Source organism: Urocitellus parryii, chromosome 3 (assembly GCF_045843805.1).
Source record: "Urocitellus parryii isolate mUroPar1 chromosome 3, mUroPar1.hap1, whole genome shotgun sequence".
NCBI classification, from domain to species: domain Eukaryota; kingdom Metazoa; phylum Chordata; class Mammalia; order Rodentia; family Sciuridae; genus Urocitellus; species Urocitellus parryii.
In genome coordinates this window covers 210,116,348-210,387,862 of record NC_135533.1, presented here as the reverse complement: position 1 = coordinate 210,387,862, position 271,515 = coordinate 210,116,348, and the positions used below count along the sequence as shown (strand labels likewise).

The 271,515-nt window shown below is 50.4% G+C and overlaps 24 protein-coding genes, 1 long non-coding RNA gene, 2 other non-coding genes and 2 pseudogenes across 40 annotated transcripts in view; 12 read left to right on the top strand and 17 right to left on the bottom strand.

The window, feature by feature from the left end:
* The window catches only part of LOC113190520 (uncharacterized), a 21,813-nt gene extending 13,248 nt beyond the window's left edge, over positions 1-8,565 (bottom strand). Inside the window, 5 exon segments of the mRNA XM_077796546.1 lie at positions 1,970-2,463; positions 2,548-3,067; positions 3,323-3,757; positions 7,981-8,041; positions 8,430-8,565. Coding sequence (XP_077652672.1) covers positions 1,970-2,463; positions 2,548-3,067; positions 3,323-3,757; positions 7,981-8,041; positions 8,430-8,565 — 1,646 coding nt within the window.
* An 11,489-nt stretch (positions 8,566-20,054) lies between these two features.
* Positions 20,055-31,195, bottom strand: LOC113190519 (uncharacterized). Its single transcript, XM_026399849.2, has 4 exons — positions 31,112-31,195; positions 25,593-25,719; positions 24,776-24,836; positions 20,055-21,800 (listed from the first exon to the last, which is right to left on the bottom strand). The coding sequence occupies exons 1-4, from the start codon at positions 31,112-31,114 to the stop codon at positions 20,561-20,563; spliced, it is 1,431 nt and encodes a 476-aa protein (XP_026255634.2). The 5' UTR covers positions 31,115-31,195; the 3' UTR covers positions 20,055-20,560.
* Positions 31,196-50,488: 19,293 nt separating this feature from the next.
* Positions 50,489-64,071, top strand: LOC113190518 (uncharacterized). The gene is made up of 4 exons (XM_026399848.2): positions 50,489-50,582; positions 56,464-56,590; positions 60,912-60,972; positions 62,094-64,071. The coding sequence occupies exons 1-4, from the start codon at positions 50,556-50,558 to the stop codon at positions 63,649-63,651; spliced, it is 1,773 nt and encodes a 590-aa protein (XP_026255633.1). The 5' UTR covers positions 50,489-50,555; the 3' UTR covers positions 63,652-64,071.
* Positions 64,072-67,938: 3,867 nt separating this feature from the next.
* Man2b1 (mannosidase alpha class 2B member 1) lies at positions 67,939-85,480 on the bottom strand. 2 transcript variants are annotated; one of them, XM_026399833.2, is made up of 24 exons: positions 85,301-85,480; positions 84,483-84,585; positions 84,151-84,324; positions 83,194-83,387; positions 81,549-81,681; positions 81,177-81,322; positions 80,455-80,571; positions 76,576-76,658; positions 76,361-76,481; positions 76,209-76,287; positions 75,947-76,056; positions 75,683-75,790; positions 75,226-75,342; positions 74,426-74,617; positions 72,752-72,849; positions 72,556-72,673; positions 71,140-71,258; positions 70,945-71,046; positions 70,726-70,813; positions 70,525-70,605; positions 69,735-69,962; positions 68,985-69,140; positions 68,782-68,884; positions 67,939-68,372 (listed from the first exon to the last, which is right to left on the bottom strand). In XM_026399833.2, exons 1-24 carry the CDS (start codon positions 85,448-85,450, stop codon positions 68,257-68,259), a joined length of 3,036 nt encoding a protein of 1,011 aa, XP_026255618.2. In that variant the 5' UTR covers positions 85,451-85,480; the 3' UTR covers positions 67,939-68,256. The 2 variants fall into 2 exon arrangements, with proteins under 2 accessions (XP_026255618.2, XP_026255619.2); XM_026399834.2 differs by lacking the exons at positions 67,939-68,372; positions 68,782-68,884; positions 68,985-69,140 and adding an exon at positions 69,165-69,699.
* Positions 85,481-86,263: 783 nt separating this feature from the next.
* Wdr83os (WD repeat domain 83 opposite strand) lies at positions 86,264-87,642 on the bottom strand. The gene is made up of 4 exons (XM_026399608.2): positions 87,539-87,642; positions 87,312-87,417; positions 86,742-86,839; positions 86,264-86,648 (listed from the first exon to the last, which is right to left on the bottom strand). Exons 1-4 carry the CDS (start codon positions 87,586-87,588, stop codon positions 86,582-86,584), a joined length of 321 nt encoding a protein of 106 aa, XP_026255393.1. The 5' UTR covers positions 87,589-87,642; the 3' UTR covers positions 86,264-86,581.
* Positions 87,643-87,859: 217 nt separating this feature from the next.
* On the top strand, positions 87,860-95,460 carry Wdr83 (WD repeat domain 83). Its single transcript, XM_026399607.2, has 9 exons — positions 87,860-88,054; positions 88,133-88,253; positions 88,333-88,438; positions 88,684-88,732; positions 88,811-88,937; positions 94,016-94,083; positions 94,173-94,281; positions 94,365-94,479; positions 95,135-95,460. Exons 1-9 carry the CDS (start codon positions 87,952-87,954, stop codon positions 95,282-95,284), a joined length of 948 nt encoding a protein of 315 aa, XP_026255392.1. The 5' UTR covers positions 87,860-87,951; the 3' UTR covers positions 95,285-95,460.
* Positions 95,332-102,093, bottom strand: Dhps (deoxyhypusine synthase). Of its 3 annotated transcripts, none has more exons than XM_026399604.2 (9): positions 101,595-102,092; positions 100,825-100,989; positions 100,327-100,448; positions 100,149-100,245; positions 99,989-100,075; positions 99,368-99,473; positions 99,190-99,293; positions 95,617-95,742; positions 95,332-95,537 (listed from the first exon to the last, which is right to left on the bottom strand). In XM_026399604.2, exons 1-9 carry the CDS (start codon positions 101,799-101,801, stop codon positions 95,442-95,444), a joined length of 1,110 nt encoding a protein of 369 aa, XP_026255389.1. In that variant the 5' UTR covers positions 101,802-102,092; the 3' UTR covers positions 95,332-95,441. The 3 variants fall into 3 exon arrangements, with proteins under 3 accessions (XP_026255389.1, XP_026255390.1, XP_026255391.1); XM_026399605.1 differs by lacking the exon at positions 101,595-102,092 and adding an exon at positions 101,189-101,364; XM_026399606.2 differs by lacking the exons at positions 95,332-95,537; positions 95,617-95,742 and adding an exon at positions 95,761-95,882 and having other exon boundaries at positions 101,595-102,093.
* On the bottom strand, positions 95,895-97,193 carry LOC113190409 (phosphatidylinositol N-acetylglucosaminyltransferase subunit C-like; annotated as a pseudogene).
* Positions 101,579-102,846, top strand: LOC113190382 (uncharacterized). Its single transcript, XR_003301777.2, has 2 exons — positions 101,579-101,668; positions 102,126-102,846. It is a non-coding gene; the product is annotated as an uncharacterized LOC113190382 (long non-coding RNA).
* A 1,340-nt stretch (positions 102,847-104,186) lies between these two features.
* On the top strand, positions 104,187-104,882 carry LOC113190513 (DNA repair nuclease/redox regulator APEX1 pseudogene; annotated as a pseudogene).
* A 3,677-nt stretch (positions 104,883-108,559) lies between these two features.
* Positions 108,560-108,873, top strand: Gng14 (G protein subunit gamma 14). The gene is made up of 2 exons (XM_026399858.1): positions 108,560-108,652; positions 108,748-108,873. Exons 1-2 carry the CDS (start codon positions 108,560-108,562, stop codon positions 108,871-108,873), a joined length of 219 nt encoding a protein of 72 aa, XP_026255643.1.
* Positions 108,874-109,391: 518 nt separating this feature from the next.
* On the bottom strand, positions 109,392-115,588 carry Fbxw9 (F-box and WD repeat domain containing 9). Of its 2 annotated transcripts, none has more exons than XM_026399749.1 (10): positions 115,121-115,588; positions 113,338-113,477; positions 113,131-113,259; positions 111,684-111,796; positions 111,508-111,599; positions 110,350-110,498; positions 110,142-110,255; positions 109,921-110,010; positions 109,778-109,843; positions 109,392-109,699 (listed from the first exon to the last, which is right to left on the bottom strand). In XM_026399749.1, exons 1-10 carry the CDS (start codon positions 115,539-115,541, stop codon positions 109,625-109,627), a joined length of 1,389 nt encoding a protein of 462 aa, XP_026255534.1. In that variant the 5' UTR covers positions 115,542-115,588; the 3' UTR covers positions 109,392-109,624. The 2 variants fall into 2 exon arrangements, with proteins under 2 accessions (XP_026255534.1, XP_026255535.1); XM_026399750.1 differs by having other exon boundaries at positions 115,307-115,588.
* A 2,776-nt stretch (positions 115,589-118,364) lies between these two features.
* Positions 118,365-136,246, bottom strand: Tnpo2 (transportin 2). 5 transcript variants are annotated; one of them, XM_026399639.2, is made up of 26 exons: positions 136,201-136,246; positions 135,526-135,643; positions 133,252-133,363; positions 132,312-132,387; positions 132,082-132,231; positions 129,216-129,322; positions 128,988-129,121; positions 128,819-128,900; positions 128,622-128,744; positions 128,387-128,505; positions 127,218-127,278; positions 126,952-127,117; positions 126,589-126,741; positions 123,699-123,924; positions 123,326-123,497; positions 122,792-122,878; positions 122,609-122,716; positions 122,348-122,506; positions 121,000-121,087; positions 120,723-120,821; positions 120,153-120,248; positions 119,739-119,844; positions 119,432-119,531; positions 119,281-119,355; positions 119,029-119,156; positions 118,365-118,952 (listed from the first exon to the last, which is right to left on the bottom strand). In XM_026399639.2, exons 3-25 carry the CDS (start codon positions 133,348-133,350, stop codon positions 119,049-119,051), a joined length of 2,694 nt encoding a protein of 897 aa, XP_026255424.1. In that variant the 5' UTR covers positions 133,351-133,363; positions 135,526-135,643; positions 136,201-136,246; the 3' UTR covers positions 118,365-118,952; positions 119,029-119,048. The 5 variants fall into 5 exon arrangements, with proteins under 5 accessions (XP_026255424.1, XP_026255422.1, XP_026255425.1 ...); XM_026399637.2 differs by lacking the exons at positions 135,526-135,643; positions 136,201-136,246 and adding an exon at positions 134,831-134,917; XM_026399640.2 differs by lacking the exons at positions 135,526-135,643; positions 136,201-136,246 and having other exon boundaries at positions 119,739-119,814; positions 133,252-133,383.
* LOC144254040 (small nucleolar RNA ZL2) lies at positions 120,891-120,964 on the bottom strand. Its single transcript, XR_013343413.1, has one exon. It is a non-coding gene; the product is annotated as a small nucleolar RNA ZL2 (small nucleolar RNA).
* LOC113190534 (small nucleolar RNA SNORD41) lies at positions 123,576-123,645 on the bottom strand. The gene has a single exon (XR_003301785.1). It is a non-coding gene; the product is annotated as a small nucleolar RNA SNORD41 (small nucleolar RNA).
* Positions 136,247-139,683: 3,437 nt separating the features above from the next.
* Positions 139,684-143,105, bottom strand: Trir (telomerase RNA component interacting RNase). Of its 2 annotated transcripts, XM_026399660.2 has the most exons (3): positions 142,699-143,102; positions 140,390-140,467; positions 139,684-140,100 (listed from the first exon to the last, which is right to left on the bottom strand). In XM_026399660.2, the coding sequence occupies exons 1-3, from the start codon at positions 143,038-143,040 to the stop codon at positions 139,993-139,995; spliced, it is 528 nt and encodes a 175-aa protein (XP_026255445.1). In that variant the 5' UTR covers positions 143,041-143,102; the 3' UTR covers positions 139,684-139,992. The 2 variants fall into 2 exon arrangements, with proteins under 2 accessions (XP_026255445.1, XP_026255446.1); XM_026399661.2 differs by lacking the exon at positions 139,684-140,100 and having other exon boundaries at positions 140,391-140,467; positions 142,722-143,105.
* Positions 143,106-144,571: 1,466 nt separating this feature from the next.
* On the top strand, positions 144,572-150,753 carry Get3 (guided entry of tail-anchored proteins factor 3, ATPase). Its single transcript, XM_026399681.2, has 7 exons — positions 144,572-144,753; positions 145,514-145,661; positions 148,656-148,804; positions 148,882-149,032; positions 149,711-149,818; positions 149,908-150,105; positions 150,397-150,753. The coding sequence occupies exons 1-7, from the start codon at positions 144,593-144,595 to the stop codon at positions 150,526-150,528; spliced, it is 1,047 nt and encodes a 348-aa protein (XP_026255466.1). The 5' UTR covers positions 144,572-144,592; the 3' UTR covers positions 150,529-150,753.
* A 3,945-nt stretch (positions 150,754-154,698) lies between these two features.
* On the top strand, positions 154,699-159,233 carry Best2 (bestrophin 2). Its single transcript, XM_026399795.2, has 9 exons — positions 154,699-154,850; positions 154,999-155,093; positions 155,981-156,214; positions 156,299-156,453; positions 156,791-156,868; positions 157,601-157,753; positions 157,833-157,913; positions 158,090-158,244; positions 158,813-159,233. The coding sequence occupies exons 1-9, from the start codon at positions 154,699-154,701 to the stop codon at positions 159,231-159,233; spliced, it is 1,524 nt and encodes a 507-aa protein (XP_026255580.1).
* Positions 159,234-162,141: 2,908 nt separating this feature from the next.
* On the bottom strand, positions 162,142-171,472 carry Hook2 (hook microtubule tethering protein 2). Of its 3 annotated transcripts, none has more exons than XM_026399669.2 (22): positions 171,340-171,472; positions 170,731-170,816; positions 170,581-170,653; positions 169,738-169,788; positions 169,518-169,650; positions 169,335-169,402; positions 168,939-169,001; positions 168,120-168,200; positions 167,878-168,038; positions 167,645-167,785; positions 166,747-166,948; positions 166,389-166,499; positions 166,193-166,280; positions 165,769-165,838; positions 164,849-164,986; positions 164,683-164,770; positions 164,464-164,498; positions 163,299-163,381; positions 163,122-163,225; positions 162,779-162,889; positions 162,640-162,711; positions 162,142-162,556 (listed from the first exon to the last, which is right to left on the bottom strand). In XM_026399669.2, exons 1-22 carry the CDS (start codon positions 171,382-171,384, stop codon positions 162,407-162,409), a joined length of 2,154 nt encoding a protein of 717 aa, XP_026255454.1. In that variant the 5' UTR covers positions 171,385-171,472; the 3' UTR covers positions 162,142-162,406. The 3 variants fall into 3 exon arrangements, with proteins under 3 accessions (XP_026255454.1, XP_026255456.1, XP_077651897.1); XM_026399671.2 differs by having other exon boundaries at positions 163,122-163,222; XM_077795771.1 differs by lacking the exons at positions 169,518-169,650; positions 169,738-169,788 and having other exon boundaries at positions 163,122-163,222; positions 171,340-171,451.
* Positions 171,473-183,364: 11,892 nt separating this feature from the next.
* Positions 183,365-185,075, top strand: Junb (JunB proto-oncogene, AP-1 transcription factor subunit). Its single transcript, XM_026399694.2, has one exon. It carries the CDS (start codon positions 183,635-183,637, stop codon positions 184,676-184,678), a length of 1,044 nt encoding a protein of 347 aa, XP_026255479.1. The 5' UTR covers positions 183,365-183,634; the 3' UTR covers positions 184,679-185,075.
* Positions 185,076-187,179: 2,104 nt separating this feature from the next.
* On the bottom strand, positions 187,180-190,418 carry Prdx2 (peroxiredoxin 2). The gene is made up of 6 exons (XM_026399790.2): positions 190,298-190,418; positions 189,720-189,824; positions 189,474-189,627; positions 188,789-188,911; positions 188,497-188,627; positions 187,180-187,509 (listed from the first exon to the last, which is right to left on the bottom strand). The coding sequence occupies exons 2-6, from the start codon at positions 189,820-189,822 to the stop codon at positions 187,424-187,426; spliced, it is 597 nt and encodes a 198-aa protein (XP_026255575.1). The 5' UTR covers positions 189,823-189,824; positions 190,298-190,418; the 3' UTR covers positions 187,180-187,423.
* Positions 190,419-190,529: 111 nt separating this feature from the next.
* On the top strand, positions 190,530-193,568 carry Thsd8 (thrombospondin type 1 domain containing 8). 2 transcript variants are annotated; one of them, XM_077795768.1, is made up of 3 exons: positions 190,530-190,771; positions 192,181-192,389; positions 193,491-193,568. In XM_077795768.1, exons 1-2 carry the CDS (start codon positions 190,624-190,626, stop codon positions 192,381-192,383), a joined length of 351 nt encoding a protein of 116 aa, XP_077651894.1. In that variant the 5' UTR covers positions 190,530-190,623; the 3' UTR covers positions 192,384-192,389; positions 193,491-193,568. The 2 variants fall into 2 exon arrangements, with proteins under 2 accessions (XP_077651894.1, XP_077651895.1); XM_077795769.1 differs by having other exon boundaries at positions 193,494-193,555.
* A 111-nt stretch (positions 193,569-193,679) lies between these two features.
* Positions 193,680-198,221, top strand: Rnaseh2a (ribonuclease H2 subunit A). The gene is made up of 8 exons (XM_026399788.2): positions 193,680-193,906; positions 194,147-194,218; positions 194,352-194,478; positions 194,583-194,670; positions 196,284-196,421; positions 196,527-196,614; positions 197,801-197,924; positions 198,014-198,221. The coding sequence occupies exons 1-8, from the start codon at positions 193,780-193,782 to the stop codon at positions 198,147-198,149; spliced, it is 900 nt and encodes a 299-aa protein (XP_026255573.1). The 5' UTR covers positions 193,680-193,779; the 3' UTR covers positions 198,150-198,221.
* Positions 198,222-200,783: 2,562 nt separating this feature from the next.
* Positions 200,784-208,804, bottom strand: Rtbdn (retbindin). Of its 2 annotated transcripts, XM_026399712.2 has the most exons (6): positions 208,768-208,804; positions 203,661-203,843; positions 202,327-202,411; positions 202,090-202,200; positions 201,362-201,458; positions 200,784-201,014 (listed from the first exon to the last, which is right to left on the bottom strand). In XM_026399712.2, exons 2-6 carry the CDS (start codon positions 203,827-203,829, stop codon positions 200,784-200,786), a joined length of 693 nt encoding a protein of 230 aa, XP_026255497.2. In that variant the 5' UTR covers positions 203,830-203,843; positions 208,768-208,804. The 2 variants fall into 2 exon arrangements, with proteins under 2 accessions (XP_026255497.2, XP_026255496.2); XM_026399711.2 differs by lacking the exon at positions 208,768-208,804 and having other exon boundaries at positions 202,327-202,393; positions 203,661-203,829.
* Positions 208,805-212,036: 3,232 nt separating this feature from the next.
* Positions 212,037-235,859, top strand: Mast1 (microtubule associated serine/threonine kinase 1). The gene is made up of 26 exons (XM_026399710.2): positions 212,037-212,119; positions 213,733-213,821; positions 214,287-214,362; positions 216,317-216,395; positions 218,383-218,543; positions 218,918-218,993; positions 219,168-219,377; positions 220,575-220,676; positions 220,762-220,894; positions 220,976-221,043; positions 225,206-225,288; positions 225,378-225,586; positions 228,500-228,638; positions 228,735-228,867; positions 229,004-229,169; positions 229,272-229,373; positions 229,542-229,664; positions 230,178-230,287; positions 231,056-231,228; positions 231,304-231,548; positions 231,872-232,078; positions 232,295-232,524; positions 232,793-232,915; positions 233,004-233,140; positions 234,309-234,496; positions 234,598-235,859. Exons 1-26 carry the CDS (start codon positions 212,037-212,039, stop codon positions 235,857-235,859), a joined length of 4,707 nt encoding a protein of 1,568 aa, XP_026255495.2.
* Positions 235,860-236,191: 332 nt separating this feature from the next.
* Positions 236,192-238,468, bottom strand: Dnase2 (deoxyribonuclease 2, lysosomal). The gene is made up of 6 exons (XM_026399783.1): positions 238,262-238,468; positions 237,940-238,120; positions 237,760-237,838; positions 237,401-237,565; positions 237,108-237,305; positions 236,192-236,713 (listed from the first exon to the last, which is right to left on the bottom strand). Exons 1-6 carry the CDS (start codon positions 238,354-238,356, stop codon positions 236,373-236,375), a joined length of 1,059 nt encoding a protein of 352 aa, XP_026255568.1. The 5' UTR covers positions 238,357-238,468; the 3' UTR covers positions 236,192-236,372.
* Positions 238,469-239,574: 1,106 nt separating this feature from the next.
* Klf1 (KLF transcription factor 1) lies at positions 239,575-242,503 on the bottom strand. Its single transcript, XM_026399857.1, has 3 exons — positions 242,402-242,503; positions 240,980-241,805; positions 239,575-239,750 (listed from the first exon to the last, which is right to left on the bottom strand). Exons 1-3 carry the CDS (start codon positions 242,486-242,488, stop codon positions 239,575-239,577), a joined length of 1,089 nt encoding a protein of 362 aa, XP_026255642.1. The 5' UTR covers positions 242,489-242,503.
* A 5,426-nt stretch (positions 242,504-247,929) lies between these two features.
* On the top strand, positions 247,930-254,315 carry Gcdh (glutaryl-CoA dehydrogenase). Its single transcript, XM_026399620.1, has 11 exons — positions 247,930-248,169; positions 248,253-248,288; positions 248,557-248,700; positions 248,870-248,932; positions 249,211-249,381; positions 250,271-250,400; positions 250,483-250,699; positions 251,175-251,278; positions 251,526-251,651; positions 251,913-252,073; positions 253,758-254,315. The coding sequence occupies exons 1-11, from the start codon at positions 248,079-248,081 to the stop codon at positions 253,829-253,831; spliced, it is 1,317 nt and encodes a 438-aa protein (XP_026255405.1). The 5' UTR covers positions 247,930-248,078; the 3' UTR covers positions 253,832-254,315.
* An 89-nt stretch (positions 254,316-254,404) lies between these two features.
* Syce2 (synaptonemal complex central element protein 2) lies at positions 254,405-271,125 on the bottom strand. The gene is made up of 4 exons (XM_026399621.2): positions 271,111-271,125; positions 270,396-270,502; positions 257,959-258,133; positions 254,405-254,982 (listed from the first exon to the last, which is right to left on the bottom strand). Exons 1-4 carry the CDS (start codon positions 271,123-271,125, stop codon positions 254,737-254,739), a joined length of 543 nt encoding a protein of 180 aa, XP_026255406.1. The 3' UTR covers positions 254,405-254,736.
* Positions 271,126-271,515: the final 390 nt, after the last annotated feature.

The window sequence follows — 271,515 nt, the reverse complement described above, 5'->3', positions numbered from 1 at the left end:
GCCCTTTTTTATATTTTACTTAGAGACAGGGTTTCACTGAGTTACTTAGAACCTAAGTTGCTGGAGGCTGGCTTTGAAGTTGTGATCTTGCTGCCCCAGTCTCTAGAGCTGCTGGGATTACAGGTGTGTACCACCACACCCAGCTGAAACATTTCATTTAATGTTTCAAATTACTACATATCCAAGTTAAAAATGAGACACTGAAGAACAAAATATACTCAGAATTTTTATTTCTTTCTTGTAAATTCTTCATAGAATAAATACTTCAGTATTAATGAGGTTTTCTATATAACTTACATTTACAAAACTTCTCTCCAGTATGATTTCACATGACTTAAATTACTAGCTGACCTGGGAGGCTGAGACAGGAGGATCCCAAGTTCAAGGCCAACCTCAGCATTTAATGAGACACTGTCTCAAAAAATAGAAGGGTCGAGGATGTTCTCTGGTAAAGCATCCCTGGGTTCAATTCCCAGTGTAAAAACAAAACACAACAACCAAACTTGTTAAAATGCATGGGGCCAGGTGGAGGACATCTGTAATCCCAGATATTAAAGGGAATGAGGAAGGAATATTGCAAGTTCAAGGCAGGCCTGGACAACTTGGTGAGATCCTATCTCAAAATTTAAAAAGTGCTTGGGATGTAGCTTAGTTGTGAAATGACTGGGTTGAAACCTTAGTACCCGCCCTCCAAAAATTAAAAAAAAAAAATCCCACTTGGTAAAATGGAAAACTTTCCTTCACTTTTAAAAGGAAGTGCTTCAAAGCCATGTATAATCTTACATATATATTTGAAAAGATGTAGGTTACCAGGTTTGACACATTGCATATATTCGTGGAGATTCTCACGACTGTGAATCCTTCGTGGCTACAATTTGAACTGATGACAAGCCTTACTGCATTTTCACATCATAAGACATCTGTCCATTGGGCATTCCTTTCTCAGCTGAAGACTGCATGGCAGTGAAAGAATTCCCATGCTCCTCTCATAGGATTTCTCCAGTAGGCATTATCTCATGAATTGGAAAGAAACTGAGAATTTGAAGGCTTTCACATATTCCTTGTATTTATAGCACTTGCCTCCATTCTGGGTTGCTCTCGTATTTCAAACAACTAAAACTTTACCACACTCTTTATATTCTCAATGTTTTTCTTCAGTGAGTCCTTTCATGCCTTAGAAATGGAGAAACTTATAAGTTTACATTTGTAAGGCTCTTATCCATTAGGTACTATCACATATCTTCCAATATTTGCAAAGGACTCAAACACTTTCCCATATTCTGTACATTCATATTTCTCATTCATATTTCTTTTATGTACTTGGAAAGTACTCAAGTAAGGCTTTGCCATGATGGTTCCCTCCATAGTGTAATCCTTTTATACACATGAAAAGAAAATGAGAAAACTCTTTCCCATGTGGCTTAACATAAATAGGGTTTCTCTTTCAGTATGGGTCCTTTTCATGGATTGGAACTGAACAAGCATTTGAACCCTTTCCCAAGTCCTTACATGCAAGGGTTTCTATCCAGTATGGGTCCTTTCATGAACTATAAAAGATCAAGATTTTTTTTGAAAGCCTTCCTACATGGCTTACATTCATAGGGCTTCCCTCCAGTGTGAATCCTTTTATGTACAAGAATAAAAACTAGTGAAGGATTTTCTGTGCTGCTTACACACAAAGGGTTGCTCTCTAATGTGAATCCTTTTGGGTAGTTGAACTAAAACAAGTGGAAGTTTCCCACACTGCTTATATTCCTAGGGCTTCTCTCCATTGTGAGTCCGTTCATGGATTTGAAAAGAACTAGAACTTCTGAAGGCTTTCCCACATTCCTTACATTGCTAAGGTTTCTCTCCAGTGTGTGTCCTCTCATGCAATCGTAAAGAACTAAAATTGCAAAAGGCTTTCCCACATTGTTTACACTCATATGGTTTATCTCCAGTGTGAATTCTTTGGTGAACTTGAAAAGACCAAGAATCCTTGAAGGCTTTCCCACATTCATTACAGTCATAGGGTTTTTCCCCAGTGTGTGTCTTTTCGTGGACACGGAAAGACCAAGAACTGCTATAAGCTTTCCCACACTGCTTACATTCATAGGGTTTCTCTCCAGTGTGAGTCCTTTCATGGATTCGAAAAGAACTAGAACTTCTGAAGGCTTTCCCACATTCCTTACACTGGTAGGGTTTTTCTCCAGTGTGCATCCTTTCATGCAATCGTAAAGAATTACAATTGCGAAAGGCTTTCCCTCACCGCTTACATTCATAGGGTTTTTCTTCGCTGTGAGTCCTTTCATGGATTCGACAAGAAGAAGAAGCAACAAAGCCTTTCCCACATTGCTTACATTTGTATGGTTTCTCTCCAGTGTGAGTCCTTTCATGGATTCGAAAGGAACTAGACCTTCCGAAGGATTTCCCACATTCCTTACATTGATAAGGTTTCTCTCCAGTGTGAGTCCTTTTATGCAACTGAAGAGGACTAAAATCGATGAAGGCTTTCCCACATTCCTTACATTCTTAGGGTTTCTCTCCAGTGTGAATCCTTTCATGCACTCGAAGATATTTCACATCCTTGAAGGCTTTTCCACAGTGCTTACATTTATATGGTTTCTCTCCAGTGTGAGTCCTTTCATGGATATGAAAGAGAATAGAACGAGAACTTCTGAAGGATTTCCCACATTCCTTACACTGATAAGGCTTTTCTCCAGTATGAGTCCTTTTGTGCAACCGAAGAGAACTACAATTGCTAAAGGTTTTTCCACATTCTTTACATTCATAAGGTTTCTCTCCAGTATGAGTCTTTTCATGGACATGAAAATACCAAGAATTGTTGTAGGCTTTCCCACACTGCTTACATTCATAGGGTTTCTTTCCAGTGTGAATCCATTCATGGATATGAAAAGAACTAGAAGTTCTGAAGCCTTTTCCACATTCCTTACACTCATAGGGTTTCTCTCCAGTGTGAATCCTTTCATGCACTCGTACATATCTCACATCTCTGAAAGCCTTCCCACATTGTTTACATTTATATGGTTTCTCTCCAGTGTGAATCCTTTCATGGACTTGAAAAGAACTACAACTTCTGAAGGATTTCCCACATTCCTTACACTGATAAGGTTTTTCTCTCATATGAATCCTTTCATGATTCAGAACTGATTTGGAAAATTTAAAAGCTTTCCCACAATATTTACATTTATACGGTCCATCTCCAGTATGTTCTAACATGTCTCTTCCAACCTTTCCATGGGAATTGAATGCTTTCCCACAGCAGTGCTTACATTCATAGGGTTTCTCTCCAGTGTTAGTCCTTTCATGACTCAGAGCTGACCTATGATAGTAAAAGGCTTTCCCACAAAATTTGCATTTGCTAGGTCCATCTCCAGTGTGCAATATCATGTGTCTTCTTTGACTTTTATGAGAAGCAAATGATTTCCCACATTCCTTACAATCATACAGCTTCTCTGCAATTTGAGTCCTTTCATATATTTGAAAGGAGTAGTGATCAGTAAATGCTTTCTCATATAGCTTACAATGATACTGTTTTCCCCCATATTCCTGAGTCTCATACAGTTTGTATCTGGTATCATGAACCATATATCTATTAAGGGATGAAAGACACATGAAGACTACTCCAGGCACACTGCAGTCATATGGCTTAACTCCATTAAAGCTTTGGTTCACATCAGGATTTAGAATATGGCTAAAGATTTCTCCACAGTGAAGATGCTCCTTACTTTCACAGGCTCGCTCTCCATTATTATTACTGTGAAAGAGGAGAACTACATTACTGTTGGTTTGTAATATTAACAATTCTACCTTCACTATTATAAACTGGACAGATGTTTTTACTATTATTAGAGGAAGTGTAGGTTTTCTGCACTGTCCAAACTCTGTGAAAGTGAATGGACTGAATGCTTTGTAGGAGAGTTTGACCAAATTATTCAACAATACAGTGATTTTCATATAGGGAATTCCCATTATTGTTTCTGATTTGTAAAAACATTTACATCACATTTAAATACACATTTTGGTAAAAAATTTTTTTATCAGTAAGTTTAAAGCTGAACTTTTTTTGTTGTTGTTTGCTTATTTTTAAAATTTATTGGCATACTACACTTCTCTCATATAATATCTCCTGAGACCACAATGGTATGAAACTAGAAATCAGTAAAAGGAAGAATCTTGGAAATTTCACAAATATACAGCAACTAAATAACATACTCCTGAACAATCCATGGATCAAGGAAAAAGGTAAAAGGGAAATGAAAATATCTTGAGACAAAAATGGAAACATAATGAACATCTGAAACTCATGGAATGAAGCCAAAGCAGCTCTTCAATGGATGCATAAAACAATAAATGCCAACTTGAAAAAATAAGAAAAAGCCCATATATAGTCAAATATTATGGATCAAAAAACTTGAAAGAAGAGAACAAGGTAAATGCAAAAGGAGCAGAAGGAAGGATACAATGAAGACCAAAATAATAAATCTAAATCAAACAAACACCAGAAAAGATAGAGATAGAATCAGTAATGGTGAGAATTGCTTTTATAAAAAACAAAAACAAACAAACAAACAAAAAACAAGGTGCTCTGGGAAAATGAGAAGATTCAAGTAAATAAAATAATAAAATAATAATAAAATGAAACCAGTCCAATAGACACCTCATAATTTTTTTAAGTTTATATGTGACTATTAGAAACAAATACATGCCCACCAATTGGATACCCAAGAGGAAAGGAATAAATTCCTAGAAATACACAATCTATCAAGAATGAGTCAGGAAAAACTAGAAAGCCTGAACAGACCATATACAACAAGAAACACTGAATAAGTAACCAAAAATCTACCAAGAAAGAGAAGCGCAAAGCCAGATGGATTCCAGGCTGAATTTAAACAAGCACTCCAAGAATTGATACTGAAGTTCTTCCCCAACATAGCACTAGGTGTAGTATTTCCAAAAACGTTTTAGGAGATCAGCATCCTAGTGATACCAAAGCCAAAGATATGAAAGAGGAGAAAACTGCAGGTCAAGGTGAGAAACACAAAGAAAGTCAATGAGCAGTGGCCCACACCTATAATCCCTGCAACTCAGGAGACTGAGCAGGAGGCAATTTCCAGGCCAGCTTCAGCATCTTTGACAGACCCTGCCTCAAAATAATTTAAAACAAAAACAAACAACAACAACAACAAAAAAAAAACCCTGAGAATGTAGCTCAATGGTAAGGGCCCCTGGGATCAAGCTCCACTACAATAATAATAATAATAATAATAATAATAATAATAATAATAATTACTTAAAAATAAATTTACCCAAGGATGTGAAACATCTATAGAATGAAAGCAAAAAACACTGAGGAAAAAATTATAAATAAATAAAAAGCTAACTTGTATTCATGGATCAGGAAAATGAGTATTAAAATGTCCATACCACCCAAAACAATACATATTCAACGAGATCCTGATAAAAATCATAAATTCCACACAAAAATAGGAAATACAATACTAAAAAATATTCAGAATCACAAAATACCTTAAACAACACACACACACAAAAAATTCTGAGATGAATAATGTTGAAGTACCACCTTCCTATCACAAAAGCATTTTACCAAGTTATAATAATCAAGATGGTATTATTCTTGTTTAAAAAAAGACACACAGTTGAGGCTGGAGTTGTAGCTCAGTGGTAGAGCCCTTGCCTAGAATATGTGAGGCACTGAGTATGATTCTCAGCACCATGTATAAATAAACTAATAAAATAAAGGTCCATCAACAACTAAAACAAGACACACAGCAGTCTAGTGGAATACAACACAGGGTCCAGAAATAGATCAGAACATATACTATCAACTAAGTTTGACCATAGCACCAAGAAGGCACAAAGACACCCTCCTCAAAGAGTACAGGAAAAGTGCCTTTCCACAAGCTGAAGAATGAAACTGAACCCCTATCTTACACAAAATGAATTGACAAATGGTCAAAACAATGAAACGTTATTATAAAGCAACCAGAAGAGAGAACTTGGGAGAAAGTGCCTGGACACTGACTTGCATTGATTTTGTAGATACTACACCAAAAGCTCAGGTCACAAAAGCAAAACATAAATAAAAGGAGTTACATTAAATTAAAAACCTTCTGCTTCTGTCAAGCAACTACATGAAAACAGCATCTACCAATTTAGGAAAAAAACATTTAAAGCCATAATTAAGAAGTTATTCTCTGTCCATTTTCTCTTACTGTCATAAAATACAGAAGTTGGATGAGAAAAAGCGGCTTGGAAGTCCACACGCCATTGTGCCACTAATCTGATGAGGGTCTATTGGCTGAATCATCACATATCATATGTTGTCACATGGTGGGAGAGCAATATGTGAGAGAAAGTGTGGAGAGAGGCATGAAAGAGAAGTGATGGGCTTATGCAAAGGCAAGACATGCAGGGTGCGAAGGTGCACACCTAGGATCCCAGAGGCTTGGGAGGCTGAGGGAGGAGAATCACAAGTTCCAGGCCAGTATGAAAAGGTGCTCCATGTCACAAATCATCAAGGAAATGGAAAGCAAACCCACTGTGAGATACCACCTCACACCTATTAGAATGGCTATTATAAGCTGAAAAGATAACCAACATTGGGGAAGATATGGAGTAAAGGAAACCTTATACATTGTTGTCAATGTACGCTGGTGCAGCCATTAGGGAACACAATAGAAAGTTTTGTTAAGAAAAAACTAAAACTGTCACATAACTCAGCAATGCCGTTTTAAGGCATATACCCAAAGGAAATGAAATCAGCACCTTATAAAGACGTCTGTACCTCCACATGCATTGCAGCATCATTCACAATAGCCACGCTATGAAAACAAGCGTGAGGATCTCCTTAAGGAGATCCTTCCCTTGGCCACTGCAGGGATGAAATGACAGCACAGTATGCTAAGTGAAGTAAGCCAGACGCTGAAGGACAAGTTTGCATGACCTCACTTACATGGGAAATAGGTCAAGTACACCAAGATAGAGAATAGAAGAGTAGTTACCAGGGCCAGGAGCTGAGGGGAGACAATGGGAAGGTGAAGAGCAGAGGACCAAAAAAAAAAAAAAAAAAACAGATTGTGAGGCTGAATGAGGCCACAGATAGAATGCAGAATATGAGAAACCAGGTGCAGTGGCGCGCACCTGTGATCCCAGTGGCTTGAGAGGCTGAGGCAGAAGAATTACAAGTTCAAAGCCAACATTAGCAACTTAGCAACACCCTATCTCTCAGTAAAATATAAAAAGGACTGGGAATGTAGCTCAGTGGGAGCACACCCCTGGTTCAATCCCCAGTATTAAAAAATAATAATAATTAATTAATTAATTTTTAAAAAACAGGGTTGTATACTTGAATTTGTGTATACCTGAAATACACAACTTAAATTTTTAAGAGTAAGATTCATGAATATGGTTTTTTTTTATTTTTTAGTATTTATTTTTTTTTTAGTTATCGGCAGACACAACATCTTTGTATGTGGTGCTGAGGACCGAACCCAGGCCGCACGCATGCCAGGCGAGCACGCCACCACTTGAGCCACATCCCTGGCCCCATGAATATGGTTTTAAAATATGATTTTCTATTTTGTAAATACTGAACATGTATATCATGTTGAAGTACACATTTTTTGTTAAAAAATTCTCAGTATGGGCTGGGGTTATGGCTCAGTAGCACACTTGCCTAGCAAGTGGTCGATCCTTAGCATCACATGAAAAGTAAATAAATAAAATTAAGTTTAAAAAATATTCTCAGTAAATAAATTTGATCTTTTTAATATCGTTTTCTTATTTTTAAAATTTCATGTTATCTAGATAGTGACAGATGCATGTTCTCTTCACCTACTGGTGAAGCTAAAGTAATTCAAAGCCAGCCTCAGCAATTAGCAAGAACACTGTCTCAGGAAGAAATCATGAACCAGAATTCTCTTGTGGGACATTGCTTTCACTTGGGAGTAAAATTACCTTAACTTTCCCCCAAAATTTCTGTAGCAATCTTCACAGTTCTTCTCTTGTAACAATTTTCCTAAAATGCAGAGACAGACAATCACCATGAGTTATTAGGATTACAGAAATGCGACTGACTAGCTTCCAGGTTCGGAATGGTTAGAACATGCCTGAATTGATACACCACGGTATTCCTCTTCCTTGTTCCCAATTGTGGAACAAAGTTCATGGGTAAGAAACACTTTTTCTTGGCAGCAGTGTAATTCAGTGGCACAGCCCTTGAATAGCATGGGTGAGGGCCTTGGGAAGAAGGAAGGGAATGCAGGGAGGGAAGAAAGAAGAAAGGAAGAAGAAAGGAAGAAAAGAGAGAAAGTAAGTAAATGAAAATGAAGAAAGAAAGAGGGAGGAAGTGAGGAAGGGATAAATAAAGACATTTTCCGACTAAGCCAAAGATGTCTGGTCATTACCTAGAGAGGAAAAGTTGCTAAAGGTTTCCGACATCACATCTCTGTAGAGTTTCTTCTGGGAAGGATCCAGCAGAGCCCACTTCTCCTGGGTGAAGTCTATAACCACATCCCATAAGACCACTGAGTCCTGAAACATCCTAGACAAATTTGTAACAGGAGGGAATGATATAGATGCACAAGACACACACGCTCTGTAGTCTGCAAACATTTATCCTGTAATCCATGAAGGTAAAACAGTGTACCCTGGGTCTTGTTTACATTGAGAAGCAGGTTAAGAGTTGCAATTTCAGGGCTGGGGATGTGGCTCAAGCGGTAGCGCGCTCGCCTGGCATGGGGGTTCGATCCTTAGTACCACATACCAACAAAGATGTTGTGTCCGCTGAAAACTAAAAATAAATGTTAAAAAAAATTCTCTCCCTCTCTCTCTTAAAAAAAAAAAAAGAGTTGCAATTTCTGCCCATTTACAATGAAACAAAAGTGGCAGTTTCTGGCTGGGTGTGCAGAGGGCATGCCTGTGTCTCAGCTACTTAGGAGGTGGAGCAGGTGGATCACACAGAGAATTTTAATCTGTGCTCACACTCACTTCCTCATAAATTACCAGACCCAAGAACACAGGGAAAGGATCTGTTCAGTTTTACGGTGGTCACTACAAGTGTCATTGCTCTCTAATGGGAGGGTCCACTTTACCTTGGGGAAATGAGAGAAATGCTACACAAATTATGACTGTCAATTCCTTTTGTGAAAAACCTCCATCCTGTTCCTGATTAACCCACCATGTGTCTCAGCAAAAGAATTCATTTTAACTTATTGGTGTAATATTCCAGGCCATTTATCCTTTTTTCCTCTGTCCCTTTTTATAGCAGTGTGCAATTACTGGGAAGAGATCAGGTAAGAGGGAAAAAGCAGAGTAACACAGTCTTTCTCAAAAATCTCCACACTCAGGAGCCTCAGGGCAACTTCCAACACAATTTTAGCACACGTGTGCACATGCACACACACGTGCTGGGAAAACACCACACTCAAAGAACTCTTTCTAGAAGACCCAACAGTGTACCTTGGGCTTCTCTTACATTGAGAATCAGGTTAAGAGATGCAATTTCCAGCCAGGTACAATGGCACGTGCCCAGAATCCCAGCAACTTGGGAAGCTGAGGCAGGTGGATGGCAAAGCCTCAGCAACCTAGTGAGAGCCTCTCAAAGTTAAAAAATACATGGAGCTGGGGGTTGCAGCCCAGTGGTAAAGAACTTGCCTAGCATATGTGAAACACTGGATTTGATTCTCACCACCACATAAAAATAAATAAAATAAAGGTCTATCAATGACTAAAAAAAATTAAATATATATATATATATATATTATAAAATATATAAAGGGCTAGATATGTAGCTCAGTGGTGTAGCACCCCTGGGTTCAATCCCCAGTACTGCAAAATAAATAAATAAATAAATGACTGCAGATACAGCTCAATGCAGAGTGCCCTGGGCTCTATTTCCAGAAACATACAAAAAAATTGCAATTTCTGAGGGATTTCACTGATACCCATAGTAGTTTAATGGTGAATGTGCCCATGATTGTAAAATACCTAAAAGGTTCACCAACACTTTTCTCCAAAGAATATAAAGTGTTCTTCCTCAAAGTTCAAGAGGAAATGATTCCTGACCAGCCAACAAGTGACATTACACTTGGTCATATGAAAACAAAGTGAAACAAGGCAAAACATAGTCTCAGAAGATGTTCTCAGAGAGAACTCAATGTCCCCAAGATCTTACAGAAAAAGGACAAGACATAATGGAAGAGACTGACAGATTGATATATATTAACATAAAGAGAGTTACAAGAAACATAAAATAAAATAATTGCAAATGAGGTCAATAAAAGAATTAATGCCACGGTAAAATGAATGAACACAGAATTTTTCTGCGGGGTGGTGGTGGGTACTGGGGATTGTACTCAGGGGTGCTTAACCACTGAACCACATCCCCAGCACTTTTTTATATTTTATTTAGATACAGGGTCTTGCTGAGTTGCTAAATGTCTTGCTAAGTTGCTGAGTCTGGCTTTGAACTCGTGATCCTCCTGCCTCAGACTCTAGAATCTGAGGGATTACAGGCACATGCCACCACACCCAGCTGAACACAGATTTAAAGAGTGAAAATTATTACCACATACATTTAACAGAAGATAAAAATGTATATGTGCAAAATGCTATAACTCTTAGGCAAAGAAGATGTGCCATATCAGATGTGTTCACAGGATTAGAAGGACAAAAGTTAATCAATTAGATAATCCCATATGTTGGTATCCATCATGAACAAGTAAGCAGAGGAATGGAGTGGAGGATCAATGGCTAAACCCCACTGCTCCTTCTTGAAATTGTGATCTTGACCTTGAACCCCAACCCAGTAAAGTTTCTCCAATGTCCTGAGTGTTTATTCTGGATTGAATTTACAAATTTACACAAACGTGAAAGAACAGGCATTTTTCACAAGACCAAAAATATATTTTAAAAACTAAAATACCATAACCACTGGAAAGAATGAAGAAATTAGATGATAAGAAACCAAAAACACTAGGATGTTGAACCACACTGAGGCAAAGAAGCAAGTGAAGGCAAATATTTGCACTATAACCCACAGTCCCACAAGTCATCAGACATAGCCACAACAGGGTACCAGAGCTATTCACATAAATGCCCAGTCAACCACAAATCCACAGGTTCCTTTAATGTTCTTTGATAAATAATTCACTAGAATGATTCTTGGAATTTGGGAGAGGGCTTTACTTAGTATTATAGTATATTACAGAGGACCACTTACTTCAACCACATTTATAAAAAGACAAAAGGAGGCAAAATTAAAAACAAAATAAAAACAGCACTTAGTGGTAAAGAAAACACAGTAATAGTATAAGGGATAACCAAAAAGTCAGGAATATGTTCATCTATGGGGAATCTAGAGAAGAGTCAAGGAGGGGAACAGGAGGAGTCAAAACTTTTTCTTATTTTTTTCCCTCTCTTTTTCCTCCTCTTCTTTTTTGGACAATGGGGACTGAAATCAGCAGTACTATGCCACTGAGCTACCGTCCCACATTCCCCAGCCTCCTCTCCCCTTTTAAATCTTGAGATAGGGTCTTTCTAAGCTGCTAAGACTGACCTTAAACATGTGATCTTCCTACCTCAGCCTCTTGGGTCATTGTAATGAGTCTCTGGCATTTTACAGGTGTACACTGCCACATCTGGCTCCAGTTATGAATCTTGATGATTCCAACAGTGTTCACTATCTGGAGCATGTGTCAGGTTAAGGGCTCAGTCCCACAAGTCATCAGACGTAACCACAACAGGTACCAGAGCTATTCACATAAATGCCCAGTCAACCACAAATTCATGGGTTCCTTTAATGTTCTTTGGTAAATAATTCACTAGAATGACTCTTGGAATTTGGGAGAGGGCTTTACTTAGTATTATCAGTCTATTACAGAGAACCACTTACTTCAACCAAGTGGAAGACACACACGGGCAGAGTAAATGTGGGAGGACACATGATATACCTAGCCTCGTTATCTCATTAGATTAGAAGCCAGCTTGTCACAAGTTATGAAGGATTCATTTCTGTTTTCTGTAAAAATATCAGGATGTCTGTATGGCCTGGCCATTAGTTGATGTTGTAAAGCTGATTGGAATGCCTGCCCGTGCCCTAAACTCACCCAGGTCCGGTTTTCCCTGACCAGATAACAACCCTTTCCTAAACCTTAGTGACGCCTCATAAATTCTGGCCTTCCCTGGCCGGACAATGACCCTCTCTGAGTCTCTAAGATCTCCATAAATTCTGATGCTGGGGCCAGCAAAAATGTAAACTTGTGTTATGCTCCTCGGAGTGCTGTTATCTGTAACCCCCCCTTTGTGTAACTTTTTGGGCTATAAAACTGGGCCACAAAGAAGCCTCGGGGCTGTCTTGTTCCCGCCGTTTTGGGAGGGAAAGGCAGCCCGGCCGGTCGAAATAATAAGCTTGCTTTAATTTGATTTTAATTGGAGTCAGTGGTCTTTTCTTGCGTCCTGGTCTAACACACAGAGCTTCTGTGTCCTTCTGGACTAGCAGCCCTGCAACCTGGATCTTCTGCTAAAGGAGCAAATCCTCAGAACTGAAAAGATGAGGAACAAACCAGTACTGAGGATACCTCCATGAAGTTCAAGAGAAACTCATGTCACTGGGTAGGGTCAGGAAATTAACCCACAGAAGAAACTAAGAAGGACACAACATCTTTATTTTATTTTAATTACTGCTCCCTTATCTTCCAAGAAATTGAGAGAACCATGGCGTTTCATCATATTACTTACATCCACAAGGAAAGGACAGGTGGGTATAAACACTATGTAGAACTAAGGTCATGTGACCATCTCTCAGACAAGGGACACTTGGAATCTGAACTTGATTCCTATTTCTGAAAAATCATATACATAAGTGTTAGTCTGTAAACAAGTCAAGATGGCGCCTGGCAAAATGCCAGAGGGAGTGGTTTGTAGCGAGCCATTAAGTGTGGAGATTTCTTATTGGTTGACTGCTGTATCTATTTTATGTTAATTAAGATAAGCTGTGTGGAATGTATAAATACCTCTGTTGTCCTACAATAAACGGCTTCCACTCCTGCTGTATCAATCTACACAAGTTGTTCGTCACCCCCCGGCTATTTTGCTGCAGCCGGACTGTGGCAGATGGTGGCCCGTTATGGGGAGCCCCGGGACACTCGGGGGTAAGTGATGAAAAAAAAAGCTGCCCATCCATAGATAGGACGGGAGCAAATCTGCTCATCCCTAGATAGGGCGAGAGGAAAAAATGGCCATTTTGAGATGAAAATATGGAAGGGGTGTTAGGTAAATTGATAAGGGAAAGAGGCACCCCAGTGGAACCAAGAATAGTTAGGGCATGTGTTGATGGAAGCCCGGGAACTCTAGTCAGAAAGAAAAAGAAAGTTCAGAAGAAGAAGGATTATCCGGAAAAAAGTTGCAGCAAAAGGCTATTAAAATGGAGAAGATTGATACAGTATGTTTGTGTCTTGTTTTGTCTTGAAATGTTGTATTGTCTTTGTGACACAAGTTGCTCCTCACCCCCCCCCCCGCCCACTTCCGGTGGCGCTCGATTGGACGGGAACGAGGCCCCGCCCAGCGCTTCAGGTCTTTGAGGTGACGCCGGAAGGGCCGTTTCCTTCCTCCAGGGGGTCAGCCCCCATCTGGCGCTGGGCAGCTGGACTAGGCCGTGGTGGTCCCTAGCTCCTCTGAGTGAACGGACTCCAGGCTGATGGACAGCGAGAGGGGCGCGCAGGCCGGGCTAGACTGCAGCAGGAAAGCCTGAGTCCTGTAGGAGCCAAGCTATTCGCGGAACTGTTAACGTGAAAAGTGCACCACAGTCCTGGCGCGGTGGCGCACCCCTGTCATCCCAGCGGCTCGGGAGGCTGAAGCAGGAGGGTCTCGAGTTCAAAGCCAGCCTCAGCAACAGCGAGGACTAAGCAACTCAGTAAGACCCTGTCTCTAATAAAAATAGAAAATTGGGCTAGGGATGTGGGTCAGTGGTCGAGTGCTTCTGAATTTAATCCCTGGTACACCCCGCATTCCCCCCCCCAAAAAAAGTGCAGCACAGTACGTGATACAGACTTACTTGACTCTTAACCATTACTGAGGCCTCTAGCTATGCCTTTCTTAATGTTGGAATTCACCTATAGCCTAACTAGCATGAAATTTGGAAAGCAGAAATGGAAAAGGCATTGATCAGGTTTTGGAGCACATACGCAGGAAGAAGCTAGATTCCTAGAGGCTGCATGAACATTTGCTTCCAGCCCGTATGTTATGGTTTGGATCTGGAATGTCCCCTGAAAAGTTCATGTTTTGAAAACATGATCCCCAGTTCAGCAAGGTTCGGAGGTGGGAGTTGAAAGCAATGATTTAGGCTCTGGCTTCATCAGTGGATTACTCCAGCAAATGGATTAATCCATCCATAGCTTGTAGGCAGATGGGACTGGCTGGAGGAAGTTGGCTCTGGGCTATATCCTTAAGACAATTTTTGTCCCTGCCCCACCCCTCCTCCTTCCTAGCTGTCACAAATTGAGACGCTCCCCCCCCCCTCTTCCAGCTTGATGTTCTGCCTCACCTCAGATCCACAGCAATGGGGCTGGCTGTTTTAGTGAGTTTTTTCACTGCTATGACCTCAAGTCCTGACAGGACAATCTTAGGAGGAAAAGTTTATTTGGGAGCTTGCAGTTTCAGAAGTGTTAGTCCACAAGCATTAGTCCACATGATCAGGAAGCATAAAGAGCACTGCTCAACAAGGAGAAAATATAAGCCCCTCCCGCCCCCCCCAAGATGTGCCCCAATGACCCACCTCCTCCAACCACACCCCACCTGCCTACAGTCACCACTCAGTTAATTCTTACAAGGGATTAATGCACTGATTAGGTCAAAGTGCCCACAACCCAATCATTTCACCTGTAAACTTTATTGCATTAGCTCACACATGAACTTTTGGGGGTCACCTAATATCTAAACCATAAGGTTGGTCAACTATGGACTGAATCTCTGAAACCATAAATGAAAATAAACTTTTCTTCCTATAAGTTGTTCTTGTCAGGTATTTTGGTCACAGTAATAACAAGCTAACTAACCCAGCATGAAAATCAAAAGAGTGTCCTCAAAATACAATGAACTGCTTTGTTTCCATTTTCTCAGCAGCGTGGGTTTCCAGATTTCTGCAGCACTTGCACATTGAAGATCTATTACAAATTGTATTTTGTTGCAGCCGGAATGTATCTCCTGGCAACTAGGCAGGAGAGTCTGTACAAACTCATGACTTCATGTTACATGCCCTTAAACTTTTAACCATGGCCAAAAAGTTTTTTTCTTTTTGAACCATGTTTACACCTTATCTTTATGGGCAATCATTACTGTTAATTCCAGAAATACTAAACATTATGCATTGCTGCCTATTGTTTATGACCACATATGATTAGGTCCTGAAAAGTGTTTAATGTGGGAATTAACAGTAATGATTCTGCATAAAGTGTAAACACAGTTCATCTTTGGTTTTGCCATGGTTAAAAGTTTAAGGGCATGTAATACATGATCATGACTTTTTTCATGAACAGGAGATTTTCTATTGATTTAGGCTATGGGTTACTGGGGTGTTAATGTTTTTGTTGAATGTTATTTGAAAGGATTTTAATTTTGTATCTGAGCTGGGTATGTTAGACTGCCTGTGGTCACAGTTATTCAGGAGGCCGAGGCAGGAAAATCACTTGAGTCAGGAGGTCAACCCAGTCTGGGCAAGAAAGTAAGACTCCATGTTATTAAAAAAAAAAAAAAAAAGGTTTGGAAAAATAAATTTAAATTTTAAAATTCAAATTCACGTGGAAAATAAAATTTTAGTTTGGCATTACCAATTTGTTGTTATATAGACTAAGTGATATGATACAGACCTCATTAAACCATGAAACTTGCACTTTGTTGGTTAAATTCTGAGAATTATTTTTTATAAATTTTTTTTATTGTTGATGGAACTTTATTTTATTCATGTATTTATATGCGGTGCTGAGAATTGAACCCAGTGCTTCACACATGAGAGGCAAGTGGTCTACCACTGAGCCACACCCAGCCCCTCCTAGGCTTATTTCTGAAGTGCTAGCACATCTTGGATTGTTCCTATGAGTAGAGCAATATCTACACATGTCCACTGGGATTCCCACAGAAAACACCACACAGAATAATGGACTTTTACAGGGTAATAAGCCAAGGAATACTGAAATGAGCTGCAGACAAAAAGTACCATTTTGACAGATATCATAATTTAGAGCAAAAGGAGGTGCATTTTCCTGAAGCTGAAACATTCTTAACAGTTTTTCATAAGAGGACCCTGGTACAGTAATAAAATTTTACTCCTTAATCTTTCTCCTATCTTTCCCCAAAGGGTTGGGACATAGCTCCACGGTACAGTACCTGTCTATATTACACCAAAACCTGGGTTCAACCACAGGAATTTTTTTTTAAAAAATTAAGTCTCTGGGAGTACATAAACAAATTAAATATCATAGATGAAGTAGAAAGAATTGTGGAAATACACAGCCAAGACTCAGTCATGAGGATATAGAAAATCTGAGCAAAACTTTGACTAATGAGATTGATAGTTAAATTTTTCAACAAATAAAGCCAGGGACCAAGAATCTTGCTGGTGAAATGTATACAACACTTAAGGAATGAACAGCAATGCTCCTCAAACTTTAAAATTTTTAAAAAAATGAACAGGGGGGAATACATGATTTAGATTTGGAATATCCTTCAAAAGCTCATGTGAAAGTATGGTCCCAACCAGGGGTGGTGGCACACACCTGCAATCCCAGTGACTTGGGAGGCTAAGGCAGGAAGACAGCAAGTACCAAGCCAGTCTCAGCAACTTAACGAGACTCTGTCTCAAACAATAAAAAGGACTGGGGATACAGCTCAGTGGTAAAGCACCCCTAGGTTCAATTCCCATTACCAAAAAGATAAAAATATGATCCTCAATGTGGCACAGTTCAGAGGTCAATTATGAGGGTTCTGACCTTATTGATGGATTAATCCATTGATAGCTGAATGAACTTCTGGGAGGTGAGATCTACTTGGAAAAAGATCACTGGGATGTGCCCTGGAAGGGTTTATCTCCTCCTGGTCCATTTTCTCTTCCCTCTCCCTCTGCTTCCTAGCTGCCATGAGCTAAGCAGCTCTCCTCCTCCATGCCCTTCCGCCCTGATGTTTCTGTGTGGGGTCAGCTAACTTTAGATTAAATCCTCTGAAACCATGATCCAAAATAAATATTTTTTTCTCCTCTCAGCTGTTCTTATTGGGTATTTTGGTAACAGAAATGAAAAGCTGATTAATATAACATTCAAATTCACTCTCTGTGAGCTGGGCATGGTGGCACATGCCTATAATACCACCAACTTGGGAAGCGGAGGCAGGAGGACCACAAATCTGAGGCCAAACTAGGCAAATTAGCAAGACCCCCATCTCTAAATGAAAAGAGAGAGGGGGCTGGGATTAGTGGTAGAGCACTTTCCTGGGCTCAATCCTCCATATTGCAAAAAAGAAAAAAAATATTAAATCTGTGTGGCCAGAGTGACCCTGACATAGGAGGTAGAAAAAGAAACTACAAGGACAACTGGAGACAAATATCTCTTGAATATTATTCAAGAATTCTTACATAAGCATGAGTACATCATCTCAAGAAGCATATTTTAAAAAGATTACTCAACATAACACAGTGAGACTTATCCCTGGAATGTAAAGATGGTTCAAGATTTCTGGAGATTTCCAACTGGATACAGATTTGATATGGTACAGCTTTGATATGAAGACCACTGGGGAACAACACTGATGGAGTCATTTGCTTCATGTGCACCTCTGAACGTGAAATGACTGTTGTGCCAGAAAGTGACCTTGTTATCAGTGGCAAGTCATTGGAAAATCTACAGCACAGAACCCATGTCTATGCTTGGCATCTACTTTGATGTGATCAGCACAATACCCCCATGTCCCAGGGAGGCAGAGATGCCATCCAATTTTGTCATGCAGCATTAACATACCAACACCAAGAGACATCCACATGACCATAACTTCTCTGAGCTAGGCACTTCAGTAAGTTCAGGTTCAGGCTCTCAAACTAACATGGACTCATGTTGACAGCACAACTTGGAGCTTTCTAGGCAGGAAGCAGAGGAAGGGTCTGAAGTACTTCAGCAGCTGGACTGACATGTGTTTCACGAGTTTTGACAGGGCAGGCACAGTAATACACACCTCCAGTTGCAACAACTTAAGAGCTGAGACAGAAGAATCCCAAGTTTGAGGCCAGCCTGTGCAATTTTTCAAAGCCCTATCTCTAAATTAAAAGGGTTGAGAATGTAGCTCAGTGATAGAATGCCCCAGGGTTCTATTCCCAGAATTAAAAAAAAAAAATCAACAGGATAAAAAAAGATCACCCACTTTAACTAATCAAATTCCTGTTATCCATATTCTTAGTTCATTTTCTGCCTTAGAAGGTTTACTTCAAGAGTTCAAGGGTAGGGCTGGGGATATGGCTCAAGTGGTATCGCGCTCCCCTGGCATGCGTTCGGTCCAGGTTCGATCCTAAGCACCACATACAAACAAAGATGTTGTGTCTGCTGAGAACTAAAAAATAAATATTAAAAATAAATTCTCTCTCTCTCTCCTCTCTCTTAAAAAAATACATATCACGAAATAAAATACCTGAAGGGCTTGCATAATTGCAGATGATTCACTTTAAAAAAAAAAAAGAGTTCAAGGGTAGAATGTACAAATTCTATTTAGAAAGCATTCCACCTGGTAGAATCTGACCCAGGCCCCACCCTCCACTCCATATGCCTCCAGAGTCAGTGCTCTAGGACAGCAGCATTACAGCTGACAGAAAACTGTAACCATTTTGGTGATGGATACAATTCTCCAAATTGTCATTTGTGATGGTGAGGCCACAGCCCAATAGTATAAAGCTATACACCAGGATGTGCCCAAGTATAAAAACATCTGGCCCACTCTGTAGGTACCACTGGATGATGAATTTTGCAAGTACCCTTCCTGGGTACATCAACATGTGTCAGGGAAGCTGCATTTCTTTCATGCAAACTGGGCACATGACAAACTATTCTAGGGTACAGGAAACTGGAGCACCCACCCTGATGTTTGTCTACAAATACTCATGACCCCACTTAAAGAATCTGCAGGTCTCTAGTGACGGTTAAGCTAAAGATATGACTAGGAAATTGAAGACAACACTATCAAATCATGCTTTCAAAGCCTTGATGACATTACTTTCTTGTTTCTGGCAGATTTTAATAATTAAACATGGTAAAAAGAATGAGCCTGGGGCTGTAGCTCAGTGGCAAAGCTCTTGCCTAGCATGTGTGAGGCACTGGATTTGATCTTCAGTACCACATATAAATAAATAAAAAATAAAGGTACATCAACAACAAAAAACTACTTAAAAAATGCCCACAAATAAAGATAGTATATTTAAAACATTTATGTTACTAACCATGCTATGAACTTCCTGAAGATTATATGATGAAATGATTTGCATTAGGCTTTCCATAATTCATTTACTGCACTTTTGTCCAGATGGACTTGCCAAATGACTGAAAGCAATTGTAAAACTTTTAGCTAGGTATGATGGTGCACACCTGTAGCTCCAGCTACTCAGGAGGCTGAGGCAAGACAATCAGAAATTCAACGTCAGCCTGGGCAACACAGTGACACCATCCCCAAGTTTTAATTTTTTAAAAAGGCTGGAGATAGTGGTAGACAATTCCCAGTCCTGAGAAGAAAAAGAAAATAATGATGACTGAAAATTTTCCAACATTCTTAACACTTAAAACATTTCTAATACACATACTCATGTGTCTTCCATAGGTTGTGTGATGGATTTCCCAGATTCCTCATATTTCATAGTTTCTTTCCACTATGAACTTGTTTGTGCAATTGAAAAAGCCAGAAGTGGGCTGGGGATGTGGCTCAAGCGGTAGCGCGCTCGCCTGGCATGCGTGCAGCCCAGGTTCGATCCTCAGCACCACATACAAACAAAGATGTTGTGTCTGCCAAAAACTAAAAAATATTAAAATTTTCTCTCTCTCTCTAAAAAAAAAGAAAGAAAAAAAATTTTTAAAAAAAAAAGAAAAAGCCAGAAGTACTTAGCTATTCCATGTTGTTTTTATGCATAAGGTTTTCCTTTACTCTTTTATGTTGGGGGGGGGATACTGGGGATTAATCCCTAGGCTTTACACATGCTCCATATACCTATCTGAACCTATTTCCAGTCCATATTTTATTTCATGACAGGGTCTCCCTAAATTGCCCAGGCTGGCCGTGAACATGGAATCCCACTGCCTCAATCTCCCACATGGCTGAATTACAGGCATGTGCCATTACCACCAGCTTACATGCACTAGGTTTCTGTCCCATGATATCTTCTATGTTCTCCAATGTCACTTGAGTAAACGAAGGATTTCCTATGTTGTTTACTTCCACAGGGCTTTTCTCTGGTGTGACTTCTCTCGTGTACTCAAATATAATTGCAACATCTGAAGTGACTGTACCACACAGTTCACATTCAGAGGGCTTCTATACAGCTTGAGTTTTTATGCAGTTTAAGACAGTTGGAATAAGTGAAGGTTTTCCCACATTGCTTACATTCATAAGGTTTCTCTCCAGTATGAGTTCTTTCATGTACTCGAAGAGTATAGGAGTTGGCAAAAGCCTTGCCACATTGTTTACACTCATGATGCCTCTCTCTAGTGTGAGTTTTTTCATGGGCTCGAATTCCATTTGAACTGCTGCAGGCTTTACCACACAGTTGACACCGATAGGGTTTCTCTCCGCTGTGGATTCTTTCATGTACCCGAAAGGAGCTGGAGTATCTAAATGCTTTCCCACACTGTTTGCACTTATAGGGTTTCTCTCCAGTATGAATTCTTTCATGCACGCGACACTGACTTTTTGTCAAGAAACCCTTTCCACATCCCTTACATTCATAAGGTCGTTCTCCTGTGTGTGTTCTCCTGTGTACTTGAAGGGCTGCAAAGCTAACAAAGGATTTCCCACATTCCTGGCATTTGTGAAGATTCTTTCCAGTATGAGTTTTCTTATGCAATCGAAAGCTCTGTGGATACTTGTACTCTTTACCACATTCTGTACATTTGTAGGGTTTTTCTGTAGTATGACTCTTTTCGTGGCATCTAAAGTCTATGGAAATACTGAAGGATTTGCCACATTGCTTACATTGATAAGGTTTCTCTCCAGTGTGACTCCTTTCATGTCTTTTAAACTTTGCATAATATGGGAAGTGTTTCCCACAGTGCTTACACTGGTGGCGTTTCCCTCCAGTGTGTATGTTCCTGTGTCCCCGATAGGCTCCAATGCTACCGAAGCCTTTCCCACATTCCTTACATTTAAAAGATGTCCTTCCAGTGTGAACGAACATGTGTCCCTGAAAAGTCTCATAATAAAGGAAGGCTTTCCCACATTCTTTACATTTATAGGGTTTCTCTCCAGTATGAGTTCTTTCATGTGTTCGAAAGAAAGCGAGTAATCTGAAAGTTTTACCACACTGTTTACATTTATACGGTTTCTCTCCAGTATGAATACTTTCGTGGTTCTGTAGACAATGGCGATAACTATAGGCTTTGCCACACTGTTTACACTCATAGGCTTTCTTTTCAGTATGAGTCCTTGCATGTGCCCGGAAGAACTTGCGACAAATGAAACTCTTACCACACTTCTTACATATATATAGCTTCTCTCCATATTCCTGATACTCATATGGTCTGTGCCCAGCATGAGATCGGATACACCTATTAAAGAATGACAGATGCATGAACTTTTCCACACATACTACATTTACATGGGTTGCACAAGTCACAGTTTCTTGGTAAGACTGAGATTTGAAATCTGGATGAAATTTTCTCTACCTTGATTACATTTTTTCCTTTCCACAAGGTCTCTTTACCATATAACTTTCACAAAAAAATGATTATCACATTGTCAAAGGTTTTTTTATTAATAATTATATATATACATACACATATATATTTTATTTTTTACTTTTGTATTAATAATTATATGTATACATATATATATACATATACATATATTTAACAGTTGTTAGGTTCATATTTCAACATTTTCAGAAAAAGTATCCATTTCCTGCCCTGTCTAAACTATTTGAAAGTAAACAAGGATAGGGTGCAGCTGAATGGTACAGTGCTTGCCTAGCATCTCCAAGTCCCTATGTTTAATTTCTAATACTGAAAAAAAAATTACTTATGTATGTAATGCTCTGGAAAAGTACTCTACCACCTCTATATCAAAACAGGAATCCTTATCCATGGGGTTTCCTAACTCTGTTTTGAAGTGAACAAAAAAAACCTTGCCACATTGTTTACACTCATGGTGCCTCTGAACATCTGAACATCTATGACATTTTTACAGTCATTTTAGGTGAAAATTTTCTGACAACAATAAACTATAATCTGGACTGGTTGTGGTGTGAACTGATCAATATAATCAATAAATTATAGGTATAGATTATAGACTACAGAAGTAAGATTTTGATAAAATAACAGAAATAAAATGATAAGTAAATATGTGTGTGTAGGCCATAAGTTAACTATAGTCTTAAGAAAGCATAAATTGCTGCGCCCCTCCCCTGACTCAGGCAATGGCAAGGCCCTACTGAGGTGGATGGCACAAGGCGTCCATCCTCTGGAGGAGCACAGTATGTTTCTGGGAATGGGCTGATTTGTTTTTGTATTCCTTTAATAAGTATAGTTGCGATTTCTCATATGACCATTAAGTATGAAGGAAAAAATCATGACTTTCCCAATTAATGCTTAATTAACTTCTAAAGCATAGATCTGTTTTCTCTAAATGCAATGATTCAGCTGTGGAGTGTAAATTGTTAATGTCTAATGAAAAAACTCCCTGTATTCCTGTCAAGGAAGTTTTTGAGAAATTAAATTAAAATCTAGAGAAGAAAAATTAATGTTAAGAAGACAGATTAGTGCTTAGTACTGGGCAACTTGTTCTTGTTCCTGTGCACAATGGTTTGTGCTCTTACTCTTGTTTGATTAAAATTAATTGTTACGCAACTACTTGCCGTAACCATGGCACCGGTTCCAGTCAGTAAGTCAAGAAAGAATTGTCAAGGTATAGGCCAATAGTTTGGGACATTTCTAACTATTATTAAAAGTTAACTAAGCAGAAACAGCTCAAAACAAAACGCAAACTGAAAGTACAAATGCTTGCTTATGCATAAGCCAAGATACATTCTTCTATTCCAATTGTAGCTACGTAATATTTTGTTTCTTTGAATAATGATTCTTATTTTGTAACTACAAAGTACTGTAAGCCTGCCAAAATGAAAAGTATATATGATCAACTTCACAAGTAAAGATTGGGATCAACACCTTCACTTTGGTGTCTGTGTTGTTTCTCCACCCCCTCTTTCGCCGATTCCTCACCATCCGTTCCTCTCCTGAGACCCCCTGTTGGAGCTGGTCCCCGACAATAAATAAGTTACTAATACTGGGCTGGGATTGTGGCTCAGCGGTAAAGCACTGGGTTATTTTCTGGGTTTTTCATACCCAGAAAAATCATCATAAATTACTGAATAATTATGAGGTTCTAAATGTATGATTAGCTGTGACCCAGACTAACATTTTTACCAAAGTAACCCCTCTTCCACCCTTCAAATCTAGGAAATCTTTCTTGATAAGTTGATGATCAAGAAACTCTTCACCAAGTGGCGAGGCCCTGGGTTCACAATTCTGAGCACCACATAAAAATAAATAAATAAAATAAAGGTATTGGTCCAACTATAACTAAAAAAAAAAAAAGAATAAAAATAAAAATATTTTTTAAAAAAGTTACTAATACTGGTAATGTAAAGCAATTGCCATGGTAAAACTACCCGGCACTTGTAACAGTTCCTTCCCTGCTGGAGTAGTAAGAATGAAGTCACTATGGCTATATGAGCAAACAGGTGCGGCCACAGGGACTCCATCTCAGCTGTTCTAGTCTCCACCTTAGTTTTTCTGTTACTAGTCCCATGAAGAGACAGCTGCAGGACCCATTTCTGAGAAAATAAAATGAAAGCTGTTTTCTGCTAAATTAAAAAAACTATATTGTCTTCTGTACTTTGGACCCCACAAACTGTACTGGAACCAGGATATGGTTGTCTTGATGACCTATATGACTTTGAAGTAGATTTTTACTCCCACTGACCACCTGCTTGAACCCAGGAAACAGTTGTCTAACACCTGCTTAATCCCAAGATGCAGTTGTGTGAGTTGTTCTGCTAACCGCTGTTTTATTTTCTGTGATTGGCTTGCTTGCATGATGCTAAGAAAAGTCCCTGAGCCATGGTTTTCGTTCTTAAATTCCAAAGGTACAGGCCAGAAAATTCTGTTCTTTCAGACAGCCACTTGGACTCTGCTAGACTCAGTCCCTGGCCAGGTATAATTGGCAAAATAGGTGAAATAAAAATCCTTCAAATTATTTCAAACTCGGACTTGGTGTGTTCTGAGTAGTCTCCCCACAACAGACTTACTTTTTAAAAAATATATTTGTATTAGTTATAGATGGACACAATGCCTTTATTTGTTTATTTTTTATGTGGTGCTGAGAATCAAACCCAGTACCTCACATCTGCTAGGCAAGTGCTCTACCACTGAGCCACAGCCCCATCCCTGGGCTTACTGCTTTTGCCTGCTTGTTTTTGAAGTGCTATGGGACTGGAAGACTGTCTTTTCTTGTGAGGGCAACTCACCTTCGATTTCTTCCCTGACTTTTGTCATCATCTTCAAGGTTGTGGTCTCTCCATTTCTTCCCTAAAATTCATACCCAGAAAAATAATCATAAATTACTGAAAAATCATGAAGTTCTAGATCATAATTAGCTGTGACCCAGACACAAAGTAACCCCTTTTCCACCCTTCAAATCTTAGAAATCTTTTTTTTTTAACTTTTTTTTTTTAAGGAGAGAGTGAGAGAGAGAGAGGAGAGAGAGAGAGAGAATTTTAATATTTTATTTCTTAGTTTTTCGGGAGACACAACATCTTTGTTTGTATGTGGTACTGAGGATCGAACCCGGGCCGCGCGCATGCCAGGAGAGCGCCCTACCGCTTGAGCCACATCCCAGCCCCTAGAAATCTTTCTTGATAAGTTCATCAAGAAACTTAGCCAGGCGGGGTGGAACACACCCATGATCCCAGCAATGCAAGGCTAAGGCAGGAGGATTCCAAATTTAAGGCCAGCCTCAGCAACTTAGCGAGGCTGTAAGCAACTTAGTAAGACCCTGTCTCAAATAATAATAATAATAATAATAATAATGGCTGAGAGGTAAAGTGTGCCCCGGTTCAACAACAACAACAACAACAAAACACCAAAAAACCCTCTTGCTCTCTTCTTAACTTAATCAAGAAATCAAGAAATGAGGTCTGGGGCTGTAGCTCACGGCAGAGTGCTTGCCTTGCATGTATGAGGCACTACATTAAAAAAAATAAACAAATAAAAATAAAGGCATGCTGTCCACCTACAACTACAAAAAAAACTTAAAAAAAAAAAAAGAAATGAAGTGATTCATACCTACAAAAACCAGGTTCCTGAAGGTTTCCCACATCACATCTCGGTAGAGTTTCTTCTGTGAGGAATCCAGCAAAGCCCACTCCTTCTGGGTAAACTTGACAGCCACATCCTCAAAGGCCACTGAGTCCTAAAACATCCCACATGTGTGCAGAAGGGTGGGTGAGAATGACAGCACTGTGGATCTGCCCTCAATCCCTATGACTGCAAACATTCTCTGTTTAACTGGGTTGTCAGAACACCAAATCTCACTTTCTTATAAAATTTAGCAGAATCATGAACACACAGACATTTACTTCTTCACTTCCACTGTGGTCAATGAATGTCTGATTGCCTTCTAATAGTGGCCCCCAATTCACCTTGACTAAATGAGAAGAATTCTACTGAAATGAAATAAAATTTAAGGCAATCAACCCCTTGTGAGAGATTGTCATTTCTGCATTATATAGTACATCACCTATCTGTGTAGGAAACATAGAACTGATCATTATTCATTATATAATGAATAAATACATCCTTAAGATCTATTCTTGTGGCTGGGGTTGTAGCTCGGTGGTAAAGCACTTGCCTAGCATATGTGAGGCATTGGGGTTTGATCCTCAGCCCCATACACAAAAAAAGAAATTAAAATAAATAAAATAAAAGTATTGTGTCCATCTACAACTAAAACTATAAAATTAAAATAAAAACAAATTTGAAAAAACTATTCTCACCAAGAAACATGAGATACCAGGAGACCTGTGAAAATCCAAGTTGCAGTAAGGCCTGGGCTGTGTGAGGGACTCCATGCCACTGAAAGTGTTCCCAGCTATTTATTGTGCCTCTAGGGCTTGGGGTGTACCTCAGTGGTAGAGCACTTGCCCGGGATTCAGGAGGCCCTGGGTCCAAAGCCCTGAGAATGTTTTCAAATCTTGCTAGTATGTCATTAGGATTTCCCTTTAATAATAGTGAAATACAGTGAAAAAAAAATTTACCATTTCTTTCCCCATCTTTCAGGTGTTAGAACATCTTTACCAAAGTTTAGCAATACTAGGGGAGAGAAAGGTGAAGCAAAACCAGGAAATTGTACACTCTGACACTGCAATAGCACCACCAGGCCAGGCACCGTGGTTCCCGCTTGTAATCCCAGCTACTCAGGAAACTGAGAATCACAAATTCAGGGCCAGCCTGAGCAACTCATAAAGACTCTGTCTCAAAATAAAAAATAAAAAGGGCTGGGGATGTGGCTCAGTGGTAGAGCACTCGTGGCTTCAATTCCCAGTGCCACAGAAAAAAAAAGAAAACAATAACTCGGCTAAACCCAGAAGGATAAACCTAAAACCTCATATTAAAGGCCTGAGGCTCTTCCACTCTTTTTCTCAAGTACAGCATGTCCAGTATTCAACAAGAATGTATGACGCATACTAAAGACTTTCCAAACACAGTCTGAAGAGAAGACAAGCTCCAGAACCAAGTTCAGATATAGAAGAGATCTGGGGACCATTAGACCAGAAATTTAAAACAAACCTAACAAGGGGCTGAGATTGTGGCTCAGTGGTAGAGCGCTCGCCTAGCAAGGGCGGGACCCGGGTTCGATCCTCAGCACCACTTAAAAATAAAGGTGTTGTACTGTGTCCATCTACACCTAAAAAATAAATATCAAAAAAAAGTTTTTTTTAAAAAAAAAACAAGCCTAACAAGACTAATATGGTGAGGTGCGTGTGTATGGGGGCAGGGCAGTTACTGGGGATTGACCCCAGGGCATCACACATGCTAGGCACATAGTGACAGATTGAACTCAGAGTGCTTCTCTGAGCTACATTCCCAGGCCTTTTTACTTTATTTAAAGGCCAGGTGTTGGTAAGTTGCAGAGGCTGCCCAGCCACCTCCTTTATTGTGGGGGAGGGAGTGCAAACTGAGGATTGAACCCAAAGGCCTTTACTACTGAGTCACATCCCCAGCCCTTTTTGTATTTTATTTTGAGACAAGGTCTCACTAAATTGTTGAGGCTGGCCTTGAACTTGACATCTTCCTGTCTCAGCCTCCAGAGTCCCTTGCCATCCTCCTGTCAGTCTCCAAAGTCCCTGGGATCACACACAGGTATGTGCTACTATGCCCAACTGCCCAACGTGTTTAAAATTTTGGGACAGTGCCTCACCAAGGTGCCCAAGATGGCTTCTAACTTTGCATCTACTTGCCTCAGCTTTCCATGTAGCTAGAAAGTGTGCAGCACACTGCACAGGTGTGCACCACTGCTCCTGGAAATATGCTGAGGTTTCTATCAGAAACACTAACCAATTTGCAAGAATACCTGGGTAATTTCAAGCAGACACATGAAAATTCTAAGGATCAAAAGGTAATATCAGGGTGTAGTGGCTATAATCCCAGCAACTCAGGAGGCTGAGGCAGGAGGATCACAAGTTCAAAGTCAGCCTCAGAAACTTGGTGAGGTCCTGAGCAATCTAGCAAGACCCTGTCTCAAAATAGAAAATAAAAAGGGCTGGGGATGTGGCTCAGTGGTTAAGTGCCTCTGGGTTCAATCCCTTATACCAAAAAAAAAAAAAAAAAAAAAAAAAAAAAAAAAAAAGATACAAACAAACAAGTAATAAAAGCAATAAAATGCAGTCTAACAGAAATGAAAAATACCCTTTTAGGGGCTCATGAAAACTATGCAAATGTGTAAAGAAACAATGATCACAATGAAATGCCAATATGACCTTCCAAAACTGATGTGAAAAAAAAAATGCAGAGGGATATCCAAGAACACTGGGAACAGGCTTGGAAAGAGCCTATGGTCTAAGCTTCTCTGGAGGCTAGGGAAGGGGAATTACTTGCATCCAACAGTTTATTTTTTTTATTTTTTTTTTAAGAGAGAGTGAGAGAGGGGAGAGAGACAGAGAGAGAGAATTTTTTTTTTTTTTAATATTTATTTTTTAGTTCTCGGCGGACACAACATCTTTGTTGGTATGTGGTGCTGAGGATGGAACCCGGGCCGTACGCATGCCAGGTGAGCGCACTGCCGCTTGAGCCACATCCCCAGCCCAACAGTTTATTTTTTTAATTAGGGTCTCACTATGTTGCCAACACTGGCCTAGAACTTTCTATCCTCCTGCCTCAGATTCCGGAATAGGTAGGCTTACAAGTGTGCACTATGGCACCTGGCTTGACTGTATTATTATGTAAAATAAATCTATATAAGCCACATTCTGCTTTCTTTTTTTTAAGAGAGAGTGAGAGAGGGAGAGAGAGAGAATTTTAGTATTTATTTTTTAGTTATCGGCAGACACAACACCATTGTTGGTATGTGGTGCTGAGGATCGAACCTGGGCCGCACGCATGCCAGGCGAGCTCGCTACCGCTTGAGCCACATCCCCAGCCCCACATTCTGCTTTCAATACTATTTTTATTAACTATTTTTCCTGTTCTTTTTTCTTTTTTTTTTGGTGGTATTCAGCCTGAACCCAGGGCCTCCCCCATATTAAGTAAGCTCTCTACTACTGAGCTACACCCTCAGCCCTTTTTATTTTTGAAAGGAGGGGTCTCACTTATTTATACAGACTGACCTCTCGAAATTGTAATTTTCCTGCCTCAGTGTCAGGAGTAGCTGGGATCATGTCCAGCTCCTTTGGCTTTTGAAAATTCAGCTTTAAAAAAAAATATCTTTTTAAAAAGATGTTGAGGACCTTTATTTTATTCATTTATTTATATGTGGTGCTGAGAATTGAACCCAGTGCCTCGCACATGCTAGACAAGTGCTCTGCCACTGAGCCCCGCTCCAGCCCCTGAAAATTCAGCTTTTTGCACAGGAACAATTCTAAGATTTAATGTTTAGTTGCGTTACAGGCTGGAAGCAGTGGCACACAACCATATTCCCAGCAACTCAGGAGGCTGAGACAGAAGGAATGCAAGTTCAGTAATTTAGGGAGGCCCTAAGCAACTTAGTGAAACACTGTCTCAAAATAAAAAGGGCTGGGAATGTGGCTCAATGGTAAAGTGCCTCTGGGTTCAATCTCCAGTACCAAAAAATAAAATAAAATAAAATAATGGAACTGCAAACCTTTCAAGTTTTCCCAAATACACTGGCACACACCTGCAATGCCAGCCACTCAGGAGGCTGAGGCCGGAGGAAAGTAAGTTTGAGGCTAAACTGAGCAATTTAGCAAGATCCTGTATCAAAATAAAAAAGGACTGGGGATATCAAGTCAGTGGTAGAGCACTTACCTAGCATATGCAAGGCCCTGGGTTCAATCCCCAATATCACAAACAGCCTTACACACACACACAAAAAAAAAAAAAAAAAAAAAAAAAATCAAGTTTCTTTCTAACTGAAATAAAAAAAAGCATCATTGTTTTTCCTTTCACTGAATGATACTATCAGGAACAGGTAGCATAGTACACATTAAGGCTTGGAAATCAACCCTTTAAATAAACTAGAATTCTCAGAGATATACATTGAGTTTAGTAGATTTCATCATATCACTTAAAACAGTAGTTCAGAGCTGGGGACAGAACTCTGTGATAGAGCAGTTACCTACCATGGGCCAGCCACCCCCCTACATCAGCAGCACCTAGAAAAATAAATTAATCAAAACAGGAATGCAGTATGTCTGAAGTTCTGTATTCGATTTCCAACACTGCATAAAAAAGGAGTTAGGGGTTCAATCCTCTTACGAATAGTGTACTTTTTAAAATTTGAAAATGCTCTATAGACATTCACATGCAAAAAAAAAAAAAAAGTGATTTAAGTTTTTTTGAAGTGCCACGGACTGGGAGGGGAGAGAACTTAAATACCCTGGTACCCTGATCTCACATAAGGGTCTTGAGCCTCTCTAGGCAAACCATCTATCACTCAACTAGATTCCCCAGCTTGATCTCACATCTTGAGGTTCTCTCTCCTTAAAAAAAAAAAAAAAAAAGTTTCGGCTTCAGAATTTTCTCTCTTTCTGGCATCTCATCTCGCAATGGGTTCATCTCCTCCCACACAAAACTAAACATTGCACACAATCAAGCAATTGAATAAAAACTTCCAAGTGCAAAGGAAAACTGGGATTAAGGGGTGGACCCAAGGAAAGAGATGCAAAACTTCTGACTTGCGACAGGGTCCTGCTTCCCCACAATTCCAGTGCAGAGGTAAAGGACGTCCCCAAACTTGAGAGCCCTCGGCTGGGGCCTCCCTGGGGAGGCGGGCCCGGGTCAAGCCTGAGGGGCGACGCGTTTTCTTCCCCCGGGCGGCAAGGAAACGCCCCCTCGGCAGGCATCCATCCCGGAGCGAGAAAACGCTCGCCTCGGTCACTTCAGTAGTGACCCCGATGAATTCCCAGACACAGGACCCCATTCCGTCACGGCACAGTCGGGAGCCGCGGGGCCGCGGGCGGAGCTGCCCGGCGAGGGCTCCGGGCCGGCGGTCACCGCGCGGGGAGCGGCGCCGCGGCGGACTCGGCCCCGCTCGGAGCCGACGAGCGGAGGCGGCGTCGCCCCCAGGCCGGTTCCGCACGTTCCCACCTCCGTCTTCCCTCGACTGGGGCCCCCAACTCTGCACTCACCATTTCTATTTTCCCGCCTTTGGGGTCTCCCAAAGTCTTCCTTCGGGTCCTTCAACAGCTGTAGGTCACAGCGCGACAAAGGAGCACAACCCAGAAACCAACTGAAAATTCCGGACGCGGCCAGAACCCATAGCTAAGTGCGCCGGCGCATGCGCAGCCGCCCCGCACGGCTTTCCAGCCCCAATACTGAGTGGGCATCCTCCGTGGCCACGCCCCCTAGACTGTGACTGAAAGCAGGGAATGAGGTCGCCTAGTTGGCTTAGGCTGGGGTGTGGTGGGGTGTTGGGGACGTAGCCGTGGGCCCTCAGGCTAAGCAAATTGTTTACCACTGAGCCCCACCCAACCCCTGACCTCTGTCCTCAAGACATTTTTAAGTGTCTTCTCTGAGGTTAAATATATTTAAATATTGCAAAACTGATTTCCAGAACTCTTCATCTTCCAAAACTGAAACTTAATACTTATCTTAAGTAACTCTCCACTTCTGAACTGGGGATTCGGCTCAGTAATACGAGAGCTTGCTTAGCATGCCAGAGGCCTTGGGTTCAAACCTTAAGACACCACACAGCCCAAAGAAATTATTTGGCACTCTACTCAATCTCTTGAAACCACAGTGTTTCTTTCTGACTCTGAATTAGACTCTGGGGCCAGTGGTGGCACATGGAGGATTGGGAGTTCAAAGCCAGCCTCAGCAACAGTGAGGCACTAAGCAACTCAGTGAGACCTTGTCTCTAAATAAAACACAAAATGGGGCTGGGGATGTGGCTCAGTGGTCTAGTACCCCTGAGTTCAATCCCCAGTACTTAAAAAAAAAAAAGTTAGACCGTGAGTACTTCATATAAAGGGATTACAGTATTTGTCCTTATCAGATTGGCACATTTCATATAATATAAAGTCCTCTCTATATATTGATAAGGCACAGACAGATGACAATGGTGAGAACACAAGTTTAGGGGACTAATTCTATAAAATGGGCCCACTGGGTTGACCCCCACATGTTTTCCTTTCCAAAAAGCAATTTACCTGCAGCCCTCCCTGGCTTAAATGGACAGAATATGTCACATTTCTCACCAAATTACCTGTTATCTGCAGGAGAAATGCAGGCCTGAAATATTGTTGATAAGAGTGACCCAACTTATCCTGAAGGGGGAGACATTTGTGACTCTTCACAGACCAGATCCCCAAATCCAGGGAGATAAGAATAATTTTTCCTGGTCATAAAATCTATAAGAATGTATGGTTAGCCAGGCGCAGTGGCACATGACTGTAATCCCAGCAGCTTGGGAGGCTGAGACAGGAGAATCTACAGTTCAAAGCCAGCCTCAGCAACTGCAAAGCACTGAGCAACTCAGACCCTGTCTCTAAATAAAATACAAAATAGAGCTGAGTGCCGCAGTCTGGCTGGGCACAAATAACTGAGCCGCCAGGAAGCACTTGTAGGTTCAAAACAGCAACTCTTTATTGCCGAACTCCACCAGCACTCCACACACGCTCCCCAGGAACACTATCACCCTCCACCGGGGTCCGCAAGCAGTCTCCCTTGGAACCCTGCAAGAACTCCAAGGGAACTCCAGCGGAGGCAGCAAGAGCCGCCCTATAGCCAGACAGTAAAGGTCAAATATACAATTGAATACACAGCTTAACATAACCATCATCATGTCAATGGCTCCAACCACTCCCTTCTGGCAATATGCCATGTGTCATCCTGAATCAGCTGTGGCCCTCTACAGCTGAGGATATGGATCAGTGGTCAAATACCCCTGAATTCAATCCCCAGTACCAAAAAATAAAAATAAAAAGAGGGGCTGGAGTTGTGGCTCAGTGGTAGAGCACTTACCTCGCACATGTGAGGCACTGGGTTCAATCCTCTTTTCCACATTGGCTACAGTGTGTTCCATTCCCACCAACACAGCATAAAAACCCAAATGATCTTTTAACTTTCTTGATTTTTTTGGGGGGGAGGGTACCAGAATTTAACTCAGGGGCACTCAACCACTGACCCACATCCCCAGCCCTTTTTGAATTTTTTATTTTAGGGGCTGGGGATGTGGCTCAAGTGGGGCCCGGGTTCGATCCTCAGCACCACATGCAAACAAAGATGTTGTATCCGCTGATAACTAAAAAATAAATATTAAAAAAATATATACATATTTTATCTTTTTTTTTTAGTTGTAGATGAACACAATACCTTTATTTTATTTATTTTTATGTGGTGCTGAGGATCTAACCCAGTGCCTCACATGTGCAAGGTAAGTAGTCTACCACTGAGCCACAACCCCAGCGCCCCCAGCCCTGTTTTGTATTTTATTTAGAAACAAGGTCTCACTGAATTCCTTAACACCTCAGTTTTGCTGAAGCTGGCTTCGAACTCATGGTCCTCCTGTCTCAGTCTCCTGAGCTGCTGGGATTACGGGCATGTGCCATCATGCCTGGCCCACAGTTAGTTTTAATGACAGCTCTATTCTGTGGGGCTCCTGACCAGGTGACCATTAGCATTGTTGAATCCTCAAAGCCCCAAGAGAACAGTCGGCTCGTGGTTAGTCAATGTCATGGCTAGATGTTTTCGGGGTGCTTCCATCTGAGCTGAGATGAATCTAATTCAAGAAATTAAATAAAAAGAGGAAGTCATCAAAATGAGAGATTTTATAAAATGAACTTTCCTTCTGATAACAGGGCTCAGAGGCTTCGGAGTGGGGAACTGATTGTTCCCTAAATCAGAGGAGAGGCAGCCTATTTTTTACAGTTTTATTAAACCAGAATGTCCTCTCTAATGGGGAAAATATTTTTTTCTCCTCTTCTTCTCACTTGACTTGCTGTTGTGCTAAACACAATTATCATGCCCCTGCCCACCAAGTTATTTATATAGTGACAACCAGAGAATTCTGGGTCTTTCAGCATCCCAAGAGAAAATAGCAGTTTTTTAAAAACTTAAAGTACATTTGTTAGAAATTCTGGGGGTGTCTGGGGCTGGGGTTGTGGCCCAGCGGCAGAGTGCTTGCCTAGCATGTGTGAGGCACTGGGTTCGATTCTCAGCAACACATATAAATAAATAAATTAAAGGTCCATTGACAATATGTTGAGAGCCACAGTTTAGTGGGAATGATGCCAGGCATTTTGCTAGAGGGAATGGTTGAAAGGTGACCCTGCTCTGGGATTAGGGCGGATCCTGCTGCCTGAGGCACCCGCTACTTTGGAGTTGGGGGGGGGGGTGTTACGGGAGAATTGGCGCCCTCGGAGCCTGGTGGAGGGAGTGTGTTCCTGGGAAGTGTGTGTAGAGTGCCGGTGAGTTGCTCTTTGAACCTACAAGGCTTTTTGGCGGCTCCAGGCTGCGGCAACAATTAAAAAAAATATGGGGGGGAGGGGGGCTGGGATTGTGGCTCAGCAGTAGAGCGCTCGCCTAGCATGTGTGAGGACCTGAGTTCAATCCTCAGCACCATGTAAAAATAAACAAAATAAAGATATTGTGTCCAACTACAACTAAAAAGAAATAAGATATTTTAAAAAATACGGGGGAGTCACAAGAAATCAGACATGTACTCAGAAGTAGTTCAGCAATGCAAGATTTCCTTCTGCAAAAGAAGGGTGCACTACCACCAAAGCCTGGTAAGCAAGCACACTTGGGGGTAACTGGGTCAAAGGGTGGTTCTGTAGTGGCACCTCCTCCTCCACAGAAAATCTTAACTAAGCTTTTCCAGATATCTTCACCATAATTGAGTTTAGGAGTATCAGCAAAAGAGTCTCTGCAAAAGAGTTCAATGTAGGTAAATTTCCTATTTTCGTGTTGCTTTATTTTACTTGGCCACTGGCCTGGAAGAAATCAGCACTCCAAGTGCTGAACATCCTTTTACTAGTTTTTTCACAAAAATTTGTCCAGTATAGTAGTTTGTAGAAGTGTGTTTGCAAATGCAAAATGTGATTAAAAAAAAAAAAAGATCCTTTAACAAGGCCTCTGGCCTTGACCTGGGCTTCACAGAGATGGCAACATTTCTAAGAGAAATTATCAATTGGGCTCCACGGTAATAGCTGGGAGGGAAGGAAAGAAAGGGGAGAAGAAGCTCTCCCCTTCTCAGGTGTTGTCCTTGAAGGGTTAACTTGCCAAGAACAAAGAAAGAAGAAACTGCTTTTATGTGAACTTCTGCAGACTGTGAACTTCTGAGCCCCTCCCCTTACACGCTGATACCCAGCGTTCTGAAACTCCCTTAACTCGGGGTTCAGGGGAATGATTGTTTAGAGCGAAAGCACTGCCCTCTGAACCTGGCTGCAGACAAATAAAACTGTTTCCTGCTGTCTTAGGTGCCCTGCCTCATCTGTCCCTACAACAGTTCCATCCCAAGTTTTCTGAGGAATCTCCGTACAGCTTTCCGGAGTGGTTGTACCAATTTTCAGTCCCACTAGCGAAGTTTGAGTGAATCTTTTTCTCCACAATTTGTTTCCTTTGCTGCAAAGAAGCTTTTTAGTTTGATATCATCCCACTAAATACTATATTCTGAAAATGGACCGTGGACTTTCTATTTTTCACCCATTCTTGCCGGTTTTATTTTTCCCTTCACGTGAATATTATGCACCTAGTTACTCAAGTCCTGTTGACATTGGGATCAACCAAGTGGGAGTTCAATGGTTTTGCTCTCCACACTGACAGAGGCCATTCTTACCACCTACCCTCCTTTTCAGGGAGCAAGGGGACAGAAAAATGTTGGTTTTCAGAGGCTACCGTCCCTTCAATTACAAAAGGAGACAATGAAGACCCTGTCCCTACTCCCCCATCCTTCCTCTCTGCTTCTCTCCTCCGCAAGTCCTGAGATCCATAGAGGGGAACAAGGTCAGCACAGATGCTTCTGTATGTAGGCAGCAAATGCCAGGATCATCACTCATGTTTAGCAAAATGCTAATAAGGAACTGATCATAATTCTACTTAAAACCATCAGGCCCTGAAATATTATTCACCACAAATCCTCCCAGATCAGCTATTTTTCAACAGTGTGGGAAAGACCAGCAAGAAGGAGCTTCCTCCCCAGCTTCAGAGGTTTATGCAAAGCCTAGGAAATCAGAACAGCAAGGCACTTGGGTTTCAAGAGTTCCAGCTAGAAGCTGTAACTGTGCAGGGGGTGAGGAGCCAGCCCTCTGCAGCGGCCTTTGCTGGAAACCCATCCCCAACCAAGGGCGCAGCTTGCAGAGATGAGTCGGGGTGAGTGGCTCACTCATGCCCAGTGACCTGTTGAGTCCTGGCTGTGTTCGAGGTGTCCCGAGTTCCTTATAACCCCTCTTCACAGAGCCTTTGGGAAGGGAGGTGTGAAAACTCAATCACTTCTTCTTTCTGAACAGGGGCAGAAGATTTTCACCCAATCTAGAATGTTCTGCAAGCCAGTTCCCCACGCCCCTGAGGTGAGCTGGGATGGCAGCAAGGAGCTCTTTCTGAGCTAGTTTGTGCTGCATCACCCACAGCGGTGCTGACTGCTGATGCCAATTGCCAGGTGCCACCTGGCAGCTATCTGGGGAAGAAGTCTCCATTGCTGATGTCATAAGGGCATTGTGGGTCCCTGTCAGCTGATTGGCTGTGGCTCCAGGTGTTGTCAGACCCAAGGTCCCCCTTGGGTTTAATTCCTGGTACAAAAAAAAACAACCCTAATAGATGCAAGAAATTATCTTGATAGAAAGGAACAGATCAATGTTTTAGACTTTGCTTCATATCACTGCTTTAAAGTTTTTTAAAAATATTTTTTAGTTGTAGATGGACACAATATCTTTATTTTATTTACTTATTTTCACATGGTGCTGAGGCTCAAACCCAATGCCTCATGTGTGTGAGGCAAGCGCTATCACTGATCCACAACCCAGCCCACTGCTTTGAAATTTGACCTTAGAAAATCCCCTAATTTTAACTGTGCTAATTATAGCCAACTTCATCACATACACAAATTTCTGGAGATTTACCTTCCACAAACCTTCTGCGACTTGGACACATTACAACTTGTTTATACCCTTAGTTCCTCTCTTTCACCTTGGACTTTAGCACAAAAATATTACTTTGTCATATAAAATATATTCTCATTCAGAAACATTTCTTTTCCCTTCCAAGTTTCTAACTAAAATATGTTTTCGTATCTATAATTTTCTTGAATTTTTTTTTTTAGTTTCAGACCCTTTCTCATATTCTGAAATAATCCTTATGAAATTTCTGAATTCTGAATTTAGACAAATTCCTTCATTTCAAATATATTTTTAGTTATATGGACACAATACCTCTATTGATTTACTTAATTTGGTGCTGAGGATCAAACCCAGTGCCTCATGAACATCAGGCAAGCACTCTATCACTGATCCACAATCCCAGCCCAAATAACTCCTTTTTATTTATTTATTTTTAAATGTGTATTTTTTAGTTGTAGTTGGGCACAATATCTTTATTTTATTTATTTATTTATTTTTATGTGGTGATGAGGATCGAACCCATGGCCTCTCACATGCTCGGTGAACACTCTACCGCTGAGCCACAACCCCAGCCCAGAGCCACAACCCCAGCCCCCAACTCCTTTTTAATAAAATTAGATACTTTCCTCTTTTTACATTTTTTAAAAAATTTTTTTAATATTTATTTTTTAGTTTTAGGTGGACATAATATCCTTAATTTATTTTTATGTGCTGCTGAGGATCGAACCCAGTGCCTCACGAATGCCAGGCAAGTTGCTACCACTTAAGCCACATCCTCAGCCCCTTTACAGTATTTTAATCAAAACTCAGGTGAAACTTTTTGTGCTCCTTGCATATAGAGTTATACCCATTCGATTTTTACTCTTAATAACCTTGCTTTCCATTCTGTTCTATTTCCCCTTCTGGATGCCTTTCTTACATCCCAATATTACATTTAAGGCTAAATACTGTATTCTGAAAATGGACCACCAGATTTTGAACATTTTCCCTCCCCCCAAGATCCCTGCAGGATCCTTTTCCTGACCTCTTGCGGGCAGGAAGAATGTTAGCCTGTGGCTAACGCTGATTATCTCAGGTGCGATCTTGAGGATCCAGCAACAGTAAGTTGTTACTTGTGTTCCAGGCCTGTTTGAGAAAAAGTTCCGTGATTTGTCCTTTATCTTTAATCTTCATGGTGGTGGCCATGGACCTATTAACATAGAAATGACTGCAGTCTGATGGTGTCTGTGTTCTTCATTTAACGACTTCTTGCCTCCTACAGAGGAATAGTTTGTCCCTGCACAGAGTTATTTTCAGTCTTTAAGGCCATTCATTCATTCCCGATCCTGTTGGTTCATAAGGCAGATGGGAAATCCACAACATGACTGGTGTTGAGCCCACTGTTGTATGTCATGACCTGTGAACTGAGTTCCTTGGTCACTCCGATCCACCTGTGGTATGCCATACTTGGCCCTTATATCAGCCCTTACTAGTGGTCCTTTGATTGATTGGCTTTTTTGCATCAAGCCTATAATTGTGTCCATTTGGCTCAAAGCATATTTGGCCCCTTCTGGTAATGGGAGAGAACCAACGCGCTCTCTCTGGCAGCACTGAAGAGGGACTTCACCTCATTTGATATGCCCTTTGATGGCATCCGGTCATGATGGGTAGTGCTGAGACCAGGCAAGATGGTTCTGGCCTGCAGCAGCAACACCAGACATCTTTATAGGCAGACATCTTTATAACCAGCGCGTCACAGCTGCCCTGCATGCTTTAATCCATGATGTAACCAAGGGGCAACTTCCTCTGCTGGGGGTTCCTCCAGCCATCATATCTTTGCCAATTGGTCAGCCTGGTCATCACCCGGAAATCAGAGAGGACAATGGGCAGTTACATGGCATTGGTGACTTTGGTTTGGACACAGTATCAAATGTCTTTCCTGCTGCGCCCCTCCCCTGACTCAGGCAATGGCAAGGTCCTACTGAGGTGGATGGCACAAGGCGTCCATTCTCTGGAGGAGCACAGTATGTTTCTGGGAATGGGATGATTTGTTTTTGTATTCCTTTAATAAGTATAGTTGCAACTTCTCATATGACCATTAAGTATAAAGGAAAAAACATGACTTTCCCAATAATGCAACTACTTCTAAAGAATAGAGCTGTTTGCTCTAAATGCAATGATTCAGCTGTGGAGTGTAAATTATTAATGTCTAATGAAAAACTCCCTGTATTCCTGTCAAGGAAGTTTTTTAGAAATTAAATTAAAATCTAGAGAAGAAAAATTAATGTTAAGAAGACAGATTAGTGCTTAGTACTGGGCAACTTGTTCTTGTGCACAATGGTTTGTGCTCTTACTCTTGTTTGATTAAAATTAATAACAAGTCAACCACTTGCCGTAACCATGGCACCGCTTCCAGTCAGTAAGTCAACAAAGAATAGTCAAGGTATAGGCCAATAGTTTGGGACATTTCTAACTATTATTAAAAGTTAACTAAGCAGAAACAGCTCAAAGCAAAACTCAAACTGAAAGTACAAATGCTTGCTTATGCATAAGCCAAGATACATTCTTCTATTCTAATTGTAGCTACGTAATATTTTGTTTCTTTGAATAATGATTCCTATTTTGTAACCACAAAGTACTGTGAGCCTGCCAAAATGAAAAGTATATATGATCAACTTCACAAGTAAAGATGGGGATCAACACCTTCACTTTGGTGTCTGTGTTGTTTCTCCACCCCTCTTTCACCGACTCCTCACCATCCGTTCATCTCCTGAGACCCCCTGTTGGAGCTGGTCCCCGACACTTTCCAGAGCTATTTTCCCTATTACCCATCCACGGCCATGGAGGCAGCCACAGTGTAGTCCTCTGTATGTGGCCTCGCTGTCAGTGCAGAGTTTATGGTCCACCTTCACGAACAATCACCATCCACACCTCTCACACTCCAGTCCACTGGCTGCTGCATCCTTGTCCTTCATCAATCCACAGAGTCTCCGTCGTCGCTGGATGGTCATCTCAGCTGTCCACTCTGGGGTTTTCTTTTGCTGCTTTATCCGTGTACCTGGCTGACTGAGCTGCTGGAGGCTGGCTTTCTCCAGGGGAAGGAAGTAAAGCCATATCTTCTGGCAGCTGCTCCTTTTCTGCTATAAATGTGAACAGTCCCAGGAACTGTTGAAGTCGGAAGCTGAGAGGTGAAGTATTGTCTATGTCTTGCTATTGGAGGCCTCTATCCCATCTCGTAGTGCTTGCCATTTGAGCTACCCAAATCATGGGCCCTGGCCATCTATTGTGCTGAGAGCCATAGCCAAGTAGGAATGACGCATGGCAATTTCTTTGTCAGCCTACCCAATGTTGCTTAGAGGGAGGACTCTCCATTGTGGAAATGGGCTTGCCTTGGACCCAGGTCATTTGCAGTGACATTGCATGAATGTTTGAGAAAGGTGACCCTGCTCAAGGACCAGGGTGGATCCGGGTTTAGGGTGGTTCCAGGTTTAGGGTGGATCCTGCTGGGTGCCCGTTCCTTGAGTTTTTTTATTCACGTGATTTAAATGGTTTAATTTAAATTAGGTAAACAGCTGTTAAGGATTGTTTGTTTTTTTTTTTTAAAGAGAGAGTGAGAGAGGAGAGAGAGAGAGAGAATTTTTAATATTTATTTTTTAGTTCTCGGCAGACACAGCATCTTTGTTGGTATGTGGTGCTGAGGATCGAACCCGGGCTGCACGAAGCATGCCAGGCGAGCGCGCTACCGCTGAGCCACATCTCCAGCCCTAAGGATTGTTTTTAAAGGAGGTTAACAGATCTGTTGTTTACTTTCACCTTTTCTTTTCATTATATTTAATAATTCTGTTCAGGATAATGTAAATTGTTCAAAACATTGTTTTCTTAGTACCTGTTGGAATGTTACATAATTTCTCTTTAGCATCATTGCCAGAATTCCTATCTCCATCCCAGTGCCAGTGAAGACAAAGATAAAACCAAACTATAGCTTCTATGATAGCTATCACAGTAAACTGTATAAACTGATGCATCAATGAATATAACTCAACAAGTAATGCTCAATCAAGGAGTTGATTTACTTTGGGAGGAAATGGACATATTGATAGACTCCTCCGCTTTGAACTGCTTGCAGAACTTGCCTGGACTATGTATCACTTGTATACATTGTGAACTATCGTTTGGTGCAGTGAATTGTGGTAGTGCTGGCATATCTTTGCTGATGGTGTCACCAGTGATGCAATTTTTCCAAAGGAGCCGTCAATTGGCTTGGTGTCGTGGCATTTCTGTACCCTCCTCCCTTCTGCTAGTGATGGTCTAAATTTGGGGGCCAACAGAGGTGAGGCAAAGAATCTCACCCCCCCCCCACTGGTGCATAGGCCTATCCACAAGTATGGCTATATGCTGGACCGGTAGTCAGTGACGGGTATAATCCAATTGCAGTGGTATCAACCTAAGACAGGAGGCTGACACCTAGAGGTCAGTTCATTTGATGACGGGTAAGAACCATATGTTGAATTGGACAACCTAACAGGCACGGTCCCTAAGCCACATTGCTTGTTGTTTAATTAATCAGAAGGGGGGGAGATGCTGAGAGCCATAGCCAAGTAGGAATGACGCATGGCAATTTCTTTGTCAGCCTACCCAATGTTGCTTAGAGGGAGGACTCTCCATTGTGGAAATGGGCTTGCCTTGGACCCAGGTCATTTGCAGTGACATTGTAGGAATGCTTGAGAAAGGTGACCCTGCTCAAGGACCAGGGTGGATCCGGGTTTAGGGTGGTTCCAGGTTTAGGGTGTGGATCCTGCTGGGAATAGGGCGGTTCCAGGTTTAAGGTGGATCCTGCTGGGAATAGGGTGTATCCTGCTGCCTCAGGCGCCCACTCCTTGAGTTCCCGTTGAGTTCTCTCGGGATTCAGAGAGTATTTGGGATGCAGAGCCTGGTGGAGAGGTGGATTTTCCCAGAACATGCATGTAGAGTGCCGGTGAGAGTTCGGGAATAAAGAATTGCTGTTTGAATCTACAAGGCTGTGAGTGGCTCGTGATTTTGCGCCCAGCCAGACTGCGGCACTGTTGCAGCCATCCACTGATGGGGCAGCTGGTCATGACCTTGACACTGGTCCTCCCTGGTGGTGGGCTCTTTGGCAAGAAGGGCAGCATAAATGTGGGCTTAACACATGAATGTGTTTCCTACAGGGTATAATGTTCCTCCGCCCTTTGCCATACTGTGACCAAATCCAATTTGGGGGTCTTATTTGATTTGCTGCCATAAGCCCAAATCTATCCAAAGCCATCTGGATTGGCATAGTGTTGAGATAGGCAAGAGGTACAACTTATGCAGTCAAGGGAGAGAAATAAGGAATGTCCACATGCTTCTGCCCTTTTCAATGCTTTATTCACTCAAATCACTCGATACAATTTCACTCTATAGGTTCTTAATCAAGAAAACGACAATCTTTAATGGTAGACACTGCAATAAACAGAATCAATTCACAGCAAACTGTTGAGAGCCACAGCCTAAGCGGCCCCAGCAAACTTCCAGCTAATTGGCTCCTCTGTGATGCTCTCATTGGGCTGTTTCCCTGCCCTTTCAGACCATGGAGCTGTTCATTGGGGGACTCTTGGCTCCGCCCACAAGACTCAGCCAATCAGCCTCAAGAGCGGGAAGAGTGCTGGTTGAGAAGTCTCCGAAAGAGCCGGTGGTGACAGTTGGGCTCTGAGGGAATTCCTGGAGAGCTCGCATGGTGCAGGTGCATTCTAAAAATAAAGTTCCTTCCTGCTTGACAAGTGACTCGTGAATTGTGCCCAGCCAGACTGCAGCAGCAAACAATTCTAGATGAATTAATTCTAAGCACTGCAAACACACTTAATCATGACAGGCTCATGACAGACATTCCCTCTACATGCTAAGTTCAAGTGTCAGATCAGAAATCTCCAGCCTTAGGCTTTAAGCCCTACAGATGCACCCTCACTCAGACCATGGTGATCAGGTCCTGAACCAAGGCAGGCTTCTCCTGGGGTGGAGCTGATGGTTGGCTGAGGAGGTGGTCCTAGGGAGAAGTTGTGGCTCTCACCGGGGTCAAGATGTGGCCGTAGAGTTTGAGAACGGTGAGGAAGATGCAGAGGATCAGCAAATGATGACAAGTGATGGGATGTCAGCCCAGGTCCTCATCAGGCTCTCCAGCTTGTGTGCATCAGTATCGGCTGGCTGAATATCTGTTCCCGTGCTGTATTATTTATACTAAATCTGGGGGCCTTTGACTCCCCTTTCAATCCTCATCTTAGTGACATCATGTACCCTGGGGTTGAAACATCTGGTCTGGTGGTCCCCACCCTGATCTTTTTACCTTTCCCTCCTATCAGGGGAGAACAGCCTGCCAGAGGTTTCACTCTGAATTTCTCATGGTGGGGGGAAGTGACTTGTTTGTGCCTGAGGGCCATCATGGAGGGCTCCTAGTGAGACTGCAGGTTTCAAACTGGAGTTTTTAAAATGGAGTTGCTTAGGCTCAGGCCTAAGGCCATCCTCACACACCATGATAAGCTCAGCAGGTCTCAATGTGTTTAGTATCCCAAGTGCTTGGGCCTATTTTACCACATTTGGCCTGAGTGTGCCAGTTGGTACAGCCCCATACTATGTCCCCCACAAATTATTTAGGGACCAGATGAGGGATGAGAGCCCTCCAACAACCCAGTAGTCCAAAAAAATTGTGTGAACTTATTTTTTTTAATATTGTTTAGTTGCAGTTGGACACAATACCTTTCTTTTATTTATTTATTTTTATGTGGTGCTGAGGATCAAACCCAGCGCCTTGCACATGCTAGGCAAGCGCTCTACCTCTGAGCCCCAGCCCCAGCCCCTCACATACTTGTTTTGCCATGTCAGGAAGTGGAAATGCCTGAGTTTCACCTGTTACAGCCTGAGGTACAACCTTTGTCTTACTTGATCAGACAAATCATACAACACCCAGGACTACACCAATAAGCCAGGGCCCTGCACTTTGCTGCCTCAGTGAGGGCTGAAAAAGATTCAGAAGTCAAAAGTATATCATCAATACAGTGGAATATTTTTTACCAGCAGAGGTTGCACTACTATACCATAACACATGGGGGAGCTCTGGAGACACCCTTGGGCTGACACTGTAAACCGCTTGCTTCCTTCTTGAAGGCAAAGGTTCTTGACTCTCAAGGGCTGTATCTATGCTAAAAAAAGTCGCTATCAAGGTCTAATACACAATGATATGTTACCAAGTGAGAGCCAAGCACTTCTAAAACTGTGACCTTTCAGGGAATGGCCCCATCAGGTGGAGGAGCACCTTGTTTGATTCCTGTTCCACTCCCATGCTCCAAGTTCATCCTGCTTTCTTACCAGCCACCCAGGGGAGTTGGAAGGACTGTAGTAGGTTGGGTGATTTATGTTTTGTTAGACCCTTAGGCCAAAGTAATCCCATTTTGAATATCAGCACCTGCTCACCCAGGCATGACCTTCCCATTAGGCCCACCCCCAAAGACTCCCTAACTACCAAAACCACAGCAAAGGTGCCAAGTAACAATCACAGGACCAGAGGGTTAGTGTTTAACCACTTCCTTGTACTTGACTATATAGTTAAGAAGTTTTTCCCCCACAGGCTGCTGCGCCTGGCAGAAGGGCAGCCTGGCCGATAGTCTCTGTCAATAAACCTTTGCTTGAACTCAGAGTTTCATGTGTCTCTCATGGATGTCTTCAACAGCCACCCTGAAATGTTGATTTAGCCAATTCATGGATGGTCTCCCTTATCACTCTCTTTTTTAAATTTGGGGTTTTAATTTTTCAGTTTTTTTTTTTTCAATGCTGGGGATCAAACCCAGGGCTTTGTGCATGCTAGGCAAGCACGGGACCACTGAGCTATACCCACAGCTCCCTTATCTCTCTCTCTCTCTCTTTTATTTAAAATATTTTTTTTAGTTTAAGATGGACAAATACCTTTATTTTATATATTTATTTATATGTGGTGCTGAGGATCAAATCCAGTGCCTTACACACACCAAGCAAGAACTCTACCACTGAGTAACAACCCCAGTCCTTCCTCATCTCTCTCTCTCTCTCCTTTTTTTTTTTTTTTTTTCTTTTTTGGTGTTAGGGATTGAATCCAGGGCCTTATGTCTGCAAGGTTAGCTCTCTACCAACTGAGCTATATCCCCAGCCCCTCCCTTATCTCTTTTTTAAAAAAAAATTTTTTTAGTTGCCAATGAGTTTTTCACTTTATTTGTTTATTCATATGTGGTGCTGAGGATGGAACCCAGGGCCCCACACATGCTAGGCAAGTGCTCTACCACTGAGCCACAGCCCCAGTCCTCCTTTATCTCTTGATGGACACCAGGGAGTCAATTTTGTTTGGTGGTGACTACTTGGAGGGGGGCAGGCAAAACAGCAGGAATGACTGGGGACTGTGAACAGCAGGTAGGGAGGGGGTGGGTGGCCTTGGTTCTTTATCACCATGTTCTTGTCCTTTCATTTTATAATCAGATCTGGTTCCTCCATCTCTTGAATATCTGGCTTTACTTCACAATCAAGATTATCCTGCTTTGGTCCCCACCTAAAGATTGGAGTAAGGGAAGTGGACGGCCAGTTTCCCCGTGCTTGATGCCCTGCCCCCCTGCCACACACACACACTTTCTTGAAAGTTCTTCTTAGTTCAACTTCAGAAACATTTTAGGCACTGACTTGTGTGGACCCTCATATCTGGGGATCTAGTTCGGTGGGAGAACGCTGCTTTTCATGTACAAAGCCCTGGGTTCAGTCCCAGCACTGCCAAAGAAAAAAAAATAGTGTCTTTTTAAAAACCTGCAAACATTAAGAGTCTAAGTTCAATATGTTGCTCTACCAAGTTAATAAAGCCTCCAGAGAGAGTTGTGGGAACCCCAATTCATAGCCAATCAGTCAGAAGTTCTGGAGGCCCAGACTTGTGATTGGTGTCTAAAGTAAGAGAACAGACCTGGGCTTGGTGGTGTGAGCCTTTCACCTCTGCTGAAGCCAGAATTAAAAGAGGCAGTTGGTATAGTTAGGGAAATCGAGTCAGTGCCAATCTAGAAGGCCAATTTGAGTGAGTCCTGGAAGTTGGAGAGGGATTGAATTGTTAATGCCTTCCAACCCCTTCCTCCACCCTTCTAAGATAACCTGCCCCTGCTCCAACCTGTTGCTAAAGTAACCCCACCCAGAGATTGTCCCTCCTTACAGGGAGTTGTTAATTATGCCCCCTTCCTGCCCAGATCACTCCAACTTGGCCCCTCTAGCTCATCTGCTTCTCGCCTTTTGGTTAGCCCACTGAGCATCTCCTGGGCCTAGTCAGTAGGCTGGAAGGAGAGAGATAGGGGGAAGAGAGCAGGAGAGCAAAGGAAGCCTAAGATATATAAAAAAGGCAAAACCCCTCACTTCCTGGGATGCCAGGATACCAGCAATGGCCCTCTTCTCCCTCCTGGAAGAAGTCTATGTTACCCCTTTTTATTTTTTTAATTTAATTTTTTAATTGTTTACCTGTCCAAGATCTTATTAGCAGGACCGTAGAGGCCAGTCGCAGAAGAGAAGGCAGGGGTGGAGGGAGGGAGGGAGAGAGAGAGAGAGAGAGAGAGAGAGAGAGAGAGAGAGAGGGGAGAGGGAGAAAGAGAGGAAGAGAGGGAAGAGAGAGAGAAGAGGGGGGAGAGAGAGAGGAGAGAGAGGGGAGAGTAAGAGAACGAGCACGAACAGGGTGTTGATATTTATGGGGCCAAGCCTCCTCTCTCCCCCAGCATCAGCTTCCCACTGAGTCTTCCAAAGATGTGGGCAGCGCTGGCTCAGGGTTTATTTAAAAAGGGGCAACCTAGATAAGGGGGAAAAGGCAGGAGAACAAAGGAAGCCTAGGACATCTAAAAAGGGCAGAACACCTCGCTTCTTTGGATACCAGGATACTTCTTCATTGGCCGAGAGTTCGTGCCACTTCAGGGATTGGAGGTGTGTCATTCAAAGTTCGCGCCATCCACAGTGATTGGAGGTGACGGTTGGCCCACCATTCAGTGCGTCATGGACCTGAGCTCCCAGAAGAGGAGCGCTCCGGGCACCATCTTTACCAACATTCCTCCCTTTTTTGTTTTGGTTTGGGGGCATTGTACTCAATCTGGCTACTTCCTGCTGAGTAGGGGCATCATTTAGAGGGAGGGAGGGAGGGAGATCAGTTGGTTGGAGAAGGAGGGACAGGAGGCCCCATATCCATGCACTGAAGGCATGGATTTCCTCCGGGGAGAAGTCCATGAATGTGCCCTGCAGCTATGAAAAGAAACAGCATTAATTTCTGGCATGTCGTCCAGTCTGTAGGGCTGGTAGAAAAGGCCTATGCCCAGGAAAAGGCAGAAATATAAAGCTGAAAGCCAAGGGCTTATTTTTTTGGCATGGTGGGGTAGAGATGGCCCTTTGGTGGAGTTGTCATTCGGTATCTTCATCTTTCAGCACTCGGTGGAGGTTTCTTGGGATGACTGGATGTGCATGCCCTCCGGCTCATTGGCAAGTAGCTGGTAATCCCTGAGGAGCAACCTGCAGGCCAGTGGTGGATGTCAGGAAGGTGATCAGAGGATGGACCACGACAGGAACGGTTGGGCTCGGAGTTTGGGAACAGGTTTCTGCCTTGAGTGACGGGGATCCCCGTCCCAGGTTTCGGCACCAATGTAAAGGACAATGGAAAAGCTCCATAAACTCAATAAGCCAAAACAACTGTTTGCCTGCCGGAGATCTTATTAGCAGGACTGTAGCGGCCAGTCGCAGAAGAGAAGGGAGGGGAGAGAGAGAGAGAAGAGAGGGAGAGAGGGAAGAGAGGGGGGGAGAGAGAGAGGGAGAGTAAGAGCTATGTTACCCCTTTTTAAATAAACCCTGCCTCGGCATGCTTCTTTAATGTTACACTTCAACATGTGACAGGGAGCAGAACTTGTCACCAGTAACCAGAAGGCTTGCGCAACTTAACAAAACACTGTCTCAAAATAAAAGGTTCAGTGGCAGAGCGCTTGCCTAGTATGTGTTAGGCCCTGCATTCAATCTATAGTATTCAAAACAAAACAACACAAAAAAACCTTATTTTTCTAAAAGGTCTATGCTCTCCCAAGATAAGTTGCTTTCCACTGCAACATTCAAGCTCTGCACAATCATGATGTTCTATTCAGCCCAAGGTCAAATGTCTGTAGAATCTTGCCAGGTGCCATGGCACGCGCCTGTAATCCCAGTGGTTGGGGAACCTGAGACTGGGGGAGTTCAAAGCCCACCTCAGCAATGGGGAGGCACTAAGCAACTTAGTGAGACCCTGTCTCTAAATAAAATACAAAATAGTCCTGAGGATGTGATTTAGTTGTGGAATGCCTCTGAGTTCAACCCCCATATCAAAAAAAAAAAAAAAAAAAGTCTGTAGAATCTCAAGAGTTTCAAGCCTAGCATGATGACACACACCTGTATTTCCAGTAGTTCAGAAGGCAGAGGCAGGAGGATTGCAAGTTCAAAGAAGCCTCAGCAATTTAGCAAGACCCTGTCTCTAAATAAAATGCAAAAAGGGCTGGGAATTTGGCTCAGGGGCTAAACATCCCTGGGTTCAATCCCTGGTGCAAACTAACTAACTAAATAAATAAATCACCTCACAGTGTTGTAGGGACAGATGAGGGTGCCTAGGTAAGGCACCGAAGATAGCAGGAAACCGTTTTATTTGGCTGCAGCCAGGTTCAGAGGGCACAGCTTTTGTTGTCATCAATCAATCCCCTGAGCCCCCGAGCTCAGGTAGTTTCAGAGTTTTATACTCAGCATGTAAGGGAGGGGCTCAGAAGTTCACAAAATCTGCAGAAGTTCACATAAAAGCAGCTTTTTCTTTCACTGTTCTGGGCAAGTTAACTCTTCAAGGACCACACCTGAGAAGGGGAGAGCCTCTTTTCCCCTTTCTTTCCTCCCCCTGCCAGCTGTCACCATGGAGCCCAATTGTGACTTATCTTAAAAATATAGACATCTCTGTGAAGCCCAGCTCAAGGCCAGAGGCCTTGTTTGCACATTTCTACAAACTACTATACTGGATGCGTTTGTGAAAAACTAGTAAGGGGTGTCCAGCACCTGGAGTGCTGGCACCTTCCCCGCCAGTGGCCAAGTAAAACAGGGCGACAGGAAAATAGAAAGTTTATCTACATTGAAATCTTTTGTAGAGACTCTTTTGCTGACATTCCTAAAATCAGCCATGGTGAAGATTTCTGGAGAGGCCCAGTTAAGACTTTTCTGTGGAGAAAGCGGGTCACACTACAACAGAACACTCTCAATCTAACATGGCACTTCCCTGACATGTAGGAGTCTCTGGGGTCAATCCCCAGTGTGGCAAAAATAAACTGCTCCAAAGTAAGCTTTCTTCCCATGTAAAGTGTACACCTGAGGTGTGTGTGGGTTTTTTGTTTTGTTTTGTTTTGTGGTGCTGGGGATTGAACCCAGGGTGCCTTGTCTTGTGCATGCAAGGTAAGCACTACCAACTGAGTGATATCCCCAGCCCCTATACTTGGGGGATTTATTTATTGAACATTTCTCAGGGTGTGATTGCTTTACGAAGTGTCCCTGAGATACTGCCAGTTATGGGTGGCTAGTCCTGCTTCCCTACATGTTGAAGCATAACATTAGAGAAGCACGCCAAGGCAAGCATACAAAGCAGGGTTTATTTAAAAGGGGGCAACCTAGATAAGGGGGAAAAGGCAGGAGAACAAAGGAAGCCTAGGACATCTAAAAAGGGCAGAACACCTCCCTTCTTTGGATACCAGGATACAGCTATGGCCCCCTTCTCCCTCCAGGGAGAAATCTATGCTACCCCTTTTAAAACACATCCTGCTTTGTATGCTTGCCTCTGCGTGCTTCTCTAATGTTCCAACTTCACCGTGTGGGGAAGCAGGACCAGCGGTACCAGTGGGATGGCCAAAAGGTGAGAAACAGGTGGGCTGAAGGGGGCAGGGCAGGATGGAGCAGCCTGGTTACCTTAGCAACAGGTTGGAGCAGGGGCAGGTGATCTAGATAGGGTGGCAGAGGGCTCTGAAGGCATTCAGTTCCTCAGGGGGCAGCCTCCAACTTCCCAGACTCACTCATGTTGGCCTCCTTGATCTGTCCTGGCTCGCTGTAGCAGACCTGGGTGACCCTCTAGTTCTGTACTTGCTCCCCAGTGGGTGGCTCCTCAAGGGATCCCAACACCTGGAGGGGAACCAGGCCTGGGCTTTCCTGGGCACACCTCTGTCCCCGCTGCTCCAGCAGCTGCGGGAAGATCTCACCATCCCGCCCTGGAGGTGAACAATTCCGCTTTAAGGGTAAAAGGGCAGGAGGGAAGAGGTCGGTTCAACAGACCCCGTGGGGGACCACTCAGCTAGGTGACCTCCCCCATTGTCAATCAGGCAAAGAGGGCGCCGCCGGGAAGGAGGGTGTGGCCACGCTACGCCAGGCGCCTTGGTGTCGCCGTGCGCTTCCGCCGCAGTCCGCCGCGCGTGCCTCGCCGCCGCGGAGCGCTCGGGTGGCGGTGCGTGTCGTGGGCGGCCCGGGGGGCGGCGAGGGGAGGATGCCGGGACCGCCAGGCCGGGAGACGGTAAGCGTGGGGCCGGGCCCTGGGACGGGGGGCTGCCCGGCCGGGTCCGCGCTGGGGGCTGAGTCCGCCCTCTGTCCCTACGGCCGCAGGGTGGGGCGGGGCGGGCAGCGGCGGCCCTGTGTCCCTCCCGCCCCGCCCCTGCGCGTCCCTCCCTGGGCGGCTCCGCGTCTGTGTGGCGCCCGCCAGGGTCGCGGGGACCCTGAGTCGCGTGTGTGGCGCGCGCGGGAGGAGCAGGGGCGGGGGCGAGCCTCCTCTCTCCCCCAGCATCAGCTTCCCACCGAGTCTTCCGAAGATGTGGGCAGCGCTGGCTCGGATTTCCTCTGCTGCCCTAACCTGGCTCTGTCTAGGGCTGACATTAAGTCCTTAAATTTCCAGATCCTTCCCCGCATTTCCAGATGTCGTCTTCCGATCCCCAACGCAATGCATCGTCTATCGCTGTGATCCTCCGTGGTGCATTTCAAACCCACGCAGCATTTTAATAACGTTTTTCCCCACAGAGCTGTGGATTGCGCTTCTTCAAAAACTCATGTCTAGTTTGTGGACATGTCACATGAAAGGAGAGCAGAGAATAACCATCTGGAACCACTTGTACAGAATCCATGTGTCTCTGGTAGTATGTTTCCTGGACACAGCCATCCTAGGGGGATTCCTTTGGAATGAGGTGGCTCTTTGCAAACTCCTGGTGATGTGTCCCTTCAAGCACTCCGTGGCTTTGCAACCATGGACATATTTATTCTCTTATTTGAGTACCGGGTTTTTGTTTTTGGTACTGGGGCTTGAACACAGGGGCAATCGACCACTGAGCCACATCCCGAGCCCAATTTTTGGATTTTTATTTAGAGACAGCGTCTCACTGAGTTGCTTAGTTTCTTGCTAAATTGCTGAGGCTGAGGCTGAGGTTGTGGCTCAGTGGTAGAGCGCTCACCTAGGCGTGTGAGGCCCTGGATTCAATCTTCAGCACCACATAAAAAAATAAATAAATAAATTGCCAAAGCTGTCTTTGAACTTGCAATCCTCCTGCCTCAGCCTCCCAAGCCCAGGCGTGCACCAATCATTTTTAAATAGATGTAAAATGGGGCTGGGGATGTGGCTCAAGCGGTAGCGCGCTCGCCTGGCATGCGTGCGGCCTGTGTTCGATCCTCAGCACCACATACAAAGATGTTGTGTCCGCCGAGAACTAAAAAATAAATATTAAAAATTCTCTCTCTCTCCTCTCTCACTCTCTCAAAAAAAAAAATAGATGTAAAATGTATTCAGTAACTAGAGTTTAAGAGATAGTCTACAATATTCCAAAGAGACTAGAAAGAGATGAATCTCATGAAAAATAAAATATTCCCTGTGCCCAGGATGTAACTCAGAGGCAGAGCACTTGCCTAATGTGCAAGGCCAGGGTTTAATGCCCAGCACTGGGGGAAAAAATACAATAAAATAAAATATTCCAATATAACTTTGTATTTGTTTAAAAAATTATTGTTTCCATTTGTTTCGCCTCTTAGCATGTAAGTCCCTGAGATCTGTTATTTTATTTTATTCATATATTTATTGGGTCCTGGGGAACCTAGGGCTTCCCACATGCCAAGCAGGTATTCAGCTACACCCCCAGCCCCAACACCTAGATGTGTTCAAGTATGATTGATAGTTTAGCAAATCATTTCTTACTGTGGAAATCATTAACTGACATCTTCATTTTCTGAAAGTAATACTGTGGATTACAAAAGTGTCTTACATTTTTCTTGCTTTCTTTAATGTGAACACTAGATTTGAGTGATTTTTACCAGATTCTTAAACACTTGTGTCTTTGTCATTTAAAGTTGTCAGTAGCACAGGGGGCACAGTGGTGCATACTTGTAATCACAGCAACTCCGGATACTGAGACAGGAGGATTGCAAATTCAAGGCCAGCCTCAGCAATTTAGGGAGGCCCTAACCAATTTAGCAAGACCCTGTCTCAAAAATGTAAAAAAGGAGAGGCTGGGGATATAGAGTACTTGCCTAGCATGCAGAAGGGCCTGGGTACAATCCCCAGCACCACCAAAATAAATAAATAAATAAAAATTTATTTTTTTAAAGGGGTAGGGATGTGGCTCAGTGGGGAAGAATCTCAGTCCCCCCACACCAAAAATAAATAAATAAATAAATTGTCAGTAGTGGTTCAAAACTTTGTAATCAGGGAGCAGAGGCCCCAAGGTCAATTACTCCAAGCTAAAGCCAACTTCCAGCATGCAGAGGGACGTGATGGAAGGTCCAGTGTGTCTATTTGGGAGCCTCCCTCCAAGTCTTAGCCTGTTCACAGCCCATCACACAAAGGAGCCCTTTGTGCTGAGAAAATCGGCTGAACCCTGGAAAGCTGAGAATCCACAGGCACATGTAGTTGGGGAGTGAGGGGAGGATGAAGCCCTCTCTCAGGTTTTGGGGTTTTTAAGTGTTTTTTACTTTGAGATGGGGTCTTGGGCTGGGGATGTAGCTCAGTGGTAGAGCACTTACCTAGCATGCATGAGGCTCTGGTTCCGTCCCCAGTGCCCCTAAAAAAAAAAAAAAGAAGAAGAAGAAGAAGAAGAAGGGTATCTCTTTGTTGTGGAGGCCTGGTCTTGAACTCTTGGGCTCAAGCAATCCTCCTGCCTTAGCCTCCCAAGTGACTTGGACTACAGGCCTGCACCACAGTTTTGAGGGACGTTTGTTTGTTTCTGGACCTGGGGATTGAATTTAGGACCCAGGGGCACTCTTACCACTAAGCTACATCCCCAGCCCTTTTTATTATTTTTTTAAATTTTGAGACAGGGTCTTGCTAGGTTGCCCACACTGGCCTCCAACTTGCAATCCTCCTGCCTCAGCCTCTGGAATAGCTGGGATCACATGCATGTGCTGAGGATCAAACCCAATGCCTCACACTTGCTAGACAAGTGCTCTCTCACTGAGCTACAGACCCAGCCCTGGGAGGTTCATGTTTTTAATTTTTAGTTATATTTTTTCTTTTTCTTTTTTTGTTTTTTGTTTTGTTTTTGTTTCTGTTTTTTGCAGTGTTGGGGATCAACCTAAGGGACTTATTGCTTCCAAGGCAAATGCTCCGTACTCCCAGGCTCCTAAAGTCTTTGACACTTATAAATTGGTTTGACAAAATAGGGTCACTCCTGCCTTATGCCCTAGTTGATTAGTTATCATGGCCCCATGGAAGTTAAACAGGACCTTGAAAGATTAAGAATTATTATTGGGCTGGGATTGTAGCTCAGTGGTAGAGCACTTGCCTAGCATGTGTGAGGCCCTGGGTTTGATCCTCAGCACCACATGAAGGTAAATAAATAAAATAAAGGTATTGTATCCATCTAAACTACTAAACTAATATATATATATATATATATATATATATATATAATTATTATTAAAAAAATATTTCACCCTGCCAGGCATGGTGGCATACTTCTGTAATCGTAGCAGCTAGGATTATGAGTTCAAAGCCAACCTCAGCAAATGCGAAGTGCTAAGTAACTCAGTGAGACTCTGTCTCTAAATAAAATACAGAATAGGGCTGGGGTTGTGGCTCCGTGGTTGAGTACACCTGAATTCAATCTGCAGTATCAAAAAAAAAAAATTATAAAGAGGTGATTATTCCTACTGTTCTACTGTTTCTTTTTTTTTTTTTTTTTTTTTTTGGTACTGGAAATTGAACCCAGGAGTGCTTTACTATGGAGCTACATCCCAGTAATTTTTACTTTTTTATTTTGAGACAGGGTCTGAGTTGCTTAGGGGCCTTCTACATTGCTGAGGCTGGCTTTTGAACTTCCTCAGCTTCCCAGGCATTATAGGTGTGTGGCACTGTATCCAGAATCTTTTTTTTTATTTTATTTTATTGGTTCTTCTTAGTTATACATGATTAGTCCTTTTTTTTTTTTTTTTTTTTTTTTGGTACCAGGGAGTGAACTCAGGTACCAGTGAACTCGGCCACTGAGCCACATCCCCAGCCCTATTTTGTATTTTAGTTAGAGACAGGGTCTCACTGAGTTGCTTAGTGTCTCGCCATTGCTGAGGCTGGCCTTGAATTCTCAATTCTACTGCCTCAGCCTCCCCAGCCAGGATTACAGGCGTGCACCACCACGCTCCGCTTGGACTAGTCCATTTTGATAAAATTATACAAGCATAGAATATATCTTATTCTAATTAGGACCCCTTTCTTCTGGGTAGCACTATGGTGGGGTTCACTTAGGTAATTTCATATGTATATACAGGAAAATTATGTATTTTTTATTCTACTGTCCTTCTATCCCTGTCCCCCCACTTCCTTCCCTTCTCCTTTGTCTGATCTACTGAACTTCCCCCCGCCCCCCTTAGCTTCCACATATCAGTGAAAGCATTCGACCTTGGTTTTTTGGGATGGGCTTGTTGCACTTAGCATGATGTGCTCCATATCTCTGCGCCCAGCATCTTGATTAAGTTCCTGTAATTATCTGGTGTCGGAGGGCTGCTTACTCCATGACTCCTGGGGAGACACAGTCGGGCCTTTCAGCTCCCACGGCTTCCGCGGCAGCACAGGCTTTTACAGATGTGGTCTAAGCCGCTGTATGCTGTGGCACGTGGGCTCTTCTGGAATGAGCAGCTTCCACAAAAAGCCTTCAAACTGGTGCACGGTGTGTTCAGACACCTTCCCTAGAGAAGCACCGGAGGGTAGACTCCTGAGGGGAGAAGCTGCCGTGCTGGGGTGGAACCCAGGGCCTCGTGAACGCTGGGCAGCCACCCACCATGGAGCTACCTGTAGTTATGTTTAACAAGGTCTCAGTAGTTTCTTTGCCTCAGTATGTTTTGAACGTGCTACTACCTGAGCCCTAGGCCATTCACTCGCTCATCCGTGCCCGTGGTTAGGCTGTTGGGATTTTATGTTTATTTTATGCTTTGTGAAAAGTACTACTCTTATTTTTATTTTAATCTCCCAGTGCAAATGCACAGCAAATTCTCTGGAAATTGAATTTTCAACTGCTGGGTTATGGTCAAGTTGAAATCTATAGGAAAAGGGAAATGTATCAATTGACTCTTTCTCCTTTTCTACATCACAGTTTTCTTACAACCATCAACTCAGCAACTCAGGATGCTGAGGCAGGAGGATTGCAAGTTCAAAGCCAGTCTCAGCAACTTAGCAAGACCCTTTCGCAAAATAAAAAATAAAAAAGGCTGGGGCCAGGGTTGTGGCTCAGCGGCGGAGCGCTCACCTAGAACATGCGAGGGCCTGTGTTCGATCCTCAGCACCACGAAAAAATAAATTAAATAAAGGTATTGTGTCCAACTACAACTAAAAAATAATATTAAAAAAAAATAAATAGAAAGGGCTTATGTGCCCTTGAATTCACTTCCTGGTACCAAAAAGAGAAGAAAAGGAAGAAGGAAAGAAATGAGATGAAAAATTTTCTCACACATACAAAAGAAATGGATGAAAAGGGTTTCTCTAATTTTTCCAAGTTCCCCCTCCCGTTTTTGAACTGGGTATTGAACCCAGAGGCACTCAACCACCGAGCCACATGCCCAACCCTTTTTGTCTTTTATATTGAGACAGGGACTCCCTAAGTTGCTGAGGCTGCCCTTGCACTTGGAATCTCCAGCCTAAGTCTCTTGAGTCACTGGGAAACACAGGCATGCACCACCACTCCCAGCTTCTTTCAAGCTCAACTAGACATTTCCATTAGGAACCCATAGGACTTGGCGGTGACCATAATAAAATGTAGCTGTAAGTCCATTTGTTCCAGACGCTCTTGACTTACAGAAGTCTGGACAGAGACAAACTGATGACCAAGGCAAACAAACAAATGTTTTGAATTGTGTGTGAATTTAGGAGTTTGAGTACAGGTCTCCAGCCTTGGTCATCTCACTCCTTATCTGTGCACACATGTGGGATGTTGTAGGACTCGGTGGCCTTTGAGGACGTGTCTGTGAACTTCACCCAGGAGGAGTGGGCTCTGCTGGATCCTTCGCAGAAGAAACTCTACAGAGATGTGATGCAGGAAACCTTCAGGAACCTGGCCTCTGTCGGTAAGAGTGACATCCTTTCCCTTGGTTAGTCGTTAAAAACAACCCATCTGGTCCTGTGATGTTATTTGGCGCCTTTCCTGTGGTTTCCATACTTAGGGACTCTGGGGGTGGGCTTAATGGGAAGGTCATGCCTGGGTGGGTAGGTGCTGATTTTCAAAATGGGCTCATAACGAGCTGATTTACAGTCTGATTAGTGAGTGCCTTTGCTCAATCTTGTAAAAAAAAAAAATTCAGGCATTTTATCAGACAAGGTCCTATTAAGAGCTCTGTGATGAACGTAAGGAGAGGTCCCATCAACGGGAGCAGCCAGGGGAGAGTCTGGCCCAAAAGGCCCCAGGGAGGTGACTGCTGCTGCTCCCGGGGTGTTTCTCGATGCTCCCCCGGAGCTCAGCTGTTTTTCCTGGGATTATTCCAGATTCGTTGGTGAAGTAACAGCATTCCTCTCCTAAAAAGACCCAGGCGCCTCCCTTCCCTGCCGTTAGTAAGTCAGTGGCTCTCCTGTTTTGGAGACCTACGTTGGCTGAAGAGGTCCCTTGGATTTGAAGAGACCCCAGGGAGTCTGCCACCTGCTCAAAGTCCTCCTTCAGGTCTTGGGAGAGTGGCTGTACCTATTCCTGCTACCCCGTGCCAGCTGCTGCCAACATGCCCGATCCCATGAGGACTGGGGTGACAATCAGTCTTTTGCATCTGGGACATTGAAGTCCAGGAGCGGGAGGAGAGGGTCAGTTCAACCTCCCCCTCAGAGTATCTGGTTATATGAGGCGTCAGGAGGACAGGGAGGCAGAAGGTGGGAAGAGGGGGTGTCAGGCAGCGAAGAATGGGACTTCTGCAGAGGAAGAAGGTGCCAGGCTGGCTCTGAGGTGACATTGTCAATTGTGTTGTACAGGGAACCCTTAGGTGGCATGGTGGATAGAGACATAGAGTGGGGGAGGGTGCCCAAAGTAGGAGACATGGGAATAAAGTAGTTCGGGGGGAATTACTTGAGTGGTGAAGAGAGAGAGGTTGGATTGGAAGTCCATGGAGAGGGACAGGGTTTGCTGCCCGTGAGCCGTGGGACGCAGAGCCCGCCATCTGAAGTATAGGAGGGTTAGAACTGTCGAGGAGCTGTAAGGTTGTGTTGAGAAACCTGAGCAGGTGTGGGCTACTCGGGGCCAAAGAAAGAAGCAAGGTGGTGTGTGTGAGGGGAACGGATTGGCAAGAAGAGGAGGGAGAGAGACCTGTAGCCACTGGGGTGGGTTCCATAAGTCCTATATTGGGGAAATGAAGGGTAAAGGAGGCTCGAAACTTTGAGAGATTTCTTCCCGTTAAGGGAGTGGGGCGATGAGGTTCAATTAAAAAGAATGTCTGGGTGTGGGGGCTCATGCCTGTAATCCCAGCAGCTGGGGAGGCTGAGGCAGGAAGATCTGAAGGCTGAGGCAGGAGGATGGTAAGTTCAAAGCCAGCCTCAGCAATTTAGCGAGGCACTAAGCAACTCTGTGAGACCCTGTCCCTCAATAAGATACAAAATAAGGCTGGGGATGTGGCTTCGTGGCCAATTGCCCCTGAGTTCAATCCTCAGTGGCACTCCCCACCCCCCCCCAAAAAAAAAGAGTCAAAAGGACTGGGCAGAATGCGTCCCCTCAGTGCTGCATGGTGGAGGAGTTGCCCTGCGTGGGCTGGAAGTGGTTCCCTCTACCCTGACGATAGAGGTTTTGAAAGGCTGAGTTAGTCCTCCCAAATTGGGGCAAAGTAAGAAAGCTTCTCACGAATCTGAGGAAAGAGATTGGCCTACCTTCAACAGTGGCAGTTACCCTAGGCTCCCGGGGGGTGACAGTGGGTGACGGGGGGTGACGGTGGGTAGGGAGAATGAAGAGGGAGGATTTGGCCCCTCACCTCACTGTTGGAAGGACGGTCGACTCCCCTGTGTCCGTCCCTTTTGAGTTTAGGGCAAGGGCCAGATGGTGGTTGGGGATTAGGGCACGCATGGGCACAGTGTCCTTCCCAGACAAGGTCTAGGAGGTGCCTTGTAGTGTCCTTTGTTGGAAACTACACCCTTGGGTTTGTCTTGTCTTTTGTGCCAAAAGTTGAAATTTGGCTTTATCTCTTTTTATCTATTTTTTGTTGCTCTTCTCTATAATTAAAACCTTAAAGGCAGCGTTAAGAATGGTTGATTGGGGCTGGGGTGGTGGCTCAGTGGCAGAGCGCTCCCCTCACATATGTGAGGCATTAGGGTCGATCCTCGGCACCACATAAAAATAAATAAACAAAGATGAAAAAATACCATATGCTGGTAGCTTATAAGCAATAAAAATTAGAAAAAAAAGAATGGTTAATTGGGGCATTTGGGGGCCTTCCTCTCTCTAACCTGTTAATTTTTTTTGAATGTCTGGGGCAGATTGGGAAATAAAATGAGTCACTGGGGTGATAGCACCACTTGGGGATTGTGGGTCTACTTTAGTGTACGTTGAAGAGCTTCTGTAGGGTGGGAGAGAAATTGGGCTGGATTCTCACTAGGTTCTTGAGTAATTTCTTAAGCTTATCAAAATTATCTGCATGCGCTTGGGTGGGGGCTCAAATCCTCTGCCTCTCCTCCAGGAGGGGGTAGAAGAGAGGATGATATTGATGTCATGCCATGTCAGACCGTAGGACTACATACTAGAATTCTTTAATGTGCGGGGTCCATACGATAGGAACCTAGATGTTTCTCAGTGAGCGAACAATACCTTGGGCTCCAGCTACCTCCCATAGTGACAGGAGGAAGGCTGCTGAGGCCGCAGGTGGGGCCCAGGAAAGCAGGTATGAGGAGGGGAGAAAGAAGGAAGAGAGGCCCGAGTAGGCGGTGTGGTGTTGAGATCAAGAGAAAGGAGGGAGATGAAGGACCGGCAGAACAGGGAAGATGGGTCCAGTGGGTGCTGAAGGTGTGGCTGGGGAAGGCTATAGAGAAGCATAGAGTGGAGGTGGAGCAAGGGAAGAGTGATCCTGTGGGTCAAAAGAAGGAAAATTACAGCCGGGTGTGGTGGCTCACACCTGTAATCCCAGCATCCTGGGAGGCTGAGGCAGGAGGATCGTGAGTTCAAAGCCAGCCTCAGCAACAGCGAGGCACTAAGCACTCAGTGAGACCCTGTCTAAATAAAATACAAAACAGGGCTGGGGATGTGGCTCAGTGGCCTACTGCCACTGAGTTCAATCGCCAGTACCCCCCGCTCAAAAAAAAAAAAATTGCTAGGTTTGGGAGGGGAAAGGGTTAAGGGAGAGAAAGCAAGGAGGACCTGTGCAGGGAGCAGGATTGACCCAGAGAGGGGTGACCCAGAGCAAAGGAAAGAGAAGGGAATCTCTGCCCATTGCCCCCGTGGGGACAGAAGTTGCATAAGTCCTGTGTACGGTGGGATTGAAAGTCCCATTCTCCAGCCAAGAGGAGTCATTTTCTAACTTATATTGGGGCCAGGTTGTGTTACAATAGAAAACAAATCTGGTTTTGTGAGATGGGGAGTCAAGTGGAGACCAAAGGTTTTTGAGGAGACAGCCGAGGTGGGAGTTGCAGGGAATCTTGGGTTGGGCAGATCCCATGGCTGAGAGTTCTCAGGAGCCCAGAGAAGGGAAGCGGAGGAGGAAGGGGTTCCCACAACCTCTCTGATTTCCCACATAGAAGCAGACCATTGGTGAGGGTTGTCAGGGTCCTTGACAGTCCTGCAGCAGAAGCCAAGGGAGACCCTGACCCAGCACTGGGAGGGAGAGAGAGAAGGAGGGAGAAGGAGGGCATACTCAGGGGCACTGCAGAGAGGTTCCGAGAACTCAAGGCCAGTAGAGAGGGCATGCTGTCTAGAGTCAAGTTCTGTGATAGGCCAGAAGCCCCGAGGCAAGAGGCAGGAATGCCCTGGGGTGGATACTGGCCAGGGAGGAGGGGGCATGGTCAAGGTACCTCAGATCCCATGATGGGACAGCCAGCAGGCAATGACCGTGGACCCCTCCCAGGTGAGCACCAGAACCTCGGGGTGGCTGGCACAGATATCCAGGAGGGACACAGCTCTGAGTTCAAGCAAAGGTTTATTGACAGAGAATATCTGCCAGGCTGCCCTTCTGCCAGGTGCAGCAGCCTGCGGGGAAGACTTGCTAACTATAGTCAACTACGATGGAGAGGTTACAGATAACCCTCTGGTCCTGCGATTGTTATTTGGCGCTGTGGTTTCGACAGTTAGGGAGTCTTTGAGGGTGGGCCTAATGGGAAGGTCATGCCTGGGTGAGCAGGTGCTGAGTTTCAAAATGGGGTTACTTTGGCTTAGGGATCTAACATTTGCTATAATTTCTGGTAACTTAGAATGATTTTTCTGGATCTATATTTTAGGAAATACATGGGAAGACTGGAAGATCAAAGATGAGTTCAAAATCCCAGGGAGAAATCTAAGGTGAGTTGTACATACCAGAGAAAGAGCCCCAGTAGGTATGATATTTTAGTATGATTCATCCTCAAATTGAGTTTTTTCTTAGACATTTTCTTTTTTTTTTTTTTTTGTATTTGGACACAATATTTTTATTTTATTTATTTTTATGTGTGCTGAGGATCAAACCCAGGGCCTCTCACGTGCTAAGCAAGTGCTCTACCGCTGAGCTACAATCCCAGCCCTTTTCTTAGACATTTTCACCAAAAGAAAAAAAAAAGATTTTTTTTTTCTTTTGTAGTGCTGGGCATTTAAGTCAGGGACTCTCTACCACAAAGCTACATCCCAGACCTTTTGTTGTTGTTTTGTTTTTGTGTGGTACTGAGCTACTCTGTCACTGAGCTAAATCTCCCTTAACCCCTAGCTCTTGTTATTTCTTATTTTGAGACAAGATCTCGCCAAGTTGCCTAGGCTGACCTCAGACTAGCCTTAAACTTGTGATCCTTCTGCCTCAGCCTGTGGAGTAGCTGGGATCACAGGCCTGTGTCATTGTGCCCAGCCCCACTTTTTTATTTTGAGACAGGGTCTCACTAAGTTGCCCAGGCTGTCCTTGAACTTGAGACCCTCCTACCTCAGCTTCCCAGGAAGCTGAGATTACAGGTGTGTAACTCTGTACCTAGCCCAAAAATGTTTTCTTAAATGACATGGATGGTCAGTGTTTGAAAAATACCTTACTTGGAAATAGTGTTAAGAAACCATGTGTATGAATATTGCTGTTTTGATAATAGCTGTAGAGAAGCTTGAAAAAGTTCAGACTGCTGGGCGCAGAGGCACATGCCTGTAAGTAACCCCAGCCACTTGGGAGGCTGAGACAGGAGAATTGTGAGTTCAAAGCCAGCCTCAGAAAAAGCAAGGCACTGAGCAACTTTGTGAGACCCTATCTCTAAATAAAATACAAAATAGGGCTGGGGATGTGGCTCAGTAGTTGAGTGCCCCTGAGTTCAATCCCCAGTGCCAAAAAAAAAAGAAAAAAAAAAAGTTCCCACAGGGCAGAAAACCTACAGGTGTTTCTGGAAATAATAAAAATGTAATTCTAATGTAAAATAATGATGAGCAGTCATTATTAATGTGCTTCTAATGTTTCACAGAAGTCATATGGTGCAGAGACTCTGTGAAAGTAAAGGTGGTCAGTCTGGAGAAACCGTCAGCCAGATTCCAAATGTCAGCGTGACCAAGAAAACTTCTGGAGTAAAACCCTATGAATGTAACGTGTGTGGAAAAGTCTTCATGCTCCATTCATCCCTTACGAGGCACATCAGATCTCACCCTGGACACGAATTCTACGGATGTAAGTATGGAGACAAGCCTTACAAATGCAAGGAGTGTGGGATCACCTTCAGTTATCTCAAATCCTTTCAAAGACATGAAAGGACCCACACTGGAGAAAACCCCTATAAGTGTAAACAGTGTGGAAAAACCTTTATATATCACCAGCCCTTTCAGACACACGAACGGACACATTTTGGAGAGAAACCCTATCAGTGTAAGCACTGTGGAAAAGCTCTCAGATCTCCTAGTTCTCTTCGAATTCATGAAAGGATTCACACTGGGGAGAAGCCCTATGAGTGTAAGAAATGCGGGAAGGCCTTCAGCTGTCCCAGTTCTATTCAAATACACGAAAGGACCCACACTGGGGAGAAACCCTATAAGTGTAAGGAATGCGGGAAAGCCTTCATTTCCCGAACAACCGTTCAAACACACATGATAACGCACAATGGCAACAGACCTTACAAATGTAAGGAATGTGGGAAGGCATTCATTCGTCCCAGTTTTTTACGAGTACATGAAAGAATCCACACTGGAGAGAAACCCTACAAGTGTCAACAATGTGGGAAAGCCTTCAGATGTTCCACTTCCGTTCAGATTCATGAAAGAACTCACACTGGGGAAAAACCCTACAAGTGTAAGGAATGTGGGAAAGCCTTCAGTGCGCGCCCAGCCTTTCGAGTACACATGAGGGTGCACACTGGTGAGAAACCCTATAAATGCAAAGAGTGTGGGAAAGCCTTCAGTCGCCTCAGTTACTGTCGGATACATGAAAGGACTCACACTGGAGAAAAACCCTATGAATGTAAAACGTGTGGGAAAACCTTCAACTATCCTCTAGATTTGCAGATCCACGAACGAAATCACACTGGAGAAAAACCCTTTGAATGTAAAGAGTGTGCCAAAGCTTTCATTTCTCTCGAAAACTTTCGCAGACACATGATAACGCACACTGGAGATGGACCTTACAAGTGCAGGGAATGTGGGAAGGCGTTCATCTTTCTCAGTGCGTTTCGAACGCACGAGAGAACCCACACTGGAGAGAAGCCTTATGAGTGTAAGCAATGTGGAAAAGCCTTCAGTTGTTCTAGTTACGTTCAGATACACGAAAGAACTCATACCGGAGAGAGGCCCTATGAATGCAAGCAGTGTGGGAAAGCCTTCATCTATCCCACAAGCTTTCAAGGGCACATGCGAATGCACACTGGAGAGAAACCCTACAAATGTGAAGAATGTGGCAAAGCCTTTAGTCTTCGCAGTTCCTTTCAAAGACATGAAAGAACTCACAGTGGAGAGAAACTTTTTGCGTGTAAGCAATGTGGAAAAGCTTTCGCTTTGTCCACATCCTTGAACAAACACGTGAGGGTGCACAATAGGTAGAAGCCCAGTGAACACAACTTGGGGAACGTCCACGATTCCAACAGATACCTTTCAGTCATGAAATTCCCACTGTGGAACTGTCCTGTGAATGAAAGTGATCTAGGAAGCTAGATGCAAGGTCATTCATGTTGATGGGTCAGAAAATGGAAAACCATGAGTCAAAATATTTTTAAACCAGCTGTGGTGGCACACATCTGTAATCTTGGTCGAACTGAGTCAGTGTAATAAGGAAGTCCCCTTTGCTTTGACCTTACAAATAAGTCCTCTGATGCTCACCCATCAGTTTTTGTATCTTTTCCTGCTCTTGCTTCCTTGTTTCCATCTTACAAAATGCAGTGGTCTGGGCTGAGGTTGTGGCTCAGTGGTAGAGCGCTTGCCTAGCATGTGTGAGGCACTGGGTTTGATCCTCAGCGCCACATAACAAATAAAATAAAGGTATTGTGTCCTCCACCTGCAACTAAAAATATTTTTTTTTCAAATATCCACTGGTCAGCCACTGTTGCCTGGCAATGAAAGACAATTCAATTTATAACGTGTTGTGATTTGTGTGTGTGTGGGTGCTGCAGATCCAACCCAGGCCCTTGAGCATGCTGGGCAAGTGCTGTACCACTGAGCTACAACAGCTCTTGACTTTTTTTTTTAATATTTATTTTTTAGTTGTAGGTGGACACACAATATCTTAATTTCATTTTTGTGTGGTGCTGAGGATCAAATCCGGTGCCTCACACGTGCTAGGCAAGCTCTCTACCACTGAGCCACAACCCCAGTCCTTGACTTTGTCTTTGGCAATAGGAAATAAATACTCGGTCTTTGTCTCAGGTTCCTGGCACAGAGTTCCCAGGGGTATTAGACGTACCTTTGTTATTCATGACAATTTCTTTTAAACCATATTTGAGGGCTGGGGTTGTGGCTCAGCGGTAGAGCGCTCGCATTGCATGTGTGAGACCCTGGGTTCGATCCCCAGCACCGCATAAATAAGTGAAATAAAGGTATTGTGTCCAATTACAACTAAAAAATAAATATTAAAAAAAAAAAACATACTTGAAGGCTGGGAATATAGTTCGGTGGTAAAGCTGCCCCTGGGTTCTAACGCCAGTACCAAAGGAAGTAAAGAGAGCAGGGTTGGGGACACAGACTGGCACACAAAGAGCACCACGTGAGGATGAAGGCAGAGACCAGTTTCATGCTGCAACAAGCCAAGGAATACCAAAGATGACTAGATAACCACCATACAATAGGTGAAAGGTAAGAAAGGGATTCCCCTGACAGGTCCCGGGAGGGAATCAACCCTTCCCATACCCTGAGCTTGGACTTCTGGGCTCCAGAAAGGTAAGATGATAAATTTCTATTGTTTGAAAGCTACTGAGAGCTGGGCACAGTGGTGCACACCTGTAATCACAGCAACTCAAGAGGCTGAGGCAGGAGGATCACACGTTTGAGGTCAGCCTCGGGAACTTGGCAAGGCCTTAAGCAACTTAGTAAGACCCTGTCTCTAAATTTAAAAAAAAAAGGTTTGGGGATGTAGTGCAGTGATAAGTGCTTCTGGGTTCAATCCCCAGTACCAAAAAAAGAAAAAACTAAGAGCTAGAAACAGTAGCCCAAACCTGCAATCCCAGTGTTTTGCAAGGTTAAGGCAGGAGGATCACAAGATTGAGGCCAAGTGAGACCTTCTCAAAGTAGAAAGGAAGCCGGGTGTAGCAGAGAACATCTATTATATTCAGCACCTCCGGAGACCACAAGGAGGATCCCAAGTTTGAGGCCAGCCTGGGCAACTTGGTGACACTCCGTTTCACAATAGAAATGTGTGAGGCTGAGTCCATCCTCAGTGATGTCAAAAAGAAAAAAAAAAAAAACAATTCTGGGATGTTCTTAATTAAGTTACAGGCCAGAGAATGGAGGAAAGAAAGAGACAACTTTAACTCACAGCTTCAAGCTAAAGAAAATGGAAAGAAAGAACCAGCAGAGTACTGAGCACAGTAGCACCCCCCTATAGTCCCAGTGGCTGGGGAGGCTGAGGCAGGGGATCACAAGTTCAAAACCAGCATCAGCAATTTAGTGAAGCCCTAAGTAACTTAGTTAGACCCTGTCCCAAAATAAAAAGGAAAAGGCTCAGTAGTTAAGCGCCCTGGGTTCGATCCTGGTTCCCCCCCCCCAAAAAAAAAAAAGTTACGGGAGGCATACTTAAAACCCCAACCCCATGCAGTGTGACAGCTAGACTAGGGATCCCTCCTTGCATCTCTTGGGAGGGATGACTGTCTAATCTTTAGAAGGTGACGGTCTTAATCCATTCTAGCTGCTATATCAAAACACCTTAGATTGGGTAGTTTCTAAGTGATAGGAAGGCATTTCTCACAGTTCTAGAGGTTGGGAAGTCAATGGTTAAGGTGCCAGCAGATTCAGTGTCTGGTGAAGATTCCTCTCTGCTTCATGGTTGGTGGGTCCTTGCTTTAGAAAAAAGCAGAGTCCCCGAAGTGGCCACCAAAGGTGGAAGGTGCTGAGAGAATGAGGAAAAGGCAGACTGGCCAGACTCAGTGCCACACACCTGTAACCCCAGCTACTCGGGCAGGAAAATCTGAAGTTCAAAGCACCTGGATAACTTGGTGAGACCCTGTCTCAAAATAAAATGTGGGGCTGGGGCTGGGGCTGAGTGGTTGAGCACTTGCCTAGCACTTGTGAGGCACTGGGTTCGATCTTTAGCACCATATTTAACAACAACAACAAAAATAGATGTTATGTCCATCTACAACTAAAAAGTGTTCTTTTTTAAAAAAAAAAAAAAGAGTGTGAGAGAGAGGGAGAGAGAAAATTTTTTTAATATTTATTTTTTTTTAGTTTTCCGGGCCGCACGCATGCCAGGCGAGCGCGCTACCGCTTGAGCCACATCCCCAGCCCCTAAAAAGTGTTCTTAAAAAAAAAAAAATGTAAAAGGGGTTGGGGGTGCAGGGTTCAGTAGTAAGGTGCTTGCCTAGCATGTGTGAGGCCCTGGATTCAATCCCCAATATCATAAAAGGGAAAAAGAAAAAAATTGTTTGGGGGTCTACCTTCAGTACCAGACCTGACATGGGAGATGAGTAGAGGGATCCTCCTTGGACTGCACTAGCTGACCTGACCTGGCCTTTCGTGGAGAGAGAATTAGAAAAAAGTGACCTGAGCCCCTCTGTAGCCATGGCAGAATGCAACCCACCCTCACATCTTGAGCTGGCCTCTGCCAAACAGGCCCAGTGGAGGGGTATGGGGAACATGACAAAGCCAAAATGGTCCTTCCCTCCCCTGCTTCTGTGTCCACCCTGGGCCAGTCCCTGTCATTGGAGGAGAACTAAGGAACGTTTGCAGCCGGTGCTTGCAAAGACTGGTCTCTATGCAGGACCATGGCCCAGTGGTCCTTCTAGAGGGAGATTACTTCCAGCAACTAGGAATTTCACACAGGAATCTCATCTTCCTCCCTCATCTCTGGGGCCCCAGGAGGGTGACTGAGGATATCCAAACACAGGTCTTCACATGACCTGTAGATAGCTCTGGAGGGCAAGTCACTTTGTTTCAGCTGGGGAGAGAGAGACTTAATCTGGGCATCTTCTTGTGTTTCAGAACCAGAACTCTCGAGAGCACCAGAATATTTGCCTGTCTGCATCCAGCTATGTGTCAGGGCCTTAACTTAGGACTAGCCTCTAGTTCCATCACCTGTTCTATGTCCTCCCAGATTCCTTGCTCTGAAGATCCAGCTCCCCCGAGACCAGTCTGGAGAAGTGTATCTGCTTCTCTGAGCCCATGTCCAGCAGAGGCCTGCCCTCAGTGGCTTCTTGAGACAGCTGTGCCAGCACTTCAGTGCAAAAAGGATCAGTGCAGGAGGTGAGGGAGGGAGCAATGGGGGGGGGGTGAGAACAGTAGAGTACAGTATGGGGAGTCAGACCTCCACCTCAGTTCAGGGCTGAGCTAGGATTTGCTCATCATTCTGGGTCATGCATTCTCTGCCCCTTCCCCCAAATAAAGCAACACAAACATAAGACAACCCTCTTAAATCTTAGTAATGGCAAAAACCCAAAGAACCCCACCAACAATAAAAGATAATGCTAACCAAGTGAAAAAGCAAGTTACAGTTTGGGAAAACATATTTGTAAGTTCCATGTCTGACAAAAGACTTGTTTGTAGAATAATAAAGAGCTGTTATTATAACTCAGAAAACTAATAACCCATTTTAAAAATGGACAAAATATATGAGCATATAGTCCATTAAAAATTATACAGATGTCTAATAAATACATAAAAAAATCTTAATAATGGCATATTTTAATTTATTATGTTGTATCAGATTGAACCCAGGGGTGCTTAATCACTGAGCCACATCCCTTGCCCATTTTTTTTAAAAAAAAACTTTTTATTTTAAAACAGGGTGTCACTAAGTTGCTTAGGGCCTTGCCAAGTTGCTGAGGCTAGATTTGAACTTGCCATCCTCCTGACTCAGACTCCTGAGCTACTGGGATTACAGGCGTGCACCACTGTACCAGGCAGTAGTGGCATTTTAATGGCAGTTGTAGGCGGCAGCAGCAGAATGAGAAGGGAGTCTGCCCCCTCCCCCAGAGCTGGGGTTCAGGTACTGAAGGGGCCCTCCTAGAGGGCCCAGCCGCCCTTCCATTGGACTAAGGCCACAAAGGTGCGGATTTCCATGGGCTGTAGGGTGATGGAGGATGGGTCCAGTGTGAATGGTGCAGGGTGGGGAGTGGAACCTGTGGAGGAGCAGGGAAGGAGTTGTAAGGGGCCCAAATGTCCTCTGTCTCACCCTGTATCCCCTCCCCTGGGCATAGCCACCCCCAAGTCTGACCCCAAGACTCCATGCCCTGACCCTTGAACCATTTTCCCCTGCTGGAATGCCAGCATGAGGTCCTCGAATCCTTAAGCTGACCCTTCCAGACCTAGACACTGATGGAGACTCTCATCTTGTTCTAATGACTAAACACCTCCAAACTTCAAGTCGCATTGCTAGTTTGTGGGACCCACTTGTGACCCTTAAGACCTAGCCTGCCTCTGGTGCTGTCCCAGGCCCTCAGGCTCCGTAGTAGGTCCTGGCCAACATTCCCACATCTCACGCACCACCCCAGCTGCTGACCCCAGGCAGGACCCAAAGCAGGTCCTCACCATCCTTTAGTGTCCACTGGAGCCTCGAGGCACTGGCACGGGGCTGGTTGGCCGCCAGCGTGGTCTCCTGCACGTGGGTAATGGTGAAGCTGGAGAACAGATCCTGCGGGGAGTGGGTAGGACATGCTGAATGCTGGGCAAAGCCGAGTTCTGCCTCTGCCCGTCTCGCTTTCCTCTCTCCTTCCCACCTCTGCCCTCCTTACCCGCAAGTCCAAGGTCACAGGGGCGCTCAGGTTGCGGCCTGAATCCTCCCACACTGTGAACTGATGTTCAAAGCGCAGCAGCAGCTTGTTGAGGCCCCAGCGGGCCAGCGTGAGCAGGTGCACTGAGGGTGGCAGCTCTCGGCGCAGTCCGGAGAACTGCGGTAGCGGGGCGGGCTGAGTCTGGGAGGGAAGGGTCTTGGACCGAGAGGGGCGGGGCTTAACCAGAGGGGAGGGGCTCTACTCAAAGGAAACTGCAGGTTTGTGAAGGCTAAGAGCTGAGCCAAAGAGGGAATGGGGTGGGCCCAGGTTTTCGCGCAGGGGGGTGGCCATGCAGATCCAAGCCCAGAAGAGGCAGGCAGAAGTGATCAAGGCCAAGGCTGGACATCGTTGGGGAGCTGCGCAAGCCATGGAGACTGGCTTAGAGGGACAGAGGCTGGGGAGGTGAGCAGGCGGGAAGGCGGGGCTCAAGGGAGTCCAGGTAGGATCAAGGTGAGGAGGCAGTGAAGGGGAGTGAGGTAGTTCTCTCCCGGGTAGGGTTGGCTGGGTACTGGGCTGGCACTGGGATGGGGGCGGGGCGGCAGGGGCTGAGCCTCCCCAGGGCTAATGGGGACCAGGCTTTGCCCAGGAAAACCTGTACCCTACTCCACTCCCCACAGGTTGTATTCCTGTCCTTTCTGCCCTTCCCGCCGCCCCTCACCTGCGTGCCGCCCCTCACCTGCATGCGCCCCTCACCTGCGTGCCGCCCCTCACCTGCATGCGTGGGGTGGCCTGGGGGTGGTAGAGGGCTCCGCCATCTGGGGCTAACACCACCTGCGGAGCTAGGACCTCTTTCTCCGCCAGCAGCCGGTGCCCAGCGGCCGCCTCACCCACCCTGTCCAGCAGCACGAGGTGGCGCCCTCGTGCCACCAGTCCGGACCCGTTCTCTTTCAGTGGCTCCTGTAACCCACGACCGTCATCTTTCACCAGCCTTCGGTGCACCTGGCGGGGAGAGTGGCCAGGAAAGGGTGCGGACTACCAGGCATCTCTGGGCCAGAAATGGGGTAAAGGGCTCAAGAATTTCAAGACAAAAAAAAAAAAAAAAAAAAAAAGGAGGGGGGAGAAATGGGTAACGATGGTCAGGGTCTGGTAAGGGGACCAGAATGATAGGGAGGCCTAAATAGGGCAGGTCAGGGTCTGGCGGGGCGGGGGAGGGTGGAGGGTGGGGTGGGGATGGGGTTGGTGGGGGTGCTGGGTGTGAGGGAAGGCTCCTTAGGGACTGGAGGAAAAGTCGCACACAGAAATAGAGTTCTCAGGGCTGGGGCTGGGGCTGAGCGGTAGACCGCTGGCCCAGCACGTTGGAGGCGCTGGGTTGGATCCTCAGCACCACATAAAAATAAATAAAAAATAAAGGTATTGTGTCCAACTACAACTAAAAAATAATAATAATAATAAAGAAATAGAGTTCTCAGCTTAGTGGAGGACACAGCAGAGACCTGGGACAGAAAAGGCCATCGTGGTCCAGGGAGGAGCCTGGCTTGGATGGGGCTGGAACCCAACTCACCATGAGCTCCAGTGAGCCATTTCTCAAGCTGCTGCCCCCCTGGGAGCGGTCAGTGAGCACTGTCAGCTGCATATTCCTATCCTGGGGGGGGAGGGTGAGAATGAGGGGTCCTGCTGTACCAGCCCCCTCCCCCGCCCCCAGGTATATGGGAGACACTGGGAATGAGGGGTCATTCCCACACTGCAGGGTGGGGAGGGGTACCTTGATGTAAACCCGAGTGTTGACAGGATAGTAGTTTCCAGCCACAGGCTCCCACAGGTCCAGTTCCCAGGTGGGCCGATAATCCCGCCTGGGGTGGGATGTGGCTTGGTCAAGCTTGGAGTCTGGCTCCCCTGCTCCTCACTCCCCCTTCATCCCCTCCCTCCCACAGGCAAATGACCCCCACTGCCAGTGGGCCCCCACACACCTCAGCCCCCTTACTTTCTCTGCAGTATCTCCCGGCCATTGCTGTCTGTGTAGAAGAGTCCATTTGTCTTCAGCGGTGTGTCAAAGCGACTGATGACCTCCTTTCCCCAGCCTTCACTGTGCCCAAAGGGATGGCAAGGTTGGGGACCTTGCCTAAATTCCACTTTGCTCTTGCCCCCCCCCGCCAGGATGCCAGCCTGTGCCACTTACCCCACAGGTATCGGCCCCACTGTCCACTCCAGCTCCAGGTGACGCTGTCCCTGGTACAGGCGAACCACCTGGGAACACCAGGCTGAAAAATTCTGGTGTAGCTCCTGCACCAAAGGTGTCTGTAGGTACACGTTGCGCAGGACAGACGTCAGCCCATACCAGGCAGAGGTGAGCCCTCAAACATCTGGCTGCCTGGGGCTGGGATTCCCACACACCTCTCTCCTGTCTAGGTGTAACACCCACACTTTCCCTCAGTCACTGCCACCTAATTCTGGAGTGTGGCATACATGCTTGTTGCCTACCATTACCCTGTCTTTCCTCCTTAGAACAGGATTCTAATTTGGCATGTGGCTGTCTGAAATACAGACTGTCTGTTGAGTCTTCTGTGAGTGTGTCTGTAGCTACATGATCATGGTCTGCCCCATGGAAAATGATCAAAGCTGTATGAACAATGCTCCTTGCCCCTTTCTCTTTCCCACTGGCTCAAATGCAGATGCCATGGCTAGATCTTGAGCAGCCATCTTCAATCCGAGGTGGAGGCTGAACACTAAGAATGTTAGAGCAACAAGACAGGCAGGTGACTCTGGAACCGTCCCCCCTTCCCTAGATGGCCCAGCCAGAAGGAAAGAACTTCTATCTTGTAGATACAGTTAATTGGAGTAACTCTATTGGAACAGTCCAACTTGTGTCCTAATACATGACCCAGGAATGCCAATGTTAACCTCAAGGGGAATTCATGTAAAATATGAACTTGCCATTAACTTTCCCTAAGAGAAAACATCAGTGAAATGTCCTAGGAAACCACTGTTCTCAGCCAGACACAACCTCAGATGTCCACCCTAAATGAGAGCACTATATAATGTGAATTCTCTTTTTAACTTTGAGACAGGGTCTTTCTAAATTGCTTAGGGCCTTGCTTTGAACTTTTGATCTTCCTGTCTCAGCCTCCCAAGTCCCTGGGATTACAGGTGTGCAGCACCGTGCCCAGCACAAGTGTGGATTCTCAAATATCCACTCCAGATATAAACATTTTTATTTTGTGGTGTTGGGGATCGGACCTAGGTCCTTGTACATGCAAAGCAAGCACTCTACCACTGAGCTACATCCCCAGCCCCAAGATATAAACTTATACCACAGACCTTGGTGACTCTTGCACCTGCTCTTAACTCTCCCTATTCACCTCCAGTTTCCAAAGCTAAGTATAATCCTGCCTCCCACAGTAGATGTGAACGTTTGGGGAGAGAATTGTAGAAGCAGCCATAAATATCAGCCCTACAGAAGCACCCTCAGGTCTTAGCCCCCATCTAAAGGAGATGCAAATCCTCCCCCTACCCTCATCTTACACTTGGCACATCACCCTCTCAGGTTCCACACACCCCCACCCCAATCCCCAGCTTCCCACTCCTTATTCATGACCTTCACCAGGCGGATCTGAGCATAGTGGCTCACGGGATATGGTTTCCGTCCTTCAGGTCTGAAGATGTAGGCCCCAGAGGTCTGCCAGCTTTCCAGATCACCTGAACTGGCACCATACCTGGGACCAAAGCAAGTGAGAGTCACATAAAGGGCCTCTGCTCTACACCCCCACTCAGCCCTGATGATCCTCTCTCACCAGAAGAAGGATTGGTTCACAGGTAACAGGAGATTCTTGTCCTTGTTCCTGATCTCTGTCAAGAACCCTGTGTCAGGGTTGAATGTGGCCCGAATGTACTAGGCAGTAAAGGGTGGACAGAGGGTGACCATCACTTCAACAATGGCAGCTCCATCTTTCCCAGGGCTCAGGACAAAACCTGGAGTCATCTTGACTTCCACCCACTTTGCACTTGACCCTCTTGGCAAACCCTACTAGCTCTTCCCGTCAATCTTGCTCTCAATCAAGCCGTTCCCCACTCCGAGGCCTCTCAGGACTAGTGCAGCTGGCCTCTAGAGGTCCCTTTCTTCTATGTTCATTCCCATAATCTGTTCATGCTTGTATAGCTAGAGGTACCCATGGAACCCTAAATCTAATAATAGCCCTCATCTGCTCCAGACAAGGGCCCATGTGTATATCTAACACAGAGCCACCATGCCAGGACCCATGAGACACTTAGGAGCCCACAGAAATGTTTCCATTTCTTTTAGGAGCAGAAGAAAACGTGGATAGAATAATAATAAACGTATCGTAATGAGACTTGCCTAGAGTGTATTTATCTTTTATAGCAACATCATCATAAAATAGTTTTTTTTCCCCCAAGTACTGATGATTATACCCAGGCTTTTGCACATGCTAGGCAACTACTGTACCACTGAGCCACATCCCAAGTCATTTATTTATTTGGTACCAGGGATTGAACCCAGGGGTGCTTAACTACTGAGCCTCATCCCACCCTGTTTTTGCATTTTATTTGGAGAAAGGGTCTCACTAAATTGCTTAGGGCCTTGCCAAATTGCTGAAGCTGGCTTTGAACTTGTGACCTTCCTGTCTCATCTCCTGAGCTGCTAGGATCACAGACATGTGCCACGCCCAGCCCCAAGTCATTTTTTTTTTTTTTTTGTTTTGAGATAGGTTTTTGCTAAATTGCTCAGCCTGGACTTGAACTTTTGATCCTCTTGCCTCAGCCTTTTGAGCAAGTAGGATTACAGGCATCTGCACTCCTGACTGGCCACTCATGACAATGTGTGTGTGTGTGTGTGTGGTACTGGGGATTGAACCCAAGACCTTGTGCATGCGAGGCAAGCACTCTACCAACTGAGCTAGCTCCCCAGCCCCTCATGACAGTCTTAAGGCAGCCTTGTCCTGCCCATGGCCCCTTCAGAGTAAGAGCCAAACTCTTCCTCTCCATTCTTAAGGCCCTCACAATCTGAGGGCTTTGTGTCTGCTATGTTCTTCTGCCTGCCTGAATTCCTCTTCCCCCAGATAGCCACATGACTCCCTTCCTCAGGTGTTTACTTATTTTCAGTGCTGGGGACTGAAGCCAGAGTACAGTGCATGCTAGGCAAGAATTCTACCCCAAGCTACAACTCCAGCCTAGGTCTCAATTTAAATGTCACCTTCTTTGCCACCCCTCCTCTAAAATTGCAAGCCCCCATCGACCATCAGTTGTGATATACCTAACAAGTACCACCCACAATCCCACTGGATCCTCACAATAGCTCCACAAGAGGACATTGAGGCTCCGATGGATGTTACTCACTCAAGGACACAACCAGGTGTGGTGATGCTAAATAAAGGATGCTCACCCAGAAGTTCACCATGACATTTCAATTTGTCACAGGGGCAGTGAAAGGAATTCAAACAGGGTCTCACCTCATTTTCAATTGCTAAGACACGGAACCGGGACCTGAACTTCCGGGAAATAGAATTTGGAAGAGGGATCAAGGGCTTCTGGTGAGAAATCTTGGTTACTGAGTAGATGCTGAAGCCCAAGGCAGGCACTGATGCAGAGAAAACCAGCTCTGGGTAGTGCTCCTGAGGCTCAGCACTGGGAACCACCACCACCTGGGTAAGGGAGGAGGGAGACTGAGTGAAGAGCTGTAAATACACCTAGAGAGCCAATCATAGGGGAGGCATCAAACGCAAGGAAAGGAAATAGTTCTGGGATGGGAAGAAATCTAGGTGTTGGGAGAGTAGGGTGTCATATTCCCCAAAAAAAGTTGCAGAGGTTGGGGTATGGCTCAGTGTTAGAGCTGTGCTTAACATGCATGCCATCTTGGGGTCCATCCCCAGCATGGAGGTAGGGGGCATTGCAAAGATTCCCAAGGAGGAAAAAAGAATCCACTAGGAGGGTGAAGTCTGTGGGGGTCTTGGAGAAATGAGGGAGGAAATAGGGGAAGAGATCCTGAAGGTGGGGAGGAGAGTCTAGGTGAGAAATAGGCTCAAGGGAGAGGGCTTCTGGGATAAAAGGGCTATCTGTGAACAGGAAGAAAATTTCCTGGGTGGATACTAAAAAGGGGAAGCCATTATGGGAGGGAGTTGTTTCCAAGGGGTGGGGGACAATATTAAGGGACAGAGGGGGAAGATATGCAGAAGAAGAAGAGAGGCTCATGGGGAGTGTCCATGAGAAGACAGCAAGGACCCAGGGGTTAACACCCATTAAATGAGCTCACACTATTGGGCACAGTCTGGCCACTGGGATCCTTCACGTGGAAACTGCTCTTGCTGACTGGCAGCCGCACCATATGATCCACCTTCCGCCCCAGGGGGTTATAAAGGATGACCTGGAACTAGGGGGAAAGGGTCAGAGAGGAAATGGATCACAGCAGGCTTTCTCCAAATTCATCTACCAATGAGGCCATGCATGGTCTTTCATGGTCTTTCACCCCCTTGCGGTGCCATAGTCCCTGTCCTGTCCTAGCTTCATTGGACACCAAGCAATCTCACCCAAGGACGGTCCTCCAACAGACAAAAACAACAACAACAACAAACAAACAAAACTACGCAACCACACCTTAAGGAGCGCCTCAGCCCAACACCCGCCTTTTCTTCGCCCATCTGTAGGATTTCACGTGCTAGGGTCGCACCCACGGGACCGCTTCCCCGCCCTGCCCCTCCTGCCGGGCTCACACTCGATGACTTCTGGCTGAGCGGGCAGATGCTGATGTTGAGGTCGCGGCAGAACGTGAAGGTCTTCTTGGAGCCGCTGAGCCGCGCCAACGCGTTGCTCAGGAGAACCTAAGGCCGGGCGCAAGGACTCGGTCATCTCCGGACCAGCCTCACCGGGATCTCCCTGCCCGTCTCCGCCCCTCGCGCCGAGGCCCCGCCTCCTCAAGATCTGACCAATGAACTCTCCTCGGCTCCACCCATTCTCCAAGGCCCCGCCCCACGCACCTCGCTGGGACCCCAGCCTTCTGACAGCTGCCGCGCGTAATCTTCCGCCACGAGTTGCCTAGCGGTGCCGGTGACTGCGTCGTGGTGCTGGAGCACCGCCATCGCCTCATCTGCGTACAGACGGTAAATGGGTGGGGTCTCCGCGGAATCCGGCCCCTTCCCCAAGGGGAAGCGAAAGGGCGGGTCAGGGCAGGTTTAGGAGGTAGCCTGAGGTGGTTTCTGAGGTGGTGGGAGCCCCTCCCCTCGTCGGCCCGACACCTACTCAGAGGCGCACAGTTTCCCGAGCCATAGGGTCCTTGGCTGGCCGCAGGACCCGCCAGCGCCTCCAGCTGGTTGCACACCTGGGGAGAAAGGGGTGTGTTGGGGCCCTGGGCCTCCCTGAGTTTTGCCCCATGGAGCCCAGCACCCATTCACCTGCAGGAATTTGTAACTGAGGCGCTCGAAGCGTTTGAGGGCCGGCCTGCTGGTATAAAAGCCAGTCCAGAACATGTGCGGGCCGTCAGCATAAGGGAAGAAGTCGTCCTTTTTCACCGACCTGGGGGGGAAGAGCTATTGAGTCAGCGTCAAAACCCGCGGAACATGCCAACAACCAGGCCTCGCCCTGCAAGCTCCCCAGTCCCACTCAATACCAGGTGAGGTTGGCCTTGTGCAGCTCCCAGAGGTAACAAGCCGGGGTGGAGTAGAGAACATGGATCCCGCTTCCGTTTGCCTGCTGCTGGGGAAAGCGTGTGTGAGCCCTTGGAAGTCCGCATCTTCCAGGGGGCCCAAGGTGTGCACATTCATGCATCCAGTAGATTTTGTCCTCTGAATACACGTTGTGCGTACAAACCAATGGTCAAGTACGAAAACAAATTTGGGTTGAGGGGCTGGGGATATAGCTCAGTTAGTGGAGTGCTTGCTTCACTTGCACAAGATCCTAGGTTCAATCATCAGCTCCACGAGAAAAAAGAAAGTTGGGTTGAGGCCTAATATTAACCTTTCCTGAGTTTCAGGAATGTTGACAAGAATAAACCTGAAATCTTACTAAACTTCCCCACCTCAGCTTCCCAAGCAGCTGGGGCAACAGGTGTGCCATGCCACCTCTGCCAGTTGAGGAAAAGGATGGTTGCTCTGCTCATGCTGTGTTCCCAGTATTCACAGTAGGTGCTCAGTCAGCATTTGAGTGAATGAAGGGACTTACATGGAAATGCACTGTTTAATCGTGCACACATAGACATATAGGCCTCTCCTGGTTTCCTCCAGAAACTGGTGGAACTGGTTCCAGGACCCTCCCCCTGGATACCAATTCCTTGGATGCTAAAGACCTTTATATAAAATTGTATAGTACTTGCATATAAACTATGTACATCCTCACCTGTACTTTAAATCCCCTCTAGATGATTTGTAATGCATGATACAATGTAAATGCTCTGTTGTGTATAGTTGTTATATTGTATTGTTTGGGGGAACTGAAAAGAAAATGTACATGTTCAGTACAGATGCAAGTTTTCCCCAAAATATTAAAGTAGTTAAACCTATGGACATGGAACCATGAACTGCATGTGCTTACATGTAGAATGTAGATACACCTATGCATACTGGTTTTTTTTTTTTTGTCCCAGGAATGAAACCCAGGGGTGTTTAATAACTGAGCCACATTCCCAGCACTTTTTATTTTTTGAGATAGGTTCTTGCTAAATCGTTTAGGGTCTCACTAAGTTGCTGAGGCTGGCTTTGAATTTGCCATCCTCTTGCTTCAGCCTGCAAAGCAGCTGGGATTACAGGTGTGTGCCACTGCACCTGGCACATATACTATTTTTCACTCAGCAGATAACCACCCAGTTCTTCAATATGCTCAGATCTGCAGGCTCAATCTAAAATCAGAGAAGCCAGACTCCACCATTATGGAATTCACAGCAAGTAAAGGAGAGATGTTGAATGGAGATGGCTACTTGGCTACGATCCACCTGGATGTGGCATCACAGGTGTTAATGGGAGCTGCTTTAAGCACAAAGAGGAAAGGCTGTAACTGAAGTGTGGCCAGGGCTTTTTGGATATTTCAGCTGTGTCTTAAAGGAGGAACAGAAGGTTTTCAGTTAGAAAGATAATAATAAACAGCTAGGGATGCAGTGTAGCTCAATAGTAGAGCTTGCCTAGCATGCCGGAAGCCCTGGTCCCATCTCCAGCACTCTGAATCATCAGCGTCCACTAAGATGCTTTGTGTGCCAGGCACTGATACACTGATTAGTGCAAATGAATTCATTAAACTCTCGTTGGCACCCTGATGAAGTGGGGGCCACCTAGGTCCATTTCATAGGACATAATGAGAAAACAAGGGTACTGATGATTTAAGTGTATTTCTCAAAGTTACAGAACAGCAAATGGCAAAGCCAGGTTTGAACCCAGGAACTTCATATCCAGAGTTTGTAAAGTGAAGTCAGCAGAGGAGCAGTCAGTGGTAAAAGAGCATGACCTCATGGCAGCCCAGGGACATGGTACTTGCCAGAGGAAGTGGTCAAGGTAGTGTAGGCTCTGTGGGAACCAGCAGCATGGGGAGGGCTGATATATGTCTTCTGGAAGACCCTCAATGGTTCCTGAGAGCTGTTTTGGTGAAACAATAGTGCAGGGGTGACTAGGAGATAACAATGCAGTGACTACCCAAGTGGTGAGAACAGGATTGATGGGAAGGGGCTTCTCAGAAGAAAGGAGACAAATTTATCTGCTGATGGGAAAGAATGATTGCTTGTGCACACAGCACTGGCCACTTACAGGGACACATCAATATATCTGTGTTGGGGGCTGGGGATGTGGCTCAAGCGGTAGCGCGCTCGCCTGGCATGCGTGCGGCCCGGGTTCAATCCTCAGCCCCACATACCAACAAAGATGTTGTGTCCGCCGAGAACTAAAAAATAAATATTAAAAAAATTTTTTCTCCTCTCTCACTCTCTCTTAATATATATATTTGTGTGTGTTGGCCAGAATAATGACAACCCAGAGATGTCTACATCCTGATCCCAGAACCTGTGACTATCATGGGTGATTTAGCAAAGGAGAATAAGGGTTACTGATGGAATTAAGGGTGTTAACCAGATGACCTTAACATAGATTATCCTGGATTAGCTGGGAGGCCCAACATAATCACAAGGATCTTTAAGACTGGAAGAGGAAAGGGATAGCTTAGTGGTAGAGCTGTTGCTTAGCACGTGTGAGGCACTGGGTTCAATCCTCAGGACCACATAAAAATAAAGGCATTCTGTCCATCTACAGTGTCTAAATAAAAATATAATAAATACATAAAAATAAATATAATAAAAATACGTAAATATGTATTTATAAATTATATATAAATATAGTTTTTTAAAGGAAGGTGGAAGCCAGGCCTGGTGGCACCCCAGCAGTTCAGGAGGCTGAGGCAGGAGGATTGGGAGTTCAAAGTCAGCCTCACCAACTTAGCAAGGCCCTAAATAGCTCAGGGAGACCCTGTGTCTAAAATTAAAAAAAAAAAAAAAAGGCGGGGGTGGGTATGTTCTGGGGATGTGGCTCATTGGTTGCATGCTCCTGGGTTCAATCCCTGGTTGAAAAAAAAAAGGAAGGAAGGAGGGAACCTGGAAGAGGGATGCAGAAGAGGCAACAGTGAGAGAGACGCCCTGTGGAGCAGAGCGGAGGCAAGCCGTGTGGCTTTGGAGGAGGAGGCAGCAGCATGAGCAAGGAATGGAGGAAGCCTCTAGAAGGAGCAACACCTTTCTCCTAAACTCTGCCAAGACCTCGATTCTTGGGGCTGCTGCCAGACTCTGGCCCCAGGACTGCATGACCATGTATGTTTGGAGCAGCTCAGCTTGTGGTAATTTCTTTCAGTAGCAACTGAAAAATAAGAACACTCTATAAACATGAGCTAAGCCAAAGGGATACGAGCACGCACGCGGCTACAGTTTGGATCTGCAATGTCCCCCAAGCACATGTGTTCAGGGCCTGGTTTCCAGCGTGGTGCTCCGGGAGATGATGGAAACTTGAAGAGGTGGAACCCATGGGAGGTCTTGAGGGCACTGGGGTATGCCCTTGAAGGGATCAGTGGGACCCCAGCTCCTTCCTCTTACTCTGTCTCACTCCCTGGCCATGAGGTGAGTAGCTTCACTCTGTCACTTGCTCCTGCATGATGTGTTGCCTGACCGCAGGCCCAAAAGCAACCCGGCCAACTGAGTGTGGACTGCAACCTCCAAAATTATAGCAAAATAGCCCTTCTCCCTCTTTCCTAGGGACTGAACCCAGGGCCTCATACACACCAGACAAGCATATCCCCAGCCCCAGCCATTTTTATTTCATTTTGAGACAGGGTCTCACTAAGTTGCCAGACTGACCTTGAACTTGTGATCCTTCTGACCCAGCCTCCAGAGTAACTTGGATTACAGGTGTGTCCCACCATGCCTGGCTAATCCTTTTCTTCTTATAATTGGATTATTTCAGGCACTTGTTATAGTGATAGCAGATTAATACATGCCTGTCCACAGCTGCCACAGGGTGGCCACACTGACCTGAGCATTGACCAGCCGGATGAGCTTGTCAAGGTTCTTGAACCACAGGTTGGCGTTCTCATACTGGAAGTCTGAGCCCATGGTCATAATGGTGTGGTTGGTGCGGTACTGCTGGCCCTGCAGGAAAGAGGGGAGTCCTCAGGCCAGGATGTCCTAGAAACCCCTGTGGCTAGCCGTGCCTTGGTATATATGCAGCCAAGAATATACGTGGTATAGCTGGGCAGGGTGGCACACTCCTGTAATCCTAGCAGCTTAGGAGGCTGAGGCAGGAGGATTGCTAGTTCAAAGCCAGCCTCACCAACTTAGCAAGGCCCTAAGCAACTCAGCGAGACCCTTTCTCTAAATAAAATAGAGAAAAGGGCTGGGGATGTGGCTCAATGGTAAAGCACCACTGGGTTCAATCCCTGGTACCCCCCCCTCGCAAAAAAAAAAAAAAAAAAGTGGTACATGGAGCATAGGGACAGATATAAAGAGACACTGATTGTCTAACAGTTCTCTTGGGCCTACTACACAGATGAGGGCCCACAGCACTGTGATGCTATCTCTTGCGTGCTTCTAATGAAGGGTGAACATAAATCTAAGAGGAAGGACGTGGTGATGGTGAATGGAATAATAACATTCAGTGCATCTTCTCCTTTTACCCATGGGTATCCCCCCGAGCCAGGGGAAAGGCTCAGTGCATGGTACATGCTGGTCATGCAGGTTCGGGACCTCTGGATTACCTGGCTAGTGGCCAGCTTCAGGAAGTAATCGACCAGGCTCTTGGCATTGTATTCAGGGCTGCGGGGATCCTCTACCACAGGACTGTCGGTACACAGCATATCCCAGCATAGCTTTTCCGGTGGGTTGTACATGTTGGGGAGTACACCTGTAGGCCACACCAGGCTCAGAGGGTGCCCAGTGCCCCAGAACTGCCCTGGGGTCCAAGCCTGCCATGTGCCACCCAGAATGGGCTTCAGGATTTGCAAGGCCCATTGCAAAAGGAAAATAGAGACAGCTCGTTTCCAAATGGTTAGCGATTTTAAGACTGTACATCACTGAATCGGGCCCAGGGCCCTTCCGAGCAGGGCCCTGCCCCCACTTCCCCTCCTCACCAGTGAAGAGGTCAGCAGTGGGAGGCTTCAGGCTGGTGCTGCCCCTCCACATCTGCTCCATCTCCCTTCTTTCAGCCCGGATCTGTTTATCTTCATAATCAATGCGCCCCAAGAAGAAGCCATCGAAGCCCATCTGGAGGTGGAGCAGAGGAGAGGGTGTGAATAAGCAGGCAGAGCCTCTCACCCACAAGCGCTGCTCAGCTGCGGAAGGACTAGTCAAGACTTAAGTACAAAGGAAGAGGAACAGAAACTAAGAAGGCCTCAGGTTTGGGATCTCCAAGCTCGGGAAGGGTCAGAATACACCACAGGCTTCCCCACCTGAGCACACACCCACTGTAGGAATGAAGCCATCCAGACCTTGGGATGGTACCAGAAGATCTCAGAAATGACTAGCTCCCAAATTAACAAGTGAATTACAGTTCCACCAGAAAAGACAGAAATGAAGCCTTTGAATCACCTCTTTAAGACCCCCAGTCCACTGGGTGCAGTGGCACATGCCTGTAATCCCAGTAGTTTGGGAGGCTGAGAAAGGAGGATTACCAGTTCGAAGCCAGCCTCAGCAATGGCAAGGCGCTAAGCAACTCAGTGAAACCCTGTCTCTAAATAAAATTCAAAATAGGGCTGGGGGTGTAGCTCAATGGTTGAGTGCCCCTGAGTTCAATCCCCAGTGCCCCCCGCAAAAAAAAAAAGCCCCTAGTTCCTGCTGTTGGGTGGAATCACAGCCTCTGGGATAGGAGTCCTCGGTGTTTCTCCTTTGTTATCGAAGCAATAAAACAGGGCTGGGGCTGGGGCCCAGTGGTAGAGCGCTTGCCTAGCATGTGTGAGGCACTGAGTCTGATCCCTGGCACCACATAAAAAAATAAATAAAATAAAGGTATTGTGAGGCTGGAGTTGTGGCTCAGTGGTAGAGTGCTTGCCTAGCACCACATAAATGTGTCCACCTAAAACTAAAGAAATATTTTTAAAAAATTGTTTTAAAAAGGTATTGTGTCTACCTACAACTATATAAAATACAATATATTGCAGTAAAACTTCTTTTTTCCTTTTTCTTTTTTTTTCAAATATTTTTTAGTTGTAGGTGGACACAATATCTTTATTTTGTTTTTATGTGGTGCTGAGAATCGAACCCAGTGCCTCAAGCATGCTAGGCGAGTGCACTACAACTTGAGCCACATCCCCAGCTCTGTTTTTCCTTTTTCTAAAAAGAAAAAACAAACCCACAGGCAGAATGGAGGGGACAGGTCTAAGCCAGATTCACTTCCCCCTCCCCAGCTCTGTCAAAGCCAAATGAGGCCTTCCTCTTCCTGCAGCCCGAGGATGGATGGTCAGCACACAGGTAATGAAACTGAACTTAAAGCAAGGCCAGAACCGTAAAGGGACACCAGATTCCAGTTCACCCAGGATGGGCTTAGGGCTATAACTCAGTGGTAGAGCACTTGTCTAGCATGTGTGAGGTCCTGGGTTCAATCCCCAGCACCAAAAAGAGAAAAAAAAAGTATCAAGTTCACCCAAGGGGCGGGAGTAAGGGAGGTCCCAGCCGGCAAGGTCTGGTTCACTTGAGATCACAAGGAAAGAGTGGGGGTTCAGTCACTTCCGGAGGACACGATGCCTGTGGAGAGGGGTCCAAGAGAGGTCTGTACAGCACCTGGGCGAACAAGGAGGCCTGTTCCCGAGAGTGGCCAAAGGGGTCGATGTGCCAGGCCACATGGGGACGCCCATCATTGCCGAAAGTATCTTTTAGAAAGCGCAGCCCAAGTGTCATCTGGTCCACGATGGCCCCGTAGTATGTGGTGGCCTCATCGTTCATCACCCAGCCACCGTTGACAAACTCCAGGCGCCCTGTGCAAAGAGAGTCAAGACTGGAGCTGTTAGGTGTAGGGCTGGGTGGGTGATCCTAGAATTGGAAGACCTGCCTGCACACTCCAGCCTCAAAGGAAAAGAAGGCGCACTTCCTGGCCAGTGAGCCAGATTTGGTAAAGAGGGCCCTTGCATGCCAGGCTTCCCTCCCCCACCCAGCCCTAGCCCCCCTTTAAAAAAATTTTTGGAGGGTACTGGAGGTTGAACTCAGAGGTACTTTACCACTGAGCCACATGCCTAGCCCTTTTTATGTTTAATTTTAAGACAGGATCTCACTAAGTATCTGAGGTTGGCCTCCAACTTGCCATCCTCCTGCCTCAGCCTCCCAAGTGGCTGGGATTACAGATGTGTACTACCCCCACCTGACATGGCAGGCTTTTCAGAGCCACTGGAGGTGGGGCCTTGCAGGATGCCCAGGAATTCTCCAATTAGGCTGGCATGGTAGCAGACCATGATCCCAGCTACTCCAGAGGCTAAGGCAGGAGGGTCAAAAGTTGCAAACCAGCCTGGGCAACTCAAGGAGACCCTACCTTAAGATTTAAAAAAAGGGCTGGGGATGTAGCTCAGTAGTAGAATGCCCCAGTACGACCAAAAGAAAAAAAGAGTTCTCCAAGTTAAGGGATTCCAGGCTGGTGAGACCATATGACCCACAGCTTGCACCAAGCATGATAAAATCTCAGACACCAGGTTTTCAAAACCAAATTGGGCTAAGCTTCCTCTTTTCACTTCCCTGGGGTAGGCTTACCCTGACGCACCAGATTCCTCACGACTTCCTGTGTTGCATTTGTCTGTTGGTGCCACCAACGAGAGAAGAAAGCAATTTCCACATAGATGAAGCGACGGTTGGGATCCGCCTGGAGAGCGGAGATCACCGAGTCTAGGATGTACTGCACACCCGCGTGCTGGATTTCATTGTGGACTGTAGATACACAGGCCAAGGAGGGCCAGCAGAGTCAGAGGGGCATTCCTTGACACAGGAGCCAAGGCTATGAATTGTCCCACCGCAAAGTCCAGGTATCAGAGGGAATTAAAGGAGCCATGGGAGTCCACAGGGGCCAAACCCCAATCTCTACTTACTGCCATAGAAATACTGGTCCACGGTCTTGAGCCAGCCCACGTCGTCATGTGTGTGGGCCACCAAGTGTACATTGAGCTTGTTTGGCTTCACTCTCGGGCATGTCTGCGCAGGGACCCCAAACACACACACACACACACACACACACACACACACACACAGCCTGTCAATAACTCCGGGGTTAAGTGGTAGGCTGGGAAGTAGGGAAGAGGGATGTGGGAAGCACAAGATAAATCCTGATCTCAGAGTGGCTCAGAGAGGTAGAGAGGCTGTTACCTTATCCTGACTATGCAGGAGGCCTGGTCCTCCAGGGTAGAACACAGAGTTGCTCACAGATACAACTCCCACCCTTTGCACAACCCTAAAAGGCGGCCCTCATTCACACCCCGAGGAAATATTCACAGTAGTAGCTATGTTTGCGCCACTGTGGGAAGTGGAGCAATAAATATCACACCTGGTTTTCAGGCGAGGGCACTGAAGCATAGAATGGGAAGGGGACTTGCGAAAGGAGGCAGCCAGGAAGTGGGCAGTCCAGACTGGAACTCCAGACAGGCTAACTCCAGAGTCTCACTGTCAGCCAGCTGCTTCCCACCCGCTCGCTGCCCCTCCACAGTTAAGTGCACACACAACCCGAGCGAGCGAGGGCGGGCGTGCGGTCCGAAGCAGCCCCGTTCTCCGACGCGTGCAGACAGCCTCTCGGGCCACAGTGTTGTATCAACAGCTATTCACTAGGCACCTACAGATCAAAGTAACCTACATCTCGGGACAGTACTCGGGGCTTCCCTGGCTACTGTACATTTCCGCTGAGAGCCCGGCTCACCTCGTATCCCGCGGCTCGAGCGCCCGGAGCCGCCAGCAACAGCAAAAACAGAAAGAGCGGCGCACGCAGGGCGCGGGAGTTCATCCAGGGTTCGGCGGCGTCCTGGCAGCCGCCAGCGCAGACCCACGAAGCCTGCGCGCGGCGACCCATAGCTCCGCCACCGCCGCGGTCTCCTGGGGGCTTCCCGGACGCCTCCAATACAAGAAGAGCGCTCCGCCCCTAGAACCGGCCTGGCCAATCGGCGGGGACTCGTCTAGGGCGGGGCCTTCCCTGTCACAGGATTGAGTTTGCAGCCCTAGGAACATCTGGAATTGCCAAGATCAAGGGAAAGCGCAGGTTGTGTCTCATCCTCTGGGCGCTGTTTTGGCCGGAGGCGCCTTTAACATCTCGCCTTGGGGATCTGGAACGCCTGAGTCCCCGCGGCAGCAAAGTTCTCAGGTTTTCCCACGGACACCAGGTTTTCCTAGGGGGTGGAACGTGTGCGTGGGATACTAGGGGCTGCTTTCAGGACTGGAGTCCTGTAGGCACCTAGCTTGGCTAGAAGGGTTGATGAAGGTCTTGTTCTGTCCTGTAGTTTAGAGACATCGGGTAAACAACCCGTCCTTGGAATGTTGGGAATGACAGGCACCCAGCCTTTGGAATGGATCCCTAGACCCTCCAGTAAGGTGGTACAGGACCCTGAGTCTTTTATGCCCTTTCCAGTTGCTATCAGTCCATCCAGTTTGCAGACATTACTCTAGTCCTGGTCTAAGAAATCCAAAGCACAGATTGCACAGGTCAGCAGGGCCATCAGCTGAGTTCCCAGAGGACAAGGGTCACCTGGCACTTGACTTAAGTCGTGAAGTTTGTGAAAGGAGGGTTTGAACTACCAAAAGGCTCCAGACTGGGGCTCCACAGAGGCCTGAGCGGAGGAGCTGAAGCTTTTTCTCAGCTTTGTGAACATAAGAGACAGGTTACAGAGGACAGCCAGAGTGAGAAACTTTATTAACAATTTCAACAAGAAAATGAGTGAACACACCTAGAAACATGAACAGCATCTCCCCCAGTAGCAGGCAGGGTAGGGGAGACAGGAAGTATAGGCCTGTTTTTCCCCCTCAGTGCTCCAGCAGAAGTGGGACCCAAGGGAAAGGGCCAAGTTTCCTCTGTCCAACTGGGGACCCTGAGAGCACCTCACTCAGGGAAGTCCAAGTCAGCAGCTGAGTGCAGAAGGTTGAGTAGCCAAAGGCCAGGCCAGGGAGAAGGTGAATAGAGAGGGTCCAGATGAGACCCTCTACGCTGACATCACCAGGGGGGTGTCATGGGCTGAGGATTCTGCAGATATGACATCACCACGGCAGAGATGGACAGCCTGAGATAGGCAAGAAGAGTCAGTCCCAGATGATAGGCATGGGTCCCCCCACCCCTAATGCAGGAGTCCCTCCCTCTCTACGCCAAGCCTCACATGAAGCTACTCATCATCTGCTTAGTGTCCTCAGAGCTCCGGGAGTTGGCAAAGCTGATGAAGGAGCAGTAGACAGCGACCCAAGCACACCACTTCAGCTGGGGAAAGGTAGGTGGATTGTGGTTAGCTGGGTGAGAAGCATGCCAAGAATCCCTACAAATGACATCCTCAGGCACCAATGATTTTCCTTTGCACAGCTTGGATCTTGCCCCTCAGGAGTCCCTTAGTCCCACCCCATAGGTTTCTGGTGCTACGACCTGGCATGCATCTCTAAGGCCATATCATATCCCCGTAGACTCAAGAAGACTGGCCTTAGAGATTCCCCACCTGTCATTTTTCCATCAGTTCCTTCCAAGTTGCTTCAAAGCCAGGCTCCATCCTCAAACCCACCCCGTCCCAATTCTGCCCCAGGCCCGAGCTTTCCCCAGCGTGGGCTACATCAACCCAGCCCAAGGCAACTTTCAGGCCACGCCCCCTCGGCTGGAGTCAGACGCCCCTCTTCATTCCGAACCCGCCCCCAGACCTCATTCTCTGGCGGAGCTACTCCCACGGAAACACGGCTCCGCCCACCTTAAGCATGAGGCCGCACATGCTGAAGATCATGCCCAGCAGGTTCATGTAGTCCGGCGTCGGGTCGTCCAAGGCTGGATTACACTCGCTCGGCGGGGGCTTGTACCTGCAAGAGGCTCAAGAGTCAGGGGCGCTCAAGTCACGTCCCTGTAATGAACAAGCACCTTCTTAGGCCCCGACCCGAACCCATAACCTAAGCCCCATTGCCATGACGCTGGAGTCCCCACCTCAGCACTTTGTTTGGCCTCCGTGGGTCCGACATATTGTTCGTGGACATAGCGAGATCAAGTTGCGCCTCTTCCGCTGCGGGAGTTACAGCTTCCGGCGTGGAAATGGAGGGTGGTTTTTAGAGTAACGCGCGCAGCCCTCGCGGTTCGGGTCCTAACCGCGGAGGCCAGGACTACCTGCAGTCAGAGGACGGAGAATGAGAGGATGAAAAAACAACAAAAAAGCCCCTGAAAATGAGGAGGAGGAAAAAACTGAAAATGGGTTTTAGTATTCCCAATACTGTCACCAAAATACTGAAAATTTGAACCCGGAAGTGACAGGAATGGGGAACAATAATAAGGTTACACCCAAAGCCTCCAAATCCCCGTTGCCGACTGGGTGATGCTAGGCGGTGAGGAAGGGGTCCGAGACTATGGCTTTCCCTGAGCCAAAGCCTCGGGGCCCGGAGCTGCCGCAGAAACGGTTGAAGACGCTGGACTGCGAGCAAGGGGCAGTACGAGCCGTGAGATTTAACGGTGAGCGCCCTCATCTTCATTCGGGTCCTCCCGCTTCCTGAGGCCAGCGGCCCAGAACCCCCTCCTCTTGTTCCCCAGTGGATGGTAATTACTGCCTGACGTGCGGCAGCGACAAGACCCTGAAGCTCTGGAACCCACTGCGGGGGACGCTACTCCGTACCTATAGCGGCCACGGCTACGAGGTGCTGGACGCGGCCGGGTGAGCCGGGGAGCAGCCGGGATGGGAGGGCTGAGGCCGGGATTGGAAGTCGCCATTGACCTTCTCTCCTGCACCCCAGTTCCTTTGACAATAGCAATCTCTGCTCCGGCGGCGGGGACAAAGCGGTGGTGCTATGGGATGTGGCATCCGGGCAGGTCGTGCGCAAATTCCGGGGCCACGCGGGGGTAAGTTCAAGCTTGGAGACCCTCAATGGAGTGTGCATGATGGAGGGGACCGTTAGCACGTGGGTGATGCAAGAACATCTGTCCACTAGAGTCTCTCCTCCATGGTCAGTTAGTCCCCAAGCTCTGTCCTGCCGTTTGCCCAGAACCTTTCACCTCTCCACTTCTACTATGTGCCCTTGCTTTAACCGACACTGAGAATCCTGTCATTATCCCAATCCTCCTGAGTAGCAGTTCTCGTTTCTTAGAAGGTGAACACAGTGCAGTTTAATGAAGAAGCTACACTCATACTGTCTGGTGAGTCTGGAACCTTGGTGGGCAGTGGACAGTGCTTACAACTCCATATCTAATCTCACCTTTATGCTGGACTTCCAGGCTCTATCGATTCCAGTATCCGATGCTGGGACTGTCGTTCACGGAGGCCTGAACCAGTGCAGACACTGGATGAGGCGAGGGATGGCATATCTAGTGTGAAGGTGTCAGATCATGAGGTCCTTGCAGGGTAAGTAGATCTAGGACCTTACCCCTCTCCCAGTGTCACTGAGATCCTAGCTGCCTCTGCACTTAGATTAAAATCTGCTCTCAGAACTGGGAGGTGTTGTTCAGTGGGTTCCATCCCCATCACTACAAAAAAGCAAAAAAACACTGCTCTCTTTTTTAGCATGCACAAGGCCCTGCCCAGTGTGTCCATTGCTGATCCCTCAACTTTTATGCATCCTTGGGCTTCATTTCTGTTAAAAATGCCAGTCATGCTCCCACCTCAGGACATTTTCACTTGTTCTTCCTCTGCTTGGACTGTCTCCATTACTTACTCAGTGTATTTGAGCACTTACTGCATACTAGATAACTTCCTTAGTGGCCATACAGCAGTGAACAAAATGGAGAAATAGGGGAAAGCCCTACTCGCACAGGGTAGCTTTGTTGCAGGACACAATTATTTTTTTCAATTCCATGTAGGACTGCCCCATGAGGGAAAGCCATTGCTACCACATGAAGGATTTGGGCTGAAACAGTCCCATACTGTGTACATATATGAATATGTAATAACAAATCTTATCATTATGTACAATAACAATGCACCAATTTAAAAAAAATGTGGGGGGAAAAATACAGACCCAGAGGCTGTTGTCTTTGTCCTAGGACAAAAATTACAATTTTAAGGTTTGTTTCCTTCCCTTAAAGAGATGGTTTCTTAGGACTGGGGTTGTGGCTCAGTGGCAGCGCACTTGCCTAGCATGCATGAGGCACTGGTTCGATTCTCAGCAAATAAATAAAATAAAGGTCCATTAACAACTAAAAAACATTAAAAAAAAAAAAAAAAAGAGAGAGACAGAGTTGGTTTCTCACTACATTGCCCAGTCTGACCCTCTTAGGATCAAGGAATCTTCCTGTTTCAGCCTCCCAAGTAGCTGAGACTACAGGTATACCTGCCCAGTTAGTTGAAAGATCTTTTGTGGTGGTTCTAAGCTCAAACCCACAGACCTGTAATCATGCTAGGCAAGTGCTCTACTACTTAGCTACACCCCTAGCCCAGATCTTAATTGTTTTATTTTTACTCTAGAATTGGGTAGTACTTCATTCTGTAAAACAGAATAAGTGCTGTAGAAGAGGTTGGTTTATACACTGAGAATGGCTGAAGAAAGCAGAAGCAAAGACCAAAAAGCAGATTAGTCATCTCAAAGTCACTTTCTAATGCTGAGGCCATAGCTTGTGATAGAGTGCTGACATGTTCAAGGCCCTAATTTTGATCCCCAGTACTGAAAAATAAATAAATAAATAAATTTACTTTCTGGGGCTGGGGCTATAGCTCAGTGGTAGAATGCTGTACAAGGTCCAAATGGCAAACATCAAAAAACAAAAAAAGAAGGTAAGGTTACTGTCTGATGGGCAAACATATCATTGAAAAAATAATTGATTAACATTAGATTATTTTCTTTATATAAGGATTAAGGCAGAGGACACTTATCAATTTAAACTGGCCTGTTTGGGAAAATTTGGCTATCTTCTCCTGATTTTTCAGAAAGTCAAATGATAATAGTTTTAGTTTGGTGATGTGGAACTTTAGCCTGTGTGACTCCATTTTGATTTTCCAGCCTGGTCAGCTGGGCCCAGTGTAGGAACTTAGTCCAAAACAAAGGTCTCTTACAAGCGGACCTAGTGGGATAGGCTTATAATCCTAGCTACTTGGAAGACTGAGGCAGGAGGATTCCAAGCCTAAAGTTAGCCTGGGCAACTTAGTGAGACTATCTCAAAACTAAAATTTTATAAATAATTCATTTATTTAACTTTATTATATTCTTTGGCTGGGGGTGGGAGTGCTAGGGATTGAACCCAGGGATGTGTAATCATCGAGCCACATACCCAGATTTTTGAGATAGGATCTTGCCAAATTCCTTGGCCTCACTGAGTTGCTAAGGCTGTCCTCAAACTTATGATCCTCCTGCCTCAGCCTTTCAGGTTGCTAGGGTTATAGGCTACACCTGGCTCAAAACTAAAATCTTTTAAATCCATTTATTTATTTATTTATGTTTGGTACTAGGGATCTAATCCAGGAATGTTTGCCACTGAGCTTCATCACCAGCCCTTTTTAAAATTTTGATGGATCTTTATTTTATTCATTTATTTATATGCAGTGCTGACAGTCAAACCCAGTACCTCACACATGCCAGGGAAGTGCTCTACCAGTGAGCCACAACCCCAGCCTCTTGTTTATTTTGAGACAGGGTCTAAGTGGCTGAGGGTGCAGGCCTCAAACTTACTTTCTTCCATTTATTTGTTTACATATATATATACCAGGGATTGAACCCTGGGGCACTCAACCACTGAGCCACACCCCCAGCCCCTTTCATTTTCTATTTTGAGACAGGGTCTCACTAAGTTGCTGAGGCTGGCCTTGAATCTGCAATCCTCCTGCCTCAGCCTGTTGAGTCACTGGAATTATGGCTCAAACTCAGTTTAACAGAGGCCTTGGAATGGAGCTCAGTGGTCGAGCCCTTGCCTACCATGTTTGAGACCCTGGGTTCAACCCCTATACAAATCCCAGTTTGGATGTTACCTACTCAAGGAGGCCTTTCTGTATCTCCCTTGGCCAGTGCTGGCTCCACCATGGCAGAAAGTGCATACGGCTTGGCCCGGGCTGTGCTCCTGGCCTCTATTCAGGGTCTGGCCCCGGAATCAGGAATCACTGGGTATGTATGTTAACTGAGTCATCTGAGTAGTTCCTTCTGATGGCCCTGTGAGGAACTGCCTCTTTCCCTTTCCTATTGAGGAAGGAGGTTCCTTCTCAAACCACACTCAGGCAGCCAATTGCCACGTGGTCCCAGCCCCACCTGGACGTCATTTTTGCCTCACCCAGCCTTAACACAGCCCTTCATTCAGGTTTCCCAGGCTTCTTAGCAGGCTTGGAACCAATTGCTGGGGTCACAGCCATGAACCAGCCAGACCTGGTCCCTGCCCCATAGGAGCTCCTATTCTAGCAGGACAAATGGACAACCATTGGAGAAATAAATAGACCCAATATAATCAAATCAGTGGTGAGGGTCAAGGGAAAGGAAGGGGTAGCAGGAGAAACCGACTTGGGGGCCCTTTAGATCATGGGTGGGAGGTGTGGAGAAGGCCCTGGAAAGGCCGAGACTTGGAAGCTGAGGGGCCACCCAGTGGAGAACTGGAGCAAGAGCAAGTACACTGGTGGGCTGGTGGCACACACCCAGCTGCTAGGGAGGCTGAGGCAGGAGGATTGTGTGTTCAATGCCAGCATCATCAACTTAGTGAGGTCCTACACAACTTAGGGAGACCCTGTCTCAAGATAAGAAATAAAAAAAGGTTGGGGTGTGGTTCAGTGGTTAAGCACCCCTGGTTCAATCCCTGGTACAAGGAAAAAAAAAAGTGCACTGAGAAGTACCTGGCCAGACTGAAGGCAGCGTGATGCCCAAGACCATGGAGGACAGAGATGAAACCAGGAAGTGGTCAGAACCACCTGCAGAGGGTCTAAGTGCCTTAGGAAGAATCTGAACATTTACTTTTCTGAGCAAGGGAAGGCCAGGTTTCTTTCTCTGTGTGTGTGTGTGTACATATATACTCAGTGCAGTTTGATAATACATACATATTATATACTCAGCCTGAGTGTGGTTTCAGAAGGAACTAACCTCTTTCCTCAATAGGAAAGGGAAAGAGGCAGTTCCTCACAGGGCCATCAGAAGGAACTACTCAGATGACTCAGTTAACATACATACTGAGTGTGTGTGTGTGTAATATATATATTAGTTATACATGGACACAATATCTTTATTTTGTTTATTTATTTATATGTGGTGCTGAGGATTGAACCCAGTGCCTCACACCTGCGAGGCAAGCGCTCTACTGCTGAGCCCCAGCCCCAGGGCCTTATGCATGTGAGGCAAGCACTCTACAAACAGAGCTATATCCCCAGCCCCAGCATCTGTACTTTCAAAAGAATTTTTTCATAGACACTTGAAGACTGTAGAGGGAGGCCAGAGCAGCCAAGGAGATGATGCTGGAGGGGGAAGAAAAGGGTCAGGTTCTGAGACCAGAGCCATCTCTTAGGATCTGCAGGACACTGATTTCATAGTGGATATAAGAATCCAGGGATGCTTGCTGGGTATGGGCACATACCTGTAATCCCAGTAACTCAAAGGCTAGCCAGTTCAAGGCCAGCCTCAGCAACTTAGTGAGAGCCTCCCTTAAATAAAAAGGGCTGTGATGTAGCTCAGTGGTAGAGTACTTCTGGGTTCAATCCAAGGATGCTGAAATCCCTTCTAGAGGATAGCATAGTATTTGTGTAGAACCCACTCACATCCTCCTATATTTATCTCTGGATGACTTGCAATACCTGAGATAAACACTATGCAAACAGTTGTTATACTGTATTGTTAGGGAACAATGACAGGGAAAAAAGACCACAGAATCCCTTTTGCTTTTTTGCAGTACTGAGGATTGAACCCAGGGTGTGCACATGCTCAAGCATTCGAACACTGAGCTGCCTCCCTAACCCCAAGTCAGAATACTTTTCATCTTCAGTTATTAGTCCATGGGTGTGGGCCTGTGGATATGGAGGGCTACTGGAGTGTGATCTGGAGAGCATGGGGAAAGGGTGGTCCTGAGGGGCTCCATGGGCTTGAAAAAGGGGGCTGTGGATCTTGGAAACAGATGGAATGGGACCAGTTAGTCCTGGGCCTAAGCCATAAAGCCATTGCCTCAGCAGGCACAATGGTGCATACTTGTAGTCCCAGCTACAACTCCAGAGGCCAAGGCAGAAGGATCCCAAGTTCAAGGCCAACCTGGGCAACTTGGCAAGACCCTGTCTCAAAAAACAAAGGTTGTGGGGACTAGGGATGTATTTCATGGTAAAGAACCCCCAGGTTCAAGGAATATCCTGTATTACAAGAAAGAAAAAGAAACAAAGGAAAGCCGTTTGGTTCAGAATCTCATTTGTGTCCAGGAACTGTAAACCTAGCCTTGCCTGTCAGGGTCTGGCCAGCTGGGAAGACACAGGGCCACTGAGGTTGCCACAGAGCCCTCGGCCCCAGCCTGTGCTTCAGCTGGCTCTACCCACTTCTGCAGATCTGTGGACGGCCGCGTGAGGCGTTATGACCTGAGGATGGGGCAGCTCTTCTCAGACTACGTGGGCAGTGAGTGTTGCGGCATTGGGGACAGGCAGGGACAACAGTGGGCCAGTCAGGAGCACTGCAGCCTCAGCGGCCTGCCCGTTCTCCCCCAGGCCCCATCACCTGTGCCTGCTTCAGCCGGGATGGGCAGTGCTTGCTGGTGTCCAGCCTGGACTCCACCCTGCGGCTTCTGGACAAAGACACCGGCGAGCTGCTGGGCGAGTGAGTGTCCATGGTCATGGGCCTTCCCCCCACCCCACCCCTTGATCACAGAAGCAAGCCCCTCTGATCCCACTCACCCCCAGGTACACAGGCCATCAGAACAAGCAGTACAAGCTGGACTGCTGCCTGAGCGAGCGTGACACTCATGTGGTCAGCTGCTCTGAGGATGGGAAGGTGTTCTTCTGGGACCTGGTGGAGGTGAGCCTCCCCCACCCTACTCCATGCCAGGGCACTGCTCTGCCCCAGCCCTGTGCTCCCCTCAGTCACGCCCATGCCTGAAAAAGAATATTAGGCCTAGGAGCTGGGAGCTGGGAGGAGTGAGGATGGGGCAAGAAGGACATTCCAGGCAAAGGGAACAGCACGTGCCCAGGCTCAGAGGCGGGCACACACCAGGCCAGGAAGGCAGACTTTGGGAAATGTGTCAGCAGCAGAATTCAGGTCAGACAGGGCTGGAAGTGCCGAGCAGAGCTGCTGGACTGGCCCCTGGATGGAGAGCCAACAGCAGCATCTGACCCTGAATGAGATCAGGCTGTAGTTCAGGAAATTTGAGCTGCCTCTGAGCATGGTTTTTAACTCCAGGGCCTGTCCTGGATGTGTCCAGCCTTTGGGAACTCCAGGGCAGAGTCCAGTCAGAGGAAGAAAAGCCAGGAGGCCACCAGGCAGGCAAAATCAGTGATCACGACATGGTCTAGAGGCAGAGCCAAGACCTGCTGGTAAAAGGAGTGAGGTGTTGAGGCCATTAAAGGCCAGGGGCCAAATGTCTGTGGATTGGTGACTGAAAGCTTTAGCCTGGATCTTGGGGAGCGGGACAACCAGACCCCCGATAACCTGCTCCCTACCGTTCCCTCCACAGGGTTCCCTCGCACTGGCCCTACCTGTGGGTCCCGGTGTTGTGCAGTCACTGGCCTTCCATCCCACAGAGCCCTGCCTGCTGACCGCCATGGCGGGCAGAATCCAGTGCTGGCGAGAAGAGGCCTATGAGGCAGAAGGTGGAGCAGGCTAGGCCTGGGACTGCCACCAGATCCAAGGACCAAGACAACTGCAAAGGGCTGCCAGGCACCCTTTATTCTAGAGATGCTGCAGGCCAAGGAGTGGGAGAGGGGCAGAGTCCACAAATTAATAAATAGAGGAGGGGTGAGGCCTTCAGGGGCTGCATCCACTCAGTCCTCATTCTTCTCAGCCGTGAAAGCACCTGCCTTCTTGGCAAAGGTTTCAGCCACAAGCAGGGGGAAGACCAGGGAGGCGTCTGCGTAGACCTGTAGAGGGGACCTAGGTGAGCCTCAAACCCATGGCCACAGCCCAGGAGACCCTGCACCCCACCCAGCCAGCCTCTACCTTGACTGGCTGCGCATCCATCCGGATCTTGCCCCAAGAGACAGCCTCATCCGGCCGGGCACCCGAATCCGAGCCATCAAACTCCTGGGCTGTGTTGATGTAGACAGCATAGTCAGCCCCATTGCGCTGTAGGGAAAGGCAGAGTGGGCCTGGTCACCCAGTCATCAGACAGGAGACGAAGAAGCAGGACATCAGCCAAAGAGACTGAGGGTTGTGTCAGCCAAAGGAAGCCCTCAAAAGTTCTTTTTTTCTAGGGAAGCTTCAAGCTGTGTGTATACAAAATATCAATGAATTTCATCTTTAGACTTGAGTATCTTCCCCAAGATATCTCATGTATATGCAGATCTTCCAAAATAGGAAAAAATATCCCCAAACTGAAACACTTTGGGGCCCAATCATTTCTTTTTCTTTTTTTTTGGAGGGATGTTACTACTTTTGTATCTTCCACATCACTTCGTCTGTTATAGTGAATAACAGATGAGAGGCAACCGTTCAAGAGGGCACCAGAAAACTTTTTCATCATAAAATGTCAGAACAGGTAAGCACTCACCACCCAGCCTTTGGTTCCTTCTGACCTCTGTCTCATCCACACCAGCCTTCTGCTTCCAGAATGGGCTCTGCCCTCAGTTACGCTAGTGAGGAAGCCATGCTACCCTAACTTGGCTGAGGAACCTGGAACAGCCATCTTTGATTTCAGCTTATCCCAAGGCCCATGGGTATTTTCTTGAAAAAGTGGCCAGCAAATGAGGTAGAAAGGGCAGAGATGAAAGACGGAAACTAGCAGAAAAGCAAAGACTGGCTCCCTCACACTAACGGACAGCAGGCCTCCCAAGGCTGAAAACGCAAAAGGCAGTGTGACCCCCACCCACCTAGCTAAGGGGAGTACGGGCCATCAGTTTCTTCTGAAGCATGGGCCACAGTGCAAAAATCTGGATGGCAACTTCATCACCATGATGAAGGTATTCAGGGACCAAGGAAGATGTGAGGCCAGATAGACAGAAGCAAAGAGGGCCATGTTCGAGGACAGTGTTCTGGATACAATGGCAGATTTGGCCCCACAGTCAAAGACGAGGTGGCCCAACAGCATGAAGACCGACATGGCACAGATGGTGTCAGTACTAATGGACTCTGTCAGGGTCTTCCGCACTGGTGAAAAACTGTAGGTGAAAACAATGAAGACCAGGGCACCCAAGTAGCCCATGGGTCTCCCGGCTCTTCTTACGCCCTTCACCTTCATCGATGGGGGTTGAACAAAACATAACCATCAATGAAGATGCCAGGCCAGTTCCAAAAAGCCAGTGGGGACCAGAATACCCTCATCTATATACCACCAGCTGAGCACAGAGACACACGCTGCACAGCTGTTGTATCAACACACTGGACTTGAATACCACAGCCCAGTATTGGCATTTCTGGGCATAAATGTTTTTCCAAAGGTCCACAGAGTTATCAGGGAAGGGCCACCACTCATATAACACCTTCTGCCACTTGGCCTTCTTGGTGCTAGTTACAGGTCAGGCACATGTTATCCTTTCCCTTAAACTCAGGCCAGTTCTGGCCGCATCAAAGAAATCCATGTGGTTCTTTATAAGAATCTTTTTAAAATATTCTTTTAGTTGTTGATAGACCTTTAAGTTACTTATTTCTATGCGGTGCTGAGAATCTAACCCAGAGCCTCAAACATGCCAGGCAAGTGCATTACTGCTGAGCCACAGCTCCAGCCATCTTTATGAAATCTTCAAATGATTTCTCTAGAAATTCCATGCTGTTAACTACCAACTTTTCCTTGTTTCCAAAGGTAGCAACCCATGTTAGGCCCACAATGGATGAGTTGGTTCTCTGAGGCAGGACATCCTGCCCGTGAGATCCTAGGACTGTGTAGTGGGAATAGGTGGCCACCCACTGGCTTCTCCTTCTGGGGCCTAAGCCCAATCATTTCTGATAATGTGTACCTGAGCCAGGTGTGGTGACGTACCTAAGTAACTACAGTCCCAGCTACTCAGGAGCCGGAGGTGGGAAGATTCCTTGAGCTTGAGTTCCAGGTCAACTGGGCAATGAGTCAGACCCCATTTCAAAACAAAATGAAAAACTGAATGTGTATCAACAACCTTCCCCATCTGCTCAGCAGTAGTTACCACCTCCTCTGCAGAGGAGCTCCACCATCCTAGTCCTGCCCTTACAGGGTTCTGGACAGTTCACGACTCAGGCACCATCTGTTCCCCTAAAGCCATCAGAGGGCATCTGAATCACCAATCACATCCTCCTACCTCACTAACCGCCAAGGCCCACACCATTCTTCCTCCTTCTCCTCCTCCTCTATGGCCCTCCTAGCTGTTCCCCGACCACTTTAGCCACCTCAGGGCCTTTGAAGGGAGCTGGCTGTCTTCTCTGCCAGGAACTCTTCCTGGAGATAACTATGAGGCTTGTGGGAGGCACCTCCCAAAACTTCTGCTCAGGTCAGTTCCCAGAAGCCTCTCTCCAACACCCTGCCACATCTCCTGACCCTGCTCCATACTGGGGATTGAACTGAGCTACATCCCAGCCCCTGCCCCGTTGTTTGTTTTTTTTTTTTTTTTTTTTGTGTGTGTGTGTGTGTGTGTGTGTGTGTGTGGTGGTGTGCTGCTGGGGAGTGAACCCAGGGCTTCATGCATGTGAGGCAAGCACTCTACCAGCTGAGCTATATCCTCAGCCCCCAGCCCTTTTCATTTTGAAACAGTGTCTTTTTTTTTCCCCCAGTGTGATACTGAGAATCAAACCCAGTGCCTCACATGTTAGGCAAGCACTCCACCACTGAGCTACAATACCAACCCTGACACAGGGTCTTGCTAGACTGCCCAGGCTGGTCTTGAATCTGCAATCTCTCTGCCCAGGCCTCCCTAAAAGCTGGGATTACAGATTATAGGAGTGGATCACTGCCCAGCTCCAACACCCTTTACTAAATGGCACCCCTTTCTCATGACAAGAAAATCCTGGGGGTTGGGGTTGTGACTCAGTGGCAGAGGGCATGTGTGAGGCACTGGGTTCAAGTCTCAGAACCGCATATAAATAAATGAATAAAATAAAGGTCCATCAACATCTAAAAACTATTTTTAAAAAAAGGAAGAAAATGGAGCCTGGGTGGTGGCACACACCTGTGTAATCCCAATCATTGGGGAGGCTGAGGCAGGAAAATTGCAAGTTAGAACTCAAGGCCAACCTCAGCAACTTATTGAGACAGTCTCAAAATAAAATAAAATGGACTGAGGACGTGGCTCAGTGTTTAAGGCCCCTGGGTTCAATCCCTAGTACCAAAAATAAATAAAAGGGGTCTTGTTATGCTGCCCAGGCTGATCTTGAGCTCCTGGACTCAAGTGATCCTCCCCCATAGCTGGCATCATAGGCGTGCCCCATGACATCACACTAGCCTGTCTTCTTCTTTAGCATTACTGCCACTTGCTGTGCATGTCACTTGCTCTGGAACATCTGTCCCCAGAGGGCAGGAATCATGGCCTGACTAGCCCAGGATGTGGCTGAGGCTTGAGTGGCACCCCCACCAGGGACTATATCCACTCAGAAGGGACCATACCCTCTTACCATGAGGTTGGCATTGGCAATGTGGTGCTTAACCACGCCTCCACCCAGGATGATCATTCCAGAGCGCTTGGCAAAGATGGCCTGCGTGTTGATGAGCCGTAGGTCTGAGGAAAGGGCATGGTCAGGCCTCGGACTGGGTACACCTTCTCCCCCCACCTCGAGGGTTCCAGTGCCTCACCCTCAATGATGTCCAGGACTAGGCCAGGATTCTTGTAGGAATGGAAGAAGATCATGTCACCCAGTGAGCCATCTGTCAATGCTGGGCTGAGCACAGGAATATGGTTCTGAGGGAAGACAGGGCAGGTCAGTAACTGCAGCTCAGTGGGAGCACCCTGATCCCCATTCTAGGTGCATCTTTACCTGCCTGCCTGGCTGGGAACAGTCTGTTTAACTTCTCTGGGCCTATTTCCTCAACTATAAAATATGGATACCAACACCACTTGCAGATGAAGAGGAAGATGTGAGAAAACCAACTGTGACACTTAAGGAGACTGGAGCTTAGTGAGTAGTGGCTCTTGTTACTTTTCAGATTCTTGGACTCCACAGTCTCTAGGGAGTGTAGTCCCTGGGGCCAGGCCCTAGGGATTTGCTGAGCACTGCCACAAACTGTTCCCAGATGAACTAAGAGCACAGCCAAGAAATCCAAAGCTCCAATCAATAGCTGTGTGATTTCAAACAAATTACCTAACCTATCTGTGTTTGACGTTCCTCATCTAAGAATGGGAATCCTGATCATAACAGTAGTGACTCCCCAGGTGTCTTTGAAGTCTGGTGACTTTGCCCCCACCCAGACCCTCACCTTCTGGGCCCAGTAATACACTGACTCTGGGTTGTTGATCTCCTTGCCAAGCCGAGCAATCATCTTGGAAGGTGTCCACTTCACACCCTAGGAGGGAGGGGATGTCAGCATTAATCCCTGATTTCACCATGCTGGTCCCCCCAAGTTTCTCCAGCCCCACCTCTGTGTTCTGCTCCAGCACCATCTGGTCCAGAATGGGCATCAGCCAGTCCTCAAATTTGCAGTAATTGTCATTGGGCACCAGCAGGTTCCCAATCCTGGGAATGGGAGGAATGTAGGCATCAGTCCCCAGTCCCCTCAGCCCAGTTCACTTGCCCATCACCACTCAGGGCCCCCACCTGTTGATTCCATTCTCCCGGAGCTCCTTCCCTTTGAGGCTGAACTCGCCCAGATATGTGGGTGCCAGACACTTGATGAGATCCTCCTCCACACCTCCTGCAGTGGTCACCAACACATCTACCTGCAGCCATAGGACAGCGAGGTTGGCCTTAGTCCTGGCAGGACCCCTAACATCAGCCCTCATTCATTGACCTTTTGTGGGGAGCTCTTCTATTTTACTCTGTGATACTGAGATTGAACCCAGTGCTCTTTCTCTAAGCTGCATCCTCAGCCTTTTTATTTTTTATTTTGAGACAGTATTTCACCTGATTGCTAAGGCTGGACTTGAACTTGCCTCAGCCTCCCCAGTAGCTGGGATTATAGGTGTGAGCCCAGATGCCCAGAGGGAGCAGCACTCTTCTTAAAACTAACCCATATCTCCTCATCTCATTTAACCTGTCAATTTTATTACTCACTGACCCAGACAGACCAAGGTCACAACCCTATCAGATCCCCACCATGTTATGCTGCACAAGGTAGCGAATGGTCTCACGGATGCCTGAACTGATGAGGTTAGATGTATATCCCAGAAAAATGGTGCAGCCAGTGAGTGGGCGGCGGCTTTGGGTCAGGTCTGCGTGCTGGTCTTCATCCTGTGATAGCGGCTCCAGCTTCTTCTCGATCTGTGGTAAGGGCCAGGTCGAGTTAGCGTCTGGCCCCAAACCTCATCACAAGGACCCCAAGTGGGTTTTCAGGGTCAGGTTCTACCTCTTGGCCCCTCCACTCAAAGGATCATTTCTACCAGAAACCAAGAAATGTCTCTTGCTTAGATCCTGCCCCTTTCCCAGTTCGGATATCTGGGCACACGTTAAGGTTTTGCACCTTTTCAGGAATCAGCATCTTTTCCAGTCCAGTTTCTTTCCCGGCTGGAAAAGCAATTCCAAGTTCAAGACCCGCCCTGACTTAGTCTCCTCCTCCAATCCCATCCTCTAAATGCAGTGTATTGCCCCAGACTCCGCCCATTCCAGAACGCCTTAAATCCCCTAGAATCAATCAGGTCCTACCCGCTCCTGATATCAGGAGCTAGTTTCGGCAGTGAACGTAAAGTCCCCTTCCCAGCAGGAGAACCCCCGCCCACTGTAAGCCCCGCTCCCTCCAGCTACTGGGCGGTGTCAATGAAGGGCGCAGGTCATCGGTCCCACAGGAAGTCCTGCCCCCCAAACGCTGCATTGGTTCTACTACACGCCAGGCGTCTCCCAGCCCCCGGAAGTGCTTCCCCGGGTCTCACCATGGCGTTGACTTGCTGCACCGCGCGCCCAAAGTTGGTTGCCTGGAAGCCGGTGGTGCTAAAGGCCTCCAGAAGTGCGTGGTAATCCAGGCCGCGGTTGAAGTCGTAGCCCCGGACCTGGGAGCTCTCGGGCGGCAACGCCGAGCTGTGCTTTAGCACCGCGGCCAGCGCCGCGGCGGGCGCCTCCCCCTCCGGGGAACCCTCCATGCTCCTGCGGCCCGGTTTCCAGCTCAGAGTCGCCCCCGGCCGGGGCTACCGCGGCCTCTAGACGCGTTAAGCCCGCGCACGCACGTCAGAGCCAGAGCGCAGGAAGTAACGCGCGGGGCCGGAAGTTGCTTGTCACGTGACCCTGTGTGGCTCCTGCGGGGCCGGGCGCGACCATATTTGCTCGTGTTATCCTTAATACGGAAGCCAGGACTTAATCTTTTTGGCTTGTTTACAGCTTCTTAGAAAATGTTCATTCCAGGCCTTGCTGCGTGCTGGAGACCTACCGCTTTGTACTATGCTTACCCATTCGTTCTTGTTCCCTAGGGACGAGGGGATGGCTTCTAAGACGGAGTCACAGTTGGAGCCTCTCCGAAGGTGGGGCAGTGACTCCTGGGCCCTTCGACTACACGCGCACTGCCATCCCCATCTTCCCACTGGATGGGGGTCTTCTTTCGCATCCGGGGCAGACACCTCTTCCCTAGAGAGACTGTGAGACCCTTGATAAGTCTGTCTCTCCTACATCCTTCTAGCCATGCAGAGAGGCCACAGGGGACCCCTTCTTTCCTCATGCTGTGTGTGGGGCGTTGTGCTGGGAGCTGAAGACTTACAGTGACCAAGATGTGGAGCCTGCCCTCCTGGAGCCCACAGTCGGACTCGGGGAGGTGGATAGAAACCAAGAGGAGTAAGTGAAGGATATGGAAAATAACAACCCCCAGGGAGACAGGAGGACAGTGTGACCCAGGAGGTGGGGGGAGAAGGCAAACAGTGGGGCCCGGGCTCTGGACTTTCACCCTTTCCCAGCAACAATGGGTTTCGAACTTTCGTAACTGTTTCCCTGATTTGGGCTTTGAACTTGCACAACTGTTTTCCTGACTACCCAACCGAGGTACTGTGCAATGATTCCAGTCTCCCTTATTATGATCCAGATCTCACTTAAACACTGTAAAAATCAGACATCACACCCCACCCCGTAATCAACCGCCAGTTTCTCCCCTGAAAATATGCCATTCCGCTGCTTAATAAAGAAAGCTTGCTTATTCCTTGAGGTCTGATCCTCCTCTCGGTTATTTTTCTTTCAGTAAGTGCTGTTGAAGAATTCAGCAGTGATTCGAGAGCCTCTGGGTGGGAATGAATGAAGGGGTTGGTATCCTTAATTGGAGGGACAGATGATTAGGGAAAGATGTCAAAGAGGTGACATTTAAGAAGACCAAGAGGCTGGGGATGTGGCTCAAGTGATAGCATGCTCGCCTAGCATGCGTGAGGCACTGGGTTCGATTCTCAGCACCACAAAAAAATAAAATAAAGATATTGTGTCCACCTAAAACTAAAAAAATAAATAAATATTTATTTTTAAAAAAAAGAAGACCAAGAGAGACCTCCTATGAAGATCTGAATGGAGGCCATTCTCCTCCCCTCCACACACACACTGGAAGAGGGAACAGGCAGTAGGAAGGCGCTGAGGCTGGAAATGAGCATACTTTATTGTATGAACATAGCTTCCTCCTTGACATACTCACCTGGCTCTCAATTTTCTCTCCAAGTAATCCTGATCCTTCCGCTTCTCAAAAAATGATCCCACTCTCTTATTAGGCTAAAAACTGGACAGTTGACTTGGGGTGTGGCTCAATGGTAGAAAGGCCCTAAATTAAATCCCAGCACAAAGGTATTAATTAAAAATAAGAGCTGGATATGGTGGTTCATGCCTAAAGTCTCAGCTGCTCAGAAGGTTGAGGCGAGAAGGCCACTTGAGCTCCAGGAGTTGGGGCCAGGTTATGTAGCATAGCAAGATCCCATCTCAACTGGACACCATGGCCCATGCCTGTAATCCCAGGTGATCCGGAGGCTGAGGAGGAGGATTGTGAGCTCAAAGCCAGCCTCGGTAATTTAGCAAGGCCCTAAGTAATTCAGCAAGACCCTTTCTCAAAATACAACAAGAGCTGAGGATATGGCTCAGAGATTAAGCATCCCTGGTTTTAATCCTTGGTGCTAAAAAAAGAAAAATCCCATCTCAGAAAACATTTAATTGAAAAATAATCCAAGGGGGGCGGGGGCTGGGGTTGTAGCTCAGTGGTACAGTGCTTGCTTAGAACGGGTGAGGTCCTGGGTTCGATCCTCAGCACCACATAAAAATAAGTAAATAAAATAAAGGCATTGTGTCCATCTACACCTAAAAAATAAATATTTAAAAATAATAATAATCCAACTGGGAAGTGGATATTTTGTAGTGTTTCTCTGTTGCCTTGCTGAGTGTCAGACTCACGGCCTTTTTGCAGCTAAGCATGCACTCTACCATTAAGCTATACTTGAGCCTGGGGTTGAGTTGGATACTGCCCATTCCGTCACACCCCACACCCATCAGCATGTCTGCCAACCTCTACCTATGAAATGCGTGTCAAATCCATGATCTCGGATTTAGATTGGGTAAAGGAAGAAGCCCCAGATATCCTGTGCCTCCAAGAGACCAAATGTTCGGAGAACAAACTCCCAGCTGAACTTCAAGAGCTGCCTGGACTATCCCCTCAGTACAGGTCAGCTCCTTCTGACAAGGAAGGATATCGTGGTATGGCTCTACTTGCCCCGCCAGTGCCCCATCAGTCTCTTATGGTATTGGTGAGGAGGAACATCAGGAAGGCCAAGTGATGGTGGCTGAATTTGACACATATGTGCTGGGGTCTGGAAAGACTGGAGTATTGGCAGCGCTGGGATTAAGCCTTTCACAAGTTCCTGAAGGAACTTGGCTTCTTGCAAGCCCCTTGTGCTATGTAGGCACCTCAGTGTGGCTCATGAAGATTGACTGTTGTAACCACAGAGGAAACAAACAAAAAAATGATGGCTTCACTCCACGGGAGCACGTGACTTTGGGGAATCACTGCAGGCTGTGCCACTTGGTGACGTTTCCCCGCACCTGTACCCCATGCCTTTTGGACTTAACATGATGAATGCTGGGTCCAAGAATGTTGGCTGGCACCTTGATGACCTTTTGTTGTCCCATTCTCTTTTACCTGCATTGTGTGATAATAGATTTTCTCCAAGGCCTTTGGCAGTGATCATTGTCCGGTCACCCTATACCTGGCGCTGTGACTCCCTCCCAGAATCATTTTGAGTCTTAGAAATAGCACCCTCCCCAAGCATTCCTTAAGTAGTTCTCTAAAGAAACCTATATTTTATTTCTCTTCTGTAAGAATATGAATCCTTCCTTCAAATTACTGTTAACAGACTAAGGTGTTTTTTTGAGCCCAAGGTTTCTGTTGTGGGCACACCCCCTACTTTTTTCTTTAACAATATCTGTAAAAACGAAAGGTCATAGTTTTTTCTAGTCACTCCCTGAGGCTACCCTCCCCCCCTTCCCTTGATTTTATTTCATTTTCTCTTTCAAATGTTTTTTTTAAAAGAGAGAGAGATATTTTTTTAATATTTATTTTTTAGTTATCAGCGGACACAACATCTTTGTTTGTATGTGGTGCTGAGGATTGAACCCAGGCCGCGCGCATGCCAGGCAAGCGCACTCCTGCTTGAGCCATGTCCCCAGCCCCAAATGTCATCTCTTTCTCAGTGGCTTTGCCATCATCTCCCAGGAACAAGAATGGGGAGGGTGCTTGTTCTTGTTTATGCCTGGTGCTGGGCACACAGAGTCTCAGCAAAGACGGAGGAAGCAGCTGGGTGGTAGAGCATATGCTGAGCATTCACAAGGCCCTAAGTTCCACCTAGCATCAAAAAAACAAAAAGTTAATAGTAGACCTTTGTCCCCATAAAATACATGTAGTCTTTACTCCCAGTATCTCAGAATGAGTTGGTATTTGGGGAAGGTCTTTTGTTTTTAGTTGTACATTGACACAATACCTTTAATTAATTAATTTATTTATTAATTTTTTTGGACTGGGGATTGAACTCAGGGGCACTCGACCACTGAGCCACATCCCCAGCCCTATTTTGTATTTTATTTAGAGACAGGGTCTCACTGAGTTGCATAGGGCCTTGCTGTTGCTAAAGCGGGCTTCAAACTCGCAATCCTCTTGCCTCAGCCTCCTGAGCCGCTGGGATTATTTACTTATTTTTATGTGGTGCTGAGAATCAAACCCAGTGCCTCTCATATGCTAGGCAAGTGCTCTACCACTGAGCCACAACTGCAGCCCCCAGAGCAGGTCTTTAAAGAGTAATAAAGTTAAAATGAGGTCATTAGGTAGGTGCTAATGCAATCTAACTGGTGTCCTTATAAAAGGAAATATGGACACACAAAAAGACACAAGGAATGTGCGTGTAGAGGAAAGACCACATGAGGATGCAGCGAGAAGGTGACCCTCTATAAACCAAGAAGACCTGTCTCAGGGGAGACCCGCCCTGCCAGCACTCTGATCTCTGACATTCAGCCTCCAGCCCATGGGAAAATAGATTCATGCTACTTAAGCCACTACTCTTGATAATTTGTCCCGGCAGTTGGAGCAGACTAACACAGGGCATCATGGTGCTCCCTGAGGGGTAAGGGAGGGGGGCTGATGACCAGTAACCTGGGAGCCAGGCATGGTGTCACCTGCCTGCACGATCCATCTACTCAGGAGACTGAGGCAGGAGGATCACTTGAGCCAGGAGTTTGGGACCAGCCTGGGCAGCATAACAAGATCCTGTCTCAAAAAAAAAAAAAAAAAAAAAAAAGAAGAAGGAAGGAAGGAAACTGCAGAGGCGCCCTGGACTGTGGCCAGGAGAGTGAGCTGTGTCCGCGGGAGAGGTTTGTTATTTTTGTTCTACACATCACACTGGCTGCCTTAGGAAAACAGCCAGGGGAGAGGCCAGGACAGAGGGGAGGCTGTGACCAGGGCGTAGGTGACCGCCGTGGTCCAGGTGGTGTGAAGGGTGGAAGAGACCAGAGAGAGAACCTAATTTGAAGCTGATCTTATGGCACCTGAGACAGGGTTAGTTGGGTCAGGATCAGAGAAAGAGGGATGGAGACGTTGGAAATCTGGGCTGAGCGGTTGGGGACAGTAGTGAACTTGACTAGAGGACAGAAGGTCTTGGGCTGGGAATGTGGCTCAGGCAGTAGTGCGCTCGCCTGGCATGTGTGCGGCCCAGGTTCGATCCTCAGCACCACATACCAACAAAGATGTTGTGTCCGCCGAGAACTAAAAAATAAATGTTGGAAAATTCTCTCTCTCTCTCTCTCTCCTCTCTCTCACTCTCTCTTTAAAAAAAAAAAAAAAAAGAAGAAGGTCTTGGGGGACATGATTCAGGGTCCTGTTTTGCCAAGTGAGGTTAGAGGTGAATAAGAGCAGGGTGTGGTGGCAAACATCTGTCATCCCAGCTACTCAGGAGACTGAGGCAGGAGGATCACTAACTTCAGGACCAGGGCTGGGCTGTGGCTCAGTGGCAGAGCCCTTGCCTAGCATGTGTGAGGCACTGGTTCTATCCTCAGCACTGCCTAAAAATAAATAAAACCAAGGCATGCTGTCCATCCATAACTACAAAAGGCTTTTTTTAAAAAAGTTCAAGGCAAAGGGGAAGGGAGGGGGCATGGGGTAGGAAAGACTGGAATGTGATGTCATCATTACCCCCAGTTCATGTATGAAGACACAAAGAATGTGACTCTACTTTGTGCACAACCAGAGGTGAAAAATTGTGCTCTATATATGTAATATGGATTGAATGCATTCTGTTGTCATATATAACAAATCAAAATTTTAAAAAAGATTTAAAATTTACAAAAAAATAAAAGTAGTATTAACAGGGCTGGGGACGTGGCTCAAGCGGTAGCACGCTCGCCTGGCATGCGTGCGGCCCAGGTTCGATCCTCAGCACCACATACAAAGATGTTGTGTCTGCCAAAAAATAAATAAGTAAGTAAATAAATATTTTTAAAAAAGTAGTATTGACATAAATATATAGATATATAGACCAATGAAATACAAGAAAGTTCAAAAATAAAATCTTCATATTTATACTCAAAAAAAAAAAAAAAAGTTCAAGGCCAGTCTGGCAACTTAGTGAGACACTGACTCAAAAAACTAAATGCTCAGTGGTACAGGTACCTGGGTTCAAACCTAGGGCAAAAGAAAGGAAGGGAGGGAGGGAGGGAGGGAGAGGAAAAGAAAGAAAAGAATGAAAGAGATTATTTGATATCTGAGTGACAGAGCAGTGTGATGTGCTGAGGAAGGATGTGGGTCCCCAGGTCAGGAGCTCAGGGAAGAGGGGGCAGGGATGGGGAGAGAGGCCTCGTTAGCGAGTGGAGTCCTATCTTGAGTGAGATCAGGCGGTGGAGACGGAGCCCGGAATACTGCGTGCCATTTGGGTGGCAGAAGCTGTCAGGAGGCTGGGTGGCAACAGCCGGCAGGGAATCCAGCAGCTCAGAGAGGCCTGGGCTCTTCAATCCCCCACAAAGCTTCTCAGCCCCTGGGGATGCCCACTGTGACACATGTGACACTATGGAGCAGCTGGGCCTCCTGGGGCAGGAACCCCCTCTGCTAAGGCGGCTGCTGCTGCTGGTGACATTTCACTGAATCCTGGCTTCAAAGTCTCTGCAGGGGTGGGGAGGGGGACCTGGGAGGGGAGACCAGGCGGGTGCAGGGAGGGGAGCCAGGCAGAGGTGGCTGCACACAGCCAGCAGCCAGGCACCTTCAGGAGCAGTCAGAAGAGCTCCCTGAGCCCACAGGTGGAAGAGCCGCCTCATCATCTCCAGGGGCAACAGGGGGAGGGGCAGGGTCCCTCAGGTGGCCCTAGGTTTGGGGTCTGGGCTTAGGCCAACTGCTCATATCCTGCTTACCTTCCCTCAGATGTCCAGCAAGGTAGCCATTGGCAGTGACATTGGACAGGCCCGCCGGGCGGTGGAGCAACTAAGGATGGAGGCAGGCATCGACCGTGTGAAGGTGAGGATTGGGGCAGCCGAGGGAGGCAGGGGAGGGGGCACACCTGGGCGGGGGAGCAGCAGATGCCCAGTCTGGCTGACAGGGTCGGTCTGCAGGTATCCAAGGCAGCTACTGACCTACTACAGTTCTGCACGGAGCAGGCCAAGAGTGACCCCTTCCTCGTGGGCATTCCAGCTGCCACCAACCCCTTCAAGGAGAAGAAGCCCTGTGCCATCCTGTGACCCCATAATTCCACCCACAGCCCTGGCAACCCAGGGAGCCTCAATAAACATGAAGTGATTGCTTCTTGGGGCACAGCTTGGCTGGGCTGAGACGGGGGCCAGGGGGCAGCGGGCTTGCAGGGACAGGCACACACCTGACCCACCCTCCTCCCCCACCACCTCTAGAGTCATGGGCACAGCAGCAGACACACCCCTACGGCTCCTGGCTCCTAGGGACGGCCCCAGCAGATGCCTGCTCCCGCCACACACCCACACACCTGGGTTCCAATCACCATCCACACACAGAGGTGCCATCATCCACCTCAGGATTCCCTCGTGCACACACCTGCATGCACGCATACGCTCAGCAGTGGCCCCCGTGTGCACCCCAGCCCTGATGGGCCACTGTCACATGCCACCCACAGGATCCCAGCCGAGGCAGGGATGTGTCTCAGCTTCACAGAGCACAGAGCCCAGGCCAGAGCATCTGCACAGGTCATCAGATTTATTTTCTTTTGCTCTTGACACAGAGCATGGCATCCAGATCATGCCCAAACCAGACCTGAGGGGGGAGCAGCCCCCTTGGCGGGCCAGAACACAACATCACTTCTCCAGACAAGGGGCCCAGCCCTGGCTGGGGCTGGGACTCTGTGTATCCCGGGCCTGAGGAGCAGGGGCAGAGTCAGCACCAATGGGGGCAAGGTCCCCCAAGAACAGAGGCCGGGGCTCAGCCTTCGGCTGGCAGTACACAACACACATGGCGTCCACTTGCTCAGGCCTGAAACCTCCAGACCTCCAACGACAGGCCCCCCGAGGCGGCCACCACCACGTCGCCCTCAGCGCAGATCTGGGAGGACAGGGGACAGAGGAGTCAGCAGATGGCCCTTCAGGAAGGCTGGAAAGGGTGCATGGGGCAGGTCCTTACCCCATTTAGTACATTGTGGTGGTTTCGGGTACAAATGGTCCTTGGTGGGTCTGTGGGCACGTGCACCTGTGAAAGGCAACAGAAAACAGGTCAACAGATGTATTTCTGGCCCATGGGGACCGTGGGGTGAGCACTCTCCTCACCCGGAAGGTCTTGTCGGTGGATGTGGTATACAAGGCTCCCAGCGAGTGTTTGATCCCCGTGATCTGAGACCTGTGGCCCACGTCGAAGGACTGCAGGGGGCAGGTGGGACGAGTGACACTCAGGCAAGGTCTCCTCAAGGCCAGGCCTCCCACCGTGGCATTGGGGGCTAGGGTAGGAAGCAGCCCAGGGGGACGATGGGCAGGGAAGTGCCCTTGCAGACCCGGACAAGCTGGAAGCAGCCGTCACAGCTGGCGAAGACGTGCAGCAGGCCCCCGTTGTCCCCCGTCCAGAGCTGGGGCTCCTGGTAGGACATGCAGAGCAGGTAGGAGTCCAGCTGCGGGAGGGACGGGCGGGAGAGGGCAGCTCAGCGGGGCGGGGCGGGGCGGGCCAAAGCCTCTTGCTCTGGGACCCCGGGAGGGCCTGCCCACCTGCAGCCGCTGGAGGACACTGTTGGCCCGGCGGTCAAACACCACGAGGGTGTGGTCCTCGCTGCTGGAGACGATGTGTCTGTCGTCGGCCACGAGCGCCAGGACGGCGCTGGAGTGTAGCCGCCGGCTCTGCAGCTGGGCAGGGCCAGCTGGTGGCACAGGCCGGGGAGGAGGAGGCACATCAGAGGGCCTCAGGGACCCCAGACTCATCTGAACACCCTGGGCCACCACCCCCGGGCAAAGACCTCAGTTGGCTTGGCGCTGCCCACAGCTGCCCATCTCTCTCCTCTCTCTAGCGGAGCCCAGGAGCCCAGGCCCCTGCCCAGCCCCGACTCCTAAGCCACCTCCTCCTCCAACCCCACCAGCTCCTCTCAGCTCAGGGAAGAGCATCTTGTCCCACCCTGGTCCCCCGTTCCACCTCTGCCTGGACAGAGTGCTCACTGGCCCTTGGATTTCACAAAATAAACCATAGAACCACAGAAAAGACTTGCCTGGGCTTGTTCTAGGTGCTTTATGTAAACTTATTTAACTCACCAATGTTCATTTGTGTGTGTGCGTGTGAGTGTGTGTGTGTGTACGCGTGTTCGTGTTTTACTGGACAGTTCCGCCACTAAGCTACATCCCCAGTCTTTCTCATTTATTTATTTATTTTTGAGATGGGGTCTTACTGAGTTGCTGAGGCTGGCCTCCAACTTTCAATCCTCCTGAGTCACTGGGATTCTAGGTGTGACACTGTGCTTGGCTCCACCAATGCCATCCCATTCCTTTACCCCATGGGGCTGGAGGGTTATGAAGTGGGGGTTGTGTGCTGGTGCCAGGGCCCCTTGCATGCTAGCAGGAGATGCTTCACCACTGCCCGACACTCTCAGCTCATGACTTGATGTTACAGGAGGGGAAACTGCCTGGAGTCACACAGATAGGAGAGAGGGGAAGCCAGAATCTGACCCAACTCTGGGGACTGGCCAGGCTTCCTCTGCGTCCCCATCCCAATTGCTTGTGGCGCCTTCACATGACCCTGACCACTCTCAGGAGTTAGCACCTTGTAAGGTGACTATCACCCCCGCTAGGCTGAGGCCAGAGTGTTCCTTTCCCAGTATGACTCTGGAGACCCCAGGTGGCCCTGCTTTCCCCACCTGGGCTCCAGAACTCCCAGCCCACCTCTGGGGTCGTAGATGGTCACCTTCTTGTCGTAGGTACCAGCCACCAGGACGTCAGGCCGGTAGGAAAGGCACAGCACTGCTGCCCTGCCCCTGGGGACACAAAGACCACAGGGCTGGGGAGGCGACCTGGCATGGCTCTACCCACCCAGGCCCCCTGCCCAGGCCCCCTCACACTTTATCTCGCCGAACTGCTGCCCATCAGCTGCCATGTCCCACAGCTTCACAGTGCTGTCCCAGGAGCCGGAGCACACGCGGTGGTCCTGAGAGGCCAGTGACCACACCCAGCCCTGCGGGACCAGACACAGCAGTCACCCATGGCTCCCCATCTAGTGAGCTCAGGACCTGCTCCTGCCCACAGCCCAGGGGACAAGCTGAGTGGCACCTTTCTGCTTCTGCAGATGAGGCCCAGAGAGATCAACAGATTCACTCAGAGCCACACAGTTTTTCCTCCCTGACACCCACTGTGACAGATGCTAGGGTAGGTCTGCTTCCATGGGATTATCCCATCTCACAGATGACAAAGTCAGGATCAGAGGAGGGAGAGAGGAGCCAGAGCACGTCCAACCTGGATGAGATCTCGGTTTGGGTGAGGGGGTCTGTTTGACATTAGAGACAAGGATGGGTCACACCCCCAATCACATTCACACCCAGAGTGCTGGAAACTGAATGGCTTACTCTCACCAAGCCCTCTGAGGAAAGCACTGTAATGTGCCCTGCTTTGTGGTTGGGTGGGTTGGTTGGTTTGGGCTGTACTGAGGATTGAGCCCAGGGGTGCTCTATCACTGGCCTCCAGCCCAGCCCTCTTTATTTTTTATTTTCCATCAGGGTTTCACTAAGTTGCTGAGGCTGGTCCCAAATTTATGATCCATCTGCCTCAGCTCCCTGAGTGTCCACCGATGCACCTGGCTCGCACCCTGTTTTATAAATGATGAAAATGGACAAGAAAGGTTGAGTCTCTCACTCAAGGTCACATAGACAGGGTGTAGCAGAATGAGATGCAAATCCAGCCCCCAGTCTGTCAACTGTGGGCCTGGATGACTGGTAGTGGCCCCACCCCTCAGTCACTTCTCAGGAAAGGACAGTCATGCTGAGGCTGGCTGATCCCAAAGGGAAGCCTCACACTGCCCCATACTTTACCTCTTGAGATTTACCTGAATCTGTTTTTTTGTTTGTTTGTTTGTTTTGTGCTGGGGATTTAACCCAGGGGCACTTTACCACTGAGCTATATCCCAGCCCTTTTTATATTTTGAGAAATGGCCTTGCTAAGTTGCTGGAGCTGGCCTTGAACTTGTGATCTTCCTTCCTCAGCCTCCCGAGTTGCTGGGAAAACAGACCTGTGCCATCATGCCCAGCACACCTGACCTCTTCTGAGCACCTATTGTGTGCAAATCCTGAGGTTCATGCATTTTCATATTATGCATAATTCATCTCCATTCATCATCCTACTAACTGACCGCTGGACAGAAGTGGAAACTGAGACCCAGAGTATCACACATCTCACCAAAAGTCACACCAACAATAGCAGAATGAGATTCAATGTTACAGAGTCCAGCATCAAAACCCAGGCCCTTAACCACAGCACCCAACCCAGGCCTCATGCGTCTTCTTCCTGTCCTCTCACCTTGTGGGTGCTATTCTGCTGAGTGCCCAAGGCCTTGACCAGAACTTGACTGGGTTCTGCCCCCAGCTGCCGCAGGTCCCACAGGTTGACATTGCGATCTCGGGAACCCGACAGACAGAGTGTCCCACCCTAGGAGGGGAGCAAGTTGATGTTGTTGGAGCCATTCTGATCCACCCCTGCCCGCCCCCCCCACCGAGCCCACCTCACCTGGAGCAGCAGCACAGTGTCAATGGAAGCAAAGTGCCCATCAGCCAAGCAGAAGTATTCAGCCCGGCGCCCATCCTCTGCCCAGTGGGCCAGGTGCTGCTCCAGCTCAATGCAGGCTGCCGGCCAGTCAAAGTCCTCCTCTGTGGGGCACCATGAGCAGGTTCCCCAGTGGGCACCAGCTGGCAGAGCCCACCCCTGGTTTCCAGGGATCACAACCTACACCAGACTTGAACAGAATCCCACCTGAACCTCTCATCTAACCCAAGTACGCCAAGCTTCAATTCTGGGCCCACCTACATACCCACCTCTCAGGCAGGTCTAGGACCTTACGGAACTTGGGACCTCAAAACTACTTTTCCAGGCCTACCCTTACAACCCAACCCTGAGGGACAGCATCCTCAGAAAGTTAAGGTCCTGTCTCACCCCTGGCTGAGATCTGGCCTCAGCCCCTCAATCCTCAGGCTGGGAACTCATGACAAATTTTCAGCCACCTGAATCAGACCCAGGGAAGTGTTTCTCCAACTACTATGCATGAAGCTGGGAGCTTTGTAAGATGCAGAATCCAAGTGGGGTGGGGCTGTGTAGTTCAGTGGCAAAGTGCTTGCTCAGCATGAATGAGGTCCTTGGTTCCATCCCCAGGATAGGAGACAAAAACACAGAATCCAGCTACCAAGTACAGAGATTCAATGGGTCAGATGGAAACACCTTGAGAATTGCTGATCCAAAAACTCCTGAAAAATCAAAGCTTGTGGGGCTGGGGATGTGGCTCAAGCGGTAGCGCGCTCGCCTGGCATGCGTGCGGCCTGGGTTCGATCCTCAGCACCACATACAAACAAAGATGTTGTGTCCGCCGAGAACTAAAAAATAAATATTAAGAAATTTTCTCTCTCTCTCTCTCCCCCCCCCCACTCTTTCTTTAAAAAAAAAAAAAAATCAAAGCTTGCAAGTGAGGCTCATCAACCATCCAGCTTGTTACTCATGTTGGCTCAAGGGCTTGATGATCCAATATCAAGATCAACTATATTGGGGCTGGGTTGTGGCTCAGTGGTAGAGCACTTGCCACCAATGTGTGAGGCACTGTGTTCTATTCTCAGCATGGCATATAAAAACTAAAGGTCCATCAACAACTAAAATAAATAAAGGTTTTTTTGGTTTGTTTGTGGTTTTTTTGTTTTGTTTTGTTTTTTTTAAAGATCAACTATATCAATTCAAGATCCCCAGGCTCTCTTCTTCCTCAAGGACCAATGAACTTAAGGGCAGGAGGAGTGACCATTAGCCCCTGCCTAAGATGAAAGGCTAGACCCAGGACTTGAAGATCTGTGGTTGCTGTTATCGAGGATCCAGCCCCTAAGCCCTAGGCGTGTTGCAGGCTCTAGACTGGGAACCTCTGTCCTCCAGGGTTAAGTCTCTAGGGCTCAAGGGATTTGGCATCACCAATTGCCACCTCAGCCTGAGAATTCCAGGCTTACTCTCAGTCCAAGCACAGCTCAGGTTACTCCAAACCAGGTGTCAGGGCCTTAGTACCAGCAAACCCCAAGCCTCAGAATCCTTAATAGTGAGTTCAGGGACCCCGGTTCCAAAGGTATCAGGAACCCACGAGTCTGTCTCATGGTCTACCCAAAGATCAGGGACTGTGGCACCATCAGAAACTACCTCAGGCTCCAGCCAGGGCCAAAACGCCGTGAAGCCTGTTCCAAGAGCTGTGCCCACATCAACCCAGGTCCCTTTCCCCCCACCCCAAACCTGACCTGGGAGGGCGTCCCTGACCCCCAGGTGCGCGCACCTTCTACCACCGGGTAGGGCGCGCGTACGCGGCGCTGCGCGCGTAGCCTCCAGGTGACATGGTCACGCACGAGGTCGCGCAGCGTGTGGCACACGCGCGGCAGGACAAAGAGCACCAGGCGCGCATCCAGGTAGGCGCAGATCTCGAGCAGCAGCTCCGGGGGAAGGCTCAGCAGGCCCGGCGTACCCGCAGTCGGGCTCTTGGACGCCGCCTTTGGCTCCAGGGCCCCGGGAGACGCGGAGGGCGTGGACAGCAGCGGGGCGCGCGGGGCAGCCAGCCCGGGTTTCGGCGGGCTGAGTACGCGGGCCACGTAGGCCTCGGCCTGGGCGTCGGGGTCGGGCTCCGGCTCCGGCTCCGGCTCCGGCTCCGAGTCATCGTCCCAAGCGCGGGGATTGTCGAACGGCCCTGGGGGAAGCTCCATGGCGACCGGTGGGCGCGGCCCGCAGAGCCCTGTCAGCGCCAGGCTCCGCGTCCTGTCTCCTAGGTAGCGTGGGGACACTTCCGGCGCTGTCTGATGACGTTGCCGGCCGGAACCGAGAGGCTCGCGGGGAAACCGGCCGAGGCCCTAGACCCCCGTCTCTGAAAGCGTCGGCCTTGAACTGGAAAACCCAGACTCACGGTACCGCGTTTTTAAACGAGCATCTCTGTTGTACCTTGCGGAGCCAGTTTTGTCCTGAAGGTCGTCCCTGCGCCGCAGCTTTTTCGCTTGCCCCACTACCACAGGCCGGGTGCCGGGACGAGCCTTCAGAGGATACCGCTCCGTGGTAGAGCATCGGCCTGGCAGGCGCGAAGCGCTGGGCTCATCTCCAGCAGCACACTCACACACCAAAACACCAAAACCAAAACCGTGGGCTGAGCATGTGGAGCACTGGCGTAGCGTGTGGGAGACCCTAGGTTCCACCTCCAGCCCCGAGGCGGTCGCTAAGGAATAGGAAGTTCCAAGAGGCTGCCTAGCAGCACCCTGTGGGCTATGAAGGCGACTTCATTTTGTATATGACTTTTTAAAATTGTAGATGGACACAATACCTTTTTCTTTATTTTTATGTGGTGCTTAGGATGGAACCCCTGCCTCACACGTGATAAGCAAGCGATTTATCACTGAGCCACAACCCCAGCCCTGAAGAATGACACCTAAGGAGCCAGGAAACATTTTGGTGCTCTAGGGCCACCGGGTGGGCTGGGCCAGCAAAACACTATTGGAGATTTTTGTTTTTGAAACAGAATCCTGCTGTATTGCCCAGGCTGGCCTTTAACTCGGAATCCTCCCACCTCAGCCTAATTAGCTGGGATTGCAAAGGTGCACCCCTGGGACAGCAATTCTTATCTACAGACAAGATTTGCAATCCCAGCAACTCTGGAGGCTGAGGCAGGAGGATTGCAAGATCAAGGACAGCCTCAGGAATTTAGTGAGACCCTAAGCAAGGCTTTCCCTTTCCACATTCATCCTTATATCTTATAAGGAAGAAAACAGGTTTGAGGTTTCAAGTTAACGCTTAAGCCAGGGATGGTGGTGCATACCTGTAATCCCAGGCAGAAGCTGAGGCAGGAGGATCATGAGTTCAAAGGCAGCCTCAGCAACTTGATGAGGCCCTGAGCAATTTAATGAGAACTTGCCCTGAAATGTGTTTTAATTTAAGACTGTGTGGGAGTCCTGGGGATGTGATTCAGTGATAAGCACCCTCTTCTTACTTTTTGGGTCCCTCAATTACTTCCTGACTGTAGTTCTGTTCCCATTTCTAAAGCACCTCAGGCCCTCCTCCACTACCAAAGCCAAGGACACAAGAAACTAGAGACCAAAGGTTTCACAAGAAACTGATCTTTACTCAACAAAGTTCTACACAAGTGGAATCTCACGCCACCCTGGCGCCAATCCCCAGCACAGCACGGTAACAAATGGACAGACCTGGGAGCCTGCAGGGAAAAGAGGGTGAGGAGGGACCTGGGGCAAGGGGAGAGGGACTGTGGATCAAGGCCAATCTGGGTCCACAGCCCTAGACAGGGAATAAAGTTGAGAAGCTGAAACTTCATTGTGCAAAAACCAACCAAAAATAAATTAAAAAATTAAATAGCTTTCTTAAAAAAAAAAAAAAAGAATAAAAGAAAAGAAAAAGTAGAACCAGGCTCCCCTTCCCTGAAGGTGGTTAGAGCCCCCCATCTTTGATGGAAAGGGGGTTACCAATTCCATCAGACAGCCAATCCATCCATATACTGCAAGACTCAGTGGAGGATGCTCCAAAGTGGAATTAGCAGAAAACTAAATGGTATTAAAAAGTTTTTTTCTTTTCTTTTTTTTCTTTTTTTCTTTTTCTTTTTTTTTTTTTACAAATGGCTTCCAGAGACCTGCTCAAGTTTTGGTGGGGTAGGGGTTGGGGCAGGAACAGCTCAACTATGGAATGTGCACTAAGTACCCCTTGGAATAGAGGTAGGGCCTGGCCCTATCTGAGAAGACACCTGGCCAGGGTAGGATCCAGGGCCTTGGAGGGACAGATGGAACAGGCCATAGGATATAGGACTCCAGTCGAACCCCAAAACACAAGGGGCCCCCAAAGTAGTAGAATGCAGGAAAGAAAAAGAAATGACGTGAAGGGGTCTGCAGGGCCCAGTTTCCCAGCCAACTCAGAAATAACTGTACCCCCTTCTCCAAGGGAGCCCCCTCCCACCTTGACTGCACCCTCAACCAATCTGAGAAGGTTCTCTATAGAAGTGCTGTCCCAGTCTGGTGGGGTCTAAGCCCCTTGGGCACTGTGATGAGCAGGAAGTCCCAGAGGGACAAAGTGGGGGCCAGGGGCATTCCACCTTCCCTTGCTCCAAGCTCTGGGGTTACTTCTTGCATAAACCTCTGTCCAATATCATCACCAGCTAGAGACCCCCCACTCACTTCAGGGGGTTCTCAGGAATGCAGAGAACCAGCCTGCCCTGGAAGCTCCTTCCCGAAAGAGACACAGGGCTAGGTACTAGCAGCTCTGTCCCAGCTCCTCAGGAAAGGAACACCCCAGGCCAGTGCTGGGAGCACAAATACCACTGGAGCACAGGGAGCGAAATGGCGAGTTCGGACCAGCTCTGGTCACTCTGGTGGTCCCCACTCTGCTGGCTGGGATGGGACTAAGATGGGGACACATTGGCTGAGGCTGCCACGAAGCTGGCAGGGAAGTATGGAGCAGGTCCAAAGCGTGCGCGTGCTGACGGGGCGGCCTCAAAGTGGCCATCTTCCTCCCCCCATCCCGGCTGAGGCTCCCCCAACCCCCCCAGCCCTCCCCAATCACCGCCGATTCCGGCAAAACAGCGGAAGCTTCTTATACTCTAGATGCAGGTTACACGGAAGGCCGTACGGCTTAACTCAGGGGTTCACTAATTCTACTGTCTCCATGCAGTCGGGGAAATGGTGGGGCGGCTGGCCCAGCCTGGCTGGCTGCGGTGCCTGCACATGCGTGTGGCCATGTGTGTGTACGCGTCTCTACAAGGACCCCCCTCCCCTCCTGCGATCCCCTCGCCTCATCCAAAGCCGGATTCAGTCGGCTGTGTTGATTCCTCCCTCCCATGTGGCTGGCCCAGGTGGGCTGCCTGAGATGACCCCATTAGAGCCTGGGGGCTCTTGCCTGCCAAGAAGTCCCACCCCCCTCCCTGTTTGTAGGATGAGCGTGGAGGCCCCACCCACCTGCCCAAGCGCCGGCCACACAGGCCTAGTGGGGCAAGTGGACGGTTGGACGGACTGGGAAGGCGTCTGGATTTGGGTCCCGCTCACTCCTCCCTAACCCCCCTGGAACAGGGCACAGCGACTTCCGGACGCAGCGTGCTCCCCAGCAATCCCTCAGACGATGAGGCAGACAGAAACCTGCAGGGGAAAGGGAGGGTCAGGGCCTGCGTGGGTTTGGCCAGTCAGCCCTGGGTGGCAAAACCCACTCACTCACCTGACAGTCTCCACATGAGTCTAGACCCCATAGAAGGCTGCCAGCCTCTCCTTGAGCAGTGGCGGGAACTGCTCCGAGAACTGCTGCCAGTTTTCCTCCCCAACTTGGTCTTTGAAGCCATGGAGGATCTGTGGTGAGGTAGGGGTGAAGGGTTAGGGTTAGGGCACAGCCAAACTTGGCTTTGTCCCCCTATGGCCAGAGATTGCTCCCACCCTCTCCCAGGAAAGAATCAGGGCTGAGCTGGAGCCTCACCTTATAAAACATGTCCCTAAGGTCATCCTTCGGGCTCACCCAGGAGGCTACAGCATCGCAGAAGAAAATAAAGTCCTGAAACGTGACGGATCCCGTGTGAGGGACCGCCCGAGCCAGCTCCCACCCTGCCCTCAGAGCCCAGCTGCCCAACCTGCACAACACCCCCGGGGTTGACACCAATCATCATGCAGATGCCCCGGAAGGCAGAGTCCTTCTCCTCGTTGTCCCTGATGTTCCTGAGGGATGTGCACCTGCAGGAAGGTGGGCAGCGGGTCAGAGGGGGGGACTGGCGCTGAATGTACAACAGTGGGGGACAGGGGAGCAGGGCCTCAGTGGGTAGCTCTGGGGTCATGCATCTGTCCGGGATAAGCTAGGGCGGGGGCACAGCCAAGGGAAGTGGTCAGGCCTGCCTGTCCCACCCACCCCACTGCCCAGGCCCCACCCAGGAGGGCACACACCAAGGCCGGATGAACTGCTGCAGCATGGGTGCCACCTCCTGTGGGCACACGTAGCCCAGGCGGCCAATGGTGATGGCTGGAATGGCAGAGGGACTCGTCAGGCGACCTGCAACCCCGAGTGGCCCCGGGACGGTACGTGGCGGGGCCTCTGGTACGAGGCACCGAGCCCCGCCCCATGGGCCCCAAGGGAATGGCTCCTGCAGCCAGCCTGGGCCCCTAAGCATGGGCCAGCCTGGATCTCTTCCAAGGTCTCCCTGAGGCCAGCATTTTTCTTGGGCTTCTCCCAGAACCCCTTTCTAGATACCAGACACCCCTCCTGGTTTCTTTCCCAAGATTTTCAATGGCTCCCTTCCCAGTGCAGAACCCCACCTCAAAGAGGAAGGCAAAGGGCAGTGGCCCAGGCCTGGCACCCACCTGTGTTTTCCAGCAGAGTCTTGGGTGTGTTGGGCCTATTGATTATCTCCACCAGATTGCTGAGGACCATCTGCACATAGGGCTGCATCTCTGCCCCTAGGGAAGCAGCCAATCAGAAACCTGCACAGCCTACTCCACCGACTCTGAGCCAATCAGTGGTATAGCCCCTCTACCTCAATGACCCCAGTTCCATCCCTAAACTGGCCAACCACAACTGCTGAGGGCACAAAGGCCCTTCTCTTGCTGCTCCTCAGCTCAGAATCATGGTCAACCAGAGACAGACCCACATCCTCCAAACACCAGAGGCTCCCCTGCAGTCACCACTGAATTCCATGATGACATCACACCACCCAGTACTCCTTCAGGAAAAGAGGCCAAAGTCACCCAACCAATCCAATAGGGCTTTCAGCAACTACATAACACAGTCCAATACAAACAGCCCTCCTGTCCCGCCCTTTCGGGAAAGCAAATCACAAGTGATTTTTCAGCCACTTGGCTCCAACCCCAAGGGAAACCCAGAGCAGTTCCATGAGGAGACATGGCCGGCCTGCCCTCTTTCAGGGCACTCACCCATCTGCATGCAGATCTCCCCAATGGCCCAGGTGGCATTGTTGCAGACAGAGATGAATTCAGGGTTCAGGTTGGTGCCCAGGATGGGCATGAACTCAGCTGGTAGAGAGAAACAGGAGTGCTGAGAAGGAAGGCCAGCCACGGTAAGCTCCTGCAACTAGCTGGGCAAGCCCATCAGACAGTACGAACACATCCCAGTACGGTCACGGTTCTCCCACAGTGTGTCTCCATCACTTGAGGCCAGGGCTGGGGTCACAGGTTGAGGGCAGTGACTTACCAATACAGGGCTTGACATGGATGAAGCAGGCTTTGGTGAGGTCTCCCAGGAGGGCAAAGGAGCTCTGCCGGACCTCAGGCATTGAGTCCTGGGGCAGGAGAAGGGACAGTGTAGTACACCCTGGCCCTGAACACTGACTTTTCCTTATTTAATACTGGAGATGGGAATAAGGGGAGTTTCCCATTGAGCTCTACCTCTAGCCATTTTTATTTTGAGATACTAAACTGTCAGCAATTTAGTTGAGGCCCTAAGCAATTTAGTGAGATCCTCTCAAAATAAAAGGGCTGGGGATGTGGCTCAGTGGTATAGCACCCTGGGTCAATCCCCAAGATCCACGAAACAACAACAACAACAAAAAAACCTCATTATAATCCTTCTGCCTCAGCCTCCTGAATAGCTGGGGTGACGGGAATGTGCCATTGCTCAATGCTATCCCTTAGCCGCTCTAGTCTCCTGCTCTTTTTTTTTTTTTTTGGTGGAGGGCTACTGGGGATTTATTTTATTTAGAGACAGGGTCTCACTGAGTTGCTTAACAGCTTGCTTTTGCTGAGGCTGGCTTTGAACTCACCATCCTCCTGTCTCAGCATTCTGAGCTGCTGGGATTATAGGTGTGCGCCACCCTTCCTAGCACTAGTCCCATGCTCTTGTCCCCTTTCAGAGTGTGGATATGGCTCAATAGTAGAGCACTTGCCTAACATGCTTGAGGCCCTAGGTTCCATCCCCAGCACCACCACCACAACAAAAAAAAAATCCAAGTGGACTAAACACACACAGAATGTTTTCCTTGACATGCTTTCTTAAACAGTTCAATTTAACCAACTATTTGCTTATCACTGACATCTCTGTAGATGTCACCTAGAAATACCAAGAATGTTCTTGGGTGTGTGTGCGAGGCAGGATGTGTGCTTTCAATTCTTTTTTCCTTGGTACTGAAAATTGAACCCAGCTGCACTCTACCAGAGCTATGCCCCCACCCCTGTCTGCCATTTTTTCTTTTTTGGTGGGACTAGGGATTAAACCATGGATGCTATATCACCTAGCTACATCCCGGCCCTTTTATTTTGAGCTAGGGTCTTGCTAAGTTACCCAGGCTGGACTGGAACCTACAGTGCTCTTGCCTCAGCGTCCCACGTTACTGGGGTTACAGACATACACCACCAAGCCTGGCTCAGAGCCTTTTTTAAAGGCCCTCTTTCTCTGATGTTCTCTGGCACAACTTATGGCTGAGTCCCCCAGGGCAGCCCACATGGGCTACTGAATGTTGTCACTGGCCAGGTAAAGGACTGCTTCCCTGCCACTCCTTGGGGATAGCAGGGATGGGGTGTGGCCTGCTTGGGGCATCACCTACCTGCATACATTGGAAGAGCAATGTCATGATGTTGCTTCGGGCCACCAGCTGCTCCACGTGGCCACCCAGGCCCTCGGCCAGTCCACTGAGCAGGTCCAGTGCCACAATCATGAAGTCCTTGTCTGGGGCCTCATATTGTTCAGGGTGCTGGGTGTACATCTGGATATAGGTGGGGGTGGGGAGGTGGGTGAGGGGAACAGGCTGGGGCCTGGGCAGCAGCAGCAGCGCTGATGGGTGGGTAAGTGGGTAGAGGATGCTCACCATGGCCTGGGCCAGTGTCTTCTGCACCAGGGTGACACAACGTTGGTAGACAGGCTCACAGTAGGGCAAGAAGCCGCTCTGCAGAGCGGTGGCCACCGATGACAGGCACTGGCGGGGAAGAGGAGGTGAGGTGAACTCAGGCAGGAGATGGTGGTCCTAGGGGAGGGGACCTGAGCCACTCACCTCCAGCAGGGGGAAGAGGTCCTTGTCCTCATCCTTGAGCTCGTTCCATTTCTGGATCAGCGGGGGCATCAGTTTCTGGATATATTCCTGGAGGGGGAGTGGAAGTTGGGCTCCCTGGGTTGGGTGGGGGTCTGTGACTTAAAGAAGGCTGTCACCTGAATGATGAGACCTGGACTCCTTGCCCTGGCTCACGGGGCTCTGCAAGGCCTCACCGTGCAGCCAGAGGCCCTTCTTGTTTTCATCTGTTTGTCCAGAGCATTATCCCCTCAACCCTTGCCCCCACCCAGAAGCCTGGATCGGCACCTCTGGTTCCCACAGGCCCCTGCACTCCCCGAGCACAGCACTTACCATGCTATCTCAAAACTGTCTGTCTCCCCCCTAGACTGGGAGCAGTGCGAGGGCGGGGACCAGGTGGGTCTGTCTGCCTGTTGCGGTCATGGCCACATCCCTGGCGTGTGACACAGGGTCGCCGCCAGGTCACCAGATGCCAAAGGGCACCAGGATGGGGAGTAGGGGGCTACTCTGGGGTCTCACCGGCTGGTTGAGATGGTGGCCCACAGAATCAGCCAGAGTGCCGATGGCATCGTAGAGAATGAGCAGGTTCTTGTGCTGGTACTTGCCAAAGGCAAAGACAAGGGTGTCCAGGATGTAGCTGAGGTAGGGCACCAGCTCTGTGCAGGCCTCCTCCTCCAGGGTAGCGAAGGCACTGGTGGAGGGGGTCAGGGTGGAGGGCTTAGTGGACCCTGGCAGGTGGTACTCGTCATGCAGTTGGGAAGGGTGCACACAGGATCAGCCAGTACGAATACAAGAGAAATCAGGGCCAGGTCAGCGGTCACAGGTGTCATCACTTCCCAGAAAGCAAAGAGACAAAGAGGGGGTTGCTGCAAGCTCAGGGGTTAAAGATCACCTGCAGGCTGCCTCCTGCACCCTCTTGTTGCCATCCAGGATGCGCTTGAGCAGCTCCGTCATCAGAGGCTTGAGGTGCATGTCTGGGGGCTGGCTGACCACCCAGTGGGCATAGCGGCTCAATGTCCAGCAGGCGATGGAGCGGACCAGGGCCTTCTTGTCTGATAGGCACTGGATGAGGTGTGGGATCAGCTCAGGCAGGTAGGGCACCATGCCCTGCATGCAGCCTACAGGGACCAGGGGACAAAAGGGGATGGTTTGATTGAGCACAGCTAGGCCCAGGCATACCAACCCTTATAGAAAGAAGGAATGAGCCCCACCTGACAGGTGAGGAAACTGAGGCTCTAAGGTTCATAAATGGCCCAGAGTCTTTTCACAGAGCCCAAGAAAGGCAAGGGCAGGATGGGGACAGAGCAGGCATATGGCATCTGGGGGATGTGTTATCCAGTCACTTATCAATTCAAGATCCACAGGACCGCTGAGCTCATCAGCTCTATGGGGCAGCCCAATGATCCAGACGGATGGGAAGTACTTCTCACATGAAAGAAACCATTCTTAGATGTATATGCATTTTCTTTTACTCTTCATTTTCCCTAATTTTTTCTGATAATGGGAATGGAAACCATACTAGGCAAGTATGCTAGGAAAATACTCTATCATTTAGCTATACTCTCACACCTTCTCTTTTCTTAAAATCATGAACATCAGCTGGATGTAATAGTGCATACCTATAATCCCACTGGCTTGGGAAACTAAGGCAGGAGGATTATGGATTCAAAGCCAGCCTTAGCAATTTAGAGAGGCCCTAAGCAACTCAGTGAGACCCTATCTCTAAATGAGATATCAAAAAAAAAAAAGGGGGGGGGGGGGCTGGGGATGTGGCTCAGTGTTGGAGTATTCCTAGGTTCAATCCCTGGTACCAAAACAAAAACAAAACAAAAAACCCATAAGCATCAGCTGCACACTGTGATGCCTATAATCTCAGCTACTTGAATGAAGCAAGAGGCTCACATGTTGGAGGCCAGCCACAGCAATTTAGAAAACCCTGTCTCAAATAATAAAAGGCTGGGGGAATACAGCTCAGGGGGAATGTACCTGGGTTCAATTCCCATACCACAACAAAGACATGAGGATCAAATTTAGTGTATATGTGGCATCGAACCCAGGGGTGCTCTATTACTGTGCTATATCCCCAGCAGTTTTATCTACCTACCTACCTATCTATTCTTTCTATCATCTATCTATCTATCTATCTATCTATCTATCTATCTATCTATCTATCATCTATCTATAGTTGTAGATGGACCCAATACCTTTATTTTATTCATTTTTTAAAGTGGTGCTGATGGGGCTGGGGATGTGGCTCAAGCGGTAGCGCGCTCGCCTGGCATGCGTGCGGCCCGGGTTCGATCCTCAGCACCACATACCAACAAAGATCTTGTGTCCGCCGAGAATTAAAATAAATAGATATTAAAAAAAATTAAAAAAAAAAAAAAAAATAAAATAAAGTGGTGCTGAGGTTCGAATCCAGTGCCTCACACATGCTTGGTAAGCACTCCATCACTGAGCCACAACCCCAGCCCTATTTATTTATTTTTTCTTTATTTATTTAGTGATTTGGCTTTCAAAGTAATCTTACATTCATTCATTCTCACCTTTCATATTTTTTTTTAAATTTATTTATATGCAGTGCTGAGAATTAAACCCAGTGCCTCACACGTCAGGCAAATGTGTTACCGCTGAGCCACAGGCACCCCCCTTTTTTAATTTTAAAAAATTTGTTTTAATTAGTTCTACATGTAAAAATGTGTTTTGACACATTGTACACAAATAGAGCACAACTTCTCAGTCCTCTGGTGGTACACAATGCAGTCACACCGGTTGTGCAATCATACATGTAATAATGTCTCCTACTCATTCGGAGTTGCTGGGATTATAAGGTGTGCCACCATACCAGGCAGAGCACCACTTTCTTACCTCAAAAGAACACTAAGAATAACTTATCCCCCCAATTATCAAACACATAAGATTTGTTCTTACCAGCCCGGCACCACCTCCTCTAGTTTTGTCTTCCCCATCAACATGAAATGCACCTAACATACACGTACATTGTTTCGAAAATGACAAATCCTATTAACACGGGATGCAGTGCCCAGAAACCTTTTCTTAGGAAAAAAAAATAAAAATATTTTTTTGGTGCTGGGGTTGGAACCCCAGGCCTCTCATATGCCAGGCAAGTGCCCTATCACTGAGCTTCACCCCTTGCCTTCCTCAGAAAAAATTTAAAGGCTCTCTAGCTTGAGAGTTCCCGCTCCCATGTTTGAAATGTTTAGGACAGCTCTGTTTGCTGACATGGTCACACATGACACCTGCATCAGACTGCCATGCTTTGTGTCCAACACTGAGCCCTTCCATTTTTGTCAGGATAGTCTAGCAGCCAGGATCAGGTGTGACATTCTGATGCACCTGGGTGACAGCAGGGAAATGGTGGTATGGTCACCTCTGTGACCCTCATTTTCCCCATCTATGAACTTGGGGTTCTGGCACGCACTTCAGCAGATGGTGGTAACTGGGCAAGTTCATTGGTGGGGACCTGGCCTGGGTGGCCCTACTGTGAGAGAAGCACTACAGAGGTACCTGCTGTCACAGCTGCAGCTGCTGCAATTACACTTACAACATCGCTGACCTGCCTGCCGGAGAGAATGCATGTTAGGGTTTTGGAGATTCCTTGTGGGCCCACGGGCCAAGGGGATGACTGGGACTCTAGAGGGGTCTGAAGAGTGCTGAGCAGGCCTTGTCAGTGCTGTATCCGTCCCAGACTCTGGCCAGTGTGCAGGAAGTACGGACAAGCCAGGGGGCACACCCAGGATGAGGGTGAACAGAGGACTCACCCTCAGCGATGGCGCCCAGCACCAGGATGCCTGACTCTTTGACCACCCACTCAGGGTGGAACAGGAGGCCCTTGAGCAGTGGGAGGAGGTGAGGCAGCAGCTCCTCCCGAAAGACATTGGCGAGGACATCCAGAGCGGCCGCTGAGCACTTCCCTGAGGGCGGACAATTGGGGGATGGGATGAGGAATACTCAATGTGTGGGAGGCTGGCCCTGCTTTACTGGGGGGGGGGGGGGGGTGTCAGTCTCCCCAGTGAGAGATCATGGTAAGTTCTTCATGATCTGCCTGCACCAGAATCTTGTCACCTTCAGAGAGGGATCCCAGGGCCTGCCACCTCACCCCCAGGGCCGGCCGAGCCACGCACTCAGATTCCAGTCAGACAAAGCATCATCGTCGTCATCATCCTCTGCATCCTCAGAACCATCAGGTCGCTCGGCCTCATGGGGCAGCGTCACTGTTCGTGATTTGTGGAAGCGTGGCTTGATGTCTTGCTCGCTGTCAGGGACTGCCTCATCCTCTTCCACGTCCCCCTGGGGACAAGGCCAGCAGACCACTCAGCACCATGGAGGAAACCCAGCCAAAGCCTCTGCCCTACAACCCACGCTCAGCAGCCAACAGACCCAGCCAGACCTTGAGCAGGATGATGTCAATTTCTGAGTACTTCATTCCATTGACCAGGATGGGGATCAACCTGTCAGGAGAGAGGATGTTTGTCATAGTGCAGGGGCCCTCATCGGGGGAGCACAGCCTGGGCAGGAGGCGGCAGAGGTGTGGGCAGCAGCATCTATCAAGGGGCAGACATTGCCAAACATGCAGATACTTGTGCATCCTGCAGCCATTCATTTCCCTGTGGGGAATTATCCCAACCTAGTTTCAGCCACCATGGTTAGGTGATACCTCCTTGGCTCCACAGGAAAGCTTTGGCTTGGATCTGGCCACCCAGGGCCATTCCAGACCCCTAAACACACTGAAAATCTTACAAGAGTACCTGGTCTTTATCATGTGATAAGGTAGTGGTCATGTGACTCAGGCCCTGGGCACCTCCCTAAGATGGCTGAGTCCAGGCCACACTGGGAAAGTGAAAGGCAAAGTGAATGGTCCCCTCAACTGGAGCTGGAATTTCAGACTCTTCTAGAACCTTCTCCTCCTACTCCCCGAGGGTGTCACATCACTCCCCAGAAGCCACCCCTCTTGGCCCAGCCCCACAGCCTCCCCATAAACACAGTGATTCAGGGTTAAGCTCATTAGCCAGACAGTGGCACACACCTGCAACCCTGGGGAGGAGGCTGAGGCAGAAAGATGGCAAGTTCCAGGTCAGCCTGAGCAACACAGCCAGACCCTGCCTCCAGTGAAAAAGTAAAAAGGGGTGGGGATGTACAGTGGCAGAGAGCCCCTGGATTCAATCCCCAGAACTGAGAAAACTAAACAAAAAGGGTCAGCTCTAAGACTTTTGTTAAAGACACTACTTAAAAGAATTTCCTAAGCTGAAAAGATGCAGAAAACCACAACAATCCCTGAGGTCATGCCTGAGGATAAAGCCCAATGCAGAAAGATCAGATTTGAGACCAGAGAGATACCTTCCGACAGACACCTGGATCCAGGATCCCGGTTCATTTTTTGTCTCATCAATCTAATTTTTTTAAGTCCTTAAAGCTACAGTCTTGTATAGGATTGAAAGTAAATACACACAGAGGACGTGAACTAGAACAAGCTCAGGAGGTGACCGACCAGAAGGGAAGGCACAGGTACAGCAAGGGGTGGAGGCTAGAGTGTGGCAGGGTGGGAGCAACAACACTCACTGGACCAGATGGGAGGCGAGGACTTCCTTGCAGATGGGCTGCTCGGCCAGCGTCAGCCAGAACTCACAAGCCTCGAGGGCCACATTCTCGTCGTGGTCCTGGGTCCTCTGCAGCATGTACTAGAGCAAGTGGGGGAGAAGCTGAGACCTAGCCCAATTGCAGGTGGCTCCCCAGTCCCCATGCCAGCTGCCCAGCTGCCCACCTGCCCATCTGCACTGGCCTTGGCCATGCACACCTGGATAATGCTGTGCATGTGGGGGATGAGCCTATCAATCCGCACTTCTAGAAGCATCACCAGGGCACGGCACACATTCTTCCGCACCTCAGGGTCATCATCCACAGCCAGGGCAAACAGGTGCTGCAGGGAAGGGTGGGGTCAGCTGCCTTGAGACCTTGGGCCTCTTCCTGCCCAACCCCTGCCCAGCAGCGCACCTCAATGAAGGTGTCAATGTTGTCCATCAGCGCCTGCGCCCGGTCCATGATGAACTGGTTCACACAGGCAATGGCATGGGACCTAGCAGGGTGCAAAGATGTGGGTCACCCAGGTCTGGCCAGCCCACACACTCCAAGACCCTCAGATGCCCTGGGGAGCCACGCCCACCGGATCTTGGGACTGCAGTGCTTAAAGAATTGCAGAAACTTAGGGATCATGATGTTCAGGGGCCTGTTGAGAGCATCACTATCCAGGAGCTCAGAGGAGTCTTCACAGATCTTTTGCAGGGCTCCAAATGCTCCCTGGTGGAGAGGAGAGAAGAGGAATAGAGATATGAGTGTGGGTCGCAGGCTAGGCCTAGGTCTCTGGTTGGGCTGGCCACAGCTCATCACCTACCTCACAGGTGTTGTAATCCTCGGAGTTGAGCAGGTTGCACAGCTGGGGCAGCAGCTCAGGCCACATCTGCAGCTCCCCCTTGGAAGCAATGGTGGTGATGAGGATACCTGGACAGAGGGAAAAGGAGGCAGCCTCAGGCTGGGTGAGGGCCCGCAGGGTCCCCTCCCTTAGCCACCAGGCACTCATTCACTGGCTTTCCCTAAACTATCCCACAGAAGCCCTCCATGGCTCCACCCCATTTTTCCCCAGTAAAATACTGGGAAACCACATACAAGGGCTGAAAGGGAGGAGAGCAACTGGGTGGTCAGAGCAGGCCTCACTGAGGTGGGTTTCATTTATTTATTTATTTTTCAATACTGAGGATTGAACCCAGGGCACTCTTCATCCCTAGTCCCTTTTAGTTTGAGACAGGGAAGGTGCCCAGGCTGGCCTCAAACTTGTGATTCTCCTGCCTCAGATTCCCGAGAAGCTGGGATTACATGTGTGTGCTACCACGCTCAGCTTCGAGGTGGTGACGTGTGAGTAACAAGCTGAGGGAGGTGAAGTGGGTCAGGAAGAAGGCCTCCTGGTACCTGGGGGAAAAGCACCCAGGAGGAGGGACAGGCCAAGGTCCCAGGAGAGTTATAGCCTAATGTGCTCACAGAAGGGATCAGAACAGAGAGCAATGGGGAAAATATGGGAAGAGGTGAGGACAGAGATGACAGTAACAAGTCTACAAGGCCTTGTGGCCACAGGGAGGGCTCTACCGCCTGACCGAAATCGAAGAGCAAACCGAAGCAACTATACAGCCCTGAGGGCAGTGGAGGGGTCCTGGTGTCCAGCTGAATACTGTTGCTGTCAAGGAAGATGAGCATTTAATGCCACAAGATGGCAGTGTCTCCCAAGGGCAGAAGGCTCACTGCTGGACTCAGAAAAGTGGATTCATAAAGGACACTGATGCCAGCCCGCGATGCAGTCCCAGTTCCCCATCTGGCAGTGTGACCTTGACCACATCACCTAACCTCTCTGTGCCTTCATTCTTTGCCCTCGATGGAAATAAAGAACATCAGCATCAGCATCAGCCTGAGCCGGGTGCAGTAGAGCACGCCTGTAACTCCAGCTACTCAGGAGGCTGCCGCAGGAGGATCCCAAGTTCAAGGCCAGCCTGGGCAACTCAGCAAGACCCTGTCTCAAAATAAAATAAAAAGGGCTGGGGGTGTACCTCAGGGAAAGAGGGCTTGTCCAAGTATTTTGAGGCCCTGGGCTCAATCCCCAGTACCATGAAAAAAACAAAAACAAAAAACAAACAAACAAAAAGACAGCCACCAGACTCCTAAGACTATTAGGAACCGTCAATGATTTAGTTGTAGACCTCCTATGAGGAAATGGTTCCAGGACATCTCGGGGACACCAAAATCAAGTCCCTTATAGAAAATGGTGTAGTATTTGGATACACTACTTTGCACACAGCCAGGCACACACCTATAATCCCAGCTATTTGGGAGGCTGAGGCAGTTGGATCTCAAGTTTTAGGTCAAGCTTGGCAACTCTGCAAGACCCTGTCTCAAAATAAAAAATAAAAAGGACTGGGGATGTAGCTCAGTACTAAAGTGCCCCTGGGTTCAATTACCAGCACTCATAAAAAGATACTTAGTACATACACTTTAAATATCTAACAGAATACCAATGCTAGGTACATAGTTGCAATACTGTATTGTTTGGAGAATAATGACAGGAAAAAAATGTCTGTTCATATTCAGTACAGGTGCAATTTTTTTCCCCCAAACATTTTCAAATCACAGTTGGTTGAATATGCAGATATGGAACCTGTGGATCTGGAGGACCAACAGTACTGAGAGCAGAGCCTGGTACCTAGAATGAGCTTAGGAAGTCCAGATCCTTCTGCTTAGCTCAGAGGGGGAGCTGAAGAGGTAAGAGCTACTTCTGTAGAGGCAGGAAGCCGTGAGAGCAGCACTTCTGATAGGCCCACATAGTTAGTACTATTTTCTTGTTATTGTTGCATTTATTTTGAAGATTTTCTTCCCTTTAGCATAAGTAAATCTGTCTTTTCCTTTGAAATAGTCCTATAAATTTTCTTTAAAATTTCTTTAGCTCTGCAGTCCTTGGGATGGAGCCCAGGGCCTCAGGTGAGCTTGCCTGTGCTCAACTACTGAGCTACACCCCAGCCCACAAAACACCTTCTTAGAGGAACAAATGTATTTATCAGTAGTGAAAAGCCTTAAGGGAAAAGGGCTCCAATTAGTTCCTACCCAGCCCTCTTTAACTTCCTGAGGCAATCTGCCAGGCATCAGGAAGAGCCAATATTAACTAATTCATGTTGCATCTGAACCAAGACTGGTGAAAGTCAGCTAATGGCTGTCTCCACAAGGGCAGGGAAGCTAGATCCGAAGCGCGCTTAGCACAAAATTCAGAACACTAGGGCTGGGGATGTGGCTCAGCGGTAGCGCACTCGCCTGGCATGCGTGCGGCCCGGGTTCGATCCTCAGCACCACATACCAACAAAGATGTTGTGTCCGCCGAGAACTAAAAATAAATATTAAAAATTCTCTCTCTCTCTCCTCTCTCACTCTCTCTTTAAAAAAAAAAAAAAAAAATTCTGAACACTAAGTCACTTATCTCCAAAACAAGAATGGCTGGCCGTTTCCAGAGGGAATGGTTCCAGAACATGGACCTGCACTGCCTGGGCTTGTTTCCCAGTTCTGCTACTTACCAGGCAAGTCTCTTATCATCTCAGTGCCTCCATTTCCTCACCTGTCAAATAGCAGTGGTAACAGTACAGCCACATAGGATGCCAGAGCATCCAGTGAACAGCACCCTGAACACACTGAGCAGCTTCTGACCCAGAGCCCCCACTGCCCCTTCTCACCGATGGTGGCTCGGATGAGCGAGGAGGCGTCACCAATGTTGTTAAGACACTCCTGTTTGATGAAGTCAGCCACAGGGGGCGGGAAGCTCTGGTAATGTGCCTTCACGTTGTTCTTAAGAATGAGTCCACTGAGAGAACGGGTGGGCTCATCTGTGGGGAGAGGCTGAGGTTCAGGGAGCCATGGGGGTAAGGTGGGGTGTGGCTCACATGGAGGGGCACATACAGCATACCTTCTGATTTGAGTCTGGTCAGGACGAAGATAAGGTAGTTGTTGAAATCAGGAAACTGGTTGAGTTGTTTGAGTTTCTGCCAGGCTGTTAAGGGTCTTGGGAGACAGGGGCCTTCCCTAGGCAGAGCCCCCTCACTGCCACACAGCCGAGGACATAAGTGACTGAGGGGACCAGGCCACCAGCCCCTGGGATCCCACTTATCAACTGTGCCCAGAGCAGCTCAGAGCATTTCAGGCTATCAAATGCACACATGGACCAGAGTGGATGCCCCAGCTCCCCAGCCACTCCTAAAGACCCTGGCAGAATAGAGAGGGCTAGAGAATCCCGATCTGACAAGGGAGGCAGCTGTTACTCAGCTCTGCTCCTTAGCATCCAATGTTGCCTGTTTAAAAGGGGGGCGGGGGTCTTGGAGGTATGGCTAAGTGGCAGAACACTCCCTGCACAAGGCCCTGGGTTCAAGATCTCCAGCATGGCAAAAAGGAAAAAAAAAAAAGAACCCAAATTTTCACGTGAAACTTCTTAATGTTTTAAAGACTTATCTTCCCATTCTGGCAGGACACGCTGAAATCAAATCTGAAAAGGCTGAACTTCCCATCCTGGCTCCCCACTGGTTGTGAGCTTTGACCCTGGGAAGTTCTTTTGCCTCTCTTAAGCCTCAACATCCCTGTCCACAAGATGGACATAACAGCAACTACTTTAATAGTTAAGTGCTTGAAGAACATTAGGTATTTTCATTATTTTCCATAACAATCCCTGAGCTCTGAGAATGGAACAGAGGCACTCAGTCCTTGCTTCTCTGACCAAGCCATGCTCTTTTTGCACATCAGAAAATGCAGGGGGCAGGGAAAGGGGTGTCAGGAAGTGGGCCCCTCCTTCTCTGGCCTTCAGAAACTGCAGACATCTGCCAGGTTCCCCCAGCCCCGGAAGGAAGGAAGGATACATCCTGTACGATGCGCTGAGTGGCCGTGTTAGGCGACTGCGAGTCTTTGAGCAGCTGCAGGACCTGCTGCAGGCCCTGCTCGTCTGGCTGCCAGTCCATGGCGCAAGGCGAGCTGCAGGGGTAGGGGCCTGGGTCAGCGCTGGGTCTCTGGGTCTCGGTGTGAGACCCAGGTTGAGCCCCTGAGGCAGGGGCAGACGCGTGACGACGGGAGCGCCCGCGGCGGACAGGCGGAGGCCGCCGATCCACACCCGCCCAAGTGCGGGGTCCCCGCCAGCTGCGCCATCCTCGGCCTCGCAGTCGCGGGCTTGGGAGCGCGGGTGGGGGAATATGAAAGCGGGCTATGGGAGGCGGCGGCGGGGCCCGGCGGATCCTCATCGGACCCAAGGTGGAGCCCTCTTCCCACGGTGACCCATGCCGCTGCCGCCCCCGGCTGCGGGACCTAAGGCTTCCGCCTCCCTCGCAGCCGCTGGGCGAGGACCCAGACGCTTCCACATCCAGGGGCCCCGCCCCAGACCGTGATAGTGCTCCGGCCCCCGTGGTGTCCCCGGTGCAAGCACAGTCCCTGAAGATTCTCCTCCCGAAACCAGGCCCGAAAGCTCGGCCAGATCCCGGCTGCCTCCTGCCCGGTCTGATCCCTGAGCTTCCCCAGGTGCACCGTCCAAAGTGCTCCGATCCTGCTGAAGATTCCTGCCGCCTCCTCTAATCCGGTACTTCAAGCTCAGCAGATGCCAGACGCCCCCTTTTCTGGACAAGCCAGACCCGTTCAGCGGTTTCCCTTAATCAGGCCCGAAGCAATGCTGAGATAGGTCTCCGCTGCCTTCGAATGAGAGCCAGCCAAGCTCGCCCAACCCGCGACAGAAGCCCCCTGCACCCGTCCCCGTCGCCAGCCCCAATCAGGTCTGGCCAAGCTTCTCTCCCTCCCACCCTCTGCCCCAGTCAGCAGTAAGCCCTGCTGACGGATCTCTGCTGCCTCCCCCAATCAAGTTTCGCCAAGCCCCCCACCAGTTCAAGTCGGAAAACCCCTGCAGCTCCCCCCTATTAGGCCTGGCCGAACTCCCCCCGGAGCATTCCCCTCAACGGATCCCAGCGACGCCTCTCAGTCACACCCAGCACAGCCCTCTCGGCCTAAGACTGACGGCCCTCCCTACCAAACTCAACAAGCCCCCCCAACTTTCAATACGGCCTCCCTCAATCAGACCCACTAAGCCCCGCCGAAACAGGCCCCCACACACACCCGATCCTCACGACGTCCCCCAATCAGGCCCTAAGCAGCCCCCAGACGCTTCCCCAATCAGATCCCCTCCAGCCCGACCCCAGCCGCCCCACTGGCCCGCTTCTCGCGGAACCCCAACCTGGCCCGGCTCCGAGGCCCCACCCCCAAAGCTCGACTCGGTTTCCCCCTCCCCCGCCCGGCCCGTTCTCCCTGCCTAGCCGATCGGGCCCAACCGGGTTCCCGGCCTTTCCCGGTCGGGCGCGGCCCCGACGCCCGGGCCACGCGCAGCGCAGGCCCAGAGCCCGGGGGGGGGTGTGAACGCAAGCCAGAGCCAAGCGGGTCCAGCTTTGAGTGAGGCCCACTTACCGGGCCCGGAGCGGCAGCAGCGGCGCCTAGTGCTGCGGCTTCTCCTGAGACTCGCGCGGAAGGAGGGAGCCAAAGAGAAGGGATAAAAAAAACGCGGTCGTAGATGAACCGTTGCGGCTTCCGTACTCCGTTCAAACTGGTCTGGGCGCACCAATCGGAATGCACAGCCACCACACGTGACCGAGCACTAGGGAGACCCTGGCCAGGCCAAGGCCGGGTCACGTGACGGAAGAGTTGCCGCCTCTAAGCCCCTCTGGCCAATTAGTCTTCCGAGCGTCTCGTTTTCTCAGCATCTCACACCCTTCTGACTGCCGCCCTTTGCAGGAGCCAGGAATTGGTAGTGCGTGTAGACTTTAGCATGATGAACCCGGAACCCTTCGGTCGGGAGTCAACTGCGCCCTTATCATCTCCCTGAAAACTTAATTGTTCCTCTTTCTCCGCCCCCCATCCAGAGGGAGTACCCTTCATGTGGAAAAAAAAAAAGGGGGGGCCGAGTCTGGAGTGAACTTTTTACTCCAGAGACAAAGAAAAAGAGCCTGACACGCGCCGAGTTCCTACAGAAGCCGCGGCCCCATTTTGCGCTATTTGTTTTCAATACTGTGTGACAATTTTTACAAGGAGACAAAAAAGATATAAATTTTTAAATAAAATAAAATTAGTAAAATAAGTACAAGAGGCCTAGTTCTTTTCCCTACCTGAAGATGAAGGAGATGAAATCCCTTGCCCAAGAAATTTAGGCAAGAGCAGGGTCATGAAGAAGAAATCTTCGTGATCCATGCTCCATCTGAAGACAGCAGGGCACTGTTTTTCCTCCTGAGAGCAAAGCATTGCAAAGAGCTGGAGACCCTGGAAGCTGTCAGGTTTCCTTCCCCTCCTGGCCCTGCGGATATCAAGATGGGCGACCTCCCGCCACTCGGGGCTTCAGTTTTCCCCATCCGTCAAATGTGTATAAGAATAGTTTGCTCCATTAAAGATAGTCCAAGTTAAGCATTACCTGGCAAGCCATAAACTGTTCTTTTAAAGCGTGTTTTTTTACCCCGTGAGCCTCAAGGCCATTCTATGGCAGTATGCTGTATTCGACCACTCGCTAAACCAATATTTACCGGATGAACCAAGGCTCTAATCCCAAAGGACTAGCCCTCCCCTGAGAGACTATCTGACTTTCAGGAGAGACACAGATCAATGTTTGCCCTAACCTGAAGCGACAGTAGGTAGCCTACTTCCCGTAGGAAAACTCATCCCAGCTCTGTTCATTCATGAAAAGCAAGTATTATGGCCTTCCTGGCTAGGGGAGCGCCAGCTTACGCCTAATTTCGCTCCGAGAGCGAAGGAAAACTCCCTAAAGAGAAAGGAGAAGCAAGGATACACACCGTAGCCAGTTCAACTGGGAAGAAACAGGTCTGGAGATACGTGCGGAAGCCACCAACAACGCATGCGCAAAGTCCCAGTCCGTGAGATTTAGAACTACAAATCCCTTGGTGCCAAGCGCCAGAGCAGCTGCGCTTTAATGAGCTAGGTAAGAATCAAAAGCCCGGCGGTGGGGGCTTTTGGGAGGTCTGTAGGGCGGAGTCTGGAATCCCACTGAGATGGATGTTGAGAATGAAATTTGAGGCTGGGGATTGGTTGAGATGATGCAACGAAGTGTGCGAATTATGGGAGCTTTCTGATCAAGGTAGGGCACTGCCCCAGATAAGAGTCAAATGGAGAGGAAGCTTGGGATGCAAGAGACAATTTGTTAATGTTCAACCCCTTCTTTTAATATGGCAAGTTTCCAGCAGTCCTGTGCAAATAAGGGAGTATGGGCAGAACAGAGTGGCCCTTGGTAAATAGGTCCACATGGTTGGCTGTCTTGTGGTCCCCAGATTGAAAATTGGAAAGCTGAATCAGGACATATTTCCCCATTTTATGTTTTTATTATTATTTATTTACTTTTAATGGGAATTGAAGCCAAGGTCGTTTTTCCCACTGAGCTACAGCCTTTTTTTTTTTTTTTTTTTTTTTTTTTTTTTTTTTTTGAGACAGGGTCTAAGTTACTGAGAGCCACATTAATTTGCAGAGAGTAGCCTGGACCCTCCTGCCCCCAGCCTCCAGAATGGCTGGAATTACAGGGGTGTACCACAGGCCGGCCCCACCTTCCATTTCCAGGGGTGTCACTATGTTGCCCAGGCTGGGTTCAAGGCAAGTGCCACCATGCCTGGCTCTTCCCCCTACTTCTTAAGCACCTACTACCTGTCAAGACTTCTGCAAATGTTTTCTCATGCAGTTCTCCCTGCAGCCCTATGAGTGGTAAACTTTTCAATTCAAATAGAAGCCCTCTGTATAAAAAGAAACTCGGGGTGTTGATTCCTAATCATGAATCTGAGATGGGAGACAAACAGGAGCTCAGCTTACAACATCCTCTTTCCTGAGCATCTCATCAAACTTACTTCAAGTTAAAGGTTGGAGGGTTTTTGTTTGTTTTGTTTTTGTTTTACTGGGGATGAAACTCAGGAGTGTTCTGCCACTGAACTACAGTGGTACCAGTGATTAAACCCCAGGGGTGCTCACTGAGTCACATCCCCAGCCCTTTTTATATTTTATTTTGAGACAGGTCTAAGTTGCTTAAGGCCTCGCTAAGTTGCTGAGGCTGGCTTTGAATTTACCATCCACCTGCTTCAGCCTCTGAACGGTTGAGATGACAGGTGTGCACCATCCCCACCCCACAAAATTGCCCCAGCTGGCCTTGAACTTGTGATTCTTCTGCCCCAGCTTCCCAAGACCCTGGGATTACAGGCATGCACCACCACACCCAACAATGTCAGTTGTTGTTCATGGTATTGGGGATCAAACTCAGGGCCTCATACATGCTACACAAGCACTGTGCCACATCCCCAGCCCAAGGTCAGCATTTAAAAAAACAAAACAAAAAACATTTCTCAAGGTGTAGCTCAACACTAGCCTAGCATGCAGCAGGCTGTGGGTTTCATTCCTAGCACAAAACAAAAAACAAAAACAAAACATAGCCCAGCTTCTTCATCAGAGAAGCAATAGCAGTTTCCAACAATGTCAGGGTTAGTTAACAATGTGAGTGTGGTCCTGGAGATTGAACCCATGCCAAGAAAGTTCTCCACTACTAAGCTACACCCTCAGCTCAGGTTCTTACTTTACTTTTAGAACTTGATTTTGGAGATGCTTCCATATTTTTACCCTTTTATGTATAAAAATAGATGATCTGAACCACAGAAAGGCTAAGTGATTTACCCAAAAGCACACAGCCAACAGGCACTAAAATAGATTGAAGGCAGAGCTGTGTGACTCACCAAAACCTGAATTGATTCTCCTCCCCCTTCACTTTTCCCAGGTTGGGGATAGTGCTGTGCAGGGAGGTGCTTGGACTTTCAGATCCTCCTGTCTCTTGATGTTCCAGAATAGAGGCTGAGCTGCTGCAGGGGCGACCTACTTCTCCCATTGTGTTTCTTTTTAAAGATCCAGTGGCTGCTGTTGGCTTCTGCCTTCTGGGGAGGAGGTGGTAGGAAAGCCTCCATTAGCTTCCTGTATCTCCCCACCACCCCAGTGCCATCCCCCAGGCCAAAGTCACACCTGGGCCATCTCAGCTTCCCCAGAGGACCTTTGAGCCCTCATGGAAAATAAACCAGACAAGTACTGTGTTAGCAGTGAGAGGGGAAGGTGTCCTGCTCCAAAGCCTGCTTGTGGTGTCTTTGACAAGCCAGCAGTTTCAGCTAAGGGTCTTTGCACCTGCTGTTCCTTCTGCCTAGAATCTTCCAAGGACCTTCCTGTGTAGAAGGTATAACCATTTTATGTGTTCCGTGTACTCATTTCTCATGTGTTCCCTTCCCCAACTCAATGTCAGAGCCACAAGAGCAACGTATTTTATGTTTCGGTAGCTATATCTTCATGAAATCAAATGCTTGGATTTGTTACATGAGTGAACACTCTCTACCCCATAAACCACTAGGCAGAATCTGAGCAGTCAGATGGGGCATCACTTCCATGCTTCCCCAGCACCTCAGCTGCCAGTCTTTCCTCAGGTCCCCAATTCAGGGTCAGCCATTCTCAGATCTGTCTTTATGCTAATTGATCCAGTTACCTGGGACACCCTTCCTCACCTCCCTCAGGATTCTGATCAAATGTCAGTAAAAATAGACACCTCCCCCAAACCTCTACTCTATCCTTGTTTGCAGTCACCACCCAAAGGGCTTCCCCTTTTTGTTCTTGTTTCTATCTACAAGTGCAAAGAGAAGTGGCCTGCTGCTCATTGCTGTGGTCCTGGGTACCTACAACTGCCCTGGCATAGAATAGGTGCTCAGGAATTATCTGCTGAATGCACAACGTAACAACTTCGGCCCAGTCAAAATGGGCGATTTGTATGTATGTGTGCACTGCCAGGGCCTTTGCACGTGCTAGACACTCACTCTACCCCTTAACTACACCCATAGTCACAGTCAAAATAGGACTATAAAGAGGCTGGACCTAGGGCTGGGGATGTGGCTCAAGCGGTAGCGCGCTCGCCTGGCATGCGTGCGGCCGGGGTTCGATCCTCAGCACCATATACAAACAAAGATGTTGTGTCCGCCGAAAACTAAAAAATAATAAATATTAAAAAAAAAGTTTAAAAAAAAAAAAAAAGAAAAAAAAAAAAAAGAGGCTGGACCTAAGGTCAGAGGGGAGGACCGATGGGTCTTGAGGTGAGTCTGAGCCAAGAGGAGGGGATGTGCCCCTGTCCTCCAAACCTCCCCACAGCCCTCCTTCATTGAGCTTTAGCAGGTGTGCTGCTTCTTGATGGGGGGGGGCGCCGCGCGGGCATATAGTTTCACGAGCGCAAAGAAGACAAACCAAGCACAGGGGCTCCGGCACTAAGTCAAGTTCTTTACTTCCCAGAAGTGATGGCTAAGGGGAGGGAGAAGGAGGCTAAAAGAGGAAGAGAGAGAGAGCCAGAGAGAGCAAGGAGCAGGAAGAAAGGGGACAGTAAACCACTGTTCTATTAAGTCTCAGGAGGCAAGTGCTCAAGGTAAAAAAGAGTCCTGGAGAATCCTCCGCGGCTGCGGGAGCACCTCGATTTCCTTCTGTGTACCAGTCCTCGGGGAAGGCTGCCGCCGCTGCCGCTGCATTAAATAGTTATGTACATCGCAGAGAGTCCCAGGCCGTGGGCACGCGGGGAGGGGTCATTTCACCAGGGGCCGAGTCTTATCATCGTCACCGCACTGGTGGGCTTTGTACTTTTTCACTTCTGCCATGTACTTGGCCCATGCATCACCTTTACTTGTTAATACCTGTGGGGGTGGAGGTGGAAGACAAGAGGGGGTTGGCAGGGGCAGACCCGCAAGCCAGGAAACAGGGTCAGGACTGTCCTGAGACGGTGACCCACCCCACCCCCATCACCCAGAAGGCACTCCCTGGCTTTGAGGCAAAGATATGTGAAGTCAAGTTATCAGGGGCCTTTGTTAAAAGCCCTCCTACTCCACCAGGCATACCCATCCAAGGCAGAATGCGGGACAGGGTTTGACCAGCACACAGGCTGGAAGGCAAAGGCAAGGAGGGAAGCCCCCGCAGCCTGCTCACCTCATCCTCCGTCTTCTGCTTCTTGGCTACTATTCCCGTCTTGAGGGCTAGTTTGTTCCCGCCTCTGCGTTTGCCCACCTGGGTGAAGGGACAGAAGACTGCAAGGGTTACAGGAGCCGGGCCCGCCCTTAGCGGTGCTGAGGCCCACTACACCTTCCTAGCCCGGCCAGGTGGCCTGTCCCGACGCCGCGCCTAGCTCCACCAGCCGGCCGACCTGCGCAGCAATCAGAGAGGAGCACACGCGACTCAGCGCCTGCCCTGGGCCCACGATGCCCAGGCAGTCCTGGGCCCCGGGCTGCCCTCCCAGGGAGCCCAAGGAGTGCCCACCTCCGTGGGGACCAACTCTGTCCTTACTCTCTATGGGAGAGGCCTCATCCTCCTGTGGCAGGGACCACATAGGCAGCAACAGCTCCCTTTATTGAGCACTTACTGTATGCCAAGCCCTGTGCAGAGTGCTATGAATGTTTTATCTCCTTCCATATTCACAATTACCCAAAGATGACGGTTACATCTTTCCCCATTTCACAGATGAGGAAACAGTCCTTGAGGAAAGCTTGTGCTGGTGACAAACTGTGGAAGTGGATTCAGGGTCAGGTGCATCTAAGCCACTGGGAGAAGAGCATTCTTAACCACCAAGCAACACTGACTCCCCTGCACCTAGTCTTTTGGGGGTGTGGCTATGATGGCCTTTCAAGAAATGAATGTCAAAGGCAGTGACAACCATTGCTGCTCCCATTCATGGAGGGGTACTCAGCCTCCACAGTTATCACAATAATCCAGGGCCTGACACCTTCCCCTTTCTCAAAGACAAGTCTCACTATGGACTCACACCTTAGTGTCTTGCCTTCTCCCCTTGCCTGGAGCCTTCCAGAGCTCCAGGGTCTGCAACAGGTTTCAGCAACCTTATCCAGTCCCACCAACCCTCAACCAGGCATTAGGTGCTACTAGGACTATTCTCAAGTCCCTTTCTCTCTCCCATCTCCTTTTAGTGCTGGGGATTAAACCCAGGGCCTCCTACATGCTGGGTAAGTGCTTTACCACTAGGCTACATCCCCAGCCATCTCATCTTTTTTTTTTTGGTACCAGGAATTGAGCCCAGGGACTGGGATGCTTAACCATTGCAACACATTCCCAGCCCTTTTCATATTTTATTTTGAGACAGGGTCTAAGTTACTTAGATCTTGCTAAATTGCTGAGGGTAGCTTTGAATTCATCCTCCCGAATCACTGGGATTACAGGCGTGTACCACCACGCCCAGCCCTTACACCCATTTTTAACAGATGAAGAAACTGAGGCCTGAACAGATTAGATCATGTACTAAAACCACACAGGTTGATCCAAGACCTGACCCCATCCTCCAAATCTCAAATCAATAATTTTTCCTTCACACTACAGGCCTTGATCTCAACACCAGACGCAAAGCAAACTCAGAGTTGACGATCAATAGATGTTCCATTTACTTACCACATAGTTTTTCAACTTGTCACTATGACATTTTGAGCTGGATCATTCTTTATTAGCGGTGAGGGGGACTGTTCTATGCATTGTAGGATGTCAAGCAGCATCCTTGGCCTCTACCCATAGATGTCACTAGCACCTCATCTCCCCAGTTTTAACAACCAAATATGTCTCCAGACTTTGTCAAATGTGGGGGTGAGAAATCATCCTCAACTGAGAACCACTGGGTTAGCCCTTCCTATAAGACAACCTGTGATAACCACTTTTCCAGGATCACCTCATGGAACCCTCACCACATCAGAAGATGTGATGATGTCCATTTTCGCACTAGACAAAGAGGGTAGGCCAGCCCAGCAGCTCTCCACTGCATCCCCAGCACCTAGCACAATGCCCAACATAAGGTAAGATGCTCAATAAATGGACACTGGTTGAATGAGATCCAGAAAAGTCAAGCAGTCTAAGAACGCGGTCAGCAGTCTGAGTCTAAGGCACCCAGCTCAGAAGCGGGACTTGAATTTCCCCCCCTTCCCCACAGCTGGGAGTGGTTCCAGTATCCAAAGTCCCGGTACCACTCCAACGGAAATCCTGGCATCCAGATTTCCCTAACCCGAGTGTGCGGCTTCCAATTGAATTCGCGGTTCCTGGTTTCCGCGGAATAGGATCTGGGGGTCCCCAAGCCCGCCCCCAGCCCCCTCTCATCGGGAAGCCAGGCCCCACGTCCTCGGCGGGTGACCCGGATGGCCCCCTCCTCGGGGCGCAGGGTGGATCTGGATACTGGTTCCCATCCTCGGGCCCCGTTTCCCCGGCCAAGGCAGGCCCTGGCGCCCGCCCCCACCCCCGCGGCTCCTTACGAAGCTGAGTGTGGGGCCCGGGCCGCCCTTCCTCTTCGGATCCCCAGGGCCCGCAGCTGCGGTAGCCGGCTGGTCGGGTCGCGGCGGGCCCGGGGGCGGCTCCTCCTGCCGCTGCCGCTGCTCCTCCTCCATCTTCCGCTTGAACAGCTCCAGGAAGCTGCCGTCGTTGGCGAACAAGTTCACGCCGCCCGACACCGGGCTTGAACCGGCGCCCGACACCTCATCGTCCCCGCTCTCGGGTGACGTCCCTGGCCCCGACTCAGCCCATCGACTCCCGCCGCCGCCCGCGGGGCCTGGCGCCTCCCGGCCCGGAGGCTCCGCCCGTCTCCCTCGGGCAGCCATTTTGTCGCCAGGTGCCGCGCAAAGGACTCCGGGAAGGCCGCTTCGGCCCCGCGCTTGGCGCCCGACTTGCTTCGTCCGGAACAATGCATGCCGGGACGAGCGGTCTGGGTCCTCAGGCGTCCGCAGAGGGGGCGGGTTCTGGGGCGGGGCCTGGGGCGGAGCGAAAGAGGGTACGACCTGACCCCGTAGGCAACCTGGAGGCGCAGGCCCAGGGTGTCTATAAAATAGCGGTACTTGGTTGGCGTTCTGCACACAGAGGCTTCTGGGGAATGGGACCATCGAATGACACTGGGGCTGTGACTGGTTTTACGAAGTGGGGTTCCCGCTAGGGATGGGGGGGGGGACGCATTAGCTTTTCATGGCTAGAATTCTCTTCTGCTACCAAGGATAGTCTTTGTGAGTAAAAGGACCCTGTTTGGAGGTCCTATTTGAGCACGTGCTCAGCTGTCACATAGGAACTTGGTTTCATACCGAGATCTAAGTATCTAACCTAGGACCCTGAACTAGAAGTAGGAGTGTCTCTGAGTTGGACACTTGTCTCTGGAATGACTCTCATTATCTGGGAATAGAATACCGTTGGCATGGAGTTGGGATCCTTATGTAAGAATAAGGTTATTTTTTTATAGGCAGGAGTAATCAAATGAAAGGAGGATATTTCTAGATTGGAGTCCCCTTCTAAGAGTAAAAGTGTTCTGGACTGGGGTCGCTGCCAAGGGCCCGAAGCCCTGCTTGTATTCCTGCCCCAGGGCAGGGGTCCAAAGAGGGAATTTGCTGAATTTAGAGTCTCCCCTCAAACAGAGAGTTAAGTGCTGGAAGATTTTCCGGAGTTAAAATCCCTCCTACAACAAGGAGCGCGGTTGCAGATATGGTTCTTGCCCAGCACGAGGATTCGGGGTGTGTTAGACACGGATCTGAAGAAACAACTGGAGTTGTTTTCCAGCTAACCCATTAGGCTCAGGGACCTGTCGGGTTCCTCCACCTATATTTGTCCATGACCGGTTTGAGGCAGAAGCCAGCTGGTTCACAGCCAATTGACTAACAGACACACCAGAGGGCGGACCTGAGGGGATGTTGGAGCCCAACTTGGAGAATAGGGAGGAAATGATCGACACGAAATTGAGCCTATAAAATGGAGCTAGGACGGACCTCAGGTCTAACTTCCCTGAAAACCCTTGGACAGGGTGTTTGGCTGGTTGCTAAGGAGAGGTTGGCGGCTACCACGTCGTGAGTGTGACTGGTGGAAGTAAGAAAATATGTAACCAATGAAAGGAGGCTGAAAGACTTAGGGTCCAATCAGTGAAGGGGAGTAGACTGGACCGTACCAATGTGTTCATTAGGCAGGAGGAGACCTTGGAAAAATATAGACAAGAGGCCGACAAGGTGAGCTCTAAAAGCGTAAAACAATAAAACAGTAGCTTCTATTATCACACAAAAGTCATCCCATGAGGAATTTAATTCAGACTCCTGCCCGCGACAGGAATGCGGTAGACAATTTTTCCCTGTAGTCGCTTTGTATGGTGCGCCCCGATTGATCACGTGAGCCGGTTCCAAGATGGCGGCGGGGGTGGCCGGGTGGGGGGTTGAAGCAGAGGAGTTCGAAGATGCACCTGATGTGGAGCCGCTGGAGCCCACGCTTAGCAACATCATCGAGCAGCGCAGCCTTAAGTGGATCTTCGTCGGGGGCAAGGGTGGCGTAGGCAAGACCACCTGCAGGTAAGGAGGCTACGGTGGGGGCTCAGGAAGGCGGGTGGGATGTACCACTGACCGAAGGGGAGGCCCGGAACCGGCTTTTCCACCCTAGCCGGCGTAGGGGGCTGGGTCGGGGTCTTCTGGGTTGTACTCACTTGCAGTGAATGAAAGGTTCCACCTGAATGGTGGCCTGGCACTTTGTAAGTTACGCTATCCCTGTTGGGGCTCAAGTGCCGAACTTCAGTGTACCCAGCGCATGGCAGGGTGGAGGGGCACTTAGATATCCCAGTCAGCTGTACCGTACCCAAGTGAGCTCAGTGTAGAGGGAAGGGCACCAAGGCAAGCTATCCTGGTCTGCTGAAGAGTGAGGAAAGGGTACAAGATCCGATTGTATCAATCAGCTGTGAAAGGGTGATGGGTCCTTGGGGCACATTATCCTGGACAAGTGGACTGAACCATCCATCCTTACCGGGGAGTGCAATGGATCTCTCACCTTAGAGTTTAGGGAGGAGGCATAGAAGCAAACTATGTCGACTGGACAGCTGGATCATGCCACTCTGTGCCCAGCAAAGGAACAGGTACCAAGCCAGACTCAGTCAGCTGAAACTTACCACTCTAGTTCAGCTGGAGTAGTCAGTAGGTGAGGCATTAAGATTTGATCCCGCAGTGATCCATAATCTCTCAAGACCCTTCTGATGTAGGTCTTTGTATCTCAGACCCTTGCAGGCACAGGGAGCAGGGCCCCATGCCTCCCTCCCCACTTTTTGACTTTTCCTTTGTGCAGCTGCAGCCTAGCGGTCCAGCTATCCAAGGGGCGTGAGAGTGTTCTGATCATCTCCACAGACCCAGCCCACAACATCTCAGATGCTTTTGACCAGAAGTTTTCCAAGGTGCCTACCAAAGTCAAAGGCTATGACAACCTCTTTGCTATGGTAAGTGAAGCAGGGCTTAGCTCCTAACTTATGGAAGAGACCTTTCAGTCCTTTCCTTTCTTAGATACACCCACTAGCAGACTCCATGTTCTGCTCATTCTGTATTTTATCTCTCCAGTTTTTCCCCTTCCTCAACATACCTACAGAGGAAAAGGAAGAAATGTTTGAGGAGCAGGAAAAAGGCAAGAGTGATTGGAGCTAAGTAAGCACAAGCAAGGGAAGGAGGAGTTGGAAGTTGGCATAGGACTCTGCAGCCACTATGAGCAGTTTGACTTTGATTCTAAATTTCTTAGGAAGCTGTTTGTTTCATTTAACTCATTTATTGGTACTGGTGATTGAACCCTGGGGCACTTTGCCTCTGAACTGCATCTGTAGTCCATTTTATTTATTTTGAAACTGGGTCTTGGTGATTTGCTGAGCATGACCACAAACTTGGAATTCTCCTGCCTTAGCCTTCCAAGTTACTGGGATTATAGGCATATGAAGGAGGCATCACTGCAGCACTCTGCAGGAAGCTGTTCATTTTAAGCAGGGCACTGTCATAGGCAAATTTATGTTTTGAAAAGTTTTCTGTGGCTGTCCTATGGAAATTGGATCATACGTCAAAGGTGGAAGCAGGTAAACTAACAAGGAGACTGGGGATATAAGCAGGTAAGTGCTGAGATAGTGGCCAGGTCTCACATGGGGACAGGATGTTGGGGGATGAGTGTTAGATTTTGGATACATTTTGGAAGTAAAGCAGAGAGATTGCTTGGTTTTAACTGGAGAGAAGAAAAATTGAATCCAGTATATCATTTATTTTTTCTTCCTGAGTAGCTGAGATGGGAAAAAACTTGGAGAAGAGCAGATTTAGGAGGGACGCTGGGATCTAATTGTTTTGATTTTTTGCTGAAAGTGTTGGCACATGCCTGTAATCCTAGTGACTGAGAGACTGAGGCAGGAGGATCGAAAGTTCAAGGCAACCTTGGCAATTTAGCAAGACCCAATCTCAAAATACGAAAATAAAGGGCTAGGATGTAGCTCAGTGATAGAGTGCCCCTGGGTTCAATTCCCAGTACTGGCAGAGCGGGGTAGAATTTTGATTTGTCCACAGTGAATCTGTGGACAATCTGCCTACTTACGTGGGGATACCATAATAGTAATTTAAATGTATGAACCTGAAGCTTGAGGAGGGTTAGCATTGATTTAAAAGTTGTTGTCCCAGGGTAGTTTTTTTTTTTTTTTTTTTTTTTGGAGATAGGATCTTGGTAGTGGGGGGAATGCTGGGGAGAGATTACTACATTTGACCACTGAGCCACATCCCCAGCCCTATTTTGTATTTTATTGAGAAAGAGAGTCTCACTGAGTTGCTAAGCGCCTCACCTTTGCTGAGGCTGGCTTTGAACTCTCTGGCCTTCCTGCTTCAGCTTCCCAAGCCACTGGGATCACAGGCATGTGATCACCATGGCGCCTTCCCAGGTATCCATGAGGCTGAGGCTGTGAGCTACGCTGAGGTCATGAGGTCAGGTGCAGCTGGCTGGGTGGGGGCTGCCCCTGGAAGAGAGGCCACAGCAGGCTTGAGATAAGATCTTGCTATCTTACTTAAGCTGGCCTTGAAGTCCTGGATTCAAGCAGTCCTTCTGCCTAAGCCTCCTCAGTAGCAGGGACTACAAATCCCAGAAGTAGTGCTACCCCACCTGCTAACAAGGGCTATTTTGAGAAAAGCAGTTGTAGAACATGTTTGTTTGCTGCTGGGAATGTGCCCACAGGGAGGAACAAGTGATTCTGGAAGACAGTGATCCTCAGGCAGGATGAGTCTCATCCTGCACACCACCCAGAACTTAGGCTCTGCCAGAGTCAGGGACGCAGCAGGGAATAGAAGAAACCGATGGTGCTGGCAGCCAGTAACTTCTCTTTCACGCCTCTGAGATGAGGGCCTCAGCAGTGAGTAGGACAGAGCAGTTTGAGGAGGGACAAGACGCCACATATACACTTGCGAGAGCAGGAAGAGAGCCCATTGGAATTCTGTGATCAGGAATTACTGGTCAGGTGTGCATAGGCCCTCGGGTGCACAGCACAGATAGCTAAGAAGAAGCAGAGCAGGGGTTTCGTCAGCCACAGAGGGAAGAGGGAAGCAACCTCTGGAGCCTGGGCTGGGTAAGAGTGCTGACCAAGAGGGACACTGACAATGTACAGGGGACAGGGACACAGTGACTCTTAGAGTATCTGAGGCTGGAGTAGAGGATGTTCAAGTCCAACAATGGAATGTGGAAGTCAGAGGTAACCCTCTCACTAGAAATAACGCATCAAGAGTTTGACTTGGCAAGTGTCCTGGGAGAGTACAAGCTCCCCACAGTGAGATAACCCTGAGGGCAACTTGGGGGCTTCACCATGAAGCCACCGAGAAGAGGTGACCCAGGAGGAAGCTAGGGAGGCATGGAAGCCAGGCTGGCCAGGAACCCCCGGCCTGGTCATCCTTTCAAGGATTCCACATATATGTTGAGGACCTTTTTGTGCCTAGAACTGTTCTTATTGCTGGGGACACAGAAGTGAGCAAGGCAGCAGGTTGAGGAGACAGCAGGCAAACATGACTAAAGCCTTGTGGGGTCTGAGAAGGGGCTGGTGTTAGGGAGAGAGGAAAGCAGGGCAGAGAGGGTGCTAGGCCCCCCTGCTAAACAGGGTGTTCAAGAAAGACTTGCAGCAGAGGAACGATCTGGAAGCGGTCAGGGCCTGTCATGGGAGTATCATGGGGAGCCGAGTTCCAGGTGGGAAACAGCCATGTCAATGCCCCGTGGTGGGTTTCAGCGTCCTTTTACAGGCCTGGTCCCGGTTTGCAGTTCTCCACTGGTTTATGAAGGTTTGACTGTAAGAGTGCCAGACCATAAGTCCCCAAGGGAAGTCTGACCTAAGGAAGGGCTTGTGGTCAGAGCCCTGCATGGCTCCCTCTGGCCTGTGCCCAGGTGGGAAGGCTCCCAGAAGTCACAGCAGCCTGAGTCTCGTCCCCTCGGCCCCCAGGAGATCGACCCCAGCTTGGGCGTGGCGGAGCTGCCTGATGAGTTCTTCGAGGAGGACAACATGCTGAGCATGGGCAAGAAGATGATGCAGGAGGCCATGAGCGCCTTCCCAGGCATCGATGAGGCCATGAGCTACGCTGAGGTCATGAGGTCAGGTCCAGCTGGCTGGGGTGGGGGCTGCCCCTGGAAGAGAGGCCGCAGCAGGCTTGACCCCTGTCTCCCCTCAGGCTGGTGAAGGGCATGAACTTCTCGGTGGTGGTGTTTGACACGGCACCCACGGGCCACACGCTCAGGCTACTCAACTTCCCCACCATCGTTGAGCGGGGCCTGGGCCGCCTCATGCAGATCAAGAACCAGATCAGCCCCTTCATCTCACAGGCAGGCGGGGCCCCGGGTATCCAGGCATCCCAGAGTGGGAGTGGGCCCCCAGTTCCCCAGATGTGCCACCACAAACACCCTTTCTCCCCCTCTCTGTTCATCCTTCTCACTGGGTGAAACGGTCTTCACTGTGGGGGAGGAGGGATGGTCTCCCCCATCCACCAAGTGGTGACAGAGCCTGGAGGTCTGCCCAGAGCCAGATGGCCCACCCCCACCCCCTCTGCACTCCCTGGTGCAGCCCGGCTCCACTCAGGCACAGCAGCTCACCTGTCTGGGCACCACCTTCCTTGTCTGCCCAGTGGAGGTTCTGAGAGTGGCCCCGTGGTTATTACCAGGACCTCTCTGAACACCTCCAGCTCTGCCTCCGTGGTGCGCACATGATCCCCTAGCCTCAGATAGTAACAGTTACTGCGCACCTACTATGTGCCCAGCACTGTTCTGAGAAAGTTACACGTCCCAGCTCACCTCACAAGGGCTCTCAGAGGCTGACAGTTGGGGAAACTCAGGCCCCAGGAGGTCCAGGCCTTTGACCATGATTCCCACCAAAACGGCAGAGCTGAGATTTGACTAACCCCTGGAGTCTGCTCCAGGGCTCATACCTCATACCACCAGGGGTTACCAGGAATCTAGAGAGCTGCCCACCCCGGCAGGCAGTGAGCCTGTCCCTCCTCCCCACAGATGTGCAACATGCTAGGCCTGGGCGACATGAACGCAGACCAGCTGGCCTCCAAGCTGGAAGAGACCCTGCCCGTCATTCGCTCCGTCAGTGAACAGTTCAAGGACCCTGTGAGTCCTGGTCCAGCAGGTGGCAAGAGGCTCCCTGGGGGTGGGGACAGGACTGGAACCCACCCTTCACTGTCTTCTCTTCCCCACAGGAACAGACGACCTTCATCTGCGTGTGCATTGCTGAGTTTCTGTCCCTATACGAGACAGAGCGACTTATCCAGGAGTTAGCCAAGTGCAAGATTGACACCCACAATATCATCGTCAACCAGCTTGTCTTCCCTGACCCCGAGAAGCCCTGCAAGATGTGCGAGGCCCGCCACAAGATCCAGGCCAAGTACCTGGACCAGGTGTGCCTGCCCACCCAGCCCTGGGCCAGCAGAGACACCTCTGGCCTTCCTCCTCCCCTCCGTCCCCACTGCAGATCATACTGTCCCTGGAGGACTGTGGCTGACCTGACCTGGGTGGCAGTGACCCTGGGAGCAGGAAGTGGCCTCACTGGCACCACTCCCACTTACGACACCGTGAAGCCTCTGCCCAGTTTCCTTCCTTGACCCTGGGAGGCTCCCAGCCAGACCCACTCTCTGTCCTTGTCCTCCTGTCCCCTGATCTCTGCTTTCTGCCCTCTGCCCTGGCTGCAGATGGAGGACCTGTATGAAGACTTCCACATCGTGAAGCTGCCGCTGTTACCGCATGAGGTGCGGGGGGCAGACAAGGTCAACACCTTTTCTGCCCTCCTTCTGGAGCCCTACAAGCCCCCCAGTGCCCAGTAGCACCACCACCATCCCCAGCTGCTGCCATTTCATACCCACCCTTCACCCTACCTACTCCCCCCCTGGGGCAGAGTTTGCACAAAGTCCCCCAGAGTACAGGGGGAGCCACTTGGGGGGTGGGAGACAGAGAGAGGGTCTGTTCCCCCTGGTGGGGCTCGGGGGAGCTGTAGTTGCCCCCCACCTCTCCCTGCCTCTCACTCCTCAATAAAATAATCTTAAACCACTGCCTTTGTTGGTATTGGGAGGTGTGGCTGGGGGTGAGCACCTTCATGGACATTTGCACAGTTTGTGCACTGTGCAAAGTGGCACATGTAGAGGGCAAGTTCACAAGGGAGACTTAATAGAAATGCACTTTCATCATGGCAATTTTGGGAAAAGGGTGTCTTGGATAAGGGATGCCTTGTTCTGATTCTGCATAGCTTAGGGGACTGATGCCTGGAATGGAAGAGACAGATGGGCCTTTGCCCACTTCCTTAGAAGCTCAAGAAGGTGGGGATCTAGCTGGGAGGGGTGGTGCATGACTGATCCTGGTGACGTGGGAGGCTGAGGCAGGACAACCCCTGGTTGGAGGCCAGCCTCAGCAATTTAGCAAGCCCCTAAGCAAGGTAAGGAGGCCCTGTCTTAAAAAATAAAGAGGGCTGGGGATTTAGCTCAGTGGCAGGGTGCCCGAGGTTCAATCCCTGATACCAAAGGGGAAAAAAAGTGTGGGAACCCAGAAGTCCTTTGGGCAGCCGCAGGCTGGTGGGAGCGGATTAAGCAGGCAGCAGGCCCAGTGCTGCCTGCTGTTTGGTTTGGGAATTAGTGGGCGCCCTGGGCAGAGGCTGGGCTTGCCAGACTGGGGATTAAAAGTCTCCACCCACCCCCCATTCCTGCCTCCATGGGATGGCATCAGCCCCTCCCAGCAGAGGGCCACAACAGTGGGACTGACAAGGGACAGGATGGCAGAGCACTCAGGCTGGGTCCCTGAAAGCTGATCCCATCTGCACAGGGCCTTGGCCTGCAGCTTGGGCTTCCTGCTGTTTTAGCTTGGTCTCCTCATCCTTGAAGTGGGGGACCTCAGTATAGCCACTCTCTGAACCATGGCACAGATTAACAGATTGCCCGGTGACCTGGAAGGCACCCCAAAAGGACCCCCTTGGCCCCTGCTCTTCATTCTTCTGCTGGTGCCACCACAGCCACTGTCGTCCACATTTGAAAGCTCAGGACAGGGCATGACCTTGAGTGTTTGCAAGATCCAAACCGGAGCTGGGACTAGGGGTACAGAGTCAGGAAGCAGTGTTCAGGGTATACACACCCAGGGTCTGGGCATGCCAGGGTGTGTGTGTAAGGGAACCCAGCCACGAGCCTAGACGTGTCCCCCACTCAGCTTCACAGGGTGTGTGCAAGCAGGTGTGGACACGTTGGGGTGGTGTACATAAACAAAAGGGGGTGCATGTGGTGGCAAAGACCCCAAGCTTCTGGTCACACTGCCTGGGTTCCCATCCCAGCTCTTCCATGAAAGAGCTGCGTCATTTGAGCCTCAGTTTCCCTACCTAGAAAGTGGGAGTGGCAGGTGCAGCAGCTATTGCGTATACTCCAGTGTGTGGATTCAGAGATGAAATATGCAGGCATTTCTCATCACAGGCAGGGACCTGCCAAGGAGAGCTGCTTGTTTTTGGTGTTACAATTACCAAGCAGGTGAAGCAGCAGCCTGCTAGGCAGTCTGCTTCCCGCCCCCGGGGGTCCTGCAGTCAGGGGTGGATGGGGACATGTGCTGGGGGAGAGGGGATGAGCAAGGAAGGTCTAGCTGCAGTTAGCGGAAGGACGTCCTGGTGACCCTGTTCCCTCCCTAGGTCTGGCAGCTGCGGTGCCGCCCCAGTCACCCCAGCTGCCCCCTGGCTCCTGTTTATAGGCTGTCCGGCAGCTGGACAGCGGAGATTCGGGTCCGAGGGTGGCGAGCCTAAGCCGGTTGGCTCCTAATTACCCCGGGCGGGGCAGACATCTGCCAGTCTGGGAACACCATGTCCTGGCTGGCTGGGCCTCCGGGTGGTGCTGTGCATAGCCATCCGAGCTCCTAAGGCACCCGTGGACTTGAGGGTTTCCTGCCTCCGCCCCCTCTCAAGTGTCTGCCCCCTGCCAGGACTCCCCGAGCCTGTGCCCCTCCCTCACTGGTCTGCATGCAAATGTTCTCCAGGTCGGGGGATGGAGTGAGGGGTGCAGTTTGTGCCAGACTGGGAATGCCCCCTTTGTAGGTGTCTGTAAAGAGGGAACATCTGTCCCAAATCCTTGCCAAATATGGGGAACAAGGGTCTATGTACCCAAGTTTGTGTGTTCATGCCAATGTTGAGTGTCTGAGACCCGAGTGTGTATGGGTATGTGTGCACACACCACAGCCAGGAAGCACTGGGGAGGAGCTTGCCTTAATACATTAATGTACAAATCCAGGCGAGTGGTTCCTGGGGGCTTATAATCAGTGGAACTGCTCTTCCACAAATTTGCTGTTGTGTGATTATATCTCAGCCACACTGGCAAATCTCAGGGACCTGAGGGGCACCCCTCTGGCCCAGGTCTATGTGCCACTGTATTGAAGGGAGGTGTCCCCACATTCGGTGTGTGATCTTTGTCCAGGGGAGATGGGGATGAAGACCTCTGCAGCCACAGCCTGTGTATGGCTGCGGTGTGAAAGCGGCCCGGAGGGGCGAGGTCTGCCCCTGTCTGGTTCTGTGTACTTGCCTGTCTATACATTGTGCCATCATGAGGCCATGCAGCCCCCTGAATCCCTTCTCTGCCGGTCCTCTGAAGCTGCTGAGAGCACCTTGTGTGTCTGTGAGCTCAGAGCCTGGTGTGTCCAGGATCCATCTGCCTGGAGAGAGCTAGGTGTGCCATGTGTGACTCTAGAAGGCTTTATGGCAGTATATGCTGCCACACTGCCCTCCAGGATATGTCCGGTGGTTGTGTGAGGCTGTTAAGGGAAGCTGAATGTGTGCTTCTATGTATATCTTTGTGACAGTGTTATTGGAGGTATCTGATGTGAACCAGCCTCATTCAGCAGTGTGCATGTGTCTGGGATGGAGACATTTGCGGCCCCCTCCCCCAGCTCCAGCTTCCAGATGCCTTGGACTTGCCTGGGAGCAGGACAGGGAGGAGCAAGGAAGGACCGTACAGATTTCTCCACTGGCCCTAGGAAACAAACTGGCAGACTTCTCCAAACAAAGTTCGGAGACTGTAGCTCACCCCAGGGGGATGGGTTAGGGAGGGGCTGCCCACGCCCACTCCCCAGCCCCCTCCCTCCCAGGGTCTAGCCCCACCCAACACTGAAGCCACCCGCCCATTCAGTCTCTGTCCCTGAGTGTCCCTGCACCAGTCACCCTCAGCACAGGTGAGAAGGGCCCAGGCCTGGGGGAATAAGGGGCCTTGGGGACAGGTGTGCTTTGGGCCAGGTTACCTAGGGGTGGGGAGTGGAAGGCTTAAAAAGCTGCAGGTAATAGAGGAGGAGAGATTAAGGTGGCTCCTGGAGGAAAAGGGGGAGGGGCACAGCCAGGGCCACCCAAGGGGAAATGGACATGGCTGGCAGTGTGGCTGGAGAGGGGTCACTGTGAGGCTGGGGGCTGACTGACAGAATATGGGGACCTTGAAGTCTTAGGGAGGAGGATTCAGAGGGCTTCAGAGGAAGTGCAGGGGGAGAATGCCCCCCCCCCCCAGAGCTGGGGAGTGGAGAGAGGGAGCCAGAGTGGGGGACTAGGGAGGGAAAGGGAGTGTCCAAGCCCCAAGAACTTAGAAACAGGAGGCGCTGGGGACTCAGGGCAGAGGCAAGGCTGTAGAGGGGTTCAGTGAAGTGAGGGCCTGGGTGGAGGGTGTCCAGGAGCTGTGTGGACTAAGGTCTAGGACCTGGGCGGGGAGGGCTGGGGGAAGTCGGCTCAAGAAGCAGGGACCAGGAGTCCAGGGAAGGGCTTGGGGTCAGGGAGGATGAAGCAGCGCTGGGAGCAGGGCACCGGGGAACGGCCAGAACCCAGCGGGTGGAGGGGTCCTGGGGCAGACAGCCAGTGTGGGGTGGGGACTGTGCGGCTTTCTGTGCTGGCACCTCTCTGCCCTGGCTTGAAGCCCCCAACCTGGCTCCTTCCTCTTACTCGGACCACAGGATCACATCCAGTAGAGCCCCTTCTTCTTTGACACAAAGGGACGGGCGCCGGTATGACTGTCACCTACACAGCCCGAGTGGCGAACGCCCGCTTCGGTGGCTTCTCGCAACTGCTGCTGCTGTGGCGTGGGAGCATCTACAAACTCCTGTGGCGTGAACTGCTGTGTTTCCTCGGACTCTACATGGCCTTGAGCGCCGCCTACCGGTGAGGTGGCGGGGGTGGGGGGGGGCGGAGGTCCGGCAGGTGCAGCCCACTGGCCTGGATAGGGTGTTTAGGGGAGGGAAAGAGGCGTGGCAAGAGATAAGCCACTGGGAAGGCGACTCACCGGTGACCCGTACCCCCTACCCTGCAGCTTTGTGCTGGCTGAAGAGCAGAAGCGCTACTTTGAGAAGCTTGTCATTTACTGCGACCAGTATGCCAGCCTCATTCCAGTCTCCTTCGTGCTCGGTGCGCTCGCGCCCCTGAATGCCCCTTTCCTATGTCCCTAAGAAACCCATTCCCATTCTTACTCTTTGGAGAACCCTAGTCCTGCCCCTGAGGCTCCCCCTTCAAATCCAACCTCCACGGGTCCCCACTCCTGGTTTTACACCATGAAGAATGCGGGAGTGGCCTCACAACCTGAAACCTTGGCTGTCACCTGGTCATTATCCCCTGAGATGCTGCCATGGGAGCTCCGTCTTACCCATAGGCTTATTGTGGGCCACCTAAGGACTCTCCCCTGTTCTGCATGAGATTGCTAGTGCTCCCCACAAACATCTTGAACCCCAGGGCCCCTAGATGACTCCATTCTCTCAAGTCCGTGGGGAGTGCATTTCTGAAAGTCTTGGCCCCTAACCCCCAGAGACCTCATGTGACCCAGCCTCCCTCTCCCTACATGGGTGGGGTACCCATCCTGCTCAGAGTTCCCTGATGTAGACCTAGTGCCAAACTCTTTCACTAGCTCTGGCTCAGGGGCTCCTGTGGCCATTGTGACAAGCCTGCCCAGGTGTCCAGGATGTACACTATATCTCCAAAACCCAACTTCCCCCCTCGGTGTTTCAAGTTCCCATGGCCCCACCTCAGTGGCTTCCTGTGACTAGTATAACAATACCATGGGCGCTTGGTCCCCACCCCCATACTGGGATCCCAATCCCCAATCCCAGGTGACACCCAAGTAGCCAGGGTGATCCAACTTGCTCTAACCTCTCTGACCTCAGGGCTGGATCCTCCGGTTCTCAGCCCAAATGGCCCCACATGTTCAGGGTGACCAGCCGGGCAGGCGTTCCTAATGCAAACCCTTCTCTTCCTAAACTCCTGGTGTGGTTGCTGAGCCTCCATTCCCCGCTCGCCCCCAGGTTTCTACGTGACGCTAGTGGTGCACCGCTGGTGGAACCAGTACCTTTGCATGCCGCTACCCGACGCGCTCATGTGCGTGGTGGCGGGCACAGTGCACGGGCGCGACGACCGAGGCCGCCTCTACCGTCGCACACTTATGCGCTACGCAGGTCTCTCCGCGGTGCTTATCCTGCGCTCGGTCAGCACCGCTGTCTTCAAGCGCTTCCCCACCATAGACCACGTGGTGGAAGCGGGTGAGTCTCGGGCCTTAAACTAGGGGGGAGGGGGCGGGGCCAGGACGGAGGGCGGGACCAGTAACCCCGGACCTCGCCACCCAGGATTTATGACCCGCGAAGAGCGCAAGAAGTTTGAGAACCTGAACTCATCCTACAACAAGTACTGGGTGCCCTGCGTGTGGTTCTCCAACTTGGCGGCACAGGCCCGGCGAGAGGGCCGCATCCGCGACAACAGCGCCCTTAAGCTGCTGCTCGAGGTGGGCCTACTAGGAAGTCATTAATATAGCCCAGCAGGGAGGGTGTGCCCTGTGCCGCGTCCACCGCGGCCTGCCACGCACCTCCCGCAAAGGCAGATTCCAAAGAGCCTCACCTGTCAGGCCCCACCAGGTGCGCCTTATTTCCATGGGGCAAATACCAGCACCTTCGAGGGCAGTCCCAGGTGCACCCCAGTTGTACACTCATCACCAAATATTCTCCCTGGAGCTCTCAGAAACACACTCCCACTTCCTAGGAGAGGACCCCCGGCCTCCCTCTCAGGGACCCAAACTTATGAGCCCACAATTCTGACTCCTTCATGACGGTCTCCACCCCCAGGAGCTGAATGTCTTTCGGGGCAAGTGTGGGATGCTCTTTCACTATGACTGGATTAGCATACCTCTGGTGTACACCCAGGTAACCCCACTCTGCCTCCCTCCCTTTATACTTGGTGTCAGAGGCCCTGATGTGTTAGTCTTGGGGGAGAGTAAGGGCCAGCTAAAACTCCATCACAAGGGACGTGATCTTTGATTAGTCTTTTTTTTTTTTTTTGCCGGGGGAGGGTTGAATACAGGGGCACTTTACTACTGAGCCACATTCCCAGCCCCCCACCTTTTTGTAGTTGTAAATGACAGCATGACTTTATTTGCTTATTTTTGTACGTGGTGCTAAGGGTCGAACTCAGTGCCTCACAGGAGTTAGGCAAGCGCTCTGCCACAACCCTAGCCCTCCAGCTCTTTTTATTTTTGGGGGGAGGGGGGTATCAGGGATTGAACTCAGGGGCACTTAACCACTGAGCCACATCCCCAGCCCTATTTTGTATTTTATTTAGAGAAGGGATCTCACTGAGTTACTTAGCACCTCACTTTTGCTGAGACTGCCTTTGAACTTGTGATACTCCTGTCTCAGGCTCCAAAGCTACTGGAATTACAGGCTTGCGCTGCCGCATCCAACCTAATTTTTTTGAGACAGGGTCTCACTAACTTCCTTAGGGCCTTGCTAAGCTGCTGTAGCTGGCCTCCAACTTTCCATCCTTGTCCCTATCTCTGGAGTTGCACCATCATGACCAGTTTAGCCTGGTCTCTCAATAACTCCCTGAGATGGGGGAAACACTGACCTGGGGCATTCCCCCCACCCACGCACCCACAGGTGGTGACCATTGCAGTCTACAGCTACTTCCTGGCTTGCCTCATTGGCCGCCAGTTCCTGGACCCTGTGCAGGGCTACAAAGACCACAGCCTGGACCTGTGCTTTCCCATCTTCACCTTACTGCAGTTCTTCTTCTACGTGGGCTGGCTCAAGGTGAGTGGGGCCCTGGTGCTGGCCTGAAGGTGGGGACAAGGTCCTCAAGGTTCCACCTACCTCCTTCCTCCCAACTCAGGTAGCGGAGCAGCTCATTAACCCCTTTGGAGAAGATGACGATGACTTTGAGACCAACTTTCTGATTGACCGCAACTTCCAGGTGAGGCTGCACAGGGCCATCATCCACAACCAGCTCTCCCAGCCGCCCTGGCCCTGGCCCCTCCCCCACCAAGACTTGCTGGGGCCTCTCCCTGACCACCCTTGGTTCTCTGCTCACCATGGTCCCGCTGGTCCTGAGGGCTCCACCCCAGCCCCACCTCTGTATCTCACCCTCAGGTATCCATGCTGGCTGTAGATGAAATGTATGATGACCTGGCTGTGCTGGAGAAGGACCTGTACTGGGACGCCACAGAGGCTCGCGCCCCCTACACGGCGGCCACCGCCTTCTTGCTGCAGCAGCCCTCCTTCCAGGGCTCCACCTTTGACATCACGTGAGCCAGGACTGGACTGGGTGGACTGGACCATCAGGGACAAGACCACTGGGGACTGGGTCCCTGGGGGGACACTAGGTGGAGCTTATGGCTCTGTGGATGGTTGAAGGGTCTATAGGGGCCAAGGACAGGGCCAAGGACTGAAGTCTGGAAATTTGGAGCTAAGATCAACTGTAATGAGGACAGAGGTTGAGTTGGGGATGGGGAGGGGTCAAGGTCTAGGACTGGGACACTGATTGGGGCTGATCTAAGGGCTGAGGTCTGTACCAGAGGTGGTACCCAAGATAGGACAGAGCCATGGATGAGGCTTTGATATCTGTGAGCAGAGCCAGAGGATCAGGCCAGGCTCTGGAGTAAGGGGCCGAAAGTCTTTGAGGATAAGTGACACAAAGGAGTGGGTGGAGCCAGGGAGTTCCTTGGGTCTCTATCTCATCAATCAGATAGAGGGTGAGGGCTGGGGGTGTGGTCTCGCCTAGCCTGCGGGAGACCCTGGATTCAATCCCAGCAAGGGGGAAAAGGAAGAAAGGGAGGGGCGAGGCTGCAGCGCCCACCCACTGTCGGTCCCCAGGTTGGCCAAGGAGGACATGCAGTTCCAGAGGCTGGACGGCGCGGACGGCCCGCTGGGGGAGGCACAGGGAGACTTCCTGCAGCGCCTCCTGCCGGCGGGCGCCGGAGGAGGCTTGCTGGGCCGGCGCCTGTCCCTGCTGCGCCGCAAGAACAGCTGCGTGTCCGAAGCGTCCACTGTCGCCAGCTGTGCATGCACCGGCGTCCCCGATGGCTCAGCCACGGAGTGCAGCTGCGGGGATCCGCTACTCGACACCGGCTTGCGGGAACCAGAGCCCGAGCCCCCCGTGTGTCCTGAGCCACTTGCCCCCATTCCTGGTCCTGCTGCAGAGCCTTTCACCACCGTGCCCATCCCTGGACCCCGGGGACCGGCCCCGCCCTGGCTGCCCAGCCCTATCGGTGAAGAGGAAGAGAATCTGGCCTGAGACGCCGGGGCTAGGACCCCTAATGACAGGGAACAAGCATGAAGCAGCAGTCCAGGTCTGCATAAGCCTCGGGCGCCTATAGAAAGTAGGCCACCCCACTTTTCACTAGGTGGCCAGGTGCTCCACACGGGGGTCTGGCACTGTGCTAGTGGCCAGGGATTTTCCCAGCTTTTGAACAGACATGCTCCCCACCCCAGCTCTACTTCCCAACCCTACTGCCCAGTGGCCTCCATCAGCGTCCTGCCTGGGTTCTTTCCTTTCCATGAAACTGTGAGTGCCTACTTCATGGAGTTGTCCCGAAAATGAAATGATGCTTTTAAAGCATTTGGGGCATAGTAGGTGCTTAATAAACTGTGTTTTTTTTTTTTTTTTGTATTCAAATTGTTCATGTGACTTCTCTTACTAGACATTACTAGAGCATTCTTCCAGGTTGTTTGCTTTTTGCAGTACTTCAGGGGTGCTTCACCACTGAGATAGTGCCAAGACTGGCATTGAACTCACAATCCTGGAAGTAAGGTGTACACAACTGCACCTGGTTCCTGTTTTTCACTTATATCATTTGCCAGTCCCTCCTGAGTTTAGAAGTCTAGCCAGGATCATGTCCCTGACTTTAGACTCAGAGAACCAGCTGCCTCCTTGACTTCTGCATGTGAAGATCTCACGCTTTGAAGGTAACATGATCCAAAGCTCCCCAACCTGTCTCACCTCCTGTGTGTCAACTTTGTCTTTCCAAGTGATAAGGCCAGAACCTAAAGTCATTCAGGACCCTCTATTCTCTCATTTGCCTCTATCTACATCAACCCAGCAGCAAACTTCATCAACTGTACCTTTACTATGTCCAGAAGCCAAGCATTTCTCACTCCCCCAGGGTCCCCATCCTGGCCAGAGTCTCAGGGTCATCCACATACTCACCTGGATTAGCGACCTCTGGCCTGGTTTTGCGACTCTAGACCTGGCCTCCCGGTTTGTTTCTCCCACCAGAGCCGCCAAAGGGCCACATCCTTCCTTTGCTTAGAATCCTCCATGGCTCCCAGCTCACTAGGAACAAGAGCTGATGGATCCCCTGGAGCCCACAGGCCCCGAGCACTCTCCCTTCCCTCATCCACTCCCATCTTCCTGCTCAATCCTTCCATTCCAGCCACACCAGCCTTCTCACTGTCCCTCCAACCCAAGCAAGGGTTCAACTCAAGACCTTTGGACATACGTTTCCGTTTCTCTCTGCCTGGATAATCTCCCCCAGATACCCACATGACCCCTCCCTCGGGTTTCTACTTCAATAACCTTACTTCCTTAGAGAAGCCTCTGATCCTACCCTCTTATTCAAAATTGCCATCTCAGCTGGGTGTGATGGTGCACACCTGTCATCCCATTGACTCAGGAAGCCAGCCTCAGCAACTTAGCAAGGCCCTCAGCAATTTAGTGAGACCCTGTCTCAAGAATTAAAAAAAAAAAAAAAAAAAAAAAACTTAAAAAAATTATATATAATAAAAAGAGGACTGGGGATGTGTCTCATTGGTAGAGCACCCCAGGGTTCAATCTTAGTACCACCAAAAAACAACAACAAAAAACACATGCCATCTCCCAAGTCCATTTCTCACACTCCTGTCATTCTTGTCTGCTTTGCTTAGGGCCTCACTAAATTTTTGAGTCTGGCTTTGAACTTGTGATCTTCCTGCCTCAACCCCTAGGGTGGCTGGGATTACCAGTGTGCACCACTGTGCCCGGTCCCAACCCTTTTTATTTTTAAATTTTAGTCAGGACTTGCTAAATTGCCCAGGCAGACTTCTAATTTGTGATATTCCTGCCATAGCCTCCAAAATAGCTGGGACTACAGGTGTCTGCCACTGTGCCTGGTTCTGTGTAGCTCTTCTTACATCCAACTTTGATCTTACCTGTTTGTTATCTATCTCCCTTCACTGGGAACATTCCATCCATTGAGAGTGGACTTTTTTTTGGGGGGGCGGGGGTTACCAGGGATTGAACTCAGGGGCACCTGACCACTGAGCCACATCCCAGTCCTATTTTGTATTTTCTTTAGAGACGGGGTCTCACTGAGTTGCTTAGAGCCTCCCTAAGTGTTGAGGCTGGCTTTCAACTCACAATCCTCCTGCCTCAGCCTCTGGAGCAGCTGGGATTACAGGTGTGCACCACCGAGAGCAGGTATTTTTGTCTGAAGCTTCTTCAAAATCCACACACACACACTTCTCACTGATTGGTCATTCTCACTTCAGTAAATGCAAGACTGTGATCCTACCAATTGGCAGACTGAGGTAGGAAGATGGCAAATGTGACACCAGCCTGGGCAACTTAGAATTCATCTCAAAATGAAAAATTAAAAGGTCTGAGTGTGGGGGCTGGGGTTGTGGCTCAGTAGTAGAGCGCTCACCTCACACATTTGAGACCCTGGGTGCGAGCCTCAGCTCCATATAAAAATAAATAAGTGAAATAAAGGTATTATGTCCAACTGCAACTAAAAAATAAATATTTAAAAAGGGAAAAAAAAAAAAAAAGGCCTGAGTATGGCCAGGCACCATGATCCATGCCTATAATCCCAGTGTCTCCAGAGATTGAGGCAGGAAATTTGAGGCCGGCCTCACCAATTTAGTGACACCCTCAGCAAATCAGCAAGACCCTGCCTGAAAAAATAAAAAGGACTAGGGATGTAGCTCAGTGGCAAAGTGTCATTGGGTCAAATTCCCAGAACCAAAAACACATACACACACACACAAAAAAAAGGTCTGGGGATGTAGCTCAGAGGAAGAGCGCTTACCTAGCATGTACAAGGCCCTGGGTTCCATCCCCACTACAGAAAAAAGCCCACAATGATTCTGAGTCACTGGCTGACCTTCTGTCCCTTACAATGATGCCCAGAGGCCAGCCACAGCAGATTTAATGTGTTTATTCTTCTTCTAAAAAATCAGGCTCTCCTCAGGCAGCACACATTAACTCCAGAGAGAGAATCAAGACTAAGAATCACATTGATGAAAAGCACAGGCCTGTACCTGCCACCTGCCCTCGCCCTCCCCCAATCTGGGGAGCAAAAGGCGGTGGTCATGACCCTGAGGCTCCTAAGCAGCTGGCTGAGGCCTGCTGCCTGGTGCCAGGTTAGCTGGAGGCATCCACGGTGGGCGAAGCCCCAGGCAGGCGGGTGGGTGGGTGGGTGCTGAGGTCTGTCAGTGCTTGTCAGTAGGGCGCAGGTTCAGAGATGCCAGGCGTCCCAGGGGTCCACGGCGACCATTGGTGGCCAGCCGCTGCTGTGCCAGGAATGACTGGGCATGGGCAGGCGCCCGCTCCTCCCCAGCTCGCTGCTGCAAGGCCATGCCCTAGAGGGAGGAGGGGTGGCGAGCTGGGCTCAGGTAACTCCAAGGGGCCCCCAGTTCTCTAGCCACGGAGTCGGTACACTCACCATGTTATACCAGGCACTGATGAGCAGCTTCTCTTCCTGTTCCCGCTGACTTCGATTCTTCTCGAAATCCATCTGCAAGGAGGCAAGAGTTAGGGGTCTGGGTGTGCCAGGGGCTGCACCAAGGAACAAGGACACCAACCTCCAGGTGCCGGATACGGACATCCCGCTCCCGGAGCTGTGTCCTCAGGGTGTGGAGTTCTGGGGTTCCTTCCCCAGGTGGCCGCTGCTTGGGTTCCAGGGTCTGTATGACCTAGAAGTTGGGGGAATCATCAGGTGACCTTGGCTTCACAGGCTCCTCTGACACATTGGAGTACATTAAATGTGACAGTTCACAGCAGAGGGAAAGCATGCTGTGACATGGTGGGCTATGACCAGGGCAGAAGGCCGGGCAAAGACCCGGAGGCTGGCAGAGGGTGAGTCTGTAGGAGGCACAGGCAATGGGAGGCCAGGCCTGAGGACAGAGGGGCTCCTGGCGACCTCACCGTGCGGGCCTTGTCCACGTAGCGGCGGTACCGCTCCTCCATGGCCCGCAAGTCCGCGTCCTTCTTCTGCAGGCTGTCCTGCAGCTCTTCAATGCGACGGGCTGCTGGGAGGACAGGCAGCCCTCAGCTCCACGCTGGGCTCCAGGCGCCCCCGGCCCCGCGGCGGAGCCCCCTTACTGCTGTTGTCGGAGGGTGTCTCCAGCTCCTCCAGGTACTCTCTCTTCCGCTGCAGCTCCAGATCCGCCTCGCGCAGCTTCTGCCTGCGGGAGGGAGGGAGGGACGGGGGCTCACCTCTGGGTTACCTGCTTTTCCTTTCTTATTATTATTGCAGCTGTACATGGACACAATACCTTCATTTATTTATTTACTTATATGTGTGCTGAGGCTCGAACCCAGCGCCTCACACACGCCAGGCAAGCGCTCCAGCCGTGAGCTGTGCCCGCGGCTCTTCTCATCAGCCAAAGGGGCCAAGACCTCCCTGGTCCCCGCCACGTTTGGGAACTGCAAGCCCTGGCCCCTCCATGTCCTCAGCCATCAGGGCCGTGACCCTCCACATCCTTAGTGGTGGCCTCTCTCCCCATCCTACAGTCCCCAAGCTGCTCTGGCCACCATCATCCTTTCCCAACCTTTTCTAGTCTCAATCCTTCAGTTCCATTTTTCAGCCAGCTGCCAGGGACCTTTCTAAAAGAGATTCTGTGCCAGCGGGTGGGTGGGCGGGTGGGGGCACAGAGATTATGGACGACAAGAAACACTTGTTTCTGGGCTGCTGCTAATTTGCTGTCCTTCTAATATGATTCTTCCCAACAGGGTAATGCGATAAACCATTTTTTTTTAATTGGGGGAAAAGGGCTGGGGTCGTGGCTCAGTGGCAGAGTGCTTGTCTTGCATGTGTGAGGCACTGGGTTCGGTTCTCAGCACCACATATAAATGAGTAAAACAAAGGCCCATCAACAACTAAAAAAATAAAAAATTTAAAAAACAAAAAAAGGGGGGAACCCACACTTTTTTCCTAGGGGATGGGACACGGCTCAGCCATAGAATGTCAGCACTCAAGAGACCCTGAGTTCAATCCCCAGAAGCATTTCCTCACCCCACCAAATTTGCTTCTTTTATTGAAAAAAAAAAAAAAAAAAAAGCAATGATCACTTTATCACATGACCTGGCTGAAAACCCCTTTGCGGCTGCCCACTATGTCCCCAAAATAGTCCATGCTCCTCTGCTGGGTATATAAGACCATAGTTGACCGGAGCCTCGTGGATCTGGTCAGGGAAGCTCCCCTCACAAGCAACTCCCCATCTGACGCAGCGTGCACCCCCCAACTTTAGCCCCTGCCACCACTCACAGGTGTTCCTCCAGCTTCCTCTTCAGCAGGGTGGGCTGGGGGAGAGAAGCAGCAAGAGGTGAGTCCTGAGGTCCCAGAGGGGTGGACCCTTTCCCGAGTTGAGGGAGGGGGTACTCACAATAGCCTACACCAGGCGTCGGACAGCAGGAGAAAGAGAGAGAGAGGAGGATTACTGGGAGGCATGAGGAAGGACCAGGCAGGGAGGAAGTGGGCACTCACGTCCTCGGTCTTGCCCCCCTGCTCCTGGAGGGCCTTCTGCAGGTCCTCCACCTGGGCCCGCAGCTCCGACAGCTGCTGCTGGTTCAGCCTGCAGGGTGGGGGGCGCTCAGTGCCGTGCAGCTCAGTCCTGCTCTGAGCGCGAGGCCCTCCTGCCCCTGGCCCTCACCTGTGCTGTGTCTCCAGCCCATGGCGTGCGCGGTTGGCCTCCTCCAGGTGGCGCTGCAGCTCCTCCTGCCGCTCCCGGTCGGCGGCCTCCTGCTGACACAGCCTCTTGTTCTCCAGCTGAAGCCTCAGGAGTGTCTCCCTGCAGACCCCGGAGGAGTGAACAGGGTTGGGGACCAGTCTTCCCGCAGGCCTGCTCAGACCGCGGGTCAGCCCAGGAGGGGAACTGGCAGGTGGAGGCAGGAGCAGGATGGAGCCTTGAGTTAAAAGCATTGAGGATCCTGCAAGGCATTGCAGACCCAGCGTGGGTGAGCAGAGCGCTAAGTGAGACCTAAGTGCTGCACAGCTGTAAACTCCTCCAGAGGGGCTGGGGTTGTGGCTTAGTGGTAGAGAGCTTGCCCGGCATGTGTGAGACACTGGGTTCAATCCTCAGCACCACATAAAAATAAATAAAGAAAATAAAGGTATGTGTCCATCTACAACCAAAATAAAAATTAAAAAAAAATAAAAAACTCCTCCAGAGGGTGAACCAGGCAGGGGTGGGGTTACAGGAGAGGGTTAGATCTGGCTGCAAGAACGGGAAGAGCTGCTGTGAAAGAGTTAATCCAGTCAAGGCACAGGATTCTAGCAGAGAATCCAATGAAGACTGGGCCCTGGGGACAGAGATCAAAGTCAGCAAGGCTAGGAAAGGCTAGGATGTGGGATTTTGCATGTGGAATAGAAGTAGAAGTTTGGGACCTAATTTGTGTGCTGAGGACAGATCTTGAAGAAGGCCAGAGTCCTGGACCAGGTAAGAACCGAATCTGGAGGCCTACTAGGAACTGGAAACCCAGACCAAGCAACCAAGGCTAGTGCAGGGGGTGGGGCTGAGGGCGAACCCTGGCCCTAGGGATGGGAACCAGAGTTCTGAGTGACCAAGGATACCTGAGCTCTGCAGGCAGAATCTCCGCAGCTAAGTTTTCCAGGCCCAGTGGGGTGGGATCCAATGAGGGGTCTGGAGAATGGGAGAAAAGTGTTCAGGTCTCTGTGCACCCGCAGTCCCTGGCTCTAAGGGCCTCTTTTCAAGTATCATCTTTTTTTTTGGGGGGGGGGTGTACCAGGGATTGAACTCAGGGGCACTTGACCACTGAGCCATATCCCCAGCCCTATTTTGCATTTTATTTAGAGACAGGGTCTCACTGAGTTGCTTAGCACCCCACTTTTGCTGAGGCTGGCTTTGAACTTGCAATCCTCCAGTCTCAGCCTCTCTAACGGTGTGGGCCACCGAGACGGGCTTCAAGGATCATCTTTGGCGGCTCAGTTCACCCCAGGACACCCCTCCCCAGAACCCCAAGGGTCTTCAGCTCACCAGCCTGAGTCAAACCCCGGGGCTGCAGCTGGGCACAGCGTAGCTCCTCGTTGGCCTCCCGCAGGGAGTCCCTCTCTGCCAACAGCCGCTGCAGGGACAGGATGCAAGACGCCACATGAGGCAGGCTTTATCTCCTAGAAAGTGGGCTATTTGGGGATTTGCAGGGAGGAACTTGGACCTGGGACCTCAGCCTCACCTCCTTCTCCTTTGTCACCGACTCATACTTTTCCTCCAGGTTTCGGCACTCAAATAGCCATTTCTCAGCCTTCATGGCCTCCTCCTGCCGCTGGCTCTGAAGTTCCTGCACCTGAACAGAAAGGAGAGCTGCCTGCTGCGGTGAAAGGAGGGCAGCGACTGAATGCCAGGTGAAGGGGCGGGGCCAGAGGGACCCAGCCAAGAACCTGGAAGGGTTGGAGCTTAAGCTTATAAACCCAGACAGGGGATCTGGTCCACATTAAGACTATGCGCATGGGGGCGGGGCGGGGGCCTTGGAGACGCGCTGGCCGCTGGCTGAGGGTCCCAAGCTCTGCACGCCCAGCTCCCCCAGCCCTCACCTGCCGCCGCTGGGCCTCGAGCTGTGCGCGCAGGGAGCCAGCCCGGCGCAGCTCGTCTTCCAGCTGCCTCGTGCGTTCCGCGTGGCCCGCGTTGCACTCCTCCAGCTGCCGCACCTGCCTCCGCAGCTCCCTCAGCTCACCCAGGCGCTGCCGACAGCTGTTCAGCGTGGCCTCCAGCTGCCCAGCGCGCTCCGAGGACTGACTGTGGGGAGGAGACAGGGAGAGGAGCAGTCGGGGATCAGCAGGGATGTGGGGCCTCGGGGCGGGGGTGTCAGCCTGCAGAACATGGGTCCCAGGTGAAGGGGACATGGAAGTGGGTATCAGGGATCTGCCAGGGTAATGATTAGCCAGGGTCATAATCAGGGGATCCTCAGGGGTGATCCTGTGGAGGCACAGAAGGGTGGTGGGGTGACAGGAAGTGATAGGGACCTAGAAGGGAATGAGGAAACCCCAAGGACAACTTGGGGGTCATGGGGAGTTCTGGGGCAAGAGTACTGTGGGGTTCTCAGGAGTGCAGCAGCAGTCTACAGGGTACTTCAGCATTGCAGGAGTGCCAGAGAGAGCCCTTTGGGGTTATGGAAAGCACAGTAGGACAACAAGGGCTGCAGTGGTAGAGTCCTGGGGCGCCTGAGGGGGTCTAGAAAGCATCGTTGGGGGCGTGTTTGTTGACAATGCCATAGGAGCTGGGAAGCATAACGAGGGACAAACAGACACTGGGGATCCAGGAGGTCCACTGAGGTCATGTGGATGTGGTGGGGTTCAGGACAGTGGGCCTGGGGAATTCAGGGTGGGAGAGAGGAGTTTGGGGTGCTTTCTGGGGGTACAGTGGGCATTTGGGGTTACAAAAGTGGCAACGCTGGAGGTGTGTGGTAAGCAGCCCTGGGGACCCACCACTCACCGCAGCTCATCCATCTCGTCCTTCAGGGCCTGTGCCTCTTGGGCCAGGCTGGTCAGGGCCTGGTTGCGCTGCTGGAGCTCAGTAACCTCCCGCTGCAGCTCTGCACAGCGCAGGCGCTCATCCTCCCTGCTGCTCTCCAGCCTGGGGGTGGCAGCGGAAGAGAAGGGGCATGTGAGGGCCGTCCTGGTACTCCACTCCCAGGGCCCACCTGGCCGTGACCCCCACTGCTGCACCTGAAGTTCTCTTCCTGCAGCTGTTCCAGCTGGGACTGCAGCAGCAGCAGCTTCTTAGCAGTAACACCCGGAGTGACCTCGGCTTGTGACCGGCCCACCCGCTCCCGCAGGGTGGCATTCTCCTGCACCAGGCTCTGCTTCACCTCTGACAGGAGCACCAACTGCAGGCAAGCCAGGGTAAGCTGGAGCTTAGGGGCCACGCAGGCGACCCTGCCCCCTTGGGCCCCCCCAGCTCAGCCCACCTGTCGCTCCAGGTCCAGACAGTGCTGCCGGAGCTCATCCCCCTCCTCGGCGTCCTCACTCAGGAAATAGTACCTGCGGGACTGATATCAGCAAAGATCGGGGGTGAAGAACTTGGGGTCCCAGGAGAAGGGGGATAAGGCTGGGACTGGTAGAGGCAGAGAGAAGGGGGCCAAGGTGTTGGGAGCTGCCACATAGGAACTGAGCGCCCCTTAGCCTTGAGTGATGAGAATGTGGAGCTGTGGCCAGCCAGCCATGGGCTGCGTGTGTGAACTGAGGGCATTGAGCACACAGGGTGGACTGTTTGGGCGGGTTTTCTCCCTTGCTCTGCCATGATCCCACACAGCTCATGAGATGGGTGTGGCCTTCCTAGATGTCATGGTCAACCTGCTGACAGCAGACCTCACAAAGCTAGACTCAACCCCCTGAAACCTGACCCCTTGCCTCATTTGAATGGCTCCTCCCCAATAAAAGGGTTCAGCACGCGCTCCTGCTCTTTCTGTGGACCCCTAAGGTTGCAGGAGCCAAGCCATCAAAGGACCCAAAGAAAAAGGTATTTCTCTGTCTCTGTGTGGTTATTTCGTGCAGCCCAGTTCACCTGGGATGACCCTGAGTGTTTTAGTTGTGAGATATAAGAGTTCTCGTGGACCAGGGGACTAGGAGAAAGTTGATTTTGGAGCCCTGGGGGCCTGCCAAAGGAAAAGCCTAGACTCCCCATGAATGGGGGTGGTTTATACACTTAGGGACAAGCCCCTCCACCTTAGGCAGCCCTGAGAACCAGTAAAGGGGTCTGGATCTTTATCAAGGTTTCCCACCCTCACCTGTGTATCAAAGTTGCCATATGTCTCCTGTGACAGGGACTCTTGGGTGTCTTTGGTCATAAGCTGGAGATGGGGAAAAGCACTGTGAGGAGCGAGGCTCTCTGAAGACGGCCTTAGACCATCTCCATTCTCCTGTCCCCACAACCAGTTCTGCCCAGTCACCCCAGCCAGAGACTGCCCTCCTGCCTCTGGCACTGAGGGAAGCGAGCTCTACTCAGCCTTCGAGATTGTGATTTAGAGCTGGTAGGTGCTGGCAGAAACATAAGACAGAGATGTCTGGCCAGCTGACTTCCAGGCAGAGCCTTACCAGGGCAGTGCCTGTGTCCAGTTGCCTCTGGCCTGGAAACGCTCCCTCCCCTGACACTGCTCAGTCATCACATGGGCCACCCCACCCACCTCCTGGATGGCCTCCATCACTATATGTTGAACCGATTCCTCCAGCGTCATGATTCTCTGGATGTGCTCTGGGAATCAAGGTGGGGGTGACTGAGACCCAGGGGTGAGGTGAGGAGGCAAGAGCATTTCCTCAGAGCCATACCCCCAGGGATCCCCTAGCTCCCCTTCTAACCCTCCCCATACCCTGCTTTTTCTCGCAACTGATAGCACAGCCCAGCACCAACTGAAGCAATTTCCCGAGCTCCGTGGGGTCGGAGAACTCGCCAATGAGGCTCACATCTGGGAGGTGCTGTTCTGACACACGGTGTCCCAGAACCTGAGTGCAAGAGGGAAGGAGGAGTATCGGGGACTCACAGGCCCTCCCCCTTCTCCAAACCTCCTAAATCCCTTTATAGTTACTCACATCCTGGGAGTATTCCACCAGGCTCTGTAAGATCTTCTGCAGATTGCTGACCTGGGGAGGGCCAAGAAGCTATGTTCAGGGGCTCAACAGCCCCCCAGCCTGAATCTGTCCCCATTTTCTTTTCTCCACTTCACTACTCATTCCCTGCTCATCTCATCCTGTTTGGGCCCATTTACAAATATCCTCTTCCTTAGAGGTGACCGTCTGCTTATCTGCCCATTGTGTCCACCTGCCCATCTTTGTTCATGTGTTTCCAAAATCCAATCACTTCTCACCACCTGTCACTGTCATCTCTCACCTGGATGACTGCACCAGCCACCTCTCATCTTCCATTTGGGAATGGAAGCCTTTCTCATGCTAGGTGATGCATCCAGGGGAGGTTTTTGTTTTTGTACGGGAAGCAGCCAGGGGCACTCTATCACTGAGCTCCATCCCCACATCTTCAGAGTTTTGCAAAGCTGCTGAGGCTGGCCTTGAATGTGCCATCCTTGTGCCTCAGCCTGGGGTTGCAGGCACAGGTAACAGTAGTGCAAAGCCCCTGAGTGCCTCCAGAGCTCTACTTTTATTGTCTTCCTGAATCTATTGCTCTTGGAAGTAAATTTTTATGTTGGTGTATGTGTTGTCTGTCCACATCACTAGACTCAGGGCTGTGCTTTCATCTGTTATTCCTTGCTGAATGCCCAACACATGGGTACTCAAGAGCAAACAGTTGGCTGATCACCAGACATCTGCCCCTCTTTCTGGACAGGGCTTTCCGTCCACCACCCAGGATGTGTGTTTGACTAGCATTTCCCTGACCATCTCTTCACCATTCTGTCCCCTAGTCATGAGTCCACCTGTCACCTTCAGCCTCCAGTTGGGACCTGGGTCCTCTGAGATGTCCTGGAGCCATGTTTCGTTGAACCAGGAGGGGTCTCTGGGGGGGGGAGGGGAGAAGGTGGAATAAGCTGGCTGGGGAACCCTTTTGGGATCCTCCCCCTCAGCCCCACTCACATCTGGTTCAGCACGTGGGCTACAGCAAGGCCGCTGCTCAGGTCCTCGGGGCTGGCACAGGGGGGTGGAACTTGGAACGTCTGCAACTGAGGAGGAAATGAAAGGGCAACGCGGGGATTCAGGGCCGGAGACCACCGAGCCACTCCTCTTTAGCAGACTGTTTTTGGCCAAGAAACATCTCACAAGATTGAGCAGGCACTGGCCTGTTGCTACACCAAGCTAGCTCTGCAGGGGAGTGGCTTCTGCACACCTGAGACCGAAGGGGGCGTGGCCTCACTTTACCTCTGCCTAACAAAGTCCAAGCGACCAGGTCAGGGCGGTACTACGAGTCACCTGGTTCTCACAGGCACCACGTGATCAGGCCAGCCCACCTGTACCCCCTCACCCCACGTGAACCAGGCACAGAGGGGCGGGGCCTCACCTGTTCTTTCCACTCAGGCCTGCCACGTGACAGGGACGGGCGCTCAGACTAGAGTCCAACGGCCTGCTAGGCCGGCGACCCCTTCCTCCTTCCAGCCCCAAGACCGAGAGGCGGACCGAGGCAGGGCCAGGGATCCCGGGCTAGGGGAGCGGGCGCACACCTGTCCCCAGCCCCGCCCCTCGACCTACCCAGGTGAGCAGAGACCCGCATAGCTCGGCCTTGTCCACGCTCATGGCTCCGGATCGAAATCCACCCTGGCCACAGAGCCCCGGCGCCACAGCTGCCTCCGGGTCCGCCACCAGCGAGCGCCCGCAGCCCTGACCTCCCGCTCTGCCTAGAGCGCCGCCCCGCCCCGCCCCCTTGGCATAGGCCCCGCCCCGAGCACATGATCTCTTCCAGACGCCAGCTCTTGCCTCCGTTTCCGCCATATTGGATCCGGGCAGCTTTCTGATGCCTATTCTACCGCTAGAGGTCAGTGTGGCCCAGGAGTGAGCATTGAGTGGATAGATAGCCACCTCCCCTACTCCCCCACTTTTGCGATTGTAAAGGACCTCTCCATCCTTCTGAGATGGAGCTGCCCCATCCTGTTATACAAATGTGTTTCCTTCTTTTCTTGCAGCTGACAGAATTTTTTTTTTTTTGGCACCAGGCATTGAACCCAGCGGTGCTTAGCCATCGCCAGCCCTTTCTTTCTTTCTTTCTTTCTTTCTTTCTTTCTTTCTTTCTTTCTTTCTTTCTTTCTTTCTTTCTTTCTTTTCTTTCTTTCTTTTCTTTCTTTTCTTTCTTTTCTTTCTTTCTTTTCTTTCTTTCTTTCTTTTTTTTTTTTTCCATTTTTACCCCGTATAGCCAGCTCTGTCTTATTTTGAGACAGGGTCTTCCTAAATTGCTTAAGGCTTTGCTAAATTGCTAAGGCTGGCTTTGAATTTGCCATCCTCCTGGCTCAGCCTCCTGAGCCACTGGGATTACAGGCATGCGCCACTGTGCCCAACAGAAAGAAATTCTTCCAACCACCTTATGATCAGAGGCTTTATCTGTGTGGGTAGGCGCGAGTCCTGATACATCCAATGAACTTGGAGTCGGGGAATCCTAAAAGGGTCTTCCTAGTGGATGTGACTCAGAAGCCCTGCCCCAAGGGTGGACAGGGAGATAAGGGAGGGGTCCTACAAGAGAGTAGGAAGGGTCAGTCAGACACAGGTCCTGGGTAGTGCACAGTCATATTTACCCAGCCTGAATCAGTCCTATACTGAGATTCCCCTGAGCCTTACTGGCCCTTAGATAACCCCCTGCTTCAGATCCTAGGACCAGGCTGAAGTTGCCTGTCCCCTTCCGCCCATCAGGGGGCGCGGAGATCTCAAGAACGCTGCCTACTGGGGCGAGGGTGCGCCCACTCGGAGACCCAGCTGGGGCAACCGAGAGAGCTCAGAGGCATAACAATTATAGTTAACAATAAATTCGCAAATCGCCACTTATGGAGTGCTTACTGTATGTAGTATCTGCGCTGATTTAAATCCACTACCCTACGTGTCAAGTGTTGTTTTAATTCCCTGTTTTGCAGACGAGGAAATAGTGGCTCTAGGTGGACCCAGCCTTGAAGGAAGAGGGTAAAACACCAGCCGGCGCCCTTTGACCCCGGGGCCACTCCCTTGCAGGCGGGTGGGGTAATGTGCAGTAATTAGAGGTTATTAGCTGTACCCAGAGGGAGGGGCGGGCTCTGCATTGGGGGCGGGTCCAGATCGAAGGGGAGGAGCACTACTCCCATCCACGCAGAGAGTCTGGAACCAGTGATCTTGTCCTAGAGCGGGTGGGCAGGGTGACAACAGTCCCCCGCCCATCACATGAACATAGTCCCTATAGCCCTAAACACCCGGTTGCAGCCCACTCAGATGCGCAGCCGCACGCACGCTAGAGTCTTGGAGGCTGCTCCACACCCCCACAACCCCTTTCTTGTTTTCCTGACTCCAGCCTCTGGGAGCCAGGTGGAGGAGGGTAGAGGGGAAGGGGACTAGGGCTGGCGCTTACAAATGGACCGCTTTAGGCGGGCGGGCGTGAGAACAGCTGCTGCTGGTTCCCCGTCCTGCACCTAACAGAGGAAAGGGTGCTGCCCAAAGGGGGAAACAAATCACCCTGCCCCCAGGTAGCAATGGGAGGTGAGCCAGGAATCAGGGCTGTTAAAAGAATGGAGGGCTGGACCTGCCAGACCTCTAAATATTTGGGGTGGGGGTGGGTCACGGGATTTTGATGTTTAGGGAAAATACAGGAATCCAAATATTTAGGGGAATTGGCTTAAATTATTCTAATGTTAGTTCTGATGTTATGGGCATCCCAAATGTCTAGGGAGCCAAGATTAAAGGAAAGGTCCCTGCTCTCCATTTGGGGAAGGAGTCACAACCTTCTATTTGGGTCAGCAGGGAGGCCCACATTTGGGGGGAAAGAAGGGAGTGCACATATTAGTGGGAAAACCAGCAATCCTTGTTTTGCAACAAAGGGGGCCTCGTGCTGGGAAGGGATCTGGGTATCTTCTACAAAAGGCACAAACCCTTCATTTCAGACAGGTACCCCATACTAGGAGGAGGGATGCAAACCTGTTTTAGGGACAGGGAGCCTCCAAAGTTTGGAGGAGTGGTCTGGAGGCCTTTATTTGGAGGGACTGAGCCCCAGTATGCAGGTCTGGGTCAGCAGCCCCCAGCTGGATTGGGGACCCCACCCTCTCCTGCCTGTTTCCAGGAACAGCTGGGCCCAGCCTGGGTTGTACTGCTGGGAAGCCAGTGACTCAGCCCCTCCCTGCGGCCACAGCTGGACCCTGGCCCGCCCCCTCCAGCCTGCACATCTGGGCAGGGACCCAGTCATCAGGGCTGGTTTAAGGACCCTGAGTTCCACAACTGGAGGACAGGACCCCACGACTCCTCCCCAGTGACTGACCAGAGCCACTGGATGGACCCCATGCGCCATTACCCTGGGGGACTCTGGCAGGCCCCCGACACCCCAGATACTGACATCCTGCCAGCAACTCCTATCCTGCCCCTCTCCCATCTCTGTGCTGAATCCATGGGACCTGTGCTTGTTTTGGTAGATGTGAGGTGGTGGATCTGTGATTGAGTGTGTATTGGCATCTGCGTCCACTTGTGTTTTGAGGCCCTGGAGTTTGTGCACCTGGGTATCTTGTGTGTGATCTGATGGTGGGGGAGGCTGTCAGGGATTGGGGGAGTGACTAACATCTTTGTGTATAACATCCAGGTTTGGGGTGATGCACCAAGTGTATCTGTGTATAGCCCGTGTCTGAGTGGCTGTCTCATTCTGTCTTCATTTGTTATGTATTCATACTTACTACTTGCTTCTCTAGGGTGTCATTTTTCAGTATCCATCCATCCATCCATTCTTTCTTTCTTTCTTGGTACTGGGGATTGAATTCAGGAGGATTCTGCTTCTGAGCTTCATCCCCAATCCTTTTTTTTAACTTTTTTTTTTTTTTTTAACTCAGGGGCACTATACCACTAAGCTGAGCTGCGTCCCTAATAGCTTTATTTTTTTGAAACAGGGTCTTGCTAAATTGTCCAAGCTGGGGGCTGAGGTTATGGTACAGTGGTAGAGAGCACATGTGAGACACTGGGTTCGATTCTCAGCACCACGTAAAAATAAATAAAATAAATGTAAATTGTCCAGGCTGGCTTTTAATTTGAATCCTCCTGCCTCAGCCTCCTGAGTAGCAGGGATTACAGGAGTGTCACCACAGCCAGCTCCTTGTCATTCTTTGTGTGAGAAGTGTGTAACAATCAGTGCCTCAATATGGCCTTAGGTTGTGTGCCTGTGACCATGTCCTACTTTGTGATTGTCTTTATCATGTGTCTTCTGTGATAGTGTAACCCGGTCATGTGTCCTGGTTTGTCCACACCACTTGGACAATCTGAGTATGTGTGTGGCCTTGTGGCTTTATCTCTGCCACTGTAACCTACTTTGTGCATCTTGTGACAATGGCATGACCGTCCTATGTTTGTCTCTACCATGTGTCTCTGCTGCTACAGTCTTCATACAAGAGGGGTGGTTGTATGACAATCTAAGCCCCGGATGTCCAAGACTTGGTATCGGTGTTCTACTTTGCTTCAATGGTGCAGCATTATCAGTGTCTGCAAAAGTAAATACCTGTGTCCCTATCACAAGCCATTTGTGACCCATGTGCCTGTGTGACTCTGCCTCTCCTCTCCTTGTGGGTCGGTGACAATGCTGTGATCCTGTCCCTGTTTGCCGCAAGGCTGGCGTAACTTAGGAGGGATTTTGCCAGCGTGTGGCAGGTGTATCCTGTGTCTGTGTGACACTGCGGGTCAGAGTTGTTTGTGACCTTGAGTGTGTGGCGGAGGGAGCAGGAGAAGTGGGGTGTCAAAATCACACCAGACAGTAGCCCCGGTGGAGGCGACGATAGGCGCAGGGGCGTCTTGTCCCAAAGCTCTGGGAGGTGAGGGCCCCTCCCCGCGCTGCGGGGGCGCGTGCGTCGTGCGTGACGTGAAACACGACAGGGGTCGCTGCGTGCGTGGAGCCCGACGCGGTCGTGCGTGCAAGAGCGGGGACGGAGGCTGGCCCTGCTGCGTGCGTGCGTGCGTGCGAGCGCGCGCGGGGGCGGAGGCGGGGGCGCGCGGGGCGCAGCACCGCCCTGCCGGCGACTGGAGACTTTGGGGCGCGGGTGAAACCCGGAGGGGGCTGCCGTTAACCCCTTCCTGCCCGACCTGAAACCTGCGGCCCCTCGACCCAGCGCACCGGGGCTTCCCCAGCACATGGTGGGGGGCAGTCCCTGCTGGGGGAGAACCCCTCAGTGGAGTTGAGACCCCCCCCAGTTGTCATGGAAACCAGAGCTTCCCGCGCAGCCCGGCGCGTGCTTCCTCCTCACTTCCTGTCTTCCTCCAGCTCCCGAGTCCAGTGACAATGAGCTTCCCGTTCCCGGTCTCCGGAGAAGGGGGTGGGGGTCAGCGAGGCCTGGGTGTGCGTGACTCAAGCCAGCCCGGGGGTCCCTTGGCCGCCACCGACCTCGCTCCCTCTTCTTAGCCCCTGTGACTCACCCCTCGCGGCTTTCCCCGCGTGTGACTCAGGCCCCTGGGAGGGGGCTGGGGACTTTGGGACCCCCTCCAGGCAGCCGGCACTGAGAACTAAGTTCTGGGGACCTTGAGCTTCGGGGGAGGGGCTCCCCTTCCAGAGAGAAGCCGTGAGGCGAGGCGGCTGCTGAGTCCCTTTAGCTGGCCCTTACCAAGGTCACTAGGGCGCTTTCCCAACCCCACCCCAGGCCTCCGGGAACCCAGCTCCAGCACCCCCACCACACACGCGCACCCGCGCGCACACGCAGCCCACAGGAAGTTTTGGCAGAGCCTGTCGTGGCGATGAAACGGTTAAAGCCGTTTTCTTATTCATTTCATCCAGGGGCCCATTTTGACTCAGAGCAAGCGGTGCCCCCCGGAGCCGGCCTCACGGGGCAGGGTTTGTACTCCACCCTGCACGTACCATTTTTAGAGAGGAGGGGGATGGGGGTTGGTGAGCTGGCTGGGGGTCTCGGGTAGCAGCATTTAGAGGGGGCTCCAGCCGTGTCTCTGCCCTCATGCTGTCCGAACCTTAGTTTCCCCGTCTGAACTGGGAGGTGATTATGTCTAGCTCCTTGAGTTGTTGTGAGGATTAGATGAATAATAGATGGGACGCTTTGCATCCAGAACTGGGCACAGGGATAGTGAAGGGGCTCCTCCTGCCTCAACCCTGAATGTCCGGGTGCCCGCAGAAGCCAGTGCTCCATGCCCCACCCAGGCGCTCTGAGGCCATGGGGTTCATTCTGTCCACCCCCTGCCCCAGGCGGGCACCCAGGAAGTGAGAGGCGGAGCAGGAATGAGGCGGAACCTGTTGGGCCCGTCGCTGCCCTGCCCCCCACCCTCATTCCCGTGCCCTGACAGGGACCCCCCCACGCGGCAGCCCCACCCCCGCTGCCCTGGACGCCTGGGTCCTGACCCGCGGGTGGCCAGAGGGAGGGGATGTCGGATGGAGACAGCGTCTCGGGAACATCCTGTGGACTGCTGGCTGGACAGACAGGAGGGTCAGCCCCTCCCAGGGCAGGGCAGACATCAGCTGGGGGCAGAGTAAACATGGCCCAGGGTGGCCAGACTGGGGGCGAGGGGCAGGGGGGTGGCGCTGCAGGAATGTACACACACAGTTACCCCAGAGAGCCAGATGCACAAATCCCACTGAGAGACTGCCAGCCAGGGACACACAAGGTCAGATGTAGATCTGGGCAAGAGAACCAGAAATGGCTGACAGACACACTGACAGCTGACTCAAGCAAGACAAAGGGGCTCAGGTTGTAGGGATGTAGCTCAGTGGTAAAGTGTGCGTTTAGCATGAGCAATGTCCTGGGTTCCATTCCTATCACTTAAAAAAAAATCTATACACAATGTCAAACAGGCAAAGGCACCAACAGGTCAAAAACATACAGGCAGGGCATGCATGGCATGAATAAACCAGCTCTGCACATGGGCGAGACAAATGCACAGTTAACTATGCATCAGACACACGGAAAATACGCGAGTGTTGACAGGCTCAGAGAGAAGGTACCATCACTCATTACAGGCACCCTGAGAGCCACACAAGACATGTGCAGATATCCATGTGCACTGTCAGGTCCTGACACCAGAGGACAGACAGACACACACACACACACACACACACACACACAAACACTCGATGCCCCAACTAGAGCAGACACCCAGAGGCTAGAGAGAGAAACACACACCTCTGGATAGGTGGATAGAGCAGTCACCTACATACCACGGCCAAGTGCCTTAGGCACCTATTACCACAGCTATGGCACACACACTTGAGGGGAGATGAGACCTTACAGACATGAACCTTGCCAGGAACACTTTGAACCCACTGGCAGAGTGGGTAGATGTGGGCAGAAAGATTGACACATTCTAGACATGGTCTGGCCAGACGGTCTTACCCAGCATAGAGAGGCATGGATGGCCACAGCTGGGTAGACATAAACACACAGGCTCAGAGACACCCTGTGGGCTAGCGCGTGCTCGCACACACACACACACACACACACACACACACCAGCCACAAACCATACACATACACAGACTAGTTACAATCTACATACACACGCATCAGCCAAGCATAAACTTCTCTCTCTCTCTCTCTCTCTCACACACACACACACACACACACACACACACACATATACACGACCAACCACAGAACACACAAAGCAGCCACAGACCTCTTTTTTCTCTGGGTCCCTCTCTCTCTCTCACACACACACAGATCAGCCACAGACCACACACACACACAAGCACAACAGGCATGATGGGTTATGAACTCTCAAACAGCCTACATAGCCGTGCACACAGGCCAGCCACGAGCAGCCCATTCCACGGTGCAGGCATGCGCATACATTCCCCTGCCACCTGCCTTCCACGCCAGGCAGCCCAGAGCCCCACACCCCCTGCAGGGCTGGGCCAACCCACAGACACAAGCCCATGAAAGGGCCTCACATATTCCCGCACACCCCGACAGGCCAGCCACAGGCCTACTCCGAAGCCACTCAGACACTCACCCCCCCCACTTCGCTGAGGTTCTATGGGGTGCTAGGCTCTGCTCTGCCCCCCAGAGATCCTGGCACTTCCTCTCCCCAAATATCACCCCCACTTCCCTCCCTCCCTGCTGCTCTCCACTTCCCCTGGAGGCCCAGCGCACAGCCTCAGACCCTGCGGTGTGTGGGTGTCTTCTCATTACATCTCCCATTAAAGGGGACACCTGGGATCCCAGTGATGCTCCGGCCCCCCCAGCTTCACCAACAGCACCGTGGGAAACTCCCCCTATGCCCAGCTGAGTCAGTGTGAAGAAAGAGCCGGCTTCCAAGAAACCCAGCAGCTTCCTCTCTAGGAGAAGGGGTGAGGGACCCCCAAAACCACAGGGGTTGGGGAGGAGTGGCTGGCAGGCTAGGGGTTCCTGGGGAAGGGCCTCTGGGATCGATTCTCAGCTTCTTCTGGCCCAGGCGCCTGTCCACACCCAGGGGCAGGGACGCGGGAGGCTGGGTGCTGTGACTTGTGGGTTCTTGTTCTGGCCTGCCCACTGGCTGACTCATGGGCAGCCCCCGGCCCAGTTTCCTAGTGAGGGCCCTGCCAGGGGCTGGTCAGTGGAGCCAGGGAGGAGGAGGGTCATCAAACTATTTATAAGAAGGAGAAGTCCCTCCATGCCAAGACCAAAAGCCCCAGAGAGACCCGTGGGTGGGGGTGGGTGAACTTCCTCCTTACCCTGTCCCCCAGGCCCCAGGGAATGGGGGAAGCCTGGGCAGGGACTGCTCAGCCAGGTGCTGGTCTGAAGCCTAGAGCCTGGGCAGTATCCAGCTGCCAATCTCAGTGCCCAGGCCAGGCGGGGGAGGGGGCTATCCTCACACCCTCCTCACCAGGCAGGCCTGGCGCCAGCGGGGCGGCGTGAGGGGGTGGTGCCCAGGCCACAAGGGTGAGACTGGCAGGGGCCTGGAACCGGCTGTACCAGCTTGGCTGGGCCCCCGCCCTCCCTTGCTGGCCCTTTCCCCACCCCCTGCTCAAACACCCATATAGAGTGCATGGCGAGACCCCACTTCAACATGGTGGCTCGCCCACAAACACCATGTCCCCTCATCCTGTAGCCAGCTCCATTTCTCCAACATGTAAAGAAGCCCCTGTGCAAAAGGACCCACAGAATTTGGCATGCGCTTGGCACTGCACAGACGCCTGTCTGATTGTGATCATCCACAATAGAGTTGCTAATGCTCCAGAGGCAGACAGCACTTCTAGCTATGGAACGTCAGATGAGTTCCTCAATCTCCTGCACCTCCGTTTCTCATCTGTTAAATGGGGATACAAAGAGCAAACATTTTGCTGGGCTGTTGGAAGCAGTCAGTGACTTACTTTATGAAAGCCACTTAGAACAGTGTCTGGCCCATGGTCAGAGCCATATAAGTGTTACCTATTAAAATAATAATTACTATTTCTTAGTCTGTCTGCCGGTCTTAAGTGTCTCTGAGTCTGTCTGTCTGCATGACACTACCTCAGCCTCCATGTGTCTCTCTGGGCATCTCTCCCTGTCCTGGCCCTCTGCCCTGTACACCCATTCTTGCTTTTAGGTCCTTGTCCTCCTCTCAGTCCTCTTTGGGACTGCCTGGCCTCTCTCCAGAGCTCCCCTCTGGCATGGCTAGCCTCAGCTCTGGCCACTAATGACTCACTGTGGACTCCTGGGCAGTGGAACCTGCATATTGGCTTCCCAAGGTGCTGCCCCCAGCCTGCCCTGCCCAGCCCCCCAATGCTGCCCGCACTTCCCTGCGGGCCAGGCCAGATGTCAGCTGCAGTTATTAGCATGGGCAGGAGACACAGGCCTGGCAGCCTGCCTGCCAGACTCAGCGGCCTCTGGAATCTCCCTTGAGCCTGGGGCGGGGGAGGGGAGCCACTCAAGCGAGGGGAAGATGGGAGGGGCACTTAGGGGTCACAGGGACCCTCCCCAGCCTCTTCTGGGATCTTCCTCCAAGTGCCACTGCTCCACTGGACTTCCCCGGTCCTCTCATAGCTTGGTTTTTCTTTCATCTTTCATTTTCCTTCTCTCCACCATGCTTGGTGAGCTCTGAGCCTGCCTCATAAAGGCAATTTAGCCCTTGTTCTCAGCCTCTCTCTACCCTAAAAAAGCTTCCATCCTCCCACAAAACAGAGGCCCAGGAGGTTGAGAAAGAGGGAGAGATTTGGTCTCTCACCTCTTGCTCTTGTGGGTTACTAACTGCTTGGAAGTCCCACCTTAAGTCTAACTAGAAGCCTATCTAAACCTCCACTCTGCCCTCTCGGGGAAGAGGCTGTGGGTTTTCTCATCTTCTCCCCTTGGGTTTTGGTGTACTTGGACTGGTGGGAAGGGAGCCCTCAGATGAGGGAGACACCCTGGCGAAGGAGAGAGCCTTCCTCTAGATATTCTGGATGGTAGAAGAGACCTCCAGACTAAAGTGGGTCCTGGCCCACCTGAAGGAGAGAGGGGTATCCAACCCCTAGGGGTATGAGAAGAAAGGAGCCCCGACCTCCTGGCAAAGGGAAGGGCACCCTGCTCGAGGGAGGAGACAGCCGCACAACCACGGTGCCAGCCTGCCCAGGCGCCTGGGACGCCTGGAGGCATCAGCCCGCCCCCTCCGCGCCCTGTCGGGCCGGGGGCGAAGTCCGACCCAGGCCCTCGGGCAGGCGGAGACCTGCCAGGCTGGGTCGGGCCGGGCCGGGCCTGGCAGCACGCAATCCCAGAACGGCTGGGCGGGGCCGGGCCGGGCCGCCGTGGGGGCCTCGGGGGCGGCGGCCGGGGCTGGTCGGGACTAGCCGTCCGGGGGCCGGGCGCGCCCTGGGACCTGGCAGCTACCAGGGCTCCTGGCTCCTGGCTTGGGGCCCCAGGACAGCGCTGGTCACACCCCTTCCTATTCCCTAATTTGGGTGTCGGGGAGAAACTCCGGGGGTCGCCCCGCCCTCAGTCCCGCCCGCCGACTCTGGCCTGTTGCCTTGGCGACCAGGCCGGCTGCAACCCCCTCCAGAGGGCCAATGGAACAGTCCCCACGCTGCCTGCCTTCGCGGTGGTCTGCCGGAGCCGCGGGCGGAACCATTATACTGAAGGGGGGGAAAGGATGGCGAGGCCTCTGTGGCTGGGCGACTTCTGCTCACCCAGGCCTCCACCGGGGTCGCATGCCCAGGTTCCTCTTGCCAAGAGCAGAATGCAGGCGGACCCAGGGCGGGGCACAAGGTCCCGTAGGATCCGAGTGACGGAGACTGGGCCGGGCTCCTTCCCCCGGGGCTGTTGCCACACTTCCTGCCTCGGCGCTCTTTCCCCAGCCTGTTTCTAAGGAAGGGAGTCGGGTTGGGCGACCGCACCCCGGCCGCCCGGCTGGGTCTAGGCTCCAGGAGCTGACAGGGTGTCGGACAAGTCCCGCGTCACTAGGGGAGGGCTTTTGGGATGGGGGACAGAGTATACAGGTGCCAAACAGTCACCCACAAGGGAGAACTCCAGTGATACAAGATGCAGCAGTACCTTCTCCAGGATCCTCAAAGCCCCCTCTTGTGGCATGTCATTGTCCACTTAGCTCCTAAGATGTGTGCCCGAGCCTTCTAACTGTATTTCATTAGGGCTTTGCAGAAGATCACACTTTTGACAAACATGTCCCCCTCTTCTATCCCACATATTTTTACATCTCATTGTACCCTAGGATTCTTGCTCACTGTCTGCTACCTAGATTCCCCCAATTCCTTCTCCTTCCCACTTATGCGGGAATCCTCAGACTCTTCCATGGACTCAGGAACCCCTATTCATATGCCGGGAACAGTGGTTGGATGCTGGAGAGGCTGAAGCAGGAGGATCTCAAGTTAGAGGCCAGCCTCAGCAACTTAGAGGCTCTGAGCAACTTAGTGAGACCCTGTCTCAAAGTAAAAAAATAAAAAGGGCTGAGGATATGGCTCAGGAATTAAGTGCCCCAGGGTTTAATCCCTGGGGGGATACACACACACACACACACACACACACACACACACACACAGACACACACAGGAAAAAAAGAAGCAAAGAAAAAAACCCTACTCATTTCTTGCATAATGGATCCTGCTGCTCTGCCCCCTATGATCTCTCCCCTCTTCCCTCCTGTGAATATTCCAGTCCCTCAACCCCTTTTTGCCTGGGACCCCCAGTTAATTTCTGGATCAGGAGTCTCCTCACCCCTCCTGACTTTATCAGGCTCAATCTCCCTTCCCTACTTTCTGGGGAAGTGTATTGGCAATCCTTCAACCTCTCAGCTACTCCGGGTCCCTCAGACCCTTCGCGGTCCAGCTTGGGACCCCCTCCCCACCCCCTATGTACCAGGTCCTTAAATCGGCCCTGGTGAACTCCAAGGGAATCATCAACCTCCTCGGAAGTCCCTCCCGCTTGTGCCTCGGATTTTCAAAGCCTCCTTCCACGCGTACCCCGTGGTCCCTCGAGCCCCTCCCCCCTGCAACCCCGGCGAGCTACCCGGCCCGTGGCCGCTGTTTACAAGGACACGCGCTTCCTGACAGTGACGCGAGCCGCCTCCTCCCCTTCCCCACGCTCCAGAGGGGGGCGCGGGGGCCCGGCTCTGGCGTCGGCCAATGGGAACGCACTTCCGCAGCTGACAAGCGCGGTATAAAGGCTTGGGGCTCCGACTCAGCGGCTGGGACCTTGAGCGCAGCCGGGCAGCCTCGGAGCCAGCAGGGAGCGGGGAGCTGGGGGAAGCGAAGCCGAGAAATCCAGCGCGCCAGAGAGGGTGAGAGGGGCTCGGGAAGCAGGACAGAGCTTTCGCTCAAAGCTGCCAGCTGGCTGCCCCTGGTCGGTGCCAGCCCCTCACGACGCGCGACCAGACACCCAGTCCGGCCACTGCCGCGGACAGCTCGGCACCCGCCAGAGCGAGGCCCGGGGCGGCCCCGCAGGGACCCTCCCCAGACCGCCTGGGCCGCCCGGATGTGCACTAAAATGGAACAGCCTTTCTACCACGACGACTCTTACGCAGCGGCGGGATACGGTCGGGCCCCGGGCGGCCTCTCTCTACACGACTACAAACTCCTGAAACCGAGCCTAGCGCTCAATCTGGCGGACCCCTACAGGGGTCTCAAAGCGCCCGGGGCACGGGCCCCCGGCCCTGAGGGCAGTGGTGCGGGCAGCTACTTTTCCGGCCAGGGCTCGGACACCGGCGCATCTCTGAAGCTCGCCTCCTCAGAGCTGGAGCGCCTGATCGTCCCCAACAGCAACGGCGTGATCACGACGACGCCCACACCCCCGGGACAATACTTTTACCCCCGCGGGGGTGGCAGCGGCGGAGGTGCAGGGGGCACAGGGGGCGGCGTCACCGAAGAGCAGGAGGGTTTCGCCGACGGCTTTGTCAAAGCCCTAGACGACCTGCACAAGATGAACCACGTGACACCTCCCAACGTGTCTCTGGGAGCCAGCGGTGGCCCCCCGGCCGGGCCCGGGGGCGTCTATGCTGGCCAGGAGCCACCTCCTGTCTACACCAACCTCAGCAGCTACTCCCCAGCCTCCGCATCCTCCGGAGGCGCCGGGGCCACAGTCGGGACCGGGAGCTCATACCCGACGGCCACCATCAGCTACCTCCCACACGCACCGCCCTTTGCTGGTGGCCACCCCGCGCAGCTGGGCTTGGGTCGCGGCGCCTCCACCTTCAAGGAGGAACCGCAGACCGTGCCGGAGGCGCGCAGCCGCGACGCCACACCGCCAGTGTCCCCCATCAACATGGAAGACCAGGAGCGCATCAAAGTGGAGCGCAAGCGGCTGCGGAACCGGCTGGCGGCCACCAAGTGCCGGAAGCGGAAGCTGGAGCGCATCGCGCGCCTAGAGGACAAGGTGAAGACACTCAAGGCCGAGAATGCGGGCCTGTCGAGTACAGCCGGCCTTCTCCGGGAGCAAGTAGCGCAGCTCAAACAGAAGGTCATGACCCACGTCAGCAACGGCTGCCAGCTGCTGCTCGGGGTCAAGGGACACGCCTTCTGAGCGCATCACCCACCCCCGTACGGACACCCCCCAGCCTGGACGGCTGGGTGCACGCCTCCCACAGGGGGAGAGGGGGCAGGCGGTGGGCACCCTCCCCGAGGCCTGGGATGCCGCAAACCACACTGGACTCCCGCCCGCCAGCTTTGCGCCCAGTCCTTCCACCTCAACGTTTACAGGACCCCTTCCACGTTTTTTTTTTTTTTTTGTATTTTTTTTCTGTTGGAAACAGACTCGATTCATATTGAATATAATATATTTGTGTATTTAACAGGGAGGGGAGGGAGGGGGCGATTGCGGCGGAGCTGGCCCCGCTGCCCGGTACTCAAGCCCGCGGGGACACTAGGGAGGAGACCTCCGCCCCCTGCACTCCCCCCTCTGCACTGTACTGTGGAAAAGAAACACGCACTTGATATCTAAAGAATTTATTTTAAGATGTGTGTATGTGTGTGTTGTTCTTTTTATTGAATCTATTTAAGTAAAAAAAAAAAAAGGTTCTTTATTAATTTCTGTTGTCTTTATTTCTCCCAAGCCGGGCGGATGGAGGGAGGAGAGTACTGGGCTATCCCACCCCACTGCTGATTGTGTCTCGTTTTTGTGTGTATCCTCCTTTTTTGTCCAGGCATTTTAAGGTCCCAGCTTGGGCGTCCAACCCTCTCCAGGTCCCCTTTCTCCCAAGTTGGAAGATACGGGTGAGGGACCGCCAAGAAGCACAGCACAGGGGCAAGTCGCTCTGGGCGGGATGCGAGGTGCGCAGGCGTGGCCCCGCCCAGCCGCTCGCACCGGGGCTTTCCCCGCTGACGCAGCGGAAGCGCTGCCCATATATGGGCCGATTCTGCCCAGTGACGCTACCGCGGTCTCTGGGCAGATTCCGGGAATCCCCTCCCCCGCTCTGCCCGGCAGGGCCGCGGCGCCGGGAAGGGGGCCGGGATTTTCCCGGGCGGGCGGCTGCCTGGGCCCGGAAAACCCCAGGCCTGGGTCCAGAGCGCCCGCGGTGGGCGGGCTGCTCTCTCCTGGACACTAGGAGCCACCCCCGAGCCTCCCTCAACGGGCTGGCGCCTGGGCCCCGCCGCGCCCACGCCCCCTGTCTGATCTGACCCGGGCGAAGGATTGCCGCTGCCTCTGCGCGGTTGCCGACGCCGTCCCCCACAACTCCCGCCAGGAAGGGCGGCGCCCGCCTGCCAGTTTCCCCTCCCGGGTGCCAGAGCGGGGCGACTGCCAGGTCCGGTCCTGCCAGGGCGGCTACTTGGGCCTCTGGGCGCCACCACCACCCTTATGCCATGCCCCCTGTTCTACAGCTGGGACCTGGGAGGAGGCGGGAACTGCTGGAGTGCCCCGGTAGGGCCTGGCTGGCCTGGAAGTTGGAACCCTCCAGAGCAAAGAAACCAGGTCATTGCGGCGGGGCTGGCAGAACAGACACTTTCGTTAATCCATGTATAAATAAATAAATACAGGAGGGGGTGTGTGGCTCAGTGGTAGAGCACTTGCACAGGAATGAGAGAAGCCCAGGGTTCCAGTCCCATCACCACTAAAAAACAACACCACACACACAAGAAAAAAAAAAGAAAAGAAAAAGTAGAAAAAACTCCAAGGGAGATGATTGACCCTTTTTTTTATTTTTAATTTTTTTTAGAGAGAGTGAGAGAGGAGAGAGAGAATTTTTAATATTTATTTTTTAGTTGGCGGACACAACATCTTTGTTGGTATGTGGTGCTGAGGATCGAACCCGGGCGGCACACATGCCAGGTGAGCGCGCTACCGCTTGAGCCACATCCCCAGCCCCGATGATTGACCCTTAATACTGCCTGACTAGCAGTATTACTAGAGGTATATAGGTTAAATGAGCATATTAGCCTTGTTCTTTGGAAAGAAATGGGGGGCTCAGAGTGACAAAGCCACTAGCTTAAATACATGCATCATCAAAACTGCACCCCCTGGGAACACTGCTTTACTTCTAATGTCTGCCTCCTAAAGTAATGCTCGCCCTCCCACAGCAGGAGTATACCAACAGCCCTTCCTTGGGACTGGGAATGGAACTCAGGCTCCCACTGCTGGTCCTGCTTTCAGGACTGGGTTCCCACCTTCTTCCCCCATAAGACTGGATTTAACAGGAATTCTTCCAGTTCTAGTAACTGTTAACTGGGCCTTAAGTAGAGCCTGGTGCTTAGAACTTCACATACTTTTAACTTGCACAGTCATCTGGGCTGGTAGTCTTCCTTCCCAGGGAAGAGCACAACTGTTAAATGACATCTGAACCCAGACTGGCCGATGGTATGGTATCGATGCTGAAATGCATGGCCACGTGGCAGGATGTAGGGTGTTCTGAAACCTATCCCCCCTCCTAGGGGCACCAAGCATCCTCCGCTGCCCTTTGGAAACTTCTCAGGCAAGGAGTCAGCAGTGCATGAAGTAAGGCCGCCACCTTGTGGTGAAAATTAGTAAACACAGGGTCGGTTTTCCAGGGTGCAAGTGCCAGTCTGATAAAACACACCAACACAGAGTCATATCTGTTCCTAACACTTTATTGGTCACCTATATACCTGTACCCAGTTGGATAGAAAGGGGTCACTATTAACCAGATCCCATGTAGGGGATGAGAAAGTGGAAAGCCTTGGCCTAGTTTACCAGCCCTCCCCATACTATGGAGTTTGGAAGGGGCAGGTCCTGCCTTTCTTGGGTCAGCACAGAGCACCCAGGTAGGGGCACAGATGGAATCCAAGGACACAGGCTCACTGCCCGTTTGTCAGCCTAGTTGTGCTTGGAAAAATATTCCTTGCTGTCATCCACGTTGGGCTTGATTGTGTCACTGCCAGGCTTCCAGCCAGCGGGGCAAACTGTGGAAAGATACAGGGATTCACACATGAGACTAAAGCCCCATAATCAAGCTCAGGGGACGAACAGAGGGCATGCCAGATCCTGGATTGCAGAAGACAAAGCTAGAACCAAGTGGTCCAGGCCCAAGAATGTGCACATTAAGAGAAGCCCCTTCAAGCTCAGCTGCAGTGTCTTCTAGCTGACATTTTCCTGTTCTAGCCTTCACTTTTTTTTTTTTTTTTTTGCCCCCTTAATCCACTTCTCCCTTGGCCCTAATGGACTTGGGGAACCTGGAGTTGGGTTTCTCTTCCACATAAGAAGATACTCTGGGTCTGGGGATATAGCTCAGTTGGTAGAATGCTTGCCTTGCATGCACAAGGCCCTGGGCTCGATCCCCAGCACCAAAAAACACAACAAGATACTCTGATCAGGCTGGGGTGTGGCTCATCTTTGCCTAGCATGTGCAAGGGCCTAGGTTCCATCCCTAACACCACAAGGGGGTGAGGGGAAGGTACTCTAATCTTTAACATGCCTTCTCAAATGACTTTTACAGATCTCTATCACCTCCTCCCAGCTGCCTGGTCTTTTTTTCTTTCTTCTTCTTCTTTTTTTTTTTTTTTTGGTAACAGGGATTGAATCCAGGGGCATTTAACCACTGAACCACATCTCCAACCCTTTTTATGACAGGGTCTATCTAAATTTTTAGGACCTTGCTAAGTTGCTGAAGCTGGCCTTGAACTTTCAATCCTCCTGCCTCAGCCTACTGAGCCCCTGGGATTACAGGCTTCCGCCTAGCCTTGCTGCCTGCTCTTGTATTGGAGCATTTCACCTGACCTTACCCACTTCCAGGATGGAAACTTCCTGCAGACAAGGCCCTGAGTTGAATTTTCTTTAGGGCCCTAATATCCATTCCACAAGGTGCAGGGGCAGGCAGTGAGTGTCCGAGTGATTGACAGTGGAGCTAAGGTCATATTCATGCGTGAACATGAATGTGTGTATCCACTTACCTTCCCCATGCTCATCTGTGTATTGGAAGGCCTGGACCAGCCGCAAAGCCTCATCCACAGAGCGCCCCACGGGCAAATCATTAACAGTGATCTGGCGAAGGACTCCCTTGCCATCAATGATGAAGAGGCCCCTGAGGACATGATGGTTCATGATAAGGAGCTGGGAGCTCCCACTTCCAGGGCCAGGGAAGGGAACACCATCCCACTGCCTGGTCATCTTGGGGCCAGGGCTGGTGGTCTGGTCATCCTGGGGACAGGGCTCTCAGAAGTGGATTGTGCATCCCCTCCATACCTGTAGGCAATGCCCTCATCACTTTTCAGCACGCCATAATTATGGGACAAGCTTCTGGTCACGTCAGCAAGCAGGGGGATGTTCAGGGGGCCCAAGCCTCCTTCCTTCCGCGGGGTGTTGATCCTGGAGATAGGGGAGTCCGGGTTGGGACCTCAGGATGTCTGACAAAGCAGGGTCCTCACCCTATGAGCCTGGGAGTGATAAGGGTTGGAGTGGGAGTGCTGGAAACCACAGATAAGGGGCCTTAGAGAAGGTCCTGCAAGCCCCACCCGCCCCACCCTGGAGGTGTAGGGGCTGTATCCCCATAGCTGGGACAAGAATCCTGCCATGTCCAGCCAAGTGGCTTCATATGGCTGGAGCAGCAGCAGTAGAGAGCTAATGTCAGTGTCCCCATCCTCCTCTCGGTCTGTGTCCTGGGGCCCAGCCCTTCACTTGGTGAACTGGAGTTTCCACCTTCATGAAATAGGACAATACAGCCTGTCTTCTGAGAACTGAGAGAGATAAAGCATCTGCAACTTCACGGGCCATGCATCTAGCTGCCAAATGTTAATTACTGTCATCATCCATCCTTAAGGACTTAGGAGTCATTATTTCCATTCTTTTCTAGATGAGGAAAGGGAGGCCACAGGCTTGGCTCTACGGTGTGAGCTTGGCTGCATCCTCCCTCCCTGGTCCCTGCTCCTACCAAGCCAAGTGGGTGAACTGAGAGTCGACAGAGACACCCAGCACCTCGCAGCCCAGCTTGCGGAAGTCCTCAGCATGTTCGCTGAAAGCGATGATCTCCGTGGGGCACACAAAAGTGAAGTCCAGTGGGTAGAAAAAGAGGACCACGTACTTCCCTGGGGTCGAGGGAAACAGATGAGAAATTAGGACCCAGCCTCTCTGATCCGTGGGCCCCGCCCCCACCTGGACCCCCGCCAGGCCGTCTCACCTCTGTAGTCCGAGAGCTTGACCTCCTTGAAGGCACCATCCACCACCGCGGTGGCTGTGAAGTCAGGGGCGGGCTTTCCGATGTGCGCGTTTCCAGAGGCCATGACTGAAAGCCAAGACCCGCGCCGATCAGTGCACAAGGGAAGACCCTTTGTCCTCCCTTTCCAAGGTCACGCTGCGTGCTGGGCCCAGTGACGGAGACAGAGCAGAGGAGGCCGCGGCGCCCCTACTCACCCTCCCCGCTGCCGGTTCTACACGGCCGGGAGGCTGCCGGAGACCCGCCCCCTTAAGCAGAATAAAAGTGGCAGGGCCACTGTCCCTAGGCCCCACCAGTGAATGAGCCTGAGCGCGGTGGCGCAAGCCCCGGTCCAGAGGAGATGTCGAGAACCTCTGGGGCAGGGTGTGGGGAGCCCGGCTATCGGGGCGTACTCCAAGGCTGGGGCCTCAGTTTCCCTCGCAAGGACAAAGGCAGCCACTATGGCGGATGGAAAACAAAGGCGGCCAGCAGGGAGGTCCTGATAGGGCCAGAACTCAGGAAGGGGGCTCACCCCCATTCAGATGTACACCAAGTCTCCATACCTGCGTGTGCAAGAGACGGACACGCTGAAGAACAGACGCACCGACTCGAGTTCTCAAAGCCAAGTGTGCCCTGGGCCGCGGAGTCTCTTATGCACCGCCCGAACCGTGACGCGCAGGGCTGGGGCGGGGCTGGCGAGCCGAGCGGTCAGGTCCACTGCGCCCGCCAGGGAGGGGGAGCGGCGCGGCTGGGCCTTGCGCCTGCGCGGTGAAGGGGACAGTTCGGCCGCCCGCCGCCACCACTGCGCTAGCTTGTGGGGTAGTGCGTGAGCCGCAAACTAGTCGCGTGGCTGGGTCCCGGAACGCGCTGGAGACGGTTGGGGTCCGGCATGGCCCGGCACCAGCCGGCCTTGGTGCTGTTGCCTCTGATGCTCCTGGTGCGGACAACAGCTGTCCAGCTCTCCCCCGACTACCAGTACTTCGGCGACAAGGGAGAAGGTGACACCTGGGAGCTGCTGCGGCAGCAGCATCAAAAGGGTAATCGCAGGCGGCGGGTATGACAATGCCCCATGGCCCTACTTCTCCAGGTGGCTGCAAACAGACTCTCCCCCTCCGTGGCTTTCAAATCTTCGCCCAGCTCCGCACTGCCAGCTCCCCTGGGGCTGGTTACTTTTCTCCAAGGCCCAGTTTTCTTATCTGTAAAGTGAAGTGAACACTGCCTGAAAGCAGTTCACAGGAAGATCGGGCCTAGATAGGCGATAAACATGAAGACGGACACATCCATGAACTCATGGATAGGTGCTAGGAAGGGCAAAGATGGAGGAATACAGAAAAAAAAAAAATGGCAACCAACGCAGCCAGAATGATAAACAAAAGCACAGATTTGGGGAGACAGTGTCTCAGGCAAAGGGAACAGACAGTGCCAAGGCTAAAAAGCCTATTGGAGGAAAGGAAAGGGGGAATGTGATGTCGCAGAGACCAGGCAAGCTAGGGCATGAGTGTCAAGCTCTGAGAGCTGGGAGTTGGGGTAAGGCCTGCTTCATAGCGGCACAGGAAAAAAAAAAAAAAAAAACAGTAAAGACTGTTGTAGGAGTGTGGGCCTTAGTTCATCGCAGAAGACTTGCCTAGCATGCCAAAACAATGTTGTAAAGGACATCTTAATAAGTTGGGGTTTAGGGGGTATCTCAGACCCTAAGACCCTGTGTTCCATCCCCAGCACTCCACCGCCGCCACACAAAAAGTTACATATCTCTCTCTCTCTTTTTTTTTTTTTTTGGTTGTGGGGAAGGACAGGATTGAATCCAGGGATGCTTTACCACTGAGCTACATCCATACATCCACAGCCCTTTTTATTTTGAGACAGGGTTTTGCTAAATTGCTTAGGGCCTGGCTAAGTTGCTGAAGCTGGCCTCAAACTTGCAATTTTCCTGTCTCAGCCTTCTGAGTGGCTGAGATTGCTGGCATGTTCCACTGCCCCACTATTTATAGCTTCTTTCAAAGTGATCATGATAATTATGTTGGTTCTTCATCAGGGGCTTTAAGTACCTTCATTATGTCAATTATGTCATTTAATTTACCACCTGTCAGCCCTGCTGGTAAGGTGGCATTGTGCCTGTTAGATAGGCCTATGATCAAGCCTCTGAGGACAGGAGTCAACTTCTCAACTTCGGATGGCAGGCACCAAGGGGTGTCTATACTCCCACTGGGCAAGCTGGCACAGGTTAGAGATGTCAGTTTTCAGACCCTCTGGGCTCACCAGATGTGTAACCTTGGGAGAATGAATCTCTAGGTCTCAGTTTTCTCACCTGGGACTAATGGGAAGACTAAAAGGCATACAGGCAGAGCCTGGCAAACTGCCTAGCAAATATGAGCCGTTGTTTGTTAGTATAATTATCTTTGTGCCTTCCTGGAGGCACCCCTACCTGAGTCTTCATCCCTATCTTTAGTCTTGGAGGATTCGATCCTGGGCCCCTGGGGAAAGTGGCACTGTTTCTGCAACTTGGGCAAACAAGAACGCAGCCGAGAGGTGCTGGGCACAGCTCCAGATCCCATGGTGTTCATGGATCGAGAGAACCTGGTCCAGGCGAGGCCCTGCAGGCAAAGGGACTGTCCATCCTGCAAGCCAATCGACTGCAACTGGAGGCCCTGAACCCAGGTGAGAGACTGGCATAGAGGAGGCAGGCAGGGGCAGAAGCAACTGGCAAGGCCATGGGTCCCAAAGGAGGGGAGGGAAAGAGGAAGGGAGGTGCTTGTAGAGGGTATGAGGCTGGTAAGAGGAAGGAGATAACTGGGGCCCTAAATCTGAGTCTTGAGGCCAGTAGGGAGGGGCGAGCTGAGTCAAGACCTCTGAGTCAAGAGCCTCCAGGTGGGGTGGTGCACCCAGTAATCCCAGCAACTTGGAAGGCTGAGGCAGGAGGATTGGGAGTTCAAAGCCAGCCTCAGCCAAAGCGAGGCACTAAACAACTCAGTGAGACCCTGCCTCTAAAGAAAATACACAATAGGAATAGGGCTGGGGACGTGGCTCAGTTGTTGAGTTCTTGCCTAGCAATGTGTGAGGCCCTGGGTCTAATCCTCAGCACCACATAAAGATAAATAAAATAAAGGTAATTGTGTCCATCTACAAAACAAAACAAACCAAACAAACAAACAAACAAAAAAAAAAAAACAAAAAAGCCCTCCCTGATGTCCAGGAAGAAAACAAAAAGGTGGTGTGCACTGGAGGGATAGGGGAGATGGGGAAAACTAGGAAATTGATGGAGGCGCATGGCTCCGATGAGCAGGAACCCACAGGCAGAGGACATGAACCCTACAGAGTCCAAGGGATAGAAGGAGAGGTGTGGCAGGAGTGGCAGAGGGGCCTGGGATGGGAGAGCAGAAGAAAGGGGGGTGATGGGTTGAGGAGGCCTGAGACTCTATAAGCAGGAATCTGCTGTTGTGGATCTCCATTAGGAGTAGGGGAGGCTTGGCCCTAATTAGAGTAGGAGGCAGAGATCCTGGTGGCAGGGGGGATACAAGTTAACGGCCGAAAGTGGGAGTTTAGGGACTCCAACTTGGAAGGCCTGCCCGAGAAACAATGGGAATACATAGTGCAGGAAATACAGTTTTCAGAATGCGTATATAAGGGCAGGAACCGCGAGAATAAGGGCCCAGTGGTGCGGAGAGCAACGGACTGGGAATGATATTTGGCCTTCTTTGCCCCAAAACAGAGTCAACTGAGCTGCGCCTCAGTTTCCCCTTTACTTTCCTCTTTTTTCAGCAGCGTCCACGAGCAACGCACAAGAGACCCCGGGGCGGAGCTCGGAAAGTGACCTGGTGCAAAGCACACCCTCCGTTGCCTCCCGTAGGGACTACAATTCCCAGGAGGCCGCACGGCAGCGGCGTCGGCGCTGCATGCGTAAACGTCCGCGCCGGCGGGAGCGTCGGGGGCGTGTCCCGCGCGCTGATTGGTCAGGATACAGCGCTGCTGTGGAGCCCACGGCAATCGCGCGCCAAGGCCAGCGCCTGCAGCGCTCCTTTTTGCAGCTGGCGGCGGCCGCTGAGGGGGTATGGATTTCAGCGAGTTGGAGAAAGACAATACAGGCCGCTGTCGCTTGAGCTCGCCAGTGCCCGCCGTGTGCCGCAAGGAGTCATGCGTTCTCGGCGTTGATGAAGCGGGTCGGGGCCCTGTGCTTGGTGCGTCCCTAGGGCCAGGGAAGGGGAGGGGCGTAGTAAGGGAAAGACAGTCGCCCAGGAACCTGAGTCGGGATTGCATCCGACCTGGGGAAGCGAGATGACCATGAGTTATAGTGGGATGACCATGGCATCGGTGGTGGCACTGAAAAAAGCAGTGGTGATGGAAGAGGGCTGGTGGGCTGACACGGACTCACTAGTTGGACCCTTGTTCCCAGAAATCTTGACATTTCTCCTCCCCAGGGCCCATGGTCTACGCCATCTGTTATTGCCCCTTGTCCCGCCTGGCAGATCTGGAGGCTATGAAAGTGGCAGGTGAGCCTGAAATACACTTCTGAGGACGGGGTTCCTGGGCATGTGCGGGGTGGGGGGAGCAGATGAGAAATCTAGGGGAAGAGCAGGAACTGGGAGAACAAGCTGCCCCCCTTTTCTCCAACTCCCCTCCCAGACTCAAAGACCATGTCGGAGAGCGATCGGGACAGGCTCTTTGCCAAAATGGAGGAGAACGGGGACTTTGTGGGCTGGGCTCTGGACGTGCTATCTCCAAACCTCATCTCTACCAGCATGCTTGGGCGGTGAGGGGTGCTTCAGAGGGGCTGGGGTGGAGGGGTAGGCCAGCATGGCCTAGGTGGGCCCTGTGGCTGGAATGGGTTTAACTGAGCTCTACCCACCACTGCAGGGTCAAATACAACCTGAACGCCCTGTCCCATGATACAGCTGCTGGACTAATACAGTATGCATTGGACCAGGGTGTGAGAGTCACCCAGGTGAGCTGACTGTTGGGTTGCCTCTATTTAATCATCTTTGGATGAAATGGAGGTTACCAAGTGCAGTGTGGCCTGGGGGTGGAGCTCAGTGGTAAGAGTATGCCCTTAGTATGTGCAGGGCCTTGAGTTCAATCCCCAACATCAAGAAAATAAAGAGATTATAATTGTTTTAAGAAAAAAGAAAGTGCAGTGGACAGATTCAACATCAGATCATCAGCAGTGCCTCAGGCATATTCATTGCTGCCACTGAATCCCTGCTCCTGTTCCTGACCTAAATGTGTGCTCCATTCCTGTCTAACCTGAACCCCTATTCTAAAGGTCTAGAACGAGTCCCACGTCTGTCCATCTTCCCACAGCTTCTGTCCTAGCCCGGTGTACCCTCTGCAACCTGGAAATCTGCCCTGCTTCCTCCCTGATTCCCCCACCTTCATCCCCTTCCTCTCCAATCTGTTCCCCACACAGCAGACGGTTGTCTTTGTGAAATGTAAATCATGACATTTAATTTTATGATCACAGTGGAAATTAAATCAGGAAAATTGAGTCAAGTGGGGGAGAATGAGATTAAATTATCAGAGAAAAACATAAGTCAGCATTGCATCAATTGCTCTGAGTCAAAGACGGTAGGCTTTGTGAGAATTACCAGGGGAAATCACTCTGACACAGGAAATATAGCAGGCAGACTTTGCTGAGGAAGTGGCTGAGGCCCCAGCCCTGAATGCAGAGCTGGTGGGTGATGCTATACTTAGGGTTTCAAGGCTTAATCTGGAGAAACAGATGGTCAGCTGGTACACAAAAAGTAAATATGATTTCTGAAAATGATAATTTCCATAGAGGCACCACTTGAACCATCAGCTCCTTGACCTCACTTCTATGCTTCAACCATGGAGCCTCCAATCAGTTGTTCAGCAACATCCACATGGTTCAACCTCAGGGCCTTTGCACTGGCTCTTTCCTCCTCCTGGAACACTCTTTCCCAGATCTCCACATGGTTTATTTCCTCACTTCAAGTCTCTATTCAAATATCGCCACTTTAGATCTTCCTTGTCAGTATTTAAAATTATAACCCCTTTAAACTTTTTCCTGTTCTGTACTTATCCTGGTTTTTGTCTTTGCCCTCACCAAGATTTTCACCCAACAAAGGCTGAGATTTTTCTGTAGTTTGTTTACTGCCATGTCCTTACTACGTACGACAGCATCTGGCATGCACTAGGTGCTTAATAAGTGTGCAGTGTCTGCAGCATGATCAGGCAAAGCCTTTTGTGTGTGTGTGTGTGTGTGTGTGTGTGTGTGTGTGTGTAGGGGTGCTGAGGATGGAACCCAGGTCTTTGTGCATTCCAGGCAAGCACTCTTCCACTGAACTGCATCCCTAGCACCAACAAAATACCTTTTACATTTAATAAAAGTCAGTGTCAGTCTGGGAAAAGGGCTCAGTGGTAGAGCACTTTCCTGGCATGTGTTAGGACCGAGGTTCCGTTCCCAGCTCCCTGAGGAAAAAGGAAGAAAATGCTTGTGGGAATTGAAAACAGCAAGTCCAATGGCTGAGAGGTTGGATCCTTTGCACAGTTGTTTTTCCAGCTGTTTGTTGAATGAGAACATTTCTGTCACCATGATAGGTGTTCGTGGACACAGTGGGGCTGCCAGAGACATACCAGGAGCGGTTGCAGCAGCGCTTTCCTGGAATTGACGTGACAGTCAAGGCCAAAGCAGATGCCCTCTACCCTGTGGTCAGCGCTGCCAGCATCTGTGCCAAGGTCAGCCCCCCCACTGACCGTGGATGATTTCTGGCATCTCTCTGGGGGGGACCAGCCTTGGCTCCCCTGGGGGAAGGAGATTCCAAGTTTCTGTCCTGCCTGCAGGTGGCTCGAGACCAGGCAGTGAAGAACTGGCAGTTTGTGGAGGACCTGCAGGACCTGGATGCTGATTATGGCTCCGGCTACCCTAATGGTGAGCAGATGGCAGTCAGGCCTGCTCTGCAGCTGCCCTGAGACCCCCCACTGTGGTGGTGAACACTGATGGTAGCTGTGTCGAGCACACTGCTGAAGGTTTCTAAAACGTTCTGGCCGCTCTGCTCCATAGCAGAAGAGGCTGAACCCCAGACACTGTACGTCTGATCAGGGCCTCGTGGCCAGTGAGTGGCAACTGGATTCCAGCTCATAGGCTCTCTCCTCCCCTCCCTCATTTTGCTGTCTGGAGCCCCAGAGAGTGGGAGACTGAGCTGGGCGTGGTGATGCACACCTATGATCCCAGGGACTTGGGAGAGTGAGGCAGGAAGATCAAAAGTTCAAGCCAACCTCAACAACTTAGCGAGGCCCTAAGCAACTTTGTAAGACCCTGTCTCAAAAAAGGGGGCGCTAGCGATGTGGTTCAGTGGTTAAGTGCCCCTGGGTTCAATCCCCAGTACCTGCCACTACCCCTCCAAAAAAAAGGGCGGGGGCTGAGACCAAAGGTATCTGCTTGTTAAGGGGAAGGAAGCAGGAATGGGGGTCCTGGCTCAATCCTGTGGCCTCAGTTTATATCTGTGATCTGTGCTGTTCTCTCCACCACGAGGCTCCGTGTCCTCATTATACAATGAAAACAGTCTCACACACACCTTCCTGCAAACTTCATGCATGCATCAAGGGCAGGTGTGAGGACTCAGTGGCAGAGCTGGTTGTAGCTCAGGTAAAGCACTTGCCCCGCATTCACGGGCAGGGCTTTTATCCCTGCAGTGCAAACAGAAAGATACAGTGAAGGTTTGGTAGTTGGGTTCAAGGATGCCTCCTGTCCTTTTGAAGCTGGGTGGGGAGCAGAGCCCCTCAGGTGATTAGAAGTCAGGGTGCCTGGTACTTGCCATGCAGGGCTGAGCCCTGGGGATACAGCAGTAAGTCAAACATCTCAAGGCCCCACTGAGCTCCTGCCTGTGGAGAGAATGGGTGTTTCATTGTTGTCCTTGGGGGCCAGAGGCTATCTCAGAGGCAGTCTCAGCACTGCTCAGCCAGGCACAGAATGGGAGGGAAGGACCTGCCTGTGCCAAGGGCCTGAGGCACAAAATGCCCCAAGCACTCAGGAGGAAGTCAAAGGTGAGTGGACCTGGAGCTTGGGTGTTACCTTGAGACTTGGGGACTGCTGTCATTGCCTGTCCCACCCCCAGATCCCAAGACAAAAGCATGGTTGAAGAAACACGTGGAACCGGTGTTCGGCTTCCCCCAGTTCGTTCGGTTCAGTTGGAGCACAGCCCAGACCATCCTGGAAAAGGAGGCGGCAGATGTTTTGTGGTGGGTGCTATAGGAGGGTGGGTGCTATAGGAGGGTGGGTGGGAGGGCCAGGCCCCATCCCGGAAGTGGTCATGTCACTCTCTCCACAGGGAGGACTCCCCAGCACAGGACCTGGAAGGACCTGAGAGGATCACCGCCTACTTCAACAAAGGCTCCCGAGCCCGCCCCCGTGCCCCCCACAGATACTTCCAGGAGCGGGGCCTAGAACCAGCCACTGCCCTGTAGGAGGAGCCTCCTTCCTCCCCAGGCCTGCCTCCCCTCACCAAGGAGGATTAAAGTTGTTGAAGGACAAGCAAATGGAGGGGTTGTCCTTGGGGCCAGAAGTGGTATGGGAGTGACTTCAGCAGCCCGATGCAGCTGCTGCCTTTTGGGTAGTATTGGACTGATTTGATTTTTAAAATACAGCCCTGCCCTGGGACTGGGGGGTAGCAGTGGTAGAGCGCCTGCCCAGCACACACAAGACCCTTTCTTTGATTACCAGGACCAAAAGTCCTGTGCTGTGTGTTTCTGCATAAGGATGTTTCTCGAAGGGGACTGCAGGTACAGCTGGAAACTTCTCTCACCTAGTGGCCTCCCACATCGGCGCCCAGTACCTCACTCAGCTGTGTGGTGATGTTGGTAGAAACAGATGGAGGGCACTGCCAAGGGAGAAAAAAAATGCAGCACCAACTGGGCACAGTGGTGCCTGCCTATAATCCCAGGGATTTGGGAGGCAGGAGGATCACAAGTTGGAGGCCAGCCTCAGCAATTTAGCAAGAACCTGTCTCAAAAACTAAAAATGGCTGGGGGTGAGCTCAGTGGTAAAGCACCCTGCGTTCAATCTCCAGCACCAGAAAATGCATGCCTCAGTCTGATGCAGCTCACCTGTGGCCCCACTACCCGAGGCTGAGGCAGGTGGATCCCAAGTTCAAGGCCAGCCTAGGCAACAGCAAGACCCTGTCTCAAAAAGTAAAAAAGATTGGGGATTATAACCCAGTGGTAAAACACAAGGCTGGGCAGCATGTAGAGTGGCTGTGTGGATGTACTGTAAGGCCAAGGCCATTCCCAGCAGTCTGTAGCTGCTGCATCTTGGCTCCATAACCAGCATTCTCTCCCCCTCTCCTGGTTCCAGCTCCTGATTGTGCTTTGGAAGGAGCTGCTCCTTGCCCATTCCCGGTTCATGGGTTCAGGTGGAACCAAACCCCAACATCAGGCACCAACCCATAACCCAAAAGAGGCTAATGGCGCACGGCATAGTCTATCTTAGCCTACTAGGAAGAGATCCTGTCCAGAGGAGAGCAGGAAGACCCATCAATTAAGCACCAGGATATAGATAGCTATTCCTGAAGCCTACCAGTGTTTTTGGCACTGGGGTTTGAACCCAGGGGCACCTTACCACTGGGTTACATTCATAGTCTTTTTGAGACAGTCTCACGAAGTTGTTGAGGCTGGCCTCAATTTTGCCATCCTCATCCTGGCCTCCAGAGCTACTGCACTGGCACCACTGTTTTGTCTTGAGGGCACTTTCAACTGAATTTGACTCGCAGCTGAAAGAGGCCTGCTTGCTACCCCCCAATGGGACACTTCTGTTTGTTACTCTAGTCTTCCCTGAGGACAGGGAATAGGCCTGCAGTGTCTTAAGTGTATCACCTGGCACACAGTAGGCCTCTGCTAACCTTGCTCTGGCGAACATCTGAAAGGAACATTACTCCCTTTTTTAACAGGTGGGGAAATGGGTTCTCCTAGGGCCTGGGGATAGGAGTAATGTTCACGGCTGGTTGTGGCGGGTCATGCCTGTAATCCCAGCGACTCAGGCTGAGCCAGGAGGATTGAAAGTTTGAGGCCAGCCTCAGCAGTTTAGCAATACCCTCAGCAACTTAATGAGACCTTTTCTCAAAAATAAAAGGGCTGGGGATGTGGCTCAGTGGTAGTGCTCGACTAGCACAGATGAGGTATTGGGTTTGATCCTCAGAACACATAAAAATACAGGTATTGTGTTCATCTACAACTAAGAAAATTTAAAAAGGGTGGAGTGGTTAAGCACCCCTGGGTTCAATCCTGGGGCAGGGAGTGATGTTCACTGCAGAAATCCTAACCTGTGTCTAGTTCTTCTCCCTAGGCAGGACCTGGGATGTGGAGGAGGGGATTGCCAGACACTGTCGGGTCTGCGCGCTCAGAAGGGAAGACCATGAATCGGTCTTGTCCATAAATGTCAGGGGGCTTCTTGGCAGGCCTGGCAGCACACAGTGGAGGGCACACCTCTTGTCCTTGTCAGCTCCCCTTGTGCCCTCCTATGCCCATCCATGACACCTGGGTATTCTGAGTTGTAACAGCAATCCAGGATAGAGGCTGTTGTCAGTTACACTCTAGTGTCAATCAGCTGCTAGCTGTAGGTCCTGAGGATTAGAATTTGGGCACATGCCAGGAGCGGTGGCACACGCCTGTAATCCCAACAGCTAAGAAGGCCGAGGCAGGAAGATGCTAGTTCAAAGCCAGCCTCAGCAAGTTAGCAAGGCCCTCAGCAACTCAGAGATACTCTGTCTATAAAGAAAACACAAAAAAGAGGCGGGGGCTGGGGATGTGGCTTAGTGGTTAATTGCCCCTGAGTTCAGTCCCCAGTAAAAAAAACAAAAATCCTGTCACTTTGAGGCCATTCTCTGTTTCCCCAAGAAGGAGCCGTACCACGTGCTCTAGCGGGAAGCTTTATTTCAGGAGAGGGTAAAATTAGTTGGAGTTGGGTCCTTTCGTTTCTCGGATAACCTGAAGGGGGACCCTTCTGGGAGCCCCAGGGAAGGAGGGACAGGACTCTGGGTATTAGAAGGCAGGGAGGGGGCCGTGCCTAGGGAAGGGACGCCTCTTTTCTTGAAGGCCGGGCGCCCGCTAGGGGCCGCTGCCGCTTCCACTGCCACTCCCGCTGCCCCCAGCGTCCAGGATCCCGGTGCCACGGCGGCGGCGGGAGCGCTGGGAGATAGTTTCTCGGGCCCAACGTCCGGGTCTAGGACGCGGCAATAATGAGATGGAGATGTTGAGGCAATGACGGGAGCCAGGAGCTGCCACCGGCAGGATGTGACCCAGAACCGAGCGACAAAGATCCACTCCGTCAGCAAAAGTCTAGGAAGAAAGTGGCGTGGGCGCTTGAGTGAGCGGAGTCCAGATCTGCTGGGGGCGGTGTGGTCAGAGGCGAGACTTTGGGGAAGGACGATCTGGATGTTTCCTTGAGGTGGGGTTCGTGGGGACCTTGGAGTGGGTAAGTGGGTCTCTGGCTCCTCCAGGGCGGACTGCTGGCCAGCCCAGAGTCTGGGCTCTTGGGAGGCCATGGGCACATCCCAGTATGGAGGGGAGGCTGAAAAGGGGGAAGGGTGGGAGCAGGGTCCTTGCAAAGGCCAGTCCGGACTCCAGGATCTGGGCACATTAAGGTAGGACCGCAGAGTCCCTCGGGCCCTCTGCCTCTCGCTCACCTGCCCGTAAGTGCGGCAGCGACCCTCGCAGCTTCTCTTTTCTGAAGGCCACAGCCAAGTCCGACCACAAGTAATATCAGCTTCGCAGGTGGCGAACCTGGAGGCGATGTGTGCAGAGAAGGTGGGTCAAGGCTTCGCAGCCGCAGCTAGTAATGTTGCGCGCTCCAAGCCTCGGCCTATCCAGGCACCGCGCTCAGATCCAGACCCTGCCTCTTTGGACCTCGCCTCACCCCCCCCCCGCCTTCCTTCCTTTATTATTTATTTTTCTAATGAACCGCCTTTATTTATTTAGCTATACTGGGGACTGAACCCAGGAACCTGCCATTGCTAAGTAGGCGCTCTGCCCGAGCTGCATCCCCAACCGCCTGGTCCCATAGTTTATCATCTTTCTGTGCACATACCCAGAGCCATGTTTCAACTGCCTTCATCTCTGAAGACCTCAGACCCTCTGCTCCAGCCAGCCCCTCTAGTTCCCATCCTTTTCAATCAGGAAGTACTGCCCCTAAAAAACTCCAGGTCCATCAGAGGCCATGACCCATAGCCATCTTAAAAACCAGAGAAGCCACAGGATTAGCCTCTTTCTGCCTGACTCTAAGCACTAGGCCTCATCCTTCAGACTTTGGTCCAGTTAGGGGCGGATCATGCCTCTCCAAATCCAAGACACACCAACCTGGTCCTATATCCCGCCCAAACAATAAGCCACGCCCCCAATGCCCCGCCTCTCCTACCAGTTCTGGCAGAGCTCCTCGCAGAGCGGCGGCGCCTGGCGTACCCCCAACAGCAGCAGGTGGAAGCGATTGCGGAGCGCGCGTTGGAGGTGTCCCAGGAAGGATTCGCATCTGGACATGGGGAGAGACAGGAAGGGGATGGGGCAGGATGCGCGCGGCGGAAGAGGGGTGGGATCTGGCCCCGGCAGGGGCATCTAGGCAGAGTTCACGAGGAAACGCTAGGGGCGCGGCACTCACCCGGAGCTCGGCGTCCTGCAGCGCGGTGGGAAGATCCCAGGGCCTGATGTCTCTGGGGTGTCCATCTCTGAAGGACAACAAGGTTCTGGCAGTGGGAACGCCTGTGAGTCAGGGTCTTGGATCATCATGTAAGGTTGGGGACCTGAGGCCTGAAGATCCCCTAAACAAAGAAGACCATGATTGCATCACTTCTCCTAAACATAAAATTTAAGTAGGCGGAGACCGTGGTGGACGCCTGTAATCCCAGCGGCTCAGGAGGCTGAGGCAGGAGGATCGCGAGTTCCAAGCCAGCCTCAGCAATGGCGAAGCGCTATGCAACTCAGTGAAATCCTGTCTCTGTGTAAAAGAAAAAATAGGGCTGGGAATGTGGGTCAGTGGTTGAGTGCCCCTGAGTTCAATCCCTGGGAAAGAAGAAAGGAAAGGAAAGGAAAGGAAAGGAAAGGAAAGGAAAGGAAAGGAAAGGAAAGGAAAGGAAAGGAAAGGAAAGGAAAGGAAAGGAAAGGAAAGGAAAGGAAAGGAAAGGAAAGGAAAGGAAAGGAAAGGAAAGGAAAGGAAAGGAAAGGAAAGGAAAGGAAAGGAAAGGAAAGGAAAGGAAAGGAAAGGAAAGGAAAGGAAAGGAAAGGAAAGGAAAGGAAAGGAAAGGAAAGGAAAGGAAAGGAAAGGAAAGGAAGAAAAAGAAAGAAAGAAAGAAAGAAAGAAAGAAAGAAAGAAAGAAGAAAGAAAGAGAAAGAAAGAAGAGAGAGAGGGAGGGAGGGAGGGAGGGAGGGAGAAAGGAAGGAAGAAAAGAAGGAAAGAAAGAAGGGAGGGAGGGAAGGAAGAAACTTAAACATAAAAATAAATAAATAAAATAAAGGTATTGTGTTCAACTACAATTTAAAAATAAATACTAAAAATAAAATTTTAAAAAAGATAACTTCTCTTGGGATGTAAATGAAGCTTCAAGTAGAAATGATCATATATCACGTACAATAATCAGTTTATTATTTGTCATATGCCTGAAGTGATACAAATGCTCACATGCTTAACCTTCACATCACTTCTATAAGGTAGTTCTGTAGATCTGACACCCTCTCCCATTTTAGTGGTCCATGTGAAGCCCAGAGAGGTTAACTGAAGTGACCAGGGTCACACAGCCATGAACTGGCAGATTTGGGATTTGAACCCAGGCGGTCTAACACCTAGAGTCTGTTCTCTTAACCACCATTCTTCATCACTAACACCAGCTAGTGCCCTCAAAGTCACCCTAGGCTCTTCTCTTAAGAAAATTCTGGCATTGCCCTGGCGGAGAGGGGGCTCCTGGGTGTTGGGGATTAGTCATGGTCTGATGTGCTCACCTGCCAGTTGCACTTGGTTTGTGCCCAGATTCGATGCAAGCCCAAGGTGTGCCTGGGACCTAGCTTGGAATTGGTGGCTCCCTCCGCAAGCCCCCAATATGATCCATGCCAGGGCCAGTTGCATGGTGCAGGCCAGGTCACTGGGCTGGATGTGGGTCCTGCAGGCCATGTCCACCTGAGAGAAGAATCAGTTGAGGTGAAGGGGTGAGTTTGGCCATCACCTTCTAGGACCTCAGAGTGGCACCCTCAGATGCACACCCAGGAAGCAGTGCCAGGCAGCATGGGGGATGGGCAGCTATTCAGGAGGCTGGGTAAAGATGGAGGAAGGACCTTCAAATAATGAGAGGGGCTGGTGGGGGTCAGGTCCTGTCTCTGACCCAGAAGTCCCTTCCATCAGACCCATACCCTTTGCATCCCTCCAGGGCCAGGTGCCACCTCCCCACCAGCTTAAAATGCATCCAGCATATCTGCCATCGCGTTGACCCTCAGCCACCCCCACTTTCCTCGGAGGCAAGAGGACACCCCAGCCCTTCCAGCTCTCTCCAGCCCAGTCATTCTTCCTTCTCTTCTGTTCAGCCTCCTCCTGCCCTTCCGCTGACCCCTCTCACGGTCACCTTCCCTCGGCTCACAATCAGCTTAGGTGCTGCTGCCCAGGGCCGGTCCTTTGGCACCAAGCTTATCTGTGGCAAGGCTGGGGTTCTGCCGCTAGAGTCCCCAAACTCCAACGCAGGGAAAGCTTAGGGCAAGTGGACACAAGTCTAGTCCCTTCCTGTCTCCCTGCCACCCTGCCCCTCACCTGTTAGCAGCAAGACTGGGATCTAGGGGTTGCTGAGACACCTCAGGATCAAGTCCAGGAAACAGTGACTGCTGAAAGGGGCGTGGCTTGCACAGGGGCAGGACCTCCCACAGTCCCGCCCCCACTCTCCCTGAAAGCCCTGAACGGGACGAATATACGCATGTACCCGTGCTCTGCCCTTATTTGAGTTTGTGACATAAGCTCTGTATCTATATGTTTGGGACAGTGTCTGTGTGTGAGAGAGATGAGAGTGCGTTTGTGCGGACTGTGTATGTTCAGTGCACCTGTAAGCCTCAATTGTGTGTATGTGCGTGGGTGTGTATTTGTGTGTCTCCTGGTTGAGTGTGTGTGTGTGTGTTCAGAATCTGGGTAAGGAGGTTTGTGTGTATCCCAAGTCAAGCATGTGCCGTTGAGGATAAGCGTCCTAGCAAATGTGGGAGAAAGAATGTAGAGGGGTGTAGAGGGAGGTGTCCTTGGGAAAGTGTTGTGGGTAAATTAGTGGAGAAAGGTTGCCGACCATGAACTTTGGCCATACATGAACAAGGCAATGTTGTCATACTGAACAGAGTGTGTGTCTGTATCTGAAAATGTGTGTGTGTGCTTGTGTGTGCTTGTGTATGCTCCTGCAGTTTCTGTAAATGTGCATTCCTTGGGAACATTCTCTTAATTCACCCATTTATTCATTTATTTATTTTGCTGGTGCTGGAGATGAACCCAGGGTGACCTACCCCTGAGCTACATCCCCAACACTTAAAAAATTTTTTTCAGTGCTGAGAATTCAATTCATGCCCTCACACATGCTGGGCAAGTGCTCTATTGCTGAGCTACATTCCCAGCCCTTAAATCTCAATAAAATCTTGAGACAGGGTCTTGCTAAGTTGCTGAGGCTGACCTCAAATGTGATTCTTATGTCTCAGCCTCCTGAGTAGCTGGGATGCAGGTTCGCACCATTGCACCCAACGACAAACCTTTATTGAGCACTTACTGTGTGCTACGTCCTGGGGATGCAGCAGTGAACACAAAATGAAAATCTCAGCCTTCCTAGAGTTAACATCTTAATGGGAGAGTCAGACAGGGAATATATCCCTGTAACGTGCATGCACACTTGTGTGTGTATGTATGTGTGTGTTATGTTAGGAGAATAATGTGTCTGTCTGTTGGATGAGAGTTTGTGCACTGGGTATCCCTTAGTTTTGGAATTCTGTGAGTGTACTTGAATGTGTTGCTTGCATTTGATGAGTGTGTGTATATCTGTTTCCCAAGAATGTTTGTATGTTTGCAGAGTGTGAGTTTATGTGTGTATATTTGTGTGCATCTGTGTCTGCTGAGTGCATGTTTGCAAATGTGTACATATGTTTTTTAAATGTTTATTTTTTTAGTTTTAGGTGGACACAATATCTTTATTTTATTTTTATGTGGTGCTGAGGATTGAACCCAGTGCCTCACACATGCCAGGCGAATGTGCTACCACTTGAGCCACATCCCAAGCCCATATATGTTTTTTTATATGATCTGTGTTAACTGAGTATGTGTTTCTGTGTATGCAGAATGTGTAGGTCTGTGTTTGTGGTGTATGTGTGCAGAGTGCATGGAAATACGCACTTGTGTGTGTGTGTGTGTGTGTGTGAGTGCTGAGAATATTTATAGGTGTGTTATGTGTTTGCAGAGTATATTCACATGTGTCTGTATTAGCTGAGTGTGTTTGTAGTATGTGCATGTGTGTCTATGTGTGTTGTGTGTGGGTCTGTTTTGTTGGGTGTGTGTTTGTATGTTTGTGCTCCTGTGTGTTTGCAGGGTGCATGTGTGTATTTCTGTGAGCAATGACCATAGTTATACATCTGTCTCCCTCTCACCTCAGAGTAAGGCAGGGTTTTTTCGTCTATATTCCCAGATTCAAAAATACTGTCTGACACACAGTAGGTTTTCAACACTCAAGTGTTGAGTAGAGTGTCAGTAGACACCACGAGTCTCATTTGATGATGTCCTGGAGGCCTCATCAACCAAGACCTGCAGGACCTAGCCTTCCCTGGCTAGTTCCAAGGTGGACGGAGCTATTTGTGGGCCAGATCTATCCACTCTTTGGACTGTGCCTCCTGCTAGACCCTCCACACCCCTTCCTCTTCCCTGACCTCAGTTCCCCACTCTGAGCTCGGATTTCAGCACCGCGGACAGGAATGCGCATGAGACCAGCACCACGGAGAGCTCCTGCGGACGCGGACGTGACCAGAGTCCAGGCCACAAAGACAGATGCAAGCAATGAACTCGAACTCGGAGAGATGGCTGCACAAACATGCCGACTAACCGAGAGGTAGAGACAGATAATGCAGGTCAAAGCTCGGAGATGGGGAGACAAGCTCTGGGGAAACACCCAGACCCAGACTTCGCTGTCATCCCCGCTGTCCGGCAGGGGTCGCTCTCGGCCGACGGCCGTGCCCTCCAGGACCTTGGGACCAGTTACAGGTTGACACTCGGGGAGCCATTCTCCAGTCTGTGCCCACTGCCAAAACTTGGAGTGGGGAGGATTTAGACACTCTCCTCTCCAGCCCCAGTAAGCATGGCCTGTTTGGCCTCAGCTGTGTGGACACCAGGGGACGGGAGTGAAAATCTCCTCAACAGCCCCCCTCCCCAAGAACTAGATAATCGCTCTTATAAATATAGCCCGACCTGGCCTGACTCCTTAATCCTGACCGTGAGGGAAGGGACGCTAGAGACACCGCAGGGTCCCTGAGGAAGGTCTGCCTGGGAGAGGAGGGGAAAGGGGTATAGATGCCCCTTTTTTTTTGTGGGGACATCTCCCGCAAGGATGAGTCTCCTTAGTGAAAATGTCACTCTGTAAGAATGTATTTCTTGGATGTGAATGTCTTGGATGTGAGTATCTCACGGATAGGGACAATTTCCCATAGAGAATATGGCTTTCAGGGGGCTCTCATTGGGGATATCCTCCCCAGAGTTCTCACATGATGTCACCCATGGGATCCTCTTCGGGAAGGGATGCGCTTTGAGATGAAGCATCACCTTTCAGACAACAGCTCTCTTAGGACTGATTTTCAGGGTGAGGGACTGTTCTTGATTGGAGAGGGCATCCCCGCAGACACTAACTCCCCGTGGGAATGTCTCCCCGAGGGAATCTCGGGGGGCGGGGGATGTCCGCAGAGGAAATACATCTCAGAGAGAATGCCTCCCTTGGGGTGTTCCCTGCAGGAGAATGTCTCTCTCTTGGGGTGTCTCTATGGGGGTCTCTCGGTAGCAAGGCTCCCTTGGGGACATCTGGAGGCTCCACCTCCCCCTCCGCCCCTTCCTCCTCCCAACGCGGGCAGCGGTGGCCGAGGCCAGGCTCGGGCGCCCAGACGCAGTGACGGCGCGGGCCCGCCCCACTTCGCTCCGCCCCCGCCACCCCCCCTCAGCCACCGCCGCCGCCGTGGTCCCCGCGGCTTCTCCCTCCCTCCTCCCTCCTCCCGCCGCCGCCGCCGCCTCCCTCCTCCCTCCCCGGGGCCGAAGCCGCCGCCGCCGCCATGGACGATTCGGGCCTGATCCGCCGCCGGAGGCTGCAGGTACGCGGCAGCCCGGGCCCGGGTCGAGGGGAAGGGGTCAGCGCCCTGGGGCGGGGTCAGGTAGGAGAACTTGCGCCTGGGTTGACCGGGCACCCCCTCCCACCGCCTCTGGAAGCCACCAGCAGGGAACGCGGTGGCCGCGCGTCCCGCTGCGCTGGGGACCCGCCCCTCAGGCGCCGCCCGGAGATCCAGGGAGCTGATGGAAGGGGAGAAGCCTAGCGCTCCCCCTCGAGGCCGGCCGGAGGGGCACCTGGACCGCGGGCGGGGGAGGGGCATGGGGTCGAAGTCATCGTCCTGGAGTCTAGCCAGTCTGGGGGTGTGGGGGCTTCTAGCAAAGTTATTGCCCCAGGGCTCGCGCCCCTCGGGGCCACCGGCGCTGCAGCAGCCGTAAACATGTTTATGCAGTGGCCTCGCCCCTCACCACCTCAGGAGCCCTTTCGGAGGCGTGGGACCCACACCCTCAATGGACCTATGTGGCCACCAGGATTCTTCCTACTGCCCTAATTGGACCGGCACCTAGGCAGCATCACCACTCTTCATTCCACCAACCTCCACTACAACACCCCTCCCCACGACCGAGATCCTCAAGTCCAGCCCAGCTTGTAGGTGGGCGGGAGCGATTTTTAGCTCCTTGCAGCCTTAGAGGATGCTGGTCTCCAGGCTGCGCAGGCGCAGGAGGCGTGGGTCCACTGCACGGAGTGGGACACTGAGGGTTGTGGAGTGAAGGGATGGCGGGGGCAAATCCAGATGTCAGGAGCTCCCACTTCAAACGTAGGTAGGGATTCTGAAGCTGAGAAGGATCCTCTGCTCTTGTCTTGGGCTTGTGCTTCTGAGGGGTTAATAGGGAGGTTTGATGTGAGTGTGGTTCCTTAACATTGCTCCAAGGCAAAACCTTGGGGTCTGGCCCTTCTGAGCCTTCTTGGAGATCAGCCTCACGATTGCTACTCTTGAATTTAGATAAAGCCAAGTATGGTCCAGACTCAAGTTCCATCTTCAATCTGGACCTTAGGGAAACAAGGGGAAGATTCAAGTCTTCACCTGGGAGTTGTCCATCATTCCCAAGGTCCAAGGAGACCAAAGGGAGCTGATCAGTCAATGTGGCAGGAAAAGTGAAAATTAGAAGGCAGAAAGAACTTCCCGGGTGTCTGGGTGATAGTGAAGCCAGACAGGTTGGAAAGTTGATTTGCTTTCAAAGTGAGCTCATATGGCCAGATCTGGAGCCTAGGCCTCTCAAAAATCCTCCTCACGGGTTCCATCCTCCTTCCAGGACTAGGTTAGGAAAATAGGTTCTGAGAAGAGGGAGGGAGCTGCGGCAAAGTTAGATCAAGTGCTGCAGCTGCGAAGCTGGGTTGGCGCCGTCGGGTCCCTCGGAAAAGGGAGGAAAGGGGCGGGGCCTGCATGTGGTATGTCCCCGCCCTCGGAGCCGGCTCTGACTTCCATTGGCTCAGCTCCACGCGGGACTTCTGTTTCCCGCGCAAGACCCCTCCCCCAGCCCTGCATCCTTCCATTCACCCACCCACCCATCCCACACTTGCACTTGGTCTGACGACCCTCGCTGGAAGGCTGCCCCCTCCTTATTCCATCTGGTAGAGTTAACTATTTCGGTGCCTGGATACACTCATACTCACGGGTGCACCTTCTAAGGATGTCCCACCACCCCTGAGCGCCCAAAGGTCTGCTGAGTGTGTTGGGATCAGACTTACAAACAGCTTCGCGAGTTCGTATGCCTCCCTCGTCCATAGCGCCATCCATTCATTAATCTCAGGGAGAAGCAGCATCCGCTCTGCAAAGCGACTTTGCAACTCTGTCTTCATTGACGACAAAGATCTGAATTCCGCAGCTCCAGTTTGCCCTTTCTTTGGCTCTAGAATGTTTGCGGGCGCTAGCAGATGAGGCTGGGTTTGAGGACTTTTTCGGGTGGTAAAGATCTCCCAGGGGCTTACCTTCCAAGATCAAGTTAACCAGGTCTGTCCCTGAGCTCCGTGGCCAGAAAATCCAGGTCTTGATTTTGCCTGGGCCATTGCAGGACCAGCAGCTTTAGTCCCCCAGGTCTAGGCAGCGAGTCATTCAAGCCGATTGTGAAAAGGCAGAGGGAAAACCGGGTCTGGATTTCTAATCATTCATGGCTGGGGATAGCAAGGCTGCCCTTTGACCCCATGCATATATCTGTCCTTAGTTCATGGGAGTGGGAAGACTCTCTGACTAATTCTCTGTCATGCAGCATGTCTATCCATAACTCCTGTTCTTTTGATTGAATTTTTATTGAGTACATAATATGTGCTAGTCACTATGCTAAGCACAGGCACCTGTGTCATCTGACAGAAGAAACTCTTGGGGACAATGTAGACCACATGCCAAGGTCACAAAAGGCAAAACGGATTTTTGGACTCAGGTTTTCTTTTTTACAGAAATCCTCAAAAGGGTCTAGAACATACATCCCCCTCCCCCTGAAGTCCCCTCAAACATTTGTTTTGAGAATTTTAATATTTATTTTTCAGTTACGGCGGACACAACATCTTTGTTTGTATGTGGTGCTGAGGATCGAATCCTGGCCGCACACATGCCAGGCAAGAGCTACTGCTTGAGCCACATCCCCAGCCCACTCAAACACTTTTTCAACACCTCCTCCCCAGCCCTGAGCTGGGTATAGAATCCAGGACCTCCTTCACAAGCATGTTCTCTACAACAGCTACATTTTCAGCTCAAAAGACCCTTTGAAACTCTCACCCAAATCTTTCCACCTGCAGCCCTACCCAACCCAAATCACTCCATATCAGCCTTTGGATACAGAACTGGCTGGAAACCGAAGTTCCTTATCCCCGTGGCTGTCCTTAAAAAGTGCAGGGACTCTGTAACTTCTGATCTCTGCAGTGATTTCCTAAGTGCTAGAAAAATAGAAAAAAGAACTTCTTCGAATGTGGATACATAAAGTTAATAGCCAGCAATGACTACCATTGTCATCAAAAAGGATCCCTTGGCCACCACCAGATTCTCATTTCAAGTCTGTTTTGAGCCACCCTAACTATCTACCACCCCCACTTCCATGACTCTCACTGCAGAGGCGTCATTCATTCATTCAGCATCTCAGGCTTGAGCATGCTAAGCTCATTCCTGCCTTCAGGCCTTTGCCCTTGCAGTTCCCACCACCTACTATTCTCTCTCTGCTGATCCCCCTATGGCTGGCTCTTATATTTCAGATCAACTTTAAAAAGTTATCTCTCCGGAGATACCCCCTCTGGCCATGTGCTCCCTTCAAGTCGTGTCCATTATATTACATTAGATTACTCTGTCTAGTTCTATTCATAACACATTGTCTAAAGTTATTTATTTTGCTTTAACATTAATCTTATTTGGTGTCTGCTTGTCCCTCTAAATGCTACCCTTAAAGGACAGATTTTTTTTTTCCCATTCACCGCTGTCTCTCACACCTAGCTAGTGTGTAAGCGTTTGCAACGTATTTTTTGAAAAAAGACTTCTGCTTCACTTGCACAAACATGCACTGAGATGCCAACCCAGCAGCCCTATATAGGGCCCTTCTGTACTTGACCCTGTGTTGGTCCTTGGGGATCAAGAGAAAAGTCACCCTGGGACACTCTCCTCATTGCATGGCCAAGGATGAAGGTGAAGATGCTGATGAGACGGTTCCACGTTACTTCTGTTCCTTGGGCTTGCTCAGTGGCCTTGTGAGTAGTGGCTACAGGTCCACGCTGACCTCCATCTTTTTGCCCCTTTCCTTTCCAGAAGGATTTGCCCCTGCCCCGGAAAAGCAGCAGGTGAGCCTTGGAAAGAGACGCACTGTTCTGGCTGCCCTTTCTTCGGCCCGGGTGGGGGCGCCAGGCGCGCGCGCAGGCGGGGCGGGGCGCGCGGACACACAGCAGCGCCCCCTCCCGACCGGCTGCAGCCGCAGGGCCCTCCCCTCCCCCGCCCTCCCCTGGCCGCTGCGGCTCCAGCCTCCGCCCCACGCGCTCGCTCCCCGCGCCGCCGCCGCCGCTGCTGCCGCACCTGCCACCATGTCGCCGCCGCCGGGTCATGTCTGACTCTCTCTGGACCGCGCTTTCCAATTTCTCGATGCCCTCCTTCCCCGGCGGCAGTATGTTCCGCCGCACCAAGAGGTAGACCCCCGAACCCCCAGACCTTGTCCCGGCCCTCCGCGTAAAGCGGCCCCTTAGGCTGCTGCAGCAGGGCGGGGCCCGGGATGCTGCTCCCGGTCCAGCTGCGCCAGAGGTGTCCGCGCTTCGCCTTCCCGCCGGGATGGGATTCAATTTGGGCGGTGCGGGTCGGGAGCAGGGGGACTGCAAACTGGATAGATGGCCGCAGGGGGAGGGGTTGGCCGGGTGGGGGTTGCAGAGCCTTTGTCTACTGGTGCTACGGGCTTTGCCAGCCTGGTGGGTGTTGGGAAAGAAGGGGAGGGTGGGGGGCTTGGCACCCTCAGAACAATAGCCGCAGCCTGGCCTCCCCCCACTCCCATGCCGCGTGCTCCTGGACGGGCTAATGTGCTCAGTCACTGCGGCTGAGGGTGGAGGGGCTGGAGGGGCTGGGGGCTCCCTCTTCAGGAGCTGGTGTCCTGAAAGGCGGAAGAAAAGGGGGTCTTGTATCATAGCTCAGATCCCCCCAATATAGCCTCACATTGAATATAGTGACACAGCGTCACACAGGACATGATGTCACACACACATACACACACAACAGCCCTAGTGGCCCAGATATGCCGGGAGGTGCCACACATACCCAGCCATACAACCAGGCATGCATCAGCCACAGGTCAAAGCCATACACAAACGGGGACATCAGTGGTGTCACATATAGACTTGTAAACCCACAGATACAACATCATGTATCCCTAGTAAAATGTGTGTCACAAGCATCGCCATTAACAAACACAGTCTTGCTATCCAAGATGCACACAGATACATGTGTGGTGATGATACATCCATGCACCTAATGATGTCAAAACACAAGATATCATCCCCAGTCATGTCATTTGCTGTGTCACACTGACATCAGGACAAACACAGGGAATCTTGCAGAGACAGAGAAACACACAAAACCATGCTTTATCACACTCAAGACTCATCAGGGAATGTCATACATGGTGACATGCTTGGACATGCCCAGTGTCACAAGATGTTAAACTCACACACAGAAGATGCCAGACATGGTGAATGTGACACACAGATACAGGCCAGTATCTTGCAAAGATTCAGAATGCTCCACCAAATCTTAAACACATGAACTCATTCATCATGCATCATACAGAACACATAGTCACGGACAAGTCAAGTTCATACTGTCTCACATAGACCCCCAAAGCACAACTGGGTTACACATGATGTCACTCTTGGATGCACACAGTGTCACACAATGTTGAACTCATACAGTGGATGCCACACATGGATACACACTTGAATGTCAAGCACAGAGCCAAGGACACACACCCAGGATCATCAGTGGTATCACCATGACTGTCACACTGTAATTGACACTGGGTTCCAGAGGGTCACACATAATCTACACTGGGAGTGTCTCAAGTAGGTTTCACGTGCTTCCCCTGCCACACACGGTACTGCAGAGCCTTCCATTGCCTCCTCTTCCAAGAAGTCCTCCCTGGGCGCCTTCAAACACACCTGGATGGGAGAGAAGTGAGGATCTGAGATGGGAGGGTGGCTGATGGGCAGGAACTCAGTGGGTTGCATTCTGTCCTGCCCTCCCCTCACCTTCCCCACAGCTGCCGCACCAGTAACCGGAAAAGCCTCATCTTGACCAGCACTTCACCTACGCTGCCTCGACCCCACTCCCCACTGCCGGGCCACTTGGGTGAGACAAGTGGTGCAGTTTTGATGGGTGTGGTGGACCAGATTATAGGAGACCTAGTTTCGGGGGCATGGCCATACCGCAGGCAGGGGCTGTCTGGAAAGAGGAGGACTCGGATTGAACAAGGGGCAGGGCTATCCTTGTAATGGTGTGGTCAGTCGGTGGAGTGAAGGGCATGGGTGGGCAGAGGCTCAGGAGAAGCTGGATTGGAAAGCGGGTAGAGATGAAAGGAGGAGCCATAGCTAAAGGGCGGGGTCATCTCAGATGAAGGTTAAAACTAAAACTAAACCTTCCACCTAAAAATGTTTGGAGAGGCGGGGCCACAACCAAAGGGGCGTGGCCTACCATACACGGTGGGACTAGACTAAAGGGGATGGGCTGCTGTTTGCAACCTTCTTTGGTTATTAGATGGCCAGATGGGAATCGCCCCACACCTCAAGCCAAAAACATCCTCTCTTTCCACCACAGGTAGCAGCCCCCTGGACAGTCCCCGCAACTTCTCTCCCAATACCCCCGCCCATTTCTCATTTGCCTCCTCCCGAAGGTGAGTCCCTCCTTTGAGGGTCCCAGAACCCTGTCAGGGCCCTTTCCACCCACCGTCTGCGTCGCCATCTGTTCTCCTCCTAATTTACCCGATCTGGGGCCTGAGGGGACCAGTGGAGTGCCCCAAGGTCCCAGCGGAAAGGAGCGCCCAGACTGAGGGGCGGGGCCTATTAAAGGGCGGGGCCAATCGCCGATCCTGAATGGGAAAGGGTGTCGGGCCTTCTTCGCTTCAGCGTGAGAGCGCGTGCGCGCTCTGGGCCCAGGGTCTCCTCCCCAGCCCGGCTCCTGGCCGGTTGTTTCCATAGCAACAGGACAGGGTAGCTGAGACCAGGTGCGCAAGCGCAGACTGCGTGATGCCCATGGAGGGAGTTGGTCTCTGAGGTGGGGGAGGGTGGCTATGGCCGGCCATTTCTCCAGGTCCCAACGCGAGGACTCAGGTTTCCCTGGGAGGTTTTCTGAGGGCCTGTGTTGCAACCTTAAATGAATTTTTTTGGGGGAGGTAGAGAAGGTCATCTTTTTTTGAGAAAGTTTTGGGGAGTCACCAGCAGTCGGGGCAGGTCTCATTTTCTTTGAACTTTATGCATTCTAAAAAACGGTGTCTGAACACCAGCATGTGCTAGGAGCTACACATTCGGGGTGAATGACACCTTTCTACTTTTAGTATTGAGTGGGGTGGGCAGAGAACCGGGAGTATTGCAAAAACTGATGAAGTCTGGGGCAGGTGTCACAGGGCTGGTGGGGACGGGAGAGACGGAATTTAAGTGGGGGCAATAGGGAGCCAGGACCAAACTCTAGGATTGTCCTGCTATGCTCATCTGGATGGTGGGTGGGCTGAGCCAGGGCATGTGGGGAGGAAGGAATATGGGAGTGTGTGTCCATTGACTGTGCCGTCTGTGTGGCTGTGTGCAAGTGTGTGTGTGAGGACGCATGGGCCCACACATGCCTCCCTGGGTATGTGCATCCGTGTGTGTGAACTTGTGTGTGACTGTGTGGAGGTGCAGCACAGACATTCACTCATATACACTTGCAGAGACCCAAGACACACTCACACATACACATCAGCTCACACAGTGTCTCCAGGAGAGTATATGAACTGGGAGTGTGAATGCGTGTGTGAGCAAGCACATAGATGTGAGGAGCACGCGCCGCCTGCATGTATCTATGGAAACGTGCGTCTGTGTGTGTGAGCATGCAGCTGTGTGAGTTTAAATGTGTTGCACTAAGACAGTCTTAGATGTGCTTCTGCATGAATGTGCAAATGTACAGTATGTGTGAGCTGATGTGTATGTGTGAGTGTGTCTTGGGTCTCTGCAAGTGTATATGAGTGAATGTCTGCTTGCATGTGTATTTGGGTCCATATGTAGGATGATGAATGTAGGTGAGGAGTGTGCTGAGGACCATGTGTGTGTGCACTTGTGTGTGTGTGTGTGGTGTGAAGTAAGAATGACTGACTGTAAGTCCATGAACTTGACCACAGTAGTCACACTAACACTTGAGGGTGTGGTGGGAGTCCCTGTGCATGTTCAGAGACTGTGGGGCTTGGGAGTGAGGCTGTGTGTGGGGAGGGCCTTCTCCTCTGACAAGGTAGAGGCTCTGCCTCTCAGGGAGGGCTTCCCTAGAGGCTGACTTCTGAGATCCCGGAGCTTGACTTCCTTAGGTGGGCTTTTCCAGTCTCCTGGTGTCCCCTCTGGAGGGCTTGTTTGGAGTGGGGATAAAACCGAGCAAGGGAGGATCACGAGGAGGGACAGAGGAGATGGGAGCTTCTGAGAAGACGCAGTTGCATGGCCAGAAGACCACCTCGCGGCTCCCTTAACTCCGAGGGCTGTCAGTAGTCACAGAGTCCAGTTAGAGTCCCACACCCCTGCCCTGGCCATAGCTAGTGGCTTCTCCCACTCCTCAAGGAATGGGGGACGTATGGGGCCTGGTGGCCTCTGAGCACCTCGGTTGGGTTCCAGGGCGGATGGACGTCGCTGGTCACTGGCCTCGCTCCCTTCATCTGGCTATGGCACCAACACGCCCAGCTCTACCGTCTCGGTGAGTGTGGTGGTGCAGTGGCTGCGGGGTGAGGGGCCCTTCCACCTGTAGCCTGCCGCCCAGGCCAGCCCCAGGCTGCACTTTCTGTTAGTCACGGGTGTCTACTTGTCCATCTATTAGAGTTGCAGTCCCCACCATGAAAGCCCTGGTCTCTGCCCCGGCGCATCCTCCTGGGAGTTCTACTCAGCTCCAACTCATTTGTAGATGGTGAGGCTCAAACTCTCAGTGTTAAGCCACTTGCCCAGGTGTCTGCAGCCAGCTGCAGCCAGGCCACAGGTTTTGCCCAGAACCCATGTGCTTTTCCCCACTCCCAATCCCTCAAAATCCTCTCCATCTGCCCCCTTTCCTACTCCTGTCTCTGGTATGCTGTTGAGCGACAAAGATCATGTGACTGTCATTTGGTGGGGGGGGCATGTGACTCAGCTTGGGGGAGCTTCATGGAAGACTTCTTGGAAGAGGTGGCATTGAAGCCAAGACAAAGTGTCAGCTTGAGTTTGGCAGGTGGAAGAGAGGGAGAAAGCTGTTCCAGGAAGGGGGACAGCTGTGCCGACCCCAGAGGCCACAGAAAACTTGCTGTATTTGGAAAGTTGAAAGTAGCCTTGTGTGGAGCGCTGAGTTGGAGAGGGAGAAAGAGAGGTGACACAGGCAGTAACCTCAATCTTTCTGGGACCAGAACACGGAGGTGGATTTTATTCTAAATCCAATGGAGAAACTCTAGAACAACTATATTGCTTCATATTAAGTTGTATTAAAATTTCAGTTTGAACAACCTAAAATTGTCACTTAGTAGTTCACAGATAGTATGCCTTTGTTATATGTGTGGAACTGGAGACGGAACCCAGGAACATGGGTTCCATGGAATGTGCTAAGCATGTTCTCTACCACTGAGTGATATACCCAGCCCCTATTTTATAAAAATAGATGTGGATAAGTTTTGTTTATTTTTTTATTTTTTTTCCCCTGACACTAGGGATTGAACACAGGGCCTGCTCTACAATTGAGCTATATCCCTAACCCTTAACAAAAAAAATTTTTTGAGACAGGGTCATGCTAAGTTGCTTAGGGTCTCACTAAATTGCTGAGGCTGGCCTTTAACTTACAATCCTCCTGCCTTAGCCTCCCAGGTATCTGGAATTACAGGCAGGTCCCCTACACCCTGCTAGATATGAGGAGTTTTAAGCAGGGAGTGGGTGATGTGAAATTTAAAAAGCCTATTCTGAGGGCTGGGGCTGAAGCTCAGTGGTAGAGCACTTGCCTCACATGTATGAGACACCAGGTTCAAAATAAATAAAGATATTGATATCTACAACTAAAAAAAATTTTAAAAGCCTATTCTGAATGCAGGCCAAATCATATGGATGTCCTTGTGTGTCCCCAATGGTGATTGTGGGTCTGTCCCAGTTGATGCCAGGCCCTGTCCACCAGGGACCAGATAGGGCCAAATCCCTGTTCTTGAGGAATAGACAGCAGTAACAAATAAATAATAAGGGTGTAGTGTGTCAGGGGATAAAGCAGTAAACACGGGATAGGACGGCATTAGGCAAAGATGTGGAGGGGAAGGTGTGAGTGGAGCAGCTATGTTCCAGACACTGGAACAGCCAGTGCAGAGTCCCTGAGGTGAGAGCCTGCTTGGCTTGCTTAAGGATCAAGGAGGTCAGTATGGCAGGAGCAGAGCAAGCAAGGGGGAGAGTGGGAGGGGGCAGTGGCCGGTAACAGGGCCAGATGGGGCAGGATCTTGTGATCTAGAGGGGAGGACTCAGGTGGGAGCCATTTCCATGTCTCTGCCAGTGGCCTCATCTGTCTCTGTTCACCTGACTGTTGCTAGGAGTCCCAGCCAGGTCCCTGGGGTCTAAGGATCATAAACCATAAGGCCAGGGTCAGGATCTATGGCGTGAACCTGGCCTTGTCTAGTGGCTCATCCTCCCCTCGAGTCTCAGCCCACTGTGGTTGCTCCAGTGACTGATCCCGACCCCACCCTTCCCCCTAGTCCTCCTGCTCCTCCCAGGAGCGCCTGCACCAGCTCCCCTACCAGCCCACCGTGGACGAGCTCCACTTCCTGTCCAAGCACTTCGGCAGCACTGAGAGCATCACCGACGAGGATGGGGGCCGCCGCTCCCCGGCCGTTCGACCCCGATCGCGGAGCCTCAGGTAGGAAGGCACCCCCCCAAGCTGGCGGTCTGGGGACTTGTGCATTGAGGGACCCAGGTCCCCAGAAAATAAAGTGGACCTAGGGCTGGGCGCGGTGGGGCATGCTTATCATCCCAGCGATTTGGTAGGCTGAGGCAGAAGGATCGCAAGTTCGAGGCCAGCCTCAGCAATTTAGCAAGGCCCAAAGCAACTTAACGAGACCCTGTCGCAAAGTAAAATATTTTTTAAAAAGGCTGGGAATGTGGCTCAGTGGTAGAGTGCCCTTGGGTTCAATCCCCAGTTCCAAAAAATATTTAAAATACAGTAAAAATAAAGTGGATCTAGGACTGGCTCGGAGGCAGGGGGATAAACAGAATGGGCTTTTCTCCCCACAGCCCCGGCCGCTCCCCCTCCTCCTACGATAACGAAATCGTGATGATGAACCATGTCTATAAGGAGCGGTTCCCCAAGGTGAGACCGGGCACTGGGAGGCCGAGGGGAGGCGGGCCCGCGGGGGCACTCGCTCGCTCGCCTGGGCTCCGCGCGCCCCCTGGTGGCCCGCGCGCGCAGCACAGTCTCGGCGGCGACAGCCTCAGGGCTTTGCCTCGCAATGGGACCTCCGCCCTGTCTTGGTCCCTCCCGCAGGCCACCGCGCAGATGGAAGAAAAGCTGCGCGACTTTACCCGCGCCTACGAACCTGACAGCGTGCTGCCGCTGGCCGACGGTGTGCTCAGCTTCATCCACCACCAGATCATCGAGTTGGCCCGGGACTGCCTGACCAAGTCCCGCGATGGTCTTATCACTACCGTCTACTTCTATGAATTGCAGGAGAACCTGGAGAAGCTGCTGCAGGACGTGAGTGTGCGCGGAGGCCGGCCCCACCATCTCAGGCTCTGAACTCAGATCAGGCCCGATGCCCCGCCCCATTCAGGGAGCCCCTACCACCTGCCAGGCGCTGGTGAGGAGCTGAGGATTCCGGAATAGAAGAAAAGGACGTGGGCCCACCCTAGGTCTGATGCGGGATGCGGGAATTTAACCTTCCTCACCTCCTTCAGGTCTTGACTCAACTGCTCAGCACACAGTGGATACTTAATCAGTGTGTCGGTTAAATCATGCCCCGAGGATGATCACGGATAGCATTTGTTGAACACCCATACCGTTTGCTGGAGCTTTGGAAACATAGTAGATAGACATTCCACCCCCTCCCCCACCGAAATCCTGGTGCTGGAGATGCACAAGAAATAAACAGATCAAGCAATATGATGATGTCACCTGACGCAGAGAGCTATGAATGGAACAGAAGGGAACAGCTGGACGAAGTGTCAGAGAGGCCTCCCTAGGGATGTGAGATTGAAATTGGGACAAGAATAATAAGTGGCAGCTATAAGAAGAGAGAGAGGGATTGTGTGCTGAGCAGAGGGAACAGGTCCGAGGTGGGAAGACAGTCTGGGAAATTTCAGTCCTGAAGGGCAGCATTACCCACTTAGGTGTCAGAACTGAGGTTCAATCCATCTGCCGCCACTATGTCCACAGATTTGAGAGCACAAATTCTGGACCATCTAGGTTCACATTCAGCTCATCACTAACTTGCTGTGCAGTTTTTGCCCCACTACTTAACCACTCTATGCGTCAGTGCTTCTATAAAAAAGGGAGTTTACATATTCTCCCCCCCCCTGTACTGGGGGTGCATGCTAAGTACATGGTCTACCACTGAACTGTACCTCCAGCCCCTTCTTTATTTTTTATTTTAAGACAGGGTCTCTTTAAGTTGCTGAGGTTGGCCTCAAACTTTTGATTCTCCTTCCTCAGCCTCCTGAGTAACCGTACAGGCATGTACCACCACACTCAGCTATAGGACTGTTCCGAAGATGAATGAGCCAAGGTTTTAGGGCAGTGCTTTCTATAATGATTAATATTATTGTTATCATAATTGTTATCATCATTTTTACTGTGTAGCCTGGGCCTCAGTTTTCTCACCCTGTGGGGCTGGGAGAGGCCCCTGGCTGAAGCAGGGTGCCTGTGAGTCCCAATCCCTTCTGTCCCCCACCTCAGGCCTATGAACGCTCCGAGAGCTTGGAGGTGGCCTTTGTCACTCAGCTGGTGAAGAAATTGCTCATTATCATCTCGCGCCCTGCGCGGCTGCTGGAGTGCCTGGTGAGGGGGCTGGCTGGTGGGCAGGGGGCGCTGCTGGGGTGGGGACTCTAGGAAGCCACCGCGAGCCCGCCCTGTTCTTCCCCAGGAATTCAACCCAGAGGAGTTCTACCATCTGCTAGAGGCAGCCGAGGGACACGCCAAGGAGGGCCACCTCGTCAAGACGGACATCCCCCGCTACATCATCCGCCAGCTGGGCCTCACCCGCGACCCCTTCCCAGGTGCCGGTGGGAGGGCCCGGGGCGAGGTGGCCAAGCAGGCCTGGCCTCCCGTGGCCCAGCCTCACTCTCCCTTGTCCCTAGACGTGGTCCACCTGGAGGAGCAGGACAGCGGGGGCTCCAACACCCCAGAGCAGGACGAGCTCTCCGAGGTAGGCCCCCGCCTGCCCCGGGCTCCCTGCCTGCGCACTGGCTGGACCTCTGGGGTCTCGTGGGACCACGACCCTCACCACCTCGAGCCTCAGTTTCCCCACCTGTAGGATGGCATTGAGATAGCTCTTCCTCCATGAGCTTTTTGCCCTTTTTCTTTTCTTTACTTTAAAAAATCATTTTTATTTTATTTTATTTTGGTCAGAGGAAGTGCTGGGGATGGAACCCAGGGCCACCTGCACGCTGGGCGCTGGGCGAGTGCTCTGTCCCTGAACCACGCCCCTGCCCCACGGGCCTTTTTTTTAATTATTTTTTTGGGTGCAGCTGGACGCAATACCTTTATTTTGTTTATTTGTTTTTATGTGGTGCTGAGGACTGAACCCAGGGCCTCGCAGGCACAGGCCAGCTAGGCCAGTGCTCTACCCCTGAGCCACAACACCCCCCCCCATGGGCCTTTTATCACCATAAAATACACATAGCATAAAATTTACCTTTTTCTTTCTGAGACAGAGTTTCACAGGCTGACCCTGATTCCCGGGCTGCAGCGATCCTCCTGCCCCAGCCCCAGCCTCCTGTGTGGCTGGGAACTCGGCCGCCGCCCCTAGGCCTAGCAAAATGCACCATTTTTTCCATTTTGTTTATTTTTTATTTTTTTAAATTTTTTGGTGGTGCTGGGGTTGGAACCCAGGGCCTCATGCATGTTACGGGCTCATTCTGCCACTGAACTGCATCCCCAACCACTTGAGAATGGAGGATTCAGTGGCAGTTAGTACATTTATAATTTTGTAAGCCATTACATGTGTCTAGTTCCAGAACTTTCTTATAACCCCAAAAAGAAGCATTACACCCATGAAGCAGTTAGCCTTCATTCTTGTCTTCCTCCAGCTCTGGCAAACGCTGATACACTTTCTAAATTTATGGATTTGCCCATTCTGGATATTTCATAGGAGTGGAATAATTCATTCTGTGGCCTTTTGTGTCTGACTTATTTCAGGTAGCATAATGTTTCAGGATTTAAATTTTATTTTATTTTATTTTTTGTATCAGGGATTAAATTTAGGGGTGCTTAACCACTAAGCCACATCCCCAGCCCTTCTTTTTAATTTTTTTTTTTTTTTTTTTGAGATCGGGGCTTGCTGAGTTGCTTAGGGAGTTGCTGAGGCTGGCTTTGAACTTTGGATCCTCCTGCCTCAGCCTCCCAAGCTGCTGGGATGACAGGCGTGCCTACTCTTACACCACAATTAACACGGGTGACTCCTGTGACCTAAAGGTGTAGGGGTTTCTCTTCACCATCAAGCAACCATTCTGCAGCAAGGGACGCCAGCTGGGTGTCCTGTCACTAACTCAGTTCTGACATTGTCTGTGCGGAGAGAGATCAGATCCTAGGGGTTGGAAGCTCAGTGCTGAGGGTCCCCTGCCCCCCTTTAGACACCTGCTGCCAGTTCCAGGTGCTTTTCCCTGTGCTTCTGACAGACCGGCTGTCAATCAGGTTCCTACGACACCTTCCTTGGGTTTGATTCATTTGCTTGAGTGGCTCAGAGACCTCAGGAAAATCCTCACTGTTTGCCAGTTTATTATAAAGGATACAAATGAAGAGATAACAGGAGGAGGTATGTGGAAAGGGACACCGAGTTTCCATGTCCTTTTTAGGGGCTCTGCTCTCTAGAACCTCACATTTCAGCCATCTGAAGGTTCTCAGGACCCTGTCTTTTTTTTTTTTTTTTTCTTTTTTTGTCTGTTTGTTTATTTGGGGCAGTAAAAAGGCCTGGGTATGTGGCTCAGTGGGTAAGCACCCCTGGGTTCAAGCCCAGGACAAACCAACAAACAAAAAAACAAAACACACACACACACACACACACACAGACATTACAATCTCACAGGACATCGGATTTTCACCTTTGGCTGTTGTGGGTAGTGCTACCATGAATAGGTAGACACATATCATTTGAACGACTGATTTCAGTTCTTTTGGACACATGCCTAAGGGTGAAATTGCTCGCTCCTCTGGTAACTCTTCATTTGACTTATTACATAAGCTTTGAATAAATTGACTAGCTCCTTGTGTGAGTGGCACCTTGGGGTGGTGAAAACTGCCCAAACTGCAGATCAGGAGCATAAATGGCTGAGGGGCAAGCACCCCAGAGCACAGGGTAGCCCCCACATAGCGCCGCCTGTTCCACCAGAGCATTGGCAGAACTTCCGGTTTGGTTGACTTTTGCAGTACTGGGGATGGAACCCAGGGTCACGCACATGCTAGACAAGCACTCTACCACTGAGCAACACACCCAACTCGCCTTTATTTTATTTTGGGGCAGGGTCTTTTTAAGTTGCCCAAGTTGGCCTTCAACTTGGGATCCTCCTGCCTTGGCCTTCAGAGTACCAGGAGTATAGGCATGTGCCACTGCACCTGGCTTTCGTTTTCTTTTCTTTCTTTCTTTTTTGGCCTGATTCACCTGCTGCTTCTGAAATATATGTTAAATCCTTGGGGGTTTTTTAATATTTATTTTTTAGTTTTAGGTGAACACAATATCTTTATTTTGTTTCTATATGGTGCTGAGAATCGAACCCAGTGCCTCACGCACGCTAGGCAAGTGCGCTACCACTTGAGCCACATCCCCAGCCCCTAAATCCTTGTTTTGAGCAGTTTCTCCATGTAATTCTGTCTGTTTGGGGTCAGATATTTTTAGACTACATCATTAGAATCATACAAGATACATATATATTTACCAGGGATTGAACCCAGGACCTCACACATGCTAGGCAAGAGCTCTACCCCTGAGGCTACACCCTTGTCCTTTATTTTGACACAGGTTCTAAATTGACCACTCTGGCCTTAAATTGCAATCCTCATGCCTTAGCCTGAGATTTCGGGCCTCTACCACTAGGCCCAGCCCTTACAGGTTTATTAAACCAGTTTCCTATAGATGAACATAGGCGTTATTTCCAGCCTTGCAATGAGCATGATAGTACATGTGCTTTTTTGGGGAGGCGGGTGTGTGTGCCAGGGATTGATCTCAGGCATGCAACCTCTGAGCCACATCCCCAGCCCTAGTTTGTATTTTGTTTAGAGTCAGGGTCTCATTGAGTTGCTTAGTGCCTTGCTTTTGCTGAGGCTAGCTTTGAACCCGTGATCCTCCTGCCTCAGCCTCCCGAGCTGCTGGGATGACAGGCTTGCACCACGGCGCCTGGCCATGAGCAGTTTTTTACATGTGCATAAGCATCTGTAGCACAAATTCGGAAGTGAAGTTGCTGCATTGGAGACCAAGTATTTGTAATTCTCATATATACCAGATTACCTTCCAGGGGAGCTTTACATTTTTAGGGGTGTGTACTAAGGCCTGAACCTAGTGGGACTCTACCCCTGAGCTATATCCCTAGCCCTTTTTATTTTTTATTTTGAGACAGCATCTCACTAAATTAAACTTTTGATCCCTCTGCCTCAGCTTCTCAAATTGGCAGGCACCACCTTGGCCAACAGCTGTACAACTTTTATTTTTATTTACTTTTGGTAGTGCTGGGGGTGGAACCCAGGGCCTCAGGCATGCTAAGCAAGTGCTCTACCACTGAGCAACACCCCCAGCCTCATTGTGCTATTTTACACTCCCAACATGGAGATGTAAAAGTCCTGTTGATCTGTGGCTGTTGATCTGTAGTTTGTTAATCTTTGGTTCTGTTTTTTTGTTGGTTTTCTTCTTTCCCCCATCTCATCTGCTAGCTATGGAATGGTGGTATCATTGCTGGGGTAGTTAGAATTTGCCTTTCTGCCATTTTAGAGAGGTTAAGCAACCTTCCTAAGCTTATAAGCTCTAACTCTACCTCCCATCCCTTGCCTATTCTCCTCTTCGATCCCTAGGCTTCTTGATCTTGATTCTGGGATCAATAAGCAGAACTCGATCCTGCGCAACCCTTCTCTCTGTCTGCTCGTCTGATGCCCAGCCCTTACAGGCTTATGAAACCAACTCTGCAGGTGTTCTGCTCTTCCTAAGGGAAGAAGTGGCAGACACGTCTCCAGAGCCAGTCTGGGGTTAATTCTTCACTGCGGCACTTGGATGACAGACCCACCCGCCCTCTCTGTGCCCCAGTTTCCCGATTTGTAAAACAGTAATGACAAGGAGTCCCACTGTCAGGATGGTGGCGAAGGTGACCTCCTGCTTTCCCCTGCAGGGCCGCAGCAGCAGCAAAGCCAAGAAACCGCCCGGGGAGAGTGACTTCGATACCATCAAGCTCATAAGCAACGGTGCCTACGGGTGAGCCACCCGGGGCTCTGGCGGGGGAAGGGTGGCGGAGGCCGGGTGTCTCGGAGGTGACGGCCGGTCCTCGCTCTCTCCCCCTGCAGGGCTGTCTACCTGGTGCGACACCGCGACACGCGGCAGCGCTTCGCCATGAAGAAGATCAATAAGCAGAACTTGATCCTGCGCAACCAGATCCAGCAGGCCTTCGTGGAGCGCGACATCCTCACCTTCGCCGAGAACCCCTTTGTGGTCGGCATGTTCTGCTCCTTCGAGACGCGGCGCCACCTCTGCATGGTCATGGAATACGTGGAAGGTGTGGCTGCCTGCGGGGCTGCTGGGCTCGCCAGGGCTGCCGGGGGCGTGTGGCCCGCGGTCACCGCACTGTCCACCTGTTGATCCATCTTGTCAATGACCCGTCCATTCATTACCTTTATTTATTTGTCCAATCATCTACTGGTTTATCGATGTGCTTTTTATTTCATCAATATAGATACTGCCACCCCGTGCCCTTTACCCATCCACCCGTCCTTCCATTTAGTCATTTACATTTCCATTTCTCTACCCCTACATCCATGCACCTATTCACTGATTGGCTTGTTTATTTGCCATGGGGTCTCACAGTGTTGCTCAGGAGGAACACCTGGGCTCAAATTATCCTCCTGCCTCAGGCTCCTGAGTAGCTGGGACCACAGGTGTGTGCCACCCTGCCTGGCCTTCATGCATTCACTTATTCTACGCCCCATCTGTTGACCACTCATAATTTTGTTTACTCCTTCCACCTTTATTTAAATTGAGACTTTTTGCTTTTTGAGAAGAATTTTAGGTTTACAGGAAAATGTTTTGGAAAGTACAGAATTCCCACATACTTCTCCTTTACTTCCTCCTGTGACCGCATATTCTTTCTTTTTGTATGAATGTAGTGAATTTATTACAATTGATGAACCCATATGGATACATTATTAACCCAGGCCCATAGGGTAATGGAGGCTCTGGATTTTGTGCTTATTATTCACCCATCCATCGTTTTATATATCCAGCCCTCCATTCAGTCACCTGTGGATTCACCGCCTCACTCACCGCCTATCATTCCCTCCGTACCTGTATATATATGTATTAACCCATCACCTATCTGTCAATATACTGTTTATGTTTTTATTTATTCACCCAAACTTCCCTTCCAGCTCCCATCCCTTCATCCATCTCTGCATGACACTGGCTATTATCTTATCTATCTATACTATATCATATCTATCTATATTATATCTATCATTTATCTCTCTACTATCATCTGTCATCAGTTTCTTTATTATATTCTTATCTATCGTCTACCATACCAATCACCTATCATAGCTCTACTCTTTATTTATCTATCCTGTCTAGCTGGCCAGCTTCCTCCATTAACCCACCAGTTCATCCATCAATCCACTTATCCATTCATCCAATCATGAATACATATATTATTTTTTCATCTGTGTATTCATCCATTCACATGTATTCACCCCAGTAGGAACCCTGCCACCCCTGGAACACATATACGGTGTGCTTATTAGGACAAATACACCATCTCATAGGGCTGAGCTATGTCACTTCCAAGCCTTAGTCCACCATCCAGTTACTCAACAAGTGTCCTCATTGTCCCCCTCCTGGCATATGCTGTGCTAGAAAGACATTGGTGGCCCAGAGGGACAACAGACAAACACACCTGTCCCTCATGGAGCTCACATTCTGGTCTGTGGAGACAAGGTAATTTTGGATGAGGATAGAAGGAGGACCATAGGCTGAAGGAGGTGAGGGAGATGTGGGTGGGCAGGGGTCTTCTTGAGGCCTGGGTTACACCAGGAAATGTGATCTCTTGGCTCAAAGTCTCCTAAAGAGAGTGTGTGGGTGTGGAGTAGAAGCAGGGAGGCCAGCGGGGCCTGGTGGGGAGCGGGGTGCGCTGGGCATGCAGGGCCTTGGCACCTGGAGCGGCATTGGATCTCATTCCAAATGCAAAGGAAGCCACCGCAGGGTTTTAAGCAGAGTTAACCTGGTCTGACTTATGTTTTAAGAACATCTATTTGACTTCAGTGGCAGCCAGATGCAGGGAAACCAGGGCAATGGCAGCTGCATTAGTCCCGGGTCATGGAGGAGGAGGTGGAGCAGCAGCTGCAGTGGGGATCTCTGGTGGCTTGAGCACACCGAGGGGTGTGTACTCAGGGCCCCCTGAGCATGGCTCAGCCCAAAGTATCATTTAAAATCAACTCACCGTGGTTCCCAGCAGATTTGTGTGTTAGAATTAGTTGGAGGTGGGCACAGTGGTGCACTCCTGTAATCTCAGCAGCTCAGGAGGATGAGGCAGGAGGATCACAAGTTCAAAGCCAGTTTTAGCAACTTAGCAGGGCCCTAAGTAACTCAGTAAGACCCTATCTCTAAAATATTTTTTAAAAAATCTGGAGGTGTGACTCAGTGGTTAAGTGCCCCGGGTTGGGGTTGTGTTGGGGTTGTGGTCAAATACAGATTCCTGGACCCTGCCTTCAAAGTCTCATTTGTCAGTGTCTGAAGCCCAGCTAAATCTAACTCAAGCAAAAAAAAAAAAAAAAAAAAAAAAAGAAGAAGAAGAAGAAGGAGGAGGAGGAAGGAAAATATATTTGACTCAGGTGACATTCTTTTTGGTCTGAAACTTGTGATTATCCTGCCTCCTCCCAAGTGGCTGGAATGACAGGCATGTGCCACCACTCCTAGCTGGTTCATGTGTAGGTTCTCTCACCATTCCAACAGGAATCTCTTCATTTCTTGGCTCTGCTCTCTTTGCAGGCCCTGAGGGAGCAAGGTTGTAAGTCAGCAGATCCCAGATTACATTTAGGAGTTTAGCAATCTTTGTGAGAAAAAGAGCAAAAATTCTGAGGGTTATTCCCTGGAACAACCTGCATTACAAGTTGACCCAGGTGATACACCTGGAGAGAAATCTAACTCTTGTAAGGAAAAAAGCTGGGCACAGTGGCATACCCTCCAGTAATCCCAGCTGCTCAGGAGGCTGAGGCTGGAGGATCACAAGTTCAAGGTCTGCCTGGGCAACTCAGTGATACCTTGTCTCAAAAGTTAAATTAAATAGGACTGGAAATGTTGTTCATGTTTCCTTATCTGCAAAATGAATCGTGGGACAACGTTGATGCAGTGGTGCATGTCTAGCCCTTGGATTTGGGTCAGGGTACCGCATTTTCACCCACATCCCTTCTCTGCCCCACAGGTGGCGACTGTGCCACCCTGCTGAAGAATATCGGGGCGCTTCCCGTGGAGATGGCCCGCATGTACTTCGCGGAGACCGTGCTGGCGCTAGAGTATTTGCACAACTATGGCATCGTGCACCGCGACCTCAAGCCGGACAAGTGAGCTTTGACCTCACCCAGCCCTTCCTCCCTGGCCCTTGGGAGGCTAGGGATGAAGTGGACAGCCACCTCTGAGCCCCCCATGTGTGTTTGCAGTCTCCTCATCACCTCCATGGGTCACATCAAGCTCACGGATTTCGGACTCTCCAAGATGGGGCTCATGAGCCTCACCACCAACCTGTATGAAGGCCACATCGAGAAGGATGCCCGGGAATTCCTGGACAAACAGGTGTGTGGCGGGCGTGGGGGTCACCGAGGGTGGAGTGACCCAGCAGGACCTCAGGGGCCCAGGGCCTGGTGGGGGGCACAGTTCTCCCTCGAGGCCACTCCTGCGGCCAGGGCGCGGGCTGACCGCCTGCCCCCAGGTGTGTGGGACCCCAGAGTACATCGCGCCCGAGGTCATCCTGCGTCAGGGCTACGGCAAGCCAGTGGACTGGTGGGCCATGGGGATCATTCTCTACGAGTTCCTGGTGGGCTGCGTGCCCTTCTTCGGGGACACACCGGAAGAGCTCTTTGGACAGGTCATCAGTGGTATGTGCCTCCTAAGTGAGCAGGTGGGGGCATGAGTAGATGGGTAGGATGGGGGCCCCATGGGCTCCCAAAGCGATCTCTCAGCTCCAATTACCTTTGCAGATGACATCCTGTGGCCTGAGGGGGATGAGGCCCTGCCCACAGACGCCCAGCTCCTGATATCCAGTCTCCTGCAGACCAACCCTCTAGTCCGGCTTGGGGCAGGTAAGGGATCTGTTGTGCAGGAGAGCTGAGGCCTGAGGACCTGTTGAGGAACAGGACACCGGAAGCCAGGCCCGGCTGTGTATCATGGCCTTGGGGTGGCCTTGGGGTGGAACATGGGTGAAGGGCTGGGTTGGCCAGCAGCCGCTGCTGGAGTGCCTTGCCTCCCAGGTGGTGCCTTTGAGGTGAAGCAACACAGTTTCTTTCGAGACCTGGACTGGACGGGGCTGCTGAGGCAGAAGGCTGAGTTCATCCCCCACCTAGAGTCCGAAGATGACACCAGCTATTTCGATAGTGAGTGGCAACAGGAGATGGGGCCTGGGTGGAGGATGGGTCCCAAGACAGGACCTCAGTAAGGTCTGGGATAAACCTAGAGACACCTGGATAAGAAATCTGAAGTTGAGGCGGCGTGGCCAATGGGAACACGAAGGGGTGTGGCCTGTCGCGGGGCGGGGCTAGTTCAAGAACCAGTGAGAACTGTGGTTGCGGGTAGGGGTGGAGTCCCGTCAGGGGTGAGTGAGTTCTGAGGTTGGGCTGGGGTCAGAGGATCGGATAGGAATCAAAAGGAGGGGGCGTGGGCTGTTCTGAAGGGTGCCAGGGGACAGAGCGCTCTAAGTGGGATCTGGGGGTGTGGCCTCTCTGGGGTAGAGTGGTGCCTCTCAGAAAGGAGAAGGGACCCAGGATGGGGGGCGGAGCCTGAACCCCTTCTAGAATGTGGCAGGGGCGTGGCCTCACCTGGAGTCCTGGCAAGAACCTGGGTGGAACTCTGAGGAATGGACCGGTATCCACAGTCACCCCCGTCCCCAGCCCGCTCCGATAGGTACCACCACGTGAACTCCTATGACGAAGATGACACGACGGAGGAGGAGCCCGTAGAGATCCGCCAGTTCTCCTCCTGCTCCCCGCGCTTCAGCAAGGTGGGTCAAGGCTGGGGTGAAGGCGAGACCAGCTGCGGGACTAGGGTTGGGGAAACAGGTGGATGAGGCCCGGAGGGGTCGTGGGAAGCAGGGCCCCAGGCGCCCAAGGCCTGAGTATTGGGAGGTTACTTAGCAGGTGGGAGTGAGTGAGTGGAGAGGCCTGGGGGTAGTCTGGACGGGGCGTACTGGGGTTGTTGGCATTGAGTGGAGAGTTGGTGCGAATGAGGTTCACAGTGGGGCAGGGTTAAGTGGAACAGGTCCAGTTAGGATTGGGATGAGGATGACCGAAGGGTGGGGCAAAGCTGAGCAAGGTCTAGCTTTGAGGAGAAACTTGGAGAGGGATGCCGTGCCCTCGCCTGGTTGAGGATAGCCACGAATTGGGTAGTGGCCTGGGTAGATTGGACAGAGAGCAGATGGTTGAGGTTTTTGGCGGGGCCTAGAACTAGGCAGTCCTAAACTTTGTGGGGCGGGGCTTGAGTTGAAGAATTGTTGGATTTTTTTGAAGTGGGTTTTTTTTAAGTTGTAGACAGATACAATATATTTTATTTATTTGGTTTTTTATGTGGTGCTAAGAGTCGAACCCCAGGGCCTCACATATGCTAGGCAAGCACTCTACCACTGAGCCACAACCCCAGCCCCAATTGTCAGATATGGAGGGAACTGGGCAGGGACCCTCAGGAAGAGAAGTGTGGTTTGGGCGCATCTGTGTCAGGAAGCTGATTGGCTTGTGAGCGATGGCAGACCCGCCACCACTTACCCACCTTGCAGGTGTATAGCAGTATGGAACAGCTGTCGCAGCATGAGCCCAAGACCCCTGTAGCAGCCGCAGGGGGCAGCAAGCGGGAGCCAGGAGCCAAGGATGAGAAGGTGGCCGGCAAGAGGGAGGGGCTGGGCGGCCTGACCCTCCGTGAGAAGACCTGGAGAGGGGGCTCTCCGGAGATGTGAGCAGGGGTATGGATGGGTTTGGGGGCGGGGCATAGGGGCGTGTCTCCGCTGACCACGACCCCTCCGCGCAGCAAGCGCTTCTCTGCGTCGGAGGCCAGTTTCCTGGAGGGGGAGGCCAGTCCTCCATTGGGTGCGCGTCGCCGATTCTCGGCGCTGCTGGAGCCCAGCCGCTTCAGCGCCCCCCAAGAGGATGAGGATGAGGCCCGGCTGCGCAGGCCTCGGCCCGGCTCCGACCCCCCAGGCTCGTTGGATGCGCGGGCCCCCAAAGAGGCGGCTCAAGGGGAAGGCACTCCCAGCGCCGGGGAACCTGAGGCCAGTGAGTTCCCTCTCCTGCTGCCTTCCCCAATCCCCAGTGGTGATACACTGAGCATTTAATGAGCCTAGTACTAGTCATACTCCATCCTGAAATGCTTATTAATAGTAGGAACACCGGATACTATGCTTGGACTGACGCGACAGACTCGGAAACAGAGGACTTCTCCATATCAGGAGCTGTGCTGACTGTATATGTTATCCACCTCGGTTAAATCACAATCCAGCAGGGGGGAGAAGTGGGAAGAGCACTCCAGGCACAGGGAACAGCATGTGAGAAGTCCCTGGCCTTGGACTGATCTCTAACCCCCCTGTTCTGTGTTGCAGCTGAGCGTGCACGCCCAGGTGACCTCTGCACACCCTTGAAGGATGGGGACCCATCAGGCCCTAGGGCCACCAATGACCTGGTTCTACGCCGGGCACGGCACCAACAGCTATCAGGGGACCCTGCGGTAGAAAAGCGGCCTTCTCGAACAGGCGGCAAAGTCATCAAGTCAGCTTCAGCCACAGCCTTATCTGTCATGATTCCTGCAGGTGATGCAGGGTTCCACCCATCAAGGGAGGAGCTACTCCCACTTGAGCCAGGACAGGCCAATGAGAATACTGCATTTTCTTTGTTCAAAGTGATCGGCTCCATGATGGACCAATGACAGTCAGCTCTGGGACTTTGACAGGGAGGAGGGAGGAGCAAATACTGGGAGAGCTGTAGGTAATTGGCCATGACCTGTGACCATGGTTCTATGTCTGCAGTGGACCCACATGGAAGCTCACCCCTTGCTAGTCCCATGTCACCACGATCTCTCTCTTCCAACCCATCCTCACGGGACTCCTCACCCAGCCGTGACTACTCACCTGCTGTCAGTGGCCTCCGCTCCCCCATCACCATCCAACGATCAGGCAAAAAATATGGCTTCACGCTGCGGGCCATCCGCGTCTACATGGGTGACTCAGATGTCTACAGTGTGCACCATATTGTTTGGGTGAGCACTTATGGGTTACATTTGTTTCCAAGGGTGAGGAGAGGGGAGAGAGAAGGCCTCTGGATAAGAATCCCCCTTGACTCCCTCTTTAATTTACCTCTCTGACCCTCAGTTTCTTTATCTGTAAAATGGGAAGAATATGACTATTTCATAAGGTGTTATGAAGACTATAGTGCATATAGAGCCAGGTGTCTGGCACATAAGCTTATGGAGCTTTTCTTATTACTATTCCGGTTAATCGTGCCCTTTTGGGATTCCCCATCACCAGCATGTGGAGGAAGGTGGCCCAGCCCAAGAGGCAGGCCTCTGTGCCGGGGACCTCATCACCCACGTGAATGGGGAACCTGTGCATGGCATGGTGCATCCTGAGGTCGTGGAGCTTATCCTTAAGGTGAGTGCGAGATGGGGCTTGCACTGGGTGGAGGGTGAGGAAGACCTGAGCCTTCTCCAGCAGATCATTCCTTCCCTTTCTCCCCTAGAGCGGCAACAAGGTGGCAGTGACCACAACACCCTTTGAAAATACCTCCATCCGAATTGGCCCCGCAAGGCGAAGCAGCTACAAGGCCAAAATGGCCAGGAGGAACAAGCGGCCCTCTGCCAAGGAGGGCCAGGAGAGGTGGGCAGGACTGTAAATACCCCAGTCTTTGATCAGTAGGAGGGGCTAAGGAGGTGGGACAAAGTGAGGACAGGCAAAGGGAAGTGCATGGGCAGGTGACTAGAGCAAAGGGGACCAACAATGTAAGAGGGGCTGGGAAAGTGGGGGAAATCCAGGAAGGGAGGCAGTGCCAGGTTGGGTGAGAGGTATGTGTGGTAGGCAGGTGTGCTTCAGATGTGGAGCAGAGAGAGCAGGGAGAAGTGGCCATGTGTGTCCAGGAGATAGTCCTGCTCTGTTGGATGTGTTTAGAAAGAGGCTGGGTTAAGAGATTTCTATCAGGAGCGAGCATACCAGGCAAGACTGAGCCACCTGAAATACAGTTATGTTGGCTAAACGACAGGAGTCGTTCTAATAAATGCTCCCTTAGGGGATTGCATTGTTGTGTGAACATCCACGAATGTACTTACACAACAAGACAGTTCTGACACTAGGCTACATATCTCCTGGGACTATGGTGGTATATGTGGTCCTTCCCTGATCTTATGGAGGGCATGACTATGATTTCTTTATAGATTGAAGGAGCCAAGGGCTGGGGATTTGACTCAGTTGGTAGAGTGCTTGCCCATTCTGCAAGGCCCTGGGTTCCAGTCCCAGCGCTATAAATACAAAGATTGAAGGAACTAGGTGAGGTGGGTGGGGATAGAAGTGGTGTTTTTTGTTTTTCTGTGGTACTGGGGATCGAATCCAGGGCCTCACATGCTAGGCAAGCGCTCTACCACTGAGCTACTACACCTTAGGACCCCAGAGTGCTGTTTTGATCAATGGATTTGGCCTGGACCCTAAGGAGAGGATTTGAGTGAGAGGAGCCAAACTAGGCTGCATCAGGTGAATTAACCCTGATTGGTGGGTTGTAGGAGGAGAGGGTGGGGCTATGAATATGGGAGGAGCCAGAAGAGGTCGGTTTTGTTTGGATTGGTGTTTCTAGCTTGGACTGGGAGTGGCCAACAAAGAGTGGGCGTGGCCCAAAGTGGGCGAGGCCAGGCAGGACTGAGACCAGGGAAATTCTGCCTTGATTGTAGAGGAAGTACTAGAAATTCAGATTACAGCATCTGCTGTGCAGCCCAGAAGTGGGAGGGGCCAAGAATCTGAAGTTTGATCCAGGTTGGGTGTTTCCCTCCCTTTCTCCCAGCAAGAAGCGCAGCTCCCTCTTTCGGAAGATCACCAAGCAGTCCAATCTGCTGCACACTAGCCGCTCTCTGTCGTCGCTGAACCGCTCACTGTCGTCCAGTGACAGTCTTCCGGGTTCGCCCACACATGGGCTGCCAGCGCGCTCTCCCACACACAGTTACCGCTCCACGCCTGACTCCGCCTACCTAGGTAAGTTTTGCACCTGCGTGGGGTGGGGGAAGAGAGGCACTGGCTTATCAGTGGCCACTGGTGGCGGTGCTCACTGAGCGCTGCATCTCCCTGGCACGCAGGCGCCTCATCCCAGAGTAGCTCGCCGGCCTCCAGCACACCCAACTCGCCAGCGTCGTCGGCCTCGCACCACATCCGGCCCAGCACATTGCACGGCTTGTCCCCGAAGCTCCATCGCCAGTACCGCTCTGCTCGATGCAAGTCAGCTGGCAACATCCCCTTGTCGCCACTGGCGCACACGCCATCTCCCACGCAGGCGTCACCGCCGCCGCTGCCTGGCCACACGGTAGGCAGCTCGCATACCACACAGAGCTTCCCAGCCAAACTGCACTCGTCGCCGCCCGTCGTACGTCCGCGCCCCAAGAGTGCCGAGCCTCCGCGCTCGCCGCTCCTCAAGCGCGTGCAGTCAGCCGAGAAGCTGGGGGCCTCGCTGGGCGCCGACAAGAAGGGCGCACTGCGCAAACACAGCCTTGAGGTGGGCCACCCAGACTTCCGCAAGGACTTCCACGGCGAGCTGGCGCTGCATAGCCTAGCAGAGTCCGATGGTGAGACGCCTCCCATCGAGGGTCCTGGAGCGACCCGTCAAGTTGCCGTCCGTCGCCTGGGCCGCCAGGAGTCGCCCCTGAGCTTGGGCGCGGACCCGTTGCTTCCCGATGGTGCTCCCAGGCCACCGATATCCAGCAAGGAGAAGGAGTCCCCTGGCGGGGCTGAAGCCTGCACTCCTCCCCGTGCTACAACCCCCGGGGGCCGGACCCTGGAGCGGGACCCGGGCTGCACGCGGCACCAGAGCGTTCAGACGGAAGACGGCGCGGGCGGGGTGGCAAGGGCGGTGGCCAAGGCGGCGCTGAGCCCTGTGCAGGAACACGAGACAGGCCGGCGAAGTAGCTCAGGAGAGGCTGGCACGCCCCTGGTGCCCATTGTGGTAGAGCCAGTGAGGCCGGGGGTCAAGGCAGAGGCGTCCCAGCCTCCAGGCACGGACTCCAAGGGCTTACAGGAACCCACCTCCCAGGCGCCCTCTGCACGGGAGGCCCCTCGGGGCCGGGAGCGCTGGGTCCTGGAGGTGGTGGAGGAGCGGACCACGCTGAGCGGAACTCGCTCCAAGCCGGCTTCCCCCAAGCTCTCCCCAGACCCTCAGACACCCATGCTAGCCCCAACCAAGAATGCGCCCAGCAGTGCAGGGCCCCCAGCTCCACCCACTTCCCTCCTGGTCCCAGGCACCAAGCCTGAAGTAGGGCCGACTTCCCAGTGCCCTGTTGTTGAAGCTGTGCCTCCAGCAGGCCTGACCAAAAAAGGGGCATCCAGCCCAGCACCCCCAGGTCCATAGCCAAGGAGGCCGTTGGTCCTGTGCTGTACAGCCATCCTATACATATGTACACATATAAATAAAGAGCGTCTGTGCTGTGTGAGCTCTCTGGGGCTCACCCTTTCTCCCCTGGCAAGGGAGACACACGTGCCAGCCCCCATGCCCCTGTGCCCGTTTGGAGGTGGAACTCTGGTCCTGGCTACCATGGAAAGGGGAGGTGAATTTTGAGTAGCACACTTATGCACCAGCTGTATCCAGACCCTTAGGAAGAGAAGAGGATGGGGTGTCTAATCTGTGTCCTAATGGCTACCTGAAGAAAAAGTCAATAGCATCATCCAAAGGATTTCCTTTTATTCAACAATCCTGAGTGGAGTGTTACAATCTCCATTTTGTAGATTTGTAGACTAAGGCACATAATTGAGGTCACACAATTAAGAGGGGGCTAAACTGGGATTCAAACTCAAATCCAAACTTGTTCCCAAGCCTTAGTTCTTTGTTCTTCTGGGCTTAGTTTTTTGTTCTGCTGACTCTGCTCTATTCTATACAGCGTGTCCAGTTTTTCACCAGGGGCTGGAAGGCCTTCCAGAGGGCAGGCAGCTGGGCACACAGTGTGCCTCCACCCCGATATTTTTCTCCGAGGTTCCTATTCATGTCACTCACACAGGCCCAGGGCCCTTCTGGGGCCACACACCATTTGGAGTGGTCCTCTGTGGCATTGAAGCTTGGTCCACTTGGTCCAGGGAAGCTTATCTGGGTCACATCCAGAACGTGTTGGGTCCCTGAACAGTTGGAGGGCAGGGTGCCTCTAGAATTTGGCCAGAACTGGACCTGCAGGTTGCTGCCAAGAGCTGCGGCCAACCAGCCTGAATACAAGTCTGCAGAAAATAGAAAGAGGACATGACCAGGGGCAGGGCCAATGCTAGAGATTCCCTAGGTCACTCCCTGTCTCTGGGCTCAATTGTCAATTCTCATCAACTGCAAGAATGACAACATTAACATTAATGGCCCTTACCAAAGACTTTATGTGCATCACTTCATTCACAACCATGCTTTAAGGTAGGCATCGGTGTTCCCATTTTCAGACAAGAAAACAGGCTCAGATGAAATCACACATCATACAGCCAGAAATCAAAATCTGAACCCTGATGGTTGTTTACCTCTCATGTGATTATGTCTGCCAAAGAAACCTGATCTTGGTTTGTTCTAAGCCGTGGCTACACCAGATTGCCCTTCCACAAAGAACACACCACCCCCAGCCTCAAGGCTTACCATCTCCAAACTTTCCAGATTTGGCAAAGCTCTGGAAAGCAGTCCCTGCCTGTGACATCAGTGTTACACTGCTGTTCCAGGGTTCTTGGGTAACATGGGAGCCACTGACCACTTTCTCCAGGATGGGGAGTTTCTGGGCAATGACACCATCCAGCTTGAAGTCATAGACCAGGGGGTAGGTGTAGGTCAGTTGCCCGCCTGGAAGACAAGGAAGAAGGAAACAAACAAACGTGAGGCTGTTCATTCCAACTTTTGATTGGGGAATTTGGACTTACCTTGCTAACTCTACTCACCAATCTCTGAGAACTGGGAAAGGGGAAAAGACACACAGAGGAGAGTCTGTCCATATGTTTGAGCATTATGAGGCCAGCTGTATGCACCAGAGGAGGCGGGTGGAGGGAAACGTGGCACGCTGTGGACCAGCCAAAAGCCCCCTTCTTGGTCCAGGAGCAGGACGCCTGAACCAGAAGAAAGGGATCAGGGGACTGCTCAAAGTATTCCCCCTCAAGCAAGATTATCTGCATTTTGCATGGGGTCTTGGAGAGAGTGTAGGTAGGGAACAGATACCCACCCTCCATGAGGTCAAATGTTAGCTTAGGAAAAAATGCATAAGGAAACAGGGCCCCTCCTTAGCTCCCAGACCAGGACTCACCTTTCGTATGCCCGCGGCTGGAAGAGTCCTGAACCATGCTGGAGTCAGGCGGCTGGTCATTGTAGAGCAGGAAGGCCAGCTGGGATGGGGGGTTGGGGGGAGAGAGGAGTAACCTAAAGGTTCCCCCCAGGCGCGGCCTCTCCTAGAGTCTCACACCCAGGTTGGGACAGCATCCTTCACCTGGCTAGTGTTGCCACGATACAGCGGCAGCAGGCTGCGGCCCACGGCCCCTGTGGAGCTGTTGATGGACCCCGCGCCGTCGCGCCAGCCCCCTGATTTGTCGTCCAAGTATTTGTACCGCATTCCCCTCCAGACCGCATCCCCAGGGTGGCTGTGGGCTGGCAGCTTGTAGACAACGAACCTGGAGGTTGGGGAAGGCACAGAAAAGGAGAAGGGGAAGAGAAGAAGCTCCATGCTTCATGGAACCACCCAGCAACGCCAGAGGCTCCCGGAGGCTCTCCCGCACCTTGTCCCCTCCCAGCCCCGTGGCCTGCTGGCTCACCAGTCCACAGGCTGCCCCGAGTCCCCATAGCAGCTCAGGGCCCCGGCAGGGACCCACAGCAGAGCGACCAGCAGCAGCCGATTCAGCTCTGCCATGGGGCTGGAATTGAGGAATCTGGGTTGAGACAGGGGGGAACCGGGTCACAAGTTCCTAGAGGCCCTTACTTCCCCAAACCTGGGCGGAAACATCTCGAGGGTGGAGACTCCGCCTCTGAGAACCAAGGCAGTGATTTGGAAAGGCAGCCTCCCACCCCCTGCAAGGGCGGGGCTCCCCTCCAGGCGGCGCCTCCCCGCAGGCCCGCCCTCCACAGGGCCAGCCGCGGCGCAGACTCCGCCTCTCACCACGCCCCCTTAGGGCGGGGCGGTCCGGTGCGCCGCCTCTGATGGGGCCTCTGTGGGAGTCTCGCCCCCGTTTCTCTCTGGGAGGAATCTCAGACCACTCTTCTTTTGGAACCCTCTCTAGCTTCCGCATCTGAATCAGGCACAAGTTTGGGTTTCTTCCACTTTCTTGCCTTGTAAGTTAGGCCCAGCTCTTGTCACCTATGTTCTCTTAAGGGGACTGATACTCCCCTTCTTCTGTTTTCATTCTGCATGTTTTCTCAGGCTCCCCCCCCCCCTCCACCGAGCTAGCTGAGTCACCTTGGATCGAGATGAGGTTTTGGGGCCGGTCTGAGGATTCTTAAATGGAGGGACACTGTCATTGTGAATGTCCCCAGAGCTCAAGACAGGATACAGGACGGTGCTTAGTCTTAGAAGTGGAAAGGGGATGACAAAGCCCTGCAGTGCCCGGAAGGCCCAGGTCATCCTTAGTGAGGGGATATCGAAGTTTAGATGAGGATGTGTACCCCCCACCCCATATCACCTCTGGTGGTACAACTTCCTTCCAGCTTCCAACACTCATAATCCAGTCAGGTCAACGAGGAAGCTTTATATAGGAAGGGCATTTTTATAGGACCCATAACCATTCCCCACTGATGTGGAGCTTCATGAGCATTGGCATGAAGCCCCTTTGCAGGCCCCGGGTCTCTGGGAAACCTCACACCACCCACCTCCCGCTGTCCAGGGCTTCCTGCAAGCTGGTCTGAGTCCCATTTATTTGATGGTCTGTTGTGCTGGGTCTGTGTGACTGTTAGATATTTCTGTGTGGCTCCCTTTGGTTGGAGACTCCCCTAGGTTTGTCTGTGTCAGTTCTTGATCTTTCCGTGGATTTGTGGAGTCCAAACAAGGGTCCTCTGTCCTTGGGAAAACAACCCTGCATGAATCCATTTTTTACATTCCCCAGTTCCTGGCAAGATCCAAGTACCAGGGCAGGGCTTAAAGGTGGCGCTTCATGTGCAAGGCTAGGTGGTCGGAGCGTGAAAAAGCACGCGGGCAGAACTGGCAGCTGAAGGGACGAAGTCCTGTGTGTTTCCGGAAGTGACGGGTCAGCTCATCAGAGCGTGCAAACTTCCAGCCGCAGCCATCCCACGAGCAGGCATATGGCTTCTCTCCTAAGGGGCAAGGAAGCTGTGAGTGCCACTGTCTGACCCACCCTGTCCCTGGGTCTGCTGCATCAGGTAACATCCCTTTTCTCAGCCTGGGCCAGAACTAGGGTGGGGCAAGTGAGGTATCTAGGGTATAATACTAAAGGAACACTCATTTTCAGGGGCCTGCCGGTGTATGCACCCTTCTTCTTCCTCTATACCTCCAACTGGCTCACACACTCTCTCATTTCCTGGGCCCAAGCCTGCACCCTACACCATTGTCCTCACTTCCTGTGCCCTAGTACCCTGTCCTAGGACAGCCCCAACCCCGTCCTTCTGTCTTGCCTCCAATAGTCCAGGCCCTTTCTTGCACCAGGGAGCCCTTAGCAGCTGTGTAACCTCGCCCCTGACCTTGGTGTCTGAACCCTGAAATTCACCTCCGTGTTCCAGGCCTTGTGTCCAGTGGTTATGATCTCCTCGCTGCACTTGAGGGACAGTATACACTTGGCCTAACCCTTGTCTATCACTCCCGGGACCTAACTTCTTCTTTTTGTTGTTGTTGTTGTTGGTGGTGGTGGTGATGGGAATTGCAGCAAAGGCCTTAAGCATTCCAGACAAATGCTCTACCACTGAGTCACATTCCCAGTGCCTTTTTATGCCTTTTGTCTCTCAGCTCTCCCCTCTTCCGCTCTAGACCTGCTTGGAAGTTGAGGCCTTTCCCCAGTGAGTCGACCCTGAAACTGATTATACCCATCTTATCCTGCCACGAGTAGCCACGCCTCCTACTCGTCTGGTTCAGCCTCAACACCAAACAAACACGTGCCTGGAAACACTGGCCATGGCCTCAGTGATTCTGGCATTCCAGATTGAACCCTCCCCACAGTCCCTCCTCTAGCTGCACCCCTCGTCCGGACTTCTGCCCCTCCGACCAGCCCTGGCGCAGCTCTTACGGGTCGGCCCCCAGTACTGAAACGCTCCCCCAATTTTCCAGGCCCTTTTTCTGCCCGGTCCTCCTCCAGCGTTGGTGCTGTGCTCTCTGGCTCTGCCCAGAAAGTTCCAGATCTCCTCCCCGCTCACTCGGCCCCGCCCCTTGCTGTGACTCTGCTTGTAGCCCTGCCTCTGCCGTCCAGAACCTGCCCTCTGGCCTGCACTTCGCCTTTAGCCCCCGCGCCCTTCTTAATTTCTCGCTCTGCGGCGGGGCTCTGCTCTGGGGTCCTGTCGTAACCCGGCTGCGCGCCCGGGCCCCGCCCCCTTACCCGTGTGCGTGCGCAGATGCGCCTTCAGGTGGGAGCTCTTGGTGTAGCTCTTGCCGCACCCCGGGTGCGCGCAAGTGTGCGCAGCCTGCCTCTTGTGCGTCCACGGTCGCCGACCGCGCTTTGATGGAGCGACGTCTGTAGTTACTCCTGAGTCTCCTGCGGAGCCCCCGAGTCCCGTGCCCACCGTCCCGGGTCCCAGGCAATTCAGATAGGATGGGGTCGCGACGGGGGCAGGCGAAGGCGCCGGGAGACCAGGGAAGAACTGGAAGTGCCCTTGATACTGCGGCGCTGGGTACAGCGCGGGATACCCCGATAGCAGCCCGTAGGGGGCGCCCGGAGCCGCGGGCACTGAAAACCCGGTCCGCGTGAAGTAGCTACCCGAGGAGCCCGCACCTGACCCTGGGTACACTGGCTGCAGCTGCAGTGCCTTGGGCTCGGGGGCTGGGGCCAGGGCTGGTGCCACTAAGGGGTTGGGAGCTGTCGCCCCCTGGGCAGGGCGAACCCAGACTGCCTGCTCCTCGGAGCCCAAGAGCCCAGCCGAAAACTCCGAGCCGCCGGCATACGGGCCCAGAGTCTCAGGCGGCGGTGGGAATTGCGCCCCGGGGCCGTCACTGGACGTCAGAGCACAGGTCCGGGGCTCACCGCCCGGCTCTGGGCCCGGAAAGTTGGTGAGCAAAAGATTCAGGTCCCAGTCGGCGGCCGCGTCCTTCTCATTGTCCTCATTCTCCCTAGGCTGGTCTTCTGACTCCATGCCCACGTAAAGGTGTGGCCCCATGTGGTCGGGGGGACCTGGACCCATGTCCTGTGCCTCCTCGGAACGCCACCACTGGAGAGGGAGCGCACAGCTTGAGACTTGAGCAGACACCGCGGGGTACTTTACCCAGGGACAGTGGCTGGCCAGAGGCTTCTGAAAGGGGACTTGTCTGACTGTCATACCCCAAACTACCCCCCCTAACTCTCCTTCAGCTCCAAAGACAGAGGTCCATAGGTCTGTCTGGAGAGAGAAGATAAGACTTCCTTTATCTGCAGCCATATTCAGGATGGGGGAAGGGTGGTAGAACTGGGGATGGGAGGCTGAGTTGGGGAAACCCAGCCTTGACTCAGTTCCCCCCAGACCCTCCCTCTCCTTCCCCATCTCCCAATAAGATTAAGTCCCAAGGCCTGGAAAAACCCCAGATAGCTTTACTCTTTCCAATTGATATTGGGTTCATTGTTTGTCCTTCTGAGCCTAAACACACAAGGGGTTCAGCTCACACCTCAGTTTTCCATTTCAGAAATAGGCCCCATCCCAAACCTCAGAACCCCCTAGACCTGGATGGAGGAGAATACCACGGCAAAATGCAGGCCTAACCCTCCCCCCCAAAAACCTGTGGCCACAGCACTGACTTGTGGACAGCCCACCTGGATCCCACCTGACCCCACCTTAAGGAAGTCCTCCTGGGTGTCCGGGAAGGGGCCCAGGGTCGTCAGCGTGCTGATGGAGGGCAAGGCAGTCTCAGCTGTGGCCATGGCTGGCTGGTGCTCACCCTGCACCTCAGGCCTCCTCTCCCTTGGCTGCCTCGTGGGCTCTGAGGCTCTCTGGGCCCCTTGGAGGGCTCCTCTCAGCCCTCAGCTGATTGGCTGCAGCCCTTGATAAGGCACAGACAAGGCAGGGGTCACTGTTTCAGGGGAACGGACCTCACCTCCTACTGTTTGGGGCTGGGCCTGAAAGACTGATTCTGTTTTCAAAGCTAAGTCAGATGTCAGTGGTTGGGGGGGTTCCTGGGATTGAGGGTGCAGGTGCTGGGTAAAGAGGCACTGAGTCCTCAAAAAGGGAGAAGCTTAGAGGCCTGTTCTCAGTTTACCTTTCTGGAGAAAGGGCAAGTGACAGAATGCATATTCTGGGAAGGGGCTGTGGGACCCCCTTGTTCCCCAATAGGACTCTGCAGCCCTTCCCCTCCCCAATAAACAGCAGCAACCGTGCTGATGGCGGGACTTGGCACGAACTCCCTGCCAGGCATTATCAGACACACCAGATGTCGGAGGTTGCTATCAGGTGGGGGCCCAGAACACCCAGAGCTGTGTCCCCAGTGAGGGGGAGGGCTGGAGGTTGGGTCTGCAAACTAGCTTGGTTTCATACTGACTGGGATGTGAGCTCTCAGGGTCTGAACCCTGTGGTGGGAGGGAGCCCCTGCCAATCAGCCAACCATTGCCTACCACTGACTCTCAGTGGGCACTGCATGGAACTATGGGGAAGGGGAGGCTGGTGCAGTTACAGTTGTTTCAAGGTGATGGGGGCAGGGATGGGATGTTGGATCAAGCAGGAGACCCAAACCCTGGCTCTGGGCCTGGCCACTGCTCGATGAATGAACCACACTGAGGTTCTGCAAGAGAGGCCTCCACTCTGGTGCCTCGGGAGCTTGGATAGGCACACAACCTCACGCCCCAGAAACAGTTCCTAGCTACACATAGCCATGCAATTACATAGTGACACAAGTTCCTGATCTCTTAGTCCAGGAAACCACACAGAAAGTAGGGTTTCTGTACATATACAGTCATCCTTCCATATCCACAGGGGATTGGTTCAGGACCCCCCTCCCAGATTTTAAAATTCACAGATGTTCAAGTCCCTTATACAAAATGGCACTATTTGTATAGAATCTTCTTACAGCCTTACTTTAAATCATCTTCAGATTAATTATAATACTTAATGCACTGTAAATGCTATGCAAACAGTTGTTGATACTATATTGCTTAGCATTGCACAATATTTACAGACACAGTCCTGAGATGCAGAATTCATAATGACAGGTGCTGAAAAAAATCCCAGTTACACAATCCCACTGATACAGTTTGGCCACAACCAAGTAGACAAACGGAGATTCCTGGGTATGTTGTTATTATAACTATTGACGTCGCACAACCCCCTAAAACAGAGGTGGCCTCAGACACAAAAAAATAAAACGTAGTTGCACACAGATGTCCACAAACATAGTGATGGAGTCATGCACACAACCATACATCATAAAATCACAGACATCCTCCCCAAAACCTGCACTTTAAATAGCACACTACCTGCCCCAGACACAATATGTAGCCACAAATTTAGAGTTACCATTGCCAAACCATAGGGGGCGCAAGCAGCCAAGCACAGGCAATCACAGGGACATGGAATCAAACATCCTAATACAGCACACAGCTTCACCCAGACACGGATGTGTCACCACAGACCAGTCATAGTGTGCCATAAACACATCACACAAAAAAGACAAAAAAAAAAAAGCTGGGCACGGTGGCGCTCGCCTGTAAGCCCAGTGGCTCAGGAGGCTAAGACAGGAGGATTATGAGTTCAAAGCCAGACTCAGCAATGGCAAGGTGCTAGGCAAGTTAGTGACACCCTGTCTCTAAATTTATATATATATACACACACACACACATATATATATATATACATACATACATACACACATACACACACAATAATAAAAAAAAAATTTAAAATTTGCATACCCTGGGGTAGAAGGGAAAGACAAAAAGCAGGGTTGGTACAACTACTGGGATGGCTGTAATTTTTTAAAAATGGAAAATAGCCAGGCATAGTGGTGCACACCTGTAGTCCTAGGTACTTGGAGGCTAAAGCAGGAGGATCACTTGAACCCAGGGCTTGGAGACCAGCCTCGGCAACACAGCCAGATGCCATCTCAACAATAAAATATAATAGAGCTGGAGGTGCAGCTCAGGACCAGAGTGCATGCATAGCATGCCCAGGGCCCTGGGTTAAATCTCCAACACTGTGAACTAGATAATAAAGAGAATTATAAGAACAAAATGGAAGTGTTGGTGAGGACGTGGAGAAATCAGAACCGTGGGAAATCACACTGTTGGTGGTACAGCCACTATGGAAAACAGGTGCTTTTTGCTTATTTTGTTTTGTGGTGGGGGATTGAACCCAGGGCCCCACACACTGAACTACATCCCCAGCCCTTTTTGTTTTTTGAGACAATCTTGCTAAGTTCTTGAGGCTGGCTTTCATGAACTTGCAGTGCTCCTGCCTCAGCCTCCCAGGTTTACAAGTATGTGCCACCCCACCCAGCTGGAGAAGTTTATTTATTTATTTATTTATTTTACTTCATTTATTTTTCTGTGGTGCTGAGGATCGAACCCAGGGCCTCACACGTGCTAGGCAAGTGCTGTACCACGAGTCACAACCACAGCCCTGGAAAAGTTTGATGGTTCCTCAAAAGTTAAAAATGACCCAGCCAGCCAAATTGCATGCCTGTGCTAATGAATTTTACACTTTAGAATGGTTAATGTGATGTGTATTTCATCTCAGTGAAATAAACTGATTGTAACTGGAGTGGTTTTCTGGAGAGGAAGGCAAAGTTTCTCTTGGGGAGAGATCTCTGTTTAAGATAAGGCACTACACAGACATGTTTGGCTCTTCAAGATGAGGCAAGAAGACAGGGGTCTAGGGGTTAGGTGACATCTGGTTGGGAAACAAAGTTCCTTGGAGTGTGTGGCCAGGAAGAATGATAGATTTCTTAACAGCAGCAAGGTTTGAATCTCAACTTGGGTTTTCCAGCATGTATGTTGTCATCGCTCCTTCACCCCTAACGAGCATCAGAGAACTCCAACGCCGCATACCAGCACCAGGGAAGGAGGCTTTGGTGGAAAGGAGGAGAGAAGCCACTAGCTACAGGAGGAGGGAGGTGACCAGGAGACCTGTGTGGAATCCCAGGCATTTCAGGGTAGTGATGGATTTCCTGCTGTGTGGGAAGAAGGACTGGGACCATTTTATTTGGATATTAAGAGTGAGAAGGGGGCTGGGGATGTGGCACAAGTGGTAATGCGCTCACCTGGCATGCGCAGGGCGCTGGGTTCGATCCTCAGCACCACATAAAAATAAAATAAAAAGATGTTGTGTCCATGGGGCTGGGGTGGTGGCTCAGTGGTAGAGCGCTTGCCTAGCATGTGTGAGGCGCTGGGTTTGATCCTCAGCACCACAAAATAAATAAATAAATAAATAAATATATATATATATATAGATGTTGTGTCCACCGAAAACTAAAAAATTAATATTAAAAAAATTCTAAAAAAAAAAAAAAAAGAGTGAGAAGGGCCCAGAAGGTGAGAGGGTCCAGGGGGACTTAGGCCCCAGACACTTAGGGATAGGCAGGCCAATAATCACATTCAGACACAATCCCACACTAAGTCAGAGAGGATGTGAGAAGCAGGGCCCACCAAATAACATCACTCTCTAGAGTGTCAATGTGGATGGCAAGGGCCCTGGTTAGACCCACTGTGACACTGAGCAAGGCCCTCCTGCTTTCTAGGCTTTCTTCAGTTGGTAAACAGGCAAGTCACACTAGGTGTGTCACTGTAAGACAGAGGACATCGTCAGGCACTCAATTCCCAGATTCAAATGCATGACATACAAATGCTCCTTAAAGAGACCTAGTAGGCTGTGGATATAGCTCAGTTGGTAGAGTGCTTGACTCGCATGCACACAGCTCTGGGTTCAATCCGTAGCACAACAACAACAACAAAAGAGACCTAATGAGTGCAGCTGCTCACTTAGGCACAGATGTATCACACCTGGGCACATAACCACACAAAACGGCATACAGATCGAATCACACAGATGCATATAGATACACAACCACAGACTAATACACAAATAGCAGTCATATGATCACAGAAATAAGGGCAGGGGTGTTGCTCAGTGGTAGAGTAAGTGTTTAGCATTCATGAAGGTGTGGGTTCAATCCCCAGCACCAAACAAACAAACCCCAAAGATAATAGCCACACCTGAAAAGAAAACCACTGAGTCTCACACACACAATCACACAGAATATCACTGCAAAAGCTTGTACACAGACAAGAAAGCACAAAGACATTCAGCTACACTACACTGACAGGCACAGTCACAGAGAGTTTACACCTGGACACAACCCCCAGTCAACTGAGACATAAATACCCACGGACATGACACAAGCATTATCGTAATCACTCTGACACAATCATATACAGATTCTGGTCATCTCAGAATCACATGTCCACAGGCCAGGCCCAGTGACTCAGGAGGCTGAGATTAGAGGATCACAAGTTCAAGTCCAGCTTCAGCAATTTAGCAATGCTTAATTAATTTAATGAGAGCTTTTCTCAGAATTAAAAAATAAAGGGCTGAGGATGTGTATATATATATACACATACACATGCATGCACGAGCGCGCACACAAACGTATTTGTAAAGCCAACTATTAATAGGATTATACCTACACACAATTACAATTACAACCACAGAATATAAGCAGAATCATACGAGAGAAAAGCACAATCAATTCCACAGAATATACACCAATGCAGAAATAATCACAGAAACGCACAGTTACAATATCACACAAATTTCCAGAGAAACACAATCCCATACACACAGCCGCTAAAGCAGAATCCAAATGCACCATCCCAAGTCTCAGAACGCCACAAACATGCATACAGTCAGTCCCACCTACACACAGATGGCACACTCGGGCACAATCACAGCAGACGCACAGAGTCACACAAGATCTCCCACACGTAGCTACACGTGTTTCCTGGGATAGATTGGCAGACAGTTGGGCTAGGGTCTCCCACTCGCAGGCCACCTTCCCCTCGATCGGAGTTCCAAGACTTTCTCCCCTTGTGCTTAAGTTTCTTTATTCAACTCCGGGATCCCTCCGCACACGCCCCCTGCATCTGGGGCCAATCAGAACACGAATACTACTGGCCAATCGGCTTGGCGCACTCGCCTTCCGCCCCCTTCCCTGTTCCGCTTCTTAAAACGGTCAACCTGCCTAGACCTGGGCGCGCCTGCTTCCACCCGGAGGGCGGCCAGTAGCCCCTTTAAAAGGCAGAGCCACGGAGGAGCCGTGTCTAAGAGGAACCAATGGGAAAACCCGTTCTGTGTCGGCTCCGCCCACTTGCGGCTGAGGTCAAAAGCTTTGGTCAGTTGATTTGCGACCTCTAGGGACCTGGAGGCACTGGGTACACTAGGGGCCAACTTCGTTGTGGGAGCCTTTCGGCCTCACGCCCCCGCTCTTCCAGTTGGCCGTCTTTGCATCGCTCGCCCCTTGTTGATTTCATGGCCCTGAAGGGCGTCTCCCTGCGGTTGCTGAGCCGCTGGCCCCGCCTGCGCGTCCTGCGCACCTGGGGCTCGGCGGCTGTGCACACTGGTCAGTGTCCGGGTGGGATGGGGAAGGAAGAATTGGGGGTTCCGGAGCGTTTCCTATGTAACTTTTACGTTGTGTGTTTGCAGAGAAAGGAGGGAGGACACAGAGTCAACCGGCCACATGTAAGGATCTTTAGTCACACTGTTGTTCTTTGGCCCCTGTCCAGCTGTCTGCCTGCCCCAGGTGGACTCTGCCCCTGAATCCGTGGGCTGCCCAGGAGGGGAGGCAGGGGCATGCTCAGGGTCAAAGGCGCTAAGATTATGGGTGCACTGATCCTTCAGGATCGGAGAATGGTCACTTTTGTCAGTCCTGTTTGCAGCCCACATCCTCAAGGATCGAGTTAGGGGAGAAGGGGTGGGCCAGGCTGAATCAGTTCCCAACCCACTCCAGCCTCTCGTCCTGAGTTTGACTGGCGTGACCCGCTGGTGCTGGAGGAGCAGCTGACAGCAGATGAGATCCTCATCAGGGACACCTTCCGCACCTACTGCCAGGAGCGTCTTATGCCTCGAATCCTGCTGGCCAATCGCAATGAAGGTGCCTAGTGGTCCGGTGGGCACCCTGGGATCCCTTCCTCACTGAAACTCTATCCTCTGCCATTCATACCGGCTCTGCCTGCTATAGTATCTGGGCTCTTCTGTCTCTGGACCTGTGGCCTGCAGAGGACCACAGCTGGGCCTGAACTCAGACATCTGTCTCTTCACAGTTTTTCATCGGGAGATCGTCAATGAGATGGGGGAGCTGGGTGTTCTGGGACCTACCATCAAAGGTAGGGACAAATTTCTCTGTACTTTGTAGACCTTACTTTGTCCCATAGTCCTTCCTTTCCATGAGCCACAGTTTCTTGATCTAAAATGGGACTGGTTATCCCTCTTTTCTAAAGCAGCTGTGGGATGAGATGAGTAAACCCCCAACTACAGCCAGCTCCCTGCCTGCTTCCTTGGGTGCCCAGATGTAGCATTCTCTCTTGGGTCCCAGAAGTCCCTTGTCCTGGCTGGACTGGGATTTGGCCTTTCTTATCCTACCTGCTCTTCCTCATGCCCCCAGGGTATGGCTGTGCTGGGGTCTCATCTGTGGCCTATGGGCTCTTGGCCCGAGAGTTGGAGCGGGTAGACAGCGGCTACAGGTCCATGATGAGCGTCCAGTCCTCCCTTGTAATGCAACCTATCTATGCCTATGGCAATGAGGAGCAGCGGCAGAAGTACCTGCCCCGGTTGGGTGAGTGGCTATCTGTGGGGCTGGTGGAAGGAAGACAGACCCTGTGATCTGGAATGCAGAAATGTGGCCTACCTCTTTCCCCATCTCAGTGATTGTACCATCTGGTTGTGGTGGCACACACCTGATAATTCTGGGAGGCTGAGGCAGAAGGAGCCTAAAGTCAAGGCCAATGGGCAACTTAGTGAGACCCTGTCTCAAAAGTAAAAGATCAAAAGGTTAGGGATGTAGCTCAGTGGTAGAGTGCTTGCCTAGCATGTGGGAGGCTCTGGATTCAATTTCTAGTACAGCAAAAGAAAGAAATGGCACCATTGACCACCTGAGTCTCTCTGACAAGGCTCTGGGATCACTTGGATACCAGATCACTCACCAGTCTTGACCATCTCCTCTTAGATCTGTCTTGTCTCCTGATTTGCTTTCTGTGTTCCAAATCCCAGACCACAGTGTAAAGTCTTAACTTTCTAACCATGTCCATGAGACCCCCTGCATGACCTGGCCTCTGCTCACATTTCCACCTAATTTCTGGCCACTCTCTCAATTGCTCCTCCTCAGCCAGGCTCAGCTGCTTGGGATTCTTCAAAGGTACCCCTGGGCCTTTGCCCATCCCATTCCTCTGCCAGGATCTATCTTCCTCACACTCTCCTCCTGTGTAACTTCTCTGTGCCTTCAGGACACTCACCAGCTCCTTCCTGATTCCCTGGAGCCCATTCTCCAGCATGGCATTGTGATGATGGCCTGGGAGAACCATTTCTTCTACTACCTGGGAGTGCTGGCAAGGCAGGGCCTGACCCACCTTGGTCAAGGAGCCTGGCTCAGTGGGGAAACTGGTAATCTTTGTTTGAGAGGGTGAATGTTGGCTCAGCAGCCCTGTGACTCTGTTTTGTGCCTGCAGCCAAAGGGGAGCTTCTGGGCTGCTTCGGGCTCACAGAGCCCAACCATGGGAGTGACCCTGGCAGCATGGAGACCAAGGCCCACCATAACCCATCTAACAAGAGCTATACTCTCAGTGGGACCAAGACCTGGTGAGAGGCTGGGTGTTGGGCAGGCAGGTGGATAGGGCAGGGGGTCAGCAACCAGTCCTCTTACTGACTGTCCTGTCCCTAGGATTACCAATTCCCCTGTGGCTGACCTGTTTGTAGTGTGGGCTCGGTGTGAAGACAACCGCATTCGGGGCTTCCTTCTGGAGAAGGGGATGCGGGGCCTTTCAGCCCCCAAGATTGAAGGCAAGTTCTCGCTGCGGGCTTCTGCCACAGGCATGATCATCATGGATGGTGTGGAGGTGCCAGAGGAGAACCTGCTGCCCAATGTGTCTGGCCTGGCGGTGAGTAGTGGACACTTGGGTAAACTGGTGTCAGGTCACCTTCTGGTTCACCTTTCTCAGGCAAGGATTGAACACACACACTGTCCCTGTGCTTATAGAGCATAAAATGAGGCTCGAACTGACTCACTAATATGATAATGTCCTTTTTGGCTGACCGTCTTGCTTATCTTGGTTCTGCCCAGGACACCTGCGGGCCTGCACCAGCCTAAGCCTTGCAGTCATGGTCATCTTTCAGTCTCCTTACGCCAGCCTCCTAGGTCTGAGCACTGAATCCAGGTCCTAGGCTGGGTAGGAGTGCGCAGATCCAGAGTGGGCAGGCACCGGTCCAGGCCTGCTGTACCGGAGCTTTGCTGCCAGGGCCCTGTGTGATTAAATGGCTGCTGGGTCCCTGTCCGGGGTGTCTGGGAGGGAGTTTTCCCCTGCTTCAGAGTTGGTTCTGCACAGGCTCTCAGCCCCACCACCCTCAACCCTACAGGGTGTCTTCGGCTGCCTCAACAATGCCCGATATGGCATCACGTGGGGCGTGCTGGGAGCCGCCGAGTTCTGTCTGCACACGGCCCGGCAGTACACCCTGGACAGGTGTGTGTGGCATTTATGCTGTGAGATTCCTGGGGGTGTGAGGGGTCTTGGGATCCATCTTGTTCCCAGTAGTGATTCTCCAGTTCCTGCCCTTCTCTGTGAATTCCTTCTGCTCAGTGAAGGGCTGAGTCCACAGCTGGGCCATGGTGAGCTCCAGGGACAGGTGGGCTTCCTGGAACAGTGGGGCCTTGGGATGAGACCAGGAAGTGGGCATCCCTCCAGCCCTTACCTGATCTTACCTGTTCAGGATCCAGTTTGGTGTACCATTGGCCAGGAACCAACTAATTCAGAAGAAGCTGGCAGACATGCTCACTGAGATCACACTGGGCCTCCATGCCTGCCTGCAGCTTGGCCGCTTGAAGGATCAGGACAAGTAGGGGCCTCAAATTGGGGGAGGCAGCTATGGTGGGAGGACTCTGTGCCCCTCCTGGGGAGAAGGCCCTTTCTCCCTAATAGTTCCAGGGACCCATGCTTCTCTTTCTCTTGGCCTTCATGGACTGGGCCAGGAATGGCCTTGGTCCCTTATTGGGAGCTTGGTGGCTACACTAGGGAGTCCACCCTCCCACTGGCTGGGTTTGCTCAGGGCATCAGTTCTTTGTATCTGTTGCTTGTTACATGTATGTGCCACTTCCAGGGCCACCCCGGAAATGGTCTCCCTGCTGAAGAGGAATAACTGTGGGAAAGCCCTGGATATTGCTCGCCAGGCCCGAGACATGCTTGGGGGGAATGGGATTTCTGATGAGTATCATGTGATCCGGCATGCCATGAACCTGGAGGCTGTGAACACCTATGAAGGTAGGGGCTGGACCCTTGGCTGGGACAGGGGTGGAGTGTCACAGTGGCCTTCTCAGTGTCTTGGGACAATATGTTTGCATCCTACTCCAGCTATCAGCAAGTGGCAGTGTGACGGGGGTCAAGTCACAGGCCTCTGTCTCTCATTCAAAGTTGCTCATGTGGCCTGGTGAAAATTAAATGCTCCACACACTCACTGCATGGCATCGAGGTCCCAGCAGGCCCTATGAGGACTTCTGGCCCCTTCTCCCATTGTGCTAAGGAGAAGGGTGTTCCTCAGACTGAGGGACAGCCTCCACAGGCATCCCCAGAGTGAGGGCAGTCCCCGAAGGCTGGGGGTGCAAGGGAGAGAGGGTGAAGCAACATACAGGAATCACCATTCTACTTTATGTTCAGAGATAAAGAAAAGTCATTTGTAGACAGTGATGTTTGCACCTTGCAACTGGATATTGCTCACACTGGGTCCTGGACTCCTGACTCGGTGGGAAGACAGATGTAAAGAAAAGATAATTGAAAAGGAAAAAAAAAAAAAGGGCTGGGTGTGGTGGCGCATGCCTGTAATCCCAGCAGCTCCAGAGGCTGAGGTAGGAGGCTCATAAGTTCGAAGCCAGCCTTAGCAATTTAGTGAGGTGCTAAGCAACTCAGCAAGGCCCTGTCTCTAAACAGAATACCAAAAAGGGCTGGGGATGTGCCTCAGTAGTTGAGTGCCCCTGGACACTAAACCCCAGAACCAATAAATAAACAAACAAATGGAAAAAAAAAAAAAAAAAAGCACAGTCCATTGCAAGCCATGTAGAAATAGAGTTCCCCATGCCGAGAAGCTTTTAGACAGAAGAGATGGCATGTGTGGGAGTGAATGTCTTCCCTGCTCACCCCCAGGACTAAGGAACCAAGGGGAGGTCCTGCAGCCCCACATATTGTTTCTGTCAGGCAAGGGTGGGGGATCCCACAGTGTGAGGATGACCCTGAGGATAAGCAGAGGGACCTGCACAGGGTCTTACACAGCAGAGGGAAGGGTCAGAAGTGGGCTTTGGGAAGTCAACAGTGCGATCTGACTCTGTAAAAGGGAGGCCTAGTCTCTGCCTCTGCCTGCTGAAAGCTGGGGAAGGTCATGTGGGCCATTCTAGGAGGGACAGCTTCAGGCTGGGGGATTAGCCTGGACAAGTGACTGCTTTCTGATATTTGCTTTCCTGTCCCTCCTGGGGATGGGAAAGAGTCGTATTTTCACATAGCCGAAAGGGAAAGAGTCGTATTTTCACATAGCCGAAAGGCTCAGCCTCTGTCATGGGAAGCATGGCTGGATTGAAAATCAAATGTTTAATCAACTGGGGTATCATGTGGGGTGGGGCGAATTTGCCAAGAGTGGGGAGCACTAAGGCTGGGCCCATAGCGAGGGCTAGACTTGCTGTATTACTGGATCTAGCACAAGGAACTTGGGTTATCTTTTTATTTTTCTGGCCAAGTTATGTTACAGAACTGTGAAAAACAATCTTCTCTGCATGGCCCAACAATAGCCTCTTGGTGGCTGTCACTAAGATGTAAGTGAATCTCCCAGCAGTGGTTAGCATTCATCATCTCTGTAGGTCTGTTCTTCTGGAATTGTGACCTAGGGGGACATGAAAACTAACTTTAAAGGGAAGTCACAGGTTCTAAGACTCCAAGCCCACTCTTTATTAATCTCGTCCAGGTACACATGACATTCACGCTCTGATCCTTGGAAGAGCAATCACAGGAATTCAGGCGTTTACAGTTGGCAAGTGAACCCACTTCACTGGAGGACCTGGATGCTCTGAAGCCCCTTCCTGGAGAGATGTTTGGCTGAACCCTGGGACCACTGTGCTGTAGATGGTGGTAAATGGACCCAACTTGTATGATGGGAACTACTGACATACTGATTTTTAAATATCAAAGTTTCCCTTTGGAAATCACCCAGAAGTGTTTCTTAAAAAGAAGATGGGATTCTCAGTGTTTCTCGATCCACTTTTAACTGTGGATGAGGTCAGATTCCATTTACCTTAAGACAGAAGCTTCTCCTGATGGGGTGGAGCAGGGAGGAGGAGGAGAATGACTCTGTAGCAACTTCATCAAGACCAACCTCAAGTTGCCCTGAGCAGACCCCAGACCCCAAGAGGGTGCATCGGGGCTCACTGTGCCTTCCTACCCTCCCATCCCGGGGCAGTGCCTTATTTATGTTGGATACTGGAGCAGAACAAGGGAAAGGAGAATAAAGAGCCTGCATAGCTGACCCCACAGTGTTCGGCCATGTTTACTGGTAACTACTGGTAACCACTGCAAAGAAGTTTGGGGAGTTTCTCAGGGGAGAGGGTAACAAAGCTGGGGGCTTTGAATTGTTAGAACAGGGCAGGGACCTTGCACTGGAGTGGCCTGGCCCATTTCTGAGTCTGGGCTCTGCTGTAATCAATAAACTTGGATGAGGCACTTCCTAGGCCCCAGGGCATATGCCAGGCTGCAGGGCTCAGCGCTGTGGGTAAGAGGGAACAGTTGCTGACTGGTAGGATTACACTTTGTCCTTTCTGTAGCCACACAGTGATGAGAAATGACAGTGGTTTGGTTTCTCAGCTTGGACACACTGTTTTGGGGGCCACAGGGTTCTGTAGGGCGTGTGGCCCTGTTGTTAGGGCTGGGCAGTGGATTCCTGTCCGCATTCACTCCCCTTCCTCAGGACAGCCCCCAGCCCCACCCTGTGAGGATGTCACTCCCACCTCAGGCTGGACGCACAGGTCTTTGTACACGGACTCTACAGTGTGGCAGACTTCTTTGAGCTCTGTTTCCAGATTGCTGATCTTTGCCATTTTCTGGGTGAACTCTTGGAGCCTCTCCTGGATGATCCTGCTGTGATGGTTGTAAACCTGGTACATTCTCTCCTCTAACTTCTCTGTCAGATCGGTGACCTTTAAAAGAAAAGTGTTCTTAGAAAATCAAACAAGGGGCTGGGGATGTGGCTCAGGCAGTAGCGCGCTCGCCTGGCATGCGTGCGGCCCAGGTTCGATCCTCAGCACCACATACAAACAAAGATGTTGTGTCCACCGAAAACTAAAAAATAAATATTGAAAAAATTAAAAAAAAAAAAAAAAAGAAAATCAAACAAGCAGCATACTATACATCTGTTCTGTAAGGGTTCGGCGAAACGTCAGAGGAAGAGACCACAAGAGACTGGCTTCATGCAATGAGCAGGAGGGAGTTTATTGAACCAGCATGCTGGGGCTCTGTGCCCCCTCAAGAAAGGAGAGCAGCCCAGAGCCCCGAGCAGAGGTCAAGCAGAGCTTAAGTACACTTTTTGGGGAGGGCGGGGGCTTTGTATACATATGAACAAATCATCATGAGGCGCGGGAAAATTGAACAACTCTGAGACACGATTAGTACATTCATTGGCGGGAACAGATTGGACGGAGGTGATTGGTCACTCCTAAGCGGGGTACACATTCAAACTGATTGGTTTTAGGGCCTAAAGGACTACGTGACAAACTACACAGAGTCCAAGGTTATTAGACAACCAGTGGAAACAGTGGGGATATTTACTGGGCAGTTCCAGTATTGTCCTAACAGCTACAGGGATTACAGGTTCTGGGGGTAGCAGAGGAATTTTAACAATACCTGGTCTTTTACTTTTTAACCCAGGCCTTGCAGTTTAGAAACTTTACAATGCCCAGTCTTTTACACTTTAACTCAGGCTTTGCGGCTTAGAATCAGCTTAGAAATTTTACCCTTACAGTTCTAAGTGAGTCTTTTAGAATTCTGCAATTTATTAAAATGGTACAAAGAATTCCAGTGATAGAAGTAAAATTGCCTACATATTAAATTTTTCATTTTTTAAAACAAAATGCTAAAGTACAGGTAACAGCTGGGGTAACAGCTCAGTGGTCGAGCACTTGCCTAGCACTCAGGAGCCTTGGGTTCCATCTCTACCACTGCAAACAAGAGTAGGTACAGTCAGCCCTTCGCACCTGCTAGTTCCACATCCAGGGATTCACTCCATGGATCAAAAATATTTGAACAAGGGGCTGAGGCCATAGCTCAGTGGTAGAGCACTTGCCTAGCATGCATGAGGCACTGGGTTCAATCCTCAGCACTGCATAAAAATAAACAAATAAAATAAAGCCATTCTCTCCATCTACAACAACAAAAAATTTTAAAATACTTGAACAATTACATCTGTACTGAACATGTACAGACTTTTTCTTGTCATTATTCCCTAAACATTAGAGTATAACAACTCTTTACATGGCATTTACATTGTATTCAATATTAACAGTCATCTAGGGATGATGTGAAGTTGATAGGAGGATGTGTGCAGGTTCTATAAAATTGTTGCACTATTTGATATAAGAGACTTGAACATCCATACATTTTGGTATATTTTGGGGGTCCTAGAATAAATCCTACTGTAGATACCAAAGAATGACTAGATGGAATTTTTTTTTTTAAGAGAGAGAGAGAGAGAGAATTTTAATATTTGTTTTTAGTTTTCGGCGGACACAACATCTTTGTTGTATGTGATGTTGAGGATCAAACTCGGGCCGCACGCATGCCAGGTGAGTGCGCTACCGCTTGAGCCACATCCCCAGCCTGACTAGATGGAATTTGAAAATAAAAAGGTCTGACTAAGGGACCCAGGAGCACTGCAAGTTCATGGGCTCTGCCTACTGTAATTCTCAAGAGGCACAACCATTAATGTCAGACCTGAGCATAACATCAGGCTGTGTCAGACATAAACCCCAGGAGTGTTGGGGGAACCTCTGTCCTGTCACAAACCACTGACAACTTCCAGAGCACACAGGTGTGATGAGCTATCAAAGGTTCCTATTATGAGCTATTAATGGTTCCTACTCCTGCTGCTGTTCACATTTGTGTGAGGTGAGAGGCTGGGTTTGGCAGATGGACCTGGTTCCCTCACTAGGGCAAATCATTTTTACTTTTTCTTTTCTATTTTTGGTGATGCTGGGGATTGAGCCCAGGGTCTTGCGCATGCTAGGTAAGAGTTCTACCAACTAAGCCTTTTATTTTCTTTAAAAATTTTTTTCTTAATTTGATGGTGCTGAGGATCAAACCTAGGGCCTCATGTATGCTAGGTAGGTGCTCTACTACTGAGCCACACCCCCAGCCCAAATCACTTATTTATTGGGGTACCAGGGATTGAACCCAGGCATATTTGGCCTCTGAGCCACATCTCCAGCTCTATTTTGTATTTTTTTTTTTTTGAGAGGGTATCGGGGATTGAACTCGGGTACCAACCACTGAGTCACATCCCCAGCCTATTTTTTTTTTAAAGAGAGAGAGAGAGAGGAGAGAGAGGAGAGGGAGAGGGAGAGGGAGGGAGGGAGGGAGGGAGGGAGAGAGAGAGAGAGAGAGAGAGAGAGAGAGAGAGAGAGAGAGAGAGAGAGAGAAAGAGAGAGAGAGAATTTTTTAATATTTTTTAGTTTTCGGCAGACACAACATCTTTGTTTGTATGTGGTGCTGAGGATCGAACCCGGGCCACACGCATGCCAAGCGAGCGCGCTACCGCTTGAGCCACATCCCCAGCCCCCCAGCCCTATTTTGCATTTCATTTAGAGACAGGGTCTTACTGAGCTGCTTAGCACCTCACCATTGCTAAGGCTGGCTTTGAACTCATGATCCTCCTGTCTCAGCCTCCCAGATGCTGGGATTACAGGCATGCGCCACTGCACCCGGCTCAGATGATTTATTTTTGAACCTTACTTTTCTCGTCTGAAATGGGTCCCATCTCTTGAGTGTTGTAATGGTAGAATGAGATACTGTGTGTGAATTGCCTAGCACAGTACCTAGAATGTAACAGAGCCCAGCTAAGGTGCCTTCCCTCCCCTTTTATGTGAGGAACACCCCCAGTCCCATTATGGAAAGTTTGTCACCTTGATCTTGAGGCTGTCCCTGAAGTTGGTCATGAGTGCATGATCCTTTTGCCTGCTCTCGTTGATGTTTTCGATCAGTTCCTGGGCTCTTTTCTTCAGGATATCAATGCTTGACTCCAGAGAGGAGAAGTAGGGTACTGGCTTCCCTTCCAGCGCGGGCAGCTGGCGGTTGGCACTGGAGGTGGAGACACACAAGGGCCAGAAACCTGACTTCATGTAGTGCAGGAAACTGAGATCAGACCCAGACTCTCTCCTAAGAGTGGTTGATCTGGTCTGGGGATGTAGCTCAGTGGTACAGTGTGAGCTTAGCATGCATGAAGCCTCAGAACCGGAGGGATAAAAGACAGACTTATCTGAATGAGCTCTACAGTGGGAAAAGTCCTAAGGTGGTTGACCCTGTAAGGCATTCCTGGCAATTTCCCTAAGTTATTTCATTCATGCCCTGAAGAATGGAGTTGGCATCCCATTTAATAATTAAGAAAACAGACCCAGAGGTGTAAACTAAGTATGTCCAAGGTTCTAAGATAGTATCTGTTGCTGTTGTTTTATTACACCAACTGCCCCGCCCCCCAGTTCTGTGTAGATTGAAAGCAGAGCTAGTGTTCTATCACTGGCTGTGTCCTCAGCCCCTTTTTTAAAAATTTCATTTTAAGCTGGGCAGGTGATGCATGCCTGTGATCCCAGAAGCTCAGGAGGCTGAGGCAGGAGGATCTCAAGTTCAAAGCCAGCCTCAGCAAAAGGGAGGTGCTAAGCAACTCAGTGAGACCTTGTCTCTAAATAAAACCCAAATTAGAGCTGGGGATGTGATTCTGTGGTCAAGTGCCCCTGAGTTCAAACCCCAGAACTCCCCCCACCAAGAATAGTTATAATTAAGCCAGGCCTGGTGGTGCACACCTAGTGGCGCTAGACCCTGACTCAAAATAAAAAAATAAGAAGGGCTAGGGATATGATTCAGTGGTTAAGCACCTCTGAATTCAATCCCTGGTAGCAGGTCTGGGCATTGTGGTGCATATCTGTAATCCCAGCTGCTTAGAAGTCCAAGGCAGGAGGATTACAAGTTTGAGGCCTGTTTCAGCAATTTATTGAGATCCTGAATCAAAATAAAATAAATGAAAGGGCTGGGGATATAGTTAGGTGGTAGAATGTTCCTGAGTTCAATCTCCAGTATCACACAACACACAGAAGTTATATTTAGCCCTCGACACAAGGGTTTGTAAAAAAAAAAAAAAAAAAAAAAAAAATAGAAGTTATATTTATGGTGGGGTGTGGCTGAGTGGTAGAGCACTTGTCTAGCAGATGGGAGACACTGGAGTCCATTCCCAGAGCCACACACACACACAAAATGTGTATGTACAAATTTCTTATTATTTTTTTGGTACTGGGGATTGAACCCCAGGACTGCTTTACTACTGAGCTACATCCCAGGCCCTTAGCTTAAGCACTTCCCACCTGCCAGGCGCCACACTAAGCCACATGCCTTGTCTTTCTGCATCCTCACCACCACTCTGGGGTTGGTCCACTCATGATTGTTACCTTACAGCCAAGACAGCCAAGGACAGCAGAGAACACGAGGGGAAACAACCAGTACTCTACATGCGCTATGTTGCCAAGCTAGGATGTTCCACAGGTTAGGTGTACTCTGTGCATTTCCTTCTTTTCCTTTCCTTTCCCTTTTTTTTTTTTGGTGCTGGGGATGGAACCCAGGGCCTCTCTAATATTAACTCTAGCTCTACCTCTAGCCCTCAATGCATTTTAAAAAATATATTTTTTAGTTGTAGGTGGATACAGTAACCTTTACTTTATTTTTATGTGGTGCTGAGGATCCAACCCAGTGCCTCAGCCGTGCTAGATGAGCGCTCTACCATGAGCCACAACCCCAGCCCCCCCTCAATGCTTTTTTAAAAAATATATTATTTTTTAGGTGTAGTTGGGTTCAATGCTCTATTTTATTTACTTTTTTTTTTTTGTAATGTGGTACTGAGGATCGAACCCAGGGCCTTGGACTGACAATATTTTCAATTTACAATGGGCTTATTACAACATAACCCCATTGTAAATAGAAGAGTATCTGCACTTAGGAAAATACATCTTCATTTTTGGATGCTTTCTCCATAAACTTTTTCTTGGTTTTCAGTCTCCTGCCTGCCTAAATTCCACATTTTAGCTCAGAATACAACACTGTGGACCCTTGATGATCCAGAGCCTGGGTGGTTATTTGCATGCAAATCCCAGACCCAGGCTTTGGCTGTGACTTTGTCCTCATGTGTCCCTTGCCAGATTGTTTCTTGCCTCTTTTTCTTTACACTTGCTCCCTGACTTGACCTCTGAGACCTACCTAGACTCCCAATGTTTGACCTGCTTAAAAGTTGTCTATGTGCTACATGTGGTAGCGCATGTAGCTTGGAAGGCTGAGGCAGGAGGATTACAAATTTGATGCCAGCCTCAGCAAATTAGGCCCTAAGCAACTTAGTGAGATCCTGACTTAAAATAAACAAATTAAAGCACCTCTGGGTTTAATCCCCAATAAATAAATAAATAAATAGGGCTGGGGATGTAGCTCATTGGTCAAGTACCCCTGGGTTCAGTCTCCAGTAAAAAAAAAAAAAAAAAAGAAAGAAAAGAAAAAAGAAAAATCCATAACCCCCTGCAAATCTATATTACTGCTTCTATTTGTCACTCCTCATGCCTGTAAATCCCAGAGGACTGTGCCATTTCCATCCATGCTTCCAGCACCCAGTGCTCTACTGTCTGTTGGCAGGAATGAAGGAGCCGGCCCTCCCCATTTCTCCCTCCCCTGGCTTCACGCAACGCAAGCTCATCCTCCTTCAAGGCAAGACAAAATTGCCAATGAATTCACCAAGCTAGGAAAGTGCTTCCAATAAGACAAGAGTCTATAGCAAAGTTGGCTATAGAAAAACACACAGTAAAGCAGTGCTTTCTGTGCCTTTTTTAAAGACATTTTGGAGTGGGACAAAAATTTACTGAGGAGTTCCTGACCTTAGAGCCCAGTTACTTTTCTTTCCCAGGGGTAAGCAAAAGAGACTCATTCAGAGCCAGGAACGGCATTTCAACATTTTGATGTTGTGTTATCTGGATTCATGTGGAGATTAGAGTGGACGGCTTTTAAGAGAACAGCTGGCAGGCAGTGGAACACACCTGTAATCCAAGTGGCTTGGGAGGGTAAGATAGGAGGATCATGAGTTCAAAGCCAGCCTCAGCAACTTAGTGAGGCCCTAAGCGACTCAGTGAGCTCCTGTATTATTTATCTAAAAATAAAATACAAAAAAGGGTTGGGGATGTACCTCAGTGGTTAAGTGCCCCTGGGTTCAATTCTCAGTACCAAATAAATAAATAATGGCCATGCTTTGCAGGATGAAAATGGAGCAGAGGACTTGAGAGAACCTGGTCTTGGGCTTCCCAGTGACCTCCAGTACTGCTGCTTTCCTGGGCAACACCCTGAACCTCTTGGCAGCAGCTGAAATATTTCCCTACTATTCCCATTGTGTGGAAACAGATCCTGCCTGGGCCTCTGCTCTCTTCCCTTCATGCCCTCTTGAACACCCTCGTTCCAACCCTTGCTGGGTAATGAGGCCTGCATGGCTCCTCCCTGTAGCCTGTCCAGCTCATCTCCAACTCGCCCCTCCACAGTGAACAGCCTGTCATTCTCCAAAGGTAGGCTTGTAGCCTGGTGTGCCTGGGCAGTCCCTTTTCCCACCAAAGACTTGCTCCTCTATAAAGTTCTCCTGGGCTTGACTTAAGTGCATAGTGCCTATAGTGTCACTCAGCCTCTGCTGGACTCCTGGAGGGCTGGGCCATGTCTCATTCAGGTCTTCAGGATCTCATGGGAGGAATAATAAATCTCAGGATCTCATGGGTTGAATAAATGAATGGCTTTCAATACCAGCCACACTTTGGTGACCCACCCAGTTTACCATCCCCTTCTGATGCCTCTCTCCTGAGCTCCTGATGATGTACATGTTCACCTTGCCACAGGCTTCTTCTCCACAAGGCTGTCCCCAGGCATCTCAGACTCCCAACTTTGCCTGGAGTCTGGCTTCTCTCTTCCTCCACATCCTTGAAGCGCTCTCATTTCCACCACCTGAATCTCCCCACAATTATCACCCTTTGCATATCATTTCTCATCTGAGCCCCAGTGACCTTCACAACTGCAATTCCATCTCCTAATCCTACCTGATAGCCTAAGGTGGTCTCCTAGCAGCCATAGGTCAAGTCTAAATTCCTTCACACAGCAGATGAGGCTTTCCAGCATCTGGGCCTGCACCCTCATTCCAGCCTTACAGTTTTCTGCTGCCCACTACATCTCTGGCAATCTGGAACCTTCCACAATTTCGCCAAATCCATCACCCTTTTCCTGGATGACTTTCCCTTTCTGCTTCCTTCACACAGAAGTGACATTTGGAACTTCCCTTCCTGCACTCCACTGCTCTTGGTCACAACGCTATCATAGCTTAGGTACATTGGTCCCCCTTAGAGCACATACCAGCTGGAGGGCACAGCCTTCATCCTGCTCGTTTCTGCTTTCCACTCCCCCAAAGCCTTCCTAATGTCTGCTGGATACCTAAGTGAATGAGCCACTGACAGAGGTGGTTCTGATATTCCTGTTTGCAGGCCTCCTTGTACCCCTAGTTTGCCTTGTCTCAATCTCTCCTGGATTGCTCAAGAGTTTAAGGACCTCAGGTTAAAATTAATGATACCGCCAGGTGTTTCCTTTTCTGTAATTGTTCACAGCCTGCCTGAGCTGCTAACAGTTTCGAGATGCTCCTTTCTAAGGCTCAAGGGATGAAACTGGAACTGGTTTTCATGGCAGCTCTGCAAATGGTGAAAAATCACTTGAATTCAACTAATTCAAATTTTGTGTGGGACAAAGGCCTGCATCAGATGTCTGCCGAGAGCTTCTTTATTTTTCCAACCTCTCCTTTGGGGATTTAGTCCTTTCTATTTCATTTTTCTTAATACTCAGCAGCTGCATATTAATCAGGATGCTAATGAATCATAGGCTTCCCTGGGCCTGCATTCACCAATTAGCTTTAATAAACAAAATGCACGGTGTCCTCTCCACTGGCTTCCCCAGTTCCTGGGCCTGCTTCTGCTGCCCAACCCTGGACAGAGGCCAGGGAATGGAAGTGAGCCCAACACAGCACGCCTGGTGTGTATGGTCTGCTCAGGGGTCGGTGGTGGGGTAGGGGCTGTAAACACATCGCTGTGCTCATCTATTATGTCTGTCCTTCTAAGGAGTCCCTAATTCGGCTTCGAGGATTAGGACATAGTTCCCAGGCAGGGCCCAGGCTGGCAGGGGGCCCAGGAAATGGGTCTAAGTGAAGAGACCATCTGTTCGCTCCAGGTAAAGCTGTGATTGGCAGGCGTGTGAGCCAGAGCCGCCCGCTGGTGGGGCCCTCCCTCCGTGGCCTCTAACAGATATACAAGTAAACAATCCGCCAGCCACTTATGACCACCGCAGGCGGCAGTCCCAGGAGGAGAGGCAAGCTAATCAAACATTCAAGGAGGAACACAACAGAATCTCTGGCGCTTGGGCAAAGCGATGTTTTGCTGAGGTACTTGCCAGGAAGGGGGAAGGTTTGAATCGAAGCTGATGAGCCAGTTCCTCACCCTCTTCTTTTCTCTCCCAAAATGTGTTAACATTTTAATCATGTTGCTGAGTATCTGCTGCTGGATCTATTAACTGGCCTCTGCATTGATTTTAATCCATCTGGTTTCTGGCCCAAAGCTCTTGTGTGCTCCTTGAGGTCTCTAAATGATTTGCAATTGTCTGCATCTCTTCACCACACAGATTTTGGTCTTAACATGCATATTTGTGGTAAGATTAACAAACAGATGACTTCAACCATTTCTTTCCTTTCTCTGGTCTCTGACAGCACACACCTAGAAAGCATTCCACCATGTGGTCTGCTTTCCAACCAAGGAATGGGGGAAGCTGGCTTTGTTTGGAGTCTTCCAGGTCCTGTTCTGAGCCTCTTCTCCCCTGTTCCTGTGAGCTCATTCATTCCACAGCTGCCACTGCAACAATGACTCCCACAGCGTCACATCCAGCCCCTGCCCCACCCTGAGTTCTGGGTCAGATAATCCAACCGTCATTTCTTACCTGGGCTGGATACATTCACGTGGATGTTCTTGGCCACCTCAAACACCTCAAAAACAAACAATGAACAAAGGGAAACACAGAACTCTGTTCTTGCCTCCTCAGAGAAGCCAGTACCTGCGGGGAAACCATGACAAGCCAGAAAGCAGGCAGAAGTAATGCACTGAGCGACTGGCTGTGGGGGTGGGTGGAGGGGAACCCTGATTTGTAGTTTTGTTGTTGTTGTCTTTTCTGGTACTGAGGATTGGACTCAGCTACCACTCTATCATTGAGCCACATCCCCAGCCCTTTTTATTTTTTGAGACAGGGTCTCACTAGATTGCCCAGCCTGGCCTTAAAATTGTCATCCTCCTGCCTCAGCCTCCTGAGTTGCTGGGATTACAGGTGTGTACCACCATGCCCATCTTATTTGTAGTGTTTGTCAGCCACCACAGCCAATTTCAAGCTCCCAACATGAAGTCACTACATGCTAACTTGGGAAGACAGCTGGAGCTGGTGGCAGCACAATGTGGCCGGAGGCATCCTCACTCAACCCTTTCCTCTTGCCTTATCCTCTGCCCAGTTAGATGCTACCCCTGCCAGAGCCTCCAACCTGATCTCCTCACATCCACTTACACCGGCTCCCAGCTCTCCACAAAGCAGCTTTTTTACACCAGGAACCTGAGTATGTCTCTTCTTTGACCCAGCAGGTCTCCTCATCCCTTGGTATCCGGTATCTTAGTTTTACACCCCTCAGATACCAAATCTGGGAACACTCAAGTCCTTTCTATAAATGGCATAGTATTTGCACAAAACCTACAAAATCCTCCAGTAGGCTTGAAATAATCTCTAGAATACCTGAAATACCTAATGCAAATACTTGTTATGATGTGGGCTGGGGATGTGGCTCAAGCGGTAGCGCGCTCGCCTGGCATGCGTGCGGCCCGGGTTCGATCCTCAGCACCACATACCAACAAAGATGTTGTGTCCGCCGAGAACTAAAAAATAAATATTAAAAATTCTTTAAAAAAATTGTTATGATGTATTGTTTAGAGAAAAATGATAAGGAAAAAATGTCTGCACCTGTTCAGTACAGATGAAATTTATTCCCCTAATAGTCTCCATTCTTGGTGATTGAATTTGAAGACACAGAACTGCCAATATGGAACTTGAGGATACAGAAGGCCAGCTGTATATGTGTACTCAAAAGAAATTAAAACATCCATCCCCCCAAATATTTTGTTTTAAAATAAAATAAAAATAAGGACTGGGGATGTACTCAGTGGTAGAAACCCCTGAGTTCAATTCCTCATACTTTGGGGGGGGGATAAATGAAGTCCTTTAGTTTTGGGTTCTTTTTTGGTACCAGGATTTATCTCGGGGGCACCCAACCACTGATCCACATCCCCAGCACTATTTTGTATTTTATTTAGAGACAGGGTCTCACTGAGTTGCTTAGTGCCTCACCGTTGCTGAGGCTGGCTTTGTACTCTCAATCCTCCTGTCTCAGCCTTCCAAGCTACTGGGATTACAGGTGTGTGCTAAGTCAAGACAGACACAGGGCTGGGAGATGTAGCTGAGTGGCAGAGCACTTGCTTAACATGACTGAGGTCCTGGATTCAATGTCCAGTACCACTGCCCCCAAAAGGCAGTCACAAAGGACCACAAGTATATGATTCCGTTTATATGAAATGTCCAGAACAGGCAACTCTACAGACACAGAAAGCAGATGAGTAGTTACAGGCTGGGGTAGGTACAGGGATTAAGGGTTAAAGCTAAGGAATATGAGATTTATTTTTTTGGAACAATAAAAATGTTTTAAAGGTAACTTATGGTTGTATAGCTCTATGAATATACTAAAAACAATTAAGTTGTATACTTCAAGTAGGTAAATTGTATGGCATGTGACTTATATCTCAATAGTGCTGTTATAGGTTGAGCATCCCTAATCTAAAAATCCAATTTCATATGCTCTAAAATCTAAAATTTTGGGAATGCCTACATAACACTCAAAAAGTTTCAAGTAGGGCTATACAAGGCCCTGAATTTCATTCCTAACACTGCAAAATAAATAAATAAAAATTTATTATTTTTTTTCCAGAATTTGGACTGTTTTGGATTTCCAGATTAGATGACCTTGGGTTTGAAGTTGACTTCTTAGCTAAAACATCAAAAGCATAATCCATGAAAGAAAAAGCTGATAAATTGTATTTCATTAAAATTGAAAACTTCAGGGGCTGGTGTTGTACCTCAGTGGTAGAGCGCTTGCCTAGCACAGGTGAGGCGCTGGGTTCAATCCTCAATACCACAAAAAAATAGATAAATAAAGGTATTGTGTCTATCTACAACTAAAAATTAAATAAATAAAAATAAAAAAAATTAGGGACTGGGGATATAGCTCAGTTGGTAGAGTACTTGCCTCACATGCACAGGGGCCCTGGGTTCAATCCCCAGCACCACACACACACACACACACACACACACACACAAAAAAAAAAAAAAAAAAAAGACCTGGGAGCCGAATCTGGGCTGAGCTGGTAGTGTTGAGTTCTTTTTTGGAAGCTTTATTTATGATTGCTAAAATATGGAAGCAATCAAGTTGTCCTTCAATAGGTGAATTGACAAACCAGGGTACATCCATGAAAGAGAATATTATTCAGAACTATAAAGAAATAAGTTATCAAGCCACAAAAAAAAAAAATGCATACTACTAAGAGAAAGAAACTAATTTCTAAGAAAGTAGGAATTCTGATTTTTTTCACTATTATATTCCAAGCATACAGAAATGTATCTGTCTGTCCAAGCCAGATAAATTGTATTTCAATAAATACTTTTTTAAAAAAATGTTACTTCTCAATGGACCTTTATTATTTATTTATTTATTTGTGGTGCTGAGAATCGAACCCAGTGCCTCACACATGCTAGGCAAGTGCTGTACCACTAAGCTACAATCCAGCCCTCAATAAATATGTGATGAATTAATAAAAGTGCAGGAAAAAAACATTTTTTAGCCATCACTGACATCTCTCTTTCTCTCACCCCGCATCTCATCTATTAGCAATTTCTGTCAGTTCTGATTTCTTATAAATATATCCAGAATCTGATCAGTTACTACCGCCATAGATCTACTCAGGGCCAAGTCATAGTCATCTTATGCCTAGATCATTCCAATTGCTTCCTCATGGGTTCCCCTGCCTCCACAATCTATTCTCTACACAGCAGCCAGAGGGAGCCTTTTTAGCAGTTTGTCCTCTGTCCTACACAGTAAATCTTTTCAACTTTATAGCCTATGCTGTCTCTGTTGGAAAAGTCAACTCTGCAGGAAGCAGCCACAGACAACAAGTAAAGGAACAAGCATGGTTATATTTCAGTATAACTCTACTATCAAGCTGGGGCTGGGGCTCAGTGACAGAGCACTTGCCTAGCATGTGTGAGGCACTGGGTTGGATCCTTAGCACCACAAAAAAATAAACAATAAATATTTTTTTAAAAACTTTATTATCAATAGTCTACTGACTCCTGCTGTAGTCACAGGGTGTCATTCCTCTACTCTAAACCATCACATAGGCAGTTAACATCCAAAGTCTGCATATGACCACCTCCCTCTTGATTCATGCTATTCCAGCACAGTTCTCCTTCTGTGCCTTTCCAGTGACTGTTCTCTGCCTGGAGCACTTTCTTCCCTACCCATAAGTTCACTTGTCTCCTCCTCCATGAAAACTTTCTTGACCATCTGATCTACACTGGCCACAATCACTGGCTCCCCATTTACCCCTCATACTCTGACTGCGATAGAGTAAGCCCTCCTATATCCACAGGTTTGCATCCATGGATTCAAACAATCACAGATTTAAAATATTCAGAATGGGGACTGGGGATGTAGCACTTGCCTAGCATATGTGACAATGCCCTGGCTTTGATACCTAGTACCACAAAAAGAAAAAGTGAGGGAGACCAACCTTACACATGACTGAGTCACACTCCCTGGCTGGGTGCTGAGGCGCTCAGTCACAGAATGTGGCAGAGCTTTCCCTACCCTTCTTGAGTCTGAGGGTCCGTGTCTCGCGCATAGGTATGTCTTGCCCCATGGATGAAGCTATGCTTACCTGTTCCTTTGTAATATAACCCCTTGCCCTGTTTAGGATAGAATCTTCCATGGAAGTCCCCTTGTGTGTGTCCCCTTCTCTTACTATGCCCTTGGGTGTGGCCTACCCAGGTGTCTGTCAACCTGCTGACAGTGGACATCATGAAGATTGACTCAGCCCCCTGAAACCTGACCCCTTGCCTCATTTAAATAATTTCTCCTCAATAAAAGGGGTCAGCGCTTGTTCTTGCTCTCTCTCTTCCTGCGGACCCTTAAGATCAGAGGAGCTGTCACAGCGACCCCAAACAAAAAGATATTTATGTCTCTTTTGTGGTTATTTTGTGCAGCCCCAGTCAGCCCAGTTTTACTGGAGTGACCTCTGAGCCTTTTAGTCACAAGAACAGAAACCAGGCAAAAAAGGAAATAAATTCAAAATAGCACAAGAGGGCCAGGAATAAGCTCAGTTGGTAGAGTGTTTGCCTCATGCACAAAGCCCTGGGTTTGATCCCCAGCACCGCAAAAAATTTTTATACATATTTTGAATATCAAAAAAAGTAAAGGGCTGGGGATGTGGCTCAAGCGGTAGCGAGCTCGCCTGGCATGCTTGTGGCCCGGGTTCGATCCTCAACACCACATACAAACAAAGATGATGTGTCCGCCGAAAGACTGAAAAATGAATATTAAAAATCTCTCTCTCTCTTGGGCTGGGGATGTGGCTCAAGCGGTAGCGTGCTCGCCTGGCATGCGTGCGGCCCGGGTTCGATCCTCAGCACCACATACCAACAAAGATGTTGTGTCCGCCGAGAACTAAAAAATAAATATTAAAAATTCTCTCTCTCTCTCTCTCTCTCTCTCCTCTCTCACTCTCTCTTTAAAAAAAAAAAAATCTCTCTCTCTCCCTTTAAAAACATTTTTAAAAAACTAAAAATATTTAAAATTCATCTCTGGGCTGGAGATGTGGCTCAAGCGGTAGCGCGCTCGCCTGGCATGCGTGCGGCCCGGGTTCGATCCTCAGCACCACATACCAACAAAGATGTTGTGTCCGCGGAGAACTAAAAAATAAATATTAAAAATTCTCTCTCTCTCTCTCTCTCCTCTCTCACTCTCTCTTTAAAAAAAAAAAAACAAATGCAGACTGATTACATGATGAAAATATTTAAAAAAAAAAATTCATCTCTGATGAATATGTAGATCTTTTCCCTTGCTATTATTACCTAAACAATACAATACACTATGACAACTATTTACATAGCATTTAAATTCAATAGGCAAATCTCATTTCATTGGACTTCCCTTTATTGGGCCTCAAAGAAATTGTGTGTCTATGTTTTTTGGTTTTTTTTTTTTTTAGGTACTGGGATTGAACTCAGGGACACTCAACCACTGAGCCACATCCCCAGCCCATTTTTATAAACAAATTTTATTTAGAGACAGGGTTTCAATGAGTTGCTTAGGCTGGCTTTTAACTTGTGATCCTCCTGCCTCAGCCTCTCAAGCCGCTGGGATTACAGGCATGAGCCACAGCGCCTTGCACGATTAAGGTTGTTTTTCTTTTTTTTTGGGTGTGTGTGTGGTGCTGAGGATTGAACCGTTTGCATGCGAGTCAAGCACTCTACCACCTGAGCTATATCCCCAGCCCATATCTATTTATTTTTTTAAGTGGTGCTGAGGATCGAATCCAGTGCTTCACAGTGAAACAAGGGCTCTACCACTGAGCTATAGCCCCAAGTATTTTTAATTAAAGTATGCAAGTTATCTTTTTCTGCCACGATGTCATTGCACACTTTTTAGGCTACAGTGTCATACAAATCTAACTGATATGCACTGTAAATAAAAAAAATTAGTGTGACTATTGCAATATTCATGTTACTGCAGTGGTCTAGAACCAAAACCTTCACTATCTCCAGGGGGTCCCTGCGTTAGGTATTATAAGTCCCTAGAGATGACCTAAAGTCAAGGGAGGTGTGAGTAGGTTCTACTCAAACATACCGTTCCACGAAGGACTTGGGCACCTGCAGGTACCTGAGGGGGCATCCTGAACAAACCCGAGGATGCCCAGGAGAGGGATGCATAGTGGGGACTTTCTGTCTCCTCCTCTAGGGGGTCAGCTCATTCTGCGTCCCCAGCTCCCAGAACTGTGCCTGGCACATGGAGGATGTCCCCTCCACCCGTGGAACAAGAGCACCAGGACAAACACCGGAGGGACCCTGTGGAAGGAACGGGTGACCCGAAGGACCGCTGGGCGGGTCTCCTCACCTAGCTGACCCTCCACCAGCTTCCTCTTCGCCGTGCTCCTGGCCTTGCTGGTGCTCCCCCATCGCCTGCGGCTCCTGGTCCTTGAACTCTACGTGGGGCATGTCCACCTGCGGGCACAGCCGGCGCCTGAGAGGCCGCGGGCGTCTGGGCGTCGGGCGTCGTGTCCCCCGCCTCGACCCTGGGCACCTCCGTGTGTGCGAGGTGGGGACCCGCGGAAGAGACGGGCAGAGCGGGGTGGGTGCCGCGGGGACGGAGCAGCGGGGTGGGGGCCGTGGGGGGTCGGGGACCCGGCGGGGAGACCTGGAGGGGCCGGGGTGAGGGCACAGGCTCTGGGAGGGGCGCCGTGGGGCCTGGGCTGCCCAATGGCTCGTGTGTCGGCTCCAGTCCTTCCAGGAAGGAGAAGAGGTAGGAAAAGGAGAAGAAAAGAAACAGGGGCAGAGCACGGGTGTCTGGGCCTCTTTCTACCATGCTTGCTGCCGCGCGCCATGCGCCTAAGTCTGTCCTGGCCAAGGCTGTCTGCACGTCAGTCACCGTCCCTTCGTCAGTCAGTCAGGGCCTGGCCGGTCAGTGGGGAATAGACGCCGGGCCGGGCGAGAGGCGACCCCGATGGTAGGAAAGGAGTGGCCGGGATCAGTTCTGCTGGGGAAGCCCGGGATCGCCGCCGTTCCTTGCCCGTCAGCCCTCGGCCCGCGAGAAGGAAAACAGTTCTGCCTACTCCTGGTCGCTCCATCCTTTTCCCGCCTTTAGGCTCCCGCTCTCTGCGCACGCGCCGGCCCCGCCCCCGGCCCGCCCCAGCGCACGTGCTGAAGCTCACCCTCCAGGCCCCGCCCCCACCGAGAACCTGCGCACGCAGCCCGTGTGACTGGCCGTTAAATGGCGGTTGAGCTGTCCAGGAGTTGCGCACGCAGCTGGAGCCGCTGGGGGGGGCAAGATTGTTTTTAGCACCTAGGTCTGCGCATGCGGGAAACTCCAGGGCGCCTCGTGCAGCCCGGGTTGTGGGGAACCGTGTGCGTGGTGTTCATTCTGTACGGCTCATTTCGTCCATTCTACGTGGAGAAACCTTTCCAATATTATCCTCGGTGTGAAAGTTTATGCAGCCAGGTTTGGTGGCGCACACTTG

What these genes read in the sequence shown, in the direction of transcription:
- Wdr83 (XM_026399607.2), top strand. Translation starts at nt 87,952, where the DNA reads ATGGCTTTCCCTGAGCCAAAGCCTCGGGGCCCGGAGCTGCCGCAGAAA. An exon ending in ACCGGCGAGCTGCTGGGCGA is followed by an intron (nt 94,282 to 94,364) that starts GTGAGTGTCCAT and finishes ACTCACCCCCAG; the next exon opens with GTACACAGGCCATCAGAACA. An exon ending in TCTTCTGGGACCTGGTGGAG is followed by an intron (nt 94,480 to 95,134) that starts GTGAGCCTCCCC and finishes TTCCCTCCACAG; the next exon opens with GGTTCCCTCGCACTGGCCCT.
- Fbxw9 (XM_026399749.1), bottom strand. Translation starts at nt 115,541, where the DNA reads ATGGAGCTTCCCCCAGGGCCGTTCGACAATCCCCGCGCTTGGGACGAT. An exon ending in ACACTGTGCTGCTGCTCCAG is followed by an intron (nt 113,260 to 113,337) that starts GTGAGGTGGGCT and finishes CTCCCCTCCTAG; the next exon opens with GGTGGGACACTCTGTCTGTC. An exon ending in GACCATCTACGACCCCAGAG is followed by an intron (nt 110,499 to 111,507) that starts GTGGGCTGGGAG and finishes CTGTGCCACCAG; the next exon opens with CTGGCCCTGCCCAGCTGCAG.
- LOC113190519 (XM_026399849.2), bottom strand. An exon ending in CAGGAACCTGGTTTTTGTAG is followed by an intron (nt 24,837 to 25,592) that starts GTATGAATCACT and finishes TATGAATTTTAG; the next exon opens with GGAAGAAATGGAGAGACCAC. An exon ending in AGTCAGGGAAGAAATCGAAG is followed by an intron (nt 21,801 to 24,775) that starts GTGAGTTGCCCT and finishes ATTCTTTAATAG; the next exon opens with GTGTATCCGATCTCATGCTG.
- Tnpo2 (XM_026399639.2), bottom strand. Translation starts at nt 133,350, where the DNA reads ATGGACTGGCAGCCAGACGAGCAGGGCCTGCAGCAGGTCCTGCAGCTG. An exon ending in CACTGCAGTCCCAAGATCCG is followed by an intron (nt 128,901 to 128,987) that starts GTGGGCGTGGCT and finishes GCACCCTGCTAG; the next exon opens with GTCCCATGCCATTGCCTGTG. An exon ending in GCCACCATCTCAACCAGCCG is followed by an intron (nt 122,879 to 123,325) that starts GTGAGACCCCAG and finishes CTCCCCCTCCAG; the next exon opens with GAATATATCCAGAAACTGAT.
- Best2 (XM_026399795.2), top strand. Translation starts at nt 154,699, where the DNA reads ATGACTGTCACCTACACAGCCCGAGTGGCGAACGCCCGCTTCGGTGGC. An exon ending in CCCTTAAGCTGCTGCTCGAG is followed by an intron (nt 156,454 to 156,790) that starts GTGGGCCTACTA and finishes CTCCACCCCCAG; the next exon opens with GAGCTGAATGTCTTTCGGGG. An exon ending in TACCTCTGGTGTACACCCAG is followed by an intron (nt 156,869 to 157,600) that starts GTAACCCCACTC and finishes ACGCACCCACAG; the next exon opens with GTGGTGACCATTGCAGTCTA.
- Man2b1 (XM_026399833.2), bottom strand. Translation starts at nt 85,450, where the DNA reads ATGGGTCGCCGCGCGCAGGCTTCGTGGGTCTGCGCTGGCGGCTGCCAG. An exon ending in CTCGAGCCGCGGGATACGAG is followed by an intron (nt 84,586 to 85,300) that starts GTGAGCCGGGCT and finishes GTCCCTGCGCAG; the next exon opens with ACATGCCCGAGAGTGAAGCC. An exon ending in CCAGTGGACACTAAAGGATG is followed by an intron (nt 68,373 to 68,781) that starts GTGAGGACCTGC and finishes GCTCCTCCACAG; the next exon opens with GTTCCACTCCCCACCCTGCA.
- Gng14 (XM_026399858.1), top strand. Translation starts at nt 108,560, where the DNA reads ATGTCCAGCAAGGTAGCCATTGGCAGTGACATTGGACAGGCCCGCCGG. An exon ending in CAGGCATCGACCGTGTGAAG is followed by an intron (nt 108,653 to 108,747) that starts GTGAGGATTGGG and finishes GTCGGTCTGCAG; the next exon opens with GTATCCAAGGCAGCTACTGA.
- Hook2 (XM_026399669.2), bottom strand. Translation starts at nt 171,384, where the DNA reads ATGAGCGTGGACAAGGCCGAGCTATGCGGGTCTCTGCTCACCTGG. An exon ending in CAGTTGCGAGAAAAAGCAGG is followed by an intron (nt 169,403 to 169,517) that starts GTATGGGGAGGG and finishes CTTGATTCCCAG; the next exon opens with AGCACATCCAGAGAATCATG. An exon ending in TCGAGGCCCAGCGGCGGCAG is followed by an intron (nt 166,500 to 166,746) that starts GTGAGGGCTGGG and finishes CTTTCTGTTCAG; the next exon opens with GTGCAGGAACTTCAGAGCCA.
- Get3 (XM_026399681.2), top strand. Translation starts at nt 144,593, where the DNA reads ATGGCGGCGGGGGTGGCCGGGTGGGGGGTTGAAGCAGAGGAGTTCGAA. An exon ending in ATGACAACCTCTTTGCTATG is followed by an intron (nt 145,662 to 148,655) that starts GTAAGTGAAGCA and finishes CTCGGCCCCCAG; the next exon opens with GAGATCGACCCCAGCTTGGG. An exon ending in TCAGCCCCTTCATCTCACAG is followed by an intron (nt 149,033 to 149,710) that starts GCAGGCGGGGCC and finishes TCCTCCCCACAG; the next exon opens with ATGTGCAACATGCTAGGCCT.
- Rnaseh2a (XM_026399788.2), top strand. Translation starts at nt 193,780, where the DNA reads ATGGATTTCAGCGAGTTGGAGAAAGACAATACAGGCCGCTGTCGCTTG. An exon ending in GGGTCGGGGCCCTGTGCTTG is followed by an intron (nt 193,907 to 194,146) that starts GTGCGTCCCTAG and finishes TCTCCTCCCCAG; the next exon opens with GGCCCATGGTCTACGCCATC. An exon ending in AGGGTGTGAGAGTCACCCAG is followed by an intron (nt 194,671 to 196,283) that starts GTGAGCTGACTG and finishes TCACCATGATAG; the next exon opens with GTGTTCGTGGACACAGTGGG.
- Prdx2 (XM_026399790.2), bottom strand. Translation starts at nt 189,822, where the DNA reads ATGGCCTCTGGAAACGCGCACATCGGAAAGCCCGCCCCTGACTTCACA. An exon ending in CAAGCTCTCGGACTACAGAG is followed by an intron (nt 189,628 to 189,719) that starts GTGAGACGGCCT and finishes CCTCGACCCCAG; the next exon opens with GGAAGTACGTGGTCCTCTTT. An exon ending in CAGTTCACCCACTTGGCTTG is followed by an intron (nt 188,912 to 189,473) that starts GTAGGAGCAGGG and finishes CCCTATCTCCAG; the next exon opens with GATCAACACCCCGCGGAAGG.
- Wdr83os (XM_026399608.2), bottom strand. Translation starts at nt 87,588, where the DNA reads ATGTCCACGAACAATATGTCGGACCCACGGAGGCCAAACAAAGTGCTG. An exon ending in AGGCCAAACAAAGTGCTGAG is followed by an intron (nt 87,418 to 87,538) that starts GTGGGGACTCCA and finishes AGCCTCTTGCAG; the next exon opens with GTACAAGCCCCCGCCGAGCG. An exon ending in TGTGCGGCCTCATGCTTAAG is followed by an intron (nt 86,840 to 87,311) that starts GTGGGCGGAGCC and finishes ACCTTTCCCCAG; the next exon opens with CTGAAGTGGTGTGCTTGGGT.
- Dnase2 (XM_026399783.1), bottom strand. Translation starts at nt 238,356, where the DNA reads ATGGCAGAGCTGAATCGGCTGCTGCTGGTCGCTCTGCTGTGGGTCCCT. An exon ending in ATCGTGGCAACACTAGCCAG is followed by an intron (nt 237,839 to 237,939) that starts GTGAAGGATGCT and finishes CCCCCATCCCAG; the next exon opens with CTGGCCTTCCTGCTCTACAA. An exon ending in TTCCCAGTTCTCAGAGATTG is followed by an intron (nt 237,306 to 237,400) that starts GTGAGTAGAGTT and finishes CTTGTCTTCCAG; the next exon opens with GCGGGCAACTGACCTACACC.
- Junb (XM_026399694.2), top strand. Translation starts at nt 183,635, where the DNA reads ATGTGCACTAAAATGGAACAGCCTTTCTACCACGACGACTCTTACGCA.
- LOC113190518 (XM_026399848.2), top strand. Translation starts at nt 50,556, where the DNA reads ATGCCGGGACCGCCAGGCCGGGAGACG. An exon ending in GACCGCCAGGCCGGGAGACG is followed by an intron (nt 50,583 to 56,463) that starts GTAAGCGTGGGG and finishes GGGATGTTGTAG; the next exon opens with GACTCGGTGGCCTTTGAGGA. An exon ending in CAGGAACCTGGCCTCTGTCG is followed by an intron (nt 56,591 to 60,911) that starts GTAAGAGTGACA and finishes TCTATATTTTAG; the next exon opens with GAAATACATGGGAAGACTGG.
- Dhps (XM_026399604.2), bottom strand. Translation starts at nt 101,801, where the DNA reads ATGGAGGGTTCCCCGGAGGGGGAGGCGCCCGCCGCGGCGCTGGCCGCG. An exon ending in TGCAGCAAGTCAACGCCATG is followed by an intron (nt 100,990 to 101,594) that starts GTGAGACCCGGG and finishes CCCTTACCACAG; the next exon opens with ATCGAGAAGAAGCTGGAGCC. An exon ending in TGTATTACTGGGCCCAGAAG is followed by an intron (nt 99,474 to 99,988) that starts GTGAGGGTCTGG and finishes GTCTTCCCTCAG; the next exon opens with AACCATATTCCTGTGCTCAG.
- Mast1 (XM_026399710.2), top strand. Translation starts at nt 212,037, where the DNA reads ATGTCTGACTCTCTCTGGACCGCGCTTTCCAATTTCTCGATGCCCTCC. An exon ending in CCCACTGCCGGGCCACTTGG is followed by an intron (nt 213,822 to 214,286) that starts GTGAGACAAGTG and finishes TTTCCACCACAG; the next exon opens with GTAGCAGCCCCCTGGACAGT. An exon ending in CGCCCAGCTCTACCGTCTCG is followed by an intron (nt 216,396 to 218,382) that starts GTGAGTGTGGTG and finishes CCTTCCCCCTAG; the next exon opens with TCCTCCTGCTCCTCCCAGGA.
- Trir (XM_026399660.2), bottom strand. Translation starts at nt 143,040, where the DNA reads ATGGCTGCCCGAGGGAGACGGGCGGAGCCTCCGGGCCGGGAGGCGCCA. An exon ending in CGGGCCCCACACTCAGCTTC is followed by an intron (nt 140,468 to 142,698) that starts GTAAGGAGCCGC and finishes CCCTTCACCCAG; the next exon opens with GTGGGCAAACGCAGAGGCGG. An exon ending in AGCAGAAGACGGAGGATGAG is followed by an intron (nt 140,101 to 140,389) that starts GTGAGCAGGCTG and finishes CCACCCCCACAG; the next exon opens with GTATTAACAAGTAAAGGTGA.
- Syce2 (XM_026399621.2), bottom strand. An exon ending in GCTGGTGGAGGGTCAGCTAG is followed by an intron (nt 258,134 to 270,395) that starts GTGAGGAGACCC and finishes CTCCACCTCCAG; the next exon opens with TGCCAACCGCCAGCTGCCCG. An exon ending in GGGACAGCCTCAAGATCAAG is followed by an intron (nt 254,983 to 257,958) that starts GTGACAAACTTT and finishes TTTCTTTTAAAG; the next exon opens with GTCACCGATCTGACAGAGAA.
- Rtbdn (XM_026399712.2), bottom strand. Translation starts at nt 203,829, where the DNA reads ATGGCCTGCAGGACCCACATCCAGCCCAGTGACCTGGCCTGCACCATG. An exon ending in AAACCAAGTGCAACTGGCAG is followed by an intron (nt 202,412 to 203,660) that starts GTGAGCACATCA and finishes TCCCACTGCCAG; the next exon opens with AACCTTGTTGTCCTTCAGAG. An exon ending in GAGGAGCTCTGCCAGAACTG is followed by an intron (nt 201,459 to 202,089) that starts GTAGGAGAGGCG and finishes CATCGCCTCCAG; the next exon opens with GTTCGCCACCTGCGAAGCTG.
- Klf1 (XM_026399857.1), bottom strand. Translation starts at nt 242,488, where the DNA reads ATGGCCACAGCTGAGACTGCCTTGCCCTCCATCAGCACGCTGACGACC. An exon ending in CCCAGGAGGACTTCCTTAAG is followed by an intron (nt 241,806 to 242,401) that starts GTGGGGTCAGGT and finishes CTCCCTCTCCAG; the next exon opens with TGGTGGCGTTCCGAGGAGGC. An exon ending in GCATCTGCGCACGCACACGG is followed by an intron (nt 239,751 to 240,979) that starts GTAAGGGGGCGG and finishes CTTGCCCCTTAG; the next exon opens with GAGAGAAGCCATATGCCTGC.
- Thsd8 (XM_077795768.1), top strand. Translation starts at nt 190,624, where the DNA reads ATGGCCCGGCACCAGCCGGCCTTGGTGCTGTTGCCTCTGATGCTCCTG. An exon ending in GCGGCAGCAGCATCAAAAGG is followed by an intron (nt 190,772 to 192,180) that starts GTAATCGCAGGC and finishes CCCTATCTTTAG; the next exon opens with TCTTGGAGGATTCGATCCTG.
- Gcdh (XM_026399620.1), top strand. Translation starts at nt 248,079, where the DNA reads ATGGCCCTGAAGGGCGTCTCCCTGCGGTTGCTGAGCCGCTGGCCCCGC. An exon ending in GCTGGCCAATCGCAATGAAG is followed by an intron (nt 248,701 to 248,869) that starts GTGCCTAGTGGT and finishes GTCTCTTCACAG; the next exon opens with TTTTTCATCGGGAGATCGTC. An exon ending in CTCAGTGGGACCAAGACCTG is followed by an intron (nt 250,401 to 250,482) that starts GTGAGAGGCTGG and finishes TCCTGTCCCTAG; the next exon opens with GATTACCAATTCCCCTGTGG.